Source organism: Eschrichtius robustus, chromosome 6 (assembly GCF_028021215.1).
Source record: "Eschrichtius robustus isolate mEscRob2 chromosome 6, mEscRob2.pri, whole genome shotgun sequence".
Taxonomy (NCBI): Eukaryota; Metazoa; Chordata; class Mammalia; order Artiodactyla; family Eschrichtiidae; genus Eschrichtius; species Eschrichtius robustus.
In genome coordinates, this window is record NC_090829.1 from 16067496 (window position 1) to 16355853 (window position 288358).

Here is a 288358-nt window from a genome sequence, read left to right on the forward strand (position 1 = left end):
GTCTTTCATAATAAGAAGCCACTAGTAGGTAGTCCAGGGGTCATGACCTAGGTCCCTTCAAGATTCCTTAGTGTGTGACTCCCATACTTATGGCTGGCTCATCGTTACAAGATGGCTGCTACACCGCCAGCCTCCTCTCCTAATTCCAGGGAGGAAGTGGAAGGCAGAAAACAGCAAGGGGCCGTGAGCACATCAGGGAAGCAAACCTCTCCTGCGCACGCTCAGCTACATTTCCTTAAGCCTTGTTGGCCCAAACTGGGTCACGTGGTCACCCATTAGAAGGCGGCTAAGAATTGTAGTTAATACTCTAGCTGCTTCCTTTCAGTGTCTACACATAGGGTAACCCATTTCCCTCAAAGAACACCCCCAAGGTCTGTTTCTAAGACTCTTCCCAGATCCTTTGATTTCAGCAAATACTTCTCAGCACTAGAAAAACAAAGCACAAGGACAGTTCCTTGCGAACTCTATGAACTCAGGGTGGGAGTGAGGAGAGAAAGCATCAGTGTGACATAGGAAAAGAGCAGTTGTGCACATCTGCGATGGGAACACAGAAGAGGGGTCCTAACTCATCCTGGGGCAGCAGGAAGGTTTCCTGGAGGAGGTGACTTTCAAGCTGAGCCCTAGGGGCTGTCAGGATTGGGAGGATTAAGGTGAAGGAAGGTAAATCTGCTCCATGATTTGAGTCTGGCTGGAGCATGAGACCTGGGGACAGTGGGAAGGTGTGCAGTGAAGAGGTTGGGACAAGAGTGGCATGCAGTGAAGTGTAGGTCTTATCCCCAACATAATGGAGAGCCTTTAAAGGCTTCTGAACAGGGGGTGACGTGGGCTGTTTGGCATTTTACATGGGCCTCTCTGGCAGTGGGGTCAGAGTGCAGTGGGGCAGTCTAGAAGGCATCTCAGGAGCTCTGCGGGGATGACTCCCAGGGTCTGACTTGGGCAACCTGCATCAGTGACACCAACTACTGGCAGAGGGGACCAGAAGGGGCAGCAGCAATTGGGGGAATGCGATGAGTCCTTCTAGGTTCATTTTGAGTTCAGACTGCCTGGAGCACATGCAGGCAAGGTGTCCAGCAGGCAGATTGGTACAGGGGTCCAGTGCTCAGGGCGGACGCTGAGCTAGAGATTGTGGCCTGGACAGCCGCATGGAGGCAGTGGGTAAGCCTCAAGAAAGGATGAGTCTCCTGGTGAGAATGTGTTGGAGAAATAGGTCCAGGACCAGCCACAGCAACATCCAGGTCGTGCAGGGGATGGAGCCAGCAAAGGAGACAGAGGGGAAGAGTCCGGCATGGAGGGAAGTAAACCCAAGAGTGCATGTCTACAGGTTGATATAGCCCCGGGGTAGCGTTTCGAGGAGGAGGTCAGGAGCATGCCTAGGACGGTGAGGAGGGAAGATAAGACCCAAGGATGGCCATCGGGCTGGCTATAGGCTGGCACCGAGGACCTTGGCAAGAGTGTTTCCGGTGAGTGATATGAGCAGAAGCCAGACTACGTGGGCTGAGGAGGAGCTGGAAGGGAGAAAGTGCAAACAGAGGCCAGCAGAACTTGCCCAGGGGTGCAGAGGGAAGAAGAAAGATAAAGGAGCTGAGCAGCTTCTCATCTCAGCCCTGAAACCTCCTGCTTCCTCTCCGCTTGAAACTGGAACAGTTACATGTCCCGCCTCCAGGCTTTTGCTCATGCTGTTCCTCCTGCCCTGCTGCCTGCCTCATAGCACTTGGTTTCTACCCTCCAAGGGCAGCACCTGTTACTGCCTATTCTGGGCCCCCATAAAAACAGTAGAACCTGTCACATACAGTATCCCCTGTCACTCAGGAAACTAGAGGTCATTATGCCCATTTCACAGATGAATAAACTGAGGCTCGGGGCTCTTCCCTAACACATACCATGTGTTCCTGCCGTTATTTTCACAGGTTCCAGTGGAGACAATACATGTGTTGCTGAGGGCACAGACCCCAAAGTCAGACATAGATGCCACTACCCTTCACAAGCTGCGTTACCTTAGTTGGCCTGCTTAACCTCTCAGCTTCTCTGTGCCCACCTGGGGCTGTTATAAGTGTGTGAGGTGGTGCCGAGAGTTCCTGGTGCTGGTGTGGGAGCTGCCGGTGCCTGGTGGGTGGTGGGACTGATGATGTTCTCTTCCTCCAAGTCAGCTGTGAGCTCCTTGAGACAAAGGTTCTGTGTTCATTCTCTTTGCGTCCCCCATTTGGCTGAGCATATCCCGTTGCTTTAAAATGTTTATTTAATGGAATTGAGCTGAAATAAAGTCCAAAAAGACCTAGTGACTGGGAAAGCCCTCATTGCTCCTGAGGCCTCCAAGCCCTCGCTGTCTCTGTCAACCCCCTACTGCCTGCATTCCGGGCCCCTCCCTTCTGCCCCCTGGAGGCCTCCCTCGTCAGCCTTGTCGTCACTGGAGGCTGGCCAGGGGCCCCTTGGTGTGTTTATCAGTCCCCGAGCCACACCCAATACTCCTGTAGCCACTAATGGAGGTCTGTTGACGATTTGGACTCAACTATGATCTTTCATTAACTCTGCCCACCTAGCTCCTTGTGTGCCAAGTTGGGGGGATGAGGGGGGCCCAACGACTACCCCGCCACCAAGGTGGAGGGCACCTCTGCAGCCGAGTGCTCCACCACTTTGTCAGTGTCACTGGTGGGGAGGCCCGGTCCCCTGTGAGCCGCCCTGGCCACTAGTTTATATTTTTATTGGACAAACATGCAGTGTTGACAGTCCTTGCCCCGTGCTGGTGCAATGCTGATTCATTTAATCCTCAAAACAGCCCAATAAGAGGGATTACTTTTATTAGTGCCATTTTATATTTGGAGAAACTGAGACACAGAGAGGTTAAAATAACTTGCTCAAGGCCACAGAGCTAGGAGGTGGCAGAGCCAGGATTCAAACCCCGGCCTCTCGGTGTAGAGTCCCAGCTCCTAGGGGCCCCCGCTCGCAGCGTTCGGGCAGGACAAGTGTAGGCCCCCACCGGATGGACCTTCAGGGGTCTGAAGCCACCTTGGGCCTCACCCATCCCTGCCCCCTCAGAACCTCCGCTGCCAGCAGCACACCCAGCCCAGAGTGCTCTCCCTGAGTGGGGGTCTGAGCACAGCCCGGGGCCTCCGGGACCCTTCTAGATCCAGCTCTGAGGGCCCTCCATTCCTCTCCCCTCTACCTGGCACCTTCCCTCCTGCAGCACCTGCTGCACGCCATTCTCTCGGCCACTGGGCCCCTCCTGGGGTTGACTTAGCTCCCCACTCCCCATGAGAAAATGCAGCAAAGAGAGGAAGGGGCAGGGGTCCCGCTCCTGGGACCCCAGCTGCGTCGCATGTTACCTGGGGTACACCAGTGCTCGCTCGGGGTGGGGCACACAGATGGGATGTTCGCTTTCTTCCAGGAAGGGCTTCTCAAGGCCTTGGTGTCCTGTTCCAGCTCTAGGTCTCACCCAGTGCAGGTCGCTCACTGCTATGGCAGGAGACGCAGCAGGCGCAGAAAAAAGAGAGACCACAACAGGGCTGGCCCTGCACCCCTCCCTGTGAGCAAGGAGTCCAGCCGGGGCCCCATCCTCTGTGCTCCATCCACCCGGGTTCAGGTTGTCCCCAAGCGGTGTTATCATAGCCCGTCGTCCTGCGTGATCACCAGCCAGCCTCCCTGCAGGGCTTGGACTTCACCTCGACTTCCTGATCCTGCTGGGGTCATGCCACACACTGTCGGCCGCGAGCATCTACGGTGTCCTTGGCCCTTTGAGGGCCTGGGGCCCGTGGATCCTGTCGTTTGGATGTTACCAAGTAACCAGAAAACCAATGCTCTGTCTCTTTGCCATGACGCTTGTTTTTGAACTGTTTGTTAATCTTTATATTATAGTCTTTCAAAAATAATTTAACTGTGTTTGAACTCTACTCCACCCATCATCCCACACCACTGTTAAAACTTTACTCAGGTTTCTATTTTTCCCGTTTCTTTCCAATAAGCATGTTTGTACTTAGAAAAATCACAGTATAGCATTTAGCTCTTACTTTTTACAATAAGCATTTTTCCACGTTGAGAGGGGCTTGTCACCCTCTCTTTGAATGGCTGAGTGGGCAACCAGGAGTTATTTAAGCCCTCCGCTGCTGTTGAATGTTGGGGGTGTCTCTAACTTTTGTCTTTTACACACAGGGACTTGATGGATAACTTTTTGCAGAAAGCTCTTTGCCTTTGGACTGCTGGCCAGCAGTGTAGTTCAAACACCTCTAGATATTTTCCTCTGTGATATTCAAAATCATTCCTCCTGCTGCATTTCTACCCCTTAGGTCTTGTCTCCTCACCAGTGACACCCCTCCTGGCCCCTGTAGAGGAAAGCCAGCACCCCAGGGGAATGGCCTGACTTGCTACTGCAAAGCCCACCCAGGCCCTGGGAACCTCCTGGGGTCTTTCTTGTCTCCAGTAGCCCAGACAAAGCCCTGGAACTCAGAGAGCCAACTCAGGGCTGATCCACAGATGCCAGGCGGTGTGGCTGCCTTGATCCGACACTCTGTCCCCCATCCCCAGCTCTGGAGGAGGAACTGTAGGCACCTTGTGTGGGCTTCTTCCCGGAGAGAGCTGACTCCTCACCTGTATAGTCAAGGCATTGGGCTCCATGGTCCAAAGAGGGACCTCTTGTTCTCCCAGCTCTGTCAGCTTACTGGCTGTATCACCTAAGACAAGTTGCTCAACCTGTCTGTGCGAGCTGCGTGGGGAGTGAGCAGCTCCGTGGTGGTCACCATTGTTACCGTTGTTGTTTTCTCCTAAGCCAGCAGTGCTCCCTCCTAGGCCCTGATCCCTCCTCAGTTGTTCCCTGCTTTCTCCTTCGGAGGCCTCCTTTCTCCAGAAACGTCTCCCCAGAGGCTTCTGCTCAATGGAGCGCGGGAGACACTTAATCCAGCCCCCTCTGTGGAAGCTGAGCCTGGGGGGGGCTGTCACCTGTCACCCCAGGCCAGAGGTGCTTGAAGGCATGGGGGGCCCAAGCCTGCCCATCCCTCAGGAAGCTTAACTGGAGGCCCATCCTCCCCTAATGTTGGGGATGGAGTTGGGGGTCCAGGAGGGGAACTCCTCCCAGGACCCCTCTCCTCTCACCTCCCCGAGGTGTCCCCTCTGTGTGCACTGGAAGAGGCCAGGCGTCCCCGTCCCAGCCCTGGAATTCCACACCCTCGCCTGGGAGCCCAAGGCCTGGGCTCTGTCGTGGCTGCAGTGCACGCGCGCGCGCGCACACACACACACACACACACACACACACACACACGTGTTTCCTGCTCAGAGGTGCCGCTCCTTTCCTCACCCTGCCCTCCCCTTGAATCTTCACACCTGTCCACAGCAGGGTCACCCCACGGAAGCCCCGACGAGGGCACGCGCTGCGCACCTTTTCCATTTCCTAAAGTTCCCATTTGGCCTGGACGACGTCCCTCTGGGGCACCTGGATCCCGCTCTGCTCCCTGTCTGTCGGGCTCTGGGTCGAGGTCTGGCCTCGCGCTCCCACTGGTCCCACCTCGCTTCTGGAAGGAATTTGCTTTTTCGTCAGTCTTGCTTCTTCGCCCATATCTCCTCCTCCTGTGTTTGTCCGGGTCTGTGGCCTCCTCACCGGAAAGGCCTCCAGCTCCCTGTTTCCTTCCCTCCCACCCTCCACAGCTCCCAAGGGTATTCTGAGGCCTGCTTCTGTCCCCCTCGAGGAGAGGGAGCGGCCCCGCCTGGCTGTGCACACACCCTCCGGCGCTGTTCGGACTGACCCCATATCAGGTGGATTGTGAGCCTTTGGGGCAGGGACCGAGTACAAACATGAGCGCAGACGGCGGGATGCCCCCCGGCAGACAGGGCAGGAGCCCAGCTGTCAGCAGCGCCCGCTCCTCCCCATGCGGGCGGGGCAGCTCATGGGGACATGCTTATCACACAGGCCTCACTTCCCAGCTGGGCAGAGCTTGGCCTTCCCAGCTCCCGGACCTGACCTGACGGCACCAGTGCTTCCTCTGACAGTTACCCACTCTGCTGCTCGGCCCTCTGCCTGCGCCCGCTCTTCCAGGACGCATCAGCTCTGCGTTCTCAGCGGTACCCTTGGGGCCTCTAAAGCTCCGTGGGGCCCTTCACCTGGGCTGGGGTCCCTAACACACCCTGGGCCCTGTTCCCCGTGCGCTGAGTCACCTGATGAGGTCACTGGGAGTCAGGCCTCCTCCCTGTTCATGGGTCACCAGGAGGGATCGCCTGGGGGTGTGGCCCCATTGCTGGGAATTCGGGAAGAGAATGTTGACTGCTTCCATGCGCAGCCAGCTGGGGAGGAGGTGGAGGCGGGTGACGGGGCAGGATTCGAACCCAAGGCTGGGGAGTGCACAGCTCCCTCACACTGGGGTGTGGTGGGGACTCCTGCTCTGAGAACCTCCCTCTGGCCACAGTAGTAGGAATGATGGCCAGAGAAGTGGGCATCTCCGGCTGGCCCCTCCCCAGATCTGTCCCACTTCTGGTGGAAGCACCCGACCTTCCTTTGGGGTACCCCCTCCCCTCTCTCAGGTTATGAGGTTCGGTGGGCGGACCCCGCTGGGGCAGAGGGCATGGGGCCTGGCCCTCTACTGGAGCAGTCAGGACAGCATGCTCTCTCCTGGGGCTGCCAGCAGGGGGGGTGCCTCCCTCAGGGAGGGGTCTGGGGCATTCTGGGAGAATCTGTCCCAGGATGCGACCATTGAAGGAGGAGAAATGTGGGACAGAGGTCACTGAGGCCTGTGACTGTGTCCTTCAGGCTCTGGGTCTTGCTGGACCTCAGCATCTGGACGTTGCGATTCTGGGAGCCAATTTAAGTTGTGTGGAGCTGGATTTCCTGTTGCTGGCATGTAAAAAGTGCTAATGAATCCGATAAACCAAGGTTTGGACAACACCAGGCAATTCACAGAGCAGCCTCAGAGCTAGGATCTCACTTAACCTGGAAGCTGCCTTGCGAGGCAGGTCTGGTTGTTACTACCCTGCTTTCAAAGAACGAGAACGAAGGCAAGAGGTGAGCGTGGCCTGGTACCTGGGTCTTCTGAACACGGACCTCGTCCTTCTGCTGGGTCTCATGTGTCAAGGAGCCCTAATGCCGTGCTGGAGTCGGGCCCTGGAGGTTGAAGACGCAAGGGTGGAAGCCGGACTGCCCAGCACCTGGGGAGATGGCCGAGCTGCAGAGGCTCCGAAAACATGTGGAGAAACAGCTCCGTGGGTGTACACGGTCACTAAAATCATGCTCACGAAGAATCTGCAGTAATGAGGAAAACGCTATGTCATGATGTCAAATTAAAAATAGGACAAACATTTATAGATCACACACACACACACACACACACACACACACACACACATATATAATACTTGCAATTATGTTTTTCAAAGAGCTGGTGCATAGAATTTTTTTAAGGCTAAAAGAAAATACAGCAAAATGTAAATAAAGATGATCTTTCCATGGTGGAAATGTGAGTTTTTTAACTCATTTTTTCTACATCTCTCTCATTACTATGATAAATTTACTTTACAGTGAAGCAAATATAAGCTTTATAAAAAACAAAAGAAAGAAGGAATCACTTGGTCACACGGCAATTTTCCACACGTACCATTTTCAGAATTGAAACCAAACCGATCCCTTGTCTGGAAGGGCGTCGGGGAAGCTACTCCTGGTCCAGCCCTGCCTTGACCACTTTCCCCTGGTGCTCAGGTTCCAGCCACTGACCGCGGCCGAAATTCACATGCTTCCTGTTCCCTCCTCTGAGAGCTTGGCTACTCGGAGGGCTCATGTCACACCGCTGCTAGGCGGGGGCCCCCTTCATGGTGCACTCTAGCCCACAGCAGCCTGCGGGGAGCTCCGGGCATTGTCCCCCTTTCACTGGGGGGGGGGGGGTAAACCGAAGTTCAGGGAGCCTAAAACTTTGCCCTCAGCCCCAGGGCTGGTGAGGGGCAGAGCTGGAACTTGAACTGCAACCCGTCTGATTCCAAAGTCCACACCACTGGCCGTGCTGTGACGTGGCCTCTATTCTAAAAGCTTCCTGGGTCACTTGTTTATTTGTCCCTTTCACAAATATTTGCTGAGCATCCACTATGCCCATGACACAATTTTTATTCACAAAGGAGGCTCGTAGGAAATCCGAGACAACTGCATACCCCAGCAGCTCATAATGCAGCCCAGCCGCCCCAAAGGAGAGCGTGTGCAGCCTGGTGGGGTTACAGGATCATCCTTTGGGCAGCGGTCTGAATACACCACAACTTCTATTATAGCTGCTTTCTGTCTAATAATTTTTCATTTCTATTTTTAAGCATTTATAATATACATGATATACTGATATAGTGACACCCCTATAAAACATACGTGATACATCTTTGATTGGCATATAATTTTGTTTATATGTTTATATACATGAAACTGTACATTGGGATGATCAGGAAAGGCTTGTGGAGAAGGTGGGAGCTGCACTGGGATGGGCTGTACCCAGGCAGAGCGAGACAAGAGGGCATCAAAGGCAACACGAGAACGTGACCAGCCACAGCCCCACGGGGATGTGTCCGGCCTAACTCAGGGAGTGGGACTTTGGCTCGGAGCCTACAGAGCATCGGCTGGCCCTGCCCGCCTCTGGGCCCCTGTGTTTCAGCTTGCGTTCACCCAGTCCAGCAGCTAGGCTCCTCCCCTGGCCCGGGACATGGCCCTGAACTCAAGGTCTTTGGAGGCAGATCCTCTGCCTCCTCCACCCCTAGACCCTCCATGCTTCCTACCAGACCCAACTGCTCCCACCGTCCTGCCCCTTCCAGCCCAGCCCACCTTGAACCCTGGGTCTGTGGTCCCCATCCCCCACCTCCTCAGCCTCTGCCTCTCTACTCCCTCCACCTGCATCTCGAGGAACTGGCTGCCACCTCCCTGTGCCCTCCTGGGCAGAGCTGCTCACCCTCCAACACCCAGGCCCAGGCAGTGGCTGTGGGGCTGGCTGGAGGCTTTCCCCTGGGCCCCAGGGGCCACTTCCAAGCCTCTGCTCTGTGAGCCCTGCCTCTTGCGAGGCTTGGACTTCCAGCCCAGGCCCCCTCAGCCCCTCCTCATTTCTGTCTCCCAACCTTCCCCAGGCCCCTCTCCGCATTTTCCAAGGCCGTGACTCTGACTCAGAGCTTTTCCTCTCAGCCTCCACATCACTGCCCCCTGGGCAGCATGGATATCCACATGGACTGACCCCTAGCCCGCCACCCCACCCCACACCCTCAGTCCTTGACCTCCTCCCAGCACAGGGGTCACCTGCAGCCACACGCGGGGGGCCTCACTCCCCTGGGAGCTGCTCCACCCCCCGGAACACCCACATTCTACTCCGGCTCATCACTCTGCACCGGGCCTCGCATTTCAGAGTTCAGTCACACGGTGCTTTAATGCCTTCAATCCTCCCATTTATCTGTCCCCACCTACTTCCACTTCCTTCCAGTCCAGAAGCCAGAGAATTTCCGGCAAGGGCTGTCCCTCTTCTTGACCAAGAGTGGCCAACCCTCAGGCTGTGCCCTGGGTCCATCCCCTTCTGCTTTCCTGGGCAGTAATTTGCTCCTTCAGATTTCCTCCCTCCCCACTGCAGCTTCAACTCTCTCTCATTTCTGAACCTCTTCTTTCAGCAGACTTGCTTCTGTTTCCATGTTTCCCCACATTAATAACAGAGGAACCACTCACCCCTTGGCTTCCACTTGCCACTGTCCTGTTTTTTTGTCCTCTTTTACGATCCAGCTTCCTGAGATTGTCTCTGTTTTTCTCACCTACCACCGATGGCTCAACCCACTGCATACTGGCCTGGGGATTTCACCATCACAGTGGACTGCTCATGACAGGATCACCAGGGACCTTGTTAACTTATTCCCTGGACGCCTGGGTTCTTCTCCTGGCAGGCTCTCCGCAGCCGCGAACACGTGCTCATGGAAGCTTTCTCCCGGCTGAGTCTGTACGCCGCCCCCTCCTGCTTCCCCTGCCCCGACTCCGGCTGCTCCTCAGGTTCCCTCCCAGCACCCTCATGGTACGTAGCCCTCAAACACCCATGGGAGCTTCTGAGAGGCCAAGAATTTGCATTTCTTACAAGTTCCTGGGTGCTGCTGCTGTGGCTGGTCCACAGACCACGCTTTGAGAAGCACCACTTTGGAGGAAAGTGCCTTGTCCTGAGCCCCTCGGTGAATAAAGCAGGCTCATTGCAAAGTGGGGCCCTGCCACCCAGACTGGGAGAAGGTTCTGGCTCCACTTGGGCTCGGCTTACAACAGTGAGGCCCTTGACCTTGGGCTGGACTGACTCTTCTCTTGGCTCATTTTCCAACTTATTCTTGGTCATCGTCGCTGTGGCTGGAGAGCAGGAAATAGGTATTAATGGTCATTAATGGCGCTAAAGGTGGAGGTAAGGGGCAGTGATGGCCATCCGAGGGTGCTCTGCCTGCTCCCGGGTTAGACTCAGACCCTCCTTTCTTACCGCTGCATTTTCTCTATGCCACATTCTTTGTGGTTTAAAGGCACACAAAGCTATGCTTCCTCAAAGACCTGAAAAAAGGTATCTAATAATTGCATTCAGAACTATTGCTCAGTTTCCTCTAAGGCCATGAGCTCCCTCCCAGCACCCGCTTCTGGGCTGAGGGTCAGAGGACCCTCCACGCAGGGCAGATGCCCCCCTGAAGAGGAAACAGAGTGAACTTATTCCTGCTGTAGGAGTTCGCTCCCCAGGGGCTGAGCCTCAGAGCTGCCCAGCTCCTTCCTCTCTGCCCCAGCAGCCTTCACTGTGAGCCCCTGCCAAGGGTCTGCCCTGTTTCCCACAGCCGGTGTGGACTGGCAGGCTGATGGTATCTGCACAGCAAGGAGGGTTGGCATGCTCGTGCTCATGAATGCACGAAGCCACTGAGACAGGGGTTGAGTTTCTTTGCATGAAGCCTAAGAGTGACGCTTTCTTTGGTAAACACTGTAATAACATGGTACTCACTTCCTTACCACGACCCAGATCTGACTCAATCATTCAAAACAGCCACACTTTAATACAGCCCGTGGAGCAGTGCCTGGATCCTTGCCTGGCACTCAAGAGATGCTCGATAAATATTTGTTGAGTGAATGAATGCGTTCACTCCAGTATAATCTGTCCATTCCAAGAGATCTGACGTGATCCCGGCTACTCTCAACTAAACTGAGTTTTTCCTGTTTCTTTTTTTTTTTTTTAACATCTTTATTGGAGTGTAATTACTTTACAATGGTGTGTTAGTTTCTGCTGCTTTATAACAAAGTGAATCAGTTATACATATACATATATCCCCATATCTCCTCCCTCTTGCATCTCCCTCCCACTCTCCCTATCCCACTCCTCTAGGTGCTCACAAAGCACCGAGCTAATTTCCCACTAGCCATGTGGCTGCTTCCCACTAGCTATCCATTTTACAGTTGGTGGTGTATATATGTCCATGCCACTCTCTCACTTCTTCCCAGCTTACCCTTCCCCCTCCCTGTGTCCTCAAGTCCATTCTCTACGTCTGCATCTTTATTCAGGTTCCTGCCCCTAGGTTCTTCAGAACCTTTTCTTTTATTAGATTCCATATATATGTGCTAGCATACGGTATTTGTTTTTCTCTTTCTGACTTACTTCACTCTGTATGACAGACTCTAGGTCCATCCACCTCACTACAAATAACTCAGTTTCGTTCCTTTTTATGGCTGAGTAATATTCCATTGTATATATGTGCCACATCTTCATCCATTCATCTGTCGATGGACACTTAGGTTGCTTCCATATCCTGGCTATTGTAAATAGAGCTGCAATGAACATTGTGGTACATGACTCTTTTTGAATTATGGTTTTCTCAGGATATATGCCCAGTAGTGGGATTGCTGGGTCGTATGGTAGTTCTATTTTTAGTTTTTTAAGGAACCTCTATACTGTTCTCCATAGTGGCTGTATCAATTTACATTCCCACCAACAGTGCAAGAGGGTTCCCTTTTCTCCACACCCTCTCCAGCACTTATTGTTTGTAGATTTTTTGATGAAGGCCATTTTGACTGCTGTGAGGTAATACCTCATTGTAGTTTTGATTTGCATTTCTCTAATGATTATTGAGGTTGGGCATCTTTTCATGTGCTTGTTGGCAATCCGTATATCTTCTGTGGAGAAATGTCTATTTAGGTCTTCTGCCCATTTTTGGATTGGGTTATTTCTTTTTTTGATATTGAGCTGCATGAGCTGCTTGTAACTTTTGGAGATTAATCTTTTGTCTGCTGCTTTGTCTGCAAATATTTCCTCCCATTCTGAGGGTGGTCTTTTCGTCTTGTTTATGTTTTCCTTTGCTGTGCAAAAGCTTTTAAATTTCATTAGTTCCCACTTGTTTATTTTTGTTTTTATTTCCGTTTCTCTAGGAGGTGAGTCAAAAAGGATCTTGCTGTGTTTTGTGTCATAGAGTGTTCTGTCTATGTTTTCCTCTAAGAGTTTTATAGTGTTTGGCCTTAGGTTTAGCTCTTTAATCCATTTTGAGTTTATTTTTGTGTATGGTGTTAGGGAGTGTTCTAATTTCATTCTTTTACATGTAGCTGTCCTGTTTTCCCAGCACCACTTATTGAAGAGGCTGTCTTTTCTCCATTGTATATTCTTCCCTTCTTTATCAAAATTAAAGTGACCATATGTGCATGGGTTTATCTCTGGGCTTTCTATCCTGTTCCATTGATCTATATTTCTGTTTTTGTGCCAGTACCATACTGTCTTGATTACTGTAGCTTTGTAGTATAGTCTGAAGTCCAGGAGCCTGATTCCTCCAGCTCCGTTTTTCTTTCTCAAGATTGCTTTGGTTATTGGGGGTCTTTTGTGTTTCCATACAAATTGTGAAATTTTTGTTCTAGTTCTGTGAAAAATGCCATTGTAGTTTGATAGGGATTACATTGAATCTGTAGATTGCTTTGGGTTGTATAGTCATTTTCACAATGTTGATTCTTCCAATCCAAGAACATGGTATATCTGTCCATCTGTTTGTATCATCTTTAATTTCTTTCATCAGTGTCTTATAGTTTTCTACATACAGGTCTTTTTTGTCTCCTTAGGTAGGTTTATTCCTAGGTATTTTATTCTTTTTGTTGCAGTGGTAAATGGGAGTGTTTCCTTAATTTCTCTTTCAGATTTTTCATCACTCGTGTATAGGAATGCAAGAGATTTCTGTGCATTAATTTTGATCATCTCAATAGATGCAGAAAAAGCTTTCAAAAAATTCAACACCGATTTATGATAAAAACCCTCCAGGAAGAAGGCACAGAGGGAACTTACCTCAACATAATAAAGGCCATATATGACAAACCCACAGCCAACATCATTCTCAATGGTGAAAAACTGAAAACATTTCCTCTAAGATCAGGAACAAGACAAGGTTGTCCACTCTCACCACTATTATTCAACATAGTTTTGGAAGTTTTAGCCACAGCAATCAGAGAAGAAAAAGAAATAAAAGGAATCCAAATCAGAAAAGAAGAAGTAAAGCTGTCACTGTTTGCAGATGACATGATACTATACATAGAGAATCCTAAAGATGCTACCAGAAAACTACTAGAGCTAATCAATGAATTTGGTAAGAGTAGCAGGATACAAAATTAATGCACAGAAATCTCTTGCATTTCCTGTTTCTTTTAATCCTTCCCTTTTTAAAGTTCTCAGATGGGGCATAAAACAAATAATCCTCTTTCATCCTGCCTGGAAACATGGAGCAGTCATGTGCAACCAATGCACACATGAAAATCCCTAGTCACGGGCTCCCTCTGCTCTCAGCCAACCCAGCCCTCCCTCCATGGGCCCCACCCCAGAGGGAGCCCCCGGCCACCTTCTGATGGCCCCCCAGTGGGGTGTAAGGGCTGCCTCCCCTTCTCTGGAGATCTAAAGCTCCAGGAATCTGCAAGGGCAGGTATCCCCTGGTGACTGTGCTGGCATCTCTCCCCTTGTAGATTCCTCGTGACATGATGCCCCTTGTTCCCAGGCCTCAGGAGATCTGGGGCCTCAAAAGAGGACTAAAGAACAAAGAAGAGCCAGGGATGTGAGCCAGGGGTCAATGAAAGGCAAATGGAAGATGTTTTTAAAGAATTGATTTTGTTGCCAACTTGTAAAATAAACTTGCTTTTTGGAGACAAGAGTTGGGAAGATTGCACCCAGCTCTGCTTCTTTTCGTGCCCAGTTTCTCTTGTTGATTGGGCTCTCAATGACAGAACCTCACCAATGCAGGCATAGCCCTCCCCTGTAAGGAAGTCAGAGTCTTACTGGGCAGACAAAGCCATCCTAATCAAAACGGCCATGCAATGTGACCATGTGGCAGAGGTTAAAGAAATCACTCTACAGCGTGTCATGGTATCATAAATGGTTATTGGTGAATTTGGTGTCATATTTTTCTAGTTTTGAACGAATTAGAAAAAAATGCATAACCATTTACAAAAATGCTAAAGTTGTGTAGCTAAACTCATGTCAAGTACCCCCCACTGAAAGTGGTCCTTTCTTTGGGCAGTGTTGCCCCAGGCCCCCAGCCTCAGAAGACTCCCCGTGTACTGCTCCAGCAGTTGACTGTTGTCCCCCGAGGCCAGCCAGGTAGGCAGGGCTCATGCTGGATGGGGTTGGGCAGCACTGCCCAGCTGGGCCATGTGGCCCAAAGTCAGAGACCCAGGTTTCCCTCTCTGGGCTTGGATGCCTGACTTGTTGGAGCAGAGCCCCTGGAGAAGAGGGAGCAGGAAGTCCGTTCATCAGTCAGCCGAGGCCGGGGTCTGCCGCCCTCCCATCCTGGCCCTTTGCCTCCACAAACAAAAGGCAATGCAGCTCCTCTCTCTCCCACTCCTTCTGTCAACATCTGATGCAGTTCGTGACCTGGCATCTTCAGGGAAACCATGACGAGAAGAAATAGGAGTCAACCTGCCAGCGATTTCAGCCCAGACTGATGTCGAGGGAAATGTGGCTACCACCCCCTCGAAGCTGGGGAGCGGGCAGGAACCCAGTCCTTGACCCCTCCCAGGGCTGACCGGGGCATGGGCACCTCCCCAGAACCCTGTGCTGTGATGCGGGGCAGAGTGTGTTGCAAACGTCGTCTTTTAGAGCAATCATCCCAAAGTGTTTCACAAGCATGTGAGTAAACACATCAGCCTAAAGTGTGATACCTTACAGGAAAAATTAATAAGCTTAGCTAAGTTTTCAAATATTGGATATTTTTCAGTAAATGTTGATTCCATTTGCATATCTCCAATCCACAAGTACTATTAAGAAGATGTATTATTGAAGATGAAGAATAGAGAAACCTTATTTACTATTTAACTTACAGATGCATACAGTGGTATAACTAACCTGGATAACATCCAGCTCTGAGCTCACGTGGGAATCAGTCACGGGGATGCTCACGGTGTCTTTCGCGCCTGAGTGCAACGTTGAGCTGAGGGCTCTTGTTATGCTGCCTTCTTCCTTTCTAAAAATGTGTTCGAGCTGCTATAACAAAACACCATAGCCTAGGTGGCTTATAAGCAACAGAAATTTACTTCTCATACTTCTGGAGTCTGGAAGTCCAAGATCAAGGCATCAGCAGATTCCTGGTTCATGGACAGCATCTTCTCGCTGTGTCCTCACAGGTGGAAGGGGCAAGGGAGCTCTCTGGGATCCTTTTTATAAGGGCACTAATCCCATTCTTGAGGGCTCCACCCTCATGACCTCATCGCCTCCTAAAGGCCCTACCTCCAAATACCATCACCTCGGGGTTTAGGTTTCAACATATGAATTTGGGGGACACAAGCATTCAGCCTATAGCAATGCACCAAGAAGAGGAAGAAAAGCAAGAGACATGGTGAAAGCATAAACTCAGAGCACTACGCAGCTGGTAACCACTGCAAAAACTGATGCGCTGGAGTGACCTCTGGGGGGATGAGGGTCTGGGTATCAGTAAGATTGGCTAGAGGCTGTACGCACTTTACCCCTGTATGCACTAGAACCCAAGAGAGGGGCATTATGCCAGGAGAGGCCTGGGCCTGCCCACACATGTAGATCATTGACAAACCTCAGTTCTTTACTGCCAGTTACAAGCTGCTTGCAGAGCCTCTGACACTGGATGGCATGCACCAGTGGATGTAGGTGCCAAGTTAGGGTCCCCAGATAAAATGCCGGATGTCCAGTTCAATTTGAATTTCCAACAAACAACAAATTTTTTTAGCATATGTATGTCCCAAATACTGCATGGGACATGCTTATACTAAAATACTATTTGTTGTTTACTGGAAATTCACATTGAACTTGGTGCCCTTTATTTTTACTCGCTAAATCTAGCAACTAGCTACACTAGGTGCCTGAGGGCCTTTCCGGACCAAGTCAGGGTGCTGATGACAAGCATCCACCTGGCCAGGCCTCCCCAGACACTCAGGTCAGGGGTGTGCCCTGGTCAGGTGACAGCAAAGCCACTCTTGAGTGACCTCCTAGAGAATGGAGCCATTGAATCCATTCCACAAGTGAGGGTCCTCATCCTAGCATTTCATCTCAGACACAGGTCAGTGGGGTAAAAATAAACAATAGCCAAATTTAACGTGAAGATTGTGGGTGAAACTGAATCTGGATGCTTTATATCAAACGTGTTACTGTTTCTTTTTCTGAGGTCACAGATGTCAAAAGTTTAATGGGAGAAGGACTTAAAAGAGAGTTCTCTCTATGAACTTTTTCTGTGAATTGGGAAAAGACTACCATTATCTTATTTGAAATGCAGAACATACCTACTCCAGCCTGAGAAATGTCAAGGATCCACCAGGACACAGCTTGTTAACAGACTTGCAGCACAGACGGAGACCTCGGAAGTGACGGGAGAGGGATCCAGGAGAGCAAGCCTCGGGCAGAGCTGAACCATTTCACAGGGGCCCGGAGAGGCGCAGCCGACCTGAAGGCAAGCGGTGTTTTGGGGGAAGCGGTGTTGCCTAAGGATGCACAGTATCTGTGGGGGCACACGGAGGCCTGGGGTCTATGTGTGTTTGTGGTGTTGTCATTGTTGGGGGCACTCTGGAGAATGCAGAGCCCAGATGACTGGCCACCAGAGCCCCAGGCCCTGGGAGGGCAATGCGCAAGGGCAAGTCAGGCATAGCCCAAGTGGGAGGGGGCATGGGAAGCTGAGGGTTGGTAACCCAGAGAGAAATCCGGGTCTGCTCATGGCCTGCCCTGCCACACAGAAGGGACCCTCCTGGGAGTGGGGGGGACCTGTCTGAAGGGTTGGAGACTAGAGCTGAGAAGCCCAAGTTTATTACCCTGGGAGAAGTCTTGGGGGGGACCCCAGGGCCTGTCGGGTGAGTGTGGCCCGAGTGGGAGTGGTCAGGGCCTGCCTGGCACCTGACCGGGCAGGAGGGGACAGTGAGGTCCATGACAAAGCGGCCACACAGAGGGAGGCACCCCGCATGGCCTGGGGGGAGAGAGGTGTAGGGAGCCACGCCGTCTGATCTAGGCTGTTAGCACACGGGTCAGGGGTTTAGCTCCTGCCTTTACCTGCTGTTGGCCCATTGGCCAGGTGTCTCCCACCAATGCCAGGCCTGACAGCTGGGTCTGGTCCCAGCTCCGGCGCCATCTCTGTGTTACTTTGGACAAACCATGCCTCCTCTTGGGAGCTGTTTTCTCAGCAGCACGAGGAGGCCCGTTCCGTGTGCTCTGGGAGGTCACAGCCTCTCTCATCGGGTGGGCCGTGTTGGCCCAGCACAGCCATTGGCATGGACCCAGCAGGTTCTGAGCCCGCGGCCTCCACGCAGGATGGCCCGCCTTGGCACCTGAGCCGGGCACCCACCTCCAGAGCTGCCCCACCTTTCTCGGTGTTTCATCAAGGGAACCTGAAAGTGAAAACAACAGAAAGAAAAGTGAAACCAGCCTCCCCTCCCTGGGGGAAGGGCAAAGCAGCAGCAGCCCAAGTGGCACAGGCAAAGGTCACTCTGTGTCCCTTGAAATGAAAACCCAGAGAAACCTTTGGGACTTGCTCATTCCTGTCTTCCATCAGCAGTTCCTGAACGGCTCTGGTTCCTGGGACACAGCAGGCCCCGTAGAGGTTCTCATCACAGCCCTGTCAGCCAGGTGACCTGCTGGCTGCACCCCACCCCCCCATCCTGCGCTGGGGCCAGCTGAGCCGCTGAAGACAAAGGGTCACCTCCCCACACGCCGGCTACACAGAGTCACACACACGCCTGGGCACGCACAGCCGTCTGTGCACGGGGCCGCACTCCTGTGCGCACGACCCAACCTCAGCTACCCCTGCAGCTCTCCCCAGACACAAGGCTGCGCGCACCCACCCTGGCATGAGCACGCTCACGTGCACGGACACAGGACACCCTGCACTCTGGCACAGCCACCCTCCCTATGTGTGCTCACACCCAGTGCACACACACACACAGACAGGGGCACGGACTCTCTGCCGATGGCCATCAAGCCCCTGGGGCTGCCGTTCCTCTGCTGGATGAAGCAGGGACACCAGCTCTCTCCCTCCACTGCTGTCCTGGAATGGTCTCCACCTCCTTCCTGAGCTCGACCGACGGGACAGGGCCCCATAAATGCATTTCGTTCTGTTTGCACTGACCCAAAGGGCACTTGAGACCCAGCCCTTCAAAGACCAAGCCACCACCTACCAGCTGCTTTTCCCACACATTTAACATGAAGCGCTGGAGGAACTGGCATCCTGGCCCCCTGGGCTCTCGGGCAAGTCGATATGGTTCTTTTTATTTCCACGTTAGAGAGACTCTTCCAAGCTGCCAGAAACACAGACACTCCAGTTGGTTGGAGTGATGGCTGTTTTTCGGAAAGGAAGACGGGAAGGACAGAGAGAGATACACAGGCAGGACCTCGGCAGTGTCCTGAAGTCAGGACGTGGGTTTGGGTTTAACACTAGGAACAGTGAGCATTTGTTGAGCGTTTGCCCCGCCTGGGTGCCGGCACAGCCCCAGACACCCGACGTGCGTTATCACGTGATGCTCACAGCAGTCTTATGGAATAGTTCCCATCACTGGCCATTTGAGGAGGGTGGTGAGGCTGAGAAGGCCTGTGACTTGCCTGCAGTCCTACAGCTAGTAAGTGCAGGGCTGGCATGCAAGCCCACGCGGTCAGGGACCCATCCATGTGCCCAGGAGACCCCCCCCTCGTCCTGCCGCTCCCAGAAGCTGGCGTCTGTGACGCTTGCCCTGGTGGATCTGCCTTTCTCTCATGATGACTTCCCCACACCGCTGCGTGTCTGTCTGCCTGTCTCTCTGCTTCTCGCTCGGTGCGTCCCGATTTAAAAACTCCCTGAGAGGGGACCCTCAGTGTCAGTCGGATTCCAGCCAGTGGGAAACAACCTGAAAGCAAAGCCAGCAAAGCACTGGCCAGACTGGGCCCACACTCCAGCTCCTTCCTTTCCCACAGCGAGCAGCTGCCTTGGGGCAGGGCCCTCAGCTGTGGTCAGGACAGCTGGTCACTCTCGGAGCCCCTGGGGATGGGGCAGAGGCTCCACTGACCACAGATTGTCCGGTGTGGTTTCAAATACTGTGACTGGAAATCTTTCCTGAACATATTTCTTGTTTTCCTGACTTCGTAAGATTCATCTAGTAAGCATAATTGAATATCTACAAAAATTAGTCAGGATTTTATGATTCCTGGGACATCCTTCTGCATTCCAACTGCATCAGGCAGCCGAAGCGGAAGGTACGGAGAGCTAATGTGTGGTGGTAACCAGGAAACTCCCTAAATGTCTTTTTAAATATTCCTGATGGGTTATTTGCCTTCATGTTAATATGGAGGCCACAACGAGGAGGAAATTCCCTGGCAGTGGGTTCAACGAGCTTAGGCGTCGTGGTAGTATCCGCTGCAAATGCAGGCAGGCCCCCTGGGAGAGGCGGCTTCCTTCCCCCAGGACCTTCCAGCCCAGGCTGCAGAGGGCCGCCCGCACGGAGGGGCCTCTGGGCACACCTCCACGTGAGGGGCCCCCGGCCAGCTCCTGGGTCCTCTGCCTTCCCAGGAGCTCCCCCCGCTGACAGGGAACAGAGGTGGGGCCTCTGGTCCCGCAGCCCCATAACACCCGCAAACACAGGCTGCTGATCCAACCTTGGAACTGCCAGGAAAAGCCCATTTCAATTCGGTCCTTTGTGCAATTAGATTAGAGGCCACAGACCTCGACATCAGCGTGTGGTCCAGCTTCTGTTAGAAAACATCCATATTTACGGAGGAGCTTGAAGGAAGAAGCAAAAGTCCCATACCCTTCACTGGAAATAATTGAGTGGGATGGAATATTCACACCCAAAGCTACAGTCTGAATTCTGGACCCCGTCCAATGTCAAACAGAATTGCCTGTGGATCTGAAACCCCGCGTGCCAGCAGCTACCTCGGAGGCAAGGCTTTTACAGGACAGCCAGCTCCTTGGGGGCTGTGCCCCGTGCTGACCAAGGGGGACTGACCTTTGGAGTCTCCTTCAGCCCAGGTGGCAGTCGGGCGCAAGGCCGTGGGGCTGGAATTCGCACTTCTCTCCCCACGGGCCTGGGCGCCTGGGTGTGGGCGGCCTGGGGAATGTTGGCCTGGCCTGCAGTCTCCTGTTTTCCTAGGTCAGGAGCCAGTCAGATGAGGAGATGGCCTCAGACCATGTGTTGCAGTGTGACAATTACACGACAGTAGACTAAGGCTCACAGTTATGCCTGGATTTTTTAAAGGAGTGTGTGTGGGTGGCCTTGTTTTGCCAAGAAAAACCTTGGTTTTTTCCCCTTAACTCTGCAGAAGAAATAAGACACATTCTACCACGGTTTCACAGGACTCCTAGCCCAGCACCTGACTTGGAAACTCTTCCAAGAGGGTCCCCATTCATAACGTTGATATGTGGGTCTCAGCGCCCTGACCTTTAGCCTGCATTCCTGACAGAAGCAGTTTAAAGGGGTGCGTGACCTGAAAGGGGGACAGGGTGGGCGGTTCTGGGGGGGCAAGTGGACCCACCATAGGCCACGACTAAACAAATCTGGTTCAGGAGAGGAGGGTCTGGAGATGAGCAGCCCCAGCGGAAGTGATCCCTGAGCCGAGTGAGGACCATCCTCGGGCAGCCCCCCAGAGCCCCACACTCTCCCGGGAGGGATCTGCACCACCACTGCCCAGAGGCAATTCCTCCACACGAGCACATCTCCCAACCCTGAGAGCCCCGCACCCCAGAGAGGGCCTCGGAGCACGTGCGGGACGAGGCAGGTGGGCCCGGGGCCCTGGGTGTGTGCCAACCCTTTCCAGAGAGAACAAACTGCTCCCCGCGGAAAAAAGTGAGCAGAGGCTGCACTTTCCATCCCAGTCGATGTGACCAGGACCCTCCCAGACACCCGCTCCTCGTGGAACCTCAGCAAGGTGTGTTCCTGAGGGTCTTTGTGCAGAGACGGCCCCCACGGTGCCAAGTGGACTCCTCTTGGATTACTGGGTATTTCACTGAGAGACACAGACGGACAGCTCCGGGACCGAGGGAGGCAGGGCGTGAACGCAGGGCCCTGGGGGACTGGTGTTTGGGGTCAGTGTGTGTGTCTGGGGAGGGGTTTCTGAGCAGGAGAGGAGGCGAGCGCTTAGTTCCTGGGCTTCTAACATTCCGTGATCTCATCCAGACCTACTCTCTTAGCTTCCTAGAGCTGCTGTAACTACAGTTCTGCAGTCCCGCAGGCTAGAGGTCTTATGCAACAGAACCTTATTGTCTCACAGTTCTGGAGGCTGGAAATCCAAGGTCAAGGTGGTCGGCAGGGTTGTTCCCTCTGAGGCTTCTCTCCTTGACTGGTAGATGGCCGTCTTCTCCCTGCGTCTTCACATCGCCTTACCTCCGTGTGTGTCCATGTCCAAAATTCCTCCTCTTATAAGGCACCAGCCATATAGGATTAGAACGACCTTAAGGATCTCTTTTTAATTTAATTATCTCTTTACAGACCTTACCTTCAAGTGTGCTCACATTGTGTGGGCAGGGCTTCAACATGTGAATTTGGGAGGATGCACTCCAGCCCATAACACCTGCCGAAGCAGCAGGCTTCTTAACCCGGATGGCAGCTGGGCACCCCACCCGTCAGGGCAATCCTACACTGCCCACAATGTATTTCACATGTGCTTTCTCCTTCAATCCCTATAACCCCCCTGGAGTCAACAGAGAAGGCAACCTCGTCTCATTTCACAGATGAGAAAACAGAGGTCCTGAGAGGCGAAGTCAGTGGCCCTGAGCCCCCTGCCAGGAAGTGAACTTTCTGGTCTGAGTCTGGGCCCCTCAACTTCTCGGCACTGTTCCTTCAAACTCCAGGGACCAGAGCATTTCCCTCCAAGGAAGGAAGAAAGCATTTTCTCTGAGAAGAGCTTCACACCTGAGTCAAGTTCGCAGGCACCCAGTCTGCTCGTCCTATTTAACGTGCCAGAGCTTCATCTCTTAACATGTATTTGCTAAATAAAGTCACTTCTCCCTGCAGTTGGCGCTCATGTGGCCGCCGTGGGCCAGGCGCTCTGCGAGGCCCCTCATGTGCATTATATCAAAGTATAAATCAGGGCTTCCCTGGTGGCGCAGTGGTTGAGAATCTGCCTGCCAATGCAGGGGACACGGGTTCGAGCCCTGGTCTGGGAAGATCCCACATGCCGCGGAGCGACTGGGCCCGTGAGCCACAACTACTGAGCCTGCGCGTCTGGAGCCTCTGCTCCGCAACAAGAGAGGCCGCGATAGTGACAGGCCCGCGCACCGCGATGAAGAGTGGCCCCCACTTGCCGCAACTGGAGAAAGCCCTCGCACAGAAACGAAGACCCAACACAGCCAAAAATAAAAATAATAAATAAATAATAAATTAAAAAATTAAAAAAAAAAAAAAGTGTAAATCATACTTCACAGATAAGAAAATGGAGGCTGAAGGAGGTAAAACTGAACAGCTAGTCATTGCTGGAGGGGGGGCACTGAACCCAGATCAGGGCGATTCACAAACCCATGTCTTTCTAGGGTAGTGACCTCAGCAAATTCAGTTATTCAGCAAGTGTTCATTAGGGGCCTGCTCTATGCCAGGCACCGTTCAAAGTGCTGTTCTAGCTGCTTGGCGTTCGTCCGTTTACAAAGGAGACACTGACCACTGGCCTTATGGAGTTAGAGTTTTACAGAGGGAGACAAACAATAAGCATAATAAATAAGGAAATGTGTTATACGTTGGAAAGTGGTAAATGCTGTGGAAGAAAGAAAGGCAGCAGGGTGGGGGTGACCAGGAATGCTGGGCTGGGGAAGGCCAGGTTGCAGTATTGAATGGGGTGCTCAGGGAAAGCGTCCGAAGCACAGACTGGAGGGAAAGTAGTTAGACCGTGAGGATGCCTGGAAACGAAGGATCCAGGCAGAGAGAAGAAGCGCAAAGGCCCTGGGCCAGGAGGGTGCCTGGTGCATTGTAGGGACAGCAAGGCGGCCCTGTGTCCAGGTGGGCAGGGAGGAGGGTGCAGGAGGGGAAATCAGAGCAGAACAGGGCCAGCTGGGTTGGGCTCACGGCCAGTGCCAGGACCTGGGCTTGGCTCTCAGAAGTGGGACCTCTTGCAGGGCTCTGAGCAGAGGCGGGAGGGGCGTAGTCTGACCACATTCTAGTGGGATCCCTGCTGCTATGTTGAGGACAGACGGCGAGGGATCAGAGAGGAAGCAGAGACACCAGTTAAGAGGCTTCTGAGATAATCCACACAGCGGCTTGGGCAAGGCGGTGCTGATGCTGAAAGTGCCAGATTCTGCTGCTGTTGCTGCCGTTTCTCCCTCTCCCCATCTCCTCCTCCTCCGCTTTCTTTTTGGAAAGTCTGGAATGCAGCTGACTGCATTGCAGTCCTGGTGTCTCCAGTGAGCAGCTCTGAGGCCAGAGAAAGCTGCTTCAACACTCAGAAAATCAGTTTTCTCCTTTAGAAAATGGGGTAAAACGGGGTTCACGATGCCAGCCTCCCAGGGCAGTTGGAGAATCACCTGTGGATGGATGGATGTGGGGCGCTTAGCAGGTAACAGATGCTCAGTCCCAGCCGGCTCTGTCCAGGCCCCTCTAACTCCAGGGCCTGAAACCTGCCTCAGATCGCGGGGCTCTGAGCCCTCGTCCCCCTGCCCCAAATGGGAACCCTCTATACGTGGGGCTCACAGATGGATGCAGCCCTTTGCGAGGCCCCAAAGGCAGAGCCTGTAGTCATGGGGGAACCAGCTTAGAGAGGCCCAGGGATCCAGGGATGAGCTTCATGTCTTCTGACCCTCAGGGTAGGGGGCTGTGGGCGAGCACTGGATTAGGAGTCCAGTAACCTACATTTCTTTTCTTTTTTTAAAAATTGAGATATAATTGACACATAACATTACATTAGTTTCAGGTATACAACACAATATTTGTATTATGTTGCAAATGGTCACCACAGTAAGTTTAGTTAATAGCAACCTGCATTTCTGCATCAACTCTGCCAGGTTCTAGCTCAGTGTACTTGAGAGACAACTTCTCTCTGGGCCTCAGTTTCCCCATCTGTCAAATGGGTTGACCAAAATCTCTGTGCTTCTCTCTAGCTTTCTGGAGGTTTTCTGGGCCTGAGGGAGCCCAGACAGTTGTGGAGTTGTGGAGTTACTCACTTCCTTATTTTCCTACATGACTTGGCCCTATTTCCTGGCCCCCACCTCTCCCTAGCCAATTACTTGGTCTGAGCCATTTCTGCAGGAAGGGCTGGTGAGCCAAGCTGGGATCAGAAAAGTGCTGGGACAAACCTGGGCTACACAGCCTAACGCCCTCCTCTCAAGATAGGCGCCGCCTCTAAGGAGCTGTGTGGATGGAGGGTCATGGAGATCCAGCTGGAAGGTCTCTTAGAGACTCCCATCTTACAGCTGGGGAAGCTGAGGTTAACAGAGGGTAAGGGACTTGTCCAGGGTCTCACAGAGGTCACTGGAAACATCTGGTTTTTTGTTTGTTTTTTTAAATAAACGACGAACAGCTTTATTAAGGTGTAAGTGGCGTCCATTAAACTCCACATGAAGTGCACAGTTGGATGAGTTCTGACACATATACACCCCCATCAACCCAGCTCCACAATCAAGATCCTTAACTTTCCCATCGCCTCCAGAAGTTTCCTCATGATCCTTTGTCCCGTCTCCCTCACCGACACTCCAGGCAACCTCAGGTCTGCTTTCTGTCCCTTTGAGTTTTTGCATCTATTTTAAGGGAGCGCTGACAGGGCTGGTGGGCAGGCTGGGTGTGGCCTGGGAGAGAAAGTCAGCGGGGCCACCAGGACTGTGGCCTGAGGACTGGAAGGCTGGAGCCACCGTCCTTTGAGGTGAGGGAGGGGGAGCTTCCCAAGCTCCGCTTTGGGCACGAGGCGGGCTGTGCAGTCATCCCCGTGTGGGGAAGGGTCAGGGGTGGTCAGCCGCAGGAGCCCTGAGTTCCAGGGTCTGGGCTGGAGACTTGCAGAGGACTGGGAGCCGGGGACAACCAGACCTCCAAGGAGCGAGGGTAGGCGATGGCCGGGCCCTGGCCTCCCACTGAGCGGTCGGTCAGGGCCGGCTCTCTAGAAAATGTCTGCTTCCCTCCAGGGGTCAGGCCTCCCCAAGCCCTGGAAAGGGGGCCCTCCAAGGGCAGAGTGTCGTTCAGCTTGCCCAGTGCCCGCACAGGGCCTGGTCCCTGGGAAGAGCTTGGTACACGCTTGTGGAACAACCAGGCTAGGAGGGCAAGGAAAACTCTCCTCACCTCTGCAACGTTTGCAGGAACCATTTCTTCACAGAGTGTGAGTCACAAGGGCAGGATCTGTGACCCTTTACTGGAGGGCGTGTACCCAGACAACGACAACCGCTTCCCGCGGGCCTCACCTCTGGCCGGAGTTTTTGTAGAAAAGGAAAAAGCAAGATGACATTTGACTCACCTTTTGCAAACATTCCCTCAGCTGACCTCCCAATAACCCCATCGGTTAGGTCCCTACTTGACAGATGAGGAAAGTGGGGCTCCAGAAAGAAGATGGGACCAGATCTGAACCCATTGTTTCTGAATCCACTGCCACCTTGGTGACCCTTGGTGGCATGAAAGTTTGAGCAAATCTGCCTTTGGCCGTCCCCAGCTGAGCACTGCCCCTTTTCCAGGGCTCTGCTCTCTCTGCAAACCTATTGCAAGACATTTTGTCCTGTTTGGACTAGCCACCCGATCTCCCTGCCCAGCCTCACACCTTGGCACTCCATCCTGGCCTTTCAGTGTGAGCCCACACTCCCCAACCCTGCCCAGTCCTCAAGGACCTTCTCTGGGCCATGCATAACTTCTCACACCCCAGGTGTGTGCAGGGCCTCATGGCAGTACCTTCTGGAAACCCCAATCCTGCTCAAACATTCAACTTACCCAATAAACACAGTTGGGCAGCTCCCACAGTGTCTGGCCTGGCACACAAGAGGCAGGCACTGTCCTAGCTGTCCTGTGCCTGGAGAGGGGAAGTCAGTGGGTCAACCTCACGTCATTAACTTTGACCATGAAGCATGCTCTGAAGGAAAAGGTCAGGGCATGGGACAGAGGGACCAGCCATCCCAGGGTCCACAGAGGTGTTCCGGGGAAGGGAGGGGAGAGCTGGGGCAGAAGGATGAGCAGAAGTCGCCAGGGGAAGATGGAGGAGAGACTGTTCCAGGCAGAGGAGGGAGGGGGCCGGGCTGTGAGGGACAGAGAAGGCCTCTGTGCCTCGAGAGGGGACACCAGGCAGGGTGACTGGGGATGTCCAGATGGGAGGCGGGACCAGAAGCGGTGTGTCTTATCCACCAGAAGACACACACACCCTTCCCTCAGGCGGCTCGGTGGCTGGGGCCCAGGCACTGGGAGCGGGCAGGGGCCTGGGGCCTCATGGCACCCTTGGAGAGGGCGGCTCCCAGGTCAGTTCCTGCTCAGCAGAGGCCAAGCAGCTCCAAGAGCTTTGCCCAGCAGAGAGGGCGGTGCCAGTCCCCACTCCCTGTCCATTGCCCGCTCCATGCAGCCCTGGAGGCCTGGGCCTTCCATCTGCTGAGTTTTCTGACTGAGGCGGAAAGGCCAAACCCTGGAATGTGCTGACCTCTGCCTCCTGCAACGCCCAGGAGCTAAGGCCCATTCTTCCCAGTGCCAGAGCCCTGCTGAAGCCAAGGGTGGGCACGGCCCAGCACGGGGCAGGGCCAGGCAGGAGGGATATTTCCACTAGGATGGTTCCCAGAAGGGCCTTGGCTCCCCAGAGCTTGCTTCACCATCCCCAGCATCCTCCCCTAATGAGGAGAGGAAGGCCCCTGAGGCCAGGGTCAGCACAGCACGCCGCAGACGCCACAGGCCAGGACTGGCTCAGTGCTTCCTGGGCAGGGCCCTGCCGGAGCCCTTGAAGCTGGCAGCCCTGGAGCGCCTTTCAGGAAACGTCACAGTTGGTTTTGGAAACCACTCCCTTCGCATAGGAACGGAGGTATGGCCTGTGTTGGGAGGGAAGTCACCGGAGGCTGGAAGGGGCAAGGGGCTGCAAGGCAGGGCCTGGGTGTGGGGAGAACACCAAACTCCGAGGAAGCCCACCCTCGCCCTCTGCAAGCCTCAGTGGCCTTATCTGTGAAATGGAACCCACAGTTGCTCTGCCAATGCCAGAGAAAGGGTTTGAGGCCACAGGAAGCCGTACGGTGCTTTCCAAGTGTGAGGTGAGGCTCTTATCAGGCTTGAGTCACCCTAGCGAAGGACACTGAGGTAAGGCAGTGACAGCCTTCATGTGGAGCAGAGAAGCTGCTAAGCTGGGGTTCTCTGCTGCCTGAGGGCACAGCGGGACCCACAGAATGAGGGGACAGGCAAGGTCTGAAAACTCTCAGAGTCCTTGATTCTGAAATACAGAGCCCTGGGATTCTTTTCCCCAGATGAACTGAGCCCCGAACTACCCTGGCAGGCCAAGACGTGGGCTTGCACTGGGGCTGGTGGTTCTTAAGGGTCACACACAGAGCCTCAGATTCCCGTCTGTGAGATGAGGAGTTGGACCAGGACTCTGACACATTGAAAGTGCCCAACCGTATCCCACGAAGGAAATTCCCTGCAGTGACTGGAGAAGGAGGGGAGAGGAGGTGCTCCGGGCACCCAGGCCTGGGGCCCCCTGTCTGCCGGGCCAGCCTCCCTCCCTCCCAGCCTCCCTCCCTCCCGGAACTGCCCAGGAGCTCAAGACATGGCCAGCGGGTGGGTGTCAGGCCCCTGGTCAGGTTTGCCGTGTTTTGCTGTGTGGCGAGTCCTGGCCTGTGGTCAGCTGTCCCCCATATCCAAGGCAGATTTCCCAGGAGTGAGCCCTGAAAGTGGCTCCCAATTTTGCAGGAGGGAGAACAAACTGATTCCAGGGAAGGTCTATTTTTTCCGGAACATTAAAGACAGCTGTTGTTTCTGCGGCCTGCAGGGGTGCCTCCCACCCTGTCATCCCCAGAGTGGCCGGGCCCCAGACCCTTGGGACCTGGGAAAGACGCTCTCCTCCACCCTTCCCTCCCAACCCCCACTCTCACTTCCAACCAGCAGCACTTCTGCTGGGATTCTCCACCTTGGACTCGCTCCCGGGAATTTCTGGAAGCATCAAATGGTACAAACAGATTGTTTTCATTATGATTATTCTGTGTTTAACCTCCTGGCCCAGTGTCACCAAGAATTGGGGGCTCTTTCTTAGAACTGCATGGAGTGAGAAGCCTTTCTTTCCTCTGCTCACTCCCTGAATCAGTCTTATTTCTCTTCCCTCAATTCTGGATCTCTCCTGACTGGATCCAGTCCTCTGCACGCCCGCCCCCAGTCCTGCAGTCTTTATCTGATGAAGCCTTGGGGTCTCAGGGCAGCAGACAGGCCCCAGTGACCCTGCCCTCCTGCCCGACCTGCACCATCATCAAATCCTGGCCTCTCCCTGTGGCTGCTTCCCAACGTGAAAGCAGCGTCTCTGAACCTTCCTCCAAAAGGCTTAGGGGATCCGCCAACATTTGGTCTGAATGTTTTTAATATGAAGATTTTCCTATTCCTCAAAATTGTAATGATAACAACACACCCACACAAATGTGTTACATACAAATTTTAGTACATTGAAAACTACCAACACATTAACTTGGGCTGCTGCAGGAATGTGTTTTTTGTGCAGATCTCAGAACAAAACTCTTATTTAATTAAAGGTGGGCCTAGGAGCGGCAAGAGAGCTGATAAAAACAAACGAACAAAACAAACAAAACAATGACACTTTTAACAATTGCAAATGCTTCTCACTGTGAAACAGGATTTTTTGATCTTGCGCAATCAATGTAGATGGCAGTGGTCCTCACCTGGGGCGATATTACTCCCCAAAGGACATCTGACAAGATCTGGAGACATGTTTGGTTTTCACATCCAAGGGGTAGAGGCTAGGGATGCCGGCAAACACCCTACAGTGCACAGGACAGCCCCACAGCAAAGAATAGGTTGAAGAATTCTGATATAGCGGGAGGTGTTGGATGCCCAGGTTGGCATAAGACTCTGGTTGATTTCTGTAACCCTGGATTTCAGGTGGCTTTTTTCATCAAAATGGCCTTACTGTTCTCATCAGTTGGCTTAATAAGTAAACACTACAGATAGGAAGGCATCAAATAAAGTTTTGCTTAATTAAACACTGTTTCCATGGGGTTCCAGGTAAGATTCTTTAAATGCAAAAATCTGTAGCTACGAAAGCCCGTGTCCAGCTGGGCTTGTTTCTGCTCATGGCGTTCCCGACAGCCTGACTCTCCCGCTCCAGCCCGTCCCACTCAGCCACCCTCTCGCTGCAGCAGAGACACAGCCCCCTCTGGGCTTCCTGACATGTAGGGAAGGGGGCTTATCATGCCGATGGACCGCGGGCTCCACGGGAGCAAGGGTTTTGCTCTGCTTTGTGCCTGGCGCAAGTGGGTGCTCACTGAACACCCATTGAATGAATGCGAAACTTAATCCCAAGGTCTTTGAGGGCCTGGAGGGTGGGTTGGGCAGTGCTCACAGCCGCTGCCCTGCACTGCCCTGCTGCTCTTGGCCTTGCTGCCCACATCGCCCATGAGGAAGTCCTGAATCCCATTCCCAAGAGACTGGCTCCTTGAAAGGGGCCTCTGGACGTCACAGGCTCACCTCCTTTCCCCAAGTTCTGTGGTCGGGAGTGTCTGTCTGGACGCCGCCCGGAGTGGCCCCCAGTCTTCCCATTCACCTTTGAAGGCTCCTCCCAGCTTCCCACGCCCCCCGCCGCCCCCCCCCCCCCCAGGAGCCTCACTGGGGGATGGGGGTGGCTGGGCTGGTGCTCAGAGACATGTTCATCCACGGCCTCCAAGGCTAAGGGACATTTCCGAAGTGCCGTCCCTTCCCAGGGCACAGGGCGGGTTCCCCAGGAGTCATCGGCAGAGTCCACCTGCGCCGCTGGGAGCCTCACCCGGGTGGCCAGGAGTCAGGCTGACGGTGCAGCAGCCCCTCCCTCAACGAGCCATGCTCTTTGCTCACTGGCGCCTCCCCAGGCACCTGCAACGTGCCAGGCCCTGTGAGCGCTCAAAGTTCACCCCACTGAAGGTCACGATCCTCCATTGTAGGGAAGAGCTTTGTAAGTCCAAGCCCCCAAAGGTAGGTGCCTCAGCCCAGTACTCTTAGTGTCCCAGCAGAAGTCACTTCTATACTCTTGCCCATGCAGGGAACACTAGGGAACTTGACTGTGTCGAGGCAGTGGTAGGGTGGTGGGCTTAGCACATGGTCAGGGACTTTGCCTTAGTCATCCTTGAACCCCCAGAGCAGGCCTGTGAGTGTTTGCAAGGCCCTGTGCTATGGTGACAGGACGGCTGAAGCCCCACCCACTGTGCGCTGGACCCCCTACCCTGACCACGGGCCTCCGTCGCCATGCGGGCTCTCGAGTTGGGCCACAAGGGCTCCCACCCTGGCCCCACCACTCCCAGCTTGTGTGACCCCGAGCACACCGCCTCGTCTTGCCAAGCTTAGGTTTCCTCGACTGTAAGACGGCACAACAGTGTCACCCACCTCACTTGGCAGCTGTGAGGATCAGACGGTATAATCCACGCCAAGCGCTTAGAACGGTGTCAAGCATACATCGGTGTTAGCCACCGCCATCACTATTCCTGCAGAGTCCTGCAGCCTGCAGGCCAGAACTGGCCACTGGGGGACCCCCGTTTGCCTCCCGACTGCTGGGTCCCTGTCTTGCTTCACAGCCCGGCCCTGACATGGCTTCTTCAAGGAGGAGCAGGAAGCACCCCTACCATGCGGGGAGCAGCCTCTTGGGAGGCACTGCTGCGTGGCCAGAACAAAGCCTCAAGCGGCAGTGTCCAGAGACGCAGACACTTAAGGACCTTTCCGGCCCCAAACTAACAGACGCAGAGACCCGCAAAGCACTCCCCCCAACTTCCTCACTGAAAGACAGAGTCCTGCTGGGAGGATGGGGGTGCTGTGGCCTCAGCCCTGACCTCTGACTTCGGGGAAGAGCCTCCTTGGAGAAGCTATTCAACTTGCAGAGACCTTGTGGGAGGGAAGGGGGTGTCCCACCAGGACACCAAGGGGAAAGGGCGTTGTTTACATTTCCTCGGACTCTATTGTTTCAAAGGACACAGCGTGGCCGTTTCCCACAACAATGGTGGGATGGAGTCAGAATTCCTCACGTCTTGCAGTTGAGGTCGGGCTGGCTGGGCGGTTTGTTTATAATAACAAAAGTCATCATTTTACCAAAACTATTTACTAAAAACTATCTTCCCGTATCAAATTTGAGAATTTTGGTTTAAATGTGACAAGTGGGCTTACTTGCTACAGATGGTTTTCCTGCAAAGACTGGCCAGGCTTGGTCAGGTTGTTGAAGTGAAAACAGGGGCCCTGCAGGCACCCTACATGCAGGGAGGCTTGCAGAGGCAGCTGCCCTGCACCGTGGGCCCGAAGGGGAGCAAGCCTTTGTCTTCCTCAAGCCTGTGTGCCTAACCACCACAAGTTACGGGCCTTGAGAAGAAACGGAAGCCCGTTCAGTGATGAGTCAGACGGCGAGGTTGAGGGGGTATCCTAGGTCTGTCCTGGACACCTCAGTACCTTCCCCATCTCCACCTTCCAGGGGCTCAAGGCAAAAGCTGGTGCCTCTCTCCCCACCACAACTCCTGCTGGCCCTTCCTTCAGCGTCTGTCCAGAGCTGGACCACCTCCCGTCACCTCCACGGTGGCCACCCCGGCCCAAGCACTATCTTCTCCTACCTGGGTCATTGCCGTGGCCTCCTCCCTGGTCTCCCTGCTTCTGCCTTTGCCCCTCTACAGTCTACCAGCTGGAGAACGATCATTTTAAAATGTAAGTCCGAAGTTGTCACTCTTCTAAAATGGTCCAGAGTCCAGAGGACCCTTCCCAGCTCACATGGAGCCAGATCCAGAGTCCCTTCTGTGGGCTGTACAATCTGCTCCCTCCCCACCCCCAGCACACTCACCTTGGTCCCCTCGCTCACCCCTCCCAAGCACACTGGGCCCTCGTTCTCCCCTGAGCAGCCCCTGCACAGCCCAGCTGTTCCCTCTGCTCCCACAGAGCCTCCCTCACTTCCTTTGAGTCCCTGCTCAAGTATCCCCTCATCCCTGACCATCTGGACAGTTGCCAGTGTCCACCCCACTGCACAGCCTGGTCTCCTCTACTATGTGCTTCATAGCACTGCTGACACCTTAGCTGTCTGCTCACCACTTACTTGTTCATCATTGGTCTCCCTCCCTAGAGCATCAGCTCCTCAGGGGCAGGAAGTGGTGGTATTCACGGCTCCATCCCCACTGCCCAGCCGCCCATGGCAGGGGCTCGAATAACTCTTGGTGAATAAATGGTGATTAAATGAGTGAATGCCAAGGGCAGCCCCAGACAGCCGTGATTCCTCTCCTCTGCCCACGGCTGACGGAGCCGGGGACTGCCAACCCCCAGACGGGCCAGCAGCCAGGCAAGTCAGGAAGAGAAAGCTCAGTCCTCCTGCATGGTGGGGACTTGTGGGCCAAGCCCTCATCCGTCTCCAGCTCCCTCTTTCTCAGGAGTTTAGAGAGGATTAGCCAGGAGATAGCAAGGAAGAGAAGTTACCTGCTGAGGGTTCCCAGTCACAGAGACAGTGGCTCCCCATGGAAAGACCGTGGGTCCGCAGATGAGGCCCCAGGTTGTCGCAGACCTCTGGCTCCAGGTGCCACTGGGAGCTGGCAGGCCAGGGTGAAGAGCTGCTCCCTCCACACGTATGCTATTACGTCCCTGGTGTCGGCGTTAGGATCGGGAGCAGGGTCAGGGAGGGCTACTCTGTGTAAGTGTTAGGGCTCAGGGCAGTTCTGGGTGAGACAGAGGAATGCCTTCGGTGGCCTTTGGCTGGTCCGGCCGGCCAGGGAAATCATTCCAGAGAAGGAGGGCCAGAGAGCACACTCTCAACTTCCACGGGCGATTGTGAACTTGGGAGAATATTCCAGGTGGAAGAAAAAAATACAATAAGAAATAACAAAACTGTTTCCTGAGCAGAGGCAAAGAAGCTGGAAAACAATCGTGTAGATTGGCTAATGTGTGGGATTCATGCTGGGGGTGGGGGTGAGGGGTCAGGAAGAGGTGATCAAATGTTTCTCCAGCACCTGCTGTATGCCAGGCCCTGTGCTCCGTGCTGGAAGACGAACCAGGCCCGATTCTCCCCACCCTATCACACCCTGCACAAGGCAGTGGGTGTCAGAAATATGTGTGCAGCCAGCATCACATGCACACGCATACATGCTTATGCACATATACAGTGCACTTCCACACACACATACATGGAGAAGACATACTTGGATGAGAGCTTACTCAGCGGCCCTTGTCAAGTCTCTAAAACGATTTCTCCCAACAGAAAACAGGCAGTGGCACTAGAAGATCCACAGGGCAACTCACAGGCTGCACCCAGCTCCCCTCCTGCAGCCCCCTGGAGGCCAGCCTCCCACCCTGAAACAAATCCCTTCAAGTGGCTCTTGTTCCTTCCAACAAAAGCACCCAACTCCTTCCTCCCATCAGAAACGTTGAGAATCTAAGGTGTCATCAGTGGGAAAAAGCAGGGTGCGGAACAACGTGTGAGTAGGTGGATTCCATTTGTGATGTTAAAAGTCGCCGTAATCACGGATGTGTGGGTTAGCTCTGGGGGGAAACAAAGATTCTGGCAGCATGGGGTGGGGGGCTGGAGTGGGAAGGAGAGAGATTTCATTTTTACTGGGTTTTATAACACATTTTGAATTTTGTATCAGGTTTATGTATTACTTAATCAAAATAAGAAACTAATTCATAACATTTAAAAAAATGCCCTGGCTCTGTGGAGCCAGACTGCCTCACAAGCAAGTCTCCAAGCATGGTGGCCCACGGGCCTTCCTCACCATTGGGTGCCGGCCAAGTGCTGTGGGCCCAGGCACACCATGGGCTCTGGCCAACTCGTACACAGAGCGCCCAGGCTGGGAGGCACGTGGAAGCCCTCGGGCAGGGGGCCTGGAGAGCCAGGCGGCGTCTGAGCTGCTCCCACCACGGCAGCCTGAGGAGGCTCAAGTCCAGACGTTTGCTCAGCCCTCGAATGGCTCTGTTGGAGAATCGCGGTCCCAGGAGAGCAAGTCCCATTGGCCAGTCGTCGGTCTGATGCCCGCCCTCAGCTGCATCAGAGCAATGATGGGAAGGGCCTGGGGCTGGGAGTGGACATCCTGCCCGTGCCTGGGCTCACCCTGCCAGGGCTGCCCACAGTGGGGAAGCTTCACTCAACTCCACTGGGTGCTGCAGGGTGCCAGGCCACCACAACTGGCCGAACATCCCCCACGGGGGTGATGGAGCACAGCGCACTTGAAACTACAGGGTGGAACGTGGTGGTGGACAGTCAGATCAAAGGAAGCACAGACTGAGTGACCAGCCACAGGAGACGGCTTGCATCCCCACTGACAGAGCGCCCTGTGAGAGAAACGAATTGGGTCTTGAAGAACTGCTAAGCTATTCTGAACATGAAGTTACAATTCCAGAGGCAATTGACGGGATTTGGTTGTGTGACTCACATTATAAGCCCATCCGGGCTAAACCTCCGCGCGGCTGGCGTGCCACAGCCTGGGCCTGTTTCTTGGCAGGAACTGGAGAGCTGATCACCGGCGATTCTCCTGGGAGCATGTCAGAGGTGGGTTGAGAATGTCAGCCGCCCGAGAATGTCAGAGGTGGGTCGGTGGATCCCAGCACGCTCCCGAACCTTCTGGCTGAGTGGCTTACTTCTTGGCAATTTTGCGGTGCCCTGCAGTCTATGGAAGGACATTTCTCTTTCACGAAAATATTGAAATAATTGGAGCTGAGGAGTGATACAAGTCTGGCCTGAAAAGCCCCGCCGTGAGTCCTGAAGCTGAGGCTGCCAAACCCCAGTGTTCTCACTCGCTTGGTCAGTATTAAACAATGACTTCCTCCCATGAATAGGGATGATTAAATACATTTTCCTGGGATTGCTTTTTATTACATGAAAATCTGTATTTTGGAATAGTGAATAGGCTATCTATACACCTAACTATTGTTACCAGTAAGATATCAACCATTCTGCGATGGCCAAGGGGCTTTTCAGTTATGGTCGATACCAAAAAGCCAAAGGCCTTATGAAAAATTATTCCTGTCCACAGACTTGGAGAAAGGAGCCAAGCACCCCCAACTTCCCTTGGCATCAGCCATTCAAGATGAAGGCTCCGTTTTAACTTCAAATCATTTCTTCTGGTCCCCTCTGTGAGAAGAGCTTGTTTTGTTCTGCCATGTATTCTGCCTGTCTTCAGCCTGGGACCCTCAACCCAGGCCTGTTTCCCCAAGAGGGTGACCAACTGCCCCAGTTTATGTGGGACTGAGGAGGTTCCCAGGGCATGGGGCTTTCAGAACCGAAACTAGAAAAGTCTGGGGCAAACCAGGACAAGTTGCCCAACCTAGTCCCCTATCACTCGGTCCCATCATAGTTGCTTTCTCCACTCTGATCCACAAGGACAGGGAGGGACAGTGTGGTCTTGGCAAGAATAAGTCAACTCCCAATAATTTCTCCCACATGGTGGTCCACCTGCTCCAGTCTCTGTCCCAAGGGCTTTTCATGTATTATCTCATCTCACACTTTCCACAAATGCATTGTGGAAAATCCCAGAGAGGTTCAATGACTCATCCAAAGTCACCCTGACAATAGGTGGAGAGGCAGGAACGGGGACACAGGTCTACCTGACATCAAAACCTCACCCTTCACCTGGGAACAACATGCATATAAACCAAACAATCATTCTACAGTTTCTTACACCACTTGTCTTTTAAAACTTTGCTCGGGAAACCCTAAAAGATTTCTGAAACACTTTGTACTGTCTCAAAATTTAACTCTACAGTATTTTATTATAAGTCTAAATTGCTCTAAATATATATAATTTTTGATATATTGTAAATATTAAATAAACTGTCACATCACTCTTTAAAATGTATGCAGTGATGGGAATGCAAAATAGCACAAACTCTGAAAAGGGGAATTTGGTAATACCTAGCAAAATTACATGAGTGTTTATCCCTTTACTCATCAACCCTACTTCTAGGAATCTATCCCAAAGATACACTAGCAAAAAATACAAAATGGCCTATTGTAAGGCTGAATCACTGTTTATAACAGCAAAAGTCTGGAAATCCACATTTCCAGCAATCAGAGACTGATTTAATAAACCACAGCACGTCAATACAATGGAGTTCCATGCAGCTATGAAAAGGAATGAAGAGAATTTCTGTATACATTTTTGGTATAATAGGACATGTATTGTTCTATGAAAAAAAGGCAAGGTGTAGAATCATGTGTATAGTATACTACATTTTTATACAAGGGCCGGGGAAATATATGTATATACATATTCATATTTGTCTATATTTTAAGACAAAACAACAACAGTTGAAGAGGAGATAAAAATGGTATCCTGCATGGAGAGGGGGTGTAAAGGATTTAGGGGAAGAGACTGGAAGCTGAATTTCTCTGAATTTACCTAACTTTATAGCTTTGACTTTGGAATCATGTAGATGTTTTACAGAATAATTAAAGAAAATTAAATCAAATGAACCTAAGTGGCTATCAAGCTGGTGGCTTAACCATACAGAGAATTATTAAAGTGACATTAAAATACAGTAATTTGGCTGAATATTAAATCTTAATCTTAAATAGAAATCTTTTTTTTTTTTTAAAGAAATCTTTTTTTTTTTTTAATAGATTTATTTATTTATTTATTTATTTATTTACTTTGGCTGCATTGGGTCTTCATTGCTGCGTGCAGGCTTTCTCTAGTTGCTGAGAGCGGGGGCTACTCTTTATTGCTGTGCTCAGGCTTCTCACTGCGGTGGCTTCTCTTGTTGCGGAGCACGGGCTCTAGGCGTGCGGGCTTCAGTAGCTGTGGCTTGCAGTCTCAGTAGTTGTGGCTCACAGGCTTAGTTGCTCCGCGGCATGTGGGATCTTCCCGGACCAGGGCTCAAACCCTTGTCCCCTGCATTGGCAGGCGGTTTCTTAACCACTGCGCCACTAGGGAAGCCCTTAAATAGAAATCTTAAGTTGCTTAGTTGCTTAAGTTGCTTAAGTTGCTTAGTTCAGTAATCATACTGTGGTGATAATATTAGTAATATTATTTTGAAACTATTGTATATTAGGATAAAATAAATAATTTTGTCAGTGTCAAGAGGAATCAAAATTTTCAGCATAAGAGAAAGGAGATACAAATACAAAATTTTAAATGTTAAGTCAAATTCTGTATTCTTAAAGTTTAATCTGAAATATTAATATTGACTCACAATTTATTTTTATGTTAGAAAACAAATACCTATTTCCTAGCTCTGCCCTCTGAAAAGACTTAGAATTAATGACTCATCCAGTAGAAATGAGCACTCCTAGCATCCAGATTATGGTCTCTAAATACCATCTCCCAGTAAAAGGCTTCTGGGAGAAATGTCCAGAGGCTGAAGCAGGAAATTTACAAGGTGAGCCTGTAATACCTTGCTAAACTAGAAAGAAAGGATGCTACCCAAGACTATTAGGGTCATGTCAGAAGATCACAGGAGTCAAGTCTTACCAGCCAGATAGACATGAAACAATTTGAGCATCAAAATGAATAATGACTGCAATGAAATTTTATGTCAAATGTACTTAAAATAACTGAGTCCATACATAATAACACAAAAACAAAAACACTGACTCAGATCATGGGCCCGGAACACCCTTGCATGTCTTTTATGGGTAGGCTAGGGATGCAAGCCCCTGGCCACTCATTGCCCAGACCATTTATCAGGGTTATGTTAGCAGAGAACAACCTTGGGGGATGAGCAATATCTCCCTCCAGGACAAAGGTGACTCCTCATCCTCTAAGCTAAGTGTTTCTCATTGCAGTGCAACCGCACTGCATGTATGGCATCCACCTGGGCTGCTCTGTCTCACCCCATGGGACCTGGAAGACAAGGGGACTGACACTTACATGAAACCATGTTGCTTGCTGTGACGTGAATAAAAGTCCATTGTTTCTGACCCAGGAGTTGCGTGTCTTCAGCTGACATCCGTGAGACTGTGGCAGCTAACTTGATGGCTCTTTGTAAGTTAAGATCCCAGACAGACACTCATCCAAATCACTGGTCACCTTTAGAAGTTATAAGGACACCAGCTTATTATTTTGAAAATTAGTAAAAAGCAATCATTTATTGCAAAACTGCAACAAACTATACTTCAGATAACTAAATATTTGATGTAGGAAAGTTCTTTATAGAAGGATCTTAGCTAATGAATTCAAAAGGGGTAGATAGAATTTGAAAATCACCATTTGGCACACCCTAATATAATAATGAATCTAAGCAATGTTCATTAATGACAGTCCTTTAAAACCACTAGCTAGAATGTTGATGAAAAACTCTGCAGTGCAACACTCACACAAACAAAGACAACAGGCATTTATGTGGCTTTTGCTGCAATAAAATGAGAACAAAATCACACCATCTATGAAGTGTTCTTATAGAAAATCACCTACGAATCTGATTAAACCTCCAGACCTAACCACCATTCACAGGGAAGAGAGGGAACAGAGAAACCTGTGAATGACACCAAGAGGGTGCAATCAACAAAGTCCAGAATATAGGAAACTCTATAGTACAGATGCCTTGGTTTCTTCAATAAATAAAAGACCAGGAAAAAACAAAAAGAGAGAGGCAGAACTGCTAGATATTACAGGAGACTTAAGAGATGTCAACTAAATGCAATCACTTTGAGAACTTTGTTTGAATCCTGATTTAAACAAACCATCTGTAAAAAGACATTAATGAAACAACTGAGGAATTTAAACATGATGGAATATTTAATGATATTAAGGAATACTTGTTAACTTATTGTGTCACAATAGTATGTGGTTATGTTTTTGAAGGAGTCCTTACTTCTTAGAAACTGAAATACACACAGATGAAATGATATGTCTGGAATTTACTTTAAAATAATCCAGTGGCCCAGAGGCCGGGGAAGAAGTGGGAGTGGGGCTTGGAGATGATACAAGACCCATCATATGTTAATTATTAAAGCAGGTCATGGGCACATGGGGATTTGTTTTAATATTTTCTTTACTTTTGTGACTGAAAATTTCCATAGTAAAAAAGTATTTTTAAGCAAAATGGTACTATTTCTGGGCTTCTTAAATAATGTAACTAAAATCCAAATACACAAAAGTTATGTGTTTGATGGAATTAGAACAGTACATCAAATCTGAGAAGAAGAAATTAATCTATTGAAGCAAAGCTGATTTTCTAAAAATTGTGGGCATTCCATCCTAAACAGCATTTGGGAATATTTTGTCCCACTCCCATACCTAAGTAGACAGCCTGCTTTTAATTTACTTTCTAGAAATTATTAGCATAAAGAGAAGGTAAAAATACTATCAATCATGTGAAAGACATTAGAGTTTTGGATACTAAAAGGAGACTGATATACTTGAAAAGATTGGAACCTACTGGACTGGGGGTAAGCGGGAGTGTGCCGGCTCAGATGCTGTCCTGGCTTCCTCTGCCCCAGCCTCCCACCCCATCCCCGAATCCACTAGGTCTCCCCACTCTGCACCATAAGCCTGCTATCGGGCCCTCCTGGGTCCAGTTTGCTCCTCCCCTCTTCTCTCTCTTTCTTTGCCCATCTCTCTCTAGCTCCCATGTCAGGGCCTGCCGCCATATGTGACATATATGGGAAGGGGTAGGTGCCTGGCCCTGCCATAAATCTGCCCACAGGGAGGGGGCCCCAGTCCTCCCAGACTTCAGGGAAGGGCCATGATCTTTGACCCCCTCCTCCCCATGGGCCCTCCCCTCCATCTTCACTTTTCCACCTCTGGGTCTCCAGATAGGCCTTCCTTCACTGCCTCTCCAGGAAGGCAGCCTCCCGTGTATCATTCCTAGGCCCAGCAGCAAACCCACATCACCTCCTGCAATGTGCTGGCCTCCTGGAGAAGCTGGCCAGGCTGGAACCCCCCGAGCCGTCGCAGTCATTAGCAGGCTGCTGCCCATGATGGGAGGAGGTGCACCTGGAATGAGAGGGGACAGAGTGGAGGGTCAGCACAGGACAGCATGTGGTAGAAGGAAAAGGATGGCTTAAATGCCCCCCAAAAGGGCACATCTGCAATGTTCAAAGAAGGAAAAGGTGAGTCCAGAAGACAATCAGCAGATGGTCAGCAGGCACTCATTCGGGGAGGGGGGGCCGTGGGCTAGTGAGAAGGCGGGACAGCCGGCGGGAAGGAAGGCAGTCAGTTACTGAGTCATTCATTCCGAAAATGGATGCAGTGAGAGCCCCTGGCTGTGCTGCAGTGCCTGAGACAGAGTCCTCCAAGAGAAGGTTCCCTACTCAGAAGATATCACAGAGCTTGTGCCTGAGGGACCACTATCAGAGCTCAGGGCTGGGGGCCCTCATCAGGGTTCAGAACCTGGGGGACCCTCATCAGAGTTCAGGCCTGGGGGACCCTCATCAGAGCTCAGGACTCCTCAGGGCTGGCCCTAATGCTCCATGGCCTGCTGGAAGCTACCTGTCAGAGTTTCAGTGTTTCCACACCTTCTTGATAACAGGCCCATAGACCCTCTCCAGGCACTCAACTCCTGTTGGGAAAGTTTGGCTGGAAGTACAGTGAGATCGGGCCAGGTGAGAAGAAACGAAGGGCCTCCCCAGGACTCTGGCCTGAGGCCAGCAGCTGGCCAGTGTGCCCCTGCAGAGAGGAGGAACCATCAAACAGGAAGTCCCCGCAGATGAGGGGCTGGGAGTGAGAAGGTTGGCAGAGTTCTGTCTGGAGGGGCTCTGATGTCCCTGACACCCCTCAGTACCCCCATTCCCACCCCGGGGTGGCGGCACGGGCGGGGAGGCTGCGGTCCGAGGAGCATCAAGTCCCCAAAACGGAATCCCTGTGAGTCCAGCTACCCTGACGCATCCCACTCAGAGGCACTGAGAACCCCCGCCATGGCTCTGACCACCCCACTTCTGGGTTCTCTAGGGCAGAGTGGGACATAGGCCTGGAGTCGGACCGGAGGACAGATGGGCCAAAAGCAGGAACATTTGATCTGACTGGCAAATGTGCACGGACTTGTCTTACAATGGCCCTGCCAGCGCTCACCTGCCCCACTGCGTCCTGCACACACTCTGTCACAGCCGCTCAGCTGTCTGTCATCTGTGAGGGTGTGTCGCTGTGTCTCCCCGACTCAGCGGCGGAGCCAAGCTTACCACAAAGGAGTGAGGGACAGAGCTGAAGAGAGGAAGAGAAGAATGGATGATGCCTGTGGCCTTGGGAGCCCTCCAGGAAGTGTCTCACTCCTTTGGACCTTGGCTCTGTGACTGCAGAAGGGAATGGCACTCAACCAAGCCCAGAGGACTGCAAAGTCAGACTTCCAGGAAAAAAATTTCAAAGCACTGAAGTTACTCAGTCCTTGAGGGAGAGGCTAGCCAGGGACTGGGATCCGCTTTCCCGGGAAATGCCCAGCCTCTGCCCAGGTGTGTGAAGAGCCTGGCTCTCCAGACGGCCCAGCCAGCCTGAGTGGGCATCCAGAGCCTGCTCGGCAGAGGCCCCACGGCTCAGGCCCCGCTCCGCCCCTGGATGCCAGTTCAGAACCTCCTGTGCGGTCAGTGAGCCTGAGCCGGAGGGCGAGGAGCAGCAGGAATTTGCACCATCCAAACCAGAGATGCTCACCTGGGGCTGCAAATCAGGATCACCTGGGGCAGGGGAGATTTTTAAAAATAGTAATATTTCTATCCCACTCCAGACCACCCCAGAATCTCTGGGGTGGGACCCAGATCAGGGGATTACAATATGCAGCCAGGACAGAGAGCTCCCGGCCCATCTCCTGACATGTGAAGGTGGGAGGGTGACCCTCCAGCCACAGAGCATCTCAGCGAACTGACTTAAATTCTGCCGTTACTGTTCCTGGACCATGCATCAGTGTCCTGCTAACTACCCCTTATTCCCAAGAGAAAACACAGACTCCTTGGCCTGGCACCCGGCCGAGTGCCCACCGTCCAGAAAACAACCCTGAGCGATACGGCGTGTGTCCCAGGGGTGCTCCTGGGTCTGCAGCTCCTGACAGCATCAGAGAAAGGGAGAGAGGGTGGGCGGGGGAGAGACTGCAGGGGTAAGAACATGGACTTCTGGTCAGTTGGGTTTCAGATCAGATCCTGCAACCTTGAAAAAGTAACCTCTCTGAGCCTCTTTTTCCTAAAATGAGGACGGAAATTCTGACTGACTCAGATTTAAGGTGAAGCATGTAATGAAGAGACCCCAACTGGCACCCAGGAAGGGCTTGATACAAGGAACTGCTGTAGCATCGATGTGGGCCTTAACGTGTTACCTGCTGCAAAGGGGAACCATCTTTGGGGAGGGGTGTCGGTAGTCTGTCTGTCTCCCTGTGACTGGCCAACAAGAGTGCTGGTTCCTGCTGGTCAGGCTTTGAAGGAGGTAGAGTCCAGCCCCAGAGTTTAGCTCATCATGAGAACGCCCTGCCCAAGGCCATCCTGGAGGCTGAGTAGGAAGTCTGCCTGAGTGAGCTGAAGTTTGGGGGCAGTTCCAGAACGCACTGAGTCACAGCCCTGGCTTCTGCAATACTCGGATGCCTGGAGGCTGGAAGAAAGACACCACAAATGTCACTTGCCCATTGCTCAGGAATGTCAGAGGGCATGAAGGTAAATCCTAAGTTCTGTGGGATTACAGAACCCCCATCAGAACCCCCTCCTTCCTTTGTGCTGGGGATGAGAGAAGCACAACTCTGGGCTAGGCTTCCAGCCAAGGATGCTGACTCACACAGAATGACCAGGTGACATTTGTGCAGGTGTGGTAAGAAGTGGGTGGCCGTGCTCAGCTTATCAAAACTGCTGGAAAGAAAATCCTCTGAGTCCCATCCCTAAAGATATCAATGAAGATTGGTTTAAATTTTATGCCTGAGAAAATGGGATTGTGGCCTTCCCAGGAAACTTTCCCTGATTGCCTACTACACCCACAGTCTACCTCATCCAAGTTCCTGTTACTCCAATGCTTGCCCCGCTGGCTATTTGCATGTCTGCCTCCCCACTGGATGGTAAGCCCTGTGAGGCAGGCCTGTGTCTCATTCATCACTGTACCCCTGGCACCCAGCACAAGGCTCCTTCCAGTACAGCCTATGAGGCCCCAAACATGGAGTGAGAACATTCAAACACCAGGCTGGACCCTGGTCTCCAGATGGCACAAGCAGACACCCTGCCCCCTCCAAAGCCAAGGAGGCTGCAGCTGAACTACTCTGACCTCAGGACCACCTAGACTTGACACACAGCTCATCAAGAAGTCAGCCAACTTGGCCGCTGGGCAGGCTAACCTCGCTGGGGTCTCCCCAGCCCCCCCAGCTTGTTAGTGTAGCCTTTGAGAATGGGCTTTGTGCCCAGTGCCCCTTCGAGACTGGCCTGTGTGCAGTGGCGAGGCCCTGTTATCTCAGGGAGGGAACAGAAGCTTGGGCTGGGCAAGAACACACTTCCTGGAGGGCAGGGCAACCTCACAATGGGAGACGGCAGCTACCCTCACCTGCCCCCCAACAACTCACACAGCTTCCTGTAGTCTACTCCCTGCAAAAGGGGGTGTCTGAGCTGTGAGGTGGGTGATTTCGTAGAGCCTCCTCAGACTGGACTAACAGGCTATTGGGAGGTCTTTGACTTTTACTTTGAGTGAAATGAGAACCACTGCAAGGTTTTGAACTAGAAAGAGATAAGCTTTGACTTATCTGTTCATAGGATCCATCTGGCTGCTGTGATGAGAATAGACTGAAGGGGGACAGGGCTGGAAGTGTGAGACCTCCTAGGGAGCTATTTGATACTGACATTCAGTGTGCACTTCCCGTGAGCCAAGGCTTAATCCTCACAAAACAACAACAACAAAAACCCACTATAAAGTTGGTATAACTATCATCACACTCTTTGTAAATCAAACTATTGAGTCAAAGATGTTAGGTAACTGCCCAAGTATACAGCCAGTAACTGGTAAAGTCAAGATTTGAACCCAGGCTTTCTGGCTTTAGAGTCCACACTTTTAACCAGCTTGTATTTCAAAGAAAGAATCAATATGATCTAATAATGACATGATGTGGGAACTCAAGAAAGAAACCAAGAATGATCCTAAGATGTATGTCTTACCACTTCTAATCAACATGATATTGGAGGTACTCGCCTGGGTGATGACATAAGAAAAAGAAGTAAATGAATAAAAGTTAGAAAGGAAGAAGTAATACTGTCTTTATTTGCAGACAGCACGCTCTTATATGTTGAAAATCCTAAGGAATCTACCCCCAAAGTTACTAGAAGCAATAAGAGAATTTAGAAAGAGTGCAGAATACAAGGTCAATATAAAAAAATCTATTTTATTTCTATTTACCAGCAATGAATAATTGGAAATGAAAAATTTAAATACCAATTACAATGGCATCAAAAACATGAAATACTGGGACTTCCCTGGTGGCGCAATGGTTAAGAATCCACCTGCCAATGCAGGGGACACGGGTTCGATCCCTGGTCCAGGAAGATCCCACATGCCGTGGAGCAACTGAGCCTGTGAGCCACAACTACTGAAGCCCACGTGCCTAGAGCCCGTGCTCCACAACAAGAGAAGCCACCACAATGAGAAGCCCACGCACCGCAAGGAAGAGTAGCCCCCGCTCGCTGCAACTAGAGAAAGCCCTGAGAGCAGCAACGAAGACCCAAAGCAGCCAAAAATAAATAAATAAATACATTTCTTTAAAAAAACAAAAAAAAAACCAAAATAAAATGAAATACTTAGAGACCAATTTAACAAAGTATGTACAAGTTCTGCTCACTAAAAATTACAAAATATTATTAAGAGAAACCAAAGAAAACCTAAAGGAACAAAGAGATAAACCATGTTCAAGGGTTGGGAGACTCTACATTGTTAAGATGTCAATTCTACCCCAGTGTGAGTTATAAATTCAATACTATCTCAATTAAAATTCCAGTGGGCTTTTCTCATAGAAATAGAAAAACTGATGTTAAAATTAATATGGAAATGTTAAGGAAAAATAAATAGCCAAAATAATCTTGAAAGAGAAAAACAAATTTGAAGAACTTATACTATACTTGATTTTCAGATATACTGGAAAGCTACAGTAATCAATAAAGTGTTATATAGGCATAAGATCAATGGAATAGATTAGAGGGCCCAGAAATAAACACACACATATATGGTCAATTGATAATCAACAAAGATGCCAAGATAATTCAGTAGGAAAAAGGGTATCATCTTTTCAACAAATGATGCAGGAACAACTGAATATCTGTAAAGGAAAAAAAAGGAACCTCAATTCTTACCTCATATCATACACAAAAATCAATTTGAAGTGGAGCATTTACCTAAATCTAAAAGTCAAAACTATACAATTTCTAGAAGAAAATATAGGAGTAAATCTTTGTGAACTTGGGACAGGCAAAGATTTCTTAGACAAGACACATAAAGCTTGAAAGAAGTGATCACTTAGATTTTATCAAAATTAAAAACTTCCGTCCTTCAAAAGATACTGTTGAGAAAATGAAAACACAAGCCACAAACCAGGAGAAAATATTCACAATACAAATATTATACAAGAGATTTGTATCTAGAATATATAAAGAACTCTCAACTCAATAATTAGACGACAAACAACTCAATTTTTTTTTAATGGGCAAAAGATTTAAACATACTTTATACAAGAAAATGTATGAGTGACCAATAAACCACATGAAAGGATTCTCAGACATTAGTAATCAGGGAAATATGTATTAAAACCACAATGAGAAACCATTGTACATCCAATGATTCAATAGAATGGTTTAAATTTAAAAACTGATATTACCAGACGTTGGCAAGAATGCGAAACAACCAGAACTTCCATACATTGTTCAGACATCATGGGAGTGTAAAAGGGTACAACTGTTTTGCAGTCTCTTATAAAGTAAACACATACTTGCCATGTGACTTAGCAATTCCCCTCCTAGGTTTTGAGAGAAATGAAAACTTATGTTCACGAAAAGACTTGTACACAAATATAAATTTAAAACAGCCTTATTCACAATAGGCCCTAAACTGGAAAGAACTCAGGTATCCCTCAATAGATGAATGGGTAAACACAACGTAGTATATGCACACCATGGAATATTACCCAGCCATAAAAATGAACCAAATCCCTAAAACATTATGCTGAGCAAAGGAAGCCAGACACAAAAGAATACATACTGTAAGATTTCATTTATATGGAATCTTAGAAAAGACAAAACTAATCTATAGTGACAGAAAGTAGATCAGCAGTTGCCTGGGGCTGGGGTTGGCTGGGATTGGCTGAAACGACCTGAAGGAACTTTCTAGGGGTGATGCACATGTTCTATATGTTGATTTGGGTTGTGGTTACTCAGGTGGACACATTTATTAAAAATCCATCCGAGGGTACACTAAAACGGGTACATCTTATTGTATGCAAATTTATAGTATCTAAAAAATGCCCTAGGGAGGGGGAAGGGTAAGCTGGGACAAAGTGGGAGAGTGGCATGGACATATATACACTACCAAATGTAAAATAGATAGCTAGTGTGAAGCAGCCGCATAGCACAGGGAGATCAGCTCGGTGCTTTGTGACCACCTAGAGGGGTGGGATAGGGAGGGTGGGAGGGAGACGCATGAGGGAGGAGATATGGGGATATATGTATACATATAGCTGATTCACTTTGTTATAAAGCAGAAACTAACACACCATTGTAAAGCAATTATACTCCAATAAAGATGTTAAAAAAAATTTTTTAATAAAAATAAAAATTAAAAATGCTCTATAAAGTTGATTTTAAAAAATTAAGAGAGAATAGGAGGAGAACTAGAGACAGTGGGTATAGGGTGGGGGGAAGTTCTTTGTGGCTGGTGCAAAGCCCAGTGCTTGGAATATAATAAATTGTCAATAATTTTTTTAATAAATGAAGAGGGGCTGGAGAAGGAAGGAGCAGCAGGAGATGATACTGGGGAGAGAGAGAGAGATTCCCCCAGAGGCAGGGCGCTCAGGAAAACAAGGTAGCAGTGTGGTTGCTACCAGCCCTGGCTTGGGGTCCCTTGGCCACCCACCAGCTCTCTGCCCTTCCCAGACCAATCTCTCCACGAAAGGGAATGCTGATAGGGCTGACTGCAGGGATGAGGTCCAGGCGAGATCACTCCATGTGCTCAAGGCCTGAGCCCATCCCTGCCTCAATCGATATTAGATGTTATTATACTAACAACAAAGATGTCCCACAGAGCTCTGCTGGCCCCCTTTCTGCTCTGGACGTGACCTAATGAGCGCATATGTGTCCCTGGTTTCTGCCTCCCTGCCCTGCTCTTCCTGCCATGCTCGGGCAGCCCTCAGCCCTGGGTGAGGATGTGCTGTCTTTCTCTGTGGCTGCTCCACAGACGGGGAGGGAGGATGCCTGCCTGGAGTGTCTGGTGGTCCCCGAGGAGGTCGGCAGATAAGCTCCTGAGGTAATCTCCGCTGCTATGCTTCTCCCGGAATGCCTGCGATCCTTCAGATGGGATTGGATAACACACGGGACTTCCTCTTTGGGTATAGTGTTTGTCCCAACATCAGAGGCCTCTCTGGACGCAGGAGCCCCAGACCTCTGTCCTTGCCCTGCGAAACCACAAGGATGATTTTTTTGTCCACAGAGATAACAGTGGGGCGATGAATAACAATGGGGGCGTGCTCCCCATCTAGGTCGTGTACCCAAATAGCAGGAGGAGGTAGAGGTCATGGAAGCATGGAACTGGGAGGAAACACAGGAGCTGCCCTGCATTTTCCAAGTGTGGTACGTGGAATCGCTGTAGGTAGAATAGGATACACCTGTTATCCTAAACTTATCTTTTGATTTTTATGGACACTTTCCTTTTTTTTTAAATTAATTCGTTAATTTATTTTTGGATGTGTTGGGTCTTCATTGCTGTGCACGGGTTTTCTCTAGTTGCGGTGAGTGGGGGCTACTCTTCGTTGCAGTGCGTGGGCTTCTCACTGCAGTCGCTTCTCTTGTTGCGGAGCACAGGCTCTAGGCATGTGGGCTTCAGTAGTTGTGGCATGAGGGCTCAGTAGTTGTGGCTCACGGGCCCTAGAGCACAGGCTCAGTAGTTGTGGCGCACAGGCTTAGTTGCTCCGTGGCATGTGGGACCTTCCCGGACCAGGACTTGGACCCATGTCCCCTGTATCGGCAGGCAGATTCTTAACCACTGCGCCACCAGGGAAGTCCCTATGGACACTTTCTATTTATGTCAATTTTTCCATTTACCATAAGTATACATGGAATTTCCTTTTCAAATCATTGCACTTAAGTTTTCATTTTAACAGGCCTTTAATAGGTTTTTAAAGAAGAGTGTTGAGCAAATAACAGATGATTCTATGCAAATATAGCAAAAAACACAGATAACATGCAAATGACTGAAATCTAGAGAACATTGATAGACCAACTCCCCATCTGTCAGATGGGAAGCAGAGGCCTCCGGAGGTTGCACAAAAGTCTTAATAGCAAGATTCTTAGTGGTAAATCCAGAGGCACCTAGGAGCCCTGATCCAGAGGTAGTAGTCAAAGAGGGCAGGGTAGGCAGTGCTGAGCTGATCATGGCTGTAGGAGGGGCCCAGACCCAGCAGACACTGTGGATTTCAGGGCTCCCTCCAAGACCCCCAGAGCATTCCCCAAGGTTATGGAAACCTTACCCTTGGCGCCTTCAGCTGCTTTCTAGTGAGCACAAAAGAAAAAGGCACTCACCCTCATGCTTCTCTCTCTTTAGTCACCAACCCTGACATTGCTCAGCCAAACCCTAGGCTGACAGGAGCAAGACGAGGAGTTCCTTGTCCTGCGTGCCGGGAGCCCACCCCTTGCCCAGCATTAAGGCCTTTGTGTTAGTGGACCAACACCAACTGCAGAACATTTGTGTCCCAGCCCAGGCAGACACTTACTCGTGGAGTCCTCCTAACACCCATAGGAGGTGGGCCCCATGGCCATCCGCCTTTCAGAGATAGGGAAACCGACTCTCAGAAATGTTCAGAGCTGATACAAAGACCAAAAGTTGGCAGGTCAGGGAACTGAACCAGGTGCTGAGGTTAAATGCTGTTCCCCGCCACCCCCTCCCATCGCATCTTGGAGCCTTGAGTTCAGTGCAACCAGGGCCATTCCCTGTAAGATGCGAGACACCCTCCCCAGCCTCTTACTGGCGTCTCCTAGGGCCAATCCAGCTTGATGGAGTGTTTGCTGCACCCACTTACCCAAGGGCTGGGAGCTGATCCCCCTTTTACAAATAAGAAAACTGAGGCTCAGAATGATGAAGGGATTAGTGCAGGGTCACACACATGGTGAGACCTGGGAATCGAAGCCAGTGCAGAAAGCTCTCCCTCCAATCTCCAGAGTCCCTAGGAGAAGGGAGACCCTTGCTCAGAGAGGGTGATCACAGGTTGGAGAGAGAAGCAGTGCCCCATTTGAGGTACCCACTCTCTGCTGCCTGAGTGTGTGAGGCCCAGCATCCTGGAGAACCACCCCAGGTAAACTGCACTCTTCTGGGCTTACCTTCTAAAGGATCTCAAGTCCTGGAAAAAATAGCATCACCAGGCAGGGGTCTCTAAAGACAGTAAGATCTCTCAAGCCACTGCAAGGTCCACCAAGGAAGAAGGTCGTTTCCATGGGGCAGCAAAGAGGGCTGCCTGGGGGTAGCCCAGGCCTGGGTTTGAATTCCATCTGAGACATTCACCCACTATGTGTCCATAGCCACCTTAATTGACCCTGCTTTTCCCATCTACTTACCTATAGTATATGGATAATAATACCAACTTCAGACGGTAGCTATAAAATATGCAACATCTCTGGCATAGTGCCTAGAACATAGCATGTGCTCAATAAATCAACAATAATAGCAGTCACTGCAGTAATTGTACAAGGGTTAGCCAGGCAACTTTTTTGCTTTCACAGCTTCCTGATCCTTAACCTTCATTCAATCCTAATTGGTATTCTAACTGTCTCTGAACAACCTTTTTTTTTTTTTTTTGGCCCTATATACTTTATCGCTTCCTGAAACACCATCTCCTTCCCTTTCTATATGCCTAAACTTTATCCATCCTTCATGGCACAGCTCTTCATGGATCTTCCTTGTAAAAGAAGCAGAGCTGGAGGGAAGAAATCAATAGTCAGGCAGGGTATGAAAGACCAAGAACCATGGCCCAAAGCTCTGGAAGAATCTGAGACCTGGGGCTGAGGTATCTGTTCAACTACCTTCAACTCATCACCCTTCCACTTCCCTCCCTCCCACCCAGTCACCTAGAGACCCAGCCACTTACATCTTACCCTCCCACCTGCTCCCTTGCCACCTGTACCTGCTCTCTAACAAACAGTGCCAAATCTCATCTGTCCTTTGTTCTCTTTTCCCTTTTATTGGCCTTCTTTTGGATCAACTTAGAGCTTTTTTCATGTCCTTCTCCTTTATTGGCTTATAAGCAATAACTCCATGCTGTTTTAGTTGTTACTTTAGAGTTTACAGTATACATATAATATTTGTCATCGTCTACTTTCAAGTGATGTTATACCATTCCATGTACAGATAAGACCTTACAATAATATATTTACATTTTCCCCCTTTAGGTCTTTGTGCTACTGCTGTCATACATTTTATTTCTCTATGTGTTTTAAATGCCACATTACATTGTTTTTATTTTTGCTTTAAACAATTAGCTTTTAAAGAGATTAAAACAAAAACAGTCTTTATATTTACCCTCATGGTTATTATTTCTGGTACTCTTCATTCCTTTGTGTAGATCCAGATTTATAACTGGTATCATTTTCATTCTGCTTGTAGGACTTCTTTTTTTTTTTAATTAATTAATTAATTTTATTTATTTATTTGGCTGCATTGGGTCTTCATTGCTGTGCTTGGGCTTTCTCTAGTTGCGGTGAGTAGGGGCTGCTCTTCGTTGTGGTGTGCGGGCTTCTCATTGCCGTGGTTTCTCTTGTTGCAGAGCATGGGCTCTAGGCGCACGGGCTTCAGTAGTTGTGGCATGCGGGCTCAGCAGTTGTGGCTCGTGGGCTCCAGAGCTCAGGCTCAGTAGCTGTGGCGCACGGGCTTAGTTGCTCCACAGCATGTGGGATCTTCCCACACCAGGGCTCGAACCCGTGTCCCCTGCAATGGCAGGTGGATTCTTAACCACTGCGCCACCAGGGAAGCCCAGGACTTCTTTTGGTTTTCCTTGTAGTGCAGATCTGTTGGTGATGAGTTCCTTTTGGATCTTTATACCTAAAGAGGTCGTTATTTCACCATTTTTGAAAGGTATTTTTACTAGGTAAAAAATTCTGGGGTGACAATTCTTATATTTCAGTACTTTAAAAGTTTGATAGGCTATTTCTGATTTACATTTATTCCAACAAAAAAAATCTATGGTCTTTTCCTCTAGCTACTTTTAAGATTTTCTCTTGTTTTGAGAAATTTGATTATACCTTGTACCTTGGTATAGTTTTATTGTTCCTTGTGCATGGGATTCACTGAGTTTCTTAAATATCTGGATTTATAGTTTTTACTAATGTGTCCATTAGTTCTTCAAAAAATTTCTTTTGATAGAACTACCACGTGATCCAGCCATCCTACTTCCAGGTATATAACCAAAGGAGATGAAAACACAATCTTGAAGAGATATCTGCAGTCCCACATTCATTGCAGCACTATTCACAATAGGCAAGATGTGGAAACAACCTAAGTGAATGGATAAAGAAGAATACACAGCGCACACACACACACACACACACACACACACACACACACACTGGAATACTATTCAGCCATGAGAAAGAAGGAAATTCTGCCGTTTGCAGCAACATGGATGGACCCTGAGGGCATTATGCTAAGTGAAATAAGTCAGACAGAGAAAGACAAATACTGTGTGAGCCACTCATATGCAGAATCTAAAGAAGCTAAACTCACAGAAAAGAAAGTAGAATGGCAGTTACCAGGGACCAGGGGGTAGGGGAAATGGGGAGATATTGGTCAGTGAGTACAAACTTTCAGTTATAAGATGAATAAGTTCTGGGGATTTAATGTACAGCATGGTGATTATTGTTAACAATACTGTATTTTTACAATAATACTGTGCATTTGAAAGTTGCTAAGAGAGTAAATCTTAAATATTCTCACCACAAAGAAGAAATGGTAATTATGTAATGTGATAAAGGTATTACCTAATGATATGGTGGTAATCATTTTGCAATATGTAGGTGTGTCAAATCAACACATTATACACCTTAAACTTACAGAATGTTATGTGTCAGCAATACCTCAAAGCTGGAAAAAATTTTTTCACCTCCTCTCCTTCAGGGACTTTAGGATGCTGGAAGTTGTCCTACAGCCCACTGATGTTTTGTTTGTTTATTTTTAGTATTTTTCCTTTTTGTGTTTCATTTTGGGTAGTTTCTATTGCTCTGTCTTCAAATTCACTAATCTTCTCTTCCACAATATCTAATCTACCATTTGTAGCATCCGGTGTATTTTTTAAAAATCTCAGACATTATAGTTTACATGTCTATAAGTTCAATTTGAGTCTTCTTTATATTTTCTATGTCTCTACTTAACAGTTCAGTCTTTCATCTATCTTTCTGAACATATGGATTATAGTTCTAATAACTGTGTTAAGGTCCCAACCTACTATAAGGATGATAGATTCTATAGAATCTATAGAATCTACCATCTGTAGAATCTATCATCTATATTATTTCTGGGTCAGTTTCTAATGATTGATTTTTCTCTTCATTATGGATCATACATTTCTGCTTCATTGGATGTCTGGCAATCTTTGAATGTATGCCAGACATTTAAAATTTTACCTTGTTGTGTGCTATTTGTTTCCGTATTCCTATAAATATGCTTGACTCTTGTTATGGGACATGATTAAGTTACTTAGAGCCAGTTTAATTCTTTCAGATTTTGCTTTTAAGCTTTTTTAGATAGGGCCAGAGTAGTGTTTAACTTAGTAGAGGTGCTAAATTTTCCCCACTACTGAGGCAAACTCACCTGATAACTTGTGAATTACATAATTTTCCTCTGGAAGTTGAAAATAGACATATATATGTCTGTCCCTGTGTGAGCTACAGGGATTTTTCCTCTGACCCTTTTTGGGCAATACTTTCTCCAGCCTTGTGAAATTTTCTCATATTCACGCACTGGCCAGTACTCAGGTGAATACTGCAGGAACCTTCTACAGATTTCTAGACTTCTCTCTCTGTGCAACTCCTCCTCTCTGATGATTTGCCCTGCAAACTCAAGCCACCTGGGCCTTCCAAATCCAACTTTTCAACCTAAGGAGACCACTAAGCTCTCCCTGGTTTCCTTTCTAAGAATTAAGCTGGGACCATCATAGGGTTCACCTCATTTTCTTCCCATTTTTCAAGAATCACTGTTCTTCATTGCCTAATATCTAATGTCTTAACAATACTGTTTCATATATTTGTCCAGATTTTTAGTTATTTTGGGTGGAAGTAAATCTGGTCCATTAATCCATCTTGGTCAGGATTGGAAATTGTAAATGTTCACCTTTTGATAGTGAACATGTTTAGTCCATTGTGCTTGTTTCCTTGAAACTTGCTGCAAATACCTTGGCTGCTGACAGATGAGAGATGATCCCAGGATGTTCTGTACATGGAGGAATGTGGGGTCCAGGCTCACCTCCCACTGCACTGCCACTGCCATTCTGATGATTGTTTTAAGTATTGAACAGTTAGAGGCGGTTTTTGTCCAGGCTGTTGTAGCTTACAAAATTTAATTCCTTCAAACACTGGGTTGCTAATCTACTTGCTTTCAGTTCCATTTATTAATCATAACTAAGGTTTTTTCCTCGTCATAGTTCTCAAATCCTGAAGTGCTTTCCCACCCCTCTCCTTTGCCTCTCTCTCAATGTAAAGGCAGCTACCTTGAGCCTATCCAGCTTGAACAAAAAAGACCAAAATTTAAAATTTTCCCTGAGGGCTTTATTCAACTGATAAGTTTTACTGAGCCTTTATTGCTCAAAGCTTTAAAAATACTATCTCTTACTATTTGGGGCTTCAAAATACTTGTCTTTCCCTCCTTTCAAGGTGCCAAATTTCTGGAATCTCCCAATTTCCTTTCATTTCAACATTTACACTGGCTGAGTCTTTCCTGAATGCACATCATCCTTGCAATATCCTGCCATCAAGGCCAATAATATCCACACATATTAATACTCTACTTCCCATCTTTTTCCTTGGTACTGATGACTCATTAGGCATGGGATCTTCCTCTCACATTTCAAAAAATGATGATTTTGTCAAATGTTGTTTCTCTAACAACATGGATCTCTATTTCTCCAGCCCCCAGCATAGCTTCCTCACTGCTTACCACCTACTGCTATGCTAATGTCACATACTGTAGGATTTAATTTCAGCAAGACTCCACTTCCTTTACCAATTTCTGTATCAGTCAGAATGGACTAACAACTATAAGAAACCTAAATCTCAGTGGATTAATACAAAGAATTTTTCCTCCCTCACACAAAGTGAATGTTCCTGGTTGGCTGTCTCTTGCATCTTATGGATCCTCCATCGTCTTGCAGCCTTCTTCTGGGTCCTCTGTATTCAGATAGCTGCCTTATAGATAATGAGAACAGCCAAGAACCTCATGGTATATCGTAGGAGCTGGGCCAAGAAGTTGAATTCCATTGATCAGAACTAATCACATGGCCCATCCAGAGGCAGGGGACACTGGGAAATGTAGTCTTCCTGTGTGCCTACAAGAAAAAGTAAATGACTTCACAGCACTGTCCAAGTGCCTACCTTTACACTGACTCATCTACCATGAACCCACCAAGAACAAAATAAGAATATCAACAAAGAGAAAGAATGTATTAAAAAAAAACACAGAAATTCTTGAACTGAAAAATACATTAACTGAACTGAAAACTAATGAGGGGTTCAACAGCAGACTTGATCAGGCAGAAAAAAAATCAGCTTGAAGAAAGGTCATTTAAAATCATCAAGTCAGAGGAGCAAAAGGAAAAAACTGTATGAAGAAAAATGAAGAGAGCTAAGGAACTTATGGGACACTATCAAGTGGACCAACATACACATTGTGGGAATCCCAGAGGGAAAAGACAAAGAGAAAGGGGCAGAGAGTTTACTTGAAGAAATAGTAACTAAAAATTTCCCAACTCTAAGGAAAGAAATGGACACACAGATTCAAGAAACTCAAAAAACTCCAAAGAGAACCACAATGCGACATTATAATCAAACTGTCTAATGTCAAAGACAGAGAGAGAATCTTAGATGCAGCAAAAGAGAATCACAAACAAGGGAGCCTCCATAAGATTTTCAGTGAATTCCTCAACAGAAACTTTGCAGGTCAAAAGGAAGTGGGATGATATATTCAAATTGCTGAAAGAAAAAAACTGTTGGCCAAGGATACTGTATCTGGCAAAACTGTCCTTCAAAAAATGAAGGAGAAATTAAGACTTTCCCAGATGAACAGAAGCTGAGAGAGCTTATTACCACTAGACCTGCTCTAGAAGAAATGCTAAAGAGAGTTCTTCAAGTTGAAACGAAAGAATGTTAGCAACATGAGCCATTTTAAAATATAATAATCTTGCTTTTGCACAGCAAAGGAAACCATCAGCAAAATAAAAAGACAACCTAAAGAATAGGAGAAAATATTTGTTAATGATATGACCAATAAGCGGTTAATATCCAAAAATATATAAACAGCTCATACAACTCAATATCAAAAAAATCCAAACAACCAGATTAAAAAATGGGCAGAGATGCGGTGCGCTTGCGCCCCGAGCCACGCACGCGCGGTAACGGTAGGGTGGTGGCGTTGGTACCTTTTGTGGTTCCCATCGTGGGTGACAAAACCTTGCTGGTGTGGGAGCTGAGCTCTGGACCCATGGCTGAGGCCTTGCAAGTGAGCCGAGCAGGGGCGGAGGGAGGGGTGGAGGAAGCCATCTCGCGCCTCAGTAACTGGGCGCCCCGGGGTACTGCTTCAGCACCTCATCTGCCTGTGGTCTCCGCTGAGAGGAATCTTAGTTCTAGAGCCGACCTGAGCAGTCAGCTCGCCCCCACAGAGTTTTGAGAGATAGTTCCCAACAGCCAGCATTGCCTCCTAATGCTTCTCGAAGCTTAGGATTTCAGAGGGAAACTTGTTGCTGAAATGAGAAGTGTTTGGAGTTGCAGGATCACCACAGTTGCCTGCGGCGAACGGCTGGGGGAATAGAAGGGAACGGGCGGTTTGGCTTCCTGGGCGTGAAATTTCCTGCACTTACTTAGCATGGGACCACCCTACAGCATTCTCTGTTCCCAGTCTTCTCCCAGTTTGGCCTGTATTCGGTCCGAGTCTTCCCAAACGCAGCAGTGGTCGGTCCTGTGTTCTATGCCATCATCAAGGTTTATTCAGCAAGGGATGCCCACAGAGCCCAAAAGGCATGCGACCAGAAGCAGCTTTTTCAGACATCTCCAGTGAAGGTGGGTCCAAATGTGGAATTCCTCGCTCTACTGGGATGAAGTGCTGAATTTAAAACTAATAGGCCATCGGGAATTCCCTGGCGGTCCAGTGGTTAGGACTCTGCACTTTCACTGCTGAGGGCCCGGGTTCAATCCCTGGTCCGGGAACTAAGATCCCAAGGGGGAAAAAAAAAAAAAAAAAGGCCAGCGTTTGTACAGCACTGTGGTGTACAGAATGCTCTCAGATGCACTGCTCCACTGATCCCCCAGTTCTCCAGTTCTTTCTGTTTTTTTAGATGAAGAAACTCGAACTTAGGATGGTTAAGTGACTTACTTAAGGTTCTTGACAGTAAATGTGGAAACTAGAGGCCAAACCCAAACTTAACTGATGTTAAACCCCATGTCATTTTATGCTGCCCCTTAATTTAAGAAATCTTCACAAGAGTCTTCCTTATATTTACTTTTATGTAGATTTTAAATGTGTGAGGTTGACAAATTGTTTTTTAAATTAATTAATTAATTAATTAATTTATTTATTTTTGGCTGCGTTGGGTCTTGTTGCTGCGCGCCGGCTTTGTCTAGTTGCGGCGAGCGGGGGTTGCTCTTCGTTGCGGTGCGTGGGCTTCTCATCGCGATGGCTTCTCTTGTTGCGGAGCACGGGTTCTAGGCGCGCGGGCTTCAGTAGTTGTGGCTCACGGGCTCTGGAGCACAGGCTCAGTAGTTGTGGCATGTGGGATCTTCCCGTACCAGGGATCGGACCCGTGTCCCCTGCATTGGCAGGCGGACTCTTGACCACTGTGCCACCAGGGAAGTCCCGAGCTTGACAAACTTTTGTCAGATGTGACATAAAGGAGGCTTCATCATCATCATCACTTTCAAACTGCCTATTCAGAACTCCCTTCAGATTCCAGAAAATGGTTAAAATATTCTTTAATGCATTGTAGAAACCTTATTCCATATTAACATGCCATGCAATTTTACTTCCCCAGAATTAACATTTCATTATGTGCCTCCATTCAGCCACCATTCCTTTTTCAAGGACCTTTTCAATTCCTCTGAATAAGTGAGTGAGGCTTCGATTTCCCAGACCTTTCACTTTATAATTGTGTGTCTTCTCTGACTGGCTTCTTGCTCTGGCTACTTCCTACTGACCTTGCTGCCTATTCTCACCCATATTTCTTTCCTCACTGATTTCACCTTTATTGAATCTGAGAACTCTCCTCAGATGTGACTCCAGGTACACTACCTCCCACTTCTGTACCCTGTTTAACACCCTCTTCAATCCTGGCTGTACTCCCTGGGATTGAAATGATTTCATATCAGACATTCTTTAATTTGCAGACCCTGCGACCATTTCACATAACCACTCAGATATTACGGATGGTCCTGGAAAGATTATGAAACAGTTACTTGGTATCACTTGTGAGTAATGAGTTCTTTTCTTATATTGGACATTAAGACCATTCCATAAGCTTAGGTTCTGAGATTTTCACAGCATAAAGCCCGTCACTGATAGAGTAATGAAGAAAATATTCTACAAGTCACTATAGAGTTGAGAGGAAAGGGCATTCGTATTAGATTTCTTTATTTAATGCAGAGCCTTAGTTTACTACCCACACCCCCGAAATTGTTACCTACTTTAATTATGCGTTCTCTTTAAATTTTATTTATTTATTTATTTGGTTGCACCGGGTCTTGGTTGCAGCAGGCGGGCTCCTTAGTTGCGGCTCAAGGGCTTCCCAGTTGCGTCACATAGGCTCCCCTGTTGCAGCAGGCAGGCTCCTTTAGTTGTGGCTCGCAGGCTCCTTAACTGTGGCATGCAAACTCTTAGTTGCAGCATGCACGTGAGACCTAGTTCCCTGACCAGGGATCGAACCCGGGCCCCCTGCATTGGGAGCACGGAGTCTTAACCACTGCACCAGCAGGGAAGTTCCAATTATGTCTTCTTTTATTCATTAGCAGGTATACATACTTCTTATCTTTTTTTCCCCTGTATTTTTTATAAATACAGACAAGAGAATAACATCTTCAAATAAAATGAAGGAAAGGCCTAATGTATCTGAGTTTTTCTCAGTAGCACGAAGGGAAATGTTTGCCAGCAAGAACTGTGGCAAGGTTATCCCAGATGTCAACTGTCTCTACTACCCAGGGGCTCAGAGCCCTTCTGAAGCTTCCTAATTGTCCAGGACAGCTGCATTATGACTCACCATACAGGGCCTAGCCTCCCTGTTTTAAATGTTGTGACACTCAACATTTAAAAATTAGTCTTCATGTCTCCTTCCCAGCAGACAGCTTCAGTTGGAGAAAGTAATTTCATTTTCTTATGTACTCATTCATTCACTCAGTCAACAGACCATCACTCATCTATTATATGCCAAGATCTATGCTTGTTTCTGGTAACAAGGAAAGAATAATATATGGTTCCTTCAAGCACTTAAGGAGCTCATAAACTAGTGATGGAGGAAGATGCACAAACAAATCAATAAAGAATTAACAATGAAAAAAATGGGCAGAAGACCAAAGAACAAGAGATGGTCAACAGGTACATGAAAAGATGTTCAACATCGTTAATCATCAGAGAAATGCAAATCAAAACTACAATGTGATATCACCTCACACCTGTCTACTTGATAGCTATCATCAAAAAGACCACAGACAACAAATGTTGGCAAGGTTGTGGAGAAAAGGGAAACCAATGTTCATAGCAGCATTATTCACAATTGCCAAGATATGGAAACAACCTAAGTGTCCATCAACAGATGAATGGATAAAGAAGATGTGGTATGTATATATACAATAGAATACTACTCAGCCATAAAAAGAATGAAAATTTGCCATTTACAACAACATGGATGGACTTGGAGGGCATTATGCTAAGTGAAATAAGTCAGACAGAGAAAGACAAATACTGTATAATATCACTTATATGTGGAACCTAAAAAATACAACAAGCTAGTGAATATAACAAAAAAGAATCAGACTCACATATATAGAGAACAAACTAGTGCTTATCAGTAGGGAGAGGGAAGGGAGAGGGGCAAGATAGAGGAGGGGGGCTAAGAGGTACAAACTATTATGCATAAAATAAATAAGCTACAAGGATACATTATATAACACAGGGGATATAGTCAATATTTTATAATAACCATAAATGGAGTATAAACTTTAAAAATTATGAATCACAATGCTGTACATCTGTAACTTATATAATACTGTACATCAACTATATCTCAATTTTTTTTAAAGTAAAAAAAGAAAGAAAAAAGTAAAAAAAAAATAATGATCTCCAGTAATAGTAAATACATGAATAAATATAGTAATCTTGATTCATGGAACTTATATACACATGTGACAAAAAACATTTTTTAAACCAAAAAAACCTATGTTATGGGAATACAATGTAATTTGAGACATCAATAATATAAAATAGAGGAAGTGGGGAGCTGTAATGGAGTAGAGATTTTTGTATGCAACTGAAGTAAAATTGTTATCAGTTTAAAATAGCATGTTATATTTTTAGGAGGTTTTATGCAATTGCAATGGCATCCACAAAGAAAACATCCATAGAACATACACAAAGGGAAATGAGAAAGGAACCAAAGTATATTACTACAAGAGAAAAATAAAGAAATACAAAGGAAGAAAGGAAAGGAGGGACAAAAAAGCTACAAGACATACAGAAAACAGTTAACAAAATGGTAATAGTAAGTCCTTCCCTCTCATTAGTTACTTTAAATGTAAATAGATAAACTCAACCAAAAGACATAGATTGGCTGAATGGATTTTAAAAACAAAATCAACAAAAGGCTGTCTGTAAGTGACTTACTTTAGATCTGAGGACACATTATAGGCTGAAGGTGAAAGGATGGAAAGATATTCTACAAATGGTAACCAAAAGAGAGAAGGAGTACTAATATCAAAAATAAAAATATACTTTAAATCAAAAACTGTTACAAGAGATAATTCACCAAGAAGATATAACAGTTATAAATATTTATGTACCAAACCTCAGAGCTCCTAAATATATGAAACAAACTGCAGAATTGAAGGGAGAAATAGACAGCAACACAATAATAGCTGGAGACTTCAATACCCCTATTTTCAATAATGAATAGAACAAACAGACAGAAGATCAATAAGAAAATAGAGAACCTGAACTTGAACAATATAGCAATTGGACCTAATAGAGCACTCCACCTAATAACAACAGAATATACATTCTTCTCAAGTGCACTTGGAACATTCTCCATGACAGACCACGTGTCAGGCCATAAAACAAGTCTTAACAAACTCAAGATTGAAATTATACAAAGTATCTTTTCTGATTACAAATGGAATGAAATTGGAAATCAAAAGCACATGGGAAACAAAAATTCATGAATATGTGAAAATTAAACAGCACACCCTTAAACTACCAATGCACCAAAGAATAAATCACAAGAGAAATTAGAGATAAATGAAAATTAAAATACAATATACCAGCACTTATGGGATACAATGAAAGCAGTGCTAAGAGGGAATTTTATAGCTGTAAATGTGTACATTATAAAAGAAGATCTCAATTTAACGTCTTAAATTTACACCTACAGAAACTAGGGGTAAAAAACTAAACCCAAAGCTAGCAGAAGCAAGGAAATATAAAGATGAGAGAAGAGATAAATGAAATAGAGAATAGAAAAACAATAGAAAAAATCAATAAAATTGAGATAAATTTTTGAAAGATTGATAAAATTGACAAAATCTTAGCTAGATTAACTAAGAATAAAAGAGAATACTCAAATAACTAAAATCAGAAATGAAAGAGGAGATATTACAAATGATGCCACAGAAATAAAAACAATTCATTTTTTATATAAAAAAAGAATACTATGAACAATTGTATACATAAATTGGAAGAAATGGATTAATTTCTTGAAACACACAACATACCAAGTCAGAATCATGAAGAAACAGAAAATTTGAGCAGACTAATAATGAGTAAGGAGATTGAATAAGTAATCAAAAAGCTGCCATTGCTGAGAAGAGGGAGAGGGTGTACCTATATGTAATGAAACCAGCTCAGACCTGACCCTCAGGGCTCCTCCTCCAGCATCTTGGGATCTGACACTGCCCCCAATAGGGCAGTGACAGACACTGAGAATAGGAGAACTAGACACTGATTCATACCTGGCTCTGGCCTTAGCCCATCCATCTCCAGCCCCACCTCCCGCCATCACACTCTCTGACTTCAGACACAAAGCTATAAAACAATGGAACAGAATAGAGAGCCCATAAATAAACCCAAGCACTTATGGTCAATTAATCTATGACAAAGGAGGAAAGAATATACAATAGAGAAAAGACAGTCTCTTCAATAAGTGGTGCTGGGAAAACTGGACAGCTAAATGTAAAAGAATGAAATTAGAAAATTTTCTCATATCACATATACAAATAAACTCAAAATGGATTAAAGATCTAAATGTAAGACCAGAAACCATAAAAATCCTAGAAGAAAACACAGGCAGAACACTCTTTGACATAGATTGTAGCAATATCTTTTTGGCTCTGTCTCCTCAGGCAAAGGAAACAAAAGAAAAAATGAACAAATGGGACCTAATTAAACTTAAAAGCTTTTGTACAGCAAAGGAAACCATCAACAAAATGAAAAGACAATCTACTGAAGGGGAGAAAAATATTTGAAAATGATACGTCTGATAGGGGTTAATCCAAAATATATGAACAGCTCGTATAACTCAATATCAAAAAAACACCAAACAACCCAATTAAAAATTGGGTAGAAGACCTGAATAGACGTTTTTCCAAAGAAGACAGACAGATGGTCAACAGGCATGTGAAAAGATGCTCAACATGGTTAATCACCATAGAAATGAAAATCAAAACCACAATGTGATATCACCTCACACCTGTCTACTTGATGGCTGTCATCAAAAAGACCACAGATAACAAATGTTGGCAAGGATGTGGAGGAAAAGGAACCCTAGTACACTGTTGGTGGGAAGGTTAATTGGTGTAGCTGCTATGGAAAACAGTATGCAGATTCCTCAAAAAAAGAAAAATAGAACTACCATATGACCAAGCAATTCCACTCAGGGATATATATCCGAAGAAAATGAAAACACTAATTCAAAGAGACACATGCACCCCAATGTTCATAGCAGCTTATTTACCATAGCCAAGATAAGGAAGAAACCTAAGTGTCCATCAACAGATGAATGGATACAGAAGAAGATATATATATTCTAATATATAAATATATATGTATTCCATATGTATATATGTATATATCAGAATACTACTCAGCCATAATAAAGAAAGTTTTGCTTTTTGCAACATGGAGGCTATTATACTTAGTGAAATAAGTCAGGTGGAGAAAGACAAATACCATACAATTTAACTTATATATGTAATGTAAAAAATAAACAAATAAATAAATATACTGAAACAGAAATAGATTCACAGATATAATGAACAAACTAATGGTTACCAGTGGGAGAGGAAAGTGGGGAGAGACAAGATAGGGGAAGGGAAATATGAGGTATAAACTACTATGTATAAAATAAATAAGCTACAAGGATATATTGTACAACACAGGGAATATAGCCAATATTTTATAAAACCATTAAATGGAGTTTAATCTATAAAAATACTGAACCACTATGCTATACACCTGAAAATAATATAGTACTGTAAATCAACTATACTTCAATAAAAAAAGAAAATTAAGAAAACAAATCCATTTACAATGGCATCAAAAAGAATCATATCTAGTAATAAACCTAACCAGAGAGATGAAAGATTTGTACACTGTAAACTACAAAACATTGTGAAAGATATTAAAGAAGATACAAATAAATGGAAAGGCATCCCATGTTCATGGATTGGAAACTGTTAAAATGTTTGTACTACTTAAAGTGATCTACAGTTTCAATGTGATCACTATCAAAATCTCAGTGACATTCTTTGTAGACTTAGAAAAATACATCCTAAAATTCATATGGTAACCCAAGAGACCCTGAATAGCCAAACAATTCTGAAAAAGAGAAACAAATTTGGAGGTCTCATACTTCCTGATTTCAAAACATATTACAAAGGTACAGTAATCAAAACAGTGTGATACTGGCAAAAAGACCAATACATAAATCAATGAATAGAATAGAAATCCCAGAAATAAATACTCACATATATGGTCAAGTGATCTTCAACAAGAATGTCAAGACCAGTGAGTAAGGAAAGTATAGTCTTTTCAACAGATAGTAGTAGGAAAACTGAATATCCCCATGCAAAAGAATGAAGTTGAACCCTTACTTTACACCATATACAAAAATTTACTCAAAGTGGATGAAAGACCTAAGTGTAAGACTTAAAACTATAAAAGTCTCAGAAGAAAACATTAGGGAAAATCTTTATGATATTGGGCTGAATGTTTTCTTAGATATGACACCAAAAGCATAGGCAACAAAAGCAAAAATAGACATGGGATTACCTCAAGGTTTAAAACTTTGGTGCATCAAAGGACATAATCAACAGAGTAAAAAGAGAACATAAAGAATGGAAGAAAACATTTTTAAGTCATATATGTGATGAGGGTCTAGTGTTCAGAATATAAAAAGAAGTCCTACAACTCAACAAGAAAAAAATATAATGACCCAATTAAAAACGGGCAAAGAATTTGAATAGACATTTCTCCAAAGATGATATACCATGTCCAAAAAGCATATGAAAAGATGCTCAACATCATTAATCATCATAAAAATGCAAAGCAAAACCACAGTGAAATACCACCTCAGAGCCATTAGGATGACAATTACTAAAAAAAGAAAGACGTAGAAAATAACGAGTATTAGCAAGGATGCATAGAAATTGGCACTCTTGTGCACTGTAAGTGGATTTGTAAAGTGGTATAACTGCTATGGAAAACAGTATGAAGTTTCTTCAAAAAATTAAAAATAGAACGGCCATACGATCTAGCAATCCCACTTCTGGGTATATATTCAAAATAATTGAACCAGGGTGTTGAAGAGATTTTTTCACACCCATGTTTATAGAAGCACTATTCACAATAGTCAAGAAGTGGAAGCAATCCACATATCCACTGATGGATGAATGGGAAAACAAAGTGTGGTGCATACATACAATGTTATTCAGCCTTAAAAAGGAAGAAAGTCCTGTCAACATGTACAACATGGATGAATCTTGAGGACATTATGCTAAGTGAAATAAGTCATCACAAAAAGACAAATACTGTATGATTCCACTTATATGGGGTATCTAAATTAGTCAAATTCATAGAAAAAAAAAGTAGACTGGTGGTTACTAGAGGCTGAAGAGAGAGGGAAAGAGGATTTGTTTAATGGGTATAGAGTTTCAGATTTGCAAGATGATAAAATTCTGGAGATCTATTTCACAATATGTTAATATACTTAACAGTACTGAAATGTACACTTAAAAATGGTTAAGAGGGCAAATTTTATGTTAAGTGGGTCTTTTAAAAACCACTATTTAAAAAATATGTGTAGGAATAAATAAAAATGAGACCACTAAATTTCAAACTCGGTGATTTGTAGCCAAACACACACTCAGAGAAAAACTTATAGCCTTAAATATATTTGTTAGAAAGAAAGGTTAAAAATTAATGAAATAAGATTTAAACTCAATAAGTTCAACAAACAAACATATTAAAAACTATAGACCAACGATAATAGAAGAAACATGTCAAAGTCAATACAAACAGAAAATTTAAAAATTTAAAACAGAAGTGATCAATACAACTAAAAACTGGTTATTTGAAAAAATCAATGAAAAAGACAAATCTTTGGCAAGTGTGATCAAGAGAAAAAAATGACAAAAAAAACAGTTTAAAAAAAACCCCAATATCGAGAACATGAAATAAGACATAATTTTTGGAGAAGAATGTTTTTCAATTATGAAAGAATTTCCATATACCAGATTCTTTTCTCACAGGTTATTACAAAATATTGGGTATAGTTCCCTGTGCTATACAGTAGGTCATTGTTTGTTATCCATTTTATATATAATAGTGTGTATATGTTAACCCCAAACTCCTAATTTACCCCTCCCTCCTCTTTCCCCTTTGGTAATCATAAATTTGTTTTCTATGTCTGTGGGTCTGTTTCTGTTTTGTATGTAAGTTCATTTGTATCATTTTTTTTTTTAGATTCCGCATATAAGCAATATCATGATATTTGTCTTTCTCTGTCTGGCTTAATTCACTTAGTATGATAACCTCTAGGTCTATCCATGTTGCTGCAAATGGCATTATTTCATTCTTTTTTATAGCTGAGTAATATTCCATTGTATACCACATCTTCTTTATCCATTCCTCTGTCGATAGACATTTAGGTTGCTTTCATGTCTTGGCTATTGTAAATAGTGTTGCTATGAACATTGAATGCATGTATCTTTTAGAATTATGGTTTTCTCCAGATATACGCCCAGGTGTGGGATTGCAGGATCATATGGTAGCTCTATTTTAGTTTTTTAAGGAACCTCCATACTGTTCTCCATAGTGGCTGTACCGATTTACATTGCCACCAACAGTGTGGGAGGGTTCCTTTTTCTCTACATCCTCTCCAGCATTTATTATTTGTAGACCTTTTGATGATGGCCATTCTGACCAGTGTGGCTACTGTAGTTTTGATTTGCATTTCTCTAATAATTAGCATATTTTCATGTGTCTCTTGGCCATCTATATGTCTTCTTTGGAGAAATGTCTATTTAGATCTTCTGCCCATTTTTTATTAGATTTTTTTAAAATACTGAGCTGTATGAGTTGTTTGCACACTTTGGAGTTTAATTTCTCATCATTCTCATTGTTTGCAAATATTTTCTCCCATTCTATATGTTATCTTTTCATTTTGCTTATGGTTTCCTTTGCTGTGCAAAAGCTTTTAAGTTTAATTAGGCCCCATTTGTTTTTATTTTCATTATTCTAGAAGATGGATCCAAAAGATACTGTTGCGATTTATGTCAAAGAGTGTTCTGCCTATGTTTTCTTCTAGGAGTTATATAGTATCTGGTCTTCCATTTAGGTCTTTAATCCATTTTGAGTTTATTTTTGTGTATGGTGTTAGAGAATGTTCTAATTTCATTCTTTTACATGTAGCTGTCCAGTTTTCCCAGCACCACTTATTGAAGAGACTGCCTTTTCTCTATTGTATACTCTTGCCTCCTTTGTCATAGATTAATTGACCATAGATAGGTGCATGGGTTTATTTCTGGGGGAAACCTGAATTTATGGATGACTTTCTTGGAAAATATTTGAGTGAGGATTACACAATATATATAATTGTCAAAATTCATTAAAATAAAGACTTCTGCATTTTGTTGCATATAACTTATAACTTAATTTTAAAACATAGATAATAAAAATTGTTTATCCTTCAATGATTTCCCTCTACATAAAACACTAGGATCATATACTGTGCATAAGAAATCTATCAGACTTTCAAAGAACAGATGACAATAGCTATGAGCCTAAAAACTTGTAGATAATTTCTCAATATAGCTCTGAAACAAAGAAGTGGCAAGTGTAGTACAATGAAATGAGAGTATAGAGTAGCTGCACCTATAAACTTACATTTAACTTTTATAATTATTAGAAAATCAAATCTGGATCATATCAAAAGAACAATGTGTTATAACCAAATAGAGTTACCTCAGAAATGTATAGGTGGTTCAACATTAGATAATTTAAAAATAAACTTACTATATTAACAGATTAAGAAGAAAGGGAAAAGGACCTTCTTAATTGATGCTATAAAAGCATTCTTTTAAAGTATCTCTCAGAAAGCTACAGAAGACATCAGAGTAAGTGATGAAACACTGGAAGTATTTCCATTAATGTAAAATAACAAGGCAACTGCAAATATTGAAGATTGTCCTAAAGGCTTTTTCCAAGGGAGAAAAAAACAAATAACATACAAACCCAGAAAAAATATAAACAGACAAAATTGTCTAACTGTTGGTAATATAATCAAATACATAGAAAATTTTATAACATACCATCGATAAATTGTCAGAACAAGTAAGAGAGTATAGCAAGTAACTTCTTTTACCAGCAAAAAAACATTTTAAAAGTATAGTAGAAAAATTCCCATTCATTTTTTCAAAAATCTATAAAACTTCTATTTCTACTTTTGTAATGTGTAATAATAATAATAATAATTTTGAATTGTGAAAGACATATATGAAGCAAATTACAAAATTTTGGAAGACATACAAATAATAGATTACAGCTGGAAAATATACTGTGATAGTGGATGGGATGACTCTGTTAATATGTCAATTCACTAAGATGTAATTATTAACTGCAATTACAATAGAAACATTTAAAGGATTTTATGAGAGATTCCAAAATTCATCTGAAAGAGAGAATTTCAAGAATATAGAAGATGAATTGAAAAGACAAGAAAAAAGTGATAAGGGAGGAATGTGGCCTTTAATATAACAAAGCATACTGAAAAGCTATAATAATTATAACTGCATGGTGTTGATTCAGGTATAAACAAGTAGATAATTAAACAGAATAGAGAATACAGAAGGAAATCTATGGATGCATAGGAATTAAATACATTGAACATTGCATTGGAAAAGAGTTTTTGAAAGTATAGAATATTCAATCAACGATTTGGGAACAATTAACTATATAATGTGGAAGTGGAAACAAACTTGCCTTATCCCTTCACAAATATGAACTCATCTATAAAAGTACTAGGATAAAATTTAGGCTAATATGTTTATCATAATTAGCAGATAAGAAGGAGTTCTTAAGACATAATTTTTTTTAATTGCAAATGGAAAAAAACTAATGAATTTGATTATATAAAAACAAAGGAGAAAAAATTTGTGATAGACTGGGAGAAAATGTTTGCATAAAACATATCAGCTAATAAATAATATCCAGAATATATAATGAACTACAGTGAAAAGAAGAGACAAAAGAGACAAGCCACCTGCCTAGAAAATGGGCAAAGGTTATAGACTGACAATTTCCAGGAAAGGATATACAGATGGGCCTAAAACTTTAAGGGAGGGACCCTTACTCTTTTATCAGAGTTAACTGTAGTCAAAAGAGCACCCCAAGAGGGTGAGGAAAACCCACATTGCTGTTTTTTTCCCTCTATCCTTCTGCCACTTGGCCTAAGACATGGGTGCAATTGTGGGAAGTGGGGTAACTAGAGCTCCAGTTTTAGTTTTCTAGCCAGAGGACCACAATGGGGAGCCACAGGGAAATAAAAAGTATGCAGAAGGTTGCAGAGAAGAGGGAGCTTGGGAGAACAAACCCATGAACTTGTTTACGAAATCCTGGGCTCACCTCTGAATTGTGCATGCATAGATCTAATTCTATACAGCATACCAAAGGTTTTGAGAACTAAACTAAGAGATAGACTGCTTTCCAGGTCCCAGACTGACCACTAGGTGGCATACATGCAGGACAGATCTGAATAGCACTGCAAAGGCTTGAAAATGGAACTTATTTAAAACCACAAATGACAGAAGGCTGATTGGAGTTTGCAGCCAGAACTGAAGTGAGTCGATTGCCTTTACAAAAAAAATTTCAACATTTTATATAGAATTTAAACAAGACCCAGTAACCTATAACATAATAATCACAATGGCCAGGATGCAATCCAAAATTACCTGGCATACAAAAAACTAGGAAAACCTCAACTCTCATGGGAAAAGACAATCAACAGATGCAAACATCAACATGACATAAATATTGGGATTATCTGATAAAGACTTTAAAGCAGCTATTATAAAATAAGGATGAAACTGTTAAAATGAATGGAAAGATAGAAAGTCTCAACAAAGACATAGAAGCTATAAAGAAGAACCACATGGAAATTTTAGAACTAATACAATAACTGAAACAAAAACCTCATTGGATGGACTTTTAGTAATAGAATGGAGATGACAGAGGAAAAAGTTGTGAATCTGAAGATAGATCAGAAGAAATTATCCAATCTAAACAACAGAGAGAAAAAGATTGGGGGAAAAAAATGGACAGAGCCTAAGAAGCCTGTGGGACAATAAGAAACTGTCAAACTTTTTTGTCAACACAGTTGCAGAAGGAGAAGAGAAAAAGTGTAGTGTAGAAAAAAAATACATGAAGAAAAAAGGCCAAAAAACTTCCCAAATTTGGTGAAAAATATAAACTTATAGAGTCAAGAAGTTAAATTAACCCCAAAGATAATAAACCCAGAGAAATTCATGCTAGACACTTCATAATTAAACTGCTGAAAAATAAAGAGAAGGGAAAAAATCTTGAAAGCAGGAAGAATAAAAAAAAGATGCATCATTTCTTCTAGAAGAACAAACAGTCAAATGACTATGGATTTCTTATCAGAAACCGAAGAGGCCAGAAGGAAGTGGAACAACAGTTTGAAAGTGCTGGGAAAAAAAAAAAAGTGTTCTGATTATGGTAGTGGTTATAAAAATCTATACCTGTGTCAAAACTCATAGAACTATACACTAAAAACAGTCAAACTTTCATATGTTAAACAACAAAAACAAGTTGCAAAAAAAAAATACAGTTCAGGAGTAGACTTCATCAATTAAAGCTTACTTCTACACAGAAGTAGTTTCTTTGCAGCTTCTTCATTTGCACTCTCAGCTACCCAGATGGTTAAAGTTACCAAGTGTGTTAGATGTTCTTAAAGCCACTAAAACAGCCTCTGCTTGCACTACAGTTAGGCATTTCTGCAGAATTTTTAGCTTTTTTTTTTTTTAAGGTCTTCACATCACACTAAGGCTTTGTCTTTAATTATAAGAAAGCTTGCCTCTCATGGCTTCAAAACACTAACGTGTTGGAGAAAATCACATGCAAACTAGCAGAGTTTCTGAGTTATGCTGACATCATTGTTTATCAATCATGTGTGAGCTAATCATTAAAGAAACATTGTAATGGAACAGACTGTATTTGATAACAATGGGAAAATATTACACGAAGTTAAAGTGTTCTAAGGTCATTTTTGCCCAAGAGGTAAGTAAGGGTATTGACTTATCCTGATCTTTGGTAAATCAAAGATGAATGTTATAATTTTCTGAGTAAATACTAAAAGAATGAAAATAGAGCATATACTTAGTGTACTTAGAAGCTAATCGAGGGGAAATGAAATTATTAAAATATATACCTACTCAAAAATAAGAAAAGAAAGGAGAGAAAAGTATGAGACCTATGAGACAAACAGTAAGCACATGGATTTGAATTAAATTGAAATATACTAGTAATTAATTATCTAACTACATAAAATCAAAACAAAAGTGATGTTATTTACAAGCTATATGTTATAAAGAAGCAGCAAGGTTTAAAGTAAAAAGGAGGAAGGAAATATATCATGTAAATATTAACTAAAAGAAAGCTGGCTTAGCCAATTTAACATATCTCTATCTGTAACTGATAGAAAAAGTATACTAAAATCAGCAATATTTTTGAGCTCATTTCAGCAATGCTATTAAGAAACTTGACCTACAGACACATTGTTGTACCTGACAACTTATAGATACATGTTCATTGCAAGCACATGTGGAACATTTATAAAAATTTACCATAAAGCTATAAAACAAATTTGAAAAGAATGAAAACACATAGAGCATGTTCTGTGACCACTATGGCATTACTCTAGAAATTGACAACAACAAAAAAGATAACTAGAAAATTTTTGTATATTTTGATATTAGTGAATACACTCCTAAATAACCAGTGGGTTAAGGAATCATAATGGAAATCAGAAGGTATTTTGAACTGAATAATAATGAAAATGGTAAATAACAAAACTCATGTGATCCAGGGACTTCCCTGGTGGCACAGTGGTTGGGAATCTGCCTGCCAATGCAGGGGACACGAGTTCGATCCCTGGTCCAGGAAGGTCCCACATGCCGCAGATCAACTAAGCCCATGTGCCACAACTACTGAGCCTGCGCTCTAGAGCCCACGAGCCACAACTACTGAAGCCCACACGCCTACAGCCCGTGCTCCACACAAGAGAAGCCACTGCAATGAGAAGCCCGCACACCACAATGAAGAGTAGCTCCCGCTCGCTGCAACTAGAGAAAGCCCGCGCACAGCAATGAAGACCCAATGCAGTCAAAAATATATTTAAAAAAAACTCATGTGATCCAGCTGAAGCAGTATTTAGAAGAAAAGGTAGTGGCTGCAATGCATATATTAGAAAAGAAAAAACACTTAAATATTTGAATGTAGAGAAAGTGCAAAACAAATCCAAATAAATGCAGAGGAATAAAGGAATTTATGAAATACAGATGCAATAGAGAGGATCAGCAAAGTTAGAAGTTTATTATTTGAAAATATTTTGAAAATTGAACTCTGATAAGACCTGTCATTACACTAGCAGGTTCTCACTGTGAAGACTGGAGGAAAATCCATGGTGCTTCCAGGAGGGGGAGGGGAAAGTACTCATTTTAAAATATGAAAAGTAACCCAGAGTGTCCTGTTCTCTTTAACAAAGGCCTGCTGTGAGATAATAGAAATATATATTGGTCTCTGTCCCCAGTTCCAGGCACAGAGGTCCTAAAATCTTTGTAAAATCCTAAGAGCACTAGGAACATCTATTCTTCTAATGAGGTGATTCTGATGGGCTCCTGAATGGCTGGATGGGGGCTGGTCACCAGAAGGACCAACCCATGATTAGAAGCTTGGAATTGTCAGCCCTGCCCCAACCCCATCCTCAAGACGGGGGAGAGGGGCTAGAAATTAAGTTAAGAATTGATGATGCCTATGTGAGGAAGTCTCCATAAAATCCCAATAACAGTGGGTTGGGAGAGCTTCTTGATGGGTAAACACATCCACATGCTGGGAGGGTGACACACTCCAAGTCCCAGACCTTGCCTCATGTATCTCTTCATCTGCTGTTACTCTGTATCCTTTATTATATCCTTTAATAAACTGGTAAATGTAAAAAAAAAAAAGAAGAAGAAGAAGAAGAAGGCACAGTATCCGATATCATGAATAAAAAAGTGAAATAACTACCAACATTATGGACATTAAAAATATAACAAAATAATTTTGTAAATATTATGTATACATTTAAAATTTATAGGGAAGTTGCTAGGGAAAATATAACTCAAGGATGATAGAAAACTAAATATTCATAGGCTTCCAAAGAAATTGAATCAGTAGTCAAAGATCTTGTCACAAAGAGAACTCCAGATCCAAGTCACTTCAACAGTGTCCACAATTAATCAAAAATAAATAATTGCAACCGTACATGAACTCTCCCAGGGAATAGAAAAGAAGGAATATCCCCAATCCATTTTTCCTTTTGGGGGTTGGCATCAAAACCCTGATGCCATAATCTGACACAGAAAGTATAAGAACAGAAAATTAGAAACTATTATCACTCATGAACATAGATTTTAAAAATCATTTTTAAAAATGCTATTATATCAGATACTGTACAGCAAGATATAAAAAGAATGCTACATCATCATCAAGTTGCATCATTCAAGTAATACAAGATTGGTATATTATTAGAAAATCAATCAATCAATTAGTTTGCTACATAACAGATTAAAGACTGTGAGGTCCATCAATACATTTTGTATTGTGTTGTTGTGATGGTTGCACAACAATATAAGGTATTAGAATTAATAAGAGAGTTTAGTGCATTTGCTGGGTACAAATTCAATATAAAAAATCAATTATATTCCTTCAGCAAGGTTACTGGATACAATATCAACATACAAGAATCAACTGTATTTCTATATACTTGCAATAAACAATCTGAAAATGAAATTAAGAAAACAATTCAATATACAATACCATCAGAAAGAATAAATACTTAGGAATAAAGATACTTAAGAATAAATTTGACAAAATAAGTGCAAGACTTGTACACAGAAAACTACAAAACATTGTTGAAAGAAATTAAAGAAGCTTTGGAAAGTCATCCCATGTTCATGGATTGGAAGACTTATTGTTCAAATGGCAATACTCCTTAAATTGACCTACAGATTCAATGCAATCCTAATCAAAATCCTAGCTGGGGTTTTTTCTTTCTTTTTTTTTTCAGAAATGACAAGCTGGTCCTAAAATTCATGTGGAAATATAAGGGACCCAGAATATCCAAAACAATCTCAAAAAAGAAGAACAAAGTTGGAGGACTTAAACTTTCTGATTCCAAAACTTACTATAAAGCTACAGTAATCAAGACAGTGTGGTACTGGCATAAGGATAGGCATATGGATCAATGGAATAGACTTGAGAGTCCAGAAATAAACCATAACATTTATAGTCTCTACATATTGACCTATTCTGGACATTTCATATAAATGAAATCATATAACATGTGGTCTTCTGTGACTGGCTTCTGTCACTTAGCACAATGTTTTCATGGTTCATACTTGTAGCATATATCAGTATTGCATTCCTTTTTATAGCTGAATAATATTCTGTTGTATGGATATACCACATTTTGTTTATCCAGTCATCACATGATGGACATTTGGGTTATTTGCACTTTGGGATATTATGTAGAGAGTTTAGAAGTCATCACCCTCATTCTCGCACAAGAAAAAAGCTAAATGAACTGGAAATCAACAACTCTTTTTATATCCACAGAGAATTGACACCATAGGGCAAACTGTTTCCCTGAAAACTAGAGAAACAGATGGATACAGAGAACCATATCTTACCAGGAGAATCCCAGGACCAGAAGCTTGCAGCTGGAGCCAGTACTGATAGGAACACAAACTATAATTGACAAATTGCTGGAAGCTCAGCATAGACAAGCTTGAGAGCAAAAAACTCTGGAGGGGACAGTCGTGGGGATTCCCAACACTTTTATTACTTCCAGGAGCCCCTCGGCGTCTCATGTGAAGATTGGAGAAGGTTCCCCTTTTGCTTCTGGCAGAGGAGGGAGAGAGTAACCAGTTTAGAATATGCCCAGAGCATTCTGTTCTCCTTAACATGGCCTGCCCTCAAGAGAAACTATTTTACCATAGCCTGACTGACTTGAGTTTTGCCCAAGACTAACCAACCTGAGGAAAGGAAAATATTCAACTCCAGTCCCCTATAGTCTTCCTGTCTCACTTAAGGGGTGAGGGAGCTGAGAAGCACTTATGATGCTCAGGGACACAGGCCTACTAAAAGATTGAGATCCAATCATAGTACCATAGAGTGCGTCCCCTTCCCCACACCTCGCCTCCACGTCTACAGAACTCCTGTACAACAACAGGGGATTACTTATAGCTAAAAGGTTGCAAACCTCAGGTTCTATTTAAGAAGGAGTCTCTAAGGAAACTTAATGACAACAGGGCAGACAAAAACAAGAACACTAAAAGAAATTTTAGTCTCTGACACCACAGCTACAGCAAGTAGTAAACACATCCTAATTCCTAGACAGATAAATATAAAACCTCACATTAATGCCCTATTGGTTCATTTTACACAATATATCATGTCCAGCTTTCAACAAAAAATTCCAAGGCATGCTAAAAGGCAAAAAACAACAATAAACAAACAAACAAACAACAACACACCCAATTTGAAGAGACAAAGTATCAGAACCAGACTCAAATATGGCAGAGATTTTGGAATTATCAGACTAGGAATTTAAAATAACTATGATTAATACACTGGGGGCTTTAATGGGAAAAAAAATGGACAGCATGTAGAAACATGGGTAGTGTAATCAGAGAGATAAAAACTCTGAGGTAGAATCAAAAGGAAATGCTAGAAATGAAAAACACTCTTAACAGAAATGAAAAATGCCTTTGATGGGCTTGTCAGTAGATTGGACATGACAGAGGAAAGAATTAATGAGCTTGAAAATATGTGAATAGAAACTTCCTAAAAAAGCAACTATACACCAATAAAAATTAATTAAAAAAAGAAACTTCCTAAATTGAAAAGCGAAGAGAAAAAGAATGAAGGAAGGAAGGGAGGAAGGAAGGAAGGGAGGAAGGGAGGGAGGGAAGGAGAGAGAGAGAAAGAAAGACAGAAAGAAAGACAGAAAGAAAGAAAGAAAGAAAGAAAGAAAGAAAGAAAGAAAGAAAGAAAGAAAGAAAGAAAGAAAGAAAGAAAGAAAGAAAGAAAGAAAGAAGGAAAGAAAGAAAGAAAGAAAGAAAGAGAAAGAAAGAAAGAAAGAGGGAAAGAAAGAGAAAAAAGTAAGAGGTAAATTCATTAATCATTGTAATGAATTTACCCCTTACTTTGAACAAGTGGGACTACAGAGAGTATAAGCAGAAAACGCCTTTATTCCTGCCCCTAGTAAAATTTCCAGCAGGTTCCATGACTTTCTGATCACTCTTGAATAATAAAAATCTTCCAGTCTCAAGAATCCTATAATGAATATGACTAGTCCAGTGCAACAATCAAATCCTTCTCTCTTCACTGTCAGCTTCTCCTGCACTCCCTGGCAAACATTGCTGGTCTGGAAGTGCTTGTGGAATGGATTCTCTGAGTCTCAGTTTCCTGATCTGTAAAATAGAGGTATTTTACACTGCACTGCTTACCTCTCAGGGTTGAGGTGTACAATAAGGGGAATAAAGTGGCAGAGCATGTCACTTCCTGAATGTGTGACCCTCTGGTGTGTCTCTAGAACTCTGCATACGATGCTCTTTCTGGCCAGGAAGACTCCTCCCAAATCCGCTTCTCCTGGCCAGCTCTACTCTTCCTCAAAACTTGGCTCCTGGGAAGCCTTCCTGACACCCCCGGCTGAATTTGGGGCCCCTCCCTCACATTGCCCTCTCTTGGAGATTGATTGCGCTGTTTGCGCTTGTGTGTTCTTATTGTCCTCTAAGATCCACCACCACAGTCTGCAGTGGTGTTTGTTGAATAAACAGAAAGAGAGCAGAAGGGAGGAGTGTAATAGTCCTTGATAAGCGGCGATGAGAACTTAACAATGTGAGGTTGGTATTATTGGCAATAAATGAGAGAGGGGAGAGGCAGACGAGGAATGAAAGCAGGAAGTGGGAAGAGGCAGGGTAGGAGAGAAAGGAGAGTGAGGACCAGAGACAGAGTAGCTACCCAGACTCACAGGCTTCTTGTGAGAGTGTAGGAGGCAAAGGGAGTGGGGCCAGCTCTTCCCAATCTCCTACAGAGCAGCTAGAGGAAAGAGGAGGGAGCAGGGTTGGGAGGCTGGTCAGCTTCTCTCTCCCTGATCCCCGCTCTCCCTCTTGTTCACTGTGGCCCAGCCCTCCTGTGGGTGGCCTATAGGCAGGTGGGGGGTGGGATTTAGAATAAGACTGTCTCCAAAGAAGTTCTCCCAATTTCTTCTTCCTTGCTCTTCCCTTGTATTCTTGAAATGGAACATTCCTTGGACATTTTCTTTATAAGTTCTGCATGTGGTGGTCTGTCTCAGACTTGGTGGAATCTGATTGTCTATCACATCGGTGACTCAGACAAACTGAAGAGTCCCATTTTAACATTGTTTACACTAGTTTAAAAAATGGCAAAAGGAAATAAAAAGTACAGCACTAAGAACGGGAGAGGAGGCCACCAGAAGAATTTGAAGAAAATCAGACGGGACCATCCTGATGGGCAGAGCAGAGGAAGCAGCCACAGAGGTAGATGCCTAGAAAGTAAGAACCACTGCTCACGGGGGCCTGGGAAGACTCTGTTGTCAGAAGGTACAGGCACAGAAGGCAGGAGACAGTGGGGAGGAGAAATCATGGCGAGTCTTAGGCCCACCTGGAAAGAATTGTGTCCAAGAGAACATCCACCCTATGCTTGCCTCTGTCTTGAGTAGGCACAACAGTAGGCCAAGATGGCACCCACCCAGGCCAAACCAGAGGGTGCCCTATAAAAGAAACTAGACAGGATTTGGGGGGAAGCCTGGGGTTCCTCGTGCCAGTGCTGCCATCCCAAGAAAAGACTTCCCCATTTTATTGGGGGCTGGGAGAGAAGTAGTCCTGGTCATGACCTCTAAATGGAATCTTGCCAGTCAACATGCTCAAGGCTCCAACTTGGAGGAGAGGGCTGTTGAAAAAATAGATCCTATGATGGTAGAGAAGACCAATAAGAGCCACCTATATTAAAACACAAATCCTTCATTAACAGATATAAATGGATAGCCAAGGATCCCCAGATCTTTGAGTAAAACCAACAACCCATAAAAAAGAACCAAGATAAATAAACAGAGCTATGAACCCAGGAGAAACAGGGATAGTGTGGGGAATAGGAAATAACATTTTTTAAAAATCTACTTAGTATCCTCAGTGAGGTTTTAGGAGGTTTTTCTTCCATAGACAAAGGAAAAAAGTCATCCAAAAAGAGAAAATTGAAAACAATAAAAATGTCCATGAAAATTAAAAATGTAATTGTCAAACTAAAAAAATGCAAAGTGAAAGAAATACCTGAGAACAGTAGTTCTCAAAATGTGATAACCAGCCACCAGCAACAGTATCACCAGGGAACTTTTTAACATGAAAGTTTCTGGGTTCCAGTTCCAGACTTACTAAATCAGAAACTGGGAGTGGGGCCCAGCAATCTGTGTTTTCACAAGCCTTCCAGGAGATTGGGGTGCACCTCAAGTTTGATAACCACTGAGACCTAAAACATAGAACAAAAAGACAAAGAGGTAAGAAACATGAGAGAAAAATTAAAAGATCTAGAGAATCAATGCAGGAAGAGTTATAGAAAGGGAAAACAGACTTCTGGGGAGTACACAATCAAATACATAATTTCAGAAAATGTCCTTGAACTGAAGAAAGATACAAATCTTTAGATTTAAGAGTCTCCAGGGTTTTATCCCCTCAGAATTGCTGGGAAGATTAGAGCTAGTACATGTAAAGAATCTGTAAAGAATCATGTAAAGGATCTCATAGCACAAAGCAAACACTCAGTAACTGTTACTCCCTTCTCACTCCTTGGGTGCTTGGCATGTACCCTTCCAGACCTCTCTCTACACCTTTACAGAGTCCTGCTTGTAGTTTATTTTTTTCATAAAGTTCATCTTACTGTACATAGTGTTTTGCAACTTTGTTTTTTTGCATTTAACAAACAGGATGTTCTCCCAGGTCAGTTCCTCCAGATTTACTTTAATTACTAGGCAGTATCCACACTTCACCTGCCTCTTGTTGATAAGTTTGTGTCTATTTTTGCTACAGTTATAAATAATGCTCTACTAAGTTTCAGGTCTACCAACAGTATGTGAAGGTACCAAATTCCTTCACCGTCAACACTTGATATTAAAAGTGAGTTTAATTCTTGATACATGTTATTAAAAAGAAAAGATCCCCTTGCTGCATTTCACTGCATCTCCCTGACTTCAGAGGAGGTGACCTCTTTCTTGTGTTTGTTGAACATATTTATGTTCACCTCCATAAATTTTACATTCATATCCTTTGTCTAGTTTATTTCATATCAGGTTGTTTATCTTTCACTTATTGTTTTATATAGTCTGAAAATTAATTTTTTTCTATTGTGTATTTAACACATTTAAATTTGTAGCATAAGGTTGTTTAATATTAATTTTTGAGAAGGTTGTAAGATGACTTTCTAATTTAATTTTTCTCCAAATAGATAATTTTTCAAAACCAGCATTTGAATAGTTTTCTTATCTTAAGAAAATATGGTTTAAATCATTCCCCCAGGGACTTCCCTGGTGGTGCAGTGGTTAAGAATCCACCTGCCAGTGCAGGGGACACGGGTTCAAGCCCTGGCCCGGGAAGATCCCACATGCCGCGGAGCAACTAAGCCCGTGCGCCGCAACTACTGAGCCTACACTCTAGGGCCCGTGAGCCACAACTACTGAGCCCATGTGGCACAACTACTGAAGCCCATGCACCTAGAGCCCATGTTCCTCAACAAGAGAAGCCATCGCAATGAGAAGCCTGCGCACCACAATGAAGAGTAGCCCCCACTAGCCGCAACTAGAGAAAGCCCATGTACAACAACGAAGACCCAACACAGCCAAAAATTAAAAAAAAAAAAATTTATAAAAATAAAAATCATTCCCCCATTTTCACATGTAAATGTGCCCAATTCTGGCCTCTCTATTCTGTTCCAGTGATACATTTTTCAAATCCTTAGTAATCTATCCCCCCAACCATCATCACTACTACCAATCACCATCGTTGTCTACGTTTTTCAAAATATTCTTATCTATTCTTGAACATTTTTTCTTCCAGATAAATTTTAGAATAAGCCTGCTAAGTTCATTTTATTTTACATTCACTTACTACTTTTTCAACATTCTTACTTTGTGTAGATCCAAGTTCCCAACTTATATTACTTTCCTTCCCTCTAGAGAACTTCCTTTAACATTTCCTGTAAAAATAAAAAGGCCAATGGCAACAAATTCCCTCAATTTTTGTTTGTCAGAGAAAGTATTTCGCTTTCACTTATGAAGGAAATTTTGCAGGGTAAAGAATTCTAGGTTGGTGAGTTTTTTTTCTCCCTACATCTTAATTTCACTCCACGGTCTTCTTGTTTGCATGTTTTCTGAGGTGAAGTCAGATGTTAATTCTTACCTTTGTTCCTCTGTAGGTAAGGTGTTTTTCCCCTCTGGCTTCTTTCAGAATTCTTTTCTTTATTTTTGATTTGCTGTAGATTGAAAATGATATGCCTAGTCTTTCTTCCCTCCTTCCTTCCTGCTTTCTTTCCCTCCTCCCTTCCTACCTCCCTCCCTCCTCTCTTCCCTCCCTCCCTCCTTCCTTCCTCCCTCCCTTCCTTCCTTTATTTCCTTCTTTCTTTTTTGGCATTTATCCTGCTTGATGTTCTCTGAGTTCCTTCCTAGATCTGTGGCTTGTCTGACACTAACTTAGAAAAATTTCCAGTAATTACTGGCTCAAGTATTTCTATTTTCCTTTCTTTCTTCTCCTTCTGGTACTCCCATTACATGTATGCTACACGTTTTGTGTTGTCTCACAGACCTTGAATATTCTGCTTTTTTTTGATTGTTTGTTATGTCTTTTAGTCTTTGTTCTATTTGCTTTTCAGTTTTGGAGGTTTGTGTTGAGATATCTTCAGCTCAGATTCTTTCCTCAGCTGTTCCAGTCTACTAATAAACTCATCAAAGGAATTCTTCATTTCTGTCATGCTTCTGATCTCTAGCATTTCTTCCTCTGCTTACACTGCTCATCTGTTTTTGCATGCTGACTACTCTATCCATTAGTGCCCTTAGCATATTAATCACAGTTGTTTTAAATTTGTGGTCTGATAATTCCAATATCCCTCCCACGTCCAGTTATGATGTTTGCTCTGTATTTTCAAATTGTTTTTTGCCTTTTAGTATACCTTGTAATTTTTCTCTTGAAATACCCAACTCTAGTCAGCTCTAGCCTTCCACCTGGTAGAAGGGAAATTCCCAACTCTAGCCCCCTCTAGCCATTCTGTCCCACTAGAATTCCTCCTACGTTCATTTAAAAAGTGCTCATTTATAACTGTATTGAACCTATTAGCTAATTTGGGAAGAACTGACATGTTTATAATTTTGCATCTCTGTATCCAGGAATATGTTTGACATCTCCATTAATTCAGGGTTCCTTTTTAAAAAGTTCAATAACTTCAGTAATGTTTGATAGGTTTTTATACGTCTTGCACATTTTTTGACCTGTTTATTCCTAAGCATATTATATAGCTGTTTTTAAAGTTATTTTTTATAAAATCCTTTAAAAAAAATCAGGTACCCTTATTGGGTATTGTTGGCTTCTTGGAATGCTAATGGTTTTAGTAAGTTATTCTTTACTAGGCCTCTTTCCTTTGTTTTTTGTTGTTTTTGCTCTTTTATTAGTTCCAATAGTTTGTCTGATAGCTTTATTAGTTTTGTCAGTTGAGTCTCCTGCATTTTCTAGGTACATAATGAAATAATCTGGAAATAATTACAATTTTTGTCATCCTTCCTGCACCATCACCCGCCCCCCTCCCTGTATTATTTCTTATTCATGTCTTACTGTCCCATGAGATTTTGACAAATAAGGCCAGGCAGAACATGAGGTCACAATCCAAATTTATGGCCCACATGCGAAAAGAATCCACTGCGAGCGAAAGTCAGCAAAAGCATGAACAGCTTCAAATTTCTAAGAACTTCAAGAAATGGAATTAGTAGATCCAGATTATTAAAAAGGAATGTGTACAATAATTAAAGAAACAAAAGGTGCAATGAAAAACATAAGCAACTACTTAGGTAAAAAGAGATATATTTCTACAAGAAAAGAAAAGAGAGCTTTTAGAAATGAAAAATACAGACACTGAACTTTAAAACCCAAATTCCATGAAAGAGCAGAAGAACCACAACTGAAAAAAAAAAAAAAAAAAAAAAAGAACTGGTGAATCAGAAGCTAGGTTACAAAAAGCTACCCAGAATGCAGTACAGAAAGTTAAAATGAGGAAAAATATTAAAGAGAGGTTAAGAGACATGGAAGGTAGGAAGAGGCAACATTAGACTTCAAAATATTTTTTTCTCCCTCTTATTGTTAAAGATTAATTAACCCAACACTATACTCTAGTCCTATATCCACACTTGGCATTTCCTCCCAGACAACAGGAAGTTAATCAAATGCTTACTGTAGCAAGTACACTTGCACAAAAATATATTTTCCTTAGATCTTCGAAAATAATTTCAAGGCCGCTTCCTGGTATTCTGTGCCTAGATGAGAAAGTATATTTGTAACAAAGGTACTGTGCACTTTCTAATTTTGCTGCATAAAAATTTTTGAAAATAAATCAAGGAACCTAATTCTTGGGGCAAGAAGGAGTGAGGGAAGGCATTTGTCATGAAGTCACCGTGGCAGTTGCTGATGCCTCCCTTCCATGGTAGGTCAGCCAACAGTGTCAGCTCTTCAGAATGACATTCTAAGTGATGTTTGTGCTGGTGAATTAGAGCAGGGAGTCGATGATGTCTAGGTCATGGGTCATTTCCTTAGTGGCTCACGGCCACAGGCAGCAGCCCAACCCCAGTAGGCGCCTTGTGGTCTCAGGTCTGGGTCCAGAGGTCAGGGCTGTTGGGCTGAAGTTGTTATCACTACTAGAAAAGCAACTCCAGGAACTCTAGCTGGATCATGTACATGCTTAAATACAGGTTGAGTGAATGCATAAACATATGAGCCAGCACTATGTTATGCTGTGGGAAAGGCACTCCATCAGTTGGTCTCATGTAAAAACTTCCTACACATGGACATCTCACCCTGTAGATCAGCATTAAGAATTAAGTCCATCCTTCTCTCTCTTTTTTTTCAGGAGTGTGTGTCTTAGAAACCAACCTTGTCTCCGGCATACCTTTCTCCAGGGCTTTTGAATACATTTAGATTTTTTTTCTGCCAGTAGGAACTCTTGGAATAATGAATTCCATACGTGTATATTTCTCAGTGGGAAGTGGGACGATTACCTTTATTTGGTCAGTAAAATTACTCTTTGCTCCAAGAAATCATTATATTTCATAAGCCCTAAGTGCTAGAAGAAGTTGCAGAGGAGAGGGTGGACTGGTCCTTCACTGCTTAGGGAGCTTACAATGTTAACAGACTCCAAAATACACGTCTTTGATGTTCACGTGAAGCTATGCATCCATACTTGTTGAAGGAAAACATTTCTCAAACCAATTTTTCAGAATGCTTAAAATAAATGCTTGAGTGATTTTCAAAAAAGGAAAAAGAAGGTAACTCTGGTAACCAGGGTAGCACTGGGAAGAAAATGGGAACAGGAGACCCAAACAAGTTGTTATTGCCAAACTGGGGGAGGGAACAGAGGGCATAGGAGAGGTTGGCCTACAGGCAAACTCTCTCTGGAGGATGGGGGGCTGGAGAGGGCTTGCCAGAGAGACCCAAAATTCTGCCCCTGGATGACTCAGTAAGAACCACAACAGAAGGAGTGAAGGTAGCTCCCTGGGGAGGCCCTGATGGAGGACTGAAAAGGGAGAGGACGAGTTTTGTGTTGTCTGTGTTGGGTTTGAGGTAGCTGTGTGACATCCAGGTGGGGATGTCCAGGAAGAGATATTCAAAAAGGCCTGGACCAGAGCCCCAGGTGTGGAGGTGCTGGGCACAGAGCAGGAATCTGAGCATAGATGGAACACCTTAGGGACGTGATGGAGAACGAAGACTGGGCTAGGAGCCTCAGGAAGCCCTCACATTAGGGGCGATGGGGGAGAAAGAAATCTGTGTAGAAGGTAAGAGGAAGAAAAGACCCAGGAGAGAAACACTGAGAGAAGAGAGGGTCTCAAGCAGGGTGATGTGGTTGGTAGGGTCAGGAGGAGGAGGACTGAGGACACTGAATCTGGTCGCCTTGGGAGTCTTGGGACCTGCAGAGGAAGGCATCCCAGAGAGTAAGGACACTAGTCCCAGGTCAGGGTGCTGACACCCGAGCAAGCCAAGAGATGCCCCAGGGGTGCTTGAGCCCTCCTCTTCCAGGCAGGGCGATGGTACCAGGCAGGGGAGACTGAATGGAGAGTGGAGGGAAGTGCTGGATCGAGGAGGGACCACCAGAGATGGGAAAATCACAGAGAATGAAGACCACCCCGGGAGGGGACCCAGGGTGGGAGGGGACAGTAGTGTTGGCAAGAGGGAGAGATGAGACAGGTCTTTTGAGAGAGGGGAGGGGTGTCCCAGGAACACGAGATGGACTTTTTTGAGAAAGAAAGGGGAGTCGCTGACTGGGGCTGAGTCAGGGAGGGGGTAGGGGAGGGAGGGGCCAGCAGGGGGGAGGGGGCTAAGATGAGGATGAGGGGGACAGGAAGGGCCAGAGTGAGGGAGAGGGCAGTGAGGACAGTCCGTGGGATACCAGTTGGACGGACCACAGCACAAAGTGACTCAGGACAAAGAACAGCTGGGCTTCTGAGAGGGCCCCTGGCCTGGCCTGCAGCTTAGAAAAGGAGCCCGAGGTCATGCTGGGGCCAGCCTTCCTTTTTCCTGAGCCCCAGGGACCTCGACGCCTCCAGGTGACCACCCAGCCAGTGGTGGCTTCTTTTCTGGGAACACTCCCCAGCCCAAGAAGTCCTCTGTCTAGTATAACCACCCTGGCCTTGCTCTGTTTCCTGTGGTTTCCTCCCTTCACCCACAGCTTCCAGGGGAGGGAGGCGATACTTCCTGTGCAATTCCTTCTGGAATTCCTGCCCAGGCTTCTGGGGTCTGCAGCTGTTCTGGAGAATCAAGCTGTGCCACACTCATCCACTGTGATGACCCAGACGGGCCTTTGGCCGGGAGGGTCCCCCATCACAGGATGGCTCAGGCAGCTGTGAGGAGAGTGGCCGGGAGTCGGGGAGGCTGGGGGTTAGCTTGGTTAGGAAGGGCTTGAGGTGTCCGCGCAGGAGTGATGGGGGCCTGGACCAGAGGGCTGGTGACGCGGTGAAGAGAAGTGGACGCGTTTTAGAAGTAGGGGATTGAGCAAGGGGCTGAGAGAAAGAGGGGAACCAAGGCCGGTCTCTCAGACCAAGGGACACTGAACGTTGTCACCTGAACAGCAGACTTCCCAGTAAGCCGTGTACTCAGTGAGCGTGTGACGGCCCAGAGGGTTTTCTCCAAGCCTGGGAAACCTCCGCAAAGACAGCAGGTGTCTGTTTTCCTGCGACGGGGCAGAGGGTGGGCAGGGCCTCCGGATGGGAGCATGAGAGGGGCCGCTTCTCCTGCCCAGCCTCTGCAGGGACTTCCCCGAAAGGTTCAGGGTCAAACCTGAAGCTCCTGGGGGAGGTCCAGCCTCGTGGGACCACCTTAGGCCTGACCCCCCAACTTCTCCCCAGCTCCTGCCCTGGGTGCAACCATGGTAGTGTGGGCTGGGAGGCCAGGCCAGACTGCTTTCACCATCCTGAGAAGAGAAGTCCCCCTTGACCTAATGTGATGCAGCTTTCCACAAGATGGACATTTTTGGTTTTTATCTCTGGGAAATGGAGTATTTGTTTTCCAACAAACAAATTCTTGGATAGAAAGAACTAGATTTGCAAATAAAAGTTTTAATAAAAATGGGGGGAGCAGGGGAGGAGGGCAGCCAGACGGTTTCCAGCTGATGCCACAAATGATTTCCTTACTGTCAGGATAAGGCTCAGCCTCAGGGTGTGTGCAAAGCTGCAGTCATACCCTGGGGCCAAAGTGGTCTGAGCCACTGGGTTTGGGGGGGCGGGGGGGGGGTGGGGAGCAGAAGTTCACAGACAATAGGCTCTCCTCACACCAATTAGAAAACCAAACTCCAGGACAAGTGATGGCCACTCAGATGAACAAGGGCCACGCGTGTGCACGTAATCCACACCCAAACCCTAGCAGCATTCCCATCCCACAGACAGTGGCTCAAGCCGCTCCCCCTTAGAACGGGGGCCACTGCCCTTCCAGGGACCACCCCATGTCTCTGGAGATGCTGGAGGTGCCCTCCCCAAGTGTTTAGGCTTCACAGGTTTTTACCGGGCCCTCGAGGAAGGCTCTCTGGGGCTGGAACCCTGGAGGCGCCCACAGTTTCAGAGCCTTTCCTCCCATACTCATTGTACCATAACTGGCTGGTTATACACCCTAAGCCCCCTCTTCTGTCCTCCCCTGCTACCCCCACTAGACTGTGAGAACAGGGTAGCTTCCTAGCCTTCTCCATTCCCAGGGCCTGGCAGAGCTTCTCAGTGTTCTAGTTGAATAAACAGACCAATGACCAAAATATTCAACCAGCTGATCGAATCCCTTTGGTACAATATAAATTTATTCCTGAGTGGTGAGGAGAAACAGCCAAATTGTATCTCCCTAAAAACCCCTCCTATACCCAAGGCCTGGCAGGAAGATAAAGCCATGATGGGGTGCCTCGTGCCCACACGTCACGGCCACAGCACTGAACCCAGCGTGGGAAGCAGCTGGGCAAGCTCTAGATCTGCTCATTCTGCTCTCCTGCACATGACTGATCGGCCGATAGTAGGTAATACACAGGTTAGCTATGCTCTGGTATGAAAGGATGAGATGAGCTGGGCCAATGAGATGGCCTTTCTCAGAAATTTGATATGAATATAAGCAAAGAAACGGCCGGTTAGTTGCAGATACGTAGTGTGTACATAGAGGATTAGGAAGGCCAAACTGGCCGTATGTAAGCTTCAGTTACAAACTATAAATAAGCAGAGGAAGAAGCTAGCTGGTACCCAGACAGAAGCCAAGAGGAGGCTTTATAAGGCTAGGGATCAAGGACAGCCTCTTGGACAAGGGAAACAAAAGCAAAAATAAACAAATGGGACTACATCAAACTAAAAAACTTTTGCACAGCAAAGGAAACTATTAACAAAACAAAAAGGCAGCCTATGAATGGGAGAGGATATTTGTAAACCATATATATGATAAGGGGTTAATATCCAAAATATATAAATAACTCATACAAGTCAACGTCAAAAAAAACGACCCAATTACAAAATGGGCAGAGGACCTGAATAGAGTTGACATTTTCCAAAGGCATATAGATGGCCAACGTACACATGAAAAGATGTTCAACATCACTAATCATCAGGGAAATGCAAATCAAAACTACAATGAGATAGCACCTCACACCTGTCAGAATGGCTATTATCATAAAGACCACAAATAAGTTTTGGCAAGGATGTGGAGAAAAGGCAACCTGTCATGTACTGTTGGTGGGAATGTAAATTGGTGTAGTAGTCACTATGTAAGAGTGTGAAGTTTCCTCAAAAAATTTAAAAATAGAACTACCCTCCAAACCAGCAATTCCACTTCTGGTATTTTTCCAAAGAAAAGGAAAACACTGATCTGAAAACATATATGCATCCCTATGTTCACTGCAGCATTATTCACAATAGGCACGATATGGAAGCAATTGAAACGTCCATCCATAGATGGACAGATGAAGAAGATGTGGTGTATACACACACACACACACACACACACGAATATTACTCGGCCATAAAAAAGAATGAAATCTTGCCATTTGTAACAATATAGATTATATTAAGTGAAATAGTTCAGACAAAGGCAAATACTGTATAATTTCACTTATATGTGGAATCTAAAAAACAAAAGAACAAACGAAACAGAAACAGACGAGAACAAACAGGTGGTTGCCAGAAGGGAGGGGGAGGGGGATAGTGAAAAAAAAAAGGTAACTATGTGAGGTGATGAATGCTAATTAGCTTAACTGTAGTGATCATTTCAAAATGTATATTTATATGAAACCATCACGTTGTACACCTTAAATATATACAACTTATGTTAATTACACCTCAATAAAGCTGAAAAAAGTTTAAAAATTAAATTTTAAAAGGACAGTCTCTTGGGAGAGACAACCTGCGTGGTGGTTTCTGCAGGTGAGGGGTTACCTAGATGGATGGGAAGTGGGGGTATGGTGCAGCATTTATAGGAAGGGAGATTACGTGTGAAGGCACAAAAGGGATGCGTGTCTAAGAACCACTGGCTTCGTGAGTGAGTAGAGAGCAAGGGAGGGGAAGAAGGTGCGTGTGAGGGGGACAGCAGGGCCAGATGGTGGAGGGAACTGTGTGCTACGGTGGCAAGTCTGGCCCCTGCAGGGAACGCTGAATACACTCCGGGAAGCCCTCACCTCTGGACACCTCCATCTCACCATGTCGCCCTCCCAAACCCACGGCTCCACCATCTCCCAGGACTAAGCCACCTCTAGACCCAACGCCAGATCCCACTCTACCCACAAACCACTGACTCCTTTCATCTCACATCTATGCTGCAACCTCTTAGACCCAAGGCTCCAGGCCTTCAATATTCTGGTCTAACTACCTTGTCCAGCTGGAGCTCACAGCTGACCACCTGAACTACATCTCACCAACACCCTAAACTCTCTTGCACTGCTGTCCTCACACCTGTCCAGAAAACCCACAATCCTCCATCAACTCCCCAGTCAGCCTTCTCTCCTGTGGTGGGCTCCTAGCTGGGCCCCAGATCTATTCTCCTCTTCTTCCACAACACTAGAGTTTTAGTTGGTGACATGGCTGCCCAGCTAGACCCATTTCCCAGACTTCTTTGCAGCCAGATGCCTAAGTTCCCACCAATGGAATGTGAGCAGAAGTGATGTGTACAACTTCCCTCTGTCTTACCTAAGAGGAAATTATTTGCTTTCCACTTCTGCTCCTACCCCCTTTCAGAAGCTGGAACACTGATGTGCAGAGACCCAGCTCTGGCCATGCAGCCACATTAGCATAGTCTATGGAAAGGTGGAACAAGATGGAAGGGACCGAGGACCCTGAGTGGTTCTGAAAAATGAGCCACTCCACCCTCCTCCCTTTGCACTGTAACATAAGAGAGAAATAAACATTTATCATATTTAACCCACTCCTTGTTACAGCAGATTCTACTGCTGTCAAATGTGTGGAGAACAATGCCACAACCCGTCAGGGCAGTCCCGTCTCCAGGCCTCAGCTGAGGTCCACCTGCACTTGATCCTGATCAGCTCCCTTGCAAACTTCCCCTAGTCAAAGCTTCCAACTCTCATGTTTAGCAGGCCCCCATCCAACCTCTCACTCTCAACAATCCTGTCTTGTGGCACAACAAATGTGGAGACCACCAAGCAGGGTCTCCCACCATGTTCTACACACCCCTGCGGTCCTCTCCTCTTATCTCAATGGTTGGCGTCCTTTTCTCTGTGCTCTGATTAGACTCCCTGGATTAAATTCACAGCTCCGCTACATACTACCTGTGCAACCCACCTCAGCCTTCCTTTCCTCAACCGCAAAACGGAGGTGACAATACTACTTAACAGGACTGTGAGGATTAAAGGAGATAATGCATGAAAAGCAACTGGCACAATGCCTGGCATATAGTCAGCAATGGGCACCTGCCACTAACATCACTGAAACAAATGTGACCACATCACTACCTGATGGAGGCCCTCCACTGAATCTCCGTCACCTACAGAACATAGTCTAAACCTCTCAGTATGTTAGGCCCTTCATGACACATCTGCCGTTTACCCCTGGAATCTTCTCTCTTGCCACTCTCTGCCTTGAACACTATGTTCTAATACCAAGCTGCCCACAGATCTAAAAAACAAAAAACAAAAAAAAAACCCATTCACTGATTAGACAAATATATATTAAAGTGCCCACTTTTGGAGCATTAGTGACTACTCCAATAAATTAATTCCCCTTCCTGGAAAAAACCACCCACCTCCCTAAAAATCACCATGAGAAAAAGCCTATTTTTCATCCTGTGTCTGGGAAGTGATACTGAATTCAGTTTCCTAAAATAAAAGTTAGGTTACCCTTCTTTCAGCTTTAAAATGTGATGCTACGCTAAGATGGTTATGGGGAAAAAAGCAATCTTTATATCTACTTTTAAATCTTGTTTAATGCATGTGAAATGTTGTATCCCATGGAAAGGGAAGGAGGTTCCTTTCAGAGGGATATCTGACGCCTGAGCCAGATGGTGAGGCTGGCAACACAGGACGTTGAAGAGTAGGAAGACGGCCAAGGTGGCCAGCAAGGACAGTGGAGATAGGGGCAGGCCCTCGGGGCAGAGCCAGTCCCGGATTTTCACAAAGCGCGCAGCACCTGGCTGCAGCCTCCTGTCTCTTCCTCTTCCTGCCTTCCCAGAACAGGCAAGAAGGACCCTAGGGAGTACTTTCCATGAGACAAGAGTCTGCTTAACTGACCAAGAATGCCTGTCAGGTCAAATAAAGCTGCCCTCCTTTCAGTCAGGTCACCTGTGGGTCTTTCTAAGGGGAAAAGAAGAGCAAAGGCCAGAGGGACGCTGCCTAGAGATCCCAACACAAAATTTAAACACAAGTTTATCAAGACATTGCACTTCCTGACGAAGAGATTACGGTCAAGTCAAACCCATTCTGGCCTGAGCAAGTCAGAGTTAGAGGAACTTTATTCAGAAATATGAACTCTAGTACTTTTCTGGGGCCAGGGCCTATGACCAATTCCTCCTCAAGTCTACCAGAGTGTCCAGAATGTCCTGTTCTCTGAGTTATGTAGACAACATCTAAGGTGTTCTTTAGATATATAGTAAGTAATGCTATCACCAAATACTTCCAATTCAAAATTAACAAACCTTATTATATGAATGCAAATAGTCTTTAAAAAGTCATATAAAATATAGTCCAATAAATTCATGTGATATTTCATTAAATGAATAAACAAATGTTTAAGATCTTTTAATAAGAATTTTTATGGAGACAGATAGCTAATCTCTAGCTTACTTCCAAAGGCCCTAGGTAGTCAGACCATGAAGCTAGAGGAAAGGCACCTGGTGGGAGATACTGCAGGCCAAACACTGAGGAGAACAAAAGTATCCCTGCAAGGCCAAATCTATAAAGTGGTGGCAGAATTATGGACTCGTGGAAAATAGTAGGGCCGAGGCCAAAGTAACAGCAATCACGATGGAATAGTAGGGTTTTCTGGACATAGAGGCTAAAATGTTCCCTAGTAATCCCTACCAGGCTTTCTCCTCAAATAATGGCAGTACTTACCAACCTGAAAACAAGCTGACTGGGCACTCGCTACATTGGCAAAGACTTCATAACCACTGCACTTCCTCTCATACTGACAATACTCTGAAGCAGTGATATACTGCTAAAGGAGGCCAGATACCAGCCCCTTACCCCATTTCTGCACAGTGGCAGACACTGCTAGTTGCCCACCAACAGCCATCCCTACTTTCCTACCAACGGAAGCCAAGTTTTGTTCAAGGTAAGAATGTGCTCAACTAAAAAGTTTCCTCAAATGTGCATAAACTGATGAATAGTATATATATATATATATATATATACACACACACATTACAATGGAAAATTTGGCAATAAAAAGGAATGAAACCCTGATACATGCTACAATATGAATGAACCTCAAAAATGTTACGCTAAGTGAAAGCAGCTAGACATAAAAAGTCACATATTGTATGATACCATTTACATGAAAGGTCTAGGACAGGCAAATCTAGAGAGACAGAAAATGGATTTGTGGTTGCCGAGGGCAGGGGTGGGGATGGAACTAGGAGTGACTGCTAACGGGCATGGGGTTGCTTTCTTTTTGTGTTGGTAAAAATGAATTCAATTGTGGTGAAGACTGCACAACTCTATGAATATACTGAAAATCAGAGTTGTACACTTTAAATGGTTGACACGTGAATTAAATCTCAGTAAAGCTGTTGAAAAAAATCCCACAAAACCGATTTCCCAAGATGCTGGACTGCTAGGGGTGCCCATGTGCTACAGTTCTGTCCAGTAAGGTGCTGGTGGAAGTATACTATGGGAAAGTTGTCTCCTCAAAAAAAAGACTCAAGTAACTCATGCCTTTTGCCTTTCATCTTTTTCTCATCTTCCTGCCTACTAAAAGTCTAGGCCCTGGGGGTTCCCTCAGAACAAAAACATGTTAAAGATGACAGAGCAGCAAAAATGGAGGTAGCGGGTAATGGATGATATCCTGGGATCACTGCACGAGCCCTGGTTTGTCTCTCTCTGGAATTGTTATGGGAGAGAAATAAACCTGTACTTCATTAAGTGATTATAGTTGTATTTCTATCACTTGCAGCCAAAGGCTATCCCTAATGATGCACGCCTATCTAACATCAGCCTGGGCTGATTCTTAGAGCCAAGAAGGAAAAGGAAAAAAAAGTAGACTCAGAAAGACACAAAAAAGTTGATTCCAAATGTAACATCCAGACGCCATGGAGTCGGCGTTAATTTTTTTTTTTAAAGGGTAAATAGTTATTTTACTTTCAAACTATACATGTTTTTCCCAATTTTTGTATACCCCCAAGGGAGTGCTTACCCCTCTCTAATAACAAATCACTAAAAAATGCTTTAGTTTTAAAATACTGATGAACGAAATACGAGCAAATGGCATATTATTATTATTATTATTATTATTTTTGGAGGGCCTGGTTCTTTATTTCAAAAAGACATTTATCAATGTTCAGTACCAAAACAGTTACACTATTGCTTTTTCTTTCTCCCAGTCGGCCCCCAAAGAGAGGACACCAAAGGAGAGTACATTTTAAGCCAGTTTTGCTGTAGGATGCACACCTAACTGACCTCACCGAAACCTCACCAAAAAGGGGGGATTGGGTAGGGAAAGAAACTTTAAAAGATCAGCACACTGCCAGCCCAGACTGTAGAGAGCTCTTATAGCCAGATGGGGTGACGAGTGTGCCCCAACCCCAAAGAAGCAAAGTTTCAAAATAATATAAAATTTAAAAACAATTTTGTACATAAGCTATTCAAGATTTCTCCAGCACTAACTGATACAATGTACAATGAGATGGCACTTTTAGAGACAGCAGCTTCAGACCAAGAAAAGGGTGATGAGTTTCATATGGCTAAATCAGTGGTAAAACATAATTTTCTATTCTTTCTTTCAAGGAGGCGGGAGAGCAAATAAGTGGTTGCCTCAAAATAAGGGGCACATGATCCATTCTGTGGGCGGCTGGGAAACGGGTAGAGCTGGGACAAGGATTTGGTCCCAGAGGTCTCACCATCTTAATTTCGTTTGGTCACTTCTGACGGAAAAAAAAATAAAGTTGCCCCCAAATACTGTAAAGCTGAAAACCTGAACAGTGTTTTTTTTTTGTCTTTGTTTTTTTGGCTAACTCCTTCTGGAATCACCTTTCTGGTTTGGCGGGGACTTTTTGTACAGCAATGAGGTTTCCCAAAATGGAGTCCTTCTCTGGGCTGTCTGGCTCTCAGGAAGGCAGGCCCATACCTTTTTCCCTCCTCTATGGAAAGGGCAATATGCATTAAGCTGAAAAGTTACCTTCCAAAAGTGAGAAAGGGATTAGACTGCTGCTTCAGAACTATGGAATTATCTGGAACGTTTTACAAATGGCTGCTACATCAACAGCAACAGAAAAGGTAATTACAAAATGTGTCCATCACAGCATGCTTTTAAAGACACCTGGCATTGTGCTCACATTCCCTTAAACGTTGTTCCCAAAGGTGCTCAGCCTCTGGTCCAAATGGGATCTCTGGGGAGAGGCAGAGACAGTTTGGCGAAAAGGACCCAGGGGTGGGGGTGGGAGAGGTGGCGAAAGGAGAAAGCAGCCTCCCAATTAAAGATCAGCCCTCAGCTTAAAGGTCAGCTTCGGGCAGGGTGGCCTCAGCAGAGTCGGGGTCAGAGGGAGGAACAGCGCAGGGCGGGACCAGGGTGCTCTGCATCTCATCCAGGTCAGGCAGAGTCTGGTCCAGCATCCTTTGTGTACAGAGGTGCTCCTCTTTGGTGCATATCAGTTCATCTTCCAAATCACCAATTGTCTTTTCCAGCTTGGCTACCAATCTCTCAGCAAACTCAGCACGGGTCTCTGTCTCCTTGAGTTTATCAGTAAGAATCTTTCTCTCTTCCTCATGTCTTCTTTTTGAGAGTACTTTTCTTCAGCAGCACTCAGACACTTCCGGTTCTGGTCCGTCAGTCTGACCTGCTCATCCATCTCTCAGCAATGGGACTCTGCCAGCTCAGCTCACTCCTCTGTGCGTTCCAAGTCTCCCTCAATAGTCACCAACCTAAGAGCCACCTCTTCATACTTCCTATCTGCTCTTCTGCAATGTGCTTAGCTTCTTTGAGTTGGATTTCCTGGAGCTCCATTTTTTCTTCCTCTTCCAAGGCTCGGTTTTCAGTAACCTTCATGGCTCTCTCGCTGTCATCAGCAGCTTTCTCGGCTTCCTCCAGCGTTTTCAGGGCAGTGGCCAGGCGTTCTTGAGCGCTGTCTAGCTCTTCAACCAGCTGGACCCTATGGTTCAAGGAGGCCGCCTCAGCCTGTTCCTGGGCCGCCTTTCTCCTCCACTGCCGCAGGAGGCGCTCGGCCCTCTCCTCCGCGTCACCGGCCTGCAGCGGCAGAACCGGGGTCTCGCGCTTCACTGCCTCGGTGGTGGTGACCCCGGCCATGGTGCCGCCCGGCCCTTGCTCGCCTTCCGGTTCCTGCCTCCTCTGCCCGGAGCTCGGTCGCTTCTCCGCAAATGGCATATTATTATTTGCTCAAAGTGGAATCATTTCAACTATAATTGATTCCCAATTTTTTAAAAAAAATACGTTTCTAACATCTGTTCTTTGAAGGGTTAGAAGACATCTCCCATTAAACCCTTTAGGCCTGGTCAGCCTTAATCCTTAAAGAACAGCACTCTGAGAGAGAAAACAAAGGCCCAGAGTTTCAGTCTATTATATATAAAGTGTATGTTCTCAGTACACTTATGCATGATGTTCATGTGTCCCAGAGGATTAAGTTCAATGTTATTCTGAACTATTAAGGGCAAAAATGAACGTAGAAACAAAAATTATTAACAAGCGACTGTTTACCTTTTTCTTTTCTAGCCCCATAAACTATATCACCTCCTTTTTATTGTATGCGTGGGGGTGAAGGGCATGGGAGAGTAACACCTGGAAAAGAATCTTCCACTCAAGTCAATGAATTACTTCATTTGAGATGATTATTTCATGTACAACTCCAAATAAAGTTGACCTTATAGAAGTATGAAACAGAATTTGCAATCAGGCTAATTGTTTCTGTGACCAAAGAAAAAGAAGGGAAAATGAAGTATCAATGAAAAGGTGGCTGGGGGTGGGGCTGGGGGGTGCTTAAGCCAGCACTGGGGTGGGATATGGTCTTCCCTACCAATCTGTCTCTTTTTATTTCATGCTTTATTGGTTTATATTGCATAAAACTTAAACCCTTTAAATTTGAATATAAATATCACATTATAATAGAACACAGTATTTTAAATGAGATGTTTTACAGAGTTACCTTTTAAAGCCTAACTGCTCTCCTGTGCAAATTTAGATGTTTTTACTTACCAATTCACTAAATATTCAACCCTACCATGTGTCAAGCACTAAGTAAGCAGTGGAGATTCAGACCTGAGTGAAACACTAGTTCCTATCCTCAAGAAATATAAACAGCCAAGTGGTAAAAATAAGCCCCCAGCTTAGCTTTGTCAGAATGTAAACCCAGGGAACAAGGCTGAAAAGCAACTATGGCAGAGCCTGGAGGAGCGGGGTGAGGTGTCAGGGGAGTCTCTTGGGCACTGGGCAGTCTGGAGTAGAGTGTGGCACAGGCAAAGGGAAGGACACATGAAACAGCACCACGCTCAGGCAGGAAAGTGGTAAGCTGGTGAAGCAGGAGGGGACACAGCAGAGATGAGTGGAGCCTGTGTACACCTAGGTGCTCTGAACTCCACTCCGAAGGCTCTGGGAAGGGGCTGAACGGTTCTGAGCAGAGACAGCTCAGTTTTAGGAAGCATTACTCTGGCAGAGGCTGGCTGGGTGGGATATAGACCAAGGCCAGTCCAGCAGTTTCAGCGCAAAAGGCCAAAAGATGATGATGGTGAGCAAGACCATGGCAGGTCTCAGGTCCTAAGGAAGCAACCTCAACAAAGGCAGGTTTTCATATAATGGAAATGTTTAAAGTTCTGTGCACCACTTCCCTTCACCCTCGCATTTTCCCCCAATAAAAACATAACCTTTACCACAACAAGAGGCTGGTGGCTAGAGTGGAGAGGCTTTCATGCTTGCAGATCAAATGACAAGAACGAAGAGTATTCCACACCCTAAGGGATTTTTCTCCCTCTGCTCGCTCATTCCCATCACCAGTGAAACATTTCCTGGAAAACAAACATGCCCCGTGCCTGCCCCCGCAACCCCCCACCCCAATACTTCTTTGACCTCCTCTAGTTCTGTTCCATTTCCCTTCACAGCAAAACTTTCAAGTAGGGTCTCCACTGTCTCACCTAGTATTTACACTTCCACTTGCTCCAATCCCTACTGCTTCTGTCAGTAATTGCATAATGCCAAATCCCACACAGGCCTCTTCTTCCACTTTGAAATACTTTTCCTTTTTTCCTGTTTTTTTGTTGTTGCTGTTTCCAAATGTAGTGGTTTCTTCTCTTTTTCTGTTATTTCTTCTTCCTTCACTAGATCATTAAAAGTTGGAGTTACCAGGACCCTGTCCCAAGACCTCCTCTCCATCTACACTGGCTCCCGAAGCAAATTCATCCAATATCATGGCTTTAAATACGGTCTGTATGTTACACTCCTACATTTATATGTTCAATGAGACCTCCTCCCTGAGCTGCAGGTTCTCGTCTATCCACGCAAAATCTCCACTTAGATGACCAACTGGCATCTCGAACATGGCTTACAACAAATTACTGATTCCCCCTGCCAAAGCAAAATCCTGTTCCTCCTAGAGTTTTTTTTTTTTTTCCATCTCAGTATATAGTTTGGCCATGCAGCCAGACTATGTGTTCAAGCTCCAAAGCAACTAGTTATTCCTGATCACTCTCTTTCCTTCTCCACCCCACCCTCCAGCATCCAATGGATCCAGATCCAATCTGCCCCTCCCAATCTCCTGCACTACTCAAATTAGTCCAAAACCACTATCTTTTCTCTCCTAAACTATGCAACAGTTTCTTATAGTCTCATTGCCTCCACCCTTGCCTCTCTACAGTCTGATCTTCACAAAAATGTTGTCATAGTCTTCTGTAAATTGCAAATCAGATCACGTCACTCCCTTATTTAAAAACTCCTTGACAGCCGCATAGCACAGGGAGATCAGCTCGGTGCTTTGTGTCCACCTAGAGGGGTGGGATAGGGAGGGTGGGAGGGAGATGCAAGAGGGAGGGGATATGGGGATATATGTATATGTATAGCTGATTCACTTTGTTATAAAGCAGAAACTGACACACCATTGCAAAGCAATTATACTCCAATAAAGATGTTAAAAAATAAAGTAAAATTTAAAAAATTTTAAAAACTCCTTGAATGAAATCCCACTGTACTTAGAATATAAATGTGTCCCATGGCTTACAACCACCCCCAGACCTGCTCCAATGTCTGTTCCTGCATCTCCCAGACCTCTTCCCTAACTACATTCTAGCCACACTGGCCTCTGTTCTCTTCCTCCAGTGGCAGCAGCTGGAGGTGAACAGGAAGGGCTGACACTGGAGGCCAGCTCATTCCTGCTTTAATGCTTCTGCAGTTATGTCCCTTCTGCCTGGATCTTCTCATAGGTGGCTTTTTGTTACTCAGATCTCAGCTCAAATGCCACCTGCTCAGAGAAGGTTGACTAAAGACATGTAAAGTTATTCTCTATGATACCACTCTGTATTTTTTTTTATAGCACTTCCCAAAATCTTACTTATGTTCATTATCTGCTTCTTCTAACCAGAATGTGAGACCTAGAAAGGGAGGAACATCATGTCTTGTTCCCTGCATACCTTGAAGGCCAGATATACAGTGGGTGCTCAATAAATACATAATGAATGAATAACCCAATCCTCCTTACTTCTATAAATAAAATTTTCTTATAATGGGGGTGTTACGAGAAAGGAGAGAATATAATAGAGCTCTTGGTCACCAGCATACCACATCAGTGCTTTGCTAATTTGCTTCTTTCCTATAAAAATTACATTTTCTACAAAATCTATTCAGTAATATTCACAAACCACTGGAACAAGACCAGCCATGGAAATCTCGTAACTGCTCTTTTCACTGAAGTCAGTGACTCCAAGTAGTTCCTCAAGAAAAATCTATTTAAAGTCTTAAACCACCTCTAAAACAAATATACATACATAAAATAAAACAGCTTACAAACAGAGATATGGTTAAAGGCACCACACATCCAAGCAAACTGAGAGCACCTCTTACTACATGCTAATTTGGGACAGAAGTCAATGACAGCACTTTTTTCTTTGAACCGATCTTGTGCACAGAACTGTGATATATAAACAATGCACTAACCTGAACACATAAAAAAATGCACTGAATGTTGGAAGGGATGCTAGAGCGGAACCACTCACTTCATGTGCATAATAATACACAATAAACGCTATGAATAAATATTTGACTGAATGCCTTCTAAGATTGCAGGTTGTCAACCAAAACTTCTGTAACTTACAAAGTTCAAAGAGCTTTGAAAAAGCTGGCCCCTTAGGGGGCTGAGTATTTCATAAAACCAAAGAACTAGTGTTAATAAATGGCATACAGAAAGATCATGCTCTTGGCCTGCTTGTGACAGAGCACGTACCATGTGAGCTATTTTCCCAGATGTGCTGCTGATTCATAAAGCTCCTGTAAGAACAGCAAAAGCCTCCAACTGCTACGCATTCTCTCCTATGTACCTGTGAGAATGGGAGCAGAGGCAGGCATATGCACGCCTAGCTATTTAAGAGGTCCATTCAACTATGTCTTAGGCCAACTCTAGCCAAGTAGAAATACATACGTACCCTGAATTTAACGGCTCTGGAGAAAAGTTTCAGTGCTGTAATACTTCCTTGTAATAATAATCTCAACTTTTTATTAGAACCTGGAGGCTGAGCAGAGTCAGCTGCACTTGTGTTAGGGCTTGGGAGTCTGAGTGAGACACCCATGAAATGAAACAGGGCTATCTAGCTGTTGTGTGTTCAAAGACCTACCAGATACAACCAATCATTCATTATGAACAATATTTTCAATACTGTCATAATATAAAACAAATCCTTTGATTTCTCAGGTGTTTTTAAAAAACCATTTTATAGTTAAGCCAGCCTTGAAGATAGGTACAAAATCTACCTGTTTACATTTTTTTACTCAAAACAATTCAAGCACCCATTCTGTGCATGGCACTATTCTAGGTGCAATAAAAGGAATTCCTAACCTTAGAAACAAGATTTCACTTTCTGGAATTGTGTTATCTCCTTTTCCAGAGAGTAAAAATAAGTAAGATCGCCACTGTTTACCATTGACCTGCCCCAAACCCACTTCTGGCTCACAGAAATGCTAGGTTCTGCCAAAATTAAGATGTTTCAATGAACTCAGCTCCTACTTCCCCCAAAATAAGAAAAGAGAACTCCTTTTCATTAAAAAAATAAAAAACGATTCTCCATGGAAGGGCAGTTTCTGTTTCTAATGAGTATTTTTCTCTTTTTTCCCCTCTAGCTTTTCTTTAAGTTTTCTTCCTCCAATATTGCCTTTTCCTGTACAAGGCAAACCGACGTCTTTTTCTGTTTTTCTTTTCCTAAGAAAAAGTACTGCCTCTTGAAGACAAACCATTCCCAAGACTAGTGATAAATATTAAAACAAACAAAAAAAACTTTAAAGGTGAATCACCTACATTACCTTGATGAAGTAAAAAAAAAAAAAAGCAGTTGCACTAAGGTAGCTATTCCAAATATCTGTGTTTAAACAATTTTAAAAACTGTTTATTTATTTTGTAAGAACGTACCCCTAGTCCAAAGTTAACTATGTGTAAAAAAATTTTTGGCCAAAAAATTTACAAAAACATTTTCAGTTCAACCTAATGAAAGTGATATCTAGAAAATATTTGACATCATTAAGTCTGCCTTAGATAGTTCCGATTCTAAAGCATTCCTAAGGCACAGTGTTCTGGAAGACAAATGTGCTTCTGCGGCGCTGCGTGGCGTATGCGGCATCCGTGACTGGCTGCAAGTGAGCCCTGGCAGGCTCCTTCCTCCTGACGCTGGGGGACTGTGAGAGGAGTCAGACATAGGCCCCCAGGGCTGCATGGAACTCTGTGAGACACTGGACCAGCTGCTGGAACTTGGGCCTCTCTTCCGGATCTAAAGCCCAGCAACAAGCCATCACAGCAAATCTGCAGAGTGACAAGACCAGAAAATTTGGCTAGTGATGATATAGTACTCCTAACCTTTTGGTCAATATGATACCAGTTATGTTGTCTACCTAAATGTGGGTGTGGAGAGGACGATATATTAAAAAAAATCAATCAATATTACTATCTGTTGGCAGAGCTAAAATGAGTTATCTGGATGATATTTGTGGATTTCAATTCTGAAACATGTCAAAATATATCAGCAAATAGAGATTGTATATAACTACCTAAAACACAGTCAAAATAATAACCTGTGTTATCCTGTTCAGTTGACTCTTAAACAACACAGGGGTGAGGGGCGCCAACTCTCTGCATAAAAATCTGCGCATAGCTTATAGTTAGCCCTCCGTACACCCAGTTCCCCCTCATCCGCATATTCAACCAGCCATGGACTATGTAGTACTGTAGTATTTACCACTGAAAAAAATCCACACGTAAGTGGACCCACATAGTTCAAACCCGCATTGTTCAAGGGTCAACTGTATTTAAGTTCTGAAAGAAAGAACTTGGAAGAAGAGGAACCTTTAACTAAACTGTAAGAATCCTGGATCTACAGTAAAATCTGTGCAAAAGCTGCCACCTTGCCACAGTATAAAAACCTTCAGGGGATTCTGGAACTGAGACTCAATCACCCCTGAACAGCCTCCTGCCCACTCTGATCCCATTATATGGGAAGACTAACTATGTGATAAAAGCAGGAAACAGGAACTATCCCACTCACCAGACCAGAACATCTTCCTTATACGTGTATCAGTTCACACCAGCTGGCAAGGCACAACAGCAATGAGAAAGGCTCTTTATAACTAAGGATGTCCTTAAGGCTGTGTAGGTCCTCACTCTACACAGGAAAACCGACAGTGTTCAGTGTTTTCTCACTATGTACATAAGTCTCTTGGATTAGATTAATCACTACAAATATGAGATGCAAAAAGTCCTAATGTCAAATGCATTAAAAAGAATGAATGAGTCTGGCTGACTTTGTAGTTTCTCTACAGGAGTGTAATTCAAGTCCAAAGAGGCATTATTCTCAAAAGGGAAGTCTCTGTACGAGTATGGACACCTGTTCTTTTTCTTTTATCCAAACGTTGTAAATGGAATGAAATCCATGTCTTCAAGCTCAGAAAAAACTTACAGTTCATCAGGACAGTTGATCGGCTGGGCTATTCGGTAACCGTCTTTCAGGTACGCGGCCATCTCAAACGGGTCGATGTCCACATAGGGTGTTTGGCCCAGAGTCATGAGCTCCCACAGCGTCACTCCAAAGGCCCACTGAGAAGAAGAACGGCAACATCGTGAGGGGATATTTAAAACAGCTGTCAGAGTGCTGCTGCCCATGTGGCCAGGTAGGGACCAAAAATGCAGATTGATCAATTTTTTTTTTCTTTTTTTTTTGTGGCATGTGGGATTCTTAGGCATGGCATGTGGGATCTTAGTTCCCCGACCAGGGATCGAACCCGCATCCCCTGCATTGGAAACGTGGAGTCCTAACCACTGGACCACCAGGGAAGTCCCAGCAGATCAATCAACTCTTAATGAAAGCAAAATGTTATTTATAAAAAGAAGTCTACCATACCCAGCTAGATTCTCTTGGACAGAAAGGAACATTTTAATGAATGCATCTTTTAATGTGAATATCATTATTGTATATTCTAAGGTAATTAGAGCCGTTGGAAAGAATTATTTTTACTGTTGATTACAAGCCCCACCACCCAAAACTGTTAATTATGTCTAAAATTTTCCTAATATGTAAATGTGTTCCTTTAAATACCATAGCTAGTCTGCATAGTTGAGAAGTGGAAAATGCAAATCACGTAAAATATAATGTCATGGATTTTTACTATATTCAGATAATTTAAATTAACAGATGAAAGTATACTGAAAGAATACCTTCCAACCTTGCTTGGGTAAAATATCAGATTTATTTAAAATCAACATGTAAACTATTGGTAAGAGCAGAAATCATAAGCAGTGGCAACAGTGCTCAGTCATGGTCCAGCCAGGGCTCCTCAGTTTGCCTGTGGCTTCTGGGCAGTGTGTGGACGGCAGGAATATGTCTCCACAAAGCTGCTGCCATGAGGCAGGGCAGGACTCAGACTGGGGGCTCCCACTGATCTGCTGCCATGCGTGGGCCTTGAGGTCAGGAGAGCTGAAGGTGGGTGAGGAGGAAGATACCTGTGTACCATGCTATCACGTTTATGAATACCTTCAAGTTCTAAACTTTTTTTTTTCATTTTTCATTTTTTTTCTCATTTAACTTTCACAATGAACCTATGAGAATCACTGGTAGCCCAATTTTACAGATGAGGAAACAGAGAAATAACTTGCCCCCAAAAACACTTTTTATAAGTGAAGGGGGAAAAAAGGAAAGGAAAAAAAACACAAGAACAGGTCTGTTTAATAAAATCTAAGCACACTGCATCAAATTCTAAGTTATTTTGTTCAATAATAATGAAATACTATCTAAAGTATACAGATTTTTTAAAGCCTTATATTTGTGAACAATAGTTTTATTTCTTATAATCTAGGCAAACAAGGAAACAATGGAATGACATCTTAGAATATTTTTTAAAACTGTCAATGAAGAATTCTATACTAAGCCAAAATGTACTTGAAAAATGAAGACAAAATACAGTTTTTCAAACAAAAGCTGAGAGAATATGTCACTGGCAGACCTACACTCCAAGACACGTTAGAGGAGTTCTTCATGTGGAAAGGAAAAACACCAATGGAAATCTGGATCTACACCAAAAATGAAGAGTGCTAAAAATATACGAACAACGACTAGGTATTTTTTCCTCATTTAAAAATTTCCTTAATAGACTGTTTAAAGCAAAAACCCCATGCACTGTGGGGTTTATAATATAAATGGAAGTAAAATGTATGTCCATAATAGCATAAAGGATGGAAGGGGATGAGTGGAAATACTGTATTGTAAGCTGCTTATATTAAACATGAAGTGGCATAATATTCGAAAGTAGAAGGTGTACACTGTAAGCCCTAGAACAGGTTTCTCAACTTCAGCACTAGTGACACTGTGGACTGGGTGAGTCTCTGTTGTGAGAGGCTGTCTTGTGCATGGCAGGATGTTTAGTTCAGCAGCAGCCCTGGCCTCCACCCACTGGATGCCCCAAGTTGTAATAACTGAAAATGTCGCCAGATATTGCCAAATGCCCCACACTCCCGGAAGGGAGGGTGCAAAACTGCCCCCGGTTGAGAAACCCTAAGCCAGACTGATGAAAGAAAATAAAAAGACACAAATAACCAATATGAGGAAGAAAAGAGGAAACATCATTACAGATCCTATAGACATCAAAAAATATTATAAGCAACTCAACTTTATGCCAATAAATTCAATAACTTAGATGAAATGAACAAATTCCTTGATATATACAAGTTACTAAAATAGATACAAGAATAGGGCTTCCCTGGTGGTGCAGTGGTTGAGAATCCGCCCGCCAATGCGGGGGACATGGGTTCGAGCCCTGATCTGGGAAAATCCCACATGCCGCGGAGCAACTAGGCCCGTGAGCCACAATTACTGAGCCTGCGCGTCTGGAGCCTGTGCTCCACAACAAGAGAGGCCGCGATAGTGAGAGGCCCGCGCACCGCGATGAAGAGTGGCCCCCGGTCGCCGCAACCAGAGAAAGCCCTCGCACAGAAACGAAGACCCAACACAGCCAAAAATAAATAAATAAATAAATAAATAAAATAGATACAAGAATAAATAGAAAATCTATACAGCCCAATATTTCTTAGAGAAATTGAATTCATAATTTAAAATCTTTCCACAAAGAAAACTCTGCATCCAATTTCACTGGATGAATTCTATCAAACTTGAAAGAAAAAAATACGATATTAGTTTCCTAATACAATGTTAGTTTCCTAGGGCTGCCATAACAAAGTACCACAAACTGGGTGACTTAAACAATGGAATTTGCCTCACAGCTCTGGAGGCTAGAAGTCCAAAATCAGGGTGTTGGCAGGGCTACACTCACTCTGAAACCCACAGGGGAGAATCCTTCCTTGCCTAATCCTACCTTCTGGTGCTTGGCCAGCAATCCTTGGTGTTCCTTGGTTTGCAGCTGTAGTACTTCAATCTCTGCCTCTGTTTTCACACAACATTCTCCCCTTGCATGCCAGTGTCTCTTCTTATAATGATATTAGTCATATTGGATTAAGGTCTACCTTAATTATGACTTCACCTTAACATTATATCTCTAATAACCCTGTTTCCAAAGAAGGTCACATTCTGAGGTATAGGGGTTAGAACTTCAACCTATCTTTTGGGATAACACAATTCAAACCACAGTACAATCCTACACAAACTCTTTCAGAAAACAGGGGAGGATGGAACACTTCTCGACTCATTTTTAGGCCAGCATTATCCTAAATACCAAAACCAAAGAGTTTAGCTTTTTGGAACTTAATATCTTTTTTATTAATTGTTACCATTAAGGTAGAACAGTGGCCATCCTTGAGGTCTGTGCTTTGGGAGGAGGGAAGAGACAGGAATCAGATGCAGATGGATGTATATTTTTAAAATCTTCACAGAGACAGAGTCTACTGGAATTTCCCTAAACCTATTGGTTTAAGGGGAATCTTCTATTCTGCTTAAAGATGGAAAAACGATTTCAAATTCATAAAAGTTAAAGGAAGGTGCCTGCTGACATACAGGTGTTTGTCTTTAAACTTTATATGAACTTTTAATAATGACAGTAATTAGTCAATGTAATGCTTAATTTTTAAAATGCTGTCCAGGGCTTCCCTGGTGGCGCAGTGGTTAAGAATCCGCCTGCCGATGCAGGGGACACCGGTTCGAGCCCTGGTCCAGGAAGATCCTACGTGACGCGGAGCAACTAAGCCTGTGCGCCACAACTACTGAGCCTGCGCTCTAGAGCCCGCGAGTCACAACTACTGAAGACCGCCTGCCTAGAGCCCGTGCTCCGAAACAAGAGAAGCGACTGCAATGAGAAGCCCACGCACCTCAATAAAGAGTAGCCCCCGCTGGCCGCAACTAGAGAAAGCCCACGTGCAGCAATGAAGAATAAATAAAATCTTTATTTATTTATAAAGCACCCAAAAAATAAATAAAATAAATTAAATTTTTTAAAATAAATAAATAAATAAAATAGTGTCCAACTGCCACAGGGAAGGTAGTTCACTACACAGATGGAACAGAGCCCAAAGAAGTGAGGCTAGTTGGAAGGGTGTTCCTACCCCTTATTTACAAGATGAGATGGGTCTGTTCTTATTCACTCATTGTGGTAGCAGCTTCGGGAAAGGAATAATCAATCCAAACTAGATTTTGGAGGAAGAAACAATGAGAATTGGTAAGAAGTGGATACTGCCACTTGATGAGTAACCCCATCCACTGACAAGGGATGTTCTAACAACTTCTGACTGTAAGACTTTCATAGTAATGCTGGTGGTATCTGAGACCTGGAGTGTACACAGGTACCATAACAGTACAAAATATATAAGATGACTTTAAAAAAATACTTCTTTCACATTGTTGTATCCACATTATCACTAAGCACCCATCTAAGTTTCATATGTTACATATTGCAGCACTAATAAACACCAAAAAGAGAACAATAAAGCCAAAGGGAAAGTTGCAGTTTCATTTCCTTACAAGCCAACAACCAAAAAAAGTGATTAATTACATGTTGGCTCACCAACCCTCTACAAAAAAATCAAGACCAAATAGCACAAGGATAATTTGTGGAAAACTTGCTCTCTAAAGTCTTCTGATAACTGAACCATTTAAAATTTAGACAGACTTATTCTATAATTTCCTCTTGTTTGACGTCTTTGGAAAGGGGGCAATGAGAAGGTCAGCCTGTTTTTTCCAGAGTTTTATAAAACTTTTATAAAAGGCTCTTGCTACATCCATTTAAAGAACATGTAGAGAATAACAGTGTTCTTCTATTCATCTTATTTCTCTTCTCCCAACTTGTGTTATTTTACAGCTTCTTAATATATAGAATACAAAATTTTTTTTTCACTAACAACATTTACAGATGTGACTTGTCAAAAAGTATATAATACTCGGGACTTCCCTGGTGGCGCAGTGGTTAAGAATCCGCCTGCCAATGCATGGGACACGGGTTTGATCCCTGGTCCGGGAAGATCCCACATGCTGCAGAGCAGCTAAGCCTGTGTACCACAACTACTGGGCCTGCGCTCTAGAGCCCGTGAGCCACAACTACTGAGCCTGAGCACCTAGAGCCCATGCTCTGCAGCAAGAGAAGCCACCACAACGAGAAGCCCGCGCACTGCAACGAAGAGTAGCCCCCCGCTCGCCGCAACTAGAGAAAGCCCGTGCGCAGCAACGAAGACCCAACGCAGCCAAAAATAAATAAATGAAAATTTAAAAATAAATTTATTAAAAAAAAAGTATATAATAATTCTTTTTTACCCTTTGATGTAATGTTCACTAATGTTGGGACTATTCAGAGATTTCCATTCTGTTACTTCAGGCTGACCTCAATATATTACATATGATGAGAAAAAAATTTTGTCCAATTCTAAATGATGTCATCTGACCACAGTAAAAGCATAATCAAGTGTTCTATGGCTAGGCCTTTCTGTTAACACTAGAAACCTAACATCCCTTTCTCATATATGGAAATGGGTTCAGATGACCAAAGTGGAATTAACTTAATGTGGGACAAGTGCTTTCCAAGCTTGGGTAATAAGAAAAATCACCTGGAGTGTTTGTTAAAATTACAGATTCCCTAGCCCCATCCTAGTAATTCTGAGACCTGGAACTCAATATTTTTAAGAGTCCTAGCTGGGTCTTAAGATCCTGCAAACTTAGGAACTAGTCTTAGATGTGTTAGCAGCAGTGGTCAGACAGCAAAGACAGAAGACAGTTTTTATGTATTTTTATTGTAGTATGGCCAACATACAATAAACTGTTCGATTTGATATATGCTCACACATGTATACACCTCTGAAACAACTGCCACAATCAAGATAATGAACATATCCATCACTTCTAAAAGATTCATACAGCTCTAATCCTTTCCTCCCAGTCCTCCCACCACCGCCCCACTATCTCCAAATAACCATTAATCTGCTCTCTGCCACTAACATTAGTTTGCATTTTCTAGAATTTCACATAAATGGAATTATTAAAACCGTACATTTTGTCTAGCTTCTTTCACTCAGAATAATGATTCTGAGATTCATCCATGATATATCGAAAGTTCATCCCTTTTCACTGCTGAACAGCAGTCCATTGTATGAATACAGCAGTTTACCCATTTACCTGTTGATGGACACTGAATTATTTGCAGGTTTAGCTACTAAAAATAAGGCTGCTATGAACATCTATGCCCAAGTATTGGTAAGGACATATACTTTCATTTACCTAGGAGCAAAATGACTGGATATGGTATATACATGTTTAACTTTTTAAGAAACTGCCACACTGGGAATGGTCCCTGGTGGTCCAGTAGTTAGGAATCTGCTTTCCAATGCAGAGGATGCAGGTTTGATCCCTGGTCAGGGAACTAAGATCCCACGTGCCATGGGGCAACTAAGCCCAGGTGCCCCAACTGCTGAGCCCACAGGCCTCAACTAGACAGCCCACACGCCACAACTTCAGCGCCCACGTGCCGCAACGAAGAGCCCTCGTGCCACAACTAGAGAGAAGCCCATGGGCCACAATGAAGATCCTGCGTGCCACAACTAAGACCCAACGCAGCCAAAAATAAATAAATTTTAAAAAATGTATTAAGGATAAAATATCTCATACTTAAAAAAAAAAAAAGAAAGAAACTGCCAAACTGTTTTCCGAAGTGTATGTACCATATTACATTACCATCAGCAGTGTAAGAGAGCTACCGTTCTTCCATATCCTTGCACAGACTTCGGTCTTCAATTTTAGCCATAGTAATGGGTGAGGAATGGTATTTTGTTGTGGTTTTAGTTTGCGTTTTCCTAATGACTAATGATGTTAATCATATTTTCATGTGCTTATTTGCCATTTATATATCTTCACTGGTGAAGTGTCTGTTCAAATATTTTGCCCATTTTTATACTGGGTTGCTTTTTTATTACAGGTTTCCCCTGCTATCTGAAAGTAGAGCATTCCTATGAAACCTTTTGTAAACAGAAATGCCATAAAGTGAGGCAGCAATTACTTTAGAACACATCTTACTAACACATGCACAATATAAATCGAGATAAATCACAGATGCTCACAAGCACAGTTCAAAGCCATGGTGGCTTGATGCTGAGATGCTGAGTGTAGTGTCTGGGGAATGAGCTTGGCGGGGCCACTCTCACTGCCTGGGGTGCAAGATGCCTCTATAATGGCTGCTCCAAAACAAACACTTGAATGCTATTTTTGCTTTTTACCTTTTTTTTGTAAAACCAAAAATCCTCTTTGGATTTCTCTTGGTTTGTGAAAACAGGTACTAACATAGGTCTTTTGTAAAAGCGAAGTGGCATAAAGCAAACTTTTGAAAAGTGGGGAATACCTGTACTGAGTTTTTAGAGTTCTTTATATATTCTGCAAGTATGTCCCTTACCAGATATATGATTTGCAAATATATCCTCTGAGTGTGACTTGTCTTCTCATTCTCTTAACACTATTTCAAAAAGTACAAGCTTCAAATTTTGATAAAGTCTAATTTGTTCTTTTACAGATCTTGAGTTGGTGTCTTGTCTAAGAAATCTTTGCTTAAGGTAAAGCTCCAAAGATTTTCTTCTATTATTCTCTTCTAGAAGGTTTATAGTTTTAGGTCATGCACTTAGGTCTGTGATTTATTTTGAGTTAATTTTTGTACATGGAGCAAGGTATAAATTGAAGTTCACTTTTTTTGTAGCTGGATATCCAGTTGCTCCAGGACCATTTGTTTAAAAGAGAATCCTTTCTCCATTGACTTGCCTTTGCACTTTTGTTGCAAATTAGTTGTCCATACATATGTGGGCCAAATTTTACATACTCTATTCTGTTCCACTGAGCTACCTATCTACCTTAATGCCAATACCACGACTGTCTTGATTACTGTAATTTGAAATCAGACCCGTAACTTTCTTTTTTCAAAGCTGTTTTGGCTATGGTTCTTTGCCTTTCCATATCAATTTTATCAATCTGCCAACTTCTACAAAAAAAAAAAAAAAAAAAATTTAAAAGCCTGCAAAGATTTTCTTCGGAAATGTGTTGAATCTATAGGTCAACCTGGAGAGAATTAACATTTCAATATTGAGTTTTCTGGCCAACAAACAAGGTACACCACTCCACTTATGTAGGGCTTTAATTTCTCTCAACAGTGTTTCATAGCGTTCATCATATAGGTCTTTCACAATTTTTGTCGTATTTATTCCTAGGAATTTCATATTTTATGATGCTTTTATGTTTTAAAAAAACTTTCTGATTTTTATTAGTATGTAGAAATACAACTGACTTTTCTACATTGATCTTATATCCTGTAATCTTTCTAAACTCATTTATTAGTTCTAGTAGCTATTTTGTATATCACATTGGATTTTCTTCATAGACGATCAAGTTGCCCACAAATAAAGAGTTACTTTTTCCTATGCAATATTTTCTTGCCTTTTGTTTCCTTTTCTTCCCTTAGTGCACTGGCTAGAACCTTGAGAACAATACTGATGAGAGTGGGTGCCCTTGTCTTGTTACTGTTATTAGGTAAAAAGAATTCAGCCTTTTAGCATTAAGTATGATAATAGCTATAGGGTTTTGTTTTTGTTTTTTGTAGATGCCCTTTATCAGACTGCTAGGAATTTTTACTAGAAATGAATTTTGGATTTTTTTCTAATACTTTTTCTGCATCTACTGAGATGATCATATGGTTTTTCTTTTTTAATATGTAATACAGTAAATGCACTGCTTGATTTTTCAAATGATTGAAAAAGCCTGTATTCTTGGGATAAAGCCTATGTGGTCATAATATTATTTTTAAATATATTCATGGGTTCTAAACTTGTTTAATTTTTGCATCTGTGATCATGAGTGATAATGAGCTGTAGATCAGTTTCAAGGTAATGCTGACTTCACAGAATGAGTTAGAAAGTATTCTCTCCTCAACTTTCTGAAATTGTATAGAATTTTTATTATTTCTTCCTTAAATGTTTGAAGGCATTCAGCAGTGCCCTAGAGTTTAATCTAGACCTAATATTTTCTTTTGGGGCAGGTTTTTAACTAAATATTAAATTTTGGGGGAATTACCTGGCAGTCCAGTGGTTAGGACTCCACACTTTCACTGCTGAGGGAGTGGGTTCAATCCCTGGTTGGGGAACTAAGATCCCACAAGCCACGCAGCAAGGCCAAAAAAAAAAAAAAAAAAATTCAATTTTTATATGGCTATTCAGATTATCTACTTCTTGAGTGAGCTTTGAAAATTCTTATCTTCCAAAGAATCTGTCCATTTCACCTAAGTGTCTAAATTTATTGGGAAAAAGTTGTTCATAATATTCTCTTACTGTTAATACCTGTGAGAATCTTTAATGATATCATCTCTCTCATTCATTATATCGTTAATTTGCAACTTCTTCTTTTCCTGATTAGTCTGGCGAAAGAGTCATCATTAATGATATTCTCAGAGTTAAGCATTGGTTTTACTTGATTTTTCTCTACTGTTTTTCTGTTTCATATTTCACTGGCTTCCATCTAATCTTTATTATTTCCTTTCACCTACTTACTTGGGATTTAATATGCTCTTGTTCTCGTTTCTTAAGGTGAAAACTAAGGTCACTAATTTGAGACTTTTCTTCTTTTCTAATATTGATGTTTAATAGTATACATGTCGCCCTTGAGCAGCATCCCCCAAATCTTGAAATGTGTTTTTACTTTCATTCAATTCTAAGTACTTTATATAATTTCCCTTTTGATTACTTCCTTGACACATGGGTTATTTGAATGTGTATTATTTAGTTTCTAAATATTTGAGGATTTTCTAGATTCCTTTTTGTTGTTGTTGTTAATTTATTTTTATTTTTGAGTGCACTGGGTCTTTGTTGCTGCTCGCGGGCTTTCTCTAGTTGTGGTGGGTGGGGGCTACTCTTCATTGCGGTGCGCGGGCTTCTCACTGTGGTGGCTTCTCTTGTTGCAGAGCACGGGCTTCAGTAGTTGTGGCTCGTGGGCCCTAGAGCACAGGCTCAGTAGTTGTGGCACACGGGCTTAGTTGCTCCGTGGCATGTGGGATCTTCCCGGACCAGGGATTGAACCCGTGTCCCCTGCATTGGCAGGCGGATTCTTAACCACTCTGCCAGCAGGGAAGTCCTAGATTCCTATTTTTGATTTCTAATTTAATTCCATTGTATTCACAAAACCCTACTTTGTGTGAATTAAATCCTTTTAAATTTATTGACTTGATCATGATCCAGAATGTGGTCTACCTTAGTAAATATTCCATGTGAACCTGCAGATATGCATTCTGCTGTTGTTGAATGGTGTGTTCTATAACTGTTAACTAGATCAAGTTGGTTGGTACTGTCATTCAAATCTATATCCTTACTGATTTTCTGTCTATTTTACCAATTACTACACAAGGGGCATAAAAATATGTTCAATTATCTTTTTAAAGGATTTAAGTAATGAGAAAAAAAAACTGTATACATTTACCCATGCAGTTACCATTTCTGGTACTCTCTGTTCCTTTGTCAGACCCATATTTCCATCTGGTATTACTGGTTCCTAAAGCACTTCCTTTAACATTTCTTATAGTGTGCATCTGCTAGTTATGAATTCTTTCAGCTTTTCTATTTCTGGAAAAGTCTTTATTTCCCCTTCAGTTTTTGAAAGGTATTTTATCTGGGTATAAAATTCTACATAAGTTTTTTCTTACAGTAGATGTTAAAGATGTTTAAAGATGTTGCTTCACTGTCTTCTCCCTTGCATGGCTTCCAATGAGAAATTTTCCTGGTTTCTCTGTATATTAACATTCTTTTTTTTATGGCTGCTTTTAAGATTTTCTCTTTATCGCTAGTCTTGCGCAATTTGATTATAATGTGTAATGCATTAGTTTCTTCGTGCTTATTGTGTTTGGGGTTTGTTGAGCTCTTAGATCTGTGGATTTATAGTTTTAATCAAATTTGGAAACATTTCAGTTATTTCTTCATTATTCTTTTAATCCCCCACTGCCCCGCAACTCCAATGCATGCTTTTGTGGACCCTGATTACAACTATATTCAGCAACCTGAAGTTGTCCCATAGGTCAATGAGAGATCCTTCTTCAAGAATTTTCTGTACCTTCTCTCTCCTATCTCTTGCTTTATTCCCATCTCAGACAAGAGGTATACCTCCTCCTATGCCAAACTATACCTTTACATGGGTTTCTGAGCCCATTCACCTATCATCTCTTGGACCTCCCCTCCAATAATCACAAGTCCATCTCTTTCTCCCCATTGCTTCCCTGCCTAAAAGCCACACCAAACAAACCCAATAAAATAAAACACAACATTAACACAATAAAACCTCTCTTGATCCTGCCATCCCATCAAGCTACAATCCTTCCACTCCTTTTCATAGCTAAACTTCTTCAAAGTGTAATCTATTTATTGTCTCCACTTTCTCACCTCCCACAGAGCCCTTAACAATCATATCCATCTTTAATGATTTACTAAACCTGCCTGTTCAAAAGCCCTCAAAGATTTCCTCATCCTTTCTGACTACTGCAGATATGTTTAGAGACTAGACTCTCCTTGAAACTACTCCCTTCCTTGGTTTCTAAGACACAGCATTCTCTGGATTCTCTTCTTACCCTTCTGTTTTATTCATTGTTCATCTTTCCTTTCTCACTAACTAAAGTAAATATTCCCTACATTTTCTCTTGGCTTTCTTCTCTCTTTATATTCGCTACCTCTGAGATCAACAAACTCTCTTGTTTACTCAATCACACACTTTCACGAAGCTGATGTACAATTTCTAATATCCTGCTTCTATGTCTGTCCAGAATTCCAGACCTACATTCCACCCATCAGTATCCTGAACTCAACATGCCCCATAGCAAATCAGTCATGTTTTCCCCTCAAACCAGTCTCCCTGTTGTCCTCAATTGTGTTGCATCTTTACAGTGCAAAGATTGCACTTATGTTTTCAGAAACATGGGCCCTGGGCACAAAAGCAGAGTAGGTATCTATGCAGTATATCTAATACTTAAGAGGGAGACCCTAGGCCACAAAGGTCAATTAATAAATCATTTACTCATAAGTAACAACTGTAGTCAAAAGAACACATGGAATCTCTGAATTGAAGTCTGTAGGAGTGAGACAAGGAGAAAAATGAGGATTCAACATGGAAACAGAGGGGAGAAGAGGACAGTGTGAGGCCCTCCAAGATTCTTTTACACAGTCAAGTACACAGCTCTCTAAGGATAAGATTAACACTGCTACGCGCGCACACACACACACACACACAAACACACACACAACTTTAATTCTGTAAATATGGAAAACCTTCTAAAGGAAAATAATTAAGTCAGAGTTCCCCACTGCCTGTTCTGGGAAAAATGACTTGTGCCAGAAAATATAAGGCAGCGTGTGATAGGTGCCATTATTAGGTAGACAAAGAGTTCTTTATGGGTGTCATTAAGTAGATACAGTTCTCTGGGATCCAAAGATGATCAAATTAAATGGCATAGAAGCACCTGGTGAGTTTGGACTCAGCAGGAATTCCGAATTGGCTGAAATGCAGAATATAAGGAAACGTACAGTAGAAAATATAAAACTGAAACAAGAAGATAAGGAACAGAAGTTCTGAAAACCAAGGCGAAGGAGTTTGGATTTCTCTTTACCAATTCCTTTAATTAAGAGTTCACTCTGAAGATCAAAATATCATGGAGTAACATTCCAAGCAGTGGAAGCTTGAGTCCAGTCGACTTTCGTTAACATTAACTAAACAATTTTCACAAGTTTCCAAAACTAACACTATGCCGTACTCGAGGTACAGGCTTTATTAGTATATACCCCTTTCTGAAGATCCAATTTTTGAAGCTATACTATTCTACGAATTTTAATTTTTCAGACACGTATTTTCCAGGCCTTTCCAATAACCACAGCAGAAATATATATCTATAGAATTATGTTACTTTAAAAAAGCTTTACTGGATGCACAGTGGTGGGCCAGGCCCCTGGCACACTGAGTGGAGGCAAGGGCCAGGAGCAAGGATCCAATTAATAAATTTACACAAGTGACCTTTAAAGGGTTCTTTTTAACAATTCTTCAGTGTAAACTATCACCTAAAAATCTTAATAATCCTTTATACTTATCACTGTGGCTTATACTTTTCTATTCCAGCTAAACAAATGTACCCAAGTGTACAATGACTATATAGAAAGTGTATTTTGACTGCATCAGGTATCGAATTTAGTACATGTTGCCAACTCTACTTCAAAAATCAGCAATCTCTAGGCACAGAGTGTCCTACATGACTGAAAAGAGACCAAATCTGTCCTAGGATCTAATATCGGATGCCTACCAAGCCATCACACATATCTGCTATATATGGTACTTTCCTCCACTGTATCAGATGCTTAGACATTGCTCTATCAGAACACTGGGGCTATTTGAAGGGGATATTAAATAGAATGATAAGGACAAGGCAGGAAAGGAAAGGAAGGATATGTTCACAAGATCTCTTAAGGAAAATATCTATTCTCAAGGAGAGCCAAATACAGAAAATAAATTGAGTGCAACTACTTGATCACAAGACACGAACTGGTCACTCTGAAAATATATTAACTGTTCCTAAAGTAAATCCATTTATTCCTCATTCCCAGGAAATATTAGGACTATTTCATAAAACTAAACAATATTTTCTTAATGTTAATAATATTAAACTTTAAATCTTTATTTCCTAAAGTAATGTCTGAATGATTTTTTCACCTCTCCAGCTTTTTTCTAATGTCTTTTAATCAATTCATCTTAACATGAATATTTAAATAGTACGTCTAAGATAGTTGATGTGTAAAATGTGCAACCATAATGGAAACAAATTAAATAATGGGACTCTAAGTATTATTCTAAAATTAATAAGAAAGGGAGTAAAATAGAAAGTTTTCTATTCTTTTAAAAATAATAAGCATTCTCTGAAAACTATAGCTCTCTCTGATACCACAGTAGTTCAGAAGACCACTCTTCATGGGCATATTATGAATGTGAGTTTCTCCTGCACAAGTCTGTTCAGGGTTGTGGCAATGACTTTCCATGGCACTGGGCCAAGAGGAGCAATAAGAAGCACTCTGCAGCAAGCAGAGTATCTGCATAACTACAGATTTCTCTCCTTCTTCTGGAGATAATCTCTAACGTTCACAAAAGAAATAATGTCATGGAACACATTTTCATATGCCCTGCACCCTAAAAACTGTTTGAATACCTTAAAGGATCTCCTCATTGCCATAAACCACACTGATAAGACTCACATGGAAATCATTTCCTTGACTTGTTTTTTTCCCAAGAAAATGCTTTGTAAACACAATGTAATACCATAAAGGCAAGAAAACCACCAAGAAAAAACTCTTAATTGTGTATTCCTGATTGCATTCAGTCTCTTAATAGAAGGTAGCCTCTTACAGAATTGTTAGCTACTATAACTAGCTAAATAATTCAAAGAAGACATAAATCAAGAAATCTATTTTCAAATAAAGGAAAAGAAAGTCACCAAAAAAGATCTATGCCAGTACCACATCTGATGAAAACAGAATAAAAACAATATCCAGAAATTCTTAATAATGGCTATGATGATGTCATATCTTAGAATAATATTAGAGATTTATAACTAGTCAAATCTGGTTGTGCATATTTCCTAAGTTCAACAGTTAAAAGCTGATATTAACATTATAATAATCTTGACATAGTATAATATTGAATCCTTCCAGTAAAAACTATTAAAACACAACCCAGAAATGCAATGTATTATTTTTAAGACAGAAAACATTAATGTATTTCCAAATAAATCGGGGAGAATTTTTAACTATAAAGGAATGCAAAAATGTTAAGGGTCTTTTAAAGGGCAGAGAAAATGTTCCCTCCAAGGCAGTAATATCATTTGTTAGATGCTACATTAATAGCTAAAATATGTACTTTACATGTGTAGATATTCTGGGGGGAATGGGGTTACATTACTTATTTTGCATTTGACTCTGAATGAAGTTTTACAGCCCGAAAGTAGAATATTAAATGTAGCTTTTTAAAACCCCAACTTAATCCATAAAGGAAAGGTGGAAACACAGCATAATGATTATGTATACACATTTCAATACAAATGTTAAAAAGCAATTTAACATGTGTGCTTTAACATAAGAATTCAAATACTCAATTCCACAAAACAGAAAGGCAGGATTTTTACACTAAATAGCCCCATCACAGTCATAGGAAACAGAACAATATTCCCACTCCTTTCAATCTCAATTGTCCAAGGCAAAAGATATTGTGGGGAAAAATACATTTTAAAGGAAATGAATTTATAAGAATCTAAAGAAGAAATATCTGAACATTTTAGGAGCTGACCATGTTAAACGTAAATCAATGTGGGTATTCTCACCAACACATTCTAAGTACAGCTCAGAAGAACTTGGGTCACACAGACATTTCAAGTAAGTTTATGCCAATACATGCTAAAAGTGGTGATGATTTTAAAGTAATTCTCCTGTTAAGTCAAGTTCTTACATAAAATATGTGAACTGCTGCAAAATTTGTAAAATATCATAATTGTAAGAAAAACTAATTCTAAGTATGATTTTGAAATATTTGCTTAACCAAGCCATATATCCTCTACATGGACTTTACCAGCTAGTAAGCGCAGTGTACCCAGCTGAAGAGATGTAGATCACATTGCTTAGAAATGTATTATTAACTATAGTCTCATTAGTTGAAGTGTATCATCTAATTGTCACTCTGGAGTTCCTGTGAAATATGTGATCATCAGTGTTATAAAAAATAATTCCTAAAAAAATTTCCTATTACTGCTTAAATACACAATGGAATACTTACATAGAAATAAGCAAATACATTAAATTAAGCATGCATATTTTGGGGGCTTCCACTGTGCAAGCTAACAGTACTACTGGCCATCTTGCATACCCCTCTGAAATATTACTTATCAATATTCCTTCTTCTAAGAGAATAATCAAACAATTCCCAATCTCCTTGAAGTTACATGGCATCTTTGTATTATAGACTGCCACCTAAGAAACATCTTCTATTTCCTGCCCGTTAGACTAGTTTTGGGTTCACCACAACTGCCACCTCATTTCTGTTAAGGCAACTATGCTATATTTCAATGAGTAATAAAATCATAAAATTTTAAAATCAACCATTAAAAAGAATATTAACATCCCAAAGAGATGAGTGAATTCATCTTTTAAATCAAATATGGAATGATATTTTCAAAGAAGATGTGAGGAAAGTTTCTTCTACTTTTCTGCATTCAAAAATGTTCAGATGCAGGCTCTTCTACTAAAGGGGTGGATTTGAAAACCATGTAGCTCTAATTCAACTGATATTATGTTTTAGAACTATGTTCTAAAACCAAAGTTAAACTCAATTTTTTTCCCCATGAAAACAGCTTTGCTCAATGTAGTAACTGGTAAAGAATCCCCCCTACAATTCAGAACTTCTGAATAAAGATTTGGCAACGTGAAAAACAAGCACCTGAGTATAACTGGTCCTTACTGTCATTCAATACAGCAGCTGTTTGCTAGCCTAAATCAAGCTCTGCTTTCCTTTTTTTTTAAACATCATTTGAGAAAAATAAACATCAAAAATAAAACAAGCAACCCCTCCTTCCCCCAAAAGAAGTCCAGGTTCTCTTTAGATAGCTATGAGAACTATGTAAGTTGCTTTGCGTATCTGTATTGCTTTACTTGGAATTTTAACTTCTTGACATTAATGTTAGAGAAGTTTTATTTTATTATCACAGCTCTGGAAGAACAGACTAGGCCTAGTTTCCCACTGCAATACAAGCTGAACCCTCAGGGCTCTGTGTCTAAGAATCAGGATTTATTCCTCCCACCTCCACCCATTCTCCAAAAGGCCCCATGCCTCTGGCTGGGAAAGGCTGTGGCAACAAGTTTCCATCCACTATTAACCTTTGCAGCTGCTCCATGAAGCAGAAAACGTCCTTCGCATCATCACTCGTATCTATTCTGCCCATCTCACAAGTGTCAGATAAGCTTTTTTTTTTTTCTTTTCAGAGAGTAGTTGATTTTAAATTAAGTTAAAACAAAGTATTTTGAAGATATGCATAATGAAAGACCTTCACTTACAGGAAAAAAGTTTAAAAACTATATATGTAACTTGTTTATTCACATCAAGTGAGCACATCTCATCAAAACACTTGGTATGCAGAAAGGTACAATATATTAAATAGCTAACCTAGCTCCTGAAAAAGAAAAAAAAATTTAAATTAAAAGACTATAATAACAAGAGAGGGTTCCTCCCTTAACAAATCATTTCAAGGATTTTAAATTGGAAGATTAGTTTTTCAATAAGGAAATCTTAGGTAATTTCAATTACTGAGTGTAGTGGATTGAATGGTGGCCCCAAAGATATGTCCACATTGTAATCCCTGAAACCTATAGATATTACCTTTATATGACAAAAGATGTGATTAAGTTAAGGACCTTGAGAGTAGAAACACACCCTGGATTATGAGATAAATCCTAAATGCAATCATATGTATCACTGTAAGAGAGAGGTAGAGGGAGTTTCGAGAGACAGACACATGGAGGATAAGGTGATATGAACATGGAGCAGAGAGAGAGATGGAGAGAGATGGAGAGAGATGCAGCCACAAGCCAAGGAGTGCCAAGAGCCACCAGAAGCTGGGAGAGGCAAGGACGGTTTCTCCCTTAGGGTCTCTGGAGGGAGCACGGCCCTGCCTACACCCTGATTTCAAACATGTGGCTTCCGGAATTCAACTGTGAGAGAATAAGCCTCTGCTGTTTTACCACCAAGGTTGCTGCAATCTGTTACAGCAGCCACAGGACACTAATACACTGAGGGAAACTGTGTATTAAAAGAGTAGTCCTTAACCCACACAAACTTAGTAAAAGGGAAACCCTATATTATAAATAAAATATATCACTGAGACACAAGGTATAATGATATAGTAAGCCCAATTTTTATAGCTGAAACTTTGAAGCAAATTACTCTATAAAATTTTACATGTAACACTAACAGATATTGAGTGATACAGGGGGACCTTATAAGCAGAAGTTTTACCTAATCTCTAAATATTCAGCTATAATAATAAAGTGCATTAAGCAAGAGATAGGGAAATAAATTAATTTTCCAAATCAAACTAAAAAGTGGCAGAAATTAAAAACAATTAAAATGCCTACAAAATACACACGAGTAACTGTGGCTTCTGAAACTATACATCACTAAGTTTAAAGGATCCCACTATATGATCTGCTTGAATAGACAGAACCACCCAGAAACTGACAAAAAGGAAGAGAGTGACATCTGGGGAACTGTAAGCTACACAGGCCATAAAACTTGGAAGAGGTCGTTTGAAAAAAAGAAAACAATAAATCTTTACTATCTGACAGCCACTTGGTCATTCTGAGACTTAAAAAACTTAACTTCAATATCATCACCTTTAAAACTGGGATAGTGTCTACCTATCTCATAGTGTTAGTAGCCCCCTCACAGGTTATCATGAGGATGAAATGAGATTACACACAGTGATGGTCCATGGTTTGGGTCACAGCTTATCTCCACAAACTAGCTGACAGTTAGAAAGCTAACTATACTTGCTTTCTGAATAAAAAATTTCAGGGAACAGTTATCAGATTTAAAAAATTGAAAAACATTTTAAAAGCATTTGGAGCCTCCTCCATTCTGCTGATATCCCGGGGTCCCAGCACTTACCACATCACTAGCACTGGAGAACTCATTATTAACCAGACTTTCAAGAGCCATCCACCGAACCGGCCTGTTTTCGTTGTCCCCCAGACAATGATAGTCCATAGGGAACAAGTCTCTGGAGAGGGCATTATCTGTGATCTTAACTTGAAGTGTGTCATCAATGCTGAAAAGTAGACATGAACATCAAATACAATTGAATACTGAAAAAATATGGACCACAATCACTCATAAATACAACACAGTTCCCACTGTGACTCATGGAGAGAACCTGAATTCAGGGAACACTAAATATCAAATGACAGTGACAAGCTCATGGCACCTACACACAGTTCCTAGCAGCCAGGTCTTTGTGGATGACTTCCCTTCTGGCCAGATAGCTCATTCCACAGGCAATCTGAATAGCCATGTGGACCAGGTCTTGTTGAGAAATTGCCTGTGGTAACAGAAAATGACAATGTTTGCAGTTAGCACAAAAACTTTGATGGTAGTTATTTTATTCCACAATCTTACTCCATCCCAAAGTACACCTACACACTAAGTTTTAAAAAGCTACTTCTTGACCAAGAACATGTTCCCATAGCTTCCTATACTTATACCTACTACAGTCCTTATCATTCTGTACTGTAATTTACCATTTACTTCACTCTCATCTGTTAGGTGTATCTCCCCAACATCCAGCATATACAGTAGCAGCTCAATAAACATCTGTTCAATGAATGCTGAATTCTAAGGGTAATATTTCAAATGTTTATTATTCAATAACTCGTTCTTTTCTTTTCCAATGTTAAGCTTTTATTAGGAGGTTATCCCCCGGGGACCATTTTCAAACTAATGCTAGTTTACAGCTCTCTCTGATGTGCTCCTCTAGAGCTAGTGTGCCAGGACTGTAGGTTGAGGAATGAAATTCTTCCCCAGGTGATGCTGGTGGGCTATGGCTGCCAACCACTTGCTGGAAACCCTGGCTACCAAATTATCACCCACAATCTACACCTCCAGCTACCACCAGCTTTTTTTTTTTTTTTTGTACAACATGGACCAAATGGCTCTGTAAGGTCTATTTCCATTCCTAGAAGGGAGATCTAGTACAAGTACCTTCAAAGAGTTAGGAGGAAAATGACTGAGATGGTGTCACAGAGAGTTTGAGGTGATTATGAATAATACACAATGGTTATACACGGAAAACCTTCAGCATCAGCGGAGTGTAAGCCTCAAGACAGGAATCACAAACCATCTCCCTCTAAATCAACAGGTTAGCAATATCTTCTGGTTCAACTTGAGTTTCTTTTTACAGACTTCTAAACAGTTTATATATAGGAATGCTAACATCTACCTTCAAAGATATTATTAGAAGCTACTGGTAAATAATTGGTATTTGGGCAAATATTTCTCACCTGTGGATTATTGGCCTCTACTAATTTGCACTGCCGTAAAAACAATTTAAGATTCCCCCAATTCATGTAAGGCAATATCACCATGGGCTTTTCTCCTTCTTCTATACAGACATGGGTAATAGGAAGAAGATTTCTATAAAATAATAAGAAATCAGGAGAAACACAAGTGAAATCTGAAACTTCAGGGGGTTATTTTTAATAAAAACTAATAAAATAAAGATAACCTAAAACAAAACAAGAAAATCTCAAACTTACTTAAAAACATATAACCACTAAAAATGTAAAATTATAAATGCTCTTTTAGACTAGACTTTAATGTTTTCCACATATCCACTTTCTTGATAGGGAAAAATTATAAACTCAGACGTTGTTTCCTGTGGACTAGATTCTCTTAAGACACACTCTAGCCACACTAAATCTCTACTCTAAAGGGTAATCAAAGGGACCTAAAAAATGACTTGAGCATGAGCATATGATAACAGCCCATTTGGTTCATTATCACGCTTAAAAAAAAAAAAAAAAAAAAAAGGGCCCCAACGCAAGTCTGCAGAAAAGAATATGATAATCAAGAGCTTGAAACTGTCACAAAAAGCCAAGAAGTTCTTAGCAGGTCACATGGGATTTCTAAATCCTAAATTTACCATTTACTGTCTGTGTGACCATCTCTCTTGGCCTTAGTTTCCATACCTCTAACATGGGGATCCCACCAGCCATACAATGTTGCTGTGATATACAAATAAGGCCAAGCATGCAGTAAAAAAAAAATCTTGTTCCTTTTAAAATCTCCAAGGCACACATAAATACTTTCATCCTATTGCCTAATGACACCTCTTCCATTGGTACCTGGAAGTAACTGTTAATTTCTCCCAAGGCTATGTAACTCTTTACGTAATTACCTCATTTCCCCCACTAAGCTGAAAATTCCTAGATGGCAAAAACTAAAGTGAAGTCCTTTTTTACACCCAATGCTTTGTATTCTGTGCCACAGAAATAAGCATTTAATAAATATTTGATAAGTAACACCAAACAACAACCTGAAAAACATTCCTCCTCCTTAACTTGGAAAATTCTGCCTCTAAGGATATTAATAAGGAAATATTATTAAACATATGAAAGCTATATGAACAAGGATAGTTAATGCAGTATTACTAGTAAAAGCGGCAAACAAGATTGTCCAAAAGTAAGGAAGTACAGCTAAATAATAGGATAGTATATAACAAATAGTCACAAAGGGATGCTACAAGAATATGAGTAAAAGCTTACTTATAGGAAAGCAAGATACAAAATTCACGTTTGCAGGATAATTACAAATATGGTGGCAAATACAGCTCTGCACAGAAGTATGCCAAAAGTTGTTGTTTTTGAGTTGTGAGACTTTAGATCATTTCTACCTTGCTTTTCTGTATTTCCTAAATTGTCTCAATTGAGTATGTATCTCTTTTAAAACCACAGTCACACAATTCTGGCCTAACAGTGCAGAAGTGAAAGCTGTGGGCCCCCCTCCTGCTGTGCAGGAGTTACTAACAGGGAAAGCACTGACCCTGAGGAGCCGGGAAAATGAGGACTCAGAGATCAGTAAACCTGTATGCAGCAACTTCTCTGTAAGGCTTCTGCTTGCATTACAGCCCAAGAGTGGCAGTGATGATTAGTCCCACTTTACAGGCGAGGGAATCCATGAAGGGGGTAAGGGGTAAGGTAATCTGCCAATGATAAACAGCAAGCACATAGAGGAAAAAAATTCAAATCTTCATCTGATTCTAAAAACCTTGTGTTTTCCACTGGATCACTGGACATTCCCTCCCAGGGGAGCAAGACACACCAAGTCCCACACATACTAAAATGACTACAGCAGGAGGATGGAGGGAGGGGGAACTGGAGGAAGGCAGTCAAAGGTACAAACTTCCAGTTATAAATAAGTACTAGGGATGTACTGTACAACCTGACAACTATAGCTAACACTGCTGTGTGATATGCAGGACAGTGGGTAAGAGAGTAAATCCTAAGAGCTCTCATCACAAGGAGAAAATTTTCTTTCTTCTTTCTTTCCCTTTTATTGTATCTATATGAGAAGATGGATGTTAGCTGAACCTACCATGGTAATCATTTCACAATATATGTAAATCAAACCATCATGCTGTATGTTTTAAACTTATACAGTGAGGTATGTCAATTATTTCTCAATAAAAGTGAGAAAAAATGACTACAGCAGGTGTGCACTCAGGTTTAACTGAACCTACCATGATTTCAGGAGTAATGTGAAGAGCTGCCCAATCTCTTTAACCCTCCCAAAATTATTTCTCTGCACCTTTCCTCATGACTGAAATTCACTGAGCAAAGTTAAAGGAATCTGACACAAACACAGGAAGTTTGCTGGATGAGATCAAATCATTTATTCTATCACCAGAGGATTAAAAGCCCTCTGGGAGAAGTAACAAGCTGCATGAAAATGTTTCAAAGAACAAATGGCTGCTCTTCGTTCTGCCCAGTTTATAAAGGAAAGGAAGATAAAGAGGAAGATCTGGGATCTATAAGAAGAGTGGATGAGGCAGAAGCAGGTGCTATAGAGGAAAGGCAGGTTCTGCAGGGACTTGGGGTAAGAACTGGTCCAGTTCTCAGTCTTGCCGAGCGTGCCTGCAGAGTGAGAGCCATGAGGCATTCAGCAAAGTGCCCGTCATCAGGCACCCTTGGGCCAATGGAGAGTCAAACTACAAGCAGAAATAGATTGAGTACTTTTTATGAAGCACGTCTGATGGAATTTAAATAGATCGACAGCTATCTTTTATTTATACAGCTATTTTAACTTATAATAAAAATTATTCTCAAAAATTCCAGTGGAAAAAGGAATGAAAAGAAAGAATTTCAAGATGCTTTAAAATATTTCAACACTTTAAAACTCTTAATCATGGAATGTTAAAACATGAAGTAAACATGATGAATTACATACCAAAACTAGTTTTTTAAAAAAGGTAAAATCAGAAACCCGGTGTCATTTCTTGCTGAGTGTATTGAGTTTGCTTGATAAATTCTATAACATGATCACTGAATATCATTATTTCATTTTTAACCCTCATGCCTAGCAGTGTTCCAAGTGCAAAATGGGCACTTAATGAATGAGAACATATGCATACACAGAGCCATGAACAGTCTAGACATCAGGGGTCAAAAGAAATGTGTTATAGGCCCTAGTCCCCTTAAAAATGAAATAAATTGCTACAGTGAGAAGAAAGAACCATATACTTTCTACATATTGACAATGTGTTTTGCTCATTAAAAACCAGGAGTCCTGTTATCACTTTATGATGAGGAAGAACAATTAACCAGGATCAAACCATAACCTGCCTTTAGAAGACATTCCTTAATCACTGAATGTACAGTAACAAATAACCCTAATTCAGTAAGTCATCCCATTCCACCACCTAAGGGTATCCTGGGGCTACTAATTCATCCTAGTTGGATGCTGGAAAATCCGATAGCTTAAAGCTGCCTGAGAAAATGCTGCAAATGCTTGCTCTGAACATTTTTCAGCCAAAGCACCTTTGGGCTACTGTGGATATAAAACTGCTTCTTGAGAAAATCCTGGCTTTGTCTATATTTATCCCTGCCACCCACTTCTGTGCTGATGTGGTACAGACCTTTCATCAAGGTAAGAATACTAGCTAAGTACCTAAGTACTAGGTTAACATTAAATACTAGTATTAAACACTCTGGTTCTTCCCGCTAGGGTCAGCATAATAAATCAAGTACTCCCAACATTGTCAAAAAGGACATTCCCAATTGATCATTACCCAGTTCTTGCTTTGTTACTCAGAGGAAACAAAATGTGGTGTTTTTTTTTTTAGAAAATATAGTCTAAAGGGTAAGTTATCTATCCATTCCTCTGCAAATGAGTTCTATTTTTGGAATGAATCAGTGAATCAGGTCAATGGAAGGTAACATTCTTAAATCACATGACTTTAACCCTTCAAAAGGACATTTTTAGTCCCTCATTACTGTGTGGTCAATTTTTTTCAAAAGTCTCTGGCTTTTTTATTTTCAATGAAACTAAAAAGTATATCTGTTCATTATCTTAATCGATGTCCCAAGTATATGATAAAGCTAATGACATCTGTCTCAGAATGTGAAACCAGAAAAAGTTTTCTCCCCCAAGAAACATGTACATTTCCTTCCCTTCTAATACTGAGATGTATCAAACTTTAATGTTTCCTTCAGCCTTGCTTGCCCAGAAGCTAAGAGTTGTTTTATGTTCAATCACATAAAAATAACTGTCTCCTTAACGTTGCCTTATTTGTCTTCTTTTCCACCATCACAATGCCAAAAAACTCAATTTCATTTTCATTACCATTTTACTGATCTTACTATAGCTGCCTTCTTTTTAGGTTCTCAAATTCTTTTGACTATGAACCAAAGTATAAATAAAATTCAAAAATAAAACTCTGCATAGTCATCTTATTTTTTGGCAGAACTCAAGTAACTGCTCAAAGTACACAGAAATTACAATGCATAATGCCTTTTGCACATGACTTTCTATCTTTTTTTTTTCCCGGAGGTCCATAAATATCTTCCAACAATGATGGTCACCATTCCATTTTTTAAACATATGTGATCAAATTTTCAGTAGGCACACAAATTAAGCTGACTCTGTATAGTGCTTTAAAACAACAACAACAAAAACCTTGCCCAAACATTGATACTGCACATTGTGATACTATAATTACACCCTTTTTGGCTCAGAAGATAGAATCTCTTGTTATAGCTCTGTGAAAAGGACTGATAATAAGCTTTTTAAAAAAGTTCTTCCTATACAGAACTGTAAATATTTTTTAAAAATCATACTGCAAACTAATGATAAGAGACTGGTTAAATAAAATGTGGTGCATCCATTCAACGAACTACTATGTAGTCTTTTTAAATGTGGATGTGAATTTATAGTTACTTACATGAAAAGTTAGATACATTGTTTTGCCATATCAAGAAGTGGGTTAACCTTGTTAAAGATAATGGTATTGTGATTATATAGAAAAATGTCCTCAACTTTTTGGAAAATGCATGCTGGAAATGCATTGAAAGTGCTGAGATATCCAATTTAGTTTAAAATACTTCCACACTTGCAAATATCTACCTATATCTACCTAAATAGATGATAGATACATAAACATGCACAGCAAAAATGGCAATGTTAACCACCAATGAATTTAGGAGGTGGGCTTATTGGTGTTTATTATTCTTTTCTTTGGTACTCTACATGTTCAACATTTCATAACAAATATTTTTTAGCATACGTATATCATTATCCTACTTTTTAAAGGGAAAGATGCACATAAATATAAACTCTTTCCTGAAAGCTCAGCTGTAATTATCCAGATGTGGGCTTACATACTCTTCTTTATATTTTACTGTGTTTTTAAATTTTGTGCAATGAGCATGCATTTCACTTTTATATTCAGGAAAAAATAAATTAAGTTATTCCAGAAATGCTTTCTATTACGAGCACATTACAACATTCTTAAAAATGTAGCATACAATGCTACCATGCTTAACACTTAAATGCTGGGTGGTTTCTCCTCTCACCTGTGATGAAGACCTCGTAGCTTACAACTTTCAGTGAGCATCATTGTCACCTGAATTTCAGAAGCTTGATCTACATAAAGAAAAAGACACTGTCATATATAGTATGATAATATTATACATATGACATCAATATTTTCTGGTATTAGTAAGTAACTATCTCAGACTGTATGGTAAATTTCATTAAAAGTTACAGGCAAATCTAAATAGGTCTAGCCTAAAATTCTATTGTAGTAGGTAGAGTCTCACTGACAAGGTCAACATTTACAGATGCCATTAAGGATAAGTTTGACTACATAAAAATCAGAAATTAAGTAAGGTTCCAGAAACAAAGTAGAGAAAGTAATAACAGGCTGGAAAAATATCTGTAACACATAAGGCATATAAAGGGCTGATTTCGTCTTTTTCCCCCTTCTTTAAAGAACTCATATGATAAGAAAAAAAACTGAAAAAGAGGCAAAGGATATAAACACATAGTGTACTAAAAAAACAACACAAATGACCAGCAAAATTAAAAAAACGACTTTCTGCCTCACTCCTCAGTAAAAAAATGCAAATTAAACTAGGAGATGCCATCTTCCTCATCAGACTGGAAGAGACACAAAAGTCAGCCACCTGCCAGTTTGGGCAGGAGTGTGAGGAAACAGGCTTATCAACAGGCGGGGGAAACAACAGCTAACACAATTTTTAATACCTTTTGCCATCATCAATCCCACTGCTAAGAGTCTACTCACAAAAGCTCATCTGTATAGAACATAACAAGAATACTGTTCAATTATAACAGCAAAAAAACCTCAAAACGACCAAAGACCAAAGTGCCCATCACAGAGAGCTAGTTAAATTAGCACGTAAGAATACTATGCAGCTACCTTAAGAAAAAAAAGTCAGCTTTACATGTACTGACAGAGGAAAATCTGCAAGACATATTAAATTTTAAAAGCAAGGTGAAAAACTGTGTTTGTGCGATCAGTTATATTTCAAAATCAAATTTATTTGGAAAATTAGATATATTTGGGTGTGTTTTTCTTCTTACTCACAGAGGGAACCATAAGAAATTGTTTACGGGAGTTACTTTTAGAGATGCGAGAATTTACATTTTGCACCTTTCTGTCCTGTTTAAACTTTCTAACCTTACAAACATAAAATTAGAAAAAAATGACCACAGGAGTTCTGACTGGAGATTGTGGTGCATTTTACTGTTTTCTTCTTCTTACCTCTATGTGGTTAAACAAACAAAAAGAACTACTATTATATTAGTAGAAAAAGATTTAATTTTCACATAACAGCCCAAATTAGCATGATTATTCCATTTTATTTTTAGCTTCTGAACTCATGGTTTTTGGTCCAGGTAACAAACAGAACTAAAATTGGCTTTTAGTTCAATGTTTTTGAAATAAAACATGATAATGCAATTTACCAATATCTTTAGTCTGCACCTTCAAAAGAATTTGAAGCCATTAAATATTTGCACAAATCTACATGGATGCCTCCTCTTATAGGGACCACTGCTTTAGTAAGTATAGAGGATTTTCTCCCCTGTCTGAAAAGAACATTTCCATTAAGTGAATAGTATATTTTCATTATAAAATTGAAAATGAGTTTTAATTTTTTAAAAAATGGGTTTTAAATATCAAAAACAAAATTAACAGTATACCTTTAAAAATACTTTCAAAGAAGCCAATAATCGATTTGTATGTCAACAATAAAATAAAACAGTAATAATAATTTATAGATCTTCTGATCAATGCAGTAAGAGGGAGAAGAAGATAGAAAGATGGGCAAAGCCAAGATACACCTCCCAGCCCTACCTAGTAAAATGCTAAACCAACAGTAAAATCCAGACCACTAAACTCAGGCACCATGATTATACACTCATTCCTTAAAAGTGGAGCTGTCAAAGCTGAGAAATAGTAAATTTCATTTACTTCCAAGACTAACCCGTGGAATCACTCCCTCTCTCATTACTTGATATTAGTGTTCCCTTTCCAGACAGCTTCACTTAGTTAAAACTTTTGTAGGAATACAAAATGGGTAGACAAAAAGCCAAGGACGTGGAATACTTGCTACTTCTTTGAAAAAGCACTTTATCTCAGTGTCTGCTGAAATAAACTCTAGTTGTTTAAAAACTGCTTAAAATTTAGGAACATTTAGTAAATGGCAGAATATGCCTTTTTACTCTTTCTGTAATCTAAACAACTGTTAATAAAATTATGGCCAGAACTATTTGGGGGCTGGAAGGATCTTTTTAGAACTGAAAACTAGTACTAGTTGGAGGTCTGTACCCATTTGGTAAGAGTTTACCTTCTTGTCAACTGGTACAGAGATCCAAGTAAAATGAAAGGTAATTTCAGGATGTGTCATTTTTTGCATAATTTTTTAAGGTTTTAACTTTGATAAGCATGTTCTATTAAGCAAGGGACACTTGAGCTGGATAATGAGCTAAGGAAACTTTGGAGAAAAAATAATTTTATACATTTAGTAAGAAAAAATCATTTTCCTGGATTCCTTACCCAGTCTGGTCCTAGTCTTATAATTTTAAATACTGAAAGGTCTATCTTTAAGATGTATACATTTGCAAAGAATACTATACAATAATTTACATTCTAAAAGTTACAAGAACAAAATGATTTTTAAAAAACCCTACTTATTTCTAATTTGTAAAAAAATAGAAGCTATAAAAGAAAACAAGAACTTAATACCAATAACCTCAAATTAATTGATTTATTTCATGGAATTCAATTTCACAATATTCACTGTGTGAAATTCAGATTCCTAATTTCAATCTCTGGAAATTTATATTGGAATATCCATTAAGTCTCTGTGAAAAATGGTAACTTTTAAGAAGCCAAACTCCAATTTCCTGCTTATGCCTAAAGGCAAAGGTAGGGACTTCCCCGGTGGTGCAGTGGTTAAGACTCCACACTCCCAATGCAGGGGGCCCGGGTTCGATCTCCGTCAGGGAACTAGAGCCCACATGCATGCCACAACTAAGAGTTCACATGCCGTAACTTAGAGTTCGCATGCCGCAACTAAGGAGTTGGCGAGCTGCAACTAAGGAGCAGGTGAGCTGCAACTAAGGAGCCCGCCTGCTGCAACTAAGACCTGGTGCAACCAAATAAATAAATAAAATAAATATAAAAATAAATAAATAAAAAAATAAAGGTAAAGTAACTGATCTTTTAAAAACTTATTTTTGCATTTTTAGCTGTACTTCTAATTGTATAGCATGTAACAAAGCATACATATTTGTGAAAGAACTTTGTCAACTCTACGTAGCTTCAATTAAAAAATAAAAATAACATTCCAAAAGAATAAATCTCAGAGACACTCAATCATGTGGAGTTATCTAACAATTTTAAAGCAAATACCGTGGTCGGTAAACTTCCTCTGTGTTTCCCACGCAAATCATGACCATATCTTGGCTAAGGACTCACTATGCTTTCTCTTGTTTCCGTCTAGCTCAGAGAGAACATTATAATTACAGTGGTAAGACACAGAAACAAGCAAGTGACTACAATTCAAAGGTACACGGAAAGAGAAATCTTATCTTGTGAAACAGTCCCAGTATCTGCATTGTGTTTTCTTATCACTATTATTTCCTTTCCCCCCACTTCCAATCCTAAATCAACCCAATTCTATACAGAAACCTCTTTTGTTAATTCAACATTCCTTCAGAACAAATTAATAGTAGCCCAGTTCTAAATTATCCATAGAATATTTACAAACCCCAGAAGAAATATTAGAGTTAAGGGGGAATGTTTCCTTTAAAAAATGGAGAAACTGTAACAAAAGGCAGACATTATTAAACTTAGGGCTCAAATTTTACATTTATAAAGAGTAATATGTAAAGTATCCTTCAAAACTAGTCAGAAAACCTAGTGGGACCAAACCTAAAAATCAATCTTTAGAAGTGTTTTGGGGTTAGGAGAAGTGAATGAATAAACTAAATTCATTTTATTAACTGTTAACTTACTCACTTAACAGTAAGTTAAACCATCTGTTTAGAAAGAAGAAAGTGTGTGTTTGTAGCATCCTTAAACAAGCAATTTTGCTAAATTAAAAGAAATCAAATTCTAAAGTTTTTTTGTTAGATTAGTACAACCCAACTTTTTAGAAACAATAAACATAAACCCTTCATACTTCCTAAGAATTCCTTTAACTAAATTTAGAAACGTAAGTTCTTATAAATTAACTTTGTGAACTTCATAAAACTGTCACCTCCTACTCATAAAACTGAATTTAATTTTGCCCTCAATTTCTGCATTTGGAATGCTAAATTTGTTTTTCCAAAATTAATAACCAGTTATTTCAACTTACATCAGACACTGTCAGACATTAAGCACTCTTTAAATTACATTTTCTCTCTCTTAAAATGAACAAGTAGACTTATCTAAGAATTATTTAAGCTTTTACAAAGCTTAAATATACAAATCAATTATAAATCATTAAAATTCTAATATTATAAAAGGTCTTGCTAATTTACCAGTATTAGGCAATAAGCCATATAAAAACATATTCTAGTTATATGTTGATAGGGAATCTCTAACTGAAAATTTTATATAAATCAATAAGTGAAATCAGTAAGTGAAAAATTAAGCATCACATTTCTCCAAAAGGAGAATATGTGAAAATAGGTATTCTGTTCATGAAAATATAAACTATCACTACCTTTTAGAAAACAATCTGGCAACAACTATCAATATTTTAAATGTAAACAACTTGTGGGGCAGCAATTCCAACTACAGCTATACCTGCAAAACTCTACCAAGAAATAATACACACACACACACACACACACACACACACAGATATTTTCTGCAAATTATATATAACAGCAAAAAAAAGGGAGGAGAGGGAGTGAGAGAAAGGCAAATAGCAGCTATTCACATAAGGTACAGTGGGTCTGGGGGTCATTTTTTTCTTTATAAGTCCTCAGTATTGGGGGTGGGGGGGTGCTGAGATGGAGGGAAAACTACTATCAATGTTTTTTAAGAAGGAAAAACCAAAGAATTTTAACCTAGGAAAAACATAATATTAGATATAGCAAAAATGAAGTCAAGTGGATGCAGTTTAATTAGAAGCCTGAGTAATATCTAATACATATATAATAATAATAATAATATAATAATAATAATAAAATATAATAATCTAATAAATATATAATGTCTTAATTTATTAGCTTCTATTTTCTATACCTTAATGAAAACAACACAAATCTCCTAAAAGGTTAGACTGTATGAGCTAAATTAACATGGACTGATTAAGGTCTGGCACACACTGAAAATCTGAAACAATTTCGCTGACATAAGCCACCTTAGACAGAAAAGCAGTATGGAAACAGAATGGGAAATAAAATCCTACCTTTAACTGTTTTTACAAATGCTTGTTTTTCCTTATTTGGATCTTTTTCATCTACTAAAATCCCATGGAAAATACGCCCAAAAGTACCTAAAAGGAAAAATAATAATTATTGAGATCATATGATAACGTTCATAAAATTATAAGTACAAAACTTTCTGGCACAATACAACTTAAACATAACAAGGGAAAATGTGGTCAACATTACTCCTGCCCTAGCATAAAAAGACTCAAATCTTTGTTTTTTAATGACTGTTAAAGGCTCTTTTTAATTACAAAATATCTTATCTTGCCTTTTGAAATACCAAATTTAAACTATATATGAGAATTCATTCTGAAATATCCTAAATAAACTAATGATATAGACAGGAGCACTGGAGCTCAGTAATGGGGTATCCATAGAGACATTTATGAGTTTCTAGGCTTAGCCTCAGAGCAACGACAAAGGAGAAAAATGGACTCTCCTCATACATTCAAAAACACCAAAAAAATCTGCTTCCATTAATTACTATTTGCCACTGGAGACAGTTCAAGCCCCTCCCTTGGCTGTGACTGACCTACAAGCATCTCAACCAAACAGATGAATTCAGAATGACTCACATGCATCCAAAACATTCCAAACTGAGTTATGGAAGGGGGGAAAAAGTAATTCTCTATTTAACAACTTGAAGAGCTCAATAAAGTATTTTATTATTAATTTCTGTCTTCTTCTTTCAGCATTCTCCCCAGCCAATACCCTGAAACTCAAAAAAGAAAGCAAGGACCAGCAAGAGGGGAAAGGCAGGGTACTATCTCTCAAACACTTATCATGTCTTAGTTCATTTAATGAACATCAGTTCATCTAATCTTCATAAATGTCTAAGAGTAGACAACGGAGTCCAAATTTAGAGAAGAGGAAACTGGACATGGAAAACAGGAAATGATTTCTCCAAGGTCACACAGGTAATAAATTGTGGGACTGGGATTGGAAGTTGGGCATAACTCCAATCCCCATGCATGCGCCTTCTGCTAGAACCCATACACTTTCCATCACAGAGAGAATTACTTAGAATGTTTCAAAGAGGCCTGCTAGGTAGTGATCATCTCAGACAAGAACTAAACAGAAAATATACTTTAAAGGTGACAAACACTAATAATCATGCCTTAATATACTTGAAAATCAACACTTGCACCAAAGCTGTCCATATTAAGGCAAACTGAAAATCTAAAGAAAGGGAAAATAAAAATCAGTTATAGAGGAAACAAATTGTGCACGGCTTTCTATCCTTAAACTCAAAATGAGATGAAATTCTTAAATTCTGAAACAAAAAAATTTTTATACTACTAACATTAAATCTTCCTTGAAAACCTGATTTTGAGATAATAGATACCTTCTTGGAGTACATCTTTTAGAGTTATCCTCTCCCTGGATATTGCGATATCCTTCACCTTAGCTTTGGCCTCCAAAAGAGTGACACTTCTCAGGTCATTCTTCTCTATCCGCAAGGTAGGATAACCTGAGGAGCCAACAAAGCCAAACCAAGAAATATAAATACCCTTATTATGGCATCAGGGTCAACTAGTTCAGTTAGAACCTCAGGACTCAAGTCACAGGAATGAAACAATGTAAGAATCATAAATGGAAAAAGGCACACACACGAACAGGGAGAATTACTTATGAAGGCCATACTAAATTTTAAAGAAACACTTTCCCACCTATCCCAAAATCTTAAAATGCAGAATTAAAACAAGAAACACTAAAAATAATATTATATTACTACCAGTTCAATTGTTCTTCAGCCAAATGAAACAAGCTTTGATTCATGGAATTTAATTTAATCCCTCATATGGACTGCTTTTCTCTCCAAAGATTTTCTAATATAGTCTCCTAACAAAAAAAAACCTTTTCGAATGAAGAGATGTTTGTAAAAATATCTTTTCTAAAAAAAATATGTAATTGATTTAATCATTCTGGCATCCATACAGCCTAGTCATACCACTGTGAGATTCATATTCGTTTTTCGGTTCCCTTAATTCCCGTTCATTCTTAATATGATGACAGCAAAACAGAATTTCTGGCCATAAATTAAAATTCTCATTGCAAGAAAAAAAGTCAGAATAAAAGTTAGTGTTAGCAAGCAGAAATTGGACTGGTATCCCCACTGGAACAGTATTTTGGGGAAGAAAAATCCCTAAAGAATGGGTGGACCTGGACAACGGTCATCAGTGGCTGTGAGAAGAACCACATGAACGGCTCTGGAGAACTTTGTAATGGATGGATTCGGCTGACAAAGCCTGATTCCACTGATAGCACTGTGACCATGCTATGTCTAGGTGCGTGTGCCTATGTGAGCATTTATGAGTGCATTTATGAGTGTTTAGTCCTTCCTGGAGTTCTCTGAGTTTCTTGCATCTGTGGATTGTTGTGTTTTGTTATTTTGGAAAACTCTCGGCTATTTTGTCTTCAAGTATTTTTTCCGCTCCTTTCTTTTTTTATTTATAGACAAATATACTTCCATTGGGTTTTCTTAAAAGCACTATTTGTTTTTATCATACATAAGAAATGAAGTATCTATCTCCTTAAGGTAATGTCTACAAAACAAATAAACTTCTTATCGGTGGTAAATAAAAAAATTTGTCAACAAATAAATGTATTTCCACTGACTTTTTAAAATGCATTTTGCTTTTAGCATATATAATAAATTACTTATCTACATCTTTAAGGTTATATCCACAATCAAGAATTGACTCTAATGAGCAAATCTTGACAGCTAGACATTAAAAGCAATGATGTGTTTCTTATAAATAGTTTGGACTACTCTCCCATCTATCATTATATTTCCTGAGGAACATACGTCTTTCTTTCCTTGGAGATGTTAACTGCTGTTATGATTTCTCTTAGATTTCTTTTAAGCTAGAGTGCCCCCTCCTTCCCTTTCGTTTTTCTTGCCACATCTTATTAAAGAAACTGCGTCAATTATCCTGGAGAATGTCCAGCATCTGCCTCTTCTAGTGTCATCTAACTTGTTTCTCTATCCCTGTATTTCTTGTAAACTGCAAGTCAGTTTTACAGCCTTGATTAGATCCAGGTTAACTCTTGGAGGGGGAGGGGAGACAAGAATATTCCATCTGGGAGCACAAAATACTTAGCTGTCCTACTTTTAATGATGCTAAGTTTCAGTAGTGGATTCAGGCAGTGACACTCTGATCCCTCAAATGGTAAAGTTCCCTACTTCCTTTTGTTCGTATAGTTTAAAACACTGACGATCTTTTCCTGAATCAAGTATTTTATTAGGGGATGCAAGTATGATTTTCTAATTCTATCATTCCTTCCACATTTATTAGCTGGGATTCTTCCGTAAAAAAACATTTTCCTTCATAAACCAGCACTATCTGGTTATTGTGAAATAGTTCAGGTAGCCAGTTGTCAGAGTAAGGCATTATTGGTGCCTTAGTTAACTCCCATAATGACCGATTTTTCTAAAAAGTATCATTACGAACTTGTGGATTTTTACACATTTTTACATTTCACATTTACATCACTTCATCAATCCACTGCAGTCATTATTCTTTCTGATGCTCAATGGTCCCATTTTGGGGAGCTCTTGTCTTCAGTAGCTTCCTGGATTTTTGGCTCAACACACGTCCCAGGTTTATCTTACACATTCCCGACCCAGTCCTGGAATCATCCGTTTCTCCAAAGAATCCTGGTACTTCTTAATGAGAAACAGTACTGAAAGACCACAAGAGGGCACTGGGTGAAGAACAGATACTCTTTAATTTTAGTTTACTAGAGAGTAAATGTCAGCCCAGGGGAGATAATAGTTAATCGCCTACAAGAACCTCATTAATCAATGGCACCACTGAGTTGAGCCCTGACTTGTGGTCCACTGTCTATCCTGATGATTGTGTAGTTTCTTATTTGTATGGTGACTGAGTCCTCATTATGTCTAAATTATACTCTAAGAATGATTATTTTCCCCCAAACATCTACATGTTACAGTATAAAAACTTTCATCAAAATCCTGTTCAAAAAAAGGAAATCAGACCCCATTCTCAACTCTAATGGCAGCTAGTTTCCCATCATGATCAGAAAACAATGTAAAGTCCTAACCACAGCCCATGAGACCATCAAATAATTCATTAAAATCCAAGTCTCTGCCTTCACAGAGAGATCAGTGGCTTATTCTAACTACCTGAAAATCCTCCTTCTGAATTTGTATAGAGATGATTCAGCAGCCCTCTTAACATAATCTATAGAAACCTCCCCAAAACTAATTCTAGCAATTAAACCTAAAATTTTAATACTCCAATTTTGGAATGTTTCAGTCAATGCTCTAGAAAGCAAAAGTTAAAGCCTAATTCTGTACATGTTAGATAATATGTACACAGAATGGCACACGTCCCACAAGTAACTAACCACACAGGACCAAGGAAAGACAGACCATAGACAATTTTAGTAAACCATCTTTAGAATTAAATTAACTCTTACTGGTGATAGGAGTTGCATTGTTGGGTGTGTCGGCTCTCAGATACTGAGTCGTCTGGGTAGATGGCTGAGACAGCCCTTGGGAACTACTGCTGGCACTGATGCTGCAAACAATTTTTAAGAGAGAAATACTTGGCAAGTCAGCTTCAATGAGAAATTTCTTTTTTCCATACATACAAAACGCATGTAGCCATTATAACCAGCTTAAAACCCTAACGGAGATCACAATAATGCATGGATCTCTATCACAAATGTTCCATATTGAAATTTTAATCTGCCTCATAACGTAGAGCTCTATTTTTTTCCTTCCTTTCTACCTCCACAACCACCAGGCAGGTTCATCATATCATAGTCATTCACAAATGTGGTATTCCTCAGACACCATAGATAGCAGTCCTGAACCTCACAAAATGTTATGCTAGGGAACCATCTCTTAGGAAAAGAACTCATGCCTCTCAATGAGATTGCTTTTAAGAAAAGGAGTATAAAGACAGGTCTCTTTTAATGATGGTCCAAAATCAAATGGCCTACAGATGATGGAGTATGAAAGCAAATCAAACGTGCCAACGTGCTCAAAGCTTGGGAAGGGACTTCCGACCTGGTTCAAATCTGTTTAATCATATACATTTTGTTTCTTCTACTTCCCCAATCCCAACCTTTTTAGAATTTACGGAACTTATTAGAAATCTCTAGCACGTGAAGCATTCTATTATGCCATATTCTTTAAGTAATGAGGAGACCCAGAAAATGGTAGGCTCAAATAAATGTGAATCCCATACTCAAGACTACTACAGATTAATGTCCTTTTGTCTTGTCAGTGGACGACGACCTTATCCCAGGGTCACCCTTGCACACATTCCAATTTCACTGCCTCAGCCCTTGTACTTTTGCAGCAGTGGAGAAGTGAAGCATAGAAATTCAGCATGAAGAGTGAAATCACAGGCAGGATGCCATCCCCTCAGGAGGAAGGTCTACTTTCCATGCCTCCCTTAGCTATAGGATCAGCAGAGTCCCATAAGAGGCTCCCAAATTTCCTAAATATGAAAATCGTGTAAATGACCACACCCCACAAAATAGTTCTGTATTTTCATAACCTGATGATTAAAAAAACACATAATGATAAAAAGATGCTACTCAAAAATTGATCTATATAGGTCTACACATATAGTGGGTATGGGACAGTACAGTGAAGAGATGTAGAGCATAACCTTGAAATCAAAACTGCCAGCACCACCATTTATTAACTAGCTGTATGACCTTAGGCAAAATGCTTTTGGAGCCTCAAATTCCTCGCGGATAAAATAACCATAATACTACCTCCTGAAAAGGTTGCTAAAAGGATTACATGAAAAATATAATCCTTTTAGGGCAGTGCCCTGCCCTCAAACATACACTTACAAATTATTATTACTAATTATGCATATTATTACCAACATTATGCATCCTTAATTCCTGGAACCACCAGGCACCTGTTTTTGGAGTTCTGAGTACATACTACTCAAAGACCACGTCGGAAATCAAATCTGTTAAAAAGTCCAAGATTCAATAATGGGGAGAGAAGAGAAGCATTATCATCCCCAAAGAGGGGGGAAATAATAGAATACAATTTACTTACCCATAAAATGGGACTAAGAAAACCTACCTCCCAGGATTTTTGTGAGGCTTAAGTTGTATAATACACGTGAAAGTACAATTTAAATATTACCTGCAACCAACGTACAGGTTGAATAAATATGCACAGACCCCAAATTATTTACTAGTTATTGTGTTTCTCTTCAGCAGCTCAACAGTAGGTGGCACTCTTGTACCACCTCAGAATTCCTGAAAAGCCTGGGCATACAAAGATGTTATGCGCTTATCCATATTTAGTGGTCCCTACAATGAGCATAGCACTAATGTTAAGCGATCAGAACAAACCTTTGAAAGCCCAGACTTACTGTCATGAGAGAAGCACGGAGCAGTTGGGGATCGACCCCTGATACCTATTAAATTCAATATCTACATCACATGAGGTAAAAAATGAGATAAAAATGTACACTTGCTAGCACTTAATAGTTTAACACCAGTCTAAATAAATTATCTCATTTGACTTTCATACGCAAGTAAGATTAGTTATGAAGACATTAACCCTGCTTTAGTGTTGAAGTTAGAACTTAGGGCAAAGATCATCATTTTCCTTCAGAGCGCTTATTATCATTTATATTTCTCTATTTTTCTGTGTAATTCATTTATTTAATTATTCATTCAAAAACTATTTACTAAGTGTATACTAGATGCTAGATACTGTGCTAGGTGCTGGGGATACAGCAGTGAACATAAGAAACAAAGATCCCTACCCTCATGAAACCTACATTCTAGCAGGGATTTCTGGTTTAATGTCTATCTTGCCTAAGCAGACTGTAAACTCCATGAGGGCAGGAAAAATACCTATTTGTTCACTCCTCCCTTCTCAGCACTTAAGCCAGGGCCTGGCACAAGAGGCCTCAAATGGGCCCAACTCTTAGTGAGAGCTCAATTAACATTTACTGAATCAATCAATCAATAAACAGAGAAAAACACCCTTCCTTGGAATAGAAAGCTATAAACCACATAGAAGAGTTGCTGCTGACATGAGCTATTGATATATACTGAAAGAGGGAAAGAATTATTGCTCTAACAGAATGGTTTCCTGTCTCTCTCTACTCATTCCTCATTCAACAGATTCTTCATGCAGCATTCATTCAGTGATACCTGCTAGACACTGAATAAGGGGAATACAGAAATGAATAAGGGGAAGTAAAAGGGACCCTGTCACCAGTAATGGCAAGGGTGATGGGGCAATGCAGATAATGGAAAATGAAGATATTGCCAAATAACAAGTTCAAGTATCCCACAAAGGAGTGAACTCTCCTACAGCTGCAAGCTAACAGGGAAAGACTACAGTACAGACAGGGTGCAGAGCAATCCCTCTGTGGAAGGACTTTACAAAAGCTCTGCATCTCCAGAATACACTCATCTGGCACAACACAGAGACTGAAAAGATGAGCTTATAGTGTCAGGAGAGGGCAAGTCACACACATGGGCTCCAACTGCCCCTGGCTTGAGCACACCTCAGGCAGTTTTATTCTCTGCCTCTAAATAAGCTCTGTGTATAAGAGGACTCTGGCTCCTGAGTGTCAGGAATGGAAGAACTCTCTACCATCCCTGTGCAAGCAATTCCATGGAGCCATGGGTTCCATCAAACCTCACAGGGCTGCTGTGAGGATTAAGAGGATTAATGGATGTAAAGCACATGGAACAGTGCCTGGCATATAACAAGTGCTTTATACAATTACAATACTGAGTTATTACAATACAGCTATTACAACAATAATGAGTCCCTCCTGTTGCTTGGCCCTGGTCCTAGCAGTGCAACCCTGAAAAAGTTACTTAATCTCTTCAAGCCTGTTTCTTTATCTTTAAAACAAGGACAGTACCATACCCATAAGTGGCTGTGAGTGTCAAATAAGATAATACATGTAAAGTGCTTGGTACAGTACTGGTAAATAGCACTCAATGAAATGGTAGCCATTGTTATCTCAGTGGCCCCAGCGCAGAGGGAAGAAGCAGTGTCTCTATTAGATTACTGGATGGGAACTTTCTAGTCACCACTATTAGCTTGCCTGGCATGTAATAAATAACAGCTAGTAGAATAGGAAAGAGTTGAAGAAGAAATTAGTCCATCACTACCAACACACTGCAACTTTCTGAAAAGAAAAATCATAATAATGGCACTAACTATATGCCGGGCTTGTTCTAAGAGCTTACACTTTTATTTCACTAAAACTTCGCAACATGCCTACAAAGTATGTGCCATGATCATCTCTGCTTTAGAGATGAGGAAAACTGAGACATAAAGCAGCTACAGAACTTCCTCTATCTGGGCCACAAAGCTAGTAAGTAGCACAGCCAGAATTCAGAGATGTCCATGCTCTTAACCACTAGGCCGTACTCTGAAAACAAGTGATGATGAAAGCTGCTTCTATTCAGGCAACGTCTGGAAACATCTGCCTGAAAACTAGAGAACTGGAACACCAATTCATGGGTGGTAACAAATTATTTCAACAGCAAAGGTATAAGCCCCATGGATTCTGAAGTTCTTACACAACTCTGATCTCTGTGGGTTCAGAGCCCCCCCACACAAGCAGCAAGCATTCAAGGAGAATGTGTTTACCAAGACAGACTACTAAATGCCATGCCTTCCAGTGACCTCTAACTCTGCCATATCCTCTCTCAGAGTCCCATCAAAATGTTCCTGTTACTCCACTTCCCCCTCAGTTCTTTCTCTACAAAATCCGATTCTAACACAACCATATATACAAAACATACTCTGAAACACCCCATCCGTGAATTTCCCTTCTCACTCTGACCTCCTCTCTCTTCTTTCTCTACTCAGATAAAGAAAGTGTAACAGAGAGGACAGAGAGTACTTAGGGGCAGGAATTAATCCAGCCAGGATCCCCATCCCCTTGTGCTTTTGTTTCTGCCACACATATACTTACCTGCTGTATGTACGGCACCATGTAGGACTGGGGAGTCAGCAGTAAGATGCACTGCTCCCTAACTGGGAAAAGCTTACATTCTAGCAGGAGAGACAAGTACACAAAAACTGATTTTAGAAGGAAAAAGTAAAATAATTGCTACCAAAAAGAGAGACAGAGAAACAGAGAGGGAAGGAGAGAGAGACAAAGAGAGGTGGGAGAAATTGATGGTTGGGAGGCTTAAAAAAGAGTTCATGAAAGAGATGGCAATGGAGTTGAAATGTGAAGAATGGTTTGAACCAGTGAAAAATGCAGGGAGCCCTGTGGGCAAAGGAGAGCATGAACAAAAGTCCTAGAGGGCAAAGTGTAGGGCAAAAGTGAGGAACAAATAATCATTTAACTGGAGCGTGAAGTAAGGATGAGAGACAAGGCAGGCTCATCTCCAGACTGTAAAGGAGGGCGCCTTGAAAGCCAAGTCACGAAGCTGAGAATGTCTTCAGTCAGCAACTGGGAATCACTGAGGAGGGAAATGAGAACTGTGCACTAGGAAAATAAACCTGTCTATCATTCCATCTTTACCTCTCACCCTATCCTGGCTATAATGTCCTCCTGGTCATCTTGCCTCACCCAGGCTGGGACAAACACTTGTTCTATTCCCACACTATAATACACATACCACAATCATCAAATTTACAAACTTTTATAATTATGGGTTAATGTCAAAGATTAAATACTTGAAGTCACGAAGTATATCATTATTTTTTTTTTATTCCTAGCACTTAGCATAATATCTAACCCAGTGTATCTCAAAGCCTACACATTAGACTCATCCAGAAAGCTTTAAGAAAAATACTGATGCTCAAACACCACCCTAGACCAATGACATCAGAATTTCTGGAAGGGGGTACCTAAGTGCTGATGTATTTTAAAAGCTTACCCATGACTCTAATGTGCGACCAGGTTGAGAACTAATGATTTAAATCATAGCAGGTTCTCAATAAATGTTAATAAATTGGATGGATGGATGGATGGACAGAAGGATGGATAGTGATGGAGGGACAAACTAGAAGGAAGAAACAGGGCTATTTCAAAAAGGTACTAGGAGTCTAGAAGAGAGTCATGTCAAAGGGGATGGGGGAAAAATTGATCTCTACTACTTCTCCACCAACTAATAAACTAATTTCTGACTTCACAAATTTTTAAAAATAAAATCAGAGAAACACAAAGACAGTATTTTTTCCCTTGGCTAGGGCTTAACCACCCTTCTTCCCCTGCACCACTGTGCACCAGGGGGCATGGGTGTGTGTGGGCTCCCATGTAAATGCAAACAACTGCTTTTATTTTTTTCCTTTCCCAAAATATATACGTTACCTGTCATCCAGTTCAATCCTTTTCATACTATGAAGGTGCAAAACAGCTAATATTATTGCTACAAGAAATATTACTGCACAGCAAACCCCTACGCTGATATAAAACACACGCGTAGAAGTGGTTGGAGCTGCATGTACAGGATCATCTGAAATAAAAATGAACAGCACATTAAGCTTTTTAAACAAATATCATCGATTGCTTTGTGACCCAATATACACAATGAGCACCCTGTTCTTTGTAAAAGACTTTCATTTCACGTGTCCATTCTTTGATAAGATCAGTTACCAGCAGCCTGTTGATGTAAATTCACACAATTTAAAAAGTGTTTTTGTTGTAGTAAAAAAGGGATTTTAAATAGAACTTTTGGTTAATGAGTAAAATTCACAAGTGGTATACATATAATAAACCATCTATAGCAGTGCTGTCCAATAGGGGAATGCTCTATAGGGTGCATCCCAATACAGCAGCCACTGGCCACCTGTGGCTATTAAGCACTTGAAATGTAGCTAGTACAATGCAGGAACCGAAGTTTCAATTTTATTTCATTTCAATTAATTTAATGTTAAATAGCCACACGTGGCTAGTAATTACCATACTGGACAGCAAGCTCTACAGACCCTTCCTCAACAGTGACACCTGGTACGGAGAGATCAGACATCTTTGTTGCCGATGACCACTAACTCACAGGGGGAGGGATATACAGTAGAGCGACCCACAGGTAAAACAAACAAACAAACCTTTCATCTTTTTCACTTTTGAGAGTAACAGAAATTATTTTGCTTATCTGTTTTTAAAGATAAAAGCAGGAAAACAAGACTATACTCATGAAATAAAATAACAGTCACCTTAATATTATTCAAAAAGAAAGAAAGCCTCAGCAATAGGGGAAATAATTCAAAGACACAGAGACACATGTATACACATACACACAAGAGCAACTGAGAAAGAGACACAGAAACAAAGATCCACATGATAAGAGCAACCAGAATGGAAGACAGAGAAATAGAAACAGAACTGGTGTAACTGGAGATTCATGTAAGTTTTGATGAGTACTCACATCAGAATTCTAGTGAAGAATTTGGGTTTTATCCTAAATGATATGGGAAGTCACTGCAAGGCTTCAACCAAAGGAATGACACACACGATCATACTTGAAAACACAAGAAACACAGATGACTCTGCATGCTGTATAAACAATACTGTGGGGAGGGGCAAAAGCAGAAGCAGGCACAGATCAGATTACTACAGCAGTCCAAGAAAGAGAGAGCAGCGGCTTGGACAAGAGTGTTACGGGGAAGGTGAGAAGTTCATGGATTGGGAAGCAGTCAACAGAGTTTGCTAATGGATTGAACCGGGGTAGAAAGAAAAAGAGGAAGCAAACCTTTGGCTTAAAGAATTAGGTGGATAAGGTACCTTTACAAGGAGAAAAAAGAAGCGGGTTGGGGAAACAGAGAATCAACAGTTTTGTTTTGTCCAAGAGTACCTAGTACTCTGTTTTGTCCAAGAGTACCTACGTGGAGATGTCAAATTGACAGAAATACAAATGTGGAGTTATGGGGATAGGTCAGGACAAAAGATAAAAGTCATAGCTTTCAAAAACTTAAAAATAAGATTGCTTTCTAAAAGTTAAACTTTGAATCAACAAATAATAAACCAGAACAGATCAATGCAGAGAGACCGAATGGCTTCTAGGGCAGCTAGACTTGACAGCAGCCTGAATGAAGGTGTGACTTTCCTTAAGAATGCCACAGGCCGTTCAACCTTGAAGGGGTGGGAAAGGAAGGTCCCAAAGGCTGATGTTGGCAGTATCCATCTCAGCACACTCCAAGGCAGAGGAGAGGGTACCGCTCTGCTGGGCAGATCACCAAATGCGCCCCGCCTGATTACCTCCAAATTTCAAGGCTTGTGTATGCACTGTTCCCATTCCCTCACTTTGACATTTCACCTGCCACCACCTAGTCACCCTTCAGGTCTCAGACGAGATGCCACCCTCCTCAGGAAGCTCACCCTCATTCCCAGAGGAGGTTACTTGCCCCTCTCCTCAGGATTTCCAGAGCCCCTTGTGCTGGCCTCGTCACAGACTGCCATAAGATACTGTCATCACTGGTACTGCAACTCCATTTCCTCTGCTACATTAGAAACCCCTGGGGGCTTACAGAGTCTGCTTTGTTCACAGTTTAATCCTCTGCCTCAATCATACCACCTGGCACATCACAGCCTCTCGGTAAACGTTAGATGGATGAATACACAGAAAGGGAGGGGAGGAGAGAGGGAGCAAGGAAGAGACAGACAGAGACCAAGGATACGCAATACTGTATTCTGCTTGTCAAAAATAATAACCTTAATAGCATAAAAGAAACGGATAAAATCACCAGAATTTTACAAGTAAAGTTGGAGAGCAGCAATATTTTAAAAAATAGCTTTATTTTCTTCTCAAAGACAAATCCAAATGAAATATTTCTAAAAGGCAGACAAATCTCATATTATTTTACCTTCAAAAATGGTCTACTTTGAGACAACCCGATACTTTGTGCCTCCTTGAGGCGATGAAAAAGATAAAATAGGAAGCACATACTACCATCTATGAACTATTCTAGCCAAAAGAGTTGGTCCTCAACCTAACGAAGTACAAAATCTAACTGCCAGTTTAGAAGAGAGAAAAACATGTTAAATGACACCACAAAAATGCAGATGTGGAAAATTCTATGAGACAAATGATTCAATTTCTTCAACAAATAAATGACAGTGAAGGGAAGGGGGTGGTTTCTGATTAATAAAAAATACATGTCAACCAAATACAGTGTGTGTAGGCTTCATTTGGATCCTGATTCAGGGAAGAAACTATATTTGAGACAATCAGGTTAATTTGAACATGGACTAGCTATCAGAAGATATCAAGGACTTAATTTTGTTACATGTGATAAATCAAATACAAGTGAATAGGTGTTGGGTGATTGTGGCTTTTTTTTTTAATGGCCTTTTAAAAAGTTACCTACCCTGAAACATTTATGGGGTGAAATGATATGATGCCTAGGATGTGCTTTAAAGTATTACTCTATCCTTCCCCACCCACGCACCCAACTGAAAAAGGAGGAAGGAATCAACGGTACAGGACTGGCAAATGTTGATCATTACTGAAGCAGGGTGATGGTCACACGGGGGTTCATCAAAACATTCTCTTGACTTCTGCATACTTGAAATTCCCTCCCCCGATTTTGTTTTAGTTTATTTCCATACAAAGACTCTAGTAACATTTTAAGATACTGCTATTAAAATGATTTCAGGAAGAGTAAGAGTTAATGATGTATCCATGTCACAAAAGGAAAAAGAAGTCTAAGTTATACTACCTTACACAACCATTATCAAAAAATAAAAATCTCCTTCAAGTTTCTGCTCTGTAGGTTTAAACAATGTGGATATTTAAGCCTGTATTTTCACCTGGATGAAACTAGCTGAGGGTTACATCCAGGCCATGAATTAGATTTTCTATCCTTCTGTTAAGCAGATGAAGATCTTACACATATTTCACGTTCATACTTTAATTATGACCATTTGAAATGATGATATAAATTCTTGCTTATAAAAGTTTTTACATCACATGAAATATGTAAGAATTTTGCTTTACAAAATTTTCAATATTCTAATAGCTTCATCTGAACATACCAATCTACAAAACATCAGTGAAATAAGAAGCATGGCATCATTTAATCTTTTGACAAACTGGAAACCACAAAACATCCAAGCTACACAAAACCATGTTCATTTGCAATCCATCATTTTTCATCCCTAATGATGGAAAAAGATAATACAGTAACACTTACAAATAGTTCTGCTAGTGTTTTTGTCCAAGGATGAAGTTTTTACTTCTTCAAGTTCTGAATTAAAAAGGAGATAAAAGATGCTTTAGAAATTCTTTCTTTTCCATGAAAATCCTTAAATACCAAATAATATTTTCTGAATTTTTTCTAACATAGCTTTATGTGCTAACAGAAGTCCCTGAACTAGGTAACAAGGTATTTGTTGCAAGATAATAAATATATAGATAGCTAGTGGGAAGAAGCTGCATAGTGCAGGGAGATCAGATCAGTGCTTTGTGACCACCTAGCGAGGTGGGATAGGGAGGGTGGGAGGGAGATGCAAGAGGGAGGGGATATGGAGATGTACATATACATATAGCTGATTCAGTTTGTTATACAGAAGAAACTAACACAACATTGTAAAGCAATTACACTCCAATAAAGATGTTAAAAAATATATATATAATAAATGCTACATTACTATTCTGATAATCATCACTATATTCATCAATCAACAGTCTATGCCTATATTAGCCAATGGGTATTACTTACAGATAGATGCTCAATGAAAAAGGGTTTCTGTGGTCAAGAAGTCTGGGGAAAGCTACATATTATAACCTCTGTGGAGGTTCACAGTGCACGTTAGCAGAGTGCAAAGGCTCTAAGGAGTTTGAGAGTAACAAAATCTGTCTGATCCAATAATTTACACCCTCATAAAGGAAAATTTTCTTCCCAGTAACACCCATTAACATTCTATACAGTACATGTATGCTTTCTGTGGCAGACAGTTTTCAAAATGTAGTAAGCTGGAAACCCATATAAATATATTAGGATCACATATTAAAGAGTCATGAATGTAAACCGGATGATTAGGGTGCCCAGAAGTATGACCACCAAATAAAAAGGGTGGTACTATATTAAACTTAATTCTAAAACAGAATAGAAAATTACATCAACTGTTAATTTTCATGTACATATTAAAGAAAATGGAGAAGGTATGGGATTATTCTGAATATCGGCTGATCATTAACCTTAGTGGGCTCCACAGACCCCCATCACACTTGTCCAACATTCTGCCTTTAAGCACTAACAGATGAAGCGCCGTGGTATAGGCAGTGCCACCTCCCTAGGGGCCAGGAACCACCTGTTCTGCATTCCTCACTGACTGCCTATGCAAGCTTAGGTGACCACTCCAGGTCCCAGTCTCCTCATATTATATAACGACTAGGTTGAACTAGAGTCTCTAAACTCTTCTTTGGCTTTAAAATTACATGAAGGTATAACTGGATATGCAAGAACTGACAAATGTATCAAAACACCAAAGCTAACAAGGGACTAACTTTTCATTTTAAAAATGTCCATTCTGACGAGATCGCACATTCAGGGTGGTGTGGCCGTAGACTAAAAATGTTCATTTTGGATAAAGAAGTGGTGAAAATACACGTGCACGCACACACACACACACCCCACACACCTAATGGAATACCATTTAGCCATAAAAAATAAGGAAATCCTGCCATTTGCAACAACATGGATAGACTTTGAGCGTCTTACGCTAAGTGAAATTAGTCAGACAGAGAAAGACTATGAGATATTGTATGATCTCACTTATATGTATACAGAATCTAAAGAATTAAAAATTTTTTTTAAATCATAAGAAAAGAGATCAGATTTGTTATTATCAGAGGCAGGAGGGAGGAGGAACTGGAGGAGGTAGTCAAAAGGTACAAACTAGGGATGTAACGTACAGCACGGTGTACATTATATGTTATTTAACACAATATGTTAACTGTATGATATATGTGAGAGTTGTTAAGAAAGTAAATCCTAAGAGGTCTCATCACAAGGAAAAAATTTTTTTATTTTTTTGCTCTCTCTTTCTATTGTATCCATATGAAATGATGGATGCTAAGTAAATTTATTATGATAATCATTTCACAATGTATGTAAATCAAACCATTATGCTGTACACCTTAAACTTATACAGTGATGTACGTCAAGTATATTTCAATAAAACTGGGAAAAATACACATGGAGAGTAACTGTTTACTTTATATTTACTCTAATTAAAAGATTAAATTAGAGCTTAAAAAATGCCCGTTCTAATGCAGTACAGCTTTTTTACTGGCATGTTACCTGGACATTAGCCATTATAACTCATGTGCTGGCCTCAGGCGTTCTCATAACACTCAGCACTAACTTTGACTAGGAAATGTGTTAAGAGACAGTTTGCCAAAGAAGCCAAAAAAGCAAGAGCACGGGATTGCAACCTAGCTCCACCACTGAGCTGTCCGGCCTTGGCAAGTTGGTTGGATTCTCTGAGCCTCAGCTTCCTCCTCAGAAAATGGAGATAAGGAGAGAACCTACTGCCTAGGGCTGCTATAAGCATTAAATGGGTTTAATGTGTGTAAAGCACTTGGAACACAGCAGGCACTCAGCAAGTTTATCGGGGTTTTCTTTAGCTTTTTTTTCCCCTACCTTAGATACTAACCAGCTCTACCAATGTGACTTTGTAAATTCAGGTCACTTTAATCTCTCTGGAACTTAAAGTGAGTGGGTTGGACTAGATAACCTTTAAGGAGAATTCTAAAATTCTTTATCTATGACCTAGTATGCTGGAGCTCTTTCATATCCACTGTAATTTCTTGAGTAACAGATTATTCAAAAACTACCAACATGTATTAAGTACCCACATATGGTATTCTAAGTTTCAGGTTAGTAGCTTCAATTAATCTAAAATCAACCAACCAACCTCCTGAAACAGGTTATTATGCCATTTTACAGATGAAAAAAACTGAGACTTAGGTTAAGAAACCTGTTCCAATATCCTGTCAAGAGCAGAGCTGTAATTCTAACGCAGGTCTTTCTGGCCCCAGGGCAATGCTTCTACATAACAGTAATTCATAATTAACACCCCATTACTCAGGGGTCCCTATCAAAATTACCTGATTTCTTTACCTCTTCAGCCACTAGTGCTATTTCACACTCCTAAAGGAAAACGTCCTTAGCAATTCTGATAAAGATTTTGAGAAAGCAGGAACTGAGTGGGGCCTGAATGAGATTCCTGGCTACAAGCTATCTCGGTGATTATTTCGGAATTTCATCAGTTACTGCTCTCTTTTCTCACTTGCAACTATAATCAAGATTTGATCACAAATCTGTAAAAAGGTGACAAAATCTATTTTTGAACTTCTCACATTTATATAAAACACAGACTTTGGTAAATAAATTCCTTACTTTTGTAGCACATTTTCCTTCGTTTAAAATTTAAGACTGTAAAGTTTTTTGAAGAATTTACTGTCAAGTTGAGCTGCATTAGTATCATAACCTCAGAATCTACTTTGCCAGTACAGGAAAGCTCGACCCGAAACACTGTTTAAAAAAAGAAAAAATATTTTAATTTTCTAAAAATCAACATTAATGCCCATTGAATAACTTAGAATTTATTTTTGTTGCAATAAAACTAAAAATAATACATTTACATAACATACTAAGCAGAAACTTTCAGAGAACTTATGTTTAGACTACACAGCTTTGGACATTAGTTACTTCATTCATTACAGATATAAAAGTTAGCATTAAAGAACAAACCAAGACATAAAGGAAGAGAATTATTTTCAAATTTGCTCATGATTTTTAATGTATCAATTTGTCTCATAAGTTCTCTTATTATAATATAGTAAAGCTACAGAATCATAAGGCAAACCCTACTACCTCACCAGTCACAATCAACAGTAACAACAAAAATTACTTGATAAAAAGGAAAGACAATTCACCACCAAAATGCAATTATGTATTATTCTTAATGAAGAGATTAAAAATAAACCTGTAAATGAAACTGATAAATTCTCAACTATGAATTAAAAAAAAAAAAAAAAAAAACCTTTCTAAACAGAAATTGGCTTTAATCAATTAATGTAGCAAGGGGATAACAGATTTTGGTGCACATCCTTTTTTTTTTTTTTTTTCCAATCTTTCAGTTTAAGACTCTTTTTCTACAAATTTAGAATACATCATTCTACCATCTATATCAGCGTATGAACAATATGGGCATTTTTGAATTTCTTTACTGGCCCATAAAAACTAACCAGCCTTCCCATGTTTTCTTAAAGCTTAGATTAATGAATGTCACTAATAACAGTGAGTAAGACTGTTAAAAAAGTTCCATAACACTGGGGCTTATTATACTGTCAACTTTAAAAATTTTTCATTTTCTTTATATCTCACATCTTCAGGAGCCTCTCTCAAAAGGCTGGCTCAAAAGTAGTTAAATTGGTGTAAATATGACACTTAAATGATTTACTCAAACATGTCCTGAGTGCCTATCCTGTTCCAGATGTTATGCTAGGCACCAAGGGTAGATAGCTGAAAGACAGCTCCTGCCCTCAGGGTGGCACAGGCTAGAGGGAGAGACAAAGACAAAGAATTACAAGACAATGTGCTCAATTCAAAACAGTTAAATACAGAAGAGTTAACAAATGGAGGGAGAGGAGGCAGGAAAAGGAGAGTACAGATTTTGAGTCTTGCAGAAAATTTAGTATGAATAGAAATTCACAAGCAGGAAAGATGAAAACATGGTTCGAAATACCGAGACCAGCATGTGCAAAGGCATGGCTCTGAGAACTACATGTAGCATGGCACTGCTGGAACACTGGGGCAAACGCAGCAATAAGGTTTAGACAGGCAGGCAGGGGCAGATGGTAAACACAGCACACTGGCTGGGGAGTCTGCAATGTACTCAGCTGATTGGGGTGGGGGCACTAAGGGGCTGGATATCACATGGTCAGAAGTGAGTGTTCAGTGATTATCAGGGCTGCAGTGCGGGAACTAACGGAAGAGAAACAAGACCAGACAAAGGGACCCAGCTGGGGGCCAACAATGCATATAAGGAGACAGAGGAGAGCTGAGTGCAGACAGTTCTGGAGGAGACGGAAAAGAGGAAATGGTTTAAACAGTCCAAGTAATCCCTATTTTAAAAAATTACTTTTCAAAGTACTTACGCATCTGATACCTACGTGTGTGCGTAGAACACTACATTATCAGTAGTTTAACTGTTCTTTGAGAGTACATGGGACACAGTTAAAATCAGTATGTTAAACTCTGTCACTGAGACTCACCTGATAAAGTGCGTGGAACTTCCCCCTGAGCAGAAATGTTGACCTGGGGCATGTCCATAGCCACGAAATTGTCTACTTGGAATCCCAGCTTATATTCAACCTGTAAAATGGAGAAATAAACAAACTGGATCCGTGATAACAGAAAGGGCACCAACAGCTTGACCTCACTGATTTAGGTCATTAACTAATGAATGCATGAGCCTTTCATAAGAACAAATAATCTAGCTATTTTTTAAAAAGTCCAAATTGTCAGAAACAGGGCTAGGAATGTTCCTTTTTTTTTAAACAGTTGAAGAAACCAAGCCAGGGAAGTTGAATATATGCAAAGTAGCTAGAGTGGGAATCCAGCTCAGCTGCGTCTGATTCTAAGACTTTTCTCCACCAGACTGCGTTACCTCTTACATGACCCATTAGATTACTACTGTCTTGGGGGTGTGTTTATTTTTTTCTTCCAGTTTTATTGAGATATAATTGACATATATCGCTATATAAGTTTAAAAGGGTTACAGCATAATGATTTGACTTACATACATGATGAAATGCTTATCACCATAAGTTTAGGGAACATCTATCGTCTCATATAGATACAAAATTAAAGAAATAGAAAAAAATTTTTCCTTGTGATAAGAACTCTTAGAATTTACTCTCTTAACAATGTTCATATATAACATACAGCAGTGTTAATTCTATTTATAAGGTTGTACATTATATCCCTAGCACTTATTTATCTTATAACTGGAAGTTTGTAGTACCTTTTCACTGCCTTCATCCAGTTCCCCCTGCCCACTTCCTCTGGTAACCACAAATCTGATCTCTTTTTCCATGTGTTTGTATGTTTGTTTGTTTTGAAGTATAAGTGACCTACAACACTATATTAGTTCCGTTTATGCAACACAGTGATTTTTTTCTATACATTTCAAAATGATCACCAAAATAAGTCTAGTTAAGATACGTCACCACAAAGATATTGTTTAGTTATTGACTATACTCCCCACACTGTAAATTTCATATTCTTGACTCTTTTATTTTGCAACTGGAAGTTTGCACCTCTTAATCTCCCTCACCTATCTCTTTCCTCCCTCTCTACCCTCTCTCCTCTGGTAACCTCTGCTTGTTCTCTGTATTTATGACTCGGTTTCTGTCTTGTTATGTTTGTTCATTTGTTCCTAGGAATTTTCAATTGGATAGAAATTCAATCCAGTAAGCCACCCTCTATTTCATGCTCAGAACAGTACCACCACTCTCCTGTACAATGTGCCATCTAGGATTCAGAAATTCTGCTGAGGACCACAGCCGCTGACAGAGAAGCCCTGAAGAGGCAGATAGATATGAAGGGCCAAGGAGCTGAGATGTATAACTTACAGACCATGACTAGTCACCAATGTCTTCTCTATCTGATAAAAGCCAAGCTCTGAGGGCCTGCATGTGACTGGTGGATGCAGGTCTGTTCTACAGACCCACTCACCTCACAAGCAGATTCCAAGGTACAAATTTCTCATAGAATATCTAAGCCACATTCTCTAGTCCAGCTTTCACCACTGAGAAAGTTTATGTTTGGATGCCCATCTAACCTCTGGATCTATTTCTCAAGTGATTCAGAATCAGGAAAGGAAGAGGGGTGACTAGGAAGATGTCCTGGGAACACCAATATTCTCTATCAATACCTGGCCTACATAGGTGGCTTAATAGAACCAATCAGCATCAATCAATAAATATAGTCCTGTTGCTAGAGAGATGTTCATGAAAGAAAGAGCTCAAACTGCAAAGCAACAGGTGGAATTCAGAACGGCTGCCACCTTCAAGACCTTCAATGAGGACTTATATTTCTCGTTACTCTTTGTCCTGCCCTTGGGGACTCAATAAGAATGGTACCCCTCTCCCATTCAGTGGTCACAAGGGCTTTTTGGTGGAGGCTGGGACTGGCAGAAGCCAAAGGGCAGTGGGTTAGGAAAACAGTAGTAGGAAAGAGGTTCAAGAAACCATTCTTCAAGAAACTTGACTAGGAAGAATGTAATCAGGTAATAGGTGGGGAGCAGGGCTGGAGGTGGGTGGTGGGGTAGATTTCAAAGCCTTTCTTCTTTTTTCAATGGGAGATACTCAAATATGTTTATATGCTAATGAAAAAAATCAACAAAAAAGGACTTAACAAAGAGGAAAGGAAACAGGGAAAGAGTAACCTTCCAGAGTATAAAAGAACGGATGGACACCTGAGTATTAACTGGGTCAGGAGGTGTTTAAACCATGGATAAGAAGGGCTCAATCCAATGACTGTAACTCCCCCTCTGGGTTTCTCTTTTCACACTCTACTTGAAAGTCCCAGAAAGCTGTAGGGGGTATGCAAATATTAAAGTATTGCTTTACAGTTAAGATAGGTATACAAACAATTGTTAAAGGCTGTATTTGGTAAGTGCCATTTTCATAACAAAGGGAATGTTCTTGCTGCTGCACATCAGTGACTCAGTGGCACCTTGGCTAGAAGTGTTCCCTCTCATCTTAGCGTGCCGAAATACCGTCACTGCCACCAGGGGGTGCGAGAGAGCTGCAGCCTAGCAAGCCTGGGCCAAGAATGAGCAGGCTTTCCCAGCAATACTCACTGACTAAGAGAATGCATTGACTATATCCCTATATCCATGCTACCTCTAAACAGGGCAATACATGAAGGGCAAGTGCATGAAAAAAAAATTAAGCACAGTCAGCAAGAACTGGATTAGAACCATGAGACTGTGTGACCATTAGGTAAATTACTAACTTTTCCGAGTTTCAGTTTTTATAAAATGAGGCTAGTACAACCATGTTATGAGGATCAAATAAAATAATTAATATGACACACCTGTCAGTCTGGCACAGGTCCCCTCTAATAAACGCAGACCCCAGTGGCATCAGCAGTCATTCCAGAGTAGCTACCCTATGCCCTGCTGCACTTCCCCATAAGCACCAGCCTACTCCTGACCCCAGATTCTGACACAAGCTTTCCTATGCCCTGCCAAGAACAATATTGCAGCCCTTCTGTTTTGTCCCCCATCTTGGGAACGCCACTATTCTGAACAGCCTCCCATACTCTCAGCCTCTTCACAGGTGTCTTCCCCACCTTCTCCCCCAGCCTGGCTTTCCTAACCCTCAACCCTCAGGGCCTAGACAGTAGAGTCAGCATTCTTTCAGGATCATTAGGTCCTACACACCCCTTCCTCATGCAAAACCCCCTATACTCTGAAGCTCCCAACTTCTACTCATAACGGCTATTTCTCACGCCATCATCATCAGTGACACACAGGGACTTTGCAGAGGCCTGGGCGCTTGGCTCACTCTGTCTCCTGCCATCTTCCTGATGGCTTCAATATTAACATTCAGTATTCCTATGTACTGAAGAATTGTCCCATAACCAAAACAAATGCAAAAATCCCACTCTATCAAAGATCCCATCATAACATCTGATTCCTATAAAACCGGTTCTTTGTCTCCAACACTCTGATTCAACCAACATTTATGAAGCACATTTGTAAGCCAAGGGCTATGCTCATAGTTGGGATGCAAAAGCCAATAAAGCTATTTCCATCCTCTCCAGCCTAGCTAGTGACCTGGTTTCACTTTCCCACAGACTGTGCCCCAAAGAAGACTAGTTACCGACACAGTCGTATTGCCATCAGGACTCTGACCACCTCTCACTCTACTTCTGCTGCCCAGCACTGCTGGGGGAAATCACACCTGGAAGAGAAAGTTGCTCCTACACAAAGATGATCCCCAGGTTCAGGGCAGGCCGTTAATCCTGCTCAGCAATCCCTTCCCCCATCACCCCTCTCTCCCTAGTCTTCTCACTCCAAATCTCACGGGATCCACAGCTTCACCACCTGCTGCCCTCCCCACTTCCCTTCTCTCAGACGATGCTCTTGTCCCCTTCGGCTGGCACACAGGAACCCCCTTTCTGCCTTTCTTTTCAGCTCCAGGCAGATCTGTTAGAACCCTCAACCTTTGCACACCAGTCCCAAGTAGAGATCTGTTCTCCTCTCCAAATGATAAACCCTTCTCTCCTAGTATACTAGCTCTAGCCCACTTCACCACTGATGGGATTCTGTATCATCAACTCATCTCTCTCTCTCCTATATCTTCATTTTCTCCCATATGCCCAATTACCTACTAGACATATCTACCTAATAATCTTACAGCTCTCAAATGTAGCAGATTCAAAACCAAACTTATTATGCTTCCCCACACTTGCTGTCTCCTTTATTCTAGGTCTCAGTTATTGCAAGCAGAGGCACAGCTAGCCAGGGACCAGAACCCCTGGGGCAGCAGACAAAGCCAGCAGCAAACAGGGTCAAAGGCCCTAACTGCAGTGCTGAGGGCGGGAACAAGACTAGCTCTGGAGAGTCTCAGTGCAGCCAGGGGTTGGAGGCGGAGAAGGGCAGGAGGGAGAGAAGTAAGCTTGTGAGTGGAGCTGGGTAGAGTCAGGGGCACGGAGAGAGGTGGTGAAGGGGCTGAGTAAGATTTCTGAAAAGCCCAAACCTTTGGCCAACAGCAGCCTGGAACACTAAGAAGTGTGAAAGCACCATGCCTGTCCTTTGCTTCCTCCCTTTTTGATGCACTGCCTAAACATGAAAGGCATTCCAAAGCAGTTCTCTTCTCCCTCAGGAACCTTCAGAATATAAAATTTTAAATTGCAGTTTCTGGGGTTAGAAACTGCCAATTATTAAAGGCCAGTTTTTTCCTATTTTGGCATGTATCGATCTATATCGAATCTCACTTGCCAATGATCCTTTGAAGAAACAGATCTCCTCTAAAGCTAACATTTATAATCTACTGGAACAAAGGAAATCTGAACAGCAGTTATTTATCAGAAAAAAGAATGAGCCAAAATACTTCAGAAAAGAAACTAGAGAATATATAAATATTTGAATAAGCTAAGAAATAAACATTTTTGGTAATCTTCCCTTACTTGGAAACAAATGGCAATTGCAAAGGGCAGCTGCTGAGTAAAGCCACTTCCTTTTGGAACACAGTACAGATTTAAAGTGAATACACTTGCCTACAGCCAAACAGGCTTTTAATTTCTCTGAAATTACCAGAAGTGCTGCATTTCTCATAGAAACCCCACTCTGCAGGCGATACAGCAGGCTGAGCCCCAGGGCTGCTGTAGGAACTCTGGACAAGTTCCCTGCTGACCCTCCTGACAATGATGAATTCCTGAAACCAGAGAACAGCTATGGGATGGGAGTGAGCGGGGGTTGTATTCTGCTACATTTTGGTATATTTTTGCCTTTCAGCTATCTAAAATATCTACTGACACTTAACAGATGCAGTTGCATGTTTTTTTCTGGATATTGGAGAATGTCCTGGAATACAGAAGAAACTAATTCATTAAAGCCACCAGTAGTATTTTTTTTCTTTTTTTGAGTGTGTGGCCTTGTGAAAGAGAAGCAACACCAGAGTTCTCATCCCATCTGTAAATGCAATTAACCCATCATATTTACCAACCACTCACTAAGGCAGTGTGACACAATGTCATGAATAAGACACAGCTCCAGCCTCTGAGAAGACCACAACCTGTTTGGCAAGATAAAACAGAATCACGTATACACTGGAGAACACTATGATCAAAAGCTTTGATGTGTTAAAACTAATGTTAAAATATCTACAATGTGAAGTGAAATACCAAGAAGCCTGGAGATCTCTGGAAGCAAATACCTCATCTTCTGGCAATTCTCAAAAAGCAAGAACTACAAAGTGTTGGAGCCTGGGAGCCATGGCCCTCCTTTTGAAAGTTCCTGATTGCATCCCAGAGCCAACATGATCAGTTGAAGAACTCTCCAACATGTCTCTCCTAGCCCCTTGCATGATTTTCCCATTTCAAAAAAATACACACACACACACACACACACACACACACACACACACACACACACAGAGATACTTATCTATGCACAGACTATCTTTAGAAGGGGAGACTAGAATCAGGTAACAGTGGTTGCCAATGGAAGGCGAACTAGGTGGCTAGATTGCTTGGGGATGGTTCTAGGAAGGTGTAGGGGATTTATTTTTCACTGTATACCCCTATGCCTTTTGCATTTCGTACCATATGCATAAATGAAATACTCAAAAGATTAACTTTTAAAATAGACAAACTTCAATTAAACAACTGTGCTAAAATCACTGAAGAGATTATGACCTAAAACTGGAATTAGGAGCTGCAATGGAGGCCGAACATGAAATTAGATTTAATGTACACACATTCCTTAGTTTTTTACTATAAAACACTTTAAGATATAACATGATTAGCACTTTCCTCTAAATTCTTACACCTGCTACAGATGAACTGTGAAATAAGTTTAGCTATATATTCAAACTATGAATTCCATTCATTTTTCCAAATTTAAACTTTATTCAGAGTAAAATATCTGGAAAATCCCAGGTGTGCAACTAGTTTGTCAACTAGCTTGTCAAGTGTACCCAACCTATGTTTTCACACTTCTAGATACAGGAATCCACCACTCCTAAAGCAGCACATTCTAACTTTGAAAAGCTCTAACTGCTCAGAAGTTCCCCATTTGCTGAGCTGTGTCCTGTGGCTTCTACCTGTGCATCTCTTCCATAGTCGGTTAAGGAATACCTGTAACTAACTACCAGGTGCTACACCAGGCACAAGGGCCACAGAGAAGGACAAAAAGAGGTTCCTACCCTTAACATACTCAGCACCTTGGAGGGAGACAGAGAAGAAAATCAACTACTAAAATATTCTTAGAGTATGATAAGGGCTATGAGGGAGGAAAGAGAAGGTCACTGTGGGTACAGAAAAGGGCACCTGACATAGATGAAAAAGAGGTGACACCAAGTGTAAGTTTTGAGATAAAAAGAGTTAATGAGGTAAAGAATGGGGAAAGGGCATTTCTAGCAGAGCAAACAGCAGCAATGTAACAGGGCACAGGGCATTCCAGAAATTGCCAGACCCCCCCCCCCGAAAAAAATGGCAGTAAACAATTAGCAGGAGGGCAGGCAGAAAAAGAAAAGGCAGGGATGAGATCATGAAGGCTCCCTAAGAAATAGAACTTTATTCTGGTGGCAACCAAGAGCCCTAGGGCAGGTTTGCGGGGGGTACAGCAAGAGGTCAGTCCAGAGGCAAGACCAGTTAGAAGACTATTTCTGTATCTAGTTAAGAAACAATGAAAGCCCAAACTAAGGATGAGGCATTAGTCTCGAGAGAGATAGGAAACGAATTTAAGGTGTAATTATGAGAGAGAATAATCTGGACTGGGAAGGTGAAGGAGGAGTCTAGGATCCCTTCTAGGCTTCTGGCCTCGACGTGTAAATAAATGTGATGGCCTCCAACAAGTCAGGGAGCTTCTGCCTTACGAGGACTATCATACCAGCAAGAGCAGTCCAAATGTGCACTAATGATGGTATTTAATACCCGCCACAGAAGTAGTTTGGAAAGTATGCTCTACAAGATAATGTGAAGAACATGAAAGTACAGTACAGCTATACCAAGGCTCCTCCTAATCCAACATGTACCCACACCAACACTGCTTCCCATTCAAACATATATATTCATCTGAGCCCCTTCTTCTATCTACTCTCCTCCACTCCTATTTCCTCCTTGTGACAGGCTCCTAAAACTCCTCAGGCACCCACTATCAGCAGTCAGACCCCTGAAACTCACTCCAAATTAAAAAAAAAAAAAAAAGTTAGTGTATATTTTTAAAAACGAATGAATAAGAGAATGTTTAATTCTGTTCAATTCTAACTGCCACAACCTACACTGCCCTTTTATTCATAAGTCACTACTCATACACTTGCCCAGAAAATATTCTCATGGTATATCAGCATTTTTTTTTCCCAAGTGGTCCCAGAAACAATCACATCCTGTTCAAAGTCAGCAGCTTACCCAGAATAGAATCTCTACTATTTCATTAGATTTTTCACTATTTTAAAATATATGTATTATTTGTTTTCATATTCATCAACATTAAAGATAGGAAAAGTAACAAAGGACTAACCATCAATTTTTTGGAGAATATAAAAAGCTTCTCTGCCTGAAAGATTCACAGAAACGATGGATCTCAGAGTTGCAAGGGAACTTAAAATTCAAGACTGCCACTCCACAAATGTTTAAATTCCTTCTACAGCACTACCACCAAATGGCTACCTAGTGCAGATCACCTCTTCCAGTGAGAGGAAACAATCACACTGGCTAAAAGTGAAACCTACTTCTAAACACAGGTGCAAAAATTAGTGGTTGAAAGGGTGTTGCGTTATGGGATTTTAATATATAATTTCAAATTATTTCCCCACGATTACCTGTTCATTATAAAGGAGAGAACTTTACAGTGGAGAAACCTGGTGAACTGTGTGATCACAGTTAACATCAACAGTAAGGGGACAAACTGACATCGTGTGCACTGTGGAGGACAGCAGTGCTGTAGTGTTACCACCAAGGAGACATTCCGGAATCTAACCATAAGGAAACCTCAGACAGACAACTCAAACTGAGGGACAGTCCACTGGCCTGTATGTTCCTAAATGTCAAAGTCAAGAAACACAAAGAAAGGCCACAGGAGAAAAAAGGGCTATAAAGAACATGATTGGGATAACTGATGAAATATGAGTTCTGTAGATTAGATAATAGTATTGTGTTAATATTAAGTTCCTAACCCTGTTCTTAGAAAATGTACACTGATATACTTAGGGGTAAAGGGGCACAATGCGCGCAATTCACTTGCACATAGTTCAACGGAAAAAAGTGTGTGTGCATGAGGATGGGGAGAATGAGCGAATGAATGATAAAGTAAGTAAATGGAGCAAACCAGTAACAATTAGTGAACTTGGGTAAAGAATATTCTTTGAGAATTCTTTGTACTGTTCTTATAATTTTCTCTATGTTTGAAATTATATCAAAATTAAAAGTTACCTGCCCCAAATAACGTCACACAATGTTATATAAGAATACTGAAAAATGTGTTACCTGTTTCCTTGAAGAGTCCAGGTGCCTACCCATTCAAACTAACAGACCTCAGATTAAAATGTCTCAGGTGAACCTTTTCTGAATTACCTATATCACTTATGCTGGCACTTCAGTATATTCAAGTTACCACCTACTATATGTTCTTAGTTCACATGAATTTTCTCCCTCTGTTTTTGCAGATTTCACCCTAAAGAGATCTATCCACTCCTAAAAGAACACCCCCCTATTTGGATACCCCAAGGCAATAATGTTGGACAGTTGAGGTGCTCTAGACAGCAAGGCACATATGCTTTACCCAGGATCCAAGCTAACTCAACTTTAATCACAGCATTCCTGCAGCTATGTTTTAATGCACGTATGTGTATGTGTGTACGTTTCTCTAATGTACATGTGAGTATATATAATAATGTGGATATATGCATATTTATATAATCATTTTTACTTATCTGACTGGCAAACAAATATACTTAAAATATTTAGCATTAAATGGTGAATTGAAATAAGCACTCTTATTCACTTTGTAAGGAATGTTGGCTTATTGGTACCATCTTGGGAGAGGGAAGGGAGAAAGAATTTGGCGATATCAATCAAAATTTTAATCATGCACAGTCTCTGACCCAGTCATTTCACTTCCTGGGCACAATGTACTACTCAGAAATAATGCCAAAAGTACACAAAAATTTCTGAACAAATTAAGATGTTCTTAATGTATGTATACATACATACTCATAAACATTCACACACACACATATTTTTTGTTTCTATATTAATCAATAATAAAGTTAGAAACAGCAACAAAAGATGAACTACCAATTGTTTTTACCATCCTTTTACCATGGATTTTGCCTGCCAAATGAAGTGAAGAAACTATTTGTAATAGTGAAAGGAAACATTGTTTGAAATAGTAAAATGCTATTAAAAATCCACGCGTCAATGAGGCACTTAACAAATAACAATACATCGTACATCCATATGATATCATGTTATAAAGCCATTAAAGAGACTGAGTTAAATCTGAAAGTAGAGAAATGGAAAGATGCCAAGACATAGTATCAGGTAGGGGGAAAAACACTGTACAACACATGGGTTAGAAAATCCCCTTTTTGTTTAAAAAGGAAAAAGAAATGAGCTTTGAAGTATACCAAATTATAAACAATGATTACTTCTTGGTACAGAGGTACAAAGTCTTAACAGTTCTTAAAACAATTCTATAATATTTGAATTTTCCTAATAACCATTATTGTTTTCTAAAGAGACAAAAAAAGATCTATATTAAAGTGATCAAACTTAAATGACTTGCAACAAGTATAAGAACAAATACCACTTTATAATGATTTTAAGATAAACTGTACAGAAGGTATTCTTATTTGTTTTTAGTAGCAAAAACTATTTTTATTTCCCAAATAAAACCCTACTCAGAAGCTTACATATAATGCTGCCAAAAGAAACTGAAGTTGATCGGGGGAGGTGGGCTCTACATTCAGCCTCTCACTCTCTGACCTAAGAGAAAACTTATCATGTTAGTGGAGCCCAGACAGTCAGAAGAAATGTGAAGAATTCAGCAACAAGCAAACCAGGCAAGAGGTTCGTCATAGTTACACACAGGTGCTTACATCTGCTGTACCTGACTTTTACCACTTCTCCATAAATGGGAGAACTATATCCAATACCTCAAACATGTCTGAAACACCTAACTTACAAATTCCCCCACTGCTCACTCATATCACTTCATCATAACAGCACAGTCATTAACAGGTCCAACTGTCCCCTCTTCAAGCTAGAGCTACATCCCTATTTGAAAAGCTTGAACAGATGTAAGTGTTCTGCCATAAGCTAGTCACATAAATGATGACTACCTTCATTTTCAAGCATTTGAGAAAGTCTAGAGGACTAGGCTCAAGATTTAAAATAGAAATCTGAAAAGATCCAGTACTGCTACAGCCCACCACCCACTGATCCCCTTGTGCGGTTGGCAGCCCATTCCTCAGATACAGTCCTTGCCTCAGCCTCTGGGCCTGGGTGGTCCTGTCTTGGCATCTTTGGTTGACTGCTCTCTTACCTTGGACTTTGCATGCCAAGTGAAGTGCAGGAAATTTGTCTCGCTGGGTACTAACAGGTTAAAGGATAGGGCGTAGTGACTAATAAGATCATTTCTCACATAATAAAGTTCTGCATCAAGACCTAGAAAAAAAATAGAGAAAAAAATTAAACGCCCATAATACCCTCAAAAGCATTAACCATCAGTATTTCAAATACTTATTATAAAAATAACATTGATGTACAAATGCACATCACAAACATATCCCACATGTGCTGCCTTACAAAGTAGGAAGAACACGGGATTTCATCATCGCCAACAAGGATTAAGAAACTGAGACTCAGGACAATTAAGTGGTCCTCCAGCTAAGCACAGGGGTGCTGGAGCCAGAACTCTGGGAGCCACGCTGTCTTCCAAGAACCACCAATGTGGTACACTTCCTTTTGGAAACAGACCTTCTCAGAGAAATGCCTACAAACAAAAGCCCCTTAACCCCACAAAACTGATGAGGATTTAGGAAGAGAGATAGGCACCTGGGTGAAAATATTAGTGTGAACCAAGGCCTCAAGACCCCAGCCAGAGATGACCTTGGCTTCTGTCAGTACGACGTGCTGGCTGCTTGGAGGGCATGTTACCAAGGTACACTCACACCACTGCCACACAGACACACATCCTCTTCCCAACCTGAACTACAAGGTGGAGAACACCATACTTCTCGTATTCTTGGGACAGTCCTCTGCACAAAGCAGATGCTCAGTAAACACTTGTTAGACAAGTTAGCACTGCAGATAAAAAGAGAAATAATCGAGATGCCTGAGAAAGCTGGAGATTTCAAATCTCACTCATTGCCATACCACTTTCTTGCCCAAGGTCACATCCAACCTCCAACACACATCACATTTTTCAATTTTGTGATACCCCTTCTTAAAATAAAAATTTTAAAGGCAAAATTTAATCACCATCTTGAGTGGAAAACCAGTAATTATTGTGAAAAAATACAAGGTAACCAAAAAAAAAAAAAAATCAATTAAAAGGAAAACAAAACATTACTAAATGCTAGCTAAATACTGTGGCCTACACCAAGGCAGTGAGCCTGAGCCCAGCTCATCGTTTACAAAAAGGGAGGAAGGGGATAATATAGCAAGTGCTTGAGAGAGGTAAAGAATCAGAGGTTTTCTCTATGATAACCCAAAAGAACTGAAAGAATGAAGGCAGGGAGTAAGTTCTCTCAATTGATTTACTGTTATTTAAAGTTGTGACTAGGTGTCCCTCTAGTAATGCATGACAGATATTCCACACATGGGAGGGAAAAAGGTACAGGGGAGGCCAACTGAAATGTAAATTTCATACTTACTGAGCCTTATACCAGGAGTCTAAAACACCTTGTGGTATGCAAAGAGGTCAAGGTGAGGCTCTCACACCTCCTAAGATACAGATACAGAAATGAATAACTCTGTTATAGGCATTTCTCCTGTAAAATTAGTTTTCTCATTTCTGAACTGAATCTAATACAATCATTAATTCAGAAATGAGATTTGAGGCTTACATAGAGGAAAGCTGCGGCACTGGTTGAGTAGCACTGCTTTATTGATCCTATAGAGGAAACCAAATGCAATGAGAGAAAGTTAGAGGCCATCTGCAAAAGGCTCTCCCTGCCAGCAGAACAGGAAGTGCTAGCAAACAACTGGGGAGGGAGGACTGGTGGGGCTGGAGAAAGGAGGGTAGGGGAAAGAAAGTAAGAAGGTGGGAGAGAGGTAGGAGGGAAATGCAACAAGAAAGCTGGGTACAAAGAAGGCCATCAGCAAACACAATAATTGTAAATAGCTTAAATTTTGCTTGTTTTTAAAAATGTTTTTTTACTCTAGTCTAGATTGATGCTGTTCACAAGAGATATACAATACCTAGAACAAAATTTTAAAATATATGCCAGGTTAAAAGGGGGAGAAAAACAAAGAAGTAAATATGGCAGTACTGACATGAGACAAATTAGAACTCAAGGTAGAAAGACTTTATATTAATAAATTCATTAATTAATATGAATTTATTAGTAAGAAAAGGTTCATATTCATAAAAACATAAGATACAGTAGTACAACTAACAAACGAGCTTCAAATATAGAAAGCCAAAAAAAAAAATAATCAAGAAGAAATAAATCCACAATCATAGTTGGAAACTAACATCCTTCAGAAAACAAAAGATCAAAACAGATAAAAATTTAGTGTGGACATATAATTTGAACAATGTAATTATGAAACATGAAACAAGGGAGGTTCATCATGAATTAGACCCATACACATTTTTTAAAATGGATTCTAACTTGAAATAATGTAGGCTACCTTCTCTGATCAAACACCACAATAAAGAAATTAACCATAAGGATAAAGTCAAAAGATGATTACTTGAAAAGATTAGTAGGGACTTCCCTGGTGGTCCAGTGGTTAAGAGTGTGACGCGGACTTCCAATGCAGGAGACTCGGGTTTGATCCCTGGCTGGGGAACTAAGATCCCACACGCTGCAGGGCAACTAAGCCGGCGCGCCACAACTACAGAGCCCGCGTTCCGCAACTGCAGAGCCCACGTGCTCTGGAGCCCATGCGCCACAACTAGAGAGAAGCCCGCGCACCGCAACGAAGAGCCTGCGCACTGCAACAAAGGATCCCGCATACCGCAACAAAGGATCCCGCATGCCACAACTGAGACCTGACGCAGCCATAAATAAATAAATAAATAAATAAATAAATAAGAAAAAAGGAGACACAGATTAACAATATTTAGGAAGAGGCAACGTTACTACAAATCCTATAGATGTTAAAAAAAGAATATTATGAACAACCTAATGACAATTCAGTAATTTAGATAAAATAAAAAAATCCTTGAATTTACCAAAACTGACAAGAAGAAATTAAAAATCCAAATAATTAAAAATCTTCCCACAAAGCTCCAGGTTCAGATGAATTATACCAAAACATTTAAGGAAGATCTAATACCAATCTTGCACAAACTCTTTCAGAAAATAGTCAAAGAAAGAACTTCCTAACTCACTTTATGTTACACTGATATTAAAACCTGACTAAAACATTGTTAAGAAAATTAGACTGACTTCCCTCGTGAACACAGACACATTCTCTATCAAACATTAGCAAACTGAGTCCAGCAATATGGAAAAAGGTTAATACATCATGACCAAGTGTTTATAAAAGGTAAACCTTTAAAAATCAATATAATTAAACACATTAATGAATAAAAGGCAAAAACCCAGATCATTTCAATAGATGCAGAAAATGCATTTGGTAAAATTCAAAGCCTAATAATGATTTAAAAAAACTGGGCAAACTAGGAAGAGAAATAAACCTTCTCGGTCTGGTAAAGAGTATCTACAAAAACACTATAGCTAACATCATACTCAATGGTGAATTTAAATTCTTATTTCTAAGATGAGAAACAAGGCAAGGATGTCCACTTCCAACACTTCTATTCAACCTTGCGCTGGAGGTCATAGCCAATTTATAAGACAAAAAGTATAAAAGTTAGAGAGGATGAACTATAGTTCATTATTCACAGATGACAGGATTACGTGTGCAGAGAAAACACTATGAAATCTATTATTAATAAAATACTACTAAAACCAATTCATGAATTTGGCAAAGCCTCAGAATACAAGGCCAATATTCAAAAAATTACTTGTATCTCTATATACTAGCAACAATTGGAAAATAAAATTTAAAAATCAATACCATAACATAAAAGAAAACAGTATCTAGAAATAATTCTAACTAAAGATAAGACCTCTTTACTTGGAAACTACAGAACATGACTAAGAAAAATTAGAGATGACCTAAGTAAGTGGAGAGATACCATTCTCTTAGATAAGCCTCAACACTGTTAAGATGTCAAGTTTCTTAAATTGATCTATAACTTTAAAGTAATCTTAATCAAAATCCTAACAGATTTTCTGAAGAAACAAATTAACTCTAAAATGAAATTTAAATGCCAAAATAATCTTGAAGAAAAGAAAAGAAAAAGACAACGTTGGAAGACTCACACTACCTCATAGGTAATGAAAGGATTCCAGTTATCATCCTATTTTACAACAGGATGAAGAACTAGAGTAATCAAGACAGTGTGGTATTGGTATAAGGATAGATATATCAATGGAACAAAACAGAATCCAAAAATAAACCCACAAGTAAGGGTCAGTGGAATTTCAACAAAGGCACAATGGCAATTCAATTAAAGTGATGCTAAACCAAATGGATAAAGGTATGGGGGAAAAAAATCTTGAGCCCTATCTTACATATCACACAAAACCTGATCTGAAATTGATTACAGACCTAAATGTAAAGGCTAAAACTATAAAGCTTCTAGAAGAAAATGATTATCTTCACAACCTGGGTTAAGCAAAGATTTCTTGGACTGGCCAAATAAACTACAAACCCAAAGAGAAAAAAATTGATGAACTGGTCATCATTAAAATTAAAAACTTCTGCTCCTTAAAAGATATTAAGAAAATGAAATTCAAGTCACAAACTGGGAGAAAATATTCACAACTCATATACCTAAAAGGACTTGTTTCTAGAATAAATAAAGATCTCTTATGAAGCAAAAATAAAAAGACAACCCAATTAAATAAAATAGGCAAAAGATGTGAACATACATTTTGTAAGAAAAGATATGTAAACAGACAATGAGCATATGAAAAGGTGCTAAACATTATTAGTTATCAGCGAAATACAAATTAAAACCACAATGAGATACCATTTCCACTCACAAGAATGACTAAATGTTGGCAAGGATGTGGAGCAACTGCAAGTCTCATACATTGCCGGGAAGGTAAAAATGTCCAACTACTTTGGAAAACAGGCAGTTTCTTATAAAGTTAAGCATATGCCTACTCAGACCCAGTAATTCCACTCCTAGGTAATTATCCAAAAGAAATGAAAACATATGATTCCACAAAAAAACTCGTATGTGAACATTGATAGCACTTTTATTCAGAATAGCCAAAACTGGAAACAACACAAATGTCCATCAGCAGATAAATGAATAACCAATTGTGTATATAATGGAATACTACTCAGCAATGAAAATAAACTGTTGAGACTGTAACAAAAGGGATGAATCTCACAGACAATATGAGTCAAAGAAGCTGTACACAGAGTACATCCTATATAATTCCATTTATATAACGTTCTAGAGAAGGCAAAACTAATCTGTGGTGACAGAAATCAGATCAGTGTGGTTGCTTGGGAGGGGGTTGGGAGGGAGATTGGTGAACTGATTACAAAGGGAACCTCCTGGGGTGATGGAAATGTTCTGCATCTAACGGGGGTGTGGTTACATAGGTGTATGCATTTTTCAAAACTTGACCAACTGTATCTGCACATTTCATTGTATGTAAAGTTTACCTAAATTTTTTTAAAGAGGGAAAAAGAGTCAACAAGTTTTTACCTCTCTTTTCCAGTCTCAAAAAGCTTGCATACCATAGAATGTTACTATCACCAACATAAAAAGTTTCAGAAAAAAAAGAATTAATCTTAAGTGATCAACAACTTCCAAATTTAAATTTCAAACATCATTTACAGGGAAATGAAGAATTCTGTTCCTAATAAATAACAGTTATAATGTTATTACTGGTAATAACAACGATGTGTAAATATTTAAATTTTCCAGACACAGTTCAAAGTGTCAAGAACATCTAGGAGTTCTGTAAATTCAACTCCACATAAAGCTCCTTCCCAGTATCATAGCTACCTCATTCACTGAGGATTCTGGAACCAGTTTATGAAATTTCTATACACCCTTATCCTGTGACTTATTATGGCAGACTCCCAATGTACTTGAGACCAACCCACTCTCAACCCAACCTTCAATGACCCTTTTATTCCTCAACTCCAACAACCTTCATCCATACCAAAGCAACCCATTTCTATGGACAGTGACAATATATAAATTGCTCTACCTCCAAAATCTTAAACTGTAATTATCTCAATAGTTAGTAGCTCCTCAGCTCCTTCCCTTTATTGTTAGAACAGCTGTTCTGTGGGCTCATAATATCTCCAGTGTCCATAATCCCCTTGTTTCTCCCATTTGATTACAGCAATTATTTCCTTATTTTCTTCCTACTGGCCTCAACGCCAATTACCGCAATTACTTTCTTACCAGTACCCTCGACTTTCTCCCACAGCCTATATCAAGACATGCATACCCTACCCTGAAAACAGCCAATCTTGAACTTGACTTGACACCCCTACTCCTTGTCTTCTCTGGTGTTATAACTGAATGCTGCATAATCCTGAATGAAGTCATTCCCACAAGTGAGTCACTACAAAACCATGACTTCTACGCTCAACAAATAAAGTACTATACATAAGTTGTTGACAGTTTGGAGCCCTGTGATCCATATTTAATGGCCACCAAAATAAACTGAAAATTTTAAATTCACTACCCTAGATTGAGGTATTGAAACTGTAATACAACCGTTAAACAGAGTTGCTGTTTCCTGACTAGATTTTGAAAGCATTTGTTTTGAAATAGCCATTCTTTATTAACTCAGGTAGTTATTCCTAGTTTGGAAGGGTTTGAATTTCTTCAAAGAAGCCATTAAAATTAGGTTCTAATTTTCACCTATCAAATTAGCAAATACAGTCTGTTCTGTCATAAGACAGGTTCCTGAACACCAGTTAGCTTATAAGTGGTTAGTAAATAAAATAATAATACCAGTACAACACAGAAATTGTCAGTTTACATTTGAATTTTCCCAGGCAAGGGGAACTGGAAGAGCAGGTAAAGAGTTATAACTTTCAGTGGAAAAGGAAAAGACCCTCACTCAACTCAGCTACCGCCAGGCAGGAGCCCTCTCAGCCCTATTTTAAGAAAACTAAAAATAAGCACCTGCACGCAGGGCTCTCTCCTCAGAGGAGCACCACCAGTCTCTGCATGGTTCCTGGACCTAGGAAGCTGCACTTTCTCCTGTGTCCAACTCTATGGCAGCCCCAATGGCTTGGAAAGCTGCTCTCATCTGCACTATCTCAAGAACATTCAAGCCAGCGATTTCCAACCTATTATGTTTTAACATCTTAAACTCTCCTCTGAAGCAGCCTCAGCCACCCTAAGTGGTTTGACCAGGCTGTCCAAGTTATCTCATAAGGTACCAATTATGCTTTTGTTAGTAACTGGTTTGAAAACTGCAGAGGTCTTGAATGGTTTGCCCTTAACCTTATTCTTCCCATAAGTCCTGTTATTTTCAGTGACTTGGAAACCTTAAATGTTTTTTTTTTTTAATGTATTTGATGTTGTAACAGAAATGCTTATGTTCTTTAAATACAATACTGAATGTTAGGCAGGGTGTGACAAGCAAGCAATTTGTGAACATATATCAATACTTTATAAATATTTATACTCTGACCCAGTAAGTCCAATTCAAAAAATTCATCCTAAGAAAACCAAATATAGATCCAAATGTTTATGTATAAAATATTAATCAAAATAATATTTAAAATTGAAGAAAAGTAACAATATAAACTACCAGCAATAGAGCAGTGATCAATAAACTATAACATATCCATAACAGAGAACAATAGTTTTCAACAATTTCTCTTTCTTTGGAGGAGAGAGGTGGTACTCTAAGCCATTATACCCCTTCAGTCAAATCTCTCCTGTTCATCCATGTGACATATTGAGCTTCCCCTTTGAAGACAGGTTTTAATGACTAAAAAAACACTGAAAAAGACTATGAAGCCATGAACAGGAATGTTACAAATAAATTTTAATGAATTGAGTTTTGCTTAGAATGTAACATTAAATAAGAACAGGCAAGATACAAACTATATACAGCAAAACTTTAATAATGTCTGGCATCTAGAATAGTTCCCTTGCATAAAATAGGTGTTCAATAAATGTCTGGTGAATTAAAGTTAAATGTACATGTATATGCACCCTCAGTGTTCACAGTAGCACTACTTACAACAGCCAAGACATGGAAGCAACCTAAATGTTCATCAACAGATGAATGGATAAAGAAGATGTGGTATATATATATACAATGGAATATTACCCAGCCATAAAAAAGAATGAAATAATGCCATTTGCAGCAACATGGATGGACCCAGAGATTATCATATTAAGTGAAGTAAGCCAGACAAAGACAAAAATCATATGATATCACTTATATGTGATACAAATGAACTTATTTACAAAACAGAAATAGACTCACAGACATAGAAAACAAACTTATGGTTACCAAAGGGGATGGGGGGGTGGAGATAAATTAAGAACTTGGGATTAACATATACACACTACTATATATAAAATAAATAAACAACAAGAACCTATTGTATAGCACAGAAAACTACATTCAATACCTTGTAATAACCTATAAAGGAAAAAGAATCCAGAAAAGAATATATATACATTCAGAATATATATTCAATTATATATATAACTGAATCACTTTGCTATACACCTGAAACCAACACAACACTGTAAATTAACTATACTTCAATTTATAAAAAGGTTAAAAAAAAAGAGGACCTGCATTTAAAAAAAAACTGTACAATGTGTGTGTTCCATCTCTCAAAAAAGAATACCAAAAAATATGAACAGTGATTGATTATAAATGGTGGATTATGGGTTATGCTTTTATTCTTTTTCTTAAATTTCGTATGAAAGTTAAGTTAAACTGGGAAAAATAAAAATTAGCTTTCAAAAACATGTTTAAAGAAATATGCATACAGCTACAGCAATTCACTAAACAAAAACCCAAATACTGCCTAGAATAATCCATGAAGGCCAGTAAAAGCTAGAGAGAAAGCCCTCAAACAACAAAATTCAATTTTAAAAAATCACATTGGTAAAGATAATATCTTTGATATATCAAGATTAACACTAGTAATAATAATTTACTAATGACTAAAACAACTTCCTTCAACTTTCCCTTAAAATACCCAACCAAAAGGTAAAATTTGGCAAAGCACTATGAACTGAAAAGCTCATAGTGAAAAGTTCAAAGCTCAGAAAGAACTTCACCATGCAACAGTGACAATGGGGCTGAAATGAGAAGAAAATCCCTGGACTATCCATGCTCACTGTCTGAACAAGGATAACATGGGAAATCCTGAAGGTGACAGGGAAGGCAATAAAGCTATAGGTTTCAGGGAAATCACAAACGGGCCAAGAATTACATTCCCAGACAAATTCTCATCATACGCGAAGACAACAGAGTCTCAAAAAATACACCGATTATGTATCCTTCCCCAAAAAAGTTACTCCAAAACATACTGAAAGATTAATAACATTTTTATTTCTAACGTGAGGTAATCATTTTATACTGAGGTTTATATAATACATAATAATTCAAGTATAATCATCATGAGTATAGCTCTAAATCAAAATGTAAGGAGTCCAAAAAATTCCCCAAATATTAGAAATGCAAAGAGAACCCAATGTAAGTACAATCTTCCCAAAATAATAGAAATATGAAGAGAACCCAATTTAAGTATAATCATGGTACAAAACTATCAGTCTATGACTGATCTTAGCATGTTGATATGTGTATCTCCATCCATAATTAATATGGCTGAGTGGACATGCAGACACACCAAGACCGTACTCTAAAGGAAATTCAATTCTTCCAAAGCATCAATAAGAGATTTAGAAAAAGTGATCAGCTATAATGAAAAGCACAGTCAGTTTCGTATAGTAGAAAACGTACAGGCCACAATCTGACCACAGGTAAGAAGACAGAGAGTGAGGGAAAACATAACATTATAGATTGTGAAGTACCATCTATCTCAAAGAGTTACCTATGTTCTAAGATTTCAACTACATAAAGAAAAATGAGAACATAGAAAAAATACTGGAAAGATATTTACCAAAGACTGCCAATGCACAGTTAAATAACATATACTTTTCTTCTTCTTTATGGTCCTGCACACTTTCCAAATGGCCTATCAGTATGTTTTTACTCTGATAATCAGGAAATAAAGTTAATAAAATAAAAAGAATTTTAAACAAATTGATTTTTAGAAAAAGATAAAATCTGTAGAGACTATCATACATTTATTTCTGAATAATCTTTTTTCTTTCCTTCCCCATCACGCTCAAAACAATTTTTAAGTAAAAGTGAAAGACAATGAAGACAGAATCTAGATAATCTACTTCTTTCTAATTGCTTCTAATTATTAGTGTTTCAAATATGACAATAACAATTAAACGCAATCTCAAAGCATGGGTAGTAGACAGCAGGGCTTATCATTGTCTGGGAGTGGTGTGGTAGGCTCCGCAGAGGAGAAGTGGGCAGTGAGGAATGGTTAGAGAGGCAATGAGGGAAACAGTTTATTCAGTGATGCTTTATTGAGCCAGCTGGGCACAAGACAGGAAAAGGGTAACTCCTTAAGAGACCAGGAAACAGAGCCTGGTTCTAGTAGAGGGGAGTGACTGAGAAAGTAGGTTGGGGTGTCCTGATCAGAACAAGGAAGTTCCAAGGGCTGAGAAAAGGACCAAGTCCAAAGTGGCCATTTCAATGAGTGCCTTATTTAGAAAAGAGACCTGAGAACCGGGACACCAGCGTGGTCAAAGGAGTAACAGCTGAGAAAAAAAAAAAAAAAAATCACAGTAGATTTTAATATCCTTTGGGATAAAGGGAGAGAAATAATGAAAACAAGTCAGGGTATAGTCACTGAGGATCATCTTGCAACTGAGTGGCTGCAACAACCCTAATGGGTCAAAGGTCATAAAGTATCAAAAAATCTCAATGATATCAAAAGAGACGAGGATGCTGAGTCACTGTCCTGGGGCAAAACAATCAAAAATCAAAGTAAGAAAAAAAGGATATAATGCATGATAAAAGCTAGTCCCTTAATAAACAATCCAAAAAGGAAATTAAGAAAACAACTCCAGGGCTTCCCTGGTAGCGCAGTAGTTAAGAATCCGCCTGCCAATGCAGGGGACACGGGTTCGAGCCCTGGTCCAGGAAGATTCCACATGCCGCGGAGCAACTCAGCCCGTGTGCCACAACTGAGCCTGTGCTGTAGAGCCTGCGAGCCACAACTACTGAAGCTCTCACGCCTAAAGCCCGTGCTCCACAGCAAGAGAAGCCACGGCAGTGAGAAGCCTGCGTACCGCAACGAAGAGTAGCCCCCGCTCACCGTAAACAGACAAAGCCCACGCGTGCAGCAATGAAGACCCCACACAGCCAAAGATAAATAAATTAAATAAATTTTAAAAAAAGAAAAGAAAACAACTCCATTTACAATAGCACCCAAAAGAATAAAATACCTTACAATAAATTTAAACAAGGAGATAAAAGGTTTATCCAATGAAAACTACAAAACATTGTTGAAATTAAGGAAGACCTAAATAAATGGAAAGACATCCCATCTTCATGGATTGGAAGACTTACTATTACTACTGTTAAGGTCGAAATACTACCCAAAGGGATATATCAGTGTAATCCCTATCAAAATTCTAACCCCTTTTTTTGCAGAAATGGAAAGGCAGATTCTCATATTAATATGGAATTGCAAGTGGCCTCCAATAGCCAAAACAGTCTTGAAAAAGAACATAGTTGAGTCACACTTTCCAATTTCAGAACTTACCACAAAGCCACAGAAACCAAAACAGTGTGGTACTGGCATAATGATAGACAGCTAAATTAATGAAATAGAACTGAGAGTGCAGAAATAAGCCTATACATTCCTAGCCAATTGATTTTTTTTTTAAAATATTTATTTATTTATTTATTTGGTTGTGCTGGGTTTTAGTTGTGGCACACAGGATCTTTGTTGCCATGTGCGGGATCTTTAGTTGCGGCATCTTTAGTTGAGCCATGTGGGATCTTTTTTTTTTTTTTTTTAGTTGCAGCATGCAGGATCTAGTTCCCTGACCAGGGATCGAACCCCTGCATTGGGAGCGTGGAGTCTTAACCACTGGAACACCAGGCAAGTCCTTAGCCAACTGATTTCTGACAAGAGCACCAAGACCACTTAATGGAGAAAGAACAGCCTCTTCAACAAATGGTGCTGGGACAACTGGATATCCACATGCAAAAAGAATGAAAATTAGACCCCTACTTCACACCATATACAAAAACTAATTCAAAATATATCAACAACCTAAATATAAGACCTAAAACTATAAAACTCTTAGAAAAAAACATAGGGATAAATTTTCATGACCTTGGATTTAGCAATGGATCCTTAGATATGTCACTAAAAGCAAGAGCAACAGAAGAAAACTAGATAAACTGGACTTCATAAAATTAGAACACTCCCTAACACCATACACAAAAATAAACTCAAAATGGATTAAAGACCTAAATGTAAGGCCAGACACTATAAAACTCTTAAAGGAAAGCATAGGAAGAACACTCTATGACATAAATCACAGCAAGATCCTTTCTGACCCACCTCCTAGAGAAATGGAAATAAAAACAAAAATAAACAAATGGGACCTAATGAAACTTAAAAGTTTTTGCACAGCAAAGGAAAACATAAACAAGACGAAAAGACAACCTTCAGAATGGGAGAAAATATCTACAAACAAAGCAACTGACAAAGGATTAATCTCCAAAATTTACAAGCAGCTCATGCAGCTCAATATCAAAAAAACAAACAACCCAATCCAAAAATGGGCAGAAGACCTAAATAGACATTTCTCCAAAGAAGATATACAGATTGCCAACAAACACATGAAAGGATGCTCAACCTCAATAATCATTAGAGAAATGCAAATCAAATCTACAATGAGGTATCACCTCACACCAGTCAGAATGGCCATCATCAAAAAATCTACAAACAATAAATGCTGGAGAGGGTGTGGAGAAAAGGGAACCCTCTTGCACTGTTGGTGGGAACGTAAATTGATACAACCACTAAGCAGAACAGTATAGAGGTTCCTTAAAAATCTAAAAATAGAACTACCATATGACCCAGCAATCCCACTACTGGGCATATACCCTGAGAAAACCATAATTCAAAAAGAGTCATGTACCACAATGTTCATTGCAGCTCTATTTACAATAGCCAGGACATGGAAGCAACCTCAGTATCCATCGACAGATGAATGGATAAAGAAGATGTGGCACATATATACAATGGAATATTACTCAGCCATAAAAAGAAATGAAACTGAGTTATTTGTAGTGAGGTGGATGGACCTAGAGTCTGTCATATAGAGTGAAGTAAGTCAGAAAGAGAAAAACAAATACCGTATGCTAACATATATTAAAAAAATGGTTCTGAAGAACCTAGGGGCAGGACAGGAATAAAGATGCAGACGTACAGAATGGACTTGAGAAAACGGGGAGGGGGAAGGGTAAGCTGGGATGAAGTGAGAGAGTGGCATGGACATATATACGCTACCAAATGTAAAACAGATAGCTAGTGGGAAGCAGCCGCATACCACGGGGAGATCAGCTCGGTGCTATGTGACCACCTAGAGGGGTGGGATAAGGAGGGTGGGAGGGAAACGCAAGAGGGAGGAGATATGGGGGATATATATATATGCATAGCTGACTTGCTTTGTTATAAAGCAGGAACTAACACACCATTGTAAAGCAATTATACTCCAATAAAGATGTTAAAAAATTAAAAAAAAAACTGCGCATTGAGTCATTATCAAGGTGAAGACAACCTAGAAAATGGAGGAAAATATTGCAAGTTATGTATCTGGTAAGTGTCTACTATCCACAATATATAAAGAACTCTTACAACTCAACAACAAAAAGACAATTTAAAAATGGGCAAGGGACTTGAAAAGACATTTCTCCAAAGAAGACACACAAATAGCCAACAAACACATGAACACCAGCAGTCATTAGGGAAATACAAATCAAAACCACAATGAGGTAAAACTTTATACTCACTAGGATAGCATTAATTAAAAAACAAACAAACAAACAGAAAACAGCAAGTGTTATCAAGGACATGGAAAAATTGGAACTTCTGTACATTGCTGGTGGGACTGCAGAACGGCTCAGCCACTGTAAGAAAGTTTGGTGGTTCCTCAAAAAGTTAAACATGGAATAACCACATGACCGACAATTCCACTCCTAGATATATATCCAAAACTGAAAACAGGTACTCAATCAAGTACTTAACACACATGTTCATAGCAGCATTATTCACAATAATAAAGATGTGAAAACAGCCCAAATGTCCATCAACAGATGAATGAAGAAAACAAACTGTGGTATATACATAGAAATGGAATACTATTCAGTCACAGAAAGGAGTGAAGTATTGATACATGCTACAAAGTGAATGAACCCCCAAAACATTATGCTAAATAAAAGAAGCCAGATAGAAAAGGTCTCATATTGTATTAGTCCATTTATATAAAATATCCAGGATAGATAAATCCACAGAAATAGAACACAAATTGGTGCTTGCCAGAGGCTGAGGGAAGAGGGAGATGAGAAAAAACTGCTTAACGGGTGAGGAGTTTTACTCTGGAGCAATGGAAATGTTTTGGAACTAGACAGGGTTGGTGGTCGCACAACATGGTATATGTACTAAATGTCACTGAATAATTTGTTCACTTTACAATGGTTAATTTTATGTCATGTGAATTTTACCCAATAAATTATTATTTTTAAAAAAGAAAAGAAAAAAAGCTGACCCCTGCCCCATAAATGGGGAGGGAGTGTACTAAAACTGACTTCCAGTGACTAGAAAGTATTATGAGGAAAATTTCACTCGCAAGAAGAAATCAGGAGCTGTGGGAAGATGGCGGAAGAGTAAGACACGGAGATCACCTTCCTTCCCACAGATACATTAGAAATACACCTACACGGGGAACTGCTCCTACAGAACACCCACTGAACGCTGGCAAAAGACGTCAGACCGCCCAAAAGGCAAGAAACTCCCCACGTACTTGGGTAGGGCAAAAGAAAAAAGAAATAACAGAGACAAAAGAATAGGGACGGGACCTGCACCAGTGGCAGGGAGCCGTGAAGGAGGAAAGGTTTCCACACACTAGGAAGCCCCTTCGCGGGCGGAGACTGTGGGTGGCGGAGGGGGGAAGCTTCAGAGCCACGGAGGAGAGCGCAGCCACAGGGGTGCGGAGGGCAAAGCGGAGAGATTCCCGCAGAGAGGATCGGCGCCGAGCAGCACTCACCAGCCCGAGAGGCTTGTCTGCTCACCCACCAGGGCGGGCGGGGGCTGGGAGCTGAGGCTCGGGCTTCGGTTGGATCGCAGGGAGAGGACTGGGGTTGGCGGCATGAACACAGCCTGAAGGGGTTAGCGCACCACAGCTAGCCGGGAGGGAGTCCGGGGAAAAGTCTGCAGCTGCCGAAGAGGCAAGAGACTTTTTCTTGCCTCTTTGTTTCGCGGTGCGCAGGGAGAGGGGATTCAGAGCTCCGCCTAAACGAGCTCCACAGACGGGCGCGAGCCGTGGCTATCAGCGCCGACCCCAGGGACGGGCATGAGACGCTAAGGCTGCTGCTGCCGCCACCAAGAAGCCTGTGTGCGAGCACAGGTCACTATCCACACCTCCCCTCCTGGGAGCCGGTGCAGCCCGCCACGGCCAGGCTCCCGTGATCCGGGGACAACTTCCCCGGGAGAACGCACGGTGCGCCTCAGGCTGGTGCAATGTCACGCCGGCCTCTGCTGCCGCAGGCTTGCCCCCCATCCGTATCCTTCCCTCCCCCCGACCCGAGTGAGCCAGAGCCCCCGAAGCAGCTGCTCCTTTAACCCCGTTCTGTCTGGGCAGGGAACAGACGCCCTCAGGCGACCTACACGCAGAGGCGGGTCCAAATCCAAAGCTGAACCCCGGGAGCTGTGCGAACAAAGAAGAGAAAGGGAAATCTCTCCCAGCAGCCTCAGAAGCAGCGGATTAAAACTCCACAAACAACTTGATGTGCCTGCATCTGTTGAATACCTGAATAGACAACGAATCATCCCAAATTCAGGAGGTGGACTTTGGGAGCAGGATATATTAATTTTTCCCCTTTTCCTTTTTTTGTGAGTGTATATGTGTATGCTTCTGGGTGAGATTTTGTCTGTATAGCTTTGCTTTATAATAGCTTTATTTTATTTCATTTTATTTTATCCTCTTTCTTTCTTTCTTTCTATTTTTTCTCCCTTTTACTCTGAGCCGTGTGGATGAAAGGCTCTTGGTGCTCCAGCCAGGCATCAGGGCTGTGCCTCTGAGGTGGGAGAGCCAACTTCAGGACACTGGTCCACAAGAGACCTCCCAGCTCCACGTAATACCAAACGGCGAAAATCTCTCAGAGATCTCCATCTCAACATCAAGACCCAGCTTCACTCAATGACCAGCAAGCTACAGTGCTGGACACCCTATGCCAAACAACTAGCAAGACAGGAACACAGCCCCATCCATTAGCAGAGAGGTTGCCTAAAATCATAATAAGGCCACAGACACCCCAAAACACACCACCAGACGTGGGCATGCCCACCAGAAAGACGAGATCCAGCCTCAGCCACCAGAACACAGGCACTAGTCCCCTCCACCAGGAAGCCTACACCACCCACTGAACCAACCTTAGCCACTGGGAACAGATACCAAAAACAACAGGAACTACGAACCTGCAGGCTGTGAAAAGGAGACCCCAAACACAGTAAGATAGATAAGCAAAATGAGAAGACAGAAAAACACACAGCAGGTGAAGGAGCAGGGTCAAAACACACCAGACCTAACAAATGAAGAGGAAATAGGTAGTCTACCTGAAAAAGAATTCACAATAATGATAGTAAGGATGATCCAAAATCTTGGAAACAGAATAGACAAAATGCAAGAAACATTTAACAAGGACGTAGAAGAACTAAAGAGGAACCAAGCAACGATGAAAAACACAATAAATGAAATTAAAAATACTCTAGATGGGATCAATAGCAGAATAACAGAGGAAGAAGAATGGATAAGTGACCTGGAAGATAAAATGGTGGAAATAACTACTGAAGAGCAGAATAAAGAGAAAAGAATGAAAAGAACTGAGGACAGTCTCAGAGACCTCTGGGACAACATTAAACACACCAACATTCGAATTATAGGGGTTCCAGAAGAAGAAGAGAAAAAGAAAGGGACTGAGAAAATATTTGAAGAAATTAGAGTTGAAAACTTCCCTAATATGGGAAAGGAAATAGTTAAGTCCTGGAAGCACAGAGAGTCCCATACAGGATAAATCCAAGGAGAAACACGCCAAGACACATATTAATCAAACTGTCAAAAATTAAACATAAAGAAAACATATTAAAAGCAGCAAGGGAAAAACAACAAATAACACACAAGGGAATCCCTATAAGGTTAACAGCGGATCTTTCAGCAGAAACTCTGCAAGCCAGAAGGCAGTGGCAGGATATACTTAAAGTGATGAAGGAGAAAAACCTACAACCAAGATTACTCTACCCAGCAAGGATCTCATTCAGATTTGATGGAGAAATTAAAACCTTTACAGACAAGCAAAAGCTGAGAGAGTTCAGCACCACCAAACCAGCTTTACAACAAATGCTAAAGGAACTTCTCTAGGCAAGAAACACAAGAGAAGGAAAACACCTACAATAACAAACCCAAAACATTTAAGAAAATGGGAATAGGAACATACATATCGATAACTACCTTAAATGTAAATGGATTAAATGCTCCCACCAAAAGACACAGACTGGCTGAATGGATACAAAAACAAGACCCATATATATGCTGTCTAGAAGAGACCCACTTCAGACCTAGAGACACATACAGACTGAAAGTGAGGGGATGGAAAAAGATATTCCATGCAAATGGAAATCAAAAGAAAGCTGGAGTAGCAATTCCCATATCAGACAAAATAGACTTTAAAATAAAGACTATTACAAGAGACAAAGAAGGACACTATATAATGATCAAGGGATCAATCCAAGAAGAAGATATAACAATTGTAAATATTTATGCACCCAACAGAGGAGCACCTCAATACATAAGGCAAATACTAACAGCCATAAAAGGGGAAATCGACAGCAACACAATCATAGTAGGGGGCTTTAACACCCCACTTTCACCAATGGACAGATCATCCAAAATGAAAATAAATAAGGAAACACAAGCTTTAAATGATACATTAAACAAGATGGACTTAATTGATATTTATAGGACATTCCATCCAAAAACAACAGAATACACATTTTTCTCAAGTGCTCATGGAACACTCTCCAGGATAGATCATATCTTGGGTCACAAATCAAGCCTTGGTAAATTTAAGAAAATTGAAATCGTATCAAGTATCTTTTCTGACCACAACGCTATGAGACTAGATATCAATTACAGGAAAAGATCTGTAAAAAATACAAACACATGGAGGCTACACAATACACGACTTAATAACGAAGTGATCACTGAAGAAATCAAAGGGGAAATCAAAAAATACCTAGAAACAAATGACAATGGAGACACGACGACCCAAAACCTACGGGATGCAGCAAAAGCAGTGCTAAGAGGGAAGTTTATAGCAATACAAGCCTACCTCAAGAGACAGGAAACATCTCGAATAAACAACCTAACCTTGCACCTAAAGCAATTAGAGAAAGAAGAACAAAAAACCCCCAAAGCTAGCAGAAGGAAAGAAATCATAAAGATCAGATCAGAAATAAATGAAAAAGAAATGAAGGAGACAGTAGCGAAGATCAATAAAACTAAAAGCTGGTTCTTTGAGAAGATAAACAAAATTGATAAACCATTACCAGACTCATCAAGAGAAAAAGAGACAAGACTCAAATCAATAGAATTAGAAATGAAAAAGGAGAAGTAACCACTGACACTGCAGAAATACAAACGATCATGAGAGATTACTACAAGCAACTCTATGCCAATAAAATGGACAACTTGGAAGAAATGGACAGATTCTTAGAAATGCACAACCTGCCGAGACTGAACCAGGAAGAAATAGAAAATATGAACAGACCAATCACAAGCACTGAAATTGAAACTGTGATTAAAAATCTTCCAACAAACAAAAGCCCAGGACCAGATGGCTTCACAGGCGAATTCTATCAAACATTTAGAGAAGAGCTAAAACCTATCCTTCTCAAACTCTTCCAAAATATTGCAGAGGGAGGAACACTCCCAAACTCATTCTACGAGGCCACCATCACCCTGATACCAAAACCAGGCAAAGATGTCACAAAGAAAGAAAACTACAGGCCAATATCACTGATGAACATAGATGCAAAAATCCTCAACAAAATACTAGCAAACAGAATCCAACAGCACATTAAAAGGATCATACACCATGATCAAGTGGGGTTTATTCCAGGAATGCAAGGATTCTTCAATATACGCAAATCAATCAACGTGATACATCATATTAACAAACTGAAGGAGAAAAACCATATGATCATCTCAATAGATGCGGAGAAAGCTTTCGACAAAATTCAACACCCATCTATGATAAAAGCCCTGCAGAAAGTAGGCATAGAGGGAACTTTCCTCAACATAATAAAGGCCATATATGACAAACCCACAGCCAACATTGTCCTCAATGGTGAAAAACTGAAACCATATCCACTAAGATCAGGAACAAGACAAGGTTGCCCACTCTCACCACTATTATTCAACATAGTTTTGGAAGTGTTAGCCACAGCAATCAGAGAAGACAAAGAAATAAAAGGAATCCAAATTGGAAAAGAAGAAGTAAAGCTGTCACTGTTTGTAGATGACATGATACTATACATAGAGAATCCTAAAGATGCTACCAGAAAACTACTAGAGCTAATCAATGAATTTGGTAAAGTAGCAGAATACAAAATTAATGCACAGAAATCCCTTGCATTTCTATACACTAATGATGAAAAATCTGAAAGTGAAATTAAGAAAACACTCCCATTTACCATTGCAACAAAAAGAATAAAATATCTAGGAATAAACCTACCTAAGGAGACAAAAGACCTGTATGCAGAAAATTATAAGACACTGATGAAAGAAATTAAAGATGATACAAATAGATGGAGAGATATATACCATGTTCTTGGATTGGAAGAATCAACATTGTGAAAATGACTCTACTACCCAAAGCAATCTACAGATTCAATGCAATCCCTATCAAACTACCACTGGCATTTTTCACAGAACTAGAACAAAAAATTTCACAATTTGTATGGAAACACAAAAGACCCCGAATAGCCAAAGCAATCTTGAGAACGAAAAATGGAGCTGGAGGAATCAGGCTCCCTGACTTCAGACTATATTACAAAGCTACAGTAATCAAGACAGTTTGGTACTGGCACAAAAACAGAAATATAGATCAATGGAACAGGATAGAAAGCCCAGAGATAAACCCATGCACATATGGTCACCTTATCTTTGATAAAGGAGGCAAGCATATACAGTGGAGAAAAGACAGCCTCTTCAATAAGTGGTGCTGGGAAAACTGGACAGGTACATGTAAAAGTGTGAAATTAGAACACTCCCTGACACCATACACAAAAATAAACTCAAAATGGATTAAAGACCTAAGTGTAAGGCCAGACACTATCAAAATCTTAGAGGAAAACATAGGCAGAACACTCTATGACATAAATCACAGCAAGATCCTTTTTGACCCAGCTCCTAGAGAAATGGAAATAAAAACAAAAATAAACAAATGGGACCTAATGAAACTTAAAAGCTTTTGCACAGCAAAGGAAACCATAAACAAGACGAAAAGACAATGCTCAGAATAGGAGAAAATATTTACAAACAAAGCAACTGACAAAGGATTAATCTCCAAGATTTACAAGCAGCTCATGCAGCTCAATAACAAAAAAACAAACAACCCAATCCAAAAATGGGCAGAAGACCTAAATAGACATTTCTCCAAAGAAGATATACAGATTGCCAACAGACACATGAAAGAATGCTCAACATCATTAATCATTAGAGAAATGCAAATCAAAACTACAATGAGATATCATCTCACACCGGTCAGAATGGCCATCATCAAAAAATCTAGAAACAATAAATGCTGGAGAGGGTGTGGAGAAAAGGGAACACTCTTGCACTGTTGGTGGGAATGTAAATTGATACAGCCACTATGGAGAACAGTATGGAGGTTCCTTAAAAAACTACAAATAGAACTACCATACGACCCAGCAATCCCACTACTGGGCATATACCCTGAGAAAACCATAGTTCAAAAAGAGTCATGTACCAAAATGTTCATTGCAGCTCTATTTACAATAGCCAGGACATGGAAGCAACCTAAATGTCCATCGACAGATGAATGGATAAAGAAGATGTGGCACATATATACAATGGAATATTACTCAGCCATAAAAAGAAATGAAATGGAGGTATTTGTAGTGAGGTGGATGGAGTTAGAGTCTGTCATACAGAGTGAAGTAAGTCAGAAAGAGAAAAGCAAATACAGTATGCTAACACATATATATGGAATCTAAGGGAAAATAAAGGTCATGAAGAACCTAGTGGCAAGATGGGAATAAAGACACAGATCTACTAGAGAATGGGCTTGAGGATATGGGGAGGGGGAGGGGTAAGATGTGACAGGGTGAGAGAGTGGCATAGACATATATACACTACCAAATGTAAAATAGATAGCTAGTGGGAAGCAGCCGCATAGCACAGGGAGATCAGCTCGGTGCTCTGTGACCACCTAGAGGGGTGGGATAGGGAGGGTGGGAGATGCAAGAGGGAAGAGATATGGGAACATATGTATATGTATAACTGATTCACTTTGTTATAAAGCAGAAACTAACACACCATTGTAAAGCAATTATACTCCAATAAAGATGTTTAAAAAAATAAATAAATAAAAAATAAAGGGCAAGGACAAAAAAAAAAAAAAAGAAGAAGAAATCAGGTTTCAGTTAAGCTCAAGAGATAAAGCAGCACTATGAAAGAGTCAGAGGAGACCTCAAAACAAAACTGGAGCCCTACAAGATAAAACTGAAAGGACCAGCAGAACAGAGGACAGAGCAGGCGAACTAGAGTGGGTGGAAGGTGGAAAGGGGCTCTGCGGGAAGGCAGGCAGGAACAAGGGCGAACAGCCCTGGATTGAAGAGGTAGCATTTTGTTATTATAATGTATAGAATTTTTCTCTTCGAACCTAAGATGAAAAACATTTCAGTTCTTCGCCTATAATAATCAGACTTAAATTTCTCACTGCCAATTCCAGCAAAGTAGGAATGTTACTCTATTGTTAGAAAATATGACATTTGTTCATAAGTTATTTTTAAACAACCCAAATTCCAAGCTGAAAATCCAAAGTTATTTCTCCAAAACTCTCAACATCCATCAAGGAATACTCATTTTCCCCTAAACAATATTAAAAAAAGCTCAAGCTTAATTCAAGGCCTGTGTTCTACATGACCTGGTCTGTGTAGCTCAAGTTCAAATAACACAGTAGTTTAAAAATTATTCTAAACGATTTTAAAAGTTAACTATTGGTTTCCTAAGGCCACAACAATGGTCGATTAGTGCCAATGACCAAACCACGTCCCTTTAAAAAAGAGCCACCTTACAGCACATAACAAAATACATTCCAGGAGCTGTTCACATGTCTGTCTTCCCCACTACCTTGCACACCTCACAAGGAAGGCTGGGGTCTTAGGGTATTTGTAGGTACTCAAATGTTAGATGCATGAATGGCTGGCCGTAGATAAAAATCAACTACATCAAAGATAGATTTTAAGGGAAATGATGTTTTAAAGAAAACATCAGGAATCAGTTAAGGTAGAAAAACAAAAGTGATGTTGTAGAAACAGAACTAAAGCAGAGTTTTTGCTAATGAGCAGCTGAGTGACCTTTGGCAATCAATTATTTAACCACCTTCTCCAGGCATCAATTTTCTCAACTATAAAACAAGGGAGTTAAACCAGATAAAGTTAAAGTCCCTCCTCAGCCCCAAAATTCTATTATTCTATGATATCATCCATGGTTTCCAAATGTCAGCCAAAACTCTATTATTCTATGATATCATCAATGGTTTCCAAATGCTAGTCAAAGCTTAAGTTAAAAATTTATTTAGTCAAAATAATCTTCTAGGTTCTGAGGACAGTGTGGTATACAAGCCAGAGAAAAAAAGCCAAAATCACTTACTATGTATGAAACCACTAAATACTCTGTATTTTAATCAATGCTGAAATTAAATAAATACAGAGCTCTTACTTCAAATTTTCCTGGTTTATGGGAACAAACTGAAATAAATAAAATAAAGTAACAATTTGTCCATCAAAATCTCATAAACCTAGCTATAGTCAAATTATACCTAGAAAATAAGCTGAGACCTAATATTTAACTACATCATAAGAAGGGAATTTACAAATGTTAGACTATAGGAAAGGGGCATCCTATCTTCATAATTAAAAATGAAAAAGCACATAAATCTTCAATCCCCATAGCTGTTTAAACAATATTCTTGTAGATTAAGTGAGATGTTTCATGTGATCTCTGCCCATTCAGATTTTCCTCCTACATTTCTCCTGCAACCATAAGTGTCTGGATAGAAATGGGCTGAGAGTACACATGTACACACAGAGAGTATAAAAAGAATTAAAGTGAGCTTTTAAGAGAACGAAGACATCAACAATGGAAGACAAAGTAAATATGCCCCTCCCCTCCACCCCCTTCCTAGAGGCTGCTTCCTCATCCCATGCCTAAAACTGGCCTCTTCAAAGGAAAGGCAAGTGGTCCATCCTTTGGTCCCTAAGAAGTGGCTAGGGGGTCAGCGTCAAGGAAGGGAACCTCCTGATCCTCTCAAGGAAAAGCCAGCATCTGCAATCACTGAGCACCTTTCCTCACTTTGCCACTTTAAGAAGAATACATGATGTGTGATCAAAATCAACAGCTCACTTAAAACAATCCACTGGAATGGCTATCAGTTGCCACTGCTTTAACAGATCAGGCTACAGGATACAACTATTCCAGTACCAAGCATCTCCCCTCCCGTATCTTCCATTTCAGTACATAACTTTGACTGTAATTCAGTGATCCCTGAAAATGGAAACCCAAAGCTCTCCATCACAAATGCTGTGCTCAGGTTTGCCTCTCTAGTACCTGTGATGATATGACCTTTGAGAGAAGTTGTGTGGAATCAAAGGGAGAGTGTGGTCACTCTTTTTTCTCTTCACGAGTATTGTCACTTTTGATTTCAAATGGATGACTCAAAAAATACCATCACCTTCCCCATCTGAAAATACTACAGCAGATGGATAAGAAATTATAGAGGGCTGACACTAAAACACAGGATCAGGGAACAAGATTTCACATCCAATTAATATAGCTGTCATCTTAAAAAAAAAATCCATAAAAGAATTCTCCCAAAGATGTGATTTGTACCACAACTGCAAAGATGTTAAAGGTGCTCCCCAATTCCTATGTAAGAATAGTAAGTAACAAAAACATAACCCATAATCTCTAGCACTATAACATAAAATACGAAGCATGCCCTGCCATAGCGTGAGAATGTTCTAGTATCTGGTAAAATGATACTTTGGAAAATAATTTATCATTGGTTCCTGCACTATTTAAAGAAGAAAATGATCTCACCAAGCTCATGCATGCATTGCCAGTACAGCTCTAGAGTAGAGACAGAGTAATTTACTCACAGTTTGACATGACCACCATTCAATTTCTTTCATAGCCAACTCTTAATAGGAGCACACACTCTCAGTCAGCCGTGGAGGCCATTAGTAACTTAGAGTTGGCTATTATGGCCAGGGGCTCAAAGCACAATGGGGAACTCACAAACATCGTTCCTCCCTGCCAGCAACTCCAAGTGCTAACTTGGAGTCCAGTTCCAAAGCTACCTGAATTCTTTTCTAAGGCAAGTCACTTAGCTCTCTGCTAGAAGTTAGTGCCATGAGGCCAGGGATCTATATCTGTTTTATTCACCAAAACATGTCAAGCCCCTAAAATAAGGCCTAGTGTACATTCAATAAGTAATTGCTCAGCGAGTGATAAATGTTGCTACCCAAGGCAATCAACCAGGTGATGTCTAAGTGACCTCTCTTTCTAACATTCTATGATTTGAGTTTTTATCCAAAAACATACAAATCCCCCACCAATAACTAAAATAAATTATTTTGAGGATTATGTAGCATTTTCATATACATTACAGCAATATGATAACAGACATCCTGCTATACATCTCATATATGAGGAAACCAACACTCAGAAACATTAATTACTTGCCTACCCACATATAACAGAAGGAGGAGATGGACTTAAAACTCAAATATGCAGATTCCAAATCCAATATTTTCCCACACCATGTTATCTACTATAAACCCACATTTGTGCACATGTGCATGCATGCGTAGGTATACAACCTTAGAGCTTTTTCTTGAAATTAGATTAAATTCTCTCCTTTAACAAATAATCTAAGGAGTTAAACAACTTTAGAAAAGATGCAAACAATCAAAAAGATAATCCTTGGCCATTTCCACTTCTGGACAAGATAGAATAACAGGACCAGATTAACCCTCTCATCTGAAATAATCAAAAAATAGACAAAATATATGAGAGTTCAGAAAGACAAAGACAGCTAGAGTACATAAGACAAAGTACCAGAGAACAGAGAGCTTACACAGAGAGAGAATTTCCAAGATCTGCAGAGGGTTGCCCCTCGAGCCTTCAGCTGAGTACTGATCATGCATAAGGAAACTACACAAGGACAGAGAAAAAATAAAAGGTTAACAGTGCATAGCACTTCATACATTTTGGAATATCACCTATTCCCACCAGCCAGACTGGAAAACCTCATGAGTCACAGGTCAATGGAGAAAGTACACGGAAGGGTCTTGACTCAGTAGTGGGGAATAATTGGACCTACACTGAGCACTGCTCCTGTCTTATCTAACAAGTCTTAAAAGCAAGACCTGAAAAGATCAAACTGCTTCCAAGTAACTTAACTGAGTCCCAGAACAAAATGTAAGAATAATTACAGGAATACAAAAATATCCAGCACCCAACAGGGTAAAATTCATAATGTCTGCCATCTAGTCAAAAACTACCAGGCATGTAAAAAAGCAAAATAAGTAGATAGACAAATAGATGACAGATCAACTGAAACCAACCCAGAACTGGCAGATGTTAGAATCAGCAGACATTAAAACAACTATTGTAACTGTACCCCACAAAAAGTTAAGTAGAAACATGGAAGATATAAAAAGACCCAAATCAAATTCCTAGAGATGAAAACTACAATGTAGGAGATGAAAAAATACACTGGCTAGGATTAACAGCAGGTTAGCATTTCAGAAGAAAAGATTAGAAATTCTGTTTTCCAGCTTTTAATTATTTTGCCAGAATCTCTCTTGAATATTTTACGCCCTTCAACTGTAGTGTGGACCAGCAGTCTGCTGAGAGACAGCTATGTGCCAAGCCATGAGGTAGCCTTAATGCAGTAGGGAAACTATAGAACATGATGGGTACAGTGATACAGATGTGTTTGTACGTGGTATAGAGCTATGGAAGCCAAGATGGGGGGCACCTTATCCAGAGGGGGGGTTCAGGGGACAGAGACTTGGGAAAATTAGGCAACTTCAAAGGAAATAAGCTATTAAAACTAAGTTATTTAAACTTACATTCATAAGTTCAGTCCAATCCCCTTTTGGATAATAACTTAGCGGGCAATGGGAAATGATCCAGAGAATGATGACCCCAGTAAGGCACAAGATAGTGAATCCAAAAAAACAACAAAAAAAAAGAAAATATGATTCATTCATTTATTCATTCACTGAACTTTTACTGCATATCTTACTATATGCCAGGTACTGATTTAGGTGCTGGGCATACAGAGTGGAACAATATAAAAGGTCTCTACTCAAACAGAATTAGCCTTCCTACAGAGGGAGATGGAAACAACAAAAGTATCAGGTACTTAAAAGAAAACAGGGTGGGGGCTTCCCTGGTGGCACAGTGGTTAAGAATCCGCCTGCCAATGCAGGGGACATGGGTTCAAGGCCTGGTCCGGGAAGATTTCACATGCCGTGGAGCAACTAAGCCCGTGCGCCACAACCACTGAGCCTGCACTCTAGAGCCCGCGAGCCACAACTACTGAAGCCCGTGCGCCTAGAGCCCGTGCTCTGCAACAAGAGAAGCCACCTCAATAAGAAGCCTGCGCACCGCAACGAAGAGTGGCTCCTGCTCGCCGCAACTAGAGAAAGGCCGCACGCAACAACGAAGACCCAATGTAGCCACAAATTAATTAATTAATTAATTTAAAAAAAAAAAGAAAACAGGGTGACAGAACAGAGTGGCACTGAGGGTCAACCCTAGGAAGGCAAGGCTCTCTGAGGAAGTAACATTAAGCTGAGATCTAGAAGGCTCCAGCTATGTAAAGATCTAGGAAAAGTACATAAGGCAGAGCAACCATCAAATGCAGACCCTAGGGTGAGAAAAGCTTGGCACCAAAGGAACTGAACGGTGGTATGGTGGGGAGCAGGGACAAGGGAAGAAACAGGTGGCAGGCAAGAGTCTTTACATAAACATTCATTTAGAAATCAGGAAGATCTAAGCCTAGATATTTGGTATTTATGAATTACTGTTAATTTCTTAGGTGTGATAATAGTTATTACAAAATTTTAAAGAATTCCTATCTTTTAGAGATACACACCAAAAAATTTTTTACAAAATTTTATGTCTGAGTTTGCTTCAAAATAATCCAAGCAGAAGATGAGGGGGAGTAGGACAAGGGAGCAGATTGGGGAGTGGAGAGGTATAGACCAAACAAAACTGGCCATGAGCTGATAATTGCTGAAGCAGGATGATGGATACATAGAGGTTCATTATACTATTGTGTCTATTTTTGAATGTTTGAAATTTTACATAATAAATACATTTTTAAAAACAAACTTATTTAAAATATAAGGAAAGGTATTAATAAATATAAATGCCCCCCTTCAGAGGGGACTTATTAGGGCTGCAAAATTATTCTATATGATACTATAGTGGATGCATTTGTCAAAACCCATATAACTGCAACAGAATAAACCTTAATGTATGCAAATTTTTTTTAAATTCAGGGGGCAGGGGGAGTTGGATGAAGGTAATCAAAAAGTACAAACTTCCAGTTATAAGATAAATAAGTACTAAGGATAGAATGTACATGATAAAGATAATTAACACTGCTATATGTTATATATGAACCCTGTTAAGAGAGGAAATCTAAGAGTTCTCATCACAAGGAATGAAATTTTTTTTCTCTTTCTTTAGTATTTTATCTATATGAGATGATGATGTTCACTAAACCTACTGTGGTTAATTATTTCATAATGTATGTAAGTCAAATCATTATGCTGGACACCTTAAACTTACACAGTGCTTTATGTCAATTAAATCTCAATAAAACTGGAAGGAAAGAAAATCACGTAGGAGGTCAAAGAATCCTAGGATGAAATACAGAATGTTAATAGATGCCCCCTTCCAGAACCAGCTTTTGAGGCATTCAGATGTACGCATAAGCTTTCATCAGGGGGTCCTGTAAGGTCCTCAAAGTCTAAGAACCTCCATCACAGTGTGCAAAACTTAGTATGTGTGGGATCCACACCCTTGTCTAGGAAAAGGCCCTAAGGCTTTCACAAAATAAGGTTGAGAACCACTGATAGTTCTCTTGCCAGCAACTTCCTAGCTGAAAAGTGAGTTGCCATTGTTCTTAAACCTAACGGTAATATCTCACTGCCATCATGTGCCTTCCCTGCAAGGACATTACTACACAGCCATTACCACAAGTAAATAATTTACCACCAGTGAATTTTACAACTCTGAAAGAAAGTTGTGACAGGTACCCAAAAAAAAGGAAAGGTGGCAAATTATGTCTGTCTCCTTCACAGTATCACCTTGTTGGGACTTCCCTGTGGCGCAGTGGTTAAGAAATCCACCTGCCAATGCAGGGGGCACGGGTTTGAGCCCTGGGCCAGGAAGATCCCACATGCCGCGGAGCAACTAAGCCCATGCGCCACAACTACAGAGCCTGCTCTCTAGAGCACGCGAGCCACAACTACTGAACCCGTGTGCCACAACTACTGAAGCCCGCGCACCTAGAGCCCGTGCTCTGCAACAAGAGAAGCCACCGCAATGAGAAGCCTGCGCACCATAATGAAGAGTAGCCCCCGCTCGCCACAACTAAAGAAAGCCCGCGCACAGCAACAAAGACCCAACGTGGCCAAAAATAAATAAATTTATTTTTTAAAAAAATCACCTTGTTACAATACTATATTTCATTTAATCTAAAATGCACCATTATTTTTTGTGCCACTAAGAAAGAAAAAAAGCTGTCAATTAACTGATGATTCACCATTGATTGTAAAATGGTTCCAATTTCAGAGATGTTCAAATGTGAAAAAGCCGTACATCTTACAATTCATGCAACATGCCATTCAAAAACCTCACCGGCTGGGCCCCATCTCAGATCTCCTAAACAAATTGCTCAGAGTAGGTATAGGAATCTGTACTTTGTTTAAGCCCCTCAGATGATCTGGTTAGATAAAGACGAAACTGTTAACTTTCAGAGGCAGCAGAGTAGAGAAGGCATGCACTTTAGAGTCATATAGCCCTAGACATCTCTGTGACCTCCAGCAAATTCTGTAATTTCCCAGAGCCTCAGCTTTATCTATAGAAAAATGCCAATGCCATCTACTTCCAGTGGTTGATAAAATAAAATATGTGAAATACTTGACACAGAGCAAGACATATTTATATAAGAACATGTTCATTATTTATGAACAAGACACAACATATCTGTCTTATGAACAAGAATGGGACCTATTAAATTACTTTTCAGAAATATTCTACCATTCAGCACTGTCACTTGCTGGGCACAGTTAAGAAGAATCAATTAATAAGTGTTTATTACTTAATTCAGCAATATACACATTTGTTTTGGCACACCACATTTTTAGAGGTCCTACATAAATGAAAGCTGTTTAATAACATCTTGATTAGAAAACACTGTACTTGATGTACATCAACAATAACACAAAAAAGCATACTTTTAAGCATAATATAATTTCAGAGTAGCTAATGGCTCTACTTCATGTCAAGTTTTTGTTTTGTTTTGTTCTAGTATGTATAGCTGGCAAGTTTTTTCAGAACGCTGGCATAACTGTGTTAAAACCCCAAAAGTAATGCTGTGGAACTTCTCAATTTGTGATGCTCAAAAAAATACCCACATGTTTCATTTGTTTCTAAGATGATCCTTAAAATCCAAACAGTGTTTCAGGCAGCACCTTCAGAACTGACTAGTCAACTCAGGATATGACTCATAGGGGACAGGTTAGCCATAACTGGACAGAGTTCTCCCACATGTGTAGCATGATGACGGAAAAAAAACCCTCAAAACCCACAATTGCACCATGTCTCAGTCTTGCTCTCCCAGTGAAGAACACATGGATTCAGATTAATGCTGCATCAATGCCACCAATCCTACCCAAACGCCCAGGATTAAGAGTGTGCTGCAAGGTGCTAACCCACCTCCACCAGCACCCACCTTCTCAAAGTCTGGGCAGTGGCACGATATGCCAGACACCAGCAGAGAGGACACCCTCACTGCCCTCCCCCAACACTTGGCCTGAGGTTGAAGAGGAAGAGAGGTGCTGGGAGGAGAGGAACACGTGGCTCATCTCATCTTTCTTTTTCCTCAACCATTTCCCAAAAAGAGTCCTTCAGTTCAGCTGCCCAAATCTGAAACTCAGATTCCTCTGTGACTCCTCCCTCTTCTTTAGCCCTCAGGTGTCCTCCACTAAGTCTTCTCCAAACTCCCAGAAAATTCCTCACAAATCCATCCCACCCCCCCTCAACTGCCCTAGTTGATTCCTCTTACCAGCACAAGGCTGACTCTGTCCCATTTCCCAGATCCAGCTTTTCAGTCTTCAAGCCACCCTTTTCACTGGGGCCGAAGCTGTCTTTTCTATAACCCAGTCCTCTCTGTGTACTCGCCTTTCCTAAGCTCAACAGTTCCTCGTTACCTATAAAATAAACTTCAAATTCCTAACCCAATTTCAACCTACCTCCCAGCTTTATATTCTGCCACTCCCTGGTTTTGCCAAATTTTCTCACCTTAGCCTACTCCTTGAATTCACACACATCTGCTTCCATACAGCTATGGCTTTGTTCGCGCTATTTTCTCTGCCTGACATGAAATACTCCTCTTGTCTGTCTTTCAAGTTCATCCTTCAAGATGAGGCTCAAATGTCTCCTTTCCTGGAACACATTCCTGAAAGCCCCTAAGCCTCTCCACTCCCCCTCCTTCTACAGTCAAACGTAATCATTCCCACAACAACTTATATCAATCAGCAGTATAACTCTTATCTCAGTGTTATAGTTGTAGATACAACTGTTAGCCTCCCCTACGAAATTTTGAGTTCTTCAAGAAAAGGAATTCAGTAATTTTGAATTGCCATTTTCTACCACAATATATGGTACTTGGTTGGGCTTCAAAAATTTTTACTGGACTGATTTGGGGAGCAATGATCTCAACTAGTATTGAACTGATTTTAAAAAAGATGTGAACAATTCTTAACTCTTTCAGAGGATATTTATTTTAACGGAGAGGCAAGTTATCCAAAGTGAATTTCTAAGTGGTGTGAGGTGGAGTCTATTCTCAGAAGTTCCCCCGACTCCTACAGATTCCCTATCACCACCATCACCGCTGCCATGACCAGTTTATATCATACCCCCCACCCATCAGCATTTTATTCCCACACCCCTAGTACTGCCCCAGACACAGACTGATTTCACCAGCTCTGGACTTCCAGGGAACTCAGCTATTAGAATTATCAAGTAGATAGAGAACAGGATACAATGCAGATAATAATCAAGACCACAAATGAGCACATGTGGCAGCAGGCTTGCCGAGTCTACTCCTTAAGCATTTTGGTTAATCACAGCTCCTCCAGAGCTGACAAAGAGGCAATATGGATTCCAGACTGAGTCAAGACCTGGCCCTCTACTCACTGCCCAAAGGACCCCAGATCAGTCCTCATCAGTAAAATGGAGAAATGGATGCCTACACTGCAGCCTAAGCAGGGCCTGGGGACACAGGGACGCCACATAAAGCTTCTGAGGCTTTTGGAGTCTCTATACCGATGGACTTCCATCAAGACTGCATGCCCTACTACCAAGGAATGAACTAGTTACACACTTCCTGCAAATCTGTTTCCTCATCTATATTATGGAAGTAACAATACACACCCAAAACAGGGATTACCTTTGTACCTGACACAGGCAAAAGACTGCCACACGTCAGCAGCACTCTAAATTCAAGTGTCAACCATTTCTGTGACCACCACCACTACTCTTCCTAATATTGTTAGCACCAAAAAACTACACATCACCAGCTCTTCAATAGTCAAAGCCCAACCATTTACACATTGTGGAATGACCACCTACCTTTACCCCCATCCTCCTAGGACTCCTCTAAAATGACAGTAATGAAATCACAAAGACATTAAACCACAAACACAGAAAGGGAAAGAAGACAATGCAACATATATTTCAACAAACTTTTGCAAGATGAGAAGCAGTTGAAGGAGTGGTCACTGCCTCTCAGGACCTCTGGAGGGACTCAGCCCTGGATGCAACAAGGGCCACCAAAGGCTGGCCTGAGGCTCTGGTCTGTCAAAGGGGGAGCCTCTGATGAGGGGCATTCAAAGCAGTTGGGCCCCCAGGTCCAGCAAGAGACCCAATGTTTTTCTGAAGAAACTGAACCACAGAGGCAGGAGGCTGGTGTACCACCAAGCACACCAGAGGCAGCAGACTGCAGGTGTCTTCTCTGCAGACACTGACCAGTCCCAAAGAAGACGTGAAGGTGCTGATATGTGTGTGTGCGGGGGGACTCCCAATGAAAAGTTCACCCACATTCCAAGGGAGGCCAGTAGACCACTCACCTACCCACCCACAAGCTTGCCCTCCCCTAATCAACTTTTCAGCATCTCACTCTTAATTATAGACAGCCAAGGATCAACAGATACTATCTAAATGAACAGAAAAAGAACTCTGAAATGAACAGGCACATTGGAGGAAGCAGAAGAAATATTTTAAAAATGTTAAACATACAGAAAAAATTAAAAACAACAAACACATGCCTCAAAGATAAGTGAAGATAATACATCCATAAAATTAGAATAAAATGAAATGGAAATGGAAACAGAGAACAAAAAGAGTCCTAAAATTTAAAATCACCATCATTAAAATTTTAAAAATAAAAGAGCTTGGAAGACAAAATTGAGAAAATTTCCCCCTCTTCCCACTTCCAAACATAGAGATATAAATAAGAGGCAACATACGTTGAGTATCTGAAGATCAATTCCAGAAAAGTCAATAACCAAACCAATAGATATCTCAGAAACAAACAAAAGAAAGTGATGGGTAGGAAATTATCAGAAGTAACAGACAGTTTTGAAAACTGAAGGATATGAGTCTCTAGATTGAAAGAGCTCACTAAGCCTAGAAGGACCACAAACAGAAGGAAGGACCCACACAGAAGCTGATAAAATTACAGAATTTTTTTAAAGACAAAGACCCTAAGCTCAAAAAACAGAAAACAAACAAACAACAACAACCAAAAAAGAAAAAAAACACACAAGGAAAAATAGGGATCAGAATGACTTTGGATTTTTCATCAGAAACCCTTAAAGCCAGAAAACTGTGTAAAAATGCCACCAAAAATCGTGAAAATATACATATATTTTTCTGTCTAATATTCTAAATTCAGCCAAATCACCTATAAAGCATGAGGATAGGATAGACACCTTCAGACATGTAAGGCCTCAAATTATTTACCTCCCATGCAACCCTTCTCAGTAAGCTACTGAGCGATATACTTTAGCAAAATGAAGCAAACAAAGAAAAAGGAAGACAGAAGATCCAGGGAACAGAGGCTCCAAGACAGGAGAGAAGAGTACAGAATCTGCAGGAAAAATAATCCTACTGTCCAGATTGGAAGAAGAGGATGGAAGGCTCCAAAGCAGGGAGTCTCTAAGAGGAAACCAAGTGAAAGTGATAGATGATTTGATGTGTTACCTGGAAAAAAAATATCAAAAGGCATTTAACATATTTCTTGGAGTGTATGAGAGAATGTAGCCATAGATACAGCAAAGACTCAAAAAGTTTATAAGTCACTTATTTGCTCCAGGAAAAACAATAACATACAGGAAAAGAAAACATAACCATGGGTCACTATTTAACTCACAAGTGAGTTTATATATGTGTGTGTACGTATATGTACGTGTATACATATAATAATGTATAATAAAAATTTACAATATAAATATATACACAATAATCTAAATACAGACTGCTGGTTTTACCAAAAATGATGTAACTATACTGGGGGGGTTTGGGCAAGAGAAGAGGGCAACTGCTCAGTTATGATACTAGGAGGTGAAATGCTTATTCTACATTGATTTCAAAATATGAAAAGTAAAAAAAACAGGAAAAAAAAAAAAAAGAGCTAGCTTGGGATAGTAGCTTCCACTGGAAAGCAGAGCCTGGAAGATAAAAAGGCCAAAGGCAGAAGACTGCTGTTTTTCATTTGAGATCTTTTAGCACTATTTGATTTCTTTTTTTAACTATGTGCATATACTAATTGGATTAAAACAACTTATTCTCATGTCAAGAACAATCAGTTCAATTTATAAAGATGTCACTACCAACTTCATTTGTAAGTCTCACACTTGGAATTGCAAATTCACTGTCTTAGAAATATTATAAAGTGATGGTTAGTTTCCCAAGTCAGCTTTCAGAAGGCATTTAACCCATAATGATATGAAAACACGGTACAAAGTATTTCAAGTAGTCTTAAACACCATAAGCATAAGAGTTCCTGTGGGAAACTGCATTCTGAGAAATCAGTATGCCTGATATACATCTCAGTCCCACCTAATTGTTCTTCCCCAGCCAGGGGCAGCCAAAAAATAAAGTCAGAATAGATGAGGAAGATGGAAGGAAGGAGAGGACCTGGATCTGGCAGGATGGAGAGTCAAGAGACCCACTGTAACAGGTCAACTCTGTTTGCATTAGAGAAAATACTACTGAAGGTTCCCCTTGTCCCAGATGTGAACCAAGGTTGATCAGTAAGGAAATCCTCCCTCCCCTCTTCCCAACAGCTAATTCCTGGGCACAAACTGGATGCTCATCAATCAGGTAACAAATACATCATTTCAAGTATTAATTAGCAATGATTTCTTTTCCACCATGCCATAATCAAACTTCTAAATAAATACCTTTATTTCATTCAATGAAACTTGCAACTTGAAACTTGTTGTGGCCTATGTCAACACTATGTTTGATTATTTTTTTAAAAAGATTATTAAATGTGTGACCTTGAGCAAGTTAAAGTCTCACTTTGCACATCTCTAAAAGAGGAATAATGATATTCACCTCACTGGGTCACAAGAAAATTAGAGGAAATAATGTGTATAAAACATGCAGGGGGAAGTATATGGCAGGCACTCAATCAATGTCAGCCTCTGGTTGTGCCATGTCCCCTACCTCAATTAGTTTCTTACATGTAAACAAAGTCACAAATTATATACACGCTTTTAACCAAAAAACCTTTACAAAACCATGCATAATACATTAATATTTTTAAAATTAATGCTATGAGTCAATTTATAAGCATTCATTATTTTTCCTAAACCTTAGTCTTGTTTCAAGTACTAATCCAATTTGCTATTTTAATTTAGCTAAATTAAATTCAGCTAATTCCGCTAGACTAAAAAGAGGATTATAGAATGGCAGGACATTATAAAAACACAGCATTCTTTGGTTAAAGGGGACAAACCCGTATATATAACAATGTCTAAGCAGCCTGCTTAAAAGCAGTTCCATTTTAACACTGAGTGGACTTCAGTAGACCTCAAGAAAGTCTTATAACAAAAAAAATGAATAAAATGACAGCTAATGGATGCTTAAAAGAATAATTTTTCCCCTCAAACACTTAGACGCACCAAAAATCTGAGGTGAAATAAAGATGAAAAAAAAATGTGGTTTTCTGGCCCATAATACACAAAAGAAAGTGAATGTCTAGCTATCTGCAACTACCAAAGACTTCCCATTTGGGGCCATTTCTATCAGACCTTCCTCTAAGGGGTCATTTCCAGAATCCACAAAGTCACATTTTTCAAATTAATTCCCCAATGACAAAGCTAATTAGGTAGCACAGAACCACCAACTGACCCAAAACCAAGTTCTCCTTTTCTTACAAGGTATTCTAAGTAGAAGAGTGGCCCAGAAATTCAGGATCAGTCCAAACTCCAACACATCCAAGACAAGAACCAAAAAGGTACTGAAGCTAAAAGGTCGGCTACCTGGAGATTCATTCACTATTGTAAAATACGCTTATCGGTCCCAAGATTTGGAGACTGCCACGAACATGTAGTGCCCTTATAACCAATCTCTGTCTCTCATTTAAAAACAAAACAAAACAAAACAAAAAACTACGATAACCAGAAAGTATGAGCACCGTAGTGTGGCCTCTACTGCAGCATCAAAACCACAGCAGATTTAACCTAAATAAAACGTGGATTTCGAGTATCCAAAATCCAGGGCCCTAGAGTGACACGTTGAGGAAAGGTCAAAGAAACTTGGAGCGGCAGGGAAGAAGAGTCTGCCTCTAGGGAATAAGGCGAAAGGCTAAAGAGGCTGTAAGCAGGCTGGAATGGGGTAGATCGCCGGGGGCCGAGGGGTCCCCGGGTCTTTCCGCGGCGTGCGGGGGAGGCCGGAAGGCTGGCCCAGGGCGGGGGCCGGGCAGGGACCACACCTCCCGGCCAGCAAGGCAGGCAAAGGCCGGGGCCCGGAGGCGACCCGGGGCGCTGGGGCCGGCCCGCCCGCGGTCCAGGTCGCGCGGACTGGGCCGCCGGCGGCCGGAAGCACCGGGGCCCGACCCTACCTGCCCGCCCCGGCGCAGGCGGCCCCACTCACCGATGAGCCGGCGCACCTCGTCCTCGCTCAGGTAGAGGCTCACGCTGGGCCCCGTGGACGCGGGAGGCAGCGCCGGCGGCCTCGGGGCAGGGGCGGCGGCGGCGCCTGGTGCGGGCAGCAGCGGCAGCAGCGCGAGCAGGAGCAGCAGCGGCGGCGGCGGGGCCCTCAGGCCGCGGGTCCACGGGAGGCGGCCCCGGCCCGGCGGCCCCGGCCGCGCCGTCCTGCGCATGGCCACCGCCGCCGCCGCCGAGAAGAAGCGTGGGCCGCCCGCTGCGTCGCCGCCGCCCACCCCCGGCCCCGAGCCCCTCACAGCCCCGAGCCGGGGGCGGCCGCCCAGCTCATCGCGCCGCCGGCCCGTGGCAGCCTACCGCCGCTTCAGACCGCCGGAGCGCGCCGCCGCCGCCGCCGCCTCCTCGGCCGCATCTTCCGCTGCGGGAGGCGGGCCGCGGTGGCGCGCGTGCGCGCGCCGCCGCCGCCTCGAAAGCGCGCACGCACGCACCGCCTCCTCCATGCGGGCCCGAGCCCGGCGAGTAGCGCTTTGGGTTTCCAGGTCTTCCGAAGGCGAAGGGCTCCCCGGTCACCCTGTAAAGGAGCCCGTCCCCGCCCCACGTTGTTACCAGCCTGATGTTTGCTTGTCTATTGTCTGTAACTAACACACACACACACACACACACACACACACACACACACACACACACACACTCCAGGCAGGCCCCGGGCCGCGCCTGCAGCCTACTAGGCTTCCAGAGGAAATGCCTGGATGCGGCCGCTCTGATGGCAAAAGAGAAACATGCTTTTTATTTGGAGAGAAAAAGAGAAAAGACCTTTTATCCTACCAACGGAGGTCAACATTAACATTTCTGTGTCTGTTTTGATGGATATATATTATATACTTTTATTTTCCAAGAAGATCTTGTTGAGCAAACTTTAACCTTATTCCTACACGTTACAAATTTTTATTTTTTATAATCGTTTTGCGTCTCTATAATCAACCTGAATTTGGGGCTGTCAACCCATGGTCCATGCTGGACGTTGACAGCTCCCCCCCCATATGCAGTTGTGTGCAAAAGTGTGTGTCTGTCTCTCAGTGTGTGCTGTGTGTAGGCTTGAGCACACACAGAGAAGTGATATGTACCTCTCCTCATTTGTTCTAGGGAGTCCTTGTCCCTGAAAGACGTTAAGAATCACGGATACACCGTCTCTTTTAAAGGCCGACCAGCGAGCTGGTGCACCTCGTGATGTATTTATTGATGTGTCACGGTCAAACCTGCTCCAGGTGCCGCCTCTCTTCGTGAGGTTTCCAAGCATCCCGGCCAGGCCCGGGTCACCTAGCCCCTGTGGGCAGGTCCCTGCCCTGACCCTATGCCTCCCACCAGGCCTGTGCCTCTGGGAACAGCTGCTTCCGGCCAGGCCCAGCTTCAGTGCACAGTTGCTGCGAGAGCAGTGAGGCCCTGGGAGGCTGCTATTTTTATCCTCTGCGGTGGGTGGGGGAAGAGCCTGGCTGATGAGGCGGGAAGTCCTGGAACTTGATTTTCTCCTTCTCTACTGAGAGGGATGGATTGCGTTTAGAGATAAACCGGCCTTGATTTGTCAAGCCTCAACTCCCCAGCACAGAATACTGTGCCCACCATTCTACAGGAGGAGGCTGAGAAGAGGGTGAGGGCTGAGGAAAAGTGCTCCACCCGAGAACGATAAAGCCACAAAGGTCAGCAAAAATACTTCTCTTGGGGCAGCCACTGCTACTTATTAGGGGACCAGGGATCTGTCAAGAAGGGCTTGGGGCTGGTGATGTGCTGTGTGAACAGGCTCTCAATTCAGACAGTAGGAGTTTTTTTTAAAGGATGGCATCTTCCCGGCATTTTTTAAAATGACTCACAGTCCCCATGTAAGGAAGCCCCTGTCTTCAAGGCAATCTCCTCTTATCAGTGACTTCCTGAGGTAGAGTGTGGTGTCAGCAGAGCACGGAACTGTCTGGCAGTCAGGCCTGGCTGGGTTCTGGTACTTGTTAGTGGTGTGACCCTGGGAAAATTACTTAAACTCTCTGAGCCTCTGGTTTCCTCATTTATAAAATAAGGGGGATAATGCCAGATTCACAGGGCTTTTACAGGATTTAATTGGAGAAGATGTCAGTAAAACACCTAGGCAGACACCGGAGTGGGTGGGTGTCACATCCATTGTTGTTGTTATTATAATTAACGTCTTCCCTCTAATGACCACTTCCTGGAAATTTCATCACCAGTTATCTCCAACCGTTCAGACCAGGGATCCTCAAGACCTTCATTCCAGGTAGCACCATGCCTGGCCCAGAGCCAAGCTCAAGACATTAATGCCAGGCATCAAGGTTGGGCCTGGGACGCAGGGGTGACTAAGGAGCTTCCTTGAGGAGGTATGATGAATATCAATTGCACATTTTCATCAGTGCTAGGAAGAAAAAGCTAGTGGTTGTCAATGTTCCCAGACCAATAGTAGTATCACCTGGGAATGTGCAAAAATGCTAATTCCTAGGCCCCACCCCAGACTAACAGAAGTAACAATTTCAAGGTGTAGCAACACACAGAGAAGTGGTATGCACATTGCATCACTTGTTCTAAGGAGTCCCTGTCCCCCAAGAGTATCACAGGCCCTCCAAGTGATGCCGGCCACTCTGTCAAGAAAATCTCAGCTCTACCATCTCTCTTTTGGACTACTTCAGTTGCCACTTCACTGACCCCCTGCTTTCCCCTTATTCCTTTAGTCTGTTCTCAACACAGCAGCCAGAGCCATCCTGTTAAACCTTAGCTGGATCAAGTCACTCCCTGCCTCTTAGACTGCCAATGGCTCCCTGATTCATCTAGAATAAAAGGCAAAGTCCTTACAAGATGTCAAGGCAGTTCTCATTCTTCACCTTCCTCCCTTCCTGTCCTATCTAGTCTTCTTCTACTCTCCCCCTACTCACTTAGCTCCAGCCACAGTGGCTTCCTTGCTGTACTTCCAACACATCAGACATGATCCTACCTCAGGGCCTTTGCACTGCTGTTCCTGGAATGCTCTTCCTTCTGACATCCACATGGCTTCATCCTTCATCTGTTCAAATCTACACTCAAATGTTAACTTCTGAACATTAAAATTTTGACTTCCCAACACTTTAACTGCCCAGAGGGGGAACCAGTTCCCAGTCTCTCCTACCTCTGCAGGGTACTTGGTCTCACACAACACCCAACCAATCTCTGAAGAAGGAGTCCCCTCTCCCTCCTGGGTCAGGGTGTGGGTGGCAACTTTTGAAATTTCCCAATAAGCCTCAGTGCGAAAATGCTGGGAAGCCCTGACCTCAGCCTTCTGAGGTTTCTTTGCCTGGAGGAAATGAAGGCCACAGTCGTCATCCTGCTCCACCCGCTGCCCCCGCTCTTGGTTTTGCTTGTCACTTTGGTTGATCTTACTCTCCTCCAGGAGACAAATTTCAGGCCCAGAAACTACCATCATCAGGACTTGTTTCACTGCTCCTAAAAAAGGCCAGCCTTGGGTTTGAGATGCAGCAGGGTGGGTGGGTGGAAGCACTGGGCCGTCGGGGGCCAGCGGGGAAGGGGTGAGACATCCTGGTTAAGGGAAATGACTGGAGTGTTCACGCGTGGAGTCTTATGCCCACTCAGAGCCTGGCTCACGCATGTCCACAAGGATAGATGCCCAGTTCACAGAGCCCTGAGAACAACTCCCAACCCAGACTGCACTCACTCAGCTAGGGGAGGGATCTAGAAACGGATGGCTATAAGTTCTGAAAACACCCCCTTCCTTTGCAAGTGGCAGTTGGGAACACTGCTCTGTGTACTATGGAACAGTTTACTTTTTAAACCTTCTCCCTCCACTTGCGGTGTGAATGAGTCAAGCAGCACCAAAGTCCTGGAAGAAAATATGAACATCCTCTTTGACGCAAGTCATCATCTCTCTCCACCACCTCCCAGACTGGCGTATGTTCTTATAGCCCTTTCTCTAGACATTTACCTACACGTGTCACATACATGCAACTGTACGTGCGTGGTTTCTTTCAGTTTTACAGAAATGGGTAATTGTTGACACGATTTGTTTTTTCCCTGATCAAAATGAATTGAGGTCTTGAGGATGCTTGCATGACAGGACACACAGAGGCATTTTGGTTGGGATGGACAGTGCTAGATTTCACAGTTCTGGTGATGGACCACACATCCTTTTGCGTGCATCTCTGTGCACGTACGTAGATATTCAGAAGAGCGGATTCTCAGAAGTGAAGTGCTGAGTTAAAGGGAGTTAACTTTTAATGTTGATGGATTCCACTGAATCGCCCTCCAAAAGACTTTACCAATGTACCCTTCCACCAGTGGCATAAATGAAAGAGCCAAGGTAATATATCAGGGTTTTTTCATTTTGCTTTTGACAGTCTGGCGAAAGACAAAATAACTCTTTAATCTGGGTTTCCCTCATTACCAGTGAGGTTGAGCATCTTCTTGTAGGTATTTATTGCGCATTCAATGTACAGCTTTTGCCTGTTTTTCTAGTGAGTGGTTCACCTTTTTTCTTGATTTGTAGATATTTTCTTTTACTGTGTCCCTTGTCATTTAACTTTGCTTATGATGTCCTTTACTTAATTTAAATTTTGGATTTTCATTTTAGATAAATCTTACAATCTATTCCTTTATGGCTTCTGCATTTTGTGTCTTGCTTAAGAAAAACTCCACAATTAATAATTTTTGTGTTTTTATAATGCTTTTGTACCTTAAAAAAAATTAGCCCCTTAATCCATCTGGAATTTATGTTTATATATGGCATATGACACAATTTTATTTTTCCATATGGGGAGCCATTTGTCCCAAGTACTATTTATTGTATTTATTGAATATTCCACTCTTAGTTGTTGTAACTAACTGTATTAGGGTTCTCCAGACAAACAGAACCAATGGGATATGAATATAAATAAATAAGTAAATATATGTGGGTGTATATATATATATAGAGAGAGAGAGAGAGAGAGAGAGAGAGAGAGGAGAGATAAGAGGAGATTTATTATGGGAATTGGCTGTCATGATTATGGAGGCTGAGAAGTCCCAGGATCTGCTGTCTGCAAGCTGGAGACCCAGGAAAGCCTGTAGTGTAATTCAGTCTGAATCCAAAGGCCTGAGAAGGGGGTGGGGACAATGGTGTAATTTAAATCCCAGTCTGAGGCCTGAGAACCAGGAGTAAGTCAGAGGGCAGCAGAGAGGGAATTAGCCCTTCTTCCACCTTTTTGTTCTTTACAAGCCCACATTGGACTGGATGATGGCACCCTCATTGGTGAGGGTGATCTTCCTTACTCAGTCTACAGATTCGAATGCTAATCTCCTTCAGAGACACCCTCACAGACTTATCCGAAATACTATGTTGCCAGCTATCTGAGCATCCCTTATCCCAGTCAAGGTGACACATAAAAATTGACCATCACAAGTCTACCCCTTGTGAATCTGGCACCCATATACATCTCCTTAAACTATGTTTAATCTCTAAATAAAAACAATAATGAGATCATAACTCTGCCGACATGATACAACTCCCCTATGTACAACTGAAAACATGCTAATTTCTTCCCCAGAAGTGGAGGTAAAATCCTTGAGTGATGTTTATTCTTCTCCTGATATCCTACAACTCAAATACTATGATGTGAAATTAATAATACTGATATAAAGTTAGTACATCTTATGTTACATGATAAAAGGAAATAAGAGTGGAAAGAAGACAAAGATATTTGTGTAATATATGTGTATATACACACAAATGTATTCATAACAAAATTAATTTTTTTCATAATAAAATAAGCTTTGGGGACAAATGGTTCCCATATGGAAAAAATGAATGTAACAGAATTCATGATAATTACAGGCATCATTTCTGTAGCTGGTCCCATGACTGTAGCTGGTATTTATAACTACCTTCTTCTACTACTCATTCTGTAGTATTCCTCTTGCCTTCGGCAAGCACCTCAGCTGGTCATGGTTCTTTATGTGGTAGGGTGACCCAAGCCTTCATTCCTAAAGGGTCTGGCCATTACTAAGCCTGCCTGGATTGGGTTGTCATAGTTTTCCATTGACCCTAATCAGAGGGCAAGGTAAACTAAGGACATCCTCAGGGGTCTCCTGTATTCCTAACATACTCTTCCTTACTTATTTCTGGTTTCCATTATTGCTTTTGAAAAGTCAGTTGTAACTCTGCCAGTTTGACACATTATTTTTCTTTTCTTTACGGCTGTTTAAGAGATCTTTTTTAGCGGTGTTCCAGTAGGATATATGTAAATGTGGATATCTTTCCATTTACCTTGCTTGAAATTTATTGAGATTCCTGGATCTGGTGTCTTTAAGAAAAAATCCAGGAAATTCTCAGCTCCATTTCCTTTGTCACTCCTAGATGGATAGATTGAAATGCTTTTTTTTTCTGAACCATTTAAGAATGGGTGGTAGACATCATGAGTACTTCATTGTACATTTCCCAACAAACACATTCTCTTTCATAACCATAGTACAATTTTCAAAATATAGACACTTAACATTGATACAATACTATTTTCTAATCCACAGTCCATATTCAAATTTTGTCAGTTGTCTCAACAAAATCTTTATAACTGTTTTTTCCTGATCCAGGATCCAACCAGAATCACACATTGAGTTCACTTGTCATGTCTTTTTAGTCTCCTTAATCTGAAAGGTTCCTCAACCTTTCTTTTGCCTGAATTTCTTGTATTTTGTAGAACATTCTTCAATTGGTGTTGCCTGACGTTTCCTCATGGCTAGATTCAGGTTACATGTTTTTGGCAGGAATATCACTGAAATGATGTATTCTTCTCAGTGCATGGTATCAGAAGACACAGGATGTTGGTTTACTGAATATTCCATTCTTTTTAAAAATATTTATTTATTTATTTGGTTGTGCTGGGTCTTAGTTGTGGCAGGCGGGCTCCTTAGTTGTGGCTCGCCAGCTCCTTAATTGGGGCACATGGGCTCCTTAGTTGTGGCATGTGAACTCCTAGTTGCAGCATGCACGTGGGATCTATTTCCCTGACCAGGGATCAAACCCCGGCCCCCTGCATTGGGAGCGTGGAGCATTAACCACTGTGCCACCAGGGAAGTCCCCTGAATATTCCATTCTTAAGTGTTGTAACCAATTATATTAGGGTTCTCCAGAGAAACAGAACAAATAGGAAATAAATATAAATAAATAAGTAAATATATATGTTAACTTTGATCACTTGGTTAATGTGTTGTCTGATACATTTCCTTTTAGTAAAGTTATTCTTTTTCCCTTTGTAATTAATAAAAAATTAGGGGTGGTGGGGGAGATACTTTGAGATTCTTTAAATCTCTGATTCTTCATCAAACTTTTATGTACTAATTTGATCATCCATTGATGATTTTTTAACTTTATTATTCCTTCCATATTTAGTTGGCATTCAACCATAAGGGAGACCTTTTCCTTTTCTCCTATTTATGTTTAAAATTTACTTATATCAGTGTGGATTCGTGAATTCTTGTTTTATTCAATGGATTATAATCTATTGCTATCATTATATATTTTTCAGTCTCAAGACATATTTGATGATATTTGAGATTTGGCCACTTCAGTTGGTTCCTATGTCCTTTGGTATGTCTCTGGCATTGGTTGAACATTTTCTTACTTTATGGAACAACGAAATATTCTTGTCTCCTCTTGTACTTTTCTGTCCCAACCCTGGAATCAAGCCATTTTTCTTAGGAACCCCAGTTCCTTTTAGTGGAGAATAGTATTCAGAAACCAAGATTGGGGAGCTAGGTATGCTTACTGCTACTGGGGTATAATTGGTTCTAGGCCCTCTGAGGAGACAGAGCAAGGAAATAAATGCATTTATGTATGTATATTCCTGTGTGTGTATATGCATGCATACACACATGGATCTGTAAAATCCATGAGTTTGCATCAATACCTCTGATTCCATTCTCACACCATTCCTTCCTCATCCCCTATTTGTAACTCCCTTCTATGACAGTAAGAAACCTGGCTCCATTTTCCTCACTGTATCTGCTTATTTGTTCAGTCCTTCCATAGTTAAGCAAACTCTTGGCCTTGCTTTCTAAAACCTTAGCCCCAGAAACACCAATCTCCACCCCAACTCCCCACTCCAGGTGTGCCGGCCAAATCTCTGCCGCCATGAAGGGGAAGGAAGGGAGGCCAGTTAAAGACTGGGCCCTTGACATGCCATCCCTTACCTCTTGGGTACACTGGCCAGAATGTCAGTCACTAATTCCCTTTTTATCTGTGTCCAGTGTATTTTTCAGTTCATCTTTTTCATTTAAAAAATTGCCATAAATTTGATTTTAATTTACAAATTCTCAAATGGTTGCTTTTTTAACCACAGCTGGTTCTTGTTTTTTTCTAAATAATAATAATAATAATAAAAGAATATCTAATATTTATTGAGCACTTATTATTACCTGCTTAACCGAGTGTTTTTACATGGATTATCTCATTTAATTTTCACAATAATCCTATGATATTGGTATTATTTAAATCCCCGTTTTATAGATTAGGAAATCGAGGCACAAATTAATTACCTTGCCCAATGCCATCCACACACCTAGAAAGTGGTAGATCTAGGAATTGATCTCAGGTATTTGATTCCTGAGCCCATGTGCTTAGCCATTCTGGAGCAATTACTCATATGCATTTAAACTCTTCTCTTTGTGCTCACTCTTTCCCCAGACATCAGTCTTTCTTGTTGTTGAGTTTGCTACTCTCTTTTAGGGAACTGGTTTTCCGCAGGTACCTCTTGACTCTTGACTGCCTTCTCCTCCTTGGGCTTGTGAACCATGTTGGTCTTTTATTTATTTATTTATTTATTTATTTATTTTTGACTGTGTTGCGTCTTTGTTGCTGTGCACGGGCTTTCTCTAGTCGTGGCGAGTGAGGGCTACTCTTCGTTGCGGTGCGCGGGCTTCTCATTGCGGTGGCTTCGCTTGTTGCCGCGTGTGGGCTCCAGGTGCGTGGGCTCAGTAGTTGTGGCTCTTGGGCTCTAGGCACGCGGGCTCAGTAGTTGTGGCACACGGGCTCAGTAGTTATGGTTCACGGGCGTAGTTGCTCCATGGCATGTGGGATCCTCCCGGACCAGGGCTTGAACCCATGTCGCCTGCATTGGCAGGCAGATTCTTAACCACTGAGCCACCAGGGAAACCCCCATGTTGGTCTTTGAGGTGCAGGTTCTGGGGATGAGAGTGTGCCCCTACCTCTCCCCGTGCCCAGAGTATGGGGGGGCCTCTGCATGTGGATCTTTTGCTATGAGGTCTTCATGTCTGTCCTGGGTGTCACTTGCTGCCTAGACATCAATCTGCCCCTGCGGCCCCAGTGCCCAGGCACTGCTTTATCCTGGGGACAACGCCACTGGTAACCCCTGCTCAGCACAAGAGGAGCTGAGAGAGGATTCCACCAGCCCTGTTGCTTCAAATTAAATATCCTCATGGTTGACCCAAGGACCCCCCCCATTCCTCAGGTCCATTGACTCTGAGCTTTGATCCGTTGAAAAACCATTCCCACCTCCAAAGCAGGACTTTTCTGGTTTTTCACTGTGGTTTTCTCTGATCTTGTTTCTCCTAATTTGATACCATCCACTTTCTGTTTTCCAGGGGATTTCTCAATTTTTCTGATCCATGCAAAAGAAATCAGTATTTCTGCATGACAAAACTACCATAAGCAAAATTAAAAAGCAAAAGGTAAGTTGAGGAAAAATCTTTCCAATTTTTATCCCAGTCAAAAAAGCATGCTGTATGAAGAACTTTTGCCAGCTGATATAAACACACACACACGTATCTACAATTCAACAACAACAAAAGCAGGTAAAGAAATGGACAATTCGCAGAAAAATACAAATAGTTTGGAAATATATTAAAATGCTTAAGCTCAGTCATAAATAAGAAAAATGCGAGTTAAAACTACACTGAGATACTGTATTTTAACCTGTTAGATTGACCAGTCTCTAACGGTTTGATAACATGTCATAGCTGACGGGAATGAAAATTACAGGTCTCCAAGGAAGGCATTTTGACAATTATCTATCAAGTCTACAAATACGGATATTCTCTGACCAGCAGTTTCACTTCTAGTACTTTATCCTAAGGATATATTTGCATACTTAGGAAGTGACATGTGGACAAAGTTATTCACTGCATTATTTCATAATAGCAAACAATGGGAAACGTGCTCATTGATAGTGCAGTGGTTCAGTAAGCTATGGTGGGTCCCCATGGTTATGTGGGTGTAAAGAAAAATGAGAAGGCTCCTTATGTGTGTGTATGAGTAAGACCAGGTGCAGAGCAGTATGTGGAGCATGCTACTATTTATACAAAAAAGGGGCAATGGAATATAATTTATATGCTTATACGTGCCTAATATAGGTATGGGAGGTTACACACACACCACCATCACCATCACCACCACCACACGCTGATATTGATTGCCTGGAGCAGCGATGGGAGGAAAACTTATTGTATATCCTTTGATACTTTTTAGAATTTTGAACTAGGTGAACATGCTCTCCTTTCCCTCAACAATTTGTTTTATAGTTCTTCTCAAAAAACCATGTGGTTCAATGATTAGACTTATTCTCTGGTGCCATTATGGATTCTCTTCCTCCTCCTCCCTTCCTCCTCCTCCTCCTTCTCCTCCTTCTCCTCTTCCTCCTTCTCCTCCTTTTCTTCTTGCTCCATGACTTTATGAGATTTGGGAATGTGGGGAGGGACAGCAGATATGTGCACCTAGTTTGCTACCTGTTTCCATTCTCATCTCTCATTATTAATCTCTAATGTATAGTATCAAGTTCAAAATAGCATAAGCCAGTGTGTTATGACTGCGAGAGAGAGAGAGAGAAAGAGCCTGGTTTTAAGGAATTGGTCTTGTGATCGTGGGAGCTGGCAAGTCCAAAGTTTGTAGGGCAGACCCACAGGCTGGAAATTCAGGGAAGAGTTGATATTGGAATCCTGAGCCCAAAATGTGCAGGCTAGAAACTCAGGCAGAAGTTCTATGTTGCCGTCTGGAGGCCAAATTCCTTCTTCACGGAAACCTGGGTCTTAAGGCCTTCAACTGATTAGATTGAGGTCCACCCACATGATGGAAGGTCATCTGCTTTTTTACAAATCTATGGAGTCAAATGTTAATCACATCTAAAAAATACTTTCACAGCAGCATCTAGACTGGAGTCTGACCAAATATCCGGGCACCACTGCTGAGTCAAGTTAACACATAAAATTAGCTACTGCAGCCAGTCTTCCTGTTTTTGTCCTCTTCACTGCCCACGGCTCTCTGATTACTCGTTGTTGTTGATGTCGAGCAATGTGTTCACAGCATGTTGACCCCTGTGCTCAGCCACACGGTGCTCTCCAGGCACCCACGCCGCCACAGAGATCATAGGGTGTCATTTTCACTCAAGTGTCGGAATCACTCCATGGTTCTCCCAGCCTCACACAGAGGGAAGCTCCACTGGGACTAAGATTTCACTGGACCACATTTCCCTTCCCTGGCTTCATTGATTTACTGAAGCTGTCTATAATCTTTTCCTCTCTTTTACTACAAATATAATCATAACAAATAAACATTATATTTGTGACACAATGCACTCTTGAAAAATTTCTTCTCCTTCTCCTTCTTTTAATGATGCTGTTAGGGGTACCTGCTATGGATTCATCAGCCAAAGAAAGAAAAGGCACTTTTTCTTTCCTGTTCAACAGGATCTTAGGTCATGGTAGCTTTAAATGCTTAAGGTCAGCCTGGCTCTCCTGAACCCCAAAGAGTTACCAGACCTGTGTTCTCAGGAGCTTGGTGAAAGAAACTAAATTGGATGAATTGGGAGTGGACGTGAGGGCTAAGTTAGAGCTTCCAGGGAAGGAGGGATCAGTTGCCAAGTAAACCTGACTGGGGCTGGGGAGGGGGAGGGTCTCAGGTTTTGTGAGGAGGCTGGAAGTCTGTGGACACTGAGTGGTGGCCCTGGTTGCCACAGGGGCCCCTGTAACTGAGCCCTTCTGTGAGGAAGGCCCTGGGAGGGCCATTTCAGAGTCCTGCCTGGAGAGGCAGTGCTGGTCCAAGCTGAAGTTCAAATCTACAGAGCAGGAGAGGCTCCTCTTTCCCCACTGGTCTGGACTAGACAAGCCTAGGCTTCTGATGTGACTTGAGGGAAGGGGAAAGAGTCACTGAAAATGACTGGTACTTTTTGCTGACCATTATGAGTGGGCCAGGTTTGACTGAGAAAAATAAAGGTATATGTCATCCTTGCAATTTGAGTACTGAGGAGTAGTCTTTACCTGATAGGTATGTGATTTTTAGATCTGGGCTCATTCTACTCAGGTTCTTTCTGCTGGATTCTGTCCTTCTCTCAAAGCAAAGTTCCTTCCCTTACTCAGAATAACCCTTCTCTTTGGCATCTGTCTCTATCCAATTATATCAAGAAATATATGAGACCCTGCAGGATTCTGGGGGTTCCTCATTCTTTCTTTAGAAAATATTACCTTTATGGGTGATCAGTTTGCACTACCTAAAACCCCTGCTTAATGCAATGCCTGCATTTCCTCCAAGTAAATGCTTTTCTGCAAGGAAAGCCAGAGTTCCCAAACTCTGTCCTATGGTATACCGGCTTGGTAATTGGTTTATAGTTGTTCCACCAAACTTTATCCAGTAAGTTTGAGAAACGTTGCATATCAATGCCCACTTTTGGAGAATCAAATGCACATTAATGGGGGCGGGGGAGAGATGGAGTGGGAGTTTGGGGTTAGCAGATGCAAACTGTTACATATAGAATGGATAAACAACAAGGTCCTACTGTATAGCACAGGGGACTATGTTCAATATCCTGTGATAAACCATAATGGAAAAGAATATAAAAAAATTGTATATATATGTATGTATGTATGTAGATATATATATGTATAACTGAGTCACTTTGCTGTACAGCAGAAATTAACACAACATTGTAAATCAACTATACTTCAATAAAAAAATAAAATAAAAATTTTAAATGTACATTAATATAATAAAGATTGTGAGAAGTCCTGGTAAGCTTTACTTAACTCAATGGTTTCTAGACGTATTAAATCGCCACTTTCTCATGGTACACTCATTGGCATCATCAGTTCTGCAGACCATGTTTGGGAAACTGGAGCAGTGGAAGGACCACTAGGATTGGAATGAAAGGAACTTTGTCCTAATCCATGGGAACCCCTCGACGGGGTCACCGTGCTTCCTTGGAACAACCTCTTCCAATTTGCAAAATGAGATGGATAGACTTGATTTTTTTATTCAGACCTGAAATTGAACCTACCTTTTTATTTGACCACTATTAGAAAATTGGGGCCTACGGGAGGAGCTGAGAGTTTATCCAAGAGAAAGGAGAGAGCAGTGAATGATGATGAGGCAGATCGGGACTCTGACCCCCTCCAGCTCTGTGACCCCAGGCAAGTTGTAGGTCCTTGGTTGTAAATGGAGTCAATAATAGCAATTCTGCAGCAGGGATGAGGAGAGGAGGGCGTGAGGCTGTGAATGCAAAGCACCCAACCAATGGCCTGGCCCACTGGAAGCATAGCTGTGAAATCGTTGTCCTAGTGATGATACCACAGAAGGAGAGCTGCGGCACTCTCTGAGATTTAAGTATAATTGGTTTGAAACCCCACCTTTGCTTCTACTTAGGTTCATGCACCTCCGCCAAAAAATGCCCTTGTGTTCCTAGGATCCACAGACTCCAATTTCACCCTCCACCCCTGCTCTGAGTTCTCTGTTCCGAGCAGATCCAGACAGCACCAACCTCTTTCCTCCATTTGCAGGATCGTGGGGGGCAGTGTTTCTGTAATAAACTTTGTTAAAGATGTGGAGTAAAGGGAAGTGGGGTTGAGAGTAGAATGGGAAGGGTTCTAGACCAGCCCAGAATGGTCCAAATCTTGAGACACTGCTGATCTTTACATGACAGTCACTCCCACCGAGGCCCAATTCTCTCCAGCCACCCACTGAATTGGTGAGATATCTCCCCCCCCTCCCCCCCGCTCCCCAAGGCTGTCCTCAATTCCCTTCCCACTTGAGATGCCTTTAACTCCCCGATTCAGGCTTATTTCCTCTGCAGAGGAGTTTAACTATCTCTGTTTTCTATTCTCAACTGTTCACGTTCACCTGTCTCCACCCAGGTGTTTTGTCAAACAAAGAGCCTTGTGCACAAGAGGAATGCATGCCTGGGGGAAGACACAGCTGCAGTGTTATGATTTTAAATATTAGTTTTCGCCCTCTCTGCTACAATTATAATTATTACTGAAATATGCCTAGGAGAGACGGGACAGTCAGACTAGCATGTAGATGGATCATTTTGGTGAAATTTAGAGGATAGACTAGAAGTGAAATGTAAAATCAGAGGTCAGGAAACCAGGCAGCAGGGCCTTCCTGATAGAGTAGGTGAGAGAGGATTGGGCCTAAACAGGGCAGGGCAGTGAGGATGGGAACAGGGGACCTGATGTGAGAGATATTTATGGGATATGATCAGTAGGCTTGATGATAGAGTGAGTTAGGTTGTGGGGAGGAAGCAGAGGCCAAGGACGAATCCCAAGTGTTTGGACTGGGAACAAGTGATGATGGCGCCATTATGATGGAGAGAGGATAACAGCAATCTTAATGCTCTCCTTCCTCACCATCCTTTCCTCCTTCTGCTACTACTAATGATCGGGGCCATTTATTGAGCATGGACAGGAGGTCAGACACTCTGACGAGTGCTTAACACGCATGATATATGAGACCATTTGATCCTCTAAGGAATGCAGTATCATCCAATTTTCCAGGTGAGAATGTAGTAACTTTCCCAAAGTTTCACAGATAACAAAGTGCACTTTGAACACATTTAGGTTGTGAAATAGCGATTTTGGTTCGGGACATGCTGAGTTTGAGGTTCCTGTGGAATATCCTGGCAGAAATGTCCCACCAGAAGATGGAAATGTAGGTCCGAGCTCAGCAGAAAAACTGAGCAAGAGACACAGCCATCCATACAGAGGTGGCAGGAGAGGCCAGGGCGATTAGCATGGGATGAGTCAGGGAACCTATGTAGAGAGAGGGGGAAAGAGAGGTGAGATGAACGCTGGGCATTTCAATGCAAGGGACAGGAGAGGAAGAGAAACTACAGGAGAGGCGTGACCAGAGAGTGAGGAGAACCGGCAGAGTAGCAGTGCAGTCCAGTAAAAGTTGTGTGTCCCGCCTGCTGAACGCTGCCAGGGAAGCCAAGAACGAAGCATGCCCAACGCATCTGTCAACCAAGGGGGCAAGAGAGGGTGAGACAGAAGGATCTGGGAGCAAAGTCTGCAAGAAAAGGACGTTGACTTAGCGGTAAGTACATAGAAAACTAAGCAAAGGGGGAAAAGGGGAATTATTAAATCCTAGGAAAACAAAAATTGTTCAAGAAAGGAAAGGCAATTAGAGTATACTATAGGAAGTTAGTGTGTGAGAGAGTCTTCATAAAAGCTGAATCTTTTATCTCCCATGCTTGGAAATCAGTAAATAATGTCAAAAGGTCAAGAGGTAGCGATATAACTTCACTCTTTAGCAATATGGAGGAAAATATTTTAAAAAACGAGTTAAAGGTGTAAAGTGAGAATGGGAGTAGAGGACAGGAGAGAGGACCAGAAGACTGCTGTTTTTCTAATGTTTTAGATAATTACTTGACTTTTAAAATTATATGTGTGCAGAACTTTGATAAAAAATTAAAATAAAAGATTGAAATGGGATAAAGAAGGGTCGATTGGAGCATGATGAAGGGGTTCTGCCCACCCCGTGAACTGAGCTGTCTGGTAGACCTCATTCCAACTACGTAGTAAAAACCCATGTAACTCACGAGACAGGATGAAACATGAAGTCTTAATCTGTGGAGGACTAATAGCTGAGACATCAAATAGCAGGTTCACTCCCCTCAGCCACCACAAGAAGCCCTCTAGCAACAAGAATGGCAGACGCCTTAGCTTATCACTTCAAAGAGGTTCTGTTCTCCGGTGGACACGAGACAAAACAGTCTGGAAAGTCTGCATAAACTCAGAGAACTGGTTTCCACCGTGTCTGTGGTGTGTGTATGTGTTTATAGAAAGAGATTTGTGCTGGAGGAGGAGGACAGAGACGGGAGACAGAGTGATAGAGGGAGAGCAAGGGTGATAAGAGGTAGAACAGTCCTCCCCCTAACATGATTCTGACGTGAGGAGAAAGCAGGAGAGGTGCATTGCCCTGGAGGGGCAGGGGCACCTCCGAGAAGGGGAGGCTTGTGGGCTTAGTGTCCAAGTTGCAGTTGCTCAGATGGGTCTTCTACCTTCTGATAAGGGGAAGCGAGTGGGATGACAGCAGAGAGATGTGAGTGGGCCCCCGGGTTTGCAGGTCCTAGAGTGGCTTAGAGGCTTCTAGGAGCTTGCAGTGAGTCACAGGTTAGTTGGGAGGGTGAGACGTGCTGCCCTGGTCAGGAAGCGACACCTACCCACGGGGGCCTGTGCCAGGAGGTAAGAGAGGGACAGGCCTGATCCTTAGCAGTGAGGGAAGGGTGAGGCTGGGCTCCATGGGATGGAACAGGATGTGCCACTGACCAGAGCTGCCCCACTGTCATCTCTGAGAGAGCACCACAGACCAGAGGACATCAGGAACTGACAACAGCCTGGGTCCCAGAGCCTAGGAGACCAAAAAAGGGATCCATTTCTCCCTTTGCATGATGACTGTGCTGATGAGCAAAGTTCTCAGATTACGTTGGACCAGGCAGCAGTGCAGAGGAAGAGAAGAGGATGCGCTGAGCTCCAATTGTATACTGACCTCAAATGTGGCTGTGAAGTCATGGGCTAGGACTGCATGTACCGGGATCAACTCATCCTTCAAAGGCCAGGACAGAGTCACAGGATCAGAAAATAAGGCCAGTGCGAGAAATTAATAAGTTTCTATTTTTACACCCTTGAATTTTGTGAATGGCCATAACTGGCTATTATTTTCGTTACACTGTTAATATCCTTTGACTTGAGAGGCCACAGGGGCCTGAAAACCTAGTTATCCTAACAGTTTAAGAGCTATTGTTTATTGAGTGCATACTAAAGGCCAAGTGCTTTACACCCAGAACCTCATTCAATCCTCATACAGCCAGTGGTGTAGCCCCATTACAATCCCCATTTTACAGGTAAAGGAGCTGGGATTTAAACAGGTTACCTATAACTTGACCAAAGTCAGTAGTAAATGGCAGAGCCTGAATTCAGACCCAGTCTGCGCTGATTCCAAAACCTGAGCTGACACTGAAGAATGACGTGTGCAAATTGTGCTTATAGCCACAGAGCCTGGTTTCTAGAAAGCAGCTGGTGTCTGGACATTAGTGAGTGAGTGCACACATATACTTCTGGGGGCCGGTCGGCACAGAAAGGTGTTGTCAGTGGTGTGGAAGTTCTGCCAGGTGAAAGCCCTGACGTGCGGTTTGGTGCTCTAACCTGTTAACAGTAGCAGAGGCAAGCATAGAACAAGAAGCCTGAAAGTCTTCAAGCTCGAGGCGTGCTTTGTCCTAGTGATTTTGAAACAATTGAGGAATTTCTTCACTTTGGAAGATGTTCAATAAATTTCTATTAAGTGAGGTATTTAGTTCATGTTCTTTCAACTCGTGCCAAAGAGCTGTCGACTTAGATCACGAAAGATCATAACATAAAAAGCTCTCTGTTCTGGCAAGATTCATCAAGCCCTGTGCCTTTCCCTGTTAAATTCTTCCACATCTGTCCTCTCTCTTTCTCGGCTCCCCGCAGTGGCTTACACCTTCATCACGTCCAGCCTAGGCCACGGCAACAGCTTCACCATTCAGCAGGCATGGACCCAACACACTGCTCTGGGTCAGGCAGCAGGCTCAGCGCCAGGGTCCAGAGATGAGGAAATGTGGTTCCTGCCCTCAAGGAGCTCCCAGACTCAGGAGGAGATGAGCACTTGTGGCACGATTGCCACTGCCCACCCCAAGTCCCCTTCTCCACCAGGAATAGAATTCCCGCTCTATATGGCTGCCCAGCTGGGCCACATTTCCCAACCTGCCTTGGGCTTAGGTGAGGCTGTGTGTCCCAGTTCTTGACAAAGGCACTTGAGGGAAGTGCTGTGTGCCGCTTCCAGGTCCAGGACATCAGGCTCGCCTCCTACACCTCTCTTCCCTCTTCCAGATCCGCTGGAGCCAGATCTGGTGGTGACCAAGTTTCTAGCATGCAGTTAATGACATTGCCTGAGGGGATAGCAGAGCAATGACTTAGACAGACCTGGGTCCTTGAATGATCATGAGGAGCAGGTCTCATCTAATATAGGTGAGAAAAATAAACATCTACATGATTTAAGCCACCATATTTTGGGAGCTGTTTTTTATAGACAATTACCTTTACCCTAACCATAACAGGAATGTTTAAAAGAGTACCCCAAAGTATTCCTGGTGCTATGATAAAATGGAAACATCAGTTTAGATCGGGTAGAAAGTAGGAAAATAGAAGAAAGAGGATGAGGCTGCCTGGTAGAGGCGCCCTTGAACTGAACCTTGAAAGATGAGTGTTTTCAGCAAACTCACATTTCTCATCTACCCTTTGTTCTTTTGGTCTGCTATTTTTCTGTGAAGGTTACTTCTTTCAGATATGTTCTCTTTCGTCCCTACTCTCCACCTATTACAGCCTACCGAGGCTTCAAGACTCAGATTAAATCTCATTTTCTCTGGCCTTTCTTGACCAGCTCCCCAGGAGTGACATCTCCCTCCTCCAAAGTCCTGTGGCCCTTAGTCTCTATTATGTATTGATCACACATTTAATATCTTCTCTACCCATATCTGGCAAGTTTTGGTAGCCTCCTCATCATCTGGCACACTGCCCAGACTTGATCTGGGCTCCCTGAGGGTATCAGTATACCCTATATGTCGATTGCTTCTGTAACAGTCCTACCTCAAAATTTAGTGGATTAAAATAACAATATATTTTTATTGCTCACAGTTCGGGGGTTGACTGGGCTCAACTGGATGGTTCTCACTTAGGGCCTTGCACACTATTGTGTTCAGATAGCAACTGGGGCTGGAGTCAGCTGAAGGCTTATCTGGGTGTGTTGTTCAGGACGGCTCACTCATGTAGCTAGAAATTGATGCTGCTGTTGGCTAGTAACCAGAGAGCCTACATCTGGCCTCTCTGTGTGACTTGGGCTCTCACATAATTATAGCTGGATTCCAAGAATCAATGCCCAAGAGGATCGTGCAAAAGCCTTGTGACATAGCCTCAGAAGGCCCAGCATATCCCTTCCCCCACGTTCTATTGGTCAAGCAAGTCACTATGGCCAGCCCAGGCAGGGGAATTAGACTCTACATCTTGATGTGCATCAGGGAGATGAGGAATTAATGACAGCCATCTTTGGAGACTATCTCACACCATGTAATTGCGGGATCTGGAGTGATGGTTACTGCCAAATCAAAACAAGTAACCATCCTGTATTTCCTCACCTACAAATCAGAGCCCCAGGGTGACGATGCTTCCCCGAGTCAATGAGAAGAATTCAACGTGATTCTGGCGTTAACCTGGGGATAGGAGGGCCATTCAAATGCCAAACTGTCCACCAAAATCTGGATGGCTCAGTGCTGTGAGCCAAGGGGCTGCCAGGAGAGGATAGAAGAAACCGTGGAAAGCAAACGTCTCTGGGGAATTGGGGATAAAGTGTCTGTTCATCTGTGTTTCTTCTGAAAGTCACTGACCACCCGCCCCTGCCCACCTAACGTGGGGGTTAAGGACAAGGATGGAGCAGAGCTGAAACGGGGAGGGGTTGCAGGAGGCTAAACCTGGAGGAAGGCTTTAGCTTATCCTGAGTGGCTCAGCCTCTTAGCGCCCATTTGAGCTGAGTTTAGGCCTTTGGCTAAAGGAGGAGGAGACTGTTCCCCACCATCTACCCCCAGCCACTTCGGCCTTTGAACTCTGTGGTAGACTGAATGATGTCCCCTCCCCACCAAAGTGCCCATACCCTAATCCCTAGAAACTGTGACTATGTTATGCTACATGGCAAAGGGGAATTCAGTTTGCAGATGGCATTAATGTTGCTAATAGGCTGACTTTAAGATAGGGAGAATACCCTGGGTTATCGGGCAAGCCCAACGTAATCAAAAGGGCCCTTACATGTGGAAGACGGAGGCAGAATCAGATAAGGAGATAGGTGATGAAAGCAGAGGTCGGTATAATGCGATTGCTGGCTTTGAAGAGGGCAGGGGGCCACGGAACAAGGAATGTGGCAGCCTCCAGAAGCTGGAAAAGGCAAAAAACAGATTCCCCTCCAGAGCCTCCAGAAAGGGGCACAGCCCTGGTGACACCTTGAATTTAGCCCACTGAGACCCATTTTCGACCTCCGAACTAGAGAACCGTAAGATAGTAAATCTGCGTTGTTTAAAGCCACTAAGCCTGCGGCAAGTTGCTACAGCAGCAATAGGAAACAAACTCAAAGGACCTCAGTGATTAAAATGGGAGTCCCATCACTGAGGACAGTGGGCCTGCACACCTCTTTGACAGATAACATACAAGAGCAGGAAGTATCTTGTCAGGACCGGTCAGGACTGCTGGGGAGAGGGCTGGAGAGGAAAGTGACAGAAGCTGAGAGCAGGCCAGACTCTCTGGCTGAGAAAGCGGTGGGGGGCAGGGAAATGAGGAGCGAGGGGCCAGTGGACTGGGTAGAGGGCATTTTGTGAAAGAGATGACTTGCCCTCTTCCCAAGAGGAGGGACCAGGAGAGACTGCCGTGGTGGGTGGCATGATCCCCCCCTCATTGCCCATTTTGGAAAAACATTCAGTAAAAGCTGTCTCATTCTACAAGCTTTTGGAGGTGGATTTGTGTGTGTTCTGGATATACCTCTGGGTGAAGTGTGGCCGCAGAGCAGCCAAAGTTGCTGATTAAATGAATGTCTCTTTTCCTTGTCTAAAGGCAGAAACTTAGGCCTGTCTGAGAAGTTCTTGCCCAAGTCCAAGGAGGAAATTTTAAAAGCCATAGGAGCAGAACAAGCAGGGCTCTGAGAAGGGGGCATGTTTATAGGTCAGTTTGCTTGAAACGAGGAGCAGAGTTATCTAGAATCCTTCAAACCAACGAATATCAAGGAACGTCATGCCTGGTGCCTTGGGTTTAGGATTCAAAACCCAAAATATGTTTCCTTACCTCTCAGAGCAGCAATTTCTCCCTTGAAGACTAGTTCAAGATGCACGGAGAAGAAAGATGAGGTTGGTGGCTTTTCAAATGGATGTTTATTATTTCCTCCTCTCTCTCCTGTCTCTACTGGAGAGCAGGGGGAATGGGGGTTGGGGGGGGGGAAGAGATGCCATCTCTGCTGCTTCTCAGTTTCCATCTCTTGGTGAGGGAAGGAGCACCTCAACCCCCATGGGTGCTTGGAGTGTCAGGGACAGTCCTGGCTTTGCTCTTGTGGGAAGGTGAGGGGACAACAGGGCACTGCTCACAAAATTATAAGGTGGAGAGTATTCCCGAGGCTGCTCATCTCAGGGCAGCCTGCTCCAAGGGTTTGGCCACTCAGCTAGGGCGCTCACACGTGGGTGCTGCTAGGCAGACCCCCAGTCTCCGCTGTCAGACCTCTGCCCAGGGGTCGGGCTCCATACCCCTGACCTCTCACTTGCCGACACTCTCGGTCCCCTGCCTTAAGAGATGATTCTTGCTTTAAAAATACTCATGCCCTGATTTAGACTTAACATTTTTAGCTAACGTCTTCTGCTGCCACTGTCATAGCTGGTTAAAAGATAACATATTAAAAACATATGCAGTGGACTTCCCTGGCGGTCCAGCGGTTGAGACTCCATGCTTCCACTGCAGGGGGCACGGGTTCGATCCCTGGTCGGGGAACTAAGATCCTGCATGCTGTACAGTGTGGCCAAAAAAAAAAAAAAAAAAGAAGAAGTATGCAAAATGTAAAACAGTTTACATTTATTTTCCTTCCTCTTTGTAATCTTCACACAAAGTAAAGAAACTGTGAAACCTCCACAGCTTCCTGAACCAGAGTTGTACTCAATACAAAATGCTGCAGGTAGATAGTAGAGGTGCGGGCTGTGGATTATGCCCCAACTTGATTCTTCCCAGCCATCTCTTATTCTTCATCCCTGAAGGATTTCTCAAATGCATTGTCAAATTCATTGCCTTCATTTCCTTGCCGATTCATTCCAATCCAGCTTCCATCCCCCCACTCAGGGGAAACTGCCCGTGCCTTGGTCACCAGAAACTGCCGATGGCTAGTTCTCTTTTTTCCACTTACGTTACTTCTCAGCGGCATTTCACACAGTTCTTCCTCGCGAAAGGCTTTCCTTGTTTTCCTCCTGCCTGACTGATGGCCACTTCTCAGCCTCCTTCCTCCTCCTTACCCGACCTTTAAGTGTAGGGGCCCAGAGCTCAGATCTGTGCCCTCCCCATTTCTCTGTTTATATAATCTCCACAAGTGATCTCATCCAAGTTTCTATCTCTGGCTCAACTCTTCCCGCTCGAGTTCCAGATTTGCCTTTATCAAAGCATTTTCCAGCTCTACTTCTGTCTTTAATAAGCAGCTCACATTTAACATGGTTCAAAGTCAAACTCGGTTTCCCTTGAGTTCTGTTCCTCAGCACTATCATTCACCTCAGTAAAGGGTACCCCAGGTTGCCATTCCTGAAGCTGAATCCCATCTCTTACCTTTCACTTCCCTCCTTTTGCTAAGCCATTGGCAAATCCCATCTTTTCCACCCTGAAAATATATCCTGAATTCCCTCTACTTCTCTCCAATTCCATCATCTCCTTGGAAAGCTTGACCCTGACTCCCCCCTCTGCCCCCACCACCTAACACTATCCACACATACATACACCCACCCACACACACTTGCTCTCAGTCTCTCTGGCTCCCACTCCCTAATGATTCTCCAAAAAGTTGCCTTTAGAGCATTCATCACATTCCGCAGTTGCATTATTTATGTCCTGACTGCCTTGTTTACATTCAGTCTCCTCAGGACCAGGACTAGAGTACGCTGAGTGAGGCAATTGCCTTGAGCACTTAAGGATATGCCAGAAAAACTCAGTAATCAAGGTAAGTAATACTTTATGCAATATTTTTAAAAATCAAAATGCAAAAAAGTTCACGATGAGCAGAGCCAATTCCAGCATCGCATAATTTAATTTTATCGTAAAGTCTTCAGTAGACGTCTCTATAGATAAAGACAATAACAACAACAACAAAAACCACAATTCCATGATCACACCTGACAAAAGCAATAATAATTCCTTAACGTTACTGCATATCTGGTTCATGTTCCATTTTCCTTGTTGTCTCACAATGTCTTTTACAGACGGTTTGTTTGAATTGATTTCCAGATAGGGTACATGTGATGGTTAATTTTATGTGTCGACTCAGCTGGGCTAAGGGGTGCCCAGATAGTTGGTAAACATTATATCTGGGTGTGTCTATGAGAGTGTCTCTGGAAGAGATTAGCAGTTAATTCAGCAGATTGAGTAAAGAAGATCACTCACCAGTTCGGGGCAGGCATCATCCAATCCATTGTGGGCCTGAATAGAACAAAGAGATGGAGGAAGGGCAAATTTGCACTCTTTGCTTGGGCTGAGATGCCTTCGGACATCGTTGCTCCTGGCTTTAGGGCATTCAGATGCAGATCAGGACTTACACTGCTGCCCCTCACTTACCCCCCACCACCACCCCCCAGTTCTCAGGCCTTCAGACTCGAACTGAATTACAGCATCAGCTTTCCCGTGTCTCCAGCTTGCAGGCACAGATGATGGGATTTGTCAGCCTCCATAACTGTCTGAACCAAAGCCTATAATAAATTTCCTCCTGTATATATCCTACTGGTTCTGTTTCTCTGGAGAACCCTGAGTCCACCCATTGCTGGGTTATCTCGATTCTCTTTTTTCACTCTTTTAGGCAATTTGTGTTTTGAAGAAATCGAGTCACTTATATGTAGAGTTTTCTACATGTTCTCTGTATTTCCTATAAACTTGTAGTTGGGACTTAATTAAATTCAGGTTCAATTTTTTTTTTAGCAATAATATTTTACAGATAGTATTGGGTACTTCTAATTGCATCACATCAGGAGGCTTATAATGTCTATTTGGCTCTATTTTTGTGATGTTAAGATTGACCAGTGAGTGAAATGATATGATGTCTGGGATTTACTTTAAAGTACCCAGTTGTTTTAAAAAATTAATTACTAAGTTCAGATATTGTCAGCCTGCGGATCCATCTATTATAAAGTTCCCCCTTAGCCTTGCACCTATGATTTTAGTAGTTATTGATGATCATTAGTCAGTACAAATCTATGGTATTCTAACTCTATCTTTCCTTGTATTGGTGATCTACTGCTGCACAACAAATTATCCCAAAATTTAGTAGCTTGAAACAACAAACATGTATTATCTCATAGCTTCTGTGGGCAGCAATCTTAAAGTGGCTTAGCTGGGTGGCTCTGGTTCAGGGTCTCTCGTGTCATTGCAACCAATCTGCTGACTGGGGCTGCAGTCATTTGGGGCTGGAAGATCTCCTTCAAACTCACTAACATGGTTGTTGGCAGGGCTAAGTTCCTACTGGCTCTGAATAACTCAGTTCCTCACCTAGTGAGCTTCTTTCTTCATAGACTATTTGAATGTCTCACAATATGACAGCTGCCTCAGAGTGAGTAAGGAGAGAGAGAGAGAGGGAGAAAGGGAGACTGAGAGAACAAGATGGAAGCCAAAGTCTTTTCTGATCTAATCTCAGAAGTGACATGCTATCATTTCTACTATGTGCTGTTGGCCAAACAGACCAACCCTGATACAGTGTGGGAGGGGACTGCACAGGGTGTGAATACTGGGAGATGCGATCGTTGGGGGCCATTGTGGAGGCTGGTGACCACATTCCTTTGCATGTATTAGCTGGAAATCTATGATGGAAAATTCTCCTTCATCAACTACTCAGTTACTCTAAAAGATAGTTTGTATGAAAGAGGCAAAATAAATTCTCTATTCTTTCCTTTTCTTTACCACTTTTCAAAATAATGAGTTGGTTCCCTAGCATCCACTTATCTGCCTAATAAATTATTTTTAATAGCATAATGAACTCATAACTTGAATATGCTTATTGTGTTTCAATCAAGTACACACATCGTTATTTTCTCAGACATTTTTCGTTTTTATTTTTTGTTTGTTTACTTTTCATTTTCAGATTGTTCCATCTTTGGTTAGTGGGAATTCCTTCTTGTTAGCTGTTGTGTCCTTTTGGCACAAATCCAGTAGTCTCTGATAACTTCCTTGTTTTCTGGTACCACAAGACATTTCAGGCTTATCTTGTACATTCCCTGCCCTAGCAGTTTCTCCAAAGAGCCCAGGTTCCCTTTACTTTTTTGGTTTATTCTTCCATTTATTCCTTTTTAGAAAAATATCATATAATCAAATATTTATGTATACACATGGCCATATTTCTCCTGCCTCTTTCTTAAAATGAATATGGCATACCATTCCTTTACACACTGTTCTATATGTTGCCTTTTTCACTTAACAATATATCATAGAGATCATTTTGTAGCAGAATATATCGATATTTCTGAATACATTTTACATATGCATTGTATTCCTTTGTGTGGATATACCCAGTCCCCTACTGAGGGACATTTGTGTTGTTTCAGTAACAGCATCTTCAAAGGAACAGTTGTGTGAAAAATATGATCAGAGGTTTAATTAATTTAACAAAGGTTAAGTATTCAAATGAATGTACATAACTCCAGGGTTTTATGTGATATAATCTTTTCCATTTATTCTTGAAATGTAGGGGCAATAGGATCCCAAGTTGATCCTATTTTTCAGCTAGGGAAATTCAGGTGCAAAGGGAGTAAGTTCCTTTAGATATCCTGGATTTTATTTACCCCTATATCTCATAACTACTTTTACAATAAAATTTGTATTGGTGACTAGAGAGATATATTAGCATTCTCTATTATATTAGCAGTAAGCCATTTCTCCACCTTCAATTAAAACAAAAAAATCAAAGTTAATTTTTGTTCTTTGTAATGAACTCCTTGCCCCGACACACATTTCTTGGGCTCATCTCTACCCCATCTCCACTTTAAAAGATTTTTCTGGGGGCTGCAACTAAACAGCCTTCTCAATACAGAGACCTGAACATACCTGATGACATAAATCACAGTATTGGTCTGTGACACAAACCCCCAAACCATTACCTGATATAGACAACTTGAGAAAAAAAGTCGCACAAGTCCTAAAACAAAAGCATCTACCCTAACCCTCCATTCCCTCCACCAAGATGTTACACTCAAAAAAAAAACAAAGAAAAAAAATAAAAAAATAAAGAAGGATTTTAACAATTGGAGTTTATTCTATTCTTCTGAAGGGCCTCTGATAGAAAAGGCGTTGAACAGATGGGCCATTCCCAACCCTTGTTCATTCATCAGAAACGCAAGGGAATGGAAGGAGAGGCTAAAGAAAACTCCTATTCCCAGGCCCATCCCCAGGCCTCACATTGACCGAGATGCTTTTGGTCAACTTCTTATTTATTTATTTATTTATTTATTTATTTATTTATTTATTTATTTATTTATTTGGCTTAAGGGATAGTAGAAAGACTTACAACTCCTACTTGTTGGAAAAAGCAATGGTATAGCTCTAAAGTAAGTTTCATTTGGATGAAAGATTTAAATATTTTCTCAATAATCACTTTGTTGATTTTATCAAAAATGGATGTTGAACACTGTCAAATGCTTTTTCTGCCTCTATTGAGATTATCATATAACTTTTATTCTTCATTCTGTTAATGTGATGTATCACATGATTGATTTGTGGATGTTGAATCATCCTTGCATCTCTGGAATAAATCCCACTTGATCATGGTGTATGATACTTCTAATGGGTTGTTGAAATTGATTTGCTATTAGTTTGTTGATGATTTTTGCATCTATGTTCATCAGGGATATTGATCTGTAATTTTCTTTTTATGTGGCATCTTTGTCTGGTTTTGATAATGGGTAATGCTGGCCTCGTAAAATGTGTTTGGAAGACATTCTATTTGGGGGGAGAGTTTGAGAAGGATTGGTGTTAATTCTTCTTTGAATGTTTGGTGGAATTCACTAGTGAAGTCATATGGTCCAGACTTATGTTTGTTGGGAGATTTTTGATTACTGATTCAACTCCTTGCTAGTAATTGATCTGTTCAAATTTTCTATTTCCTCGTGATTCAGTCTTGATAGGTTGTATGTGCTTAGGAATTTATCCATTTCTTCTAGGTTATTCAATTTGTCAGCATATAATTGTTCGTTGTAGTCCCTCACGATCCTTTGTATTTCTGCGGTATCAGTTGTAACTGCTCATCTTTCATTTCTGATTTTATTTATTTGAATCCTCTCTTTTTTTTCTTGGTGAATCTTGTTAAAGATTTGTCAATTTTGTTTATCTTTTCAAAAAACCAGCTATTAATTTCACTGATATTTTCTCCGTTATCTTTTTAGTCTCTGTTTCAATTATATCTGCTCTAATCTTTATTTTCTTCCTTTTACTAACTTTGGACTTCATTTGTTCTTCTTTTTCTGTTCCTTATGGTGTAAAGTTTAGTTGTTTATTTGAGACTTTTCTTGTAAGGCTGGTTTAGTGGTGATGAACTCCTTTAACTTTTTCTTGTCTGGAAAACTCTTTATCTCTCCTTCAATTCTGAATGAAAACTTTGGTGGGTAAAGTATTCTTGGTTAGAAGTTTTCATCTTTCAGCACTTTGAATATATCATGTTTCTGGCCTGCAAAATTTGTGCTGAAAAATCTGCTGATAGTCTTATGCGGGTTCCCTTGTATAGAGCTAGTTGTTTTTCTTTTGCTTCTTTTAAGATTCTCTCCTTGTCTTTAACTTTTGACATTTTAGTTATGTGTCTTGGTGTGGGTCTCTTTGGTAGCAGCTTTTTTGGAACTCTCAGGGCTTCCTGGATCTGAATGTCTGCTTCCTTCCCCAAGTTAGGGAAGTTTTCAGCCGTCACATTTTCTTTTTTTTTTTTTTAAAGATTTATTAATTATTTATTTATTTAATTTATTTTTGGCTGTGAAGTGTCTTAGTTGCAGCACGCAGGATCTTCTCTGAGGCATGCAGGATCTTTCGTAGTGGCGCACAGGCTTCTCTCTAGTTGTGGCGTGTGGATTTTCTCTTCTCTAGTTGTGGCACATGGGTTCCAGAGCGCGTGGGCTCTGTAGTTTGTGACATGCAGGCTCTCAAGTTGAGGCGCGCGAGCTCAGTAGTTGTGGTGCATGGGCTTTGTTGCCCCGCAGCATGTGGGATCTTAGTTCCCTGACCAGGGATCGAACCTACGTCCCCTGAATTGTAAGGTGGACTCTTTACCACTGGACCACCAGAGAAGTCCCCAGCCATTACATTTTCAGATAAGATTTCTGCCCCTTTCTCTCTTCTTCTGGGAGCCCTATAAAGTAAATGTTAGTCTGTTTGATGTTGTTCCATAAATTCCTTAAGCCATCTTCACATTTTTTCATTCTTTTTTCTTTCTTTCCTCTGATTGGGTAAGTTCCATTGCCTTGTCCCTGAGTTGACTGATCTTTTCTTCTGCTTCATCTAGTCTGCTGTTGAACCCTCTAGTGTATTTTTCAGTTCAGTTATTGCATTCTTCAGCTCTCTGACTTCTGTTTGGTACTTTCTTATATTTTTTCATCTCTTTGTTGAAGTTCTCACTGTGCTCATCCATTCTTCTCCCCAGTTCAGTGAGCATCTTTATGACCATTACTTTGAACTTTTTATCAGGTAAATTACTGATCTCTATTTCATTAAGATTTTTTCTGAGGTTTATCTTGTTCTTTCATTTGGAACACATCCCTCTGTTTCTTCATTTTGCTCGACTCTCTGTTGGTTTCTGTACAGTAGATGAAACAACCACTTCTTCCAGTCTTGAAGGAGTGGCCTTGTGTAGAAGATGAACCTTGTTATTACAAGGTTATACCTTGTTATAACCCTACCTCAGCTCCTGGTTTTCTCTTAAACCCCTGTGCTTATCCAGGCAGCCTATTATATTTTTAGTAGCTCCCAGTAGTTGAAGATGTGTCAAGACCTGCCACTGTCCCAGAGTGGAGGATCTCAGCACCTAGATTGAATCTGACTGGGAGCTAACCCTCAGACAGCAGCTTTTATGCAAATATATATAGTTCTGAGGGGCTGCAAGGGTAAGCCCCACTGGCTACCAGAGCCAAGTGATCCAGAGATGTCCACCGTGTGGGCTCCAGATGAGTGTATAAGCTCTGGTATCTGGGAGACACCAGAAAGCTGGAGCAAGGCAGAGGGAGAATGCCAAGATAGCGTCCACAGCCTATCTTCCTTGAGAGCAGCTCCATAGGCCACTAAATGTGAGCCAAACCTGGAGCCGGCTCCTCAGTTTGAAGCTCCAGGACAACCAAAGTGGCCTCCTTCACAGAAAAAATGGTTGGTGTGCCTCAGTCCACTGTCTGTGCTGTGCCCTGGGCATGGTAGTTTGTTAAGGACGGTTCCTCCAATTCCCACATTCCCATGGAACCCAGAAACACAAGCTCCTCCAGCCACCAGAGTCAGGTGATCAAGGAGTGCCCTCTGGGCATCAGCTGCATAAACCAGACACCAGACATGTGTAAAGCTTCCCTCCAGGAGACATAATAAAGGCTCTATAGGACAAGCTTACAGCTAACATCATCATACTCAACAGTAAAAATTGAAAATTTTTCCTCAAAGGTCAAGAACAAGAAAAGGATGTCCACTCTTGCCACTTTTATTCAAGACAGTGTTGGCAGTCCTAGACAGAACAATTAGGCAAGAAAAAGAAATAAAAGTCATCCAAATTGGAAAGGAAGAAGTAAAACTCCCTATTTGCAGATTACATTGTATTACATATTGAAAACCCTACTCTATCAAAAAACTCTTAGAAATAATAAACAAATTCAGTAATGTTGCAGGATACAAAATCAATACACAAAAATTTGTCATGTTTCTTAACACTAACAACAAACTATCAGAAAGCTAAATTAAGAAAACAATCCCATTTAAAACTGCATTGAAAAGAATAAAATATCTGTCAATAAATTTAACCAAGGAGCTGAGAGATCCGTATATTGAAAACTACAAGACATTAATGAAAGAAGTTGAAGAAAACACAAATAAATGGAAAGACATTCCATACTTATGGATTGGAAGAATTGATATTTTTATAGTTCAGTTTGCTTAAAACCTGGGACAGAGTTATCTCTAATCCTTCAAACCAATGAGAATCTAATACCTGATGCCTTGGGTTTAGAATTAAACACCCCAAATAAGTTTCCTTACCTTTCAGAGAAGGGTTTTATCCCCTCTAAGTCTAGTTAAAAATAAATGGAGAAGAAAATAAAAACAATAATTCAAAAATATATATGCACCCCCAAGTTCACTGCAGCTTTATTTGCAATAGTCAAGATATGGAAACAACCTAAGTGAATGGATAAAGAAGCTGTGGAATATATTTATATATTATATATAGATATATATAATGGAATATATTATATATATAATGGAATATTATTCAGCCATAAAAAGAATGAAATTTTGCCATATGCAGCAACAGGAATGGCCCTGAGGGTATTATCCTAAGTGCAATGTCAGAGAAAAACAAATATACATATGATCTCTCTTATATGTGGAATCTAAAACAAAAGAAAACAGAAACCAAGCCCATAGAACAGATTGGTGGTTGCAAGATGCAAGGGGTAGGGGTGTGGAGGGGTAGGAGAAATGAGGGAACTGTTTATTTTTAAGTTTAAATAAATTGAATAAACATTAAAGAAAAAAATTAAGACGCAATCCATGTTCAAACAATTGAGTCTTCAAGTGCACGCCCAGGGGGGGAAAAAAAGGTTTAAATATTAAAAAACCAAATCATAGAAGACAAACTAGAAGAAAATAAAATCACATAATTATCAAGTTTCTGGATAGGAAATACTTTTGTAAGTTTTTTTTTTTTTCACAACTCACACACACACACACTGTATCTTATTTTTACAAGAGATAAAAAAACTGACACCAAGCATTGTGAATGGATGACCACAACAAAAGCAACAATGATTGCAACTACTGAACATGAAACACACTCATACTATGTCATAATATTGACATTCAGTCCAGTAATCCTCCACTGTAACAGCTCCTTTACTTTGCAGTGAAAATTGATTTGTATATTTTTTGCCTCTGAGTCCTTGTGGGATTTTTTTTTTTTATTCAAACAGAAAGTCACAAAAATTTTAGTCATCCTCATCAGTTCACTCAGTCCCATGTAATTAATTTTTTTTTCATCTTGATCTTTTGTTAGCACTTTTATGAGTTCATCAGTTTTCCATTAGAGTTCTGAAAATGCTTATTCATTCAGTTCAGCCGTATAGTCAGTTACCAGAAACCTGTACTTGTCAGAGTCTTCTCCATGAATTCCTTGAAGATGAAACCCTTTTATAGGAACATTTTTGCAAAAGCATCAGAGTACACCCAGAACTGTCTGTAAATGACAAAAGACTTAAAAATGACCACGGTTAAAGATTCGATGAAAGGTCATCATAATGCAATTGACAAGGAAATTTAGTTATTTCTGAGATATACATTTTAAAGTAATAACTAGAATTATGACTTATAACATTATACCAGAACATATACGATTTTTAGAAATTTCATGTAATGTCTGAAACATTTATATTAACATCTTTCCATACAAATAACCCAAAGAAAGTTTAGTATTAGTTGTTTTTTTGTTTGTTTGTTTTTTTATACTGCAAGTTCTTATTAGTCATCAATTTTAACTTTTGTAAGCTTTGAAGTGAAAACAAAAAAGAAAAAAGAAGAAACCACAATGGAAAAGACTGACAAATTTGAATAAATTAAAATTTAAAACTTCTGCACTGCAGTGAAAGCAATGAAAATAAAATAACCAAAATAAAAAAGCAAAGAGGGCTTCCCTGGTGGCGCAGTTGTTGAGAATCCGCCTGCCAGTGCAGGGGACACGGGTTCGAGCCCTGGTCTGGGAAGATCCCACATGCCGCAGAGCAACTAAGCCCGTGTGCCACAACTACTGAGCCTGCGCGTCTGGAGCCTGTGCTCCGCAACAAGAGAGGCCGCGACAGTGAGAGGCCCGCGCACCGTGACGAAGAGTGGCCCCCACTTGCCGCTACTAGAGAAAGCCCTCGCACAGAAACGAAGACCCAAAACAGCCATAAATAATAAATAAATAATAATTAAAGGTGCTAATAATTAAAAAAAAAAAAAAAGCCAAGAGACCAGAACAGGGGCAGTGGGGTGAGGCTCTAAGATATAATTACCACAGCTAGAAGACTAACATCTTTTTTATACAAAGAACTCATAAAAATTGGTTTAAGAAATTAAGGCTTGAATAAGTAAATCAACACCTGCAGTGACAAATCACACAAGTATAAACACTGCTATAAGTCAAGATGGCAAAAAGTTAAAATCTGTGGTATTCTGTGGTATTCACAGAAATACAAATTAAAACAAGGGAAAAGTATGGCTTTTTTCCACCACAGTGACAATATTTATAACAATGATAATTCCTAATCCTGGTGACAGTGCAAGAAACTGGTATTATCGTAGATAGTGCTTATCACCACACAAATCTCAGAAAACAATTTGTCAACTTGAATCAAGAGCCACAAAAAATATTTTAATACTTTGACCCAGCTATCCCACATCTGGGAATTTATCCTACGGAAATAATCTAACGAAGAAAGAAGCTCTTCTTGGTGAAGTCCACTGAGTGTTATTGGCTTCTCAGCAGATTCTGGATGACCTGAGCGTGAGTCTACAGTGGTCCTGGTGGGTGGCATTAGGGGACACCCCTTTCCACAAGTGTGTGTTTTCATCAGTTGATGTACATGGCAGCTTTGGGATTTTGGTTGAAGAATGAGTAAGAGGTTCCTAGGGATGATAAAGATGAGGACCATGGGGGACAAGAAGGTTTGAGTCTCTGCCACTGTAGAATTGGCTGCCTCACTGGTTTTGATGCTTTGTGGGAGAAACAGAAGGAAAAGAATGAACAAAGGACTATGTGAGACCCTAACGTCCAAACAGTATAGTTTCAGGGCCTACATGGTCAAGTGCCATACGGAACAGAGTGAGAAGCATTCTCCTACTCCTTTCAAGGCGCAGAGTTCTCAGCAGTGCTCCAAAAGGTTCCTGGCAGCACAGGTGGTGTGGGCAGAGGACAAGAGCATGAATGGGGTATGTGAGGGTGGGGACTGCATCTGTCTGATTTTCTGCTGTATCCCCAGGTGTGTCAGGCACAGTGCCTCACCTCCAGCACACACTCAATGTATATTTCTGAATGAGTAGAAGAACTTGAGTGGTCTTCACTCACCTGTGGACTCTGGGAAACAGGGCTGATCTGGATGAGTGGGGATGAGAGCTGAGGCTCTTCCTGAGTGGGTGGTGGCCTACATCTGCAAGATGGCAGTCTTAATGCCAGTGTGGTCCCACCTATAAACATGGTGAAACTGGGGAGCTCTGATTATATTTATAATATTGAAAAATTGCAAACAATCTAAATGTCTAACTATAAATGATGGAATGTGCAATTAATGAAAAGTCATGCAAACACAAAGTTGAAAAGATGGCTCACAGGTACTCTCAGTTTCCTTCCTGGACACATGGAAGACTGCATTGTCCAGGCCTCCTCACGCCCTGCCTTGCCTTAAGATACAGCTTCGTGGCTAGGAAGTGATACTTGTTCTGCTGGGCTAGAGCATCTAAGATGCCACACACAATTCTTCATTACAGTCAAGAAGAGGACCATGTGTTCAAATGGAGGGGCCATAAGGTTTAAGTAGCCTCCATCTCTAAGTCATCCCATGGAAGATCACTGCACGAGAGTCACTCGGGTCCACAGAGGACATTGGGGAAATAAGGAATAAGCCTTTATTATTTTAAGCCTCTGAGATTTGGGGGTTGATACTGGAGCACAAGCTATTCTAAACCTAAGGGGCAACATAGAAAAAGTCTCAAAACACAGTATTTCGAGAATGCAAACTTACTCTTAAGTATGAACAAGGCAAGACGTTTGGGTTACCATCATGAGGTTGTGAGTGTTTCTTTGCATTTTTTTTCTTCTTTACTCCTAAACTTTTAAAAATTATTCTCTATTCTCTTTATAACTAAAAATAAAATAGTGTGAGAGAAGGAGGAAGAGAGGGCAAAAGGAAGAGGAACTGGGAAGCCCCCGCCCTCCAGCTCCTTCTGTTCTTCTCTCTGAGCCTGAGGGTCCCACAGGCTTCCTGTCAACCCATTCAACAGTTCTGAACAGACACCTTTTATCAAATGACAGCTGTGTGCTGAGAAACATATAGGTTCACTTTACATTATGTCCACACAAGAGTCTATAACGGGGATGCTCTAACCATCATTGTACAATTGTGGAGATCGTGATTCAGGAAGGTTGTCACTTGTTCAAGTTTATGGAGCAGGTTAGTGGCAGAGCCAGGATTCAAACCCAGGGCAACCTTCCTTGTAACCAGCCTGTTCAGCTCTACAACTTAGCTCTCTGGGATACAGGGAAAGAGTGTGGTTTTTGGAAAGTTCCCTCATCTTTCTGCTTTGAAAGTCCATTACACTTTTGTTCCCCACCATCCACATGATAACATGCTTTCTGTTTCCTGAACAGAGCTAAATTTTACCTAATTTTTGAATCTTAACCTGTTTATGAAAAACAGGGAGGCAGCAGTGATGGTTTCCCATGTATGTGGTGTAGCTGAAGAGACCTCTATGGGACCAGGTGTGTTCTTCCCTCCCCAATGGCCAGTCCTTCAAAGGACAAGTATGGTGTGATGATGAGCCCTGGACCAGGTAGAGGCAAACAGAGCTGCTCAAGTCCCAATTATGCCTCTATGAGCGCCTGACCTTAGGCAATGCTCTTAACCTTTCTGAGCCTCTGATTTCTCTTCGGTAAAAAGGTATTAAGTTCTACCTTTTCGTGAAGCCCACATGGAAGGGAAAGCTCTTTGAAAAGTGTCAGTGCTGGAAAAATGAAAGTTAATGTTATTATTTTCCATAGCAGATATGGAATCAGAAAATGGAGCCTACATTACCCAGAAAATCATCTTATTTTCTCACTGCCATCTGGCCTGGTTCAAGTGCTTAGAGCTGGCTCACATTTGATCTCTTCCTCTTGACTGGCCAGGGCTCATCTGAGTTCCCTGAGCTCTGGGAGGTGAAGTGAGCGAGTAGAAGAACATCTGTGTCCGAACAGGCTTCTCGCCCACTTTGCCTCTCCTCCTCTTCCCCAAGAGGGTGCCTAGGAAGAGACATCTACTTCTTACCACATATCTCTAGGCTTGCCCACATTTCCTAGACCCCTGCTATTATGTGGAGCCATGTGACCAATTCTGGACAAAGGGCTGTGAGTGGATGTGCTGGCCCTCACTTCTGGACTAACGCATTTAAGAACCAGGGTGGGTCCCTCCATCTCTATTTCCCTGCTCTGGACAGGGTGACCAGATGACCCAGCTACAATTCAAAAGAGCCTCCATCAGTCTGGCTTCCTGAGACTTGGTACTGCAGAGACCCTGCCAATTCACTTTGGACATGTATCATATGTGAGGAGTAAATTTCTGTCTTATATGACTGAGATTTTGAGTCTGTTTGCTACCAGACTGAAGGCTGTCCTCTCCTAGCTAATACAGACCAGAGAACCAGTGATTCTCTGCAGGGAACCTGAGCCTGGGAAAGGGCACAAGGAAGATGTTTACTGGCATTTGCCCTTGGCTGTCAGAGCCCCCAAATCACTCTTTTTCACACTAGACATAAAGAAAATAAAGTCAATTTTTAGAAATGTTACTCATTCATTAAAAAATATTAAAAACGTAAGTGGCAAAAAAAGATTGGGAAAGAGGGAAGGAGGGGGAAAGGGATAGAGAAAGAAAAAGAGAGAGAGAAAGGAAGGGAGGTGAGCTGAGCCAATCAGGTTACCCCAGTCTTGTGATGGTGCCCCCGAGAAGTCCTGGTGAGGCACGGAAATATGACCAAAGGGGGGCTTTGAGCAAGATAAGTAAGTGGAGAAAGATAAGAGCAATCCCGCCAAGAAAGGAAAACACAGCAAAACCCCCTTGTTTTTGGACTTTCCTGGCTGTGCTTCTTTTCCTTGGGTTTCATCATTGGTTCAACAAGTATTTATTGAGTGTCTACTATGTGCCAAGCAAGGTTCTGGGGCTGGATACTCAGCTTGAACAAACTGTAGTACCTGCTCTCATGAACTATGCTTTTTAGTGGGGAGAGAGAGAGCCAGCCAACACATATGTGTACTGTGGTGTGTTAGGAGCTGACACATCTCCATGCGATGGAGAGAAGGCAGGGAGATGACAGAAGGTAAGGTGGCTCCAGTGTTTGTTTAAAGGATGGTCAGAGAAGACATCACTGAGAAAGCAAAGCCCGAAAGAAGGAGAAGGAGCTAGCAATGCGGCTACCTGGGAGAAGTGCGAGGCACAACAAGGAAGCCAGTGTGGCTGGGCTGGGTGGCCAGGGAAGGGAGTGGTAGGGGATGAGATGCAGGAAGTACTGGGGAAGGCAGATCATGGTAAAGACTTTGCTCAGAGATGGGAAACGCTTGGTGAATTTTGAGGAGAGGGATAATATGAGCTAATTTACATTTTAAAAGGCTGACTCTGGTTGCTACATGGTTAGGGTTGCCAGATTTAGCAAATAAAGCTTCATGATGTCCAGTTAAATTTGCATTTCAGATTAATGAACATTTTTCTTAGTAGAAGTGTATCCCAGATAATATTTGTGACATATTTATACTAAAAAATTATTTTTTGTTTATCTGAAATGCAAATTTAACTCAGTGTCCTAAATTTTATCTGGCAACCCTGTACATGGAGAAAGCTTTAGGGTACGGAGGTAAAAGTAGGAAGATCAGCTAGGGGTGTTGCAAGAAACCAGGTGAGAGATAAGGATGGTTCAGACTGGGGAGGTGGTTGGTCAGGGGGGAAAAGTAGCTGGTTGGATTCTGGGCATATGACATCCCCTGTGTATGCTCTCTCTCTCTTTCTCTCTCTCAGACCTTTTTTTGTGAGCTACTTTGATTCATTTTGCAACAAAAATAGAGGAAAAGGGGTGGTGGTCATTGGGAGGATATGGCTGGGGGCCTTTTGGCATAGGGGGAGGATGTGGGTTTTACCACAAGTTTCATACAGTTTTAGAGAAACCATGAGAATAGAATTAGTCGCTTGAAGGTGGAAAGGAGCCAAAGGCCTGGTGACAGCCTCGAAAGAACTCTGTCTCTCCCTGCTCGGGGGCATGTGATACGCTCCTGGAGAGGCGGGAAGACACTTTGTCTATGATACCTCCTTTCTGGTTCCTTCCCCTTAGCTTGGCGCCAGCAGGCATCTCCTGGTTGGGGGAATGTTGACTTGTCACTGGATCATTGTATTCAGATCTTTTGTTCGGAGCCAATATGCTGAGGATATTCTTAGAGGACAGGGGCAATGCTTTACAGGTGGTAGGAGCTGGAGGGGGGGAAGAGAGCCCCTGTGATGTGTCCTAAGGTGTGTTACTCACAGCAAGCCAGATCCAGACATTATCACCCCCTCTCACGGCGAGGAACTGGCACAGAAAGGTATGGCGACCTCCTCAGGGTCACTCTGCGGGGCTTCCTGACTTCCCATCATCATCATGTGTCTAGTTCAACAGAAATCACTCCGGTGCTAATGAGCCGAGAGTCTGACAGGAGATAAGACAGCTGTACAGTTTTCATTCCGCTAAGCGTTTACGACCAAGTGTTTGGTCAAAAGAGAGCCACATAAACATAATTCTTACCAGCTGCCTTCCCTCCTTGCCTGCCTCCTGCCTCATTCCTTCAGTTGTTCAACACGAGTGTATTGAACAGCTTCTATATGCCAGGTTCTATGCCAGGCCCCAACGGTGATACATTGGTTGAGCAGGTAGAGGTTTGAAGGAAGAGGATAGTTAATCAGGCCAAGGGCGAGGGATGGGGTTGGTGTCCCATGAGGAAAGCTCGTGCACATGCTATGTGGCAGGAGGGAGTGTGGATGATACCGGGGGTGAAAGAAGGCTGGAGGGGAGGCTTGCAGATGACAGGGTGCCATGTGAGAGTGTCTGTCAGGTCATGGTTAAGGACTTTAATTTTTATCCCAAGAGCCAGGAGATGCCACGGAAGTATGGCATGGAAGTACTTTAAGCAGGACTGCAACATTTTGAAAAGATAAAACCCAAATGTCTGTCACTAGAGGACTAGTTAGGTCAATTAGGAAACACCCATACGGGGAATCCCAGGCACCTGTTCAGAAGAATGAAAAAAAAAAAAACAAAACCCAATGTGCCCACAAAACCCAGCTACCATGCCACTTGGTTACATGGGCCCATTGAGCAAGCACTGGGGTGGCTGAGAAAAGAGGCTGACGGATCTCCATAGCACATGTTTTGTTCACCTGATTGAAAAAAAAAAAAAAGATGAATAAAGAATGAATGCAAACTAATAGCATGATTTCTATGAATGTTGGTAAATATTTGCAAATGGTACAGAACAGTGCATATTGTATTCTCTCATTTGTGTAGGAAACACATATATAGAAACAGTTGATTCTTGTTATTCATGGTAGTTATGTTCTATAAAGTTGCCACAAACACTGAATTAGCAGATATTGAACTATTGTTCCCAGGGGAAATACAGGGTTAGGTTCCTGCAAGCTCCGGTCACAATATTTTCATCAACAGACCAACACATACATAACTTTATTGTTTCTGTTTAAAGACATCTTATTTAATATGTATTGCTGATTCATTAACACTGAGCTCATAGCCAACAGCACTGGAACTCCTACCTGAATGAAACTCATCTAGCACATGTATCTTCTCCGTAAGGCACATCAAAGTCTTCTTGTGCGCTTAGGAACCCTAGACAGCACTTCAACACTATGATTGGAGGCAATTTTAAGCAGCACAATTATTAACAAAAAGCATGAAAATTCAAAAAACATGGCACTAAATAGACTGCAAAGAGGACACTTGTTTACAGGCTGAGAGCTGAAGCAGGGAGGGAGGGGGCCGCCTTGTTTGACCTCAGCTTGGAACGTGCATGTTGGATGACTCAGATTTGTCCCTGCTTTGCACATGCCTGTGAATGGCTGTGCAAGTGCCTGGAGTGTTGATTTGGGGCTCCAAATAAAGGTTAGTGAGTAGATGAATTTGCAAATACTTGAACCCATGAATATGAACATCAACTGTTTAGGAGAAATAACCTCAAACTTAGACATAAGTTGCAAAAATAAAAATACTACAAAAATATTCATCAACACTTTACCCAGATTCACCTATTGTTAACATTTACCCCATTTCCTTTATCGTGTGTGTCCTCCCTCCCCTTCTTATGTACACACACACACACACACACACACGCACACACACGTTTTTCTTCCTGAAACATATGAGGGTAAGTTGGACATCATGGCCCCTTTACCCCTAAATATGTCAGTGTTTATGTCCTAAAAAAGGGATTCTCTTACATAACCGCAGTAAACTTATCAATTTTGGTAAATTTAACATGGATACAGTACTTTTATCTAATCTACGATTCTCCTTAATTCTGGAACACGTCCACAGTCTTTCTTTGTGTTTTGTGATTTTGATGCTTTGTTAACCGCCACTTTAAAAAACAGAATATTCCTCATTTGTCTGATGCTTCCTCATAGTTAGATGCAGGTTGTGGATTCTCCTCCCCTGGAATGCTGCACAGGTGGTGATGGACAATATATTTGCTCTAAAACACATGGAATATCTGTGGAAGGAAGCTAAAGAAACTGGTGACAGGGATTGTCTTTGGAGAAGACAACTGGGAGTCTGGAGGAGAGAAGCAGGAAGGAGAGTGACTTTCCACTATGTGTCCTTATATACCTTTTGAATTGTGTACTAGGTATACCTAGAACCTATTCACAAATTAAATTTAAAAAAAATTCTATAAGGTCGGTGGGTCTGGTATGATTACCCCATTTTCCACATGGAGAAACAGGCTCAAAGAGGGCAAGTGAGCAGCAGGAAGGCCCCAAGGCAAGTGCCATGACTGCTGCCACTCAAACTGCTCCTCTGACACTCGGTGGCCAGGTTGCAATGAGTGCCCAGAGGGGACAGTGAGGGCGGGGTGTTAAGGAAGGCTTCCTGGGGGAGATACCTGAGCTGAGTGCAGAAAGGTGAGAAGTTAGCCAGGTGACCTGGGGTTACAGGACTAGGGGTGGGCTGAGGGAAGAGGAGCAGGCAGGAGGGTATTTCAGACAGAAAGTGCCTTGGATCCAGGGTAGCTGGCTTGCAAAAGTACACACGCCATTCCGACCTGCAAAGAAGATGAGGGTCTTACTTAGCAGTTCCACCCTACCGTGCAGGGGGAAGCCTGGGCTTGCCTCTAACACTACGCCCGGCTCTCCATGTGGAATGGTCTCCCTTTGGTCTGAGTAGTCAGTCTATTTGGAGTTGAACTCCCTCGTGTGGCTGGTTTCCATAGTCTCTTGGAAAACTCACTGTCCTGAGCTCTGTGCCTCACCCTTCCTCTCCTCAAGATGCTCTCTGGGTATCTGGGTAAATAAGGACCCTTACTGTATCCACTGAAGTTTAGGGGGCCCTCAACACACCAGGTCCACTGGACCTCTGCTACTCTCTTTGAGGAAAGGGGCATCAGCTCCTAGCTGTTGACATGAGAATTGAGACTGGGCCCATATGACATCCTGGGCTAATGTGCTGCCATGGCCAGCTACATAATTTGCAGGACCCAGTGCCCCCTTGTTCAAAAAGCAGAAAAAAAAAAGTACTACTACAGGTACTAAAATATTAAGTTTCTCCTTTCTTCTGCAGTCTCTCTCTTGATTTGTCATGGTGTTTTTTATTTGCTATTTAATGTCATTTTTAAGTAAAGAAAAATTAAAATTTTATACTCTTACTATGAATTTTACCATTCATCTTTAAATTGTACAATGCCAGTTTTAAATAAAAAATAAAAAACTTAAGAGCATTTAACTCATATGTAAAAATCACAGAAATTATGCAATTTATATTTCATAGATCATGCATGCATTTATATTTTACTCATACCAAACAGTAGAAATGTTGCATAAAACCAACATTTTAATTTTACATCTTGGTATGCTCACATGGTACCAATATTGTCTACCTTCACCTTACTGATGATTAAAGGACTGAACATCACAGAAACTCTGGGTTACCCTATCATTTATCTGTCATCATTTTCAAAGTGAGTGATTGACAGGGAAGTAAGTGAATACAGGAAAGTAACCCAAGTAAGAAAGGATACAGTGTGTTCCTTGGTTGTTTGTGTTTCCTAAAATGCCGTTACCTTCTTTCTGTATTTGAAGCAAGTTCTGATTCCAATGGAAAGTGTGGCCTCTCAGGGCTGTGGGCTCCCACTTAGTCATGGATTATAACATGCTTACCTGTACTCACTTTGAATCTTGATAAAAGCCCACACGTGGTGAGTCCACTGAAATTCTGTGCTCCTGGCACACGTGGAAATGGAAGGCACACATACTACACATCAGCCATTGTCCTACTGGACTTCACTCACAAAGCACAAGTTCAAAGATAGAGTTAATTACAAATTCAAAACAGGAATCCAGAGCATTAAATTAATGCCTGCATGGAGGCCCTTTGATCGGAGTACAAGGTAAGCATGTCATGGAAGCTGCATGCCAGGCCTTACCTATGTTGCGTGAGAGTGAGGGCTGCAAGGAGCGATGACACACAGGCACATTGCATGGATTTCCTCTGCTTGTGGACATGCTCTGTTGTCCCATCAGACTTCTTTTACAAAACAGAAGTTCAAAGATAACATTACCAAGATTTCAAGACGGTGACAGTCCACCATTAAACTGAGTTGGGCCCCAAGTGACTGCACAGGTCACATGTCCACGGAGCTGAGGGTAGGTAGGGCTGCCCCCTTCTGCTCTCCTCCTCCTACCTGCTGGATGTGAGGGGTGTGATGGCAGAGCTTCAGCAGCCACCTTGGGCCATGTGGATGAGAGCTGTGCCTAGGAATGGCGGAGAGGAAAGATCAGGCAGACACCTTTCTGTCCCTTCCCCTGGGACATAGGAACTTCTGGATCCCCTGCAAGCTACTTGGAGGCCATGCAGAGCCAGAGGTGGGACCTCTAGCTCAAATATCCAGCTACCCAGCTACCTCCAGCTGTGAGTGCTGAGCTATTTTCTGGGCCATATCTGAAGTGGCCTCCCAGGGGGATTATCTCAGACCAGGGCTTGGCAAACTACATGGCCCAGGGGCTGGCCACTTAATTGTAAATAAAAGTTTTATGGGAACACAGCCATGCTCATTCATTTAGATATTGTCTATGGCTGCTTTTGAGCTATAACAGCAGGGTTGAATAATTTTGAGATACTTCTATTTATTTGAACCTTTAAGGAAAAGTTTGCTGACTCATACCTTAGAAGATTTCACTAAGAATGCCACTAGTTCCCCCATGACCCATCTAACCCTGCGGCCTTCACCACCTGCTTTCACCATCTTCATCTTCCTTTTTATTCTTACAATACTTCAAGCCAGACGGGTCAGGCTTTCCCATGGGTATGCTGGTAAATATTTAACAACACGCTCTCTGGGAAGAAAAAAAGCCCTCATGTATAAAGTTTGCCATATCTGTGGTGTAAATATTCCCACTATGGCTAATTTCAAGCTAATGTCATGATGTCAATGAGGGTTGGGAAGAGATGAAGACAATCAGCTCTAAGGAACTGTTAGGATGCCTCCAGTACAGCCCTGGAGCCACTTCCTCTACATCTGGCCTGGGCTCTTCCACCAATTTTGTGATTAATAGAACCCTAAACTCTAAACAACCAGGCCTGACTTTGATATACTAATTGCAGCTAAAGGAATTTAGAGAATTTAGCTTTCTGGCTTTCAGCAAAGTAAAATTTCCCCTTTATTTTGTCAAGGTTTCTGTTCTGTTCATTTCATTACATGTTTTGTCTACAGATTGAGTCTAAGATATCAAACCCCACGTAAATAACACTATTGTAACATGTAATTCTGATGTTACAATTGTGTAAATATTATTTGCTACAGAATCAAGTTGTATGACTGGAGCACTTAAGAAAAAAATAGCCTTCAATTACTAAATCTCTGTAGGGCAAAGGAGAATGTTCCAGGTATCCAAGTCCAAACTAGTATCAGTTCATTTTTTTTCTATGTTTATATTTCTTTGAACATTCAGCTTCTATTGTTTTAAATCTCACTTACTGTTTTTTGAATTATTTGGTTTCAGTGGGACATCTTCTTGAGTGATTTCTTCATAGACCATACTTGAATGTTAAATTTTCTGACTCCCTGGATTTCAGAAAATGTCTGTATTTTGTCTTCACTTTGGGTGGTACTTTGGCTGGCTATAGAATTACAGATTCAAATTAATTTTCCTTCAAAATCTGATGCAAAATCTGATGTCAGGCTGAATCTCATTTCTTCATAGGTAACCTGTTTTTTCTTTGAAGCTTATATGATTTTTCTCTTTATGCTTTAATTTCTGAAATTTTACCCAAGTGCATTTAAACGTGATTATTTCTTTACTAATCCTCATTGGCCCTCAGTGGGACCCTTAAAAAAACACAAAACCAAAACAAAACATTTATTTGGTTTAATGCCAAAATGTATTATGAGGAAAACAAGGATGGCAATAATAGCAACACAGAGATAACTCCAGTTAATTTTTTAAAGCATAAAACAAAACAATATCATGGAAAAAAAGTGAAACAGTTCTGTACTGTGTAAAAATGAAAGGTACAGCTCTCCTCAGGCCTCACCTGCAGTCCCTCTCCCCTTTTTCCTTGGTTCATTGGGTATCCATCCATCCAGGAAAAAATGTTTCTACTGGCAAATAGTATTCACTTTTTGTGGGCTTCCCTGGTGGCGCAGTGGTTGAGAATCTGCCTGCCAATGCATGGGACACGGGTTCGAGCCATGGTCTGGGAAGATCCCACATGCCGCGGAGCGACTAGGCCCGTGAGCCACAATTGCTGAGCCTGCGCGTCTGGAGCCTGTGCTCTGCAACGAGAGAGGCCACGATAGTGAGAGGCCTGCGCACCACGATGAAGAGTGGCCCCCACTTGCCGCAACTAGAGAAAGCCCTCGCGCAGAAACGAGGACCCAACACAGCCAAAAATAATAAATAAATAAATTAAATTAAATTAAAAAAAAAAACAAACAACAAAAAAAACTTAAAAAATAATAGTATTCACTTTTTGGAAAGTACACACCACGCACACTTAACCACACAGTCAGCCTTCCCTCACTCCACTCCCTCAGGGATCTAAGTGTAATAGGGAAGAACAAATCTGATTCCGAATGGATCTGTTTCTTTTACTTTGACCTTTGTATTCTATTGCTTTTGCTACAAACTAAGAAGGTTGCCTATAGCCTGAAGTATACAGCATAGCTTTAAAGTCAAGGCTCTGACCTTTAAAGGTATAACACTTTTCCATTCACAGAGAGATGAAAAAAAATAGCAGAACAGAGAATAACAGTTGTCTTGTTGGAGGTTTACAGGAGCATCATGACCTGACTTAGGAGGACAGCTGCAAGAACAAAGGATTCTGGCACCAAGAAGTTTGCACCAACCAACCACCCCTCCTCACCTTTTAGTATAAAAGAAGCCTGAGTCCTAACTTGGGTAAGATGGTTCTTTGGGACACTAGTCCACCATCTTCTCAGTCTGCTGGCTTTCCAAAAAAAGTCACTATTCCTTGCCCCAACACCTCATTTATTTATTGGCATGTCGTGTGGCAAGCAGTACAAGCTTGGACTCAGTAACATAAGCAGTCCCTTGTTGATGGACATTTAGATAATTTCAAGTTTTATGGCTGTGCAAACAATACTACAGTAAACACCTCTGAATGACTATAGGTATCTTGACATACTTTAATGACTATATGCAAGGGATAAATTCCTAGTAGTGACATTGCTGGAATAACGAGTAAGGACATTTTATTTTTTGATCATTTTTTGCCAATTTGCCCTGCAAAAGTTTGCACATTTCATTCTCAGTAACAGGTTATCAGTGTCTCATTCTCTACAAACTTATTAATAGTAGGTATTATCAAGCTTTCTAAGTACTGCCAATCTGGACAGGTGAAAATATTGGTGCTTTCATGTGTGTTTCTTTGGCTGAATGTATGGCTTAGTATCATTTCCTATGTTTACTGGCCCTCTGAATTTCTTTTTCCTGACTCCCCATTTATGTTCTTGGCCTCAGTGGATCTTTTCTTGGATGACCTGTGTCTTTCTTTGCCTCAGGAAAAAGTCTTTTGGTTACTTCTCCAATTGTCTCCTTTCTTCTACGTTCTCTGCCTTTTCTCCTGCATTCAGACATCTACGTTTGTCCTTGGGTTATTTTATTTTTACCTCATATTTTCCAGCTGTTTGTCTCTTCACTCTGTCTTAAAGAAAATGTTTTTCAACATTATCTCCCTAACATTCAGCTTGCTTTTTAAAAAATGTATAAATAAAATATGGCTTATCCAGTTTATAGATAGCACTGTCCCGCAATTTCTTATTCCTGATACCCCTTCCTAAACTTTTTAGCAGTATTTTTCTGGTATGTACCTCTGTATTTCTCAATCAAGACATTATCTTGATTTCCTGTTATGGAAAGTGAAGGTTTAGTACTAATACCACTTCCGTGTCCCCACTGCCATTCTCTCCATCCTGCTGCAACAGCTGTGCCCCAACTTTTTGTTAAAGTATTAGCTACTTTTGGAGATAAATAAGTGAGTGTAGTTCATGGCTGAGTTAAAGTGTTCACTATGGTTATGTTTCCTTTATTTTTCCCCCTGGAATTAACAATTACCTTAAAAAATCTTTTTTGGCTTTAGTTTTACATGCGTCTTTAACTAAAGCCTTCTAAGCCCTCCAAAAGGAACTGCAAAAGACTTCTGAATTTTGAAGAGCCCTTTTCCATGGATTGGCTCCCTCCTTTGTTTCTCTCCTTCTTGAGGTCTGAGGACAGAACCAAGAAAGACAGGATCAGGGCGTCAGGGGAAGATGAGAGGTAGGAAAGGGCTGGGGCCCAGAAAGGGGAAACAGATCCGCAGTGATCCCGGGACTGGAGCTTCAGGGGTCAGTTGTCTGAGCTGGGGATGTCTCTACAGAAAGGGTGTTCTCGGTGGTGGGTGGTTCCCAGCACCATCCCCCCGCAAGATGAACAGCTGTACTGGACCTTTACAGGAGAATTGTAACACTGTAGCAGTGTCATTTTTCTAATTAGCACCAACAAGTTTGCATTTATCTAAGAATAGTGTGTTAAGGGCAGATGGGTATGTGGTGAGTCATACTTGGTGGAGGCAGAAGTGGGCCAAAGGTAGGCCCTCAATGTCTCCAGCTGGGCAAATGGGGTGAGACAGGTGTGAGAGAGAGAGAGACCAAGTCACGAGGAAGGGGGAGCTTTAAACTGAGCAGGAGCCCTTCCCTGACCTCAGTGCCTTCCTTCCCCACCCCTGCCCAGCACAGAGCAGGTGTTAAGAAGTTATATAAGTCCTAAGCACCGTGAACTCAGGGCACCTCTCAAGGCTGTTGGAATGTTAGAGGTTTGTAATTTAGAGGCAGGATGGGGAGCACAGCAACAAGTGGTCCATGTATTTTGATATAATTTTATCCAATGAATTGTGGCAGGACCAAGAGTCCCAGAAGGGCCCACCAAGGACTTGGCAGATCTCTTCTGGGACACCAGCCCCTCCTTCTTTCTCCACCAGCAAACCCTTCTGCAGGTGGTGAGGGGAACTCTCAGAAGTTGCTAGTTTTGAACAGAACCAAATTTTAGTTGAATGAAACCCCAGAGATGGGGTAGGGGTGATTGAGACACTGTACCTCAGACTTTTCCCTGGCTTCACCTGAACTGTGCGGGGCCCAGGACTTTCCAAAGAGCTGGGTGGTGATGCACCTCTGGCAGGCCACCCGAGCAGAGAAGTCCTTACTCCGCCTGGGCCTGGTTTTGTGAACTTCCTGGGATTCTGTTCTGGTGGCTGCAGGGAATACAATCGCTAGTCTCCAGACCACCAGTCTAGACTGACCTCCCGACATCCCTCTTGTTCAGCCCTGAACTCTATCTGAAAGTGCCTTGTGACAGGTATTTGTTCCATCTTGTTAACCCTGCCCAGCACATAGTAGGTGATCAATAAGTAATTGTTGTGTGAATCAATAACCCCCATCCTCTCTCAGAGTTGAGCTCTGCAGTGTGATTAGAGGAAGAGGTGACACTGGCTTCCCCTTTGTCAGCACTGCTCCCTTCTGGGAGGTGCCCTGAGCATCTTGCAGAGCTCTCTGCCTTTCTACCGCGGCTGTGCTTGTACACACACACACACACAGGCTGATGCTTACCACCAGTGTCCAGGACACATTCACTGCTCATTTGTGCCTCTTAGCACAGAAACACAAGAGTTCCTGCTCACAGTTTCCCACTCTCCCTCCAGGGCTGCCCCCAGAGATATTTTCCAGGTGTTTTTAGATGTCTAGAGGCACTAACATCAATCATCATGACATCACAGTGCAGTTCTTCCTATGTGCTTGGCACTGTTCACTGCTTTTCACTCAGCATCTCATTTAATCCTAGCAGCAACTCTAAAACTCAGAGAAGTTAATTTGCCTGGGACCATCAGATGAGCCCAGATAGGAAGCCAGGTCTTTCTTACCTGTGTCTGTGCAATTGATCACACCACAGTACTTGAACACCAAAGCCAGGGTTCAGCAAATGTTACAGCAGGAGGGATGCCAGGGTTCTGAGGCACTGTGTGTCCCAGCCAGCAGGGGCCGCTGTTTCCCCATGCTCGGGTCAGGAACCTGGCCGCGGTCCCCCATTGACCTAGTTTGTCCCCCACAGAACACAGTCGGAGCTTGGACTTGTGAGCCCAAGGGAGCCCCCCAAACTCTAGGGGACCTGCCCTACCTTACCACAGTCCTCAGCACAGCCTTCAGCCTGCATGCCCCCCAACCAGACACAAGGGAGCATGGGAGGTTAGCCATTGCAGACGCCAAAGTAGAAGTCTGAACTGGAGAGTTCTGCTCTGTCAGAATTTCTTCCAGGTGTAGGGGTCTATCCGTCTGGTTTTTGGGGGCCTGGCCAACTGTTGGGTTCTCTTCCTGAGAGAGGAAGGTTGGCTTTCAGGGAGGTGGGCCCCTGGGGTGGGAGAATCCAGTTAGACTACTGGTCTCCAAATTGGGATATGCAAGATGATCTGTTGGAGGTACAGGGAGAAAATACTAGAACTTTTATTTATGTATTTATTTATATTTTTAATCTAGAAATAAGAATGTAGCCTCGCTAATATTTAATATCCAAATTGGTGGTGGTTCTCTCACTGGAATGGATGTCAAATAGTCCTGTATCAGCAAAGCATGTGTGACAGACTTTATGTGTCCCCACCAGGCTGGACTTATGGAGTGTATTATGTACGTTACCTAAACTAATCCTTGGGACTTCCCTGGTGGCACAGTGGTTGGGACTCCATGCTCCCAGTGCAGGGGGCCCAGGTTCAGTCCCTGGTCAGGGAACTGGATCCCATGTGCATGCTGCAACTAGGAGTTCGCATGCCACAACTGGGGAGCCTGCCAGCCACAACTAAGGAGCCAACCGGCAGCAACTAAGGCCCGGCAAAACCAAATAAATAATAAAATTAAAAAAAAAAAAAAAGTAATCCTTACAGCACGGACAAGTAGCTTTTAAGAATTCCCTGTGACGAAACCAGAGTCTGAAGGTAATACAAATGGTAGCTGCACAAGTGACCCAGAGAAAGAGAAATGACGGAGCTCTCATTCCACTCCTCGTATGAGCTCTTAGCTGCATATGACATAAAAACAAGGACAGCCCATTCAGATCTGACAAGACATCAGTCTCCCAAATTCAAATCTGTCAAAACCGTTTGAAATTATATCTATTACCATTTATAAAGAGCTTTGCTATAATAACAAATATAGCTGGGCCTTGATATCAGTAGTACTAGGGATAGGAGTACAGCCATATGGCTTATCAGGGGTGCAAGCAAAAATGTGTTTGGAGGCTGAGGCCCAGATCAAAAGAGCCTGGAGATCACTGGTGTGTGCCGCTGCCAACAGCCCTGTGTTCCTGTCCTGACCGTTCTTACAGTTTGCTGTGTACCAAAGGCTTAAGCACTGGGTTTTGTGAGGATTGTTGCTGACACTGCTCAAGGCCAGACATTGCAACCATGACCCTTTGGGATTTGGTTCAGATTCCAGCTGAGGCATTTCAAATAGGGTGGTTTTTGTTTGTTTTTGGTCTGCTTCACGAGTGCCAGATTCCTGTAACAGAAGGAGGAGGAAGGGGAGGTGGGAGCCTTCTGTGCGTGGCCCTCTTCCGGGCTCACTGGAGTAGGCCTACTTTACGGGACTCCCGAGGGTCCGTCCTGGTTTACTGCATGTTTCCCCACCCTGCATAATGGAGGGGCCTCCCTCTCAGCCCCAGTCCCTATGTGCTTCCTTTCGGGGGCAGACGATTAAAAAGATCTGCCCAAATCTTGACAGAGGGAGAGTTCATTCTAAGTGGACTCACTGAGAACAGATGCACGGTCGCCTGTATCAGTTCTTATCAAAGTGCAGTCCAAAGACCAATGGCATCAGGATTCCTTAGGATGATTTGGAAACATGCAGATTCCCATGTCCCACCTGAGACCTCCTGACTCAGAATCTGTGAGTGGACTGAGGAAAAAGCATTTTAAGTAAACCCTTGTCCCCACCTCTACCAACTGATGATTCTAAAGCATGCTTGTATTATAGAAACATCACTCTATATAATGATATTTTTGAAAACTATAGTTTTCCAAAGGGCTTATAATCTGAATTCATTTTTCTCAATATGGGATAGGTAGGGCGCAGTAGCCTTCTGTTGATTTTAAGCCCAAGGGTGGAGTGAGGCTCGGAGGGGGTCAGTCACTCACCTAAGTGTGTGGGACGTTACCAGTGGATGGGAGCTGGCCCTCCCTGCCCAGTCCTGCCGCACACACCAGACTCACAGGGTTGTGGGGAGCGAGATGACAGTCCACACATCAGCAAAGGGGGCCCTGGCTTCAAGTAACTCCATGGGAAGGGGGTGAATTTCTGGGGTGAATTCATCCCTGAAACCATATCCCAGCCTGGGCCCTGTGGGAATTACAATCCCACTCATCTTTAGAAAGCGACCTCAGAACTCAAGCCTTAAAGGCTGGCCAATCTAACGACGTGACCAGCAAAATCCATGGAGATTCTTTAGCAAAAAATAGCACAATGCACGTTGGCCTCACAATACTGAAGAGGACTCTGGAGGTTAGAAGCAAGAATTAGAGCGCCCTCTTCTGGCAGAGCCTTCCTCCCCCCCCCCCCCAACCCTACCTCTGTAAAAGACCCTCCTGCCCATGCTCTGCCCCAGGCTGGCCAGCACCCCCCTCCCCAGTCTGCCCCCCCCCGCCCCCCGCTGCATCCTGGGCCTGTCTCTACCTCGTCACTCATCACACCATCACACTGCATTGTGCTGCCCGGGTTGGCGTCTGTCTCCCCCAGTGGACAGTAAGTCTCCTGGAGGTAGGGCCTGGGTTCAGAGAACGTTTGGAAAGTGAATAGACTCATCACTGGCGTTTCTCTTGTGTCTTTCACGATCACCTCAAGCACCCTCACACCCCACTGAGACAGAGCCCTGGCACTGCCATTCGGTGAACCGCCAGGGTGGTGAGAAAAGTCTAGAATGTCCATTTTCTCTGTCATGGGGAAGAGGCAGACCTGGAGCCAGGGCTGCAATCGCAAACCAGAGCTGCAGGGCCACCTGCCAACTTGTCACTCTGGGCCTACCTCCCTGCCAGGTAGGAAGGGACCACAGTATTTTCCTCCTCTTAGAGGCTAAGAAATCAACTGAGCAAGGTAAGCCAGCTTTCAAGGCCAACTTCCAATCCAGCTCCCCTGCCACCCAACCCTTTCTTGCAGCTGAGGTGTTGGCCAATGAGAGTTTGGCTTCTGCTTTCCCATCTTTCTTGGCAACATTCACAACCCTCCCCAGTGGTGAGCAATGCAAGTTCCAGGCATGCCTTGCTTCATTACTGGCTGCCCAGGTGTCACTTTAACCACAGGGTGAGTGCCTAACTGGTCGTGGGCTGATAAACATGCAAATTTCCATATGCAAACAGTGTTAGGTTGAAGCTTCTTTCCCACTAAGAAAGATACCTGACAACAAGCTGAGAAAGTTGGGTGCGAGCCCATGTCTTCCTGGCACCATCCACCATTCACGGTTACCAGGTATCTGGGAAAACAAGCTGCTTGTCCCCTCATGCAGGAGTGAGTAAACAGTATACACCCCTCTTCTTCAAGCCCCTAGAGGGTGACTTAAACAGGTACAGCCCGATCCTGGTTCTGGGTAAAAGTACTTTTTTGCTTACTTGTTTCAGTGGTGTTTGAGGTTGGTGCAGTTTGTGTGCATGTGATGTGAGTGGGCATGTGATGCGAGTGGCTTCTACACTATCATGGAAACCCTCAGCCTAGTGGCTTTCCACTTTCTTGGGGCCTCGACTCCCATCAGTAGCAGGGATCCTCGCTGTGAGGCAGTGGTGCTTTTTCCAGTAGGTGCCAATGTACAGACCTACAGACCCAGGCTCATTTTCTCACAGGTTTCAACCTGGGGCCACAAGAACTAGGGACGGACTGCATCTCCTTTCCTGAAGCCCTCAATGGAGCAGCGGGAAGTGACGGTGCAGGCATGGGTGACTCGGCCAGGGTGAGGCCTGCAGCTCATTCATCTTGGTCTCTGGCCCTGATGGGGAGGAGATGACACACAAGGGTGGGAGACACCCGCAGAAGCACCCACCAGAGGAGGGTCAAGGGCGGCTTTCTGGGTACAGGATGGGGAGCCAGGAAAGGAAACCACCCTGGAGTTAGGATTTTGTGTTAAGGCTCTGGGGAGCCATTCTTTTTTACGTGATTTGATTGGCAGCAAATAATAAAAAACGAAAACAACAGTGGAGAAGGGTTACTGAGATACAAGCAACAAAAGGCCCTCTGGAATCCTAATCAGTGTCCGGAAGCTGGAAGCTTCCCGGGGAAGAGGAAGGAGTGGATTCTTGGATCCAAAGGTCAGGCTGGGTGCGGGCGGGCGCAGGGAGCGAGGGAGGATAAGGGGAGGACGCGCAGGGGGCCGGGACTGGAAGGCAAGGCCCGGGTCTCACCTCCGGCCGCCCGCGCCGCCAGGGGGCGCCCTCTCGGGCGGGGGTCCCGCGTCCGGCGGACGGGGCCTGGGGCGGGGCCGGGGTGGGCGGGGCCCGGGCCCTGTTCCCGCGCCGGTCAGAGGAATGCGGCCTTTGGCTCTTTCCCTGTCCGCATTCCGGTCGGCGCAGGAATGTGAACAGGGTGTTCACTGCGCGCCCTGGACGCACAAGTTCGGTCCCCTCCCATCGGAGAACGCCTGGCAGCGGCCCCAGGGGAGGCCCCCTGTCTGCCACCCCACAGGACCTGCCGCACATCCGGCTGGAGGACAGGGTCCTGAGGGCTCTCAGGCCAGCTGGGACTCAGCACCAGCCCCCGGGTAGCGGTGCTTCGAGACCAGGTGTGGTTTAGAAAAGGAGGGAAACCTGAAGTAGTCCACTCAGGCACCGAGAAGGCAGGGCCTATAGCTGGAAGGGGAGATGGAATCCACCTTCTCTGCCACCAGCCTCAAGGGGCAGAGTTCAGACCCTAGATTTGCCCATCTTTAGGGCATGTTGTGGATGGCAAGGCCTGGAGATAGGAAGGGAAAAGCAGACAATCCAGTTTGGGATTAGGTGCTCTTTGACCAGCCAGGGAGAGAATGAATATCCAAGAATAAGCATTTAATTCATTCAACAAATATTTACCAAGACTCTGCTCTGTGCCAGTCCCTCAGCTAAATTCTGGGGGCACAGAGGTGAACAGGGCATCACCTGTCCTTTAGGAGCTGACATTCTGATCCTAGAGACAGTCACTCAAACACCCAGAGAGAGGGAAGAAGCTGAGGGTGATGGGGAACATAAAAGAATAGCCCAGATTGGGAGATCCAGGAAGGCTTCCTGGGGGAAGCTGCCAAGTGACGTGAAAGGCCAATAGGAGTTAGCCCAAAAGATGGGGGAACAGTGTTCTAGACAGAGGGAACCTTGTGTTCAGAGGCTGAAGGAAGACCATGTGATCCAACTGGTTCCCTGAGCCTGCCTCCCCGAAAGTGCCTGCCATGCCACCAGCTGAGTCACAACAAGGATCAGGGTTCCACCTCAGTTGAGCCCATGATATTGGTTGGTTTATGGAGCTCCCATTCTGCAGGAAACACAGTAGTGGGCCTGTGAGGAGTATAAAGAGCATCATGACTCAACATGATGCTTTGGGGTATTTTGGGGACAGAGACATAAAGCCCATAAAGCATCTGGCATGGTACCTAGCAACTAGTAGATGCTCAGTAAACACTGGCTGGTCTTCGACGCCCTGCCTGATTCATTGACTCCTCTTTCCCTTCAAAGTAGCTGTTTGTGCTTCTGAGAAGGGCCGCTGTCCAGCTCTTCTGCCCTGGGGAAGTGCTTGGCTGAGGGATGGACACTGGTCATGGAACTTCCTATTTTTTTGTCCCTCCCTGGTTGAGGAGAGGAGCAGGCAGGAGATGAGAGTGGCGTGGTTGGCCATCATAAAGGTCCTGGAATACATCTGGGACATCTGGTGCTGCAGGTGCAAAGGACTGGGAGCAGGGAAGGACCTCACCTGTAGGTGCATTGTGGGAAGACGGCCCGTGGGTGAGGATAGGAGGGTCAGGGCCAGGAAGGCTGGACTTGGGCAGTAGTTCAGAAAAGGAGCGGTAAGAGCCTGATAAGAGCTGAAGGGGGAGTGCTGGGTGACAGAGACTGAGGAGGCTGATGAGACCAGACTCTTCAGCTGATTGGCTGCAGGGTGGAGCCAAGGCCCCAAATCCACTGTTAGATCCTCACCTGGTGTGGGTCAGTACGGATCTGAGTACAGGAGGCCACCTGGGATGATAGCCAGTGCATCCCAAATGTTCCTGAGTGATGGAACAAGAATGTTTACGTGCAGAAATTCTTTGTCCAGCCACCCTCCCAGGAATGCACCAGGACCTAAATTCTTCTGTATAGAGGAAAAGTGCAGGCCTTGGAATGGCCTCTCCAGCATTGTTCCTTGGCAAACACAGGAAGATGGGTTTCCTTTAGCTTTGTGGTGCTGACATCTGAATCCGGACCCCTCCCCCAGCCTTTGGGGTGGGGGAAGGGAGGCAGAGGACCAGGCAGTCAATGGAAAATAAACAACCACCTCTGCTCTTCTGACTTATTTCACATTCTTAGAATTTCCTCCCTTAGATTCTGGCTTTGTTATTTTAAAACTCCATGCCTTGGGTAGGGCTGGGAGAATCCCTTGCTGCTGTTGCTGTGGTGAGGCAGGTCCACACAGGGGGCACAGGCCCGGCACCCCAGGAGAAGGGGCCCAGCCATCAGCCTGGTATCAGTGAGCTCCTGACTCAGCCTGTGTGAGGGAGACTTTCGGGGCTGGGTGTAGTGTTTCCTTCCGTCACCAATTCATTCGTTCATTTATTTGTTCTTTCATTCTTTCAACAGCTGTTTATTGAGCACTATCAGGTATACTGCACTGTGCTGGATGCTGGAAATAGAGAGACGAATTAATTGGAAAAATTGAAAATAATCTTAGGGGAAGATGCCATAATCAAGATGAATATTATTTTAATGCAATATTAAAAAAATAAAAATCAATCCATGGTGAACAAAACAGTAGAATTTTAAATAAAGACAGAAGAATCTGAGGGAAAGGAAAAATGAGTAATACTGATTATGGGTTCAGAATTGAATACAGCATTGGCAGAATATCATACAAGTATTAAAATATCTCATGGAAGTTTGCTTATCGACTTAGAAAGAAACTCATGGTATATCATTGAGTGAAAAATAGATTACAGAACCATATATAAAGTATGGTTTCTATTAAAAATATATCCAGGTCCTGGAAACTGTAAGAGCATATGCCAGGATGTTAATTGCTTTCTCTCTTTTATGGCCTTCATTTTGTTTGTCTCTGCTTTTTTGGCTATTTTAACAGTGAACATGTAATACTTGTATAATTAAAGGTATTTCAAAAAGACAAGAGAATTGTAGCAGAGCACGCTGGGCTGTACAATGTAGTTAATCCTGGGCTATGAGAGACTGGAGAATTCCCCAAATCACCCTGCTTCTCAGTGCTGGCAAGGGGGCAGGGCCAGGTTTACCACTCCCACTTTATAGATGAGGAAGCCGAGGCTCAGCGAGGTGGAGGACTCAGAGAACAGTACCATTGGGACCTGGTGGAACCGGCCTTTTCATGCTGCCCTACTGGATCCGCATTACCCACAGCCTGGTTTGCTGGGTCTCTTGCTTCCCAGCTTCTTCCAAACTGAAACCTCTAAGCCTCCCTTCTTCTTGGCCAGCTGCTCCCCCATTGACCTACCTCTTCCGTTGGTGCTTTCTCAACAGAGAGCATAACTGTAGGAAGAAAACCTGCAAGAAATATCTGGGTGGGTGTGGCTGGCTCCTCTCTGGGCTTGTGAGGGACTGAGTGAAGGAGTGAGAAAGTATTTCCAGTGTTATGTTTTTCTCTCTGGCACAGACACACCCCGCAGACTGGCATGAATCATAAGTAATTCTCTAAAGACCCCATCTTCCTGGAAATGCCTAGTGGTATTTCCCAGAGTTCAGAAGCCATCAGCCCTTCATGCCAGCAGGCTTGCCTATTGCCCACCTGCTGCAAACTTCTGGCCGTCCCCGGGGGAGGGCCCTGAGGGAAGAGGGGCCTGAGGCAGAGGTGCCACTTCTGGAAGCTGCGGCCACTCTGGGGTTTGTTCACACAAGCCTCAGAGCTGAGACCTTCCTGACTTAGCAGTCCAACTGTCTTAAGCATGGTGCCTGTGGAGGCAGAATTGAGGCCCCTTCTCTCCTAAGAAGCAGGTTCCTGGGCTCCAGCCCACTCTTAGCAGTGTGTGGTCTCTGCTTCTCTATTGAATGCCATGAAGCAAGGGCACCCTTGCTCCTAAACGTGGGTGTGGCAGATTGCATTTCCCAAAGATGGCTGTGATAATATTCCTCTTGCAGCTGGCTATGGCTATGTCTCTAAGTTATGGCAATGACATGTAAGTGGAATTATTGTGTAGAAATTTCTGGAAAGTTTCTTTCAAAGAGAGGTGGAATGCCCCTCTTGTCGCTTTCTCCATACTGCTGCCTGTATTACAGATTGGATGGCTGGAGCTCTAGCAGCCTTCTTGGACCATGAAGACTTGGGGTGGGGGAAAGCTTTAAAAAATGCAAGAAACCCAGAAGCTATGAAAGAAAAATTAACATATTTGACTAGATTACAATTTCAAACTTTGTGCGGCAAGAGATAACACAAAGACAACAGATAAAGAGATTTGAAAACCATGTTTATAAACCAGGACAAAGGGAGCAAAGAATTTTTAGAAACTGACAAGAAAAAGATAAATGACCCAATAGAAATATTGACAATTTATTTAAGAACAATTCTAAAGAACCAAAAGATATGAAAAATCACTAGTAGTTAGCAAAGTAGTTAAATCAGCCACCTCCCCAAAGTGAAAAGGATTGGTAATACCTATTGCTTGTGGACCTGCAGAGAAAGAAAGGGATATTCACATACATTGTTAGTGGCAATGTTCATTTTTATAGGCTTTCTAAAAAATCAATCTGGCAGCATCAATTAAAATTATTATATAAAATGAACAATTTGATATATTATAAATTGTATAAATTATATGTACATAAATATATTTTGACTGCCAATCTATTCTTTATCATCTATCCTCAATATCTGTACAAGATAATGTTAATTATTGCAGCTCTGTCCATAGTGTCCAAATATTGGAATCAAAGTGAATGACCAGTTATAGGTTTAGTAAATTAGGGTGCATCCATACCTAGGAAAGTTGTGCGGCCATTTAAAAGAATGAAATAGAGAAATGCCATAATAAATTATCATTAGACATTGATGAATAAGAAAAGCAAGATGAAGAAAAGCATTTACAGTATTTAGGGAAAAAGATGATTTAAAAACCTAGATATAGCAGAAGCAAGAAGAACTACAATCCTGCAGCCTTTGGAGCAAAAACCACATTCACAGAAAGATAGACAAGGTGAAAAGGCAGAGGGCTATGTACCAGATGAAGGAACAAGATAAAACCCCAGAAAAACAAGCAAATGAAGTGGAGATAGGCAACCTTCCAGAAAAAGAATTCAGAATAATGATAGTGAAGATGATCCAGGACCTCGGAAAAAGAATGGAGGCAAAGATCGAGAAGATGCAAGAGATGTTTAACAAAGACCTAGAAGAATTAAAGAGCAAACAAACAGAGATGAACAATACAATAACTGAAATGAAAAATACACTAGAAGGAATCAATAGCAGAATAACTGAGGCAGAAGAACAGATAAGTGACCTGGAAGACAGAATGGTGGAATTCACTGCCAAGGAACAGAATAAAGAAAAAAGAATGAAAAGGAATGAAGACAGCCTAAGAGACCTCTGGGACAACATTAAACACAACACCATTCGCATTAAAGGGGTCCCAGAAGGAGAAGAGAGAAAGGACCTGAGAAAATATTTGAAGAGATTATAGTCGAAAACTTCCCTAACATAGGAAAGGAAATAGCTACCCAATCCAGGAAGTGCAGAGAGTCCCATACAGGATAAACCCAAGGAGAAACACGCCAAGACACATAGTAATCAAATTGGCAAAAATTAAAGACAAAGAAAAATTATTGAAAGCAGCCAGGGAAAAATGACAAATAACATACAAGGGAACTCCCATAAGGTTAACAGCTGATTTCTCAGCAGAAACTGTACAAGCCAGAAGGGAGTGGCATGATATACTTAAAGTGATGAAAGGGAAGAACCTACAACCAAGATTACTCTACCCAGCAAAGATCTCATTCAGATTCGATGGAGAAATCAAAAGCTTTAGAGACAAGCAAAAGCCAAGAGAATTCAACACCACCAAACCAGTTCTACAACAAATACTAAAGGAACTTCTCTAAGTGGGAAACACAAGAGAAAAAAGGACCTACAAAAACAAACCCAAAACAATTAAGAAAATGGTAATAGGAACATACATATCGATAATTACCTTAAACGTGAATGGATTAAATGCTCCAACCAAAAGACACAGGCTTGCTGGATGGATACAAAAACAAGACCCATATATATGCTGTCTACATGAGACCCACTTCAGACCTAGGGGCACATACAGACTGAAAGTGAGGGGATGGAAAAAGATGTTCCATGCAAATGGAAATCAAAAGAAAGCTGGAGTGGCAATACTCATATCAGATAAAATAGACATTAAAATAAAGAATGTTACAAGAGACAAGGAAGGACACTACATAATGATCAAGGGATCAATCCAAGAAGAAGATATAACAATTATAAAAATATATACACCCAACATGGGAGAACCTCAATAAATAAGGCAACTGCTAACAGCTCTAAAGAGGAAATCGACAGTAACACAATAATAGTGGGGGACTTTAACATCTCACTTACACCAATGGACAGATCATCCAAACAGAAAATTAATAAGGAAAAACAAGCTTTAAATGACACAACATACCAGATAGATTTAATTGATATTTATAGGACATTCCATCCAAAAACAGCAGATTACACTTTCTTCTCAAGTGTGCACAGAAGATTCTCCAGGATAGATCACATCTTGGGTCACAAATCAAGCCTCAGTAAATTTAAGAAAACTGAGATCATATCAAGCATCTTTTCTGACCATAACACTATGAGATTAGATATCAATTACAGGGAAAAAAACGAGAAAAACACAAACACATGGAGGCTAAACAATACGTTACTAAATAACCAAGAGATCACTGAAGAAATCAAAGGGGAAATCAAAAAATGCCTAGAGACAAATGACAATGAAAACACGATGATCCAAAACCTATGGGATGCAGCAAAAACAGTTCTAAGAGGGAAGTATATAGCTATACAAGCTTACCTCAAGAAACAAGAAAAATCTCAAATAAACAATCTAGCGTTACACCTAAAGGAACTAGAGAAAGAAGAACAAACAAAACCCAAAGTTAGCAGAAGGAAAGAAATCGTAAACATCAGAGCAGAAATAAATGACATAGAAACAAAGAAAACAATAACAAAGATCAATAAAACTAAAAGCTGGTTCTTTAAGAAGATAAACAAAATTGATAAACCATTAGCCAAACTCATCCAGAAAAAGAGGGAGAGGACTCAAATCAATAAAATTAGAAATGAAAAAGGAGAAGTAACAACAGACACTGCAGAAATACAAAGCATCCTAAGAGACTACTACAAGCAACTCTATGCCAATAAAATGGACAACCTGGAAGAAATGGACAAATTCTTAGAAAGGTATAACCTTCCAAGACTGGACCAGAAATAGAAAACATGAACAGACCAATCACAAGTAATGAAATTGAACCTGTGATTAAAAATCTTCCAACAAACAAAAGCCCAGGACCAGATGGCTTCACAGGTGAATTCTATCAAACATTTAGAGAAGAGCTAACACCCATCCTTCTCAAACTCTTCCAAAAAATTGCAGAGGAAGGAAAACTCCCAAACTCATTCTATGAGGCCACCATCACCCTGACACCAAAACACGACAAAGATACTACAAAAAAAGAAAATTACAGACCAATATCACTGATGAATATAGATGCAAAAATCCTTAACAAAATACTAGCAAGCAGTATCCAACAACACATTAAAAGGATCATACACCATGATCAAGTGGGATTTATCCCAGGGATGCAAGGATTCTTCAATATACACAAATCAATCAATGTGATACACCATATTAACAAACTGAAGAATAAAAACCATATGATCATGTCAATAGATGCAGAAAAAGCTTTTGACAAAATTCAACACCAATTTATGATAAAAACTCTACAGAAAGTGGGCATAGAGGGAACCTACTTCAACATAATAAAGGCCATATATGACAAACCCACATCAAACATCATTCTCAATGGTGAAAAACTGAAAGCATTTCCTCTAAGATCAGGAACAAGACAAGGATGTCCACTCTCACCCTTATTATTCAACATAGTTTTGGAAGTCCTAGCCACGGCAATCAGAGAAGAAAAAGAAATAAAAGGAATACAAATTGGAAAAAAATGAAGTAAAACTGTCACTGTTTGCAGATGACATGATACTATACATAGAGAATCCTAAAGATGCCACCAGAAAACTACTAGAGCTAATCAATGAATTTGGTAAAGTTGTAGGATACAAAATTAATGCACAGAAATCTCTTGCATTCCTATACACTAAGGATGAAAAATCTGAAAGAGAAATTAAGGAAACACTCCCATTTACCAGTGCAACAAAAAGAATAAAATACCTAGGAATAAACCTACCTAGGGAGACAAAAGCCCTGTATGCAGAAAACTGTAAGACACTGATGAAAGAAATTAAAGATGATACCAACAGATGGAGAGATATACCATGTTCTTGGATTGGGAGAATCGATATTGTGAAAATGACTATACTACCCAAAGCAACCTACAGATTCAATGCAATCCCTATCAAATAACCAACGGCATTTTTTACAGAACTAGAACAAAAAAAACTTAAAATTTGTATGGAGACACAAAAGACCCCAAATAGCCAAAGCAGTCTTGAGGGAAAAAAATGGAGCTGGAGGAATCAGACTCCCTGACTTCAGACTATACTACAAAGCTACAGTAATCAAGACAATATGGTACTGGCACAAAAACAGAAATATAGATCAATGGAACAGGATAGAAAGCCCAGAGATAAACCCACGCACATATGGTCAACTAATCTATGACAAAGGAGACAAGGACATACGATGGAGAAAAGACAGTCTCTTCAATAAGTGGTGCTGGGAAAGCTGGACAGCTACATGTAAAAGGATGAAATTAGAAAACTCCCTAACACCATACACAAAAGTAAACTCAAAATGGATTAGAGACCTAAATGTACGTCCGGACACTATAAAACTCTTAGAGGAAAACATAGGAAGAACACTCTTTGACATAAATCACAACAAGATCTTTTTTGATCCACCTCCTAGAGTAATGGAAATAAAACCAAAAATAAACAAATGGGCCCTAATGAAACTTCAAAGCTTTTGCACAGCAAAGGAAACCATAAATAAGATGAAAAGACAACCCTCAGAATGGGAGAAATATTTGCAAACGAATCATTGGACAAAGGATTAATCTTCAAAATATATAAACAGCTCATGCAGCTCAATATTAAAAAAACAAACAACCCAATCCAAAAATGGGCAGAAGACCTAAATAGACATTTCTCCAAAGAAGATATACAGATGGCCAAGAAGCACATGAAAAGCTGCTGAACATCACTAATTATTACAGAAATGCAAATCAAAACTACAATGAGGTATCACCTCACACTAGTTAGAATGGGCAGCATCAGAAAATCTGCAAACAACAAATGCTGGACAGGGTGTGGAGAAAAGGGAGCCCTCTTGCACTGTTGTTGGGAATGTAAATTGATACAGCCACTATGGAGAACAGTATGGAGGTTCCTTAAAAAACTAAAAATAGAATTACCATATGACCCAGCAATCCCACTAGTGGGCATATACCCAGAGAAAACCATAATTCAAAAAGACACAGGCACCCCAGTGTTCATTGCAGCACTATTTACAATAGCCAGGTCATGGAAGCAACCTAAATGCCCATCGACAGACGAATGGATAAAGAAGTTGTGGTACATATATACAATGGAATATTACTCAGCCATAAAACAGAACACAACTGGGTCATTTGTAGAGACCTGGATGCATCTAGAGACTGTCATACAGAGTGAAGTAAGTCAGAAAGAGAAAAACAAATATCGTATATTAATGCATGTATGTGGCACTTACAAAATGGTACAGATAAACTGGTTTGCAGGGCAGAAATTGAGACACCAAAGCAGAGAACAAATGTATGGACACCAAGGGGAAAAACGGCGGGGAGGTGGGGGTGGTGGTGTGATGAACTGGGAGATTGGGATTGACATGTATACACGGATGTGCATAAAATGGATGACTTACAAGAACCTGCTGTATAAAAAAAAAAAAAACCTAGAGACATATATATATATATATCCTTTTTTGGGTCCTTCAAGAATCAGTCACTAAAATGGGATATTAGACTTCAAGTTTATTGGGAAAAACTCCTGTGATTAAAAAAATGGGGAGTTTGGGGCTTCCCTGGTGACGCAGTGGATAAGAATCTGCCTGCCAATGCAGGGGACACAGGTTCGATCTCTGGTCCAGGAAGATCCCACATGCTGCGGAGCAACTAAGCCCGTGCGCCACAAGTACTGACCCTGCACTCTAGAGCCCGTGAGCCACAAGTACTGAGCCCACATGCCACAACTACTGAAGCCCGCGTGCCTAGGGCCCGTGCTCCACAACAAGAGAAGCCACCACACCGCAACCAAGAGTAGCCCCCACTCGCAGAAAGCCCACGCGCAGCAACGAAGACCCAAAGCGGCCAAGAATAAATAAATAAATAAATTTTAAAAATGAGGAGTTTGCTGGAGGAGGCTAGGAGAATGCAGTTCTAAGAAAGTTTCGGCAACTCAGATGGGGTGTCACTGAATCAAAGTCCCAGGTTCCTGGAGTCCAGTGTCCTGGGAACAGGCCTGGCTTAATGTCCGTGCCTTGCTGGGTCAGAGACTGGGGAAGCCTGGCCTCAGTGCAAACACTACAGTCAGAGGTATGAGAGGCGCAGTCCTGTGCTGCCACGTGTTCACACATGTGGATATGCTTGCATATGTTTGTGTCTAAATATGGATATATGTGCATGTATGTATACATGTGGAGATGTGTGTGTATATATACATTTAGTAGATGTGTGATATCTAGGCATAGAGACAAGTGTGGAAGTATATGCACTAGGTTGCTACATGGGTTATGGGAAGGGGTCCTACAAAAGAAAAAAGGAAAAAAGAGAAAGAAAGAAAGAAAGAAAGGAAGGAAGAAAGGGAAAGAAAAGAAAAGAAGAAAAAAATGCACTAAAATCCTTACAATTCCAGGCTCCTATATTCAACAGTCTATAGAACATCTGAAGAAGTATCTCAATTTCTACACGTTTAAAAAATGAATTTGAGTTTCCCCCCCTCCAGTGATCAAACCCCGCTCTTCTTGCAGCCCTACTCAGTTTCTGATTCCTGTTACCTGTTTTCCTCCTATTGGAAGTCTTTAGAATCTTTTTTATGCCAGGTATTCGGAAATCTCTCCACCACTTCTCTTGCTCTGGGTCTTTCTTCATTTACTGTACTGGGTACTTGACAGGCACTTAACTCATGTCCTTCCGTTCAGGGAAGTTCTCTTGTGATATTTTTACATACGATTTCCTTCTCTCCACTTCCTCTGTACCTCCTTTCCTCATTGGGCCTCTGATTGAGCCTCCAAATTTTTTCATCTTTTCTCTCCTGTCCTTTCTCTTTTTAGTCTCTGGATGATTTTTCTCATCTCCAAATCTTCCTATTAAATCTTGTCTGTTTTTATTTTAGAATCACAATTTTAACTTGATTTTTTTTTTCCTTTCTGTCTTTAAAAAATATTCTGATCTAATTTAACAGAAGCCATTTTCTCATCTCTCTAAAGATATTATTGTTTTTCTTGACGTTTTCTTCTACTCTGTGCTTTATATGTTGTCTGCTTTATTCTGTTTCTTTGTTGTGGTTTCTGTCTTTTGTGTCAGGAGTTTTTTCAAGTGACTGGTGACTCTTGCACATCTGTTCATAATTCAAGAAGGGTGCTCAGAAAAATCTAACAGGAAACTGTGTGCTTAGCTAGAGCTTTGTTTCACTGGAAGGTGATAGGAGGACCGGGGTTTGTCTGGGGAGCCCCACGTGTCAGTTTCTGTGGGTCTTTCCTCTGAGGCCATTCAGTTTCTTCTGAGAATGGTATAATCTGCCCCTGGTGGGGAGGGCAGGGCTCACAGCATGGCTGAGTGGCAGCCAGTGTTTGGGGGTGTGGGGGAAAGGGGTCATGGGTTCATCTTCCATGTGTGGACCTTCACCCAATCCCCCGTTTTCAGTGCTGGGTCCCCCTTGCCCTCTGTTGTGCCCTGGTGCCCCTGAATCTGGAGTCCCCGGGGTCTAACTTTACAGTCTCCTCCGGGTGAAGGATAAGCTAGCTTGCTGCCCAGCGGGGAGGGAGCCGGGGTCTCACTGCTTGTGCCCTGCTTTCCACTCCAGCCCCTCCTGCAGTGCTTGCCTCCTGAGAAACCAGAAGAGTAGTCGATGGGCTCCTGACAGGCAGGTCCCTCCAGACTGGCACTTGGTTTTAGTTTGTCCATCTGCCACTTACTTTTCCTCTTTTATAAACACACTAACATCTTTGCTCTGTTAGTTTTTCCCCTCTACCCCCTGCCATCTAAGGGTCCTTGTGGGACTATATATGATTATATATATATATATATCCCATATATACATATGTATATGTAGTTCTGCAATTTGCTTTTTTCACTCATTACTAGGTCATGGGCATTATTCCATACTGCATATTCAGGTCTATCCAGCCCCTGGATGTATTTAACTATCCCCCCTTGGCATGACTTCATGTGGTGGCTTGTTCAGAATTTTCACCCCTGAAACCAGGGTTGCTGGGAGCTTCCTGTGTGTCCACAGTGGTGCACCCTGCCCTCCACCCTGAGCCTCCATCTGCAGGACCCTGCCGGTCACAGCTGGATCGGAGACCCTCACACCATGTCTCTGCTGGGAGATGTGCTGAGGTGGAGTTGGAGGGTGGCTCTCGCCCTTCCAGGAGAGAGTAGGCGTGCAGGAGGGTGCTAGCGAGGGACCTGGCTTTCTTGCCAATCGGCCCATCGGAGTGCCTGACACTGACTCACTCCCAGTGTCTCCACTTTTCTAGGGAGGAGGCCTCCCCACCTGCCCAGGGCAGCACCGTGAGTCAGAGATGAGGCTCCTGTCCCACCTGCCCCCCCCCCCTCGGGCCCTGGTTCCCAGGTCCGGGTTCCCGGGCAGGCTGCCGCAGACATGCCAGTGAGAGGGTGTCCAGGCTTTAAGATGACCCGGCAGCCTGGGCTGAGAAGGTCTTCAATGGTATCTATTTATTTTTTGAATAAGTAAGATATCCACAGACTCTTTACATTCTTGGACTCAAATATGGTGAAATTGTCCCTCATGTTCTTGTCACACAGCCAGGCAGCTCCTTTCATTACAGGCAACTGGTGCTAATTTCTTGTGCAGTCTTAAAGAGATATTTTAACGGAAAAAAAAAAAAAAGGTCAAAGAAGGTCCACACGCCCCTATCTGGAACCCTTGGGGGCAGGTGAGTTTGGGAATTCGGGATTCGAGGAGTGTACAAAAGTAGTGCGTGTATATTATGTCACACCCCCAGCAGAGTCTGTGATAAAACACGCTAGTATTTCTGCACCAGGTAGGATAAATGGAGCCGTAATCAGCCTTAAGTAAGTTCAGTTCAGTTCAAGTTTTGCTACCACATGTGTTTGTGCCAAATTTCCTAAGCAAACAAACAAACAAAAACTTTTTTTTAGAGAGTTTTGAACTTCATAATTGTGTGTAAGGGAATGTGGACTTGTGTTTATACTACTTATTTAAAAGCTTACGGTAGTATTCTGTACACAATGGATCAGTACTAAGGAGGTTTTTTGGGGGGTTTTTTTGTTTTTTGGTTTTTTTGCATCTGCATAGTATTCCATTATACACATGCACCAGTTAATTTAACCTTTTTAAGGACATTTGGGTTATTTGCAGTTTTCTCCCCAGCTGCATCAGTGCTGCAGTGAATACATTGTACACTCATTTAGCACGTGTGCAAGCGTATCTGAAGGATAAATTCCTAACAGTGGGATTGCTGGGCCAATTAATAATAATGATATTAACATTTGCATGGCATTTGCTAAGAGCCGGACACTATAGTATGTGCTTTACAATTACTAATATATTTTAATCCTTTCATGAGCATCTCCAGAGGTAGGTACTATTATCATCCCCTTTTACAGATGAGAAAAACTGAGGCACAGAAAAGTAGGTGACCTGAATAGCTAGGATTCATACCAAGGTTCTGGGGCTCGACCTCATTCTCTTAACTATTACATTCTACCGCCTTTGGAAGGTCATGGGAATTTGTCACTTAAAGGGATGTTGTCAATCTTCCATACAGCGTTACCAATTCCCATTCCCACCAGCAGTGTGTGAGTGCCCTGTTTTCACACGGATGCTGTGCTGAATCAAAGGTTTTGATCTTTGCCAATCTGATATGTGAAAAGAGTATCTCTGTGTAGTCGTAACTGGAATTTCTTTCATTATGAGTCAGGTCGGGCATCTCTTCACCTAAGGGCCATTTGTGTTTCTTTTCCTATGAACCATCATTCATATCTTTTGCTCATTTTTCTGTTTGGTTATGTCTGTGACTTTTGTTGAGCTTTTTATATCTTGGGAAGGTGAATCCTTGGTGACTCAAGTAATACGGATTATTTCCCAGGTAGTCATTCATCTTTTGATTTTGCTTGTGGTGAGTTTTGGGCAGAGTATCGTAAGGAGGTGAATGAAAGAAAAGACATCAGCATTGGGAAGCGGAAGGAGGGAGAAGACAGAACAGATCCCCGAGAGAGATGTCCTCTGCCAACTGAAGCAGGAGGGAAGGAAGGTGATGGTGAGAGTGAAGGGACCACTTGTGGAGACTGGGGGACAGGGTTCAAACGCTCCAAGTGTGGTCCACTCAGACTGGCAGGTGGGGGCAGGAGAGGTTCCATGGCAGATGTGAAGATGTCTCTCCAGGAAAGGACTGCCCAGCTGCAAGGCTGTGGTCAGCTCACAGCCTACAGCTGTTGACTCCTGCTACATCCACCCAGCTTTCAGAACAAGTTTAAGGCCTTCTTGGGGTGGCCTTGGCAAATGACTGAGCAAGGTGGTGGTACAAGGGCTGAGGCATTTCCATGCTTCCCCCTAACCCTGGGCTCCTCTAGCGCTCCCTGGTGGGCTGGCAGAGATTGTCAGATCCACACCGCAGTCTGGAAGCTCCAATCGTGTTTTCTCTCCTTTCTTTCACAGGTGTTTTCTCCTGTGCCACACTTCACCCCGTAAGTCATCTTGCATTCCTAACTCCGTCTCAGCATCAGCGTCCTGGAAAACCCAGGCAGCCCAGACTCCTAAAATCCTCTGGTAAAAATTGACATACAAATTTTAGAATTCAAGAGCTATTCCTCAGTTTTAAAAAGTTCACTGAAATATATTTCTTGTTTGAGTCTAGAGATTTGCTTATTTGTTTTCCATTTGGTGGTGACTGTAAGTGTCCTTTGGCTTGGACATAAACCAAAAATGTTGGCCTGTGGGTGAAGACAGCTGAGGGCAGGCCCACCAACACCTGGTGGGGATTCCGATCTCAGCTCAGAGGCTGGAGGAGGGAGCATTGTGGAGTAGCCGGTCTGGGTCTGGGGTGACTGACCAGGCAGGCCAGGACCTCTGGACGGGTCTCTGAGGTAAGGAATGTGGGAGCACCTCCAACGCTGGCCCCAGGCCTGAGAACACACCACACAGGAGGTGGGGCTCAGAAACGTCTTCCCCAGCAGCTGCAGGTGGACCTGACTGCGCAGCCCTCGTGGGCAGCCTCTCTCTGGCTCAGCCATCTCTCCCGGGCCTGCTGCCGTGCCCTGACTGGTCTCCAGGTTGCCAGAGTGATCCCATTATAACGCTTCTCGGCCTTTAGCTTTGGATGATAAAACCTGGAGTCCACCTCCTTAGCCTGCGATTCAAGGCCCTTCATACACTGGCCCTGCTCTTCCTTTTCGGTCCCTTTTTAACCACCCCCATCCTTTAATCCCTTCATTCCACAGTCACAGGACCACCGGCCAGTCTGAGAACCCAGTGGGCATTGTGTCCCAGCTAGTCTCTCTGCCTGAAATACCCTCTCTTTCTCTCTCCACCCTTTAAGGCCTAGGTGGTATATCAGCTTCTCAGATGTGATTTACGGAGAGAGAGGTAGAGAGGAGACAGGAAAGTGTGGGTTCAGTTTGCCATGTTCAAGTTTCCTTAAGAGACTGCAGTAAATATTCAAAGTGCTCTTAATTAGAAAACATCTCTCCCCCACCCACTCCCCACCCACTTAGTTCCACTAAAACGTGGAACTGCCACGTCTTAGCAGATGCCCAGTGTGGAGCCTGGACCACATGGGAGCTGGGTTATATGGGTTACACATACATTCCTGGAAGAGAGTCTAACAGGCAGTTCTTAGCCTTTCTTCCTGCAGCCATTTTCACCCCCTGCTGGCCACCCCCATTTCCTCCATGACCACAATCACTGATCAACATTAAAACCACTAATTTGTGTCAGACATTCTTTCAACTTTCTTACCAAGATTGCCTGAAATGTTGAAATGCAGTAGAATGCAAGTCAGCCTTACTAACACTTACTGAGCATGTAACATGGGTGAGGCATGGTCATAGGTGGTAGGTCAGTGTGTTACAAGGAAGCATAATATGCAACAGAGTACGTGCCTCCACGGGAACGGATAGCCCCATTTGTAGACAAGGCAAATATCAGTCAATCAGTGGCTATGCGTGGTAAGTGACACAGGTCCTAAGTGACCGGGAACCTCAGAGGAAGGTGCTCAGAGCAGCTGAGGCAGCCCGGGAGCGCTTCCCACAGGAGGTGGGGATTGAGACGGTTTTTGAAGAATGGCAGGAGCTCAGCTAAGAGACTCTCCTCTCACTCTTAGGGAGGAGGGCCTCGAGGGAGAATGTGGCTCTGTGAATCACTCAGGAGGAGCCCTACTTAGTTTGTTTGATGAGCCTGGGATGCATCAGATATCTTTTTTCTTTCTTTCTTTCATTTTTTTAAAAACAGATTTATTTATTTATTTATTTTCAGCTGCGTTGGGTCTTTGTTGCTGCACACGGGCTTTCTCTAGTTGTGGCGAGCGGGGGCTACTCTTCGTTGCAGTGCATGGGCTTCTCATTGCGGTGTCTTCTCTTGTTGCGGAGCACAGTCTCTAGGCGCGCGGGCTTCGGTAGCTGTAGCACGCAGGCTCAGTAGTTGTGGCTCGCGGGCTCTAGAGCGCAGGCTCAGTAGTTGTGGTGCACAGACTTAGTTGCTCCGCGGCATGTGGGATCATCCTGGACCAGGGCTCGAACCTGTGTCCCCTGCATTGGCAAGTGGATTTTTAACCACTGCACCACCAGGGTAGCCCCAGATATCTTTTTAAAACACTGGTTGTCAACCATGGCTAATATTTTAATTACTTGGAAGCTTGAAAAAATGCTAATATCTGGGTCTCGCTTCCAAGGAGCATGATTGCATCGGTCTGGGGTGCGGCCCGGCTGCGGGGAGTTTTAGAAAGCTCTCCTGGTGATGTGCGGTGTGCAGCCAGGGCTGAGAGGCTCGGCTGTATGGGAAGTTCAGGCAACGTGAGGCTGTCAGCCTGTCAGCCCTTGGGCGCATGCAAATGTTGGGCTCTGGCACTTCTGAGGCGTACCTCTCATTCCATCCTCCTGGACAGTAGCCACCCCAGGGAGGGGTCCGGGCCTCTCTTAAATCCCACTCGCATACCTGGCACGAGGTTCCCAGGAGGATTTCACAGTTTCACATTAAGCAGTCACGCAGTCATTGAGCAGGCTGCAAGCTGCTTGGCTTTCCTTCCGCCATCAGTTCCTCTCCTCTGGTGCTTTCCTGAAGCTCTGAAGCTGTGACCGTCGGAGGGGGGCGGGGGGCGGGGGCAGCTCCCAGGACAGCACCACGGGCAGGTTCCCTGAGCACACATCTACACACGCGGGCTGGGCAGGGGCCTGGCGCGGACCACAGAGGTGGTGCCAGAGGGGATTTCTCTCCCTGCGTTTCCTGGCGCTGAGCGGGGCCTGAATGAAGTCCACCTTGCCGTTTGAAGCTCTCTCCACTCAGTGGTCTCAGGAATGCTGCTCCTCATTTCAGAGAACTCTGTAGGTGTGTGGTTCTTGGCTGCCTGCTGGCATGTGCATACTGGGTGAGGACTGGCCACCAGTCACAGGTTTGACCCAAGGAGGCCACGGCCCCACCCCCTTGCAGCAGCAAAGCCAGGTGTCCGAGCGACTCCAGGAAAGGGCACAGAGGGGTAACATCATGATTTTCTGACAAGAAAGATTGCTACACCCTGGGGTTTACAATCAAGGCAAGAGATGAAATGCCCTAGCTCGGTGGCCCTTTTATTTAGTTTTTTATTTTAAAATAACTTTATTGATTTTGTTTTTAAATGATCCATGTTCTTTATTAAAAGAAAACAATGCAAACAGCAACACCCCCAGAAGAAATTGAAGTCCCACTGGCTCAAGAAAGCCAGTCTCTTTAACACTTTGTGAGCATCTCCAAAGGTCAGTGCTGCTGGCACTGGGCCTGTGCGCCAGGCAAGGGCACAGAGAACTCGACCTCTGAAAACCTTCTCAGTCCTCGGCCTGCATAAATGATGCGATGACTCTCTCTCCAAATAGCCCCTCTAGAGACTTCCCACCACCCTGCCTTCTTGGAAAGAACATCCAGTGCTCCCACACCGGAACAGGTCCAAGCAGAGAGGATGCCAAGGCGGTGGCTCATCTTCCTCGGGTCTGGTCGGGAGCGGCCTCCTGGCAGTCATCTGCAGTCAGCTCCTTTGCCTCACAGCCCTGCAACTATGCTAAGAATGTGAACCATTTCCCATGGGACTGGCAACCGAGAAGCAATTCTGAGCCCAACCTCCCCAAATATCTGCTTTGCAAGCAGATAAAACAAAGAAGCATCCTGAAAATGTGATCTTCGGCCGGTCACCTTAAGCGGTGTGCACATCTGCTCGCCTGCCAGGAGTGTTTCTGCTTCCAGAGGCCGTCTTGGAGTTGTTGAGGAGCTGGCTTGGGCTGTGGTGTGTTCCCCAAGAGGGCAGAGAACAGAAAACTCTCTGAAAGGGACCTCTCAGGGGAATGGGGACCAAGTAATGACCCAGGTCCTTTGCAGGGGTCTGGCTTCCATCCCAGTTCTGGGGTCTTCTGGGTGCCTTTTGGCCCCTGAGATGTCTGGGCTGCCTTCACCGGCAGTAAGAAACCACCTAGAGCAGCCTTTGGCCTGTCCAGCCCACAACACCTCCAATTTTGTGGCCTGATGGGGCGGGGGCAGGGGCAGGGCCAAGACCATGGCGAGCTTGTGAGAGGAGGAAGAGGACACAACTTTCTGAGTCGCTCTCACCTTCTGAGAGGCTCCAGAATACCTTGCTGCACCACTGCAGGCATGATGGGGTCCCCATGACCTAAATAACCTTTCAGATGTAGGGCAGGTGGGAGCCCTGACTCATCCCAGGGGAGCCTGCCTTGGGGAGGGTGGAAGTGGGGATTGATAATCCTGAGACTTTGAAACCACCTGCATGTTCAGTGATGGCTCAGTGAATCATGATATGTCCACAGTGTGGAAAATCATGTAAAAATCATTACCGAGAAGACTATTTAGCAACATTACAAATGTTCATGATACAGTGCTAGGTGAATGAAAGAAGAGATTCATGCAGAAAAGGCTACAAAGGGATTAAAAAAAATAACAGTTGCTACAGTGGTGTGATTATGGACATTATTCTTTTTTTAAAAAATTTATTTATTTAGGTATTTATTTTTGGCTGCGTTGGGTCTTCGTTGCTATGTGTGGGCTTTCTCTAGTTGTGGCGAGTGGGGGCTACTCTTCATTGCGGTGCGTGGGCTTCTCATTGTGGTGGTTTCTCTTGTTGCAGAGCATGGGCTCTAGGCACGTGGATTTCAGTAGTTGTGGCTCGCAGGCTCAGTAGTTGTGGCTCGCGGGCTCCACAGCACAGGCACAGTAGTTGTGGCGCATGGGCTTAGTTGCTCCGCGGCATGTGGGATCTTCCTGGACCAGGGGTCGAACCTGTGTCTCCTGCCCTGGCAGGCGGATCCAGATTCTTAACCACTGTGCCACCAGGGAAGTCCCAGGACATCATTCTTTTAAAACAAAGCAGTGGCTTTAATGTCAGACAGATCTGGATTATTTGCTTAGTTATACAGTATTTCTCATTAGAAGCGACATTGGCAGGTAGCTTAACGTCTGTGAGATTGGTTAATGTCTCTGAGATTGGTTCCTCATCTGTAAAAGGTGCACAATAATTCCTGCCTTACAAGATTCCTGGGAAGATAAATCAGATGATGCGTCTCCTCTCTTCTTGCCTTCTTTCCTCCTCCTCCTCCTTCTCTCCCTCCCCCTGCATATTTTTCACTAACACAGCACCATGCAGTTACCCACAGAGGATTCCACCACCGAATCATCCTTAGGTCTGCCTATCTTTCTCTCTGTCTCAGGGAAGCGCATTTGCCTGTTTGGGCTCCAAGCAGAGCTGGAGCCCACATGCTCAGGGGAGGAGGGCTACTAATGACAAGAGTCTGGGCCGCCAGGGGCTGGGGAGGCCTGTTTTGTTTTAAATTTAATTTTTATTTTATATTATAGTTGATTTACAGTGTTGTGTTAGTTTCAGGTGTACAGCAAAGTGATTCAGCTATACATATACACATATCCATTCTTTTCAGATTCTTTTCCCATGGATAGTTTATCACAGAATATTGAGTAGAATTCCCTGTGTTATACAGTATGTCCCTGTTGATTATCTGCTTTATATATAGTAGTGTGTATATGTTAATCCCAAACTCCTAATTTATCCCTCCCCCACCCCTTTTCCCCTTTGGTAACCGTAAGTGTGTTTTCGAAGTCTGTGAGTCTGTTTATATTTTGTAAATAAGTTCATTGGTATCATTTTTTTAGATTCCACATATAAGTTATATCATATGATATTTGCCTTTCTCTGTCTGACTTACTTCACTTAGTATGATCATCTCTAGGTCCATCCATGTTGCTGCAAATGGCATTATTTGGGGAGGTCTGTTTTGTCTTTGCTTTCAGAGCTGCAACCATGGTGCCCATCTCCGGCCCCCAAGCAAAGTCACAAATGCCATAAGGTTGAAGCAAGGATTTGGGATGCGGCCCGGCTGACACCACACAGCAGACCCTTCTCCCCTCCCTGCTGGTGGGCTCTAGCAGGATCCATGATTCCCAAGGCAGGAGGGCAGAGAAGTGATTTCCAGTGGCAAGTGGACATACATGTTTCGTTTCAAGAGTGTAGGATTTACATAGGTGTTCGGAAAAAGTGAAGCAGTAGCTATAATGGTACAACAGACCTAAAACTGGACTAACATAAAGGGAAACATTATGTAAATAATGGTTGGGGTTGTGCCTGGATATGTCAAACACCAGGAAGGAGCAGGGGGATGACTGAAGCTTGGGGGCCACTGCCCTGACCTCTTTTGATTTTAAATTAATTAATTAATTTATTTATTTTTGGCTGTGTTGGGTCTTTGTTGCTGCGTGAGGGCTCTTCTCCAGTTGCAGTGAGCGGGGGCTACTCCTCTCTGCAGTGCGCGGGCTTCTCATTGCGGTGGCTTCTCTTGTTGGGGAGCACAGACTCCAGGCGCGCGGGCTTCAGTGGTTGTGGCTCACGGGCTCTAGAGCACAGGCTCAGCAGTTGTGGCTCACAGGCTTAGCTGCACTGTGGCATGTAGGATCTTCCCGGACCAGGGCTCAAACCTGTGTCCCCTGCATTGGCAGTTGGATTCTCAACCACTGCGGCACCAGGGAAGCCCTGCCCGACCTCTTGCATCCATCCTCTAACTCTGACCCAGCCTCGTCTCTTCCAGGGTCTGTCCTGCCCCCCTCCCACAATGGCCAGAGGTCTTCCTAAAAAGAAACCTTCACTACAAGGCAGTGCCCTTAGGGAGAGGAGACGTCTGGACTTCTCCTTGGCAAGGCCTCCAAGATCTTCTAGGATGGGCCTCTGCCCATCTCGTTAGATTCTCTGTCACCCTTGTCCTTTTCCCACTTTAGATTCCTATACAGTGGACTTCCAAACCCAGCTTGCTCACGACGCCTCTGAGTCTTGGGATATGCTGACTCCTCTACCTGTGATGTCCTTTCCCCCTCGTCTGTCTTAAGGACTCCTATTCAACCTTCAAAGCCTTTGCAAGGGTCTCTTTCCTTTGTGAAACTGTCTTGATCTCTTTGCAAAGGGTTAAGCCCACCTCCCCCTCTACCTTTTCTTTTTATATATAAATTTATTTATTTATTTATTTATTTATCTTTGGCTGTGTTGGGTCTTCGTTGCTGTGCGCTGGCTTTCTCTTGTTGCGACGAGCGGGGGCTACTCTTCATTGCGGAGCGGGGGCTTCTCATTGCAGTGGCTACTCTTGTTGCAGAGAACGGGCTCTAGGGGTGCAGGCTTCAGTAGTTGTGGCACACAAGCTCAGTAGTTGTGGCGCACGGACTTAGTTGCTCCGCGGCATGTGGGATCTTCCCGGGCTCGAACCCGTGTCCCCTGCGTTGGCAGGCAGACTCTTAACCGCTGCACCACCAGGGAAGCCCCTCTCCCTCTGTCTTGAACACCATTTTATCACATGGAGCCCAAAGCTTCTGTTTCCTTGACTGTCTCCTCGGTGAGGTGGCCTCTGTGGGCCCTGAACGTTTAGTTCAAAGTTACTGTACTGGGACTTTGTACGGTAGCTGGTATATGACAGGCACTCAGATACTAGAAAACATACAGTAATTATAGCTACTGTTTGTGAAGTGCTCTCCATGTATTATCTCCCTGAACCCGCACAGCCTCCTTAAGAGAAAGAAACTACTGACGCACCTATGTGAGACATGAGGCTGAGAGATGGAACGCATTTGCTGCAAAGCTGATAGTGGAGGGGGCAGGACCAAAGCCAGGCCGCCTGACTTTTGTGCTGGGCCCTCGGCCCACTGCTCTCTGCTCTCCTGCGCTCAGAGCTGCCCCTTGGTGGCATGCACCGGGCGGGCCTCTGGCCCCAGTTGGTTCACAGGACTCCTTCCGGCCACCAGGTGTGGCCACAGCCCCAGGCTGGAGCGCACAGGCTCCTGGGGTGCTCTATAAAGGGCACAAGGCTCAGGGTGGAAAAGCAAGAGGAAGGAGAAAATAGAGTTGAGTCAGATGCCTTGTGGAATTTCTGGCCTTTTTTGAATTCTGGGAAGAGAAAAAATGGCCGTACTTATTCCAAGTATGTCAAGAGAATAAGGGGCTCCGTACTGTTTACATGAAAAAAATCTCTGGCAGCCAACACCTGCAAGCAAGAGGCTGGGAATCTGTGAGACCCAGACGCCCTGAGCTGGGGCCCCAGGCCCCCAGGGAGGCAGCTGGCCAAGAAGGAAGAAGCACGAAGGGAAAGGGGCAGACAGGACCGTCCTCGCAGCCCCAGCATTTCCTGCAGGAAGAATGTGGTCCCCGTCCCTGGAATGTGGGTGGCCCCTCCTGTGTGGAAGGGGAAGTGAACGGCCACCTCCCTCCAAGCCCCCACTGCCGGCTGGGCGCCCTGCTCTTGGAGGCACTGGGCTGTCTAGTCCAGCCTCATTCCTCAGCAGCCCTCTCCTCGGAGGAGAGGCCCTGCGCTCAGAGCTCTGCAGAAATACATTAAGAACAATTAATTAGCTATCTTCATGCACATGTACGTGCATGAATTCAGTCAGCAAACATTTATTCCTTCATTCAATATGTGCCCTGGGGCTGGAACTGCTGTCAGGTCCTGAGGAGCTGGAGGCATCTGGCAAGGTCTCTAGATTGCAGTTTCTCACTTGGGGGTGGGTTTGCTTGAGAATCACATACACGTGCTGGGCACCACCCAATCTAGGAATCAAGACTTTTGGGGAGGGGTCTGGGTCTGGGCCTGAGGAATTTGAAAAACTCCCCAAGTGGTATGGATGGGAATCTCTGGTTCAGACACAATGACCAGGTTGGAAACATTTTTGTTCAGAGCTATCTCCACAGTCTTATCTCTCTGGGAGGGTGGAGGCATGATCTCCATCTTGAATTCATTCATTCATTCATTCATTCGTTCCACCGGTATTTAGTATTTATTGAATGCTAGGCATGGGGTTGCAGACTGACCCTGGCCTCCCGGGGCTCTCACAGGTGTGAGGGCCCATCACGCCACCCCCCTCCTCTGCAGAGCTCCCCACTTCATTCTCACAAAAGCCAAAGTCCTCATCGGGCCCCATGCGGTCTCTTCCCAGGTACCTCTCCCACTGCCCTAGCCCCTGCTCAGGCCTTTGCTCTAGCTGCCCCTTCCATTGCCAAGCTCCTCCCTGGGGTCCCCTCTGCTAACTCTCTTGAAGGCTACCACCTGCCCCCACCCCGAGCACCGCTTTCCCTGCTCTTCAGCTTCTGTTTTCCCTAGCGCGTATCACTTTCTGATGTTCTCTGTCGTTTGCTTATTAATTATGAATACTATTACTGTTGTCTGTCTCTCCCTCTCCTCCAACGGAATGTAAGCACCCAGAGGGCAACATCTTTGCTTTATCACAGATCAGGAATAGTCCCTGGCATAGAGTGGGTGCTCAGTAAATATTTGTTGAATGAATTAAGCAAATAATAACACAGATAAATATAAAATTACTAATGTGGTAAGTGCTGGCTAGAAAGAATGATCAAAATGATCTCTGAGCTCCTCCCAGCTTGTCAGCTGTATAATTTCACTTTTGTGTTTCTTAGAAACATCGTTTGGTGTTTACAATTATCCCATGTGGTCAAGACCATTCCTTTCTATCTTTGTTATCATTGTATTCTTCCCATAATCCAGGCCTCAGGAGGGGAGAGTACGTTGAAGACCCAGATGTCTCGGTCTCTCCGCTGCCCCAGGAATGAGGGCAGCAGGGGACCAGTTGGTGGCCGGTGGCCAGTCACGTATTCAGCCAGGACCAGTCACAGAACCTGTTCAGAGGATGAGATAATGGGATTTTAGAACAGTTGTAAAAATACCTTACATGCCAGCAGGGAATGGATCAGCGGGTTCAAGAGGTGCTGAGGCTTCTGACCTTCCATGGAAGCCAAGGGAGAGAGAATTCCAAGGAAAGTGCCCCAGAGTGTCAGTATTGCGTATGTTTGTTTTTGTGTATGTGTGCACGTATTTGTGTAAAAGGAGCTGATGCCACTGACCCCATTCCCAGAACCCCAGCAGAGATCAGAAAAGCCACTTCTGCAAGGCAGAAGGAGAACCACATCCAAGAACTAACCCATCAAAGAAAGGATGTGTCAGGCAGCACCCTGGCACAGAGGGCAGAGGGGATATCAGCCTTAGCCCAGCCATATCGACCCTTAACCATCCCAGGGATGGGGCGGGGGGCAGCAGGTCAGTGCAGTCTGAGACTCTCAAGCCCCTTTCTTCTGTCTCCCCTCTCTCTCCCCAGGCGGCTTTTGGCATCTGCCTGTTATGAGTGCCCGGCATCCTGGTCAGGGTGACCATGAGGGTTAGTCTTTGGCCTGGTTGATGTGCCCATTTCCCAGAGAGCCAGAGCTGGGCTCCAGGAAAGCTGGGATGAAGAGCGGACTGGGCCAAGGAGAGAGTGCCCTCCTGTGTTCTCTGGAGCAGGGGGCCACCCGCCAGCATTTTCTCCATGCCCAGATATTTCTTGGTGCCCCAGAGAGGTTACCCTTCTTTAAATGTGCTGAGGGCAGTGCCTGATGATGCAGGGAAGCGGCGGGTGAGGATGGCGCCGCTAAGGAGTGTGCAGTGAGGGCGGGAAGCTTGGGAAAGCCTGGCTCACGGTGTTCCACCAGGGCAACATGAGGCCGTCTCCGGGCCAGAGGGGGCCTACGGAGACGGAGACACCAGGCCAAGGAGGCTGCAGGAGGGGGACCAACGTCAGAGGTGGCATGGCTGGGTCAGAGCTGGCACACTTCAGCAGGGGTGAGACTGGAGGTCACAGACAGTGACTGAGGTCACGTGGTGGGGACGGGGTGGGGACAGGTCCTGGGAGCCCAAGGGGAGGAAAGAAAGCATCCCTTCTGCTGGGTATGCCTCCAGGCTGGAATTGTGTGTGGATTGATCAAGTCATCCCTGTCTCAAGCACCTTCTGTGGTTCTGATACCCCCAGATCCAAGTCGAAATCCCGCATGGACAGCCTTCAAAGCCCCACCACAGGTACCAGCTCCCTCTCCCAGCCTCTCCCAGCCTCAATCCCACTTCTTCCCATAACGCGGCTTCTTCCTTGGCACTTTCGATCTTCTCATCCCTCAAAATAAAGTGCCACCACTTCCCAGAAACCTTTCCCAAACATGCCTGTGCCCATGGTGACCGGGAATGGCTCTTTTGTCTGGGGGTGTCCCTCCTTCAACCACAGACAGGCAACGGGCACAGAGTGGAGAGGGCTCTTGTGAAGGCTGGGCCCAGGGAGCCCACCTTCCCCATTCTCCTCTGCCCAAGCTCGTGTACCCCCAACAAACCAAGCCTCTCAAACACAAGGACAGCACCAAAGAGAGCACACACAAAGCGTAAGGCAGGCAGGCTTCCAGAGCCCAGTCCCTGACTCTACCATCCAGACCAGCAGCCCCCAGAGTGGTTCCTTGAGACAGCAGCTCTGTCAGGGACAAAGGGATTCCATGCCAAATGCATTCGGAAATCTCTCTGGTGATTCGGAATCACCCATTAGCACATTAAAGACTCTGAAAAGTCCTGCAGGAAAGTGCCTCTTTGAGTTATTTAAGCCAGCACTTCCCAAGTTTACGTGACCAGGAGACCAGTTGTGTATGTGTGTGACACAAAGTATGACACCCATTAACATTGCCCAGAGCTCCTGCGTTGGGCAGGCTTGGACCTCCTCTGTGCCTGATGTGCCACCTGAATTCAGGCAAGTTCCCTGGATGTTCTGAACCTCAGATGCCTATTTGCAGAATAAGTTCCTCGTGTGGTCAATGAGAGTGAGTGCGTGTTTGGCTGGCGGTCCCAGGAGGACATACCGTGGGCTCCTGTGGGTCCAGCCTTGTCGTTATGGCCCAGGGCTCATGGGGCAGAAGCAGGAGTGAGTGCTCTGGAGGACATGATCCTCGGGATCACACGCAGGACCCCCCCTTCCGACCGACCCTGTGGCCATCTGACGAAAGAGGCCCCCTTCCGGGCAGCAGGCATTTCCTGGGGTCCGTGCTGTCCTGGTCACCCTCTCTCCAGGCCATCTTGTACCCCTCGGCTCTCCACTCTCTAGCCGTATAGAATGGCTGCCGGTCCCCCCTGCACGCTGCTCTCCCTGCCCTCACCCCGGCCACCCGCCTTCCGTCCTCAAGCCTCTTCCTTATCTGGCAGGTCAACCTACAGGCCTCAGGTGAGATGCTCTTCCTCTCTGAGATTTCCTGGCTTCCCTCAGGTCTCTGCCCTGGGCTCCTGTAGAATCTCTGCTTCCACTTCACGAACTTCACGAACGCTTGCTCCACACATTGTGAGTTTCTCTTATCAGCTGCCTCCAGCCGGCTTGAGCTCCTCTGAGGCAGGGCTGCTGCCCCACCTGTGGCCAGCATGACAGTAGAGGAGGGGTCAACAATGATGTGATTCCCTCTCACCCACTCTGGGCCTGTTCTGGCCTCCTCCTCCCTCCTCCTGCGGGAGCCGGAGACTGTGTCAGCCGCCTGCTGCTGAAAGTGATGACTCACCTGTCCCCACATCAGCCCCACATGGTGAAAACCCCCTCCCAGGAGCATGGAGGAAGTGCCGCAGACTGTGGCTGGGCCCTGTCACAGGGAGCAAGTGAGTGCTGGATGGGAGGTGCCTGTGCAGGGGGTGGGGAGCCGGTGGGGGGTAGGGGGGGTTGGGAAGCTCCCACCCTCGCCCTGAGCATCTTCTTGGTTTCTGCCAACTGGGGCTGTGCAGAGGGGCGGTTGTGTGGCCCTCAGCAGAGGTGGGGCTTAGGGACCTGGGCATCCCGGGCAGATGATGAGGGAGGACGGTGCTCAGAAGCCCAGCCCAGCCCAGACTGCCTGACATGCTGTGGGATCCACGAGTCCCGGGTAGCTGGTGAGGAGCCAAGGCCCAGGTCATCCCCTCCTTAAGCCTGAGGTGGGAGGCGGACAGCAACCCTGATGCGGGGCAGGTGAGTGAAGGACCTGAGACGGGGCCCTGGGACCTTCTAGCTTGGCCAGAGCAGCCCAACGGGCCACCAGGGCAGGGAGGGCGGGCCCAGTGCCTCGGGGAGCCAGTGAGCTGCTAAGGGGCTCCGTTTTGGGTGAGGCCCAAAGCCCGAGGGCCACGCTTCCTCCCATGCCCGGGGATGCTGGGCCTGAGGGTTCCCATGGTCACTGCCCAGCAGGGAATCTCCCATGGGTAACTTGCTTGCTGGGGCCCCTGGCAGCCTCCCCCAGCCCTCCTGTAGGTCACTATTTTGAACTTAAGGCCAGAGCTGCCAAAGAAGTAGCAGGATGGGCTTCCCTGGTGGCGCAGTGGTTGAGAATCTGCCTGCCAATGCAGGGGACATGGGTTCGAGCCCTGGTCTGGGAAGATCCCACATGCCGCAGAGCATCTAGGCCCGTGAGCCACCATTTACTGAGCCTGCGCGTCTGGAGCCTGTGCTCCGCAACAAGAGAGGCCGTGACAGTGAGAGGCCCGCGCACCGCGATGAAGAGTGGCCCCCGCTTGCTGCAACCAGAGAAAGCCCTCGCACAGAAACGAAGACCCAACACAGCAAAAAATAAATAAATAATAAAAATAAAGGAATTCCTTTAAAAAAAAAAGAAGTAGCAGGATGCATAGCACTGTGGGCCTTGGGATAGGGATGGCGGGGCCCACAGGGTGAGTCTCCAGCTCCTGAAATGCAAACTGACCTTGCCACTCCCTGCCTCCCATCCCTCCCTGTGCCCTCCAGGGTAACAGGGTAACATGCAACCCTTGCCTCCAGTGATGTGGTCTCGACACCCTAGGAAAGCCTCACCTCTCACTCTTCTCCACTTGTGATCACTTCTGTTTCCCTCTGCCCTGAATGCTGGGTACCAGCACCCAGCTCCATCCCCCTCCTCCTGCCCTTGCTGCTCCACCAGCGAGTGACTCTGACCCCCAGCTGCTTCCTCTCTGCAGCCCCACAGCTCCCACCTCCCCTCCCACTGCCAGCTCTGTGCACTGACAGGTGGGCCCAGATGTCACACTCTTGACCAAGATGCTGAGGATCCTCTGGGAGCCTCTCCCCAGCAGTCCCCTTCTCAGCCTGCGGACGCCTGCACCCATTCACCTCCCTGAGTGCAGGGGCCGCCTGGCTCTACCGGGAGTCTCCTACCCAACCTTCCCAGCCACTCCTGCTCCCGGGGACTACCTGAGCCTAGCTGTGGGGTCTTGTTCATAATATTCCGGCAAGGTCTGACATCTTTCATGTTGTTCACATTAGGGCTCCTCTATGGGGACCTAGGTCCCTGTTCTCTGCCTTGAGCCCCTCACCTGTAGATTCCCCCCGGCAACACCTTACTCTCCCCCCACCCCCCCTCCCCCACCATCACCTCCCTGCATCTCTGTCCTCCCTGCTCTCAGCCTCCTCTGATAGGATGCTGCTGGTGGGGCAGTCTGAGTCCCCTTGTTCCTCTCCCCTCGCAGAGCTTGTCTTAGATCAAGTTTTGCTGGTCTCAGCTAGCTGCATGCCCTGCTGCTCTTGTCTGAGACCTGCCCTCCAGTCTCTGGGGCTGTCCTGGCCCTGACACCCACTGCTAGCCCTCCCTAAAGTCCTCATGGGAGCTGCTCAAGTGATCGCTTATCCACTGACAGCTCCCACTGCCGGCCTCCACCCCACGCCAGGCCTAGGCTGGAGCCGGGACTGCAGTGTGGACAACAGGCCCTGTCATCAGGGCTCTCACAGCCTGCTGGGCAAACAGTTTACAGAATCAGATAGACCCATTACTGCAGGAGCTGACCAAGGTGCTTGGGAGCTTGGTGGGCAAACGGGGTTATGACCGGGAGAGAGTCCAGGAAGATGTATTTGAGCTTCTCCAGACTCTGGCCGTTTGACCTCTGCCCTTCACCTGCTCAGACCATCTCCTCCCAATGGCTTCTGTGATGCTCGCTGGTCTCTGATCACAGCTTTGGGGGCACATGTCCAGACAGTCCCATTGCCTTGAGTCAACCACCTGCTCTTGTGACTCCATCATGTGCTTCACAGGGGCTGAGTTCTTGGCTGCCCCTGGAGTGAGGGTCCCTCTACTTGGTGTGCAGAATTGTACTTAGGGACTCCTTGGGGAAGGAAAGGCTCTGATCCCTAGGAGGAGGCTACCCCTCTAGCTCTATCCAGCTGAGGGGCCTCCATAAAGGTCCCTCTGCCTCCTTCCCATCTGAACCAAAGGCCTCACTTGTCATTTTTGTTGAGGTTGTGAGCAGTTGTGTTTGCTGCCAGGGCAACCTGCTCCAGGTTTTTGTGGGAGCAGAGGGCATGGTACCTAGAGCAAAACCAGCCCACCATGATGGTCTGCTGGCCAGTGCCTGCTGCCGAGGGAGCAGCCAGGCTGTACAGAGGGGCTGGCTCTCATCGTCTTGGTAACAGGGCCCAGACATGAGAGCACTGGAGGAGGCTGAGCTCCATTCTCCCCTGCTGACCACCCCCAGGTGCGTGTCCCAAGGTTCAGGTTGAAGGCTGTAAGTGGAACACCATGTGAGTGGTCCTGCCAGCCCCTGGGCCTCACCTGGTGCATCTCACACCAACTAAGGATGACCCTGGATGAAGATGGAAGTTCCCATTCGAAGCGCATGGTTGGAGAAGGGTGAAGAGCAGATCCTAGTAGGAGGGTTCTGCTCTGGACAGACAAAACAAAGTTAAACATAGCATGAGAGAATGAATGAATAAATGAATGAACCAAGAGCAAAAGACATCTTTACAGATGATGGTACAGTTTGCAAATCATTCTTGTTGGTTCTTACAAAAGGCCTGTGACCCCAGTGTATAAATACATCCAGGATTCCACCCATTTCTGTACTAACTCCCTGGTTTGAAAATCTCTTGCCTCAGTCAGCATTGTGCATGAGGATATAGCTGCTTCTTTGGAGATTTGAGATCATGCCATCCTTGCTTTAGGGTTAGTCTATGATTCCCAGCAATGATTATCTGAGCTTGTGACTAGAGCCATAAGGGCCCAAGACATGGGTCATTACCAAGAACCAAAGATGAGAGGGCCCTTCACCTGGGAATCAGAGAGCAAGCGGATTACTCAGTTTAAACCTCATACTATCTTCCCCTACATACACCAAAGAATGCACTGCTTTCTCTCATGCTTTTATCCGAACACATGGCTCATTCTCCAGGGCATCATGATCAGCTGCTGCACTTGCTTCTTAAGGGCAAGACCTGCATCTGCTCATCTTATCCTCCCAGAACTTGGGACCTATGGTAGATTGTTTGCAAAGATAGTTTCAACAACCCCTCCCATTCCTGTGTGTATGGTCCTTTGCAAAGTGGCTCTGCTGCATTTTCCATGAAGAGGTGGAGTCTGTCTCCTTACCCCTTGAACTTGGGTTTGCCTGTGGTTTGCTTTGACTACTATAATGCAGCAGCCTATTCCTCAAGAGGACTAGCTTTTGCTAGCCCTAGTCCTTAGCTTTTGCTCTTGTGCTCTTAGAATCTGCCAGCCTGTGTGTGAACACGCTTGGGCTAGCCTGCTGGAGCATGAGAGACACATGGAGAAGAACAGTGCCATCTCAGATGTGACTCACAAGGCTGACTGCCACCAGCGCCAAGAGCCGGACATATTAATAAGGCCATCTTGGACCTTCCAGGCCCAGTAAAGCCACTAGAAGACTGTAGTCACACTAGTGATCCAGGTGAGACTAGCAGAAGAATCTCCTAGCTGAGCCCAGGCCAAATTGCTGACTCATAGAATTGTGAGCAAATAATATGGTGGTTGTTTTAAACAGCTAAATTTTGAAGTGGTGTGTTGCACAGTAATAGGTAATGGGTACAGGGAAGTTTGTAGTTGTAGAGGGTTGAACTGTGTGTCCCCCCAAAACATGTTCAGGTCCTAATCCCCAGTACCTGTATAATTTGGAAATAGGGTCTTTGCTGATGTAACCAAGTTAAGATGAGGTCATACTGTATTAGAGTGGACCCTAAATCCAATGCTGATGTCTTTATAAGGGAAAGGAGAGAGATATTGGGATATAGAGACACAGAGGAAACACAGGGAAGAAGGCCATGTGACTATGGAGGCAGAGATTGGGGGTGTGATGCGGCTATAAACCAAGGAATGCCAAGGATCACTGGGAGCCACCAGAAGCCAAGAAGAGGCTAAAAAGAATTCTCTCCTAGTGCCTTTGGAGAGAGCATGGCCCTGCTGACACCTTGATTTCAGACTTTCAGCCTCCAGGACAGGGAAATAATACATTTCTGTTGTTTTAAGCCACCCCACTTTGTGGTGATTTGTTACGGCAGCCCTAGGAAATGAATGCACTAGTTCAACAGTTTTGCTCAGGGAGTGCTGGCTGGCTGCATGGAGAAACTGAGAAGCACAGAAGCACAGAAGCCATCCTTATGGCACCTCTTCCCTGCACTGGCTGCAGTCACCATGTAGCTGGGTCACCACCGCCCATGCACACGCATGTCCTGCTTAGCCCTTGAGGGCTGGCTCCAGGTCTGCCAGGCATGATGCTCATGGCTTTCTTTGAAATGAAAATGCAGGGTGTGTGTGTGGGTGTGTGTGCACACTTTTTTTCTGCACATAAAAGTAGTTTTGTGAGCCTTTAAATATGCTTAGAAAATATAACAAAGTAAAAAGAAGAAAAGAAAAATTCCCCATAACTTTTTCTTCTAGAGACAGCCACAGTCAACATTGGTTTGTAAATCCTTAGTCTCCTAGTTTATATAAGTATTAACATACTATATGTCTTGTTTTGTGTCCTATGTTTTTCACTCAGTAATATGCCATGGACTTTTTCTGTGTCAGTAACCACGAGTGTGTTTACTCAGCACGTGTTTATTGAATACCCCTTGTGTGTCAGATGCATGAAACAGTGCAATGATGAAAATGACTTCATTCACAGTTCCTGTCCTCGTGAAGTTTATAGCCTAGCAGAGGACACAGCCAGCAAGCAAATAATTACACAAATGCTTTTTTGATTTTCTATTTTGTGACCATTTTAGAATTACAGAAGACTTACAAAAAATGATGCAGAGTTCTCATATACCCATCATTTAGCTCAGCTTCCCCTGATATTAACATCTCCCACAACTAATATTATAGTTCTGAAGACCAAGAAATTAACATCAGTGCAGTACGATCTAGTACAGATTTTCTTATTTATATATATATATCAATATCTATCTATCTATCTATCTACACACACACATAAGAATGTTTTTTTCTGTTCTAGGATTTAAACCAGTGTCTCATGTTATGTTTAGTTGTCATTTTTCCTTAATCGCCTCCAATCTGTGACAGTTCTTTAGTCCTTTATGACCTTGAGACTTAACAGTATTGGTCTGTTACTTTTTAGAAGGTCCCTTAATTTGGGTTTGTCCAATGTTTTCTCATGATTAGATTGAGGTTATGTGATCAGAAAGGATGCCACAGGGGTGGTGTGCCCTTCTCAGCGCATGGTATCAGGAGGTACATGATCACAATATGTCTTATTACTACCGACATTAACCTCTTGGTCACTTCGTTAAGTTAAAATCGGCCAGGTTTCTACACTCCAGTGTTGCCATTTTTCCTTTTGTCATTAATAAAAATTTCGTTTGGGGAGAGTATTTTGAAACTATGCAAACATCATTTTTCTTCTTTAATTTTTGCCACTAAGATTAACAGCCAGGGGTGGACCTTGCCTGCAGAGATCTGGAGTTCTAATGGTAGTTTTGTATTTCCTCATTCCTTCTATATTTAGTAAGTAGAATTCTTCTGTAAGGGAGAGTTGTCACAAATATTTCTTCTGTGACAGCAGTGAAGAGTTTTACAAGGATGCAATGAGAACAGAAAACAGAGTGACTTAACTCAGTCGGGATAGTCAGGGAAATCTTTCCTGGGGAGGTGACATTTGAGAAATTCCTGCAGGATCAAAACAACTTAGCAGGGCAAAGGGTTGGGGGCACAGGGGAGAATATTCCAGGCACAGGGAATAGCATGAACAAGAGATCTACACCTAAAGCCGATGGAGACTGCATGAAACTGCGTGATTGACTTTGGCCAGGTAGAAACCTTGGTCATCTGGAGGCGCTTCCTCAGTTGAGAGGAGCAGCTGCTTCTTACTCCAGCCAAAGCCTTGCCAGGTGGAAATAAGGGCCTAGTATTGCTGGAATTTCTGGGGTTCAAGAGAAGATGGACATCTGGATTTTTTTTTCCATAAAAATTTTCAATCTTTTTAATTTCAGCAAATAATCCCATTCTCCTTAAAAGCCAAATGTAACTTGTGAGCTGTCAAGGTTTTGGTTTTTTGTGGTTTTTTTTTTTTTTTTTTTTTAAGACTTTATTATTTTAGAGCAATTTTTGGTTCACAGTAAGATTGAGGCGAAGGTACAGAGATGTCCCATGTGCCGCCTGCCCCCCACCTCCGCACACAGCTTCCTTGTTATCAACACCCCACCCCACAGTGGTACATTTGTTATAACTGATGAACATACACTGACACATCATAATCACCCTAAGTCCCAAGTTTACATTAGGGTTTGCTCTTGGTATTTACATTCTACGGGTTTTGACAAATGTATGATGACCTGTATTTACCATAATAGCATCATACAGAGTAGTTCATTGCCCTAAAAATCCCGTGTTCCGCCTCTTCATCCCTTTCCTCTCCCTTCCCTCCCACCCCCAACTGTCAGGTTTTACCTGTGCATGGCTGGATCATAATTTATTTATCTCTCTCCTATGGCTGGACCTTGAACTTATTATCAATTGTTCACTGTTGTAAACAACGCTGTGATGAACATCCTTGTACAGACAACCTTGGCACCTTCTTTAGCTGTGAAGCTTTGCTCTGAATAGTCACCTGTGGCCTCTTCATCACCAGACCCCGTGGCTTTTCCAGGCCTGCTCTCCTCCACCCCTCTGCGCCTGATGCCTCCATTCTCCCTCTACTTTCCTTCAAGCCAGAGTTGACTGAGACACCCTGGAGTTCACACCTTAGTAGAGTCTGTGAGGTGATCTGGGATGTGGTCCCATAGAAGGTGCTTAGCTCTCACCTGGGCAGAGGGGCACTGCTGGTCCTGGTCTTAGGGGCATTTCAGGCCGGAGCTCTGGCCTGGCTCGTTCTGCTGCTCTGCTTCCTGGAGGAGAAGGGCCCAAGGCCAGCTCTGCAAGAGCTCTGGTTGCTGAAAGGGCAGCAAATACATTCTTGGTAGATTCACTGAATTGCTCTGATAAGGCTGGTATGGAGGAGATAAGGAGCTCAGGCCTGATGCCAGAATCCAGAGAGGAATTCCCAGCACACGGGGAGGGAAGAACTTGGGGTCCATTCTTAGAGCTGGTAGGCAGGGCCCATCGCCCCAAATCTCTGGCCATGATCAGGTTTCTTCCAATTGTGCCCTCTTGTGCCTTGGCATTGTGACTGGGCAGTTCTCACTGTGTGAGTCAAAAGCCAGGCTGACACATGGTGCGGGGGAGAGGCAAAATGAAAGGCAGCTTTCTTTTCCCCTAAAGCTCCTACCTGGGGAGACAGGAGAAAACTTCCTTGCTGGCTTGTCCTGAAGAAGTCTTCATCTGTGTCCAGGTGAGAGGAGAGGGTGGAGCCCTGATGGCTGCTCCTGGGGGGTGAGGTGGGGGATACCTCATGTTCTCTAGGTCTTAGATTGGTCCAAGTGGCACCTACTGGGGGATTTTTAAAGTTATGAATAGAATAAAGCTACAAGAGAGTCTGGCTGTCAATGGACTTCCTTCCAGAATAATTTTAAAAGTTTAAAAAATGACCATAGAAATAATAATGTCCCCGTTTACTGAACGCCTAATCTATGCTAGACATCATGCTAAGGGCTCTTCATACGTTTTCTCATTTAACCCTCATGCCAGCTTCCAGCAGTTCAGATTAACAGCCCTGTGTTCAGGATGAGATTAAAAACCTATTCAGAAGTTGTATTAAGGCCAGGCCTGTGAACGGTGACAGGCTTGGCTGCCACAGCATCCAGAAATCCCCGCCCAGATCACAGTGGACAAGACCCCGCTGTTCACCACACACCCACTCATCTGTCTTGTGTCTGCTCTCAGGGGCCCTAGAACATATGTCACCACCCTGGGACCTTGTCATGTTTCGCCAGCTTGGGGATGGGGGTGGGCCACCTGTGGAGGGAGGGTTCCAAGTCTCCAGAAGCTTCTGCCTCCTGAGTCTGGGCCGCCAGGTGAGATACCCTTGACTGGCGGAACAAGCTGCCCAGTGTCCCCTCCCCTGGGAAGGGTTTCATTCTAGTTCTGGATTTTTCATAGTCTCCCCTGCCTCTGTGCTTTACAAGGATCATGCATACGCAGACATTTGTGATAATGAAATAGTCACTATTTCTAACATGGCTTCTTTGGAGGCTCTTGAGATCCTATGCTTTATAGATTCATGTTTTTCATTCATTTCTTGGGGCTCCGTGAGTACTCACTGTACCTGGCACTGCTGGAGGGACTAGGAATACTGCAGTGATGTGGCCCCAGCCTTCCTGGGCTTATATTCTTTTTTTTTAAATTTTTTAATTTATTTTTGGCTGTGTTGGGTCTTCGTTTCTGTGCAAGGGCTTTCTCCAGTTGTGGTGAGCAGGGGCCACTCTTCATCGCGGTGCGCGGGCCTCTCACCGTCGTGGCCCCTCCCGCTGTGGAGCACAGGCTCCAGACGCGCAGGCTCAGTAGTTGTGGCTCACGGGCCTAGCCGCTCCGCAGCATGTGGGATTTTCCCGGACCAGGGCTCGAACCCGTCTCCCCTGCATTGGCAGGCGGATTCTCAACCACTGCGCCACCAGGGAAGCCCTGGGCTTACATTCTTGTGGGAAAAATCCTCAGTGAAATACTAGCAAAATGAATCCATATAAAAAAGATTATATACCATGACCACGTGGGATTTACTCCAGGGATGCAAGCTTAGTTTAGCATCTAGAAATCAATGTCATTCTCCATATTAATAGATTTAATAACAATA

General features: G+C 42.9%; 1 protein-coding gene, 1 long non-coding RNA gene and 1 pseudogene across 3 annotated transcripts; 1 reads left to right on the forward strand and 2 right to left on the reverse strand.

Annotated features, from left to right (window-relative positions):
- Nucleotides 1–92761: 92761 nt before the first annotated feature.
- On the reverse strand, nt 92762–94486 carry LOC137766724 (tropomyosin alpha-3 chain pseudogene; annotated as a pseudogene).
- Nucleotides 94487–98103: 3617 nt separating this feature from the next.
- On the reverse strand, nt 98104–199860 carry RYK (receptor like tyrosine kinase). 2 transcript variants are annotated; one of them, XM_068545939.1, is made up of 15 exons: nt 199443–199860; nt 162618–162739; nt 151609–151708; nt 149729–149863; nt 146516–146569; nt 142695–142839; nt 136828–136928; nt 133727–133852; nt 132360–132446; nt 127002–127071; nt 121434–121566; nt 120366–120475; nt 120046–120205; nt 101332–101468; nt 98104–100181 (listed from the first exon to the last, which is right to left on the reverse strand). In XM_068545939.1, the coding sequence occupies exons 1-15, from the start codon at nt 199669–199671 to the stop codon at nt 100070–100072; spliced, it is 1821 nt and encodes a 606-aa protein (XP_068402040.1). In that variant the 5' UTR covers nt 199672–199860; the 3' UTR covers nt 98104–100069. The 2 variants fall into 2 exon arrangements, with proteins under 2 accessions (XP_068402040.1, XP_068402039.1); XM_068545938.1 differs by having other exon boundaries at nt 133727–133860; nt 136827–136928.
- Nucleotides 199861–277354: 77494 nt separating this feature from the next.
- Nucleotides 277355–279975, forward strand: LOC137766725 (uncharacterized). The gene is made up of 4 exons (XR_011074363.1): nt 277355–277456; nt 278673–279049; nt 279233–279392; nt 279767–279975. It is a non-coding gene; the product is annotated as an uncharacterized lncRNA (long non-coding RNA).
- Nucleotides 279976–288358: the final 8383 nt, after the last annotated feature.

What these genes read in the sequence shown, in the direction of transcription:
- RYK (XM_068545938.1), bottom strand. Translation starts at nt 199,671, where the DNA reads ATGCGCAGGACGGCGCGGCCGGGGCCGCCGGGCCGGGGCCGCCTCCCG. An exon ending in AAGGAAAATGTGCTACAAAA is followed by an intron (nt 146,570 to 149,728) that starts GTAAGGAATTTA and finishes TTTTTAATTCAG; the next exon opens with AACTTGAAGAAGTAAAAACT. An exon ending in ATCAACTGTCCTGATGAACT is followed by an intron (nt 100,182 to 101,331) that starts GTAAGTTTTTTC and finishes GTCACTCTGCAG; the next exon opens with ATTTGCTGTGATGGCTTGTT.